The sequence below is a fragment of the Copadichromis virginalis genome, linkage group LG10 (assembly GCF_057382275.1).
Source record: "Copadichromis virginalis isolate Kocher_CV1m ecotype Utaka linkage group LG10, C_Virginalis_male_GT1.1, whole genome shotgun sequence".
Classification (NCBI taxonomy): Eukaryota; Metazoa; Chordata; class Actinopteri; order Cichliformes; family Cichlidae; genus Copadichromis; species Copadichromis virginalis.
Genome location: NC_140627.1, coordinates 3,829,235 through 4,092,162, shown reverse-complemented (window position 1 = coordinate 4,092,162; position 262,928 = coordinate 3,829,235). Strand labels below are relative to the sequence as shown.

At 41.2% G+C, this 262,928-nt stretch overlaps 10 protein-coding genes and 1 long non-coding RNA gene across 19 annotated transcripts; 8 read left to right on the top strand and 3 right to left on the bottom strand.

The window, feature by feature from the left end:
- Window positions 1–27,749: 27,749 nt before the first annotated feature.
- On the top strand, window positions 27,750–66,638 carry mark4a (MAP/microtubule affinity-regulating kinase 4a). Of its 3 annotated transcripts, XM_085469525.1 has the most exons (18): window positions 27,750–28,398; window positions 30,717–30,914; window positions 32,286–32,339; window positions 36,120–36,168; window positions 36,418–36,483; window positions 46,296–46,366; window positions 46,460–46,516; window positions 46,947–47,183; window positions 52,437–52,556; window positions 52,639–52,738; window positions 52,842–52,951; window positions 53,642–53,828; window positions 54,089–54,300; window positions 54,990–55,093; window positions 57,714–57,998; window positions 59,994–60,076; window positions 60,649–60,693; window positions 60,793–60,929. In XM_085469525.1, the coding sequence occupies exons 1-18, from the start codon at window positions 28,345–28,347 to the stop codon at window positions 60,855–60,857; spliced, it is 2,097 nt and encodes a 698-aa protein (XP_085325651.1). In that variant the 5' UTR covers window positions 27,750–28,344; the 3' UTR covers window positions 60,858–60,929. The 3 variants fall into 3 exon arrangements, with proteins under 3 accessions (XP_085325651.1, XP_085325650.1, XP_085325652.1); XM_085469524.1 differs by lacking the exon at window positions 59,994–60,076 and having other exon boundaries at window positions 60,793–66,638; XM_085469526.1 differs by lacking the exons at window positions 27,750–28,398; window positions 59,994–60,076 and adding an exon at window positions 28,667–29,265 and having other exon boundaries at window positions 60,793–66,638.
- Window positions 66,352–69,787, bottom strand: ckma (creatine kinase, muscle a). The gene is made up of 8 exons (XM_085469527.1): window positions 69,687–69,787; window positions 68,291–68,498; window positions 68,013–68,167; window positions 67,715–67,847; window positions 67,451–67,622; window positions 67,217–67,340; window positions 66,934–67,123; window positions 66,352–66,849 (listed from the first exon to the last, which is right to left on the bottom strand). The coding sequence occupies exons 2-8, from the start codon at window positions 68,481–68,483 to the stop codon at window positions 66,671–66,673; spliced, it is 1,146 nt and encodes a 381-aa protein (XP_085325653.1). The 5' UTR covers window positions 68,484–68,498; window positions 69,687–69,787; the 3' UTR covers window positions 66,352–66,670.
- A 270-nt stretch (window positions 69,788–70,057) lies between these two features.
- Window positions 70,058–85,088, top strand: LOC146699689 (uncharacterized). 2 transcript variants are annotated; one of them, XR_014922445.1, is made up of 4 exons: window positions 70,058–70,372; window positions 84,451–84,558; window positions 84,678–84,720; window positions 84,832–85,088. It is a non-coding gene; the product is annotated as an uncharacterized LOC146699689 (long non-coding RNA). The 2 variants fall into 2 exon arrangements; XR_014922444.1 differs by lacking the exon at window positions 70,058–70,372 and adding an exon at window positions 70,430–74,030.
- Window positions 85,089–92,225: 7,137 nt separating this feature from the next.
- nccrp1 (P1, F-box associated domain containing) lies at window positions 92,226–97,341 on the top strand. The gene is made up of 6 exons (XM_085469523.1): window positions 92,226–93,005; window positions 94,077–94,157; window positions 94,234–94,330; window positions 94,496–94,591; window positions 96,737–96,875; window positions 96,958–97,341. Exons 1-6 carry the CDS (start codon window positions 92,864–92,866, stop codon window positions 97,102–97,104), a joined length of 702 nt encoding a protein of 233 aa, XP_085325649.1. The 5' UTR covers window positions 92,226–92,863; the 3' UTR covers window positions 97,105–97,341.
- A 1,200-nt stretch (window positions 97,342–98,541) lies between these two features.
- Window positions 98,542–126,759, top strand: slc8a2a (solute carrier family 8 member 2a). 3 transcript variants are annotated; one of them, XM_085469519.1, is made up of 13 exons: window positions 98,542–98,746; window positions 112,012–112,422; window positions 113,720–113,857; window positions 114,030–114,257; window positions 116,239–116,517; window positions 118,523–118,954; window positions 119,209–119,570; window positions 120,000–120,103; window positions 122,497–122,609; window positions 122,864–122,887; window positions 124,109–124,208; window positions 125,032–125,298; window positions 125,435–126,759. In XM_085469519.1, exons 2-13 carry the CDS (start codon window positions 112,081–112,083, stop codon window positions 125,809–125,811), a joined length of 2,766 nt encoding a protein of 921 aa, XP_085325645.1. In that variant the 5' UTR covers window positions 98,542–98,746; window positions 112,012–112,080; the 3' UTR covers window positions 125,812–126,759. The 3 variants fall into 3 exon arrangements, with proteins under 3 accessions (XP_085325645.1, XP_085325647.1, XP_085325646.1); XM_085469520.1 differs by lacking the exon at window positions 98,542–98,746 and adding an exon at window positions 105,834–105,853; XM_085469521.1 differs by lacking the exon at window positions 122,864–122,887.
- Window positions 126,760–132,234: 5,475 nt separating this feature from the next.
- LOC146699686 (uncharacterized) lies at window positions 132,235–139,246 on the top strand. Of its 2 annotated transcripts, XM_085469517.1 has the most exons (8): window positions 132,242–132,566; window positions 133,382–133,470; window positions 136,180–136,383; window positions 136,652–137,694; window positions 137,811–137,880; window positions 138,289–138,463; window positions 138,593–138,758; window positions 138,909–139,246. In XM_085469517.1, exons 3-7 carry the CDS (start codon window positions 136,182–136,184, stop codon window positions 138,756–138,758), a joined length of 1,656 nt encoding a protein of 551 aa, XP_085325643.1. In that variant the 5' UTR covers window positions 132,242–132,566; window positions 133,382–133,470; window positions 136,180–136,181; the 3' UTR covers window positions 138,909–139,246. The 2 variants fall into 2 exon arrangements, with proteins under 2 accessions (XP_085325644.1, XP_085325643.1); XM_085469518.1 differs by lacking the exons at window positions 138,593–138,758; window positions 138,909–139,246 and having other exon boundaries at window positions 132,235–132,566; window positions 137,811–137,867; window positions 138,289–138,392.
- A 2,712-nt stretch (window positions 139,247–141,958) lies between these two features.
- Window positions 141,959–154,031, top strand: hnrnpl (heterogeneous nuclear ribonucleoprotein L). Its single transcript, XM_085469516.1, has 14 exons — window positions 141,959–142,275; window positions 142,733–142,851; window positions 143,206–143,443; window positions 145,115–145,202; window positions 145,319–145,413; window positions 145,504–145,576; window positions 150,268–150,303; window positions 150,572–150,640; window positions 150,765–151,015; window positions 151,776–151,897; window positions 152,003–152,204; window positions 152,901–152,958; window positions 153,394–153,489; window positions 153,611–154,031. Exons 1-14 carry the CDS (start codon window positions 142,114–142,116, stop codon window positions 153,667–153,669), a joined length of 1,668 nt encoding a protein of 555 aa, XP_085325642.1. The 5' UTR covers window positions 141,959–142,113; the 3' UTR covers window positions 153,670–154,031.
- Window positions 154,032–155,308: 1,277 nt separating this feature from the next.
- LOC146699684 (interferon regulatory factor 2-binding protein 1-like) lies at window positions 155,309–159,949 on the top strand. Its single transcript, XM_085469513.1, has 2 exons — window positions 155,309–157,365; window positions 158,405–159,949. The coding sequence occupies exon 1, from the start codon at window positions 155,556–155,558 to the stop codon at window positions 157,338–157,340; it is 1,785 nt and encodes a 594-aa protein (XP_085325639.1). The 5' UTR covers window positions 155,309–155,555; the 3' UTR covers window positions 157,341–157,365; window positions 158,405–159,949.
- A 147-nt stretch (window positions 159,950–160,096) lies between these two features.
- Window positions 160,097–171,234, bottom strand: micu2 (mitochondrial calcium uptake 2). The gene is made up of 12 exons (XM_085469515.1): window positions 170,970–171,234; window positions 170,459–170,588; window positions 169,850–169,881; window positions 169,696–169,771; window positions 168,833–168,880; window positions 168,616–168,698; window positions 167,790–167,843; window positions 167,228–167,325; window positions 163,261–163,432; window positions 163,068–163,176; window positions 162,822–162,979; window positions 160,097–161,311 (listed from the first exon to the last, which is right to left on the bottom strand). The coding sequence occupies exons 1-12, from the start codon at window positions 171,165–171,167 to the stop codon at window positions 161,210–161,212; spliced, it is 1,260 nt and encodes a 419-aa protein (XP_085325641.1). The 5' UTR covers window positions 171,168–171,234; the 3' UTR covers window positions 160,097–161,209.
- Window positions 171,235–172,145: 911 nt separating this feature from the next.
- On the bottom strand, window positions 172,146–203,907 carry sptbn4a (spectrin, beta, non-erythrocytic 4a). Of its 3 annotated transcripts, none has more exons than XM_085469510.1 (20): window positions 203,450–203,907; window positions 203,208–203,362; window positions 188,275–188,538; window positions 187,647–187,880; window positions 187,328–187,417; window positions 186,962–187,240; window positions 186,751–186,881; window positions 186,424–186,628; window positions 185,271–185,516; window positions 184,999–185,133; window positions 184,627–184,868; window positions 183,417–183,555; window positions 183,236–183,320; window positions 182,686–182,897; window positions 180,997–182,342; window positions 180,810–180,870; window positions 180,444–180,712; window positions 178,937–179,107; window positions 178,683–178,725; window positions 172,146–175,818 (listed from the first exon to the last, which is right to left on the bottom strand). In XM_085469510.1, the coding sequence occupies exons 2-20, from the start codon at window positions 203,328–203,330 to the stop codon at window positions 175,519–175,521; spliced, it is 4,575 nt and encodes a 1,524-aa protein (XP_085325636.1). In that variant the 5' UTR covers window positions 203,331–203,362; window positions 203,450–203,907; the 3' UTR covers window positions 172,146–175,518. The 3 variants fall into 3 exon arrangements, with proteins under 3 accessions (XP_085325636.1, XP_085325637.1, XP_085325638.1); XM_085469511.1 differs by having other exon boundaries at window positions 203,569–203,907; XM_085469512.1 differs by having other exon boundaries at window positions 203,208–203,541; window positions 203,641–203,907.
- A 25,036-nt stretch (window positions 203,908–228,943) lies between these two features.
- On the top strand, window positions 228,944–229,801 carry bhlha9 (basic helix-loop-helix family, member a9). Its single transcript, XM_085471344.1, has one exon. It carries the CDS (start codon window positions 228,944–228,946, stop codon window positions 229,799–229,801), a length of 858 nt encoding a protein of 285 aa, XP_085327470.1.
- The last annotated feature ends 33,127 nt before the right edge of the window (window positions 229,802–262,928 follow it).

The window sequence follows — 262,928 nt, the reverse complement described above, 5'->3', positions numbered from 1 at the left end:
TCTGGATTAACTGAAGACTTTTCAGGGACCTGTTAGAGTGATCTGGTATTAAGGAAGCAGAGGAGTCGTGCCTAGAAGGTTATTTACTGGCACCTCAAAAACCCGTGGTACATGGCCTGATAATAAAGATGAGTTAATCATGTTTACAATTGAAGGATTAATTAATGGTGGAACTTTATTAAGCAGCAGGGATGGGGTCTAAAAGACACAATGATGGTTTTTAGGAAGAAATGATTGAAGTTAGCTTGTTCTTGGATTGGTCTAATAAAATATCATCATTTATCATAACAGAGCACTAAGTTAGACTTTAAAAAGTCTGAGAAATCCAATAGAAATTGAGTAACTGTTAGAATGGATATGCTTTTAGTCAGTTACTCTGCCAGCTTCTAACTTTAGGTGCTGTGACCCCTGATCACCGGAGGGTCAGACATGCTGTCTAGCACTGTGTTAAACAATACATACCAAGTGGTACTCTGACAAACAGGCACTGGACCGACACACAATCTATGTAGCCAACGCATATACGCCCACCTACACATAAAGTCTTTGTTGTTTATCTTAAGAGTAAGGCTGCTTTGTTCAGTAAACAGAGCTTTAAATATGGAGCTCAAGAACAACGACTGCACTGTCTTGCAACAAGAAGGGTCATCCAACCCGGGGCCAACAACGGGATGTTTTTTACTAAACAAAGATTTCCTGTTGTCCGCTGAGGTGCCAACGGATGCTTTTATTGGAGCCAAGTTTACGTTATGCACTAGGAGGGAACTTCCCTTCTGCTGCTGCCGCTGAGCTTTTTCATGTCTGAGCTGCTCGTGGGCTTACCATAACAAAGTTGGCCAGCCCCAGCAGGGGTCATTCTACATGCCGACCTCTCAGAGGATCTGTATTTGAATTCTGAATGAGTGGCCGTGTGCTTTGAAATAACTTGGGAGGTTTGCCGTGAGCGTGTGGGATTTCACAGCAGGTGGTGGGATATATTTATTTGAAAAGCATGGAACTGCAGATGTTTGGCCATCTCCATGTCCCCTTACCGCAGTAAGGTCAGTGTAGTAAAGGGTGGTCACACGACACGATCCAGCAAGTTTATTTTAAGTGCTTTTGGTAAATTTACATTCACATATAAGCTTGCTGCTTCACATTGATTCATTTCAATTTCTGATCATTAGAAATTATTAGTAATTATTCAATAATAACCATGTATTCCATTTGGAAATATTGACAGAAAACAACACATTTAGTCCTGCAGACATGTTTTCAGATAAAAAGTAAGAATCCTCTCCACTCTGCCACTAACCTCACAGTAGAACAGTCTTTGTCACTACTATTAATGCAGCTCTCAAATCAGCTTTTTATACTCCCTGCTATGGTTTCCATGTATTGATCAGTGGTAAAGATATTTCTTACTGTGTTGATTTGTTGCGCATTTTCAAAAAGGTATTTTCAACCAGACAACTGTGGCTCATAAGATATTTGGTCATTTTTGTACCATTGCCTCATTGTGTGGGAAAATCCATTAGAGTCAAGTAGATCAGCACTCAGACCAACAACCATGCCACTTTCACTCACCTTTCTTCCTGATGTTCAGTTTGAACATCAGCAGCTTGTTTTGACAGGTGTAAGTAATAAAGTGGCTGCTGAATGTGTGCAGTGTGACTTTATTGGACTGTACAGTAGTTAGTGGTATGCTCTCCGATTGCATACATTTGCCTTTTCTGTTTTCTGATCTGTAAGTATAGTAAAAAAATAAAAAGTCTTAAAACAGTGGTTTTATTATAAAACCAAATAACTCTAAAATGATAATATAGAAAATAGTAACAGCACTATTACTACTGCCCGTCTGACAGTCATGTTGGAGTGTGATGAAGCAAGGACACAAATGTAGAGGTGGAGAGAGAAGGAGCATTAGTAAATAAATACTGGGCCATTTATTAAGGCTAGTATAAGTAGATGGTGGCAAAACAATGTTCAACTAAACACTAGAGCTCCATGAAAAATACTAGGAATGAGGAATTACAAATAGACAGAGTAAAGACAACAGTATGACATAAGAAGGACAAAGGGAGGGCAAAAGCTATATATACACACAAAAGGCTAATTAGGGGACTGAGGAACAGGTGGGTAAACACACAGCAAGGGATAAGGGGATAAAGGAAAAAAAAAAAACTCTAAAGGCAAGATATAAGGGACAGAAGACTGCCAAAATAAAACAGGAAGTAATACACTGTGAACACTGCAATAGTTACACCCTTTTTATACACGCTCTTTTCTACTCTGGAATATTCTTGTCAATTTTCTTGTCAATATATATATATATATATATATATATATATATATATATATATATATATATATATATATATATATATTAGGGGTGCAACGATATTCGTATCGATATTGAACCGTTCGATACAGTGCTTTCGGTTCGGTACGCATATGTATCGAACAATACAACATTTGTAATTTATTTTATCAATTTTCCTTCTGACGATGCTGTCTGTGTTGAGCGCTCAGTGAATCTGTGTTCGACTACTCTGCCTAGGCTGCACTGTCGAGCGCAGATCCCCTGAGCGCTCCACACAGACAGCATAGTCAGAAGGAAGAGCGCAGGGCAAGCTAGCGAGACAGAAGTAAGCTCTCCCTGCAACAGGCAAATTGAACCTCATTCAGATCTGGCGTTTGGAATTATTTTGGTTTTCATGTGACGTATGACCCTGAAGGTAAGCGAGTCATGGACTAAAGTAAAACAGTATGTTGGATGTGCCATGCAATGCTCAATTACATGGGTGGGAACTAGTGTGTTAGCGCAGTTAGCTCGTTAACGTGTTGGCCGTCTAGCCCCATGCACGGAGCGATCGGCGGTAGCTCGTTAACGGAGATTTGCCGTGTTGTGGCGTTAAGGTCATTTCAACGAGATTAACCTGAAAGCACTAGTGGGAACACATCGAATATGACTGCACATTTACGCCGACATCATCCTAGTGCAAAGACAAGTGGAAGCAGACAAAAAAAAGCAAGCATGCTACTAACTTTAGCCAAGTCATTTAGACAGCTGTTAGCACATGATTCTCCTTATGCTGCTGAGAATATAGCCCAGAAGAAGCAGATAGTATAGCTTTTATTTTGGAAAGAGCCATTTCTCTGTAATAAACTCTCTTTTCCAAAGATGAGTGATTCCTCAATCAGATACAGGGCTTGCAATATCGCTAGCCCGACGTCCCGGGGCTAGCGATCTTTTCAGTCGGGCTACCAAAATCTATCTCTTCCCTGCCCGTCGGGCTATTGTAGGAAAAATATATGTCAATGCTTTTGCATTCTTTCAGAAATGTAGCTGGGTAATTATGTCATTGGCATCGGTGAGCCACTGTCAATATGTGACATATTGAAGTTGCGTTTGAATTTGCGCTTGTTTTTTTGCTTTCACTTTGCAATCGTGCGAACTGTGTATAGAGAGCGACAGCACTGATCTGTGAGTGATGATAATTTGTGCACCAATTCCTCTGACATCGTCTTATTAATCGTTAGCTTACTATGCAAACATGACAAGTGAAATCTCCCGCAGCAAGCTTAAACATGCGAGAGGTTGATCACGCAGAGAATCGCTGAGCTTATGTGAGTGAGTGTGTAAAAGCATTTCAGTTCTGCTGAGCCAAATAAGACAGGTCAGGGTGAAGAAGTGACAGCCAAAGAAAAGCTTACCACAAAACGGAAAAGTTATGACAAATCAGACTATAAGGCAAAAAGAAAGTGCAGCTTTATGGTTTCATGGACAAAATAATTTCTGTGGCTGCAATATGACGAGCTAAATAACCAGGGCTGCACATAAGTGGTCCGCAGGTGCGCATTCGCTGTCAAAATAAAAAACACGCACAAGGGTTAGGGTTAAATTTAAAAACTGTACTTTTGAGTTAAAATATATATTTATAATTTTAATAAATGACAAATTAAAAATGCATGAACATTTTTTTTGTATCGAAAAAATATCGAACCGTGACACCAAAGTATCGAACCGAACCGTGAATTTTGTGTATCGTTGCACCCCTAATATGTATATATATATATATATAGCATATATATCTTAATGCTATTTCTTAAATGTGTAAAATCTGTAACATAATGTTACATAATGTTTGGAGTTTAGTCTGTTACTGTTAAGTATTCTGATTCTGATTGTTTCAGGATGAGCTGCCATTATCCAATGACACATCTGCTTATCTGCATCTTTTGCTCTTTTCTTCTCCTCTTCCTTTCTCTTTTTTCTAAACTGAGCACCTGATGGCTTTGAACTTTTCTTGTCCAAACCTCCATTGGTTTTAATTTTGCACTCCAGTATGAACAATCACCCCCCAACCTGAGGATCACCACAACATAACCTCATAGACCTACACCTTAGTTCACAGAATCACTTTGTCTAGTGTTTATTTCTGAGATTTCGCACAACCCAGGATTCAAATCATGAATACATAATGGGCTTGGATTTACAATATTATAAATGAAATGTGCTCTGTTTGGAAGCAGCCGGCCCCCTTCCCCTTTCGATGGGTTGTGTGTGAGACTTTAAATCATCAAATATAAATTTTAAATTGTTATTGATCCCTTCACCCCTCGTCCTAAAGTGTATATTTATTTTCTTACTCTAATTATATTTATTGTTTGTTTACTTGCACTGTTGTAACTGGAGCCTCGTCGTCTCGTCTCTCTATATACTGGACTGTATGTAGCGGAGATGACAATAAAGTTTACTTTGACTTCAGCCGCAAGCAGGCCAGGGGCGATTCTAGAATCACAGGTTTGGGGGTGCTGAGCACCCAGAGAGCTGCCCATCCAGGCAAGATAAACTTTATTCGTCACAATGAGACTTCTTCCCTGTCTCTGTCAGTCCCTGCATCCTTAAATGTCTCCAGTTGTCCTGAGTTCCCTCTGACTGTCTCCTTGGTGCATTTAAACCTCTGTTCCTCCCTCTTCGTCTCCGTCATCAGTCATCATAATTTTACCATCTCTGTGCAAGTCTGCAAATTTCTTTATTAAATCATAACATTCTTAAATTCATCAAGTCTCTCTGTGCCTAGGTCCTCGTCACAAAACATGACATCACTGTTTTGTACATTTTAACACAATTTAATCCCCACATTTGTGAAAGAAAAGCAAAACACTTTTTTGAAAAGTTTGTAACAAAACCATCAAATTTGATAAAGGTTATTTAAATGCTGCTAATGAAGAATGGACTGGAATTTTTAAAAAAAATATATCCTAACCTTAATTACTGCAGGAAAATAATGAATGATGCTCACAGTGAGTAAGAAGTAAACTGAGTGCATATTTTGGACAGAGACTCACTTTTAAAGTGTATGTATAATACAATACAGATACATAAAAATACACTCCAAAAATAGAGTCCTTGAAATGTACAAAATATTATTAAAAAATTAGAAAAATTGAGACACCTTGGCCTACGGTACAATGTATACAATGTATGAAAAGATCTTTACTGCAGATGCTACTATTGCTCTGCAGATCTTTTCTTTTAACCTATGTCGCCTCAGCTTGAGGTTGGCAAATCTGTCTATCACATTTTGGTGGTCAAGTCTCTCAAGCATCTTTCTCAACTGACATCACAGCCAGTTGCTGGAGTCAGCTTTGACCCATGGTCCTTCTCAGCCAGGTACTGTATGGAGCTGACTCAAGACACTAAAAGACCTCTCACAGCTACAGCTGCTAACTGGGTTTGTTAGGGCAACCTGAATAGCAGTTTTCAGTGTGGGGAAGATCTGATTATCCAGAAGATTGCACAATGTTAAACATATCTGGGATGGCACCAGCCTCACTCTTGAGCTTCAAAAAGTTTTTGGCAACCGTGACTTCCTCTGACTGAAGCTCAATATGGTAATGCAGTGCCAGGGCTGACAACCCAGTTTGTTTAGCAGATTCTGTATAGCAGCTTTAATATAGGGAGAACACAACTTCCAGATTGTACGAGTAAAATTAGTTTTTTTTTCTTTGCCAGTTTAACAGTTTGTGTTGTGCCTGTTAGTATTTCCTGCCTGTTTTCTTACCTGGTTCTTCCTGACCTTGTACTTTCTCCTCATGTTCTCCTCTCTCCCTCTTTGGACTGACAATCATACACAAATAGATTGTATTCAATTAGATAAAAAAAACAAAAACTATTAAGATCACTAATAAAAAAGTCCTCTCTCAGTGTACTTTAAACCAAAAGGCAAATAACCAAACCACATGAACATCTAATAAAAGATATAAATATTGAAACACTGATCCAACATTATCCTTTATCGATGGATCATTTGATTTTACACTTTTACCTGAATGTGGCTCCTTTTTTTGAAAAAAAACTCCTCATATCCATTATTAACCTGGCTGTCTCTCTGTACACACACACACACACACACACACACACACACACACACACACACACACACACACACACACACACACACACACACACACACAAAACAGGAGTTATAAGGTTAATGGGCATCCAGTCAGTTAGCTAGTTAGTACCTTGGGTTCAATATCAGCACATGCACATATGAGAAAATAACCAGTTTCTCTCATTAGATTTCAAACAGGACAGTGGTAACAACAGTAGGCTACGGACAATTATAAGTTTTAGATTTTAAATAGGCTGTATACATTTCAATGGGAGCAACAGGACGGTCGCTGATTTTACTACAGAGCAGGACGGATTGTAGGGTGGCAACCGTAGTTGGGAAAACACGTTTTCAACACTGCAGGTTACCTGGTGTAATGTTTTTCAGCTAAAAAGAAACATGGTCTGACTCCTACCTAACTATATAAAGAGTAACTGAAGGTTAAATGCAGCCAACATGTCCTGTTTTAAGCCAGGCACTTACAACTCCGCTCTGCTGTGTCTCAGCCACCATCGCTCTGGCAGAAAGGGCGCTAGAGCCAGAGCAGGGGAGAGGCGAGCTGGAACAAACCACTTTGGGAGGGGGGGAGGTTATCTATACTTTTGTTGTTAAAGTGTTACGTCTCAACCAAGTACTGTATGCTTTTATATTTTTAGTAGTGTGTCACACAAACAACAAATATTGTCAACAAAATCGCCCCTGAAGCGGGCGCACCGAGGGCTCTCACGCTCACTTTTCGCGGCATTTTGAAAAAACAGCGGTGCAAATTATAAGTCTGTCTTATAATGTCTGTTGTTTTCGTGTTTGGTTTGTTTTTATTTTGTTTTATTTTGCGAGTTGGTTATTAGATGCTGCTCCAGCCAGCCAGAGAATCCCCCGCCGCCCTGCCCTCTCCTACCTGCGCCGCAAGCAGCAGGTGCACGTCGCAAGGGCGCCTTTACTCCCAGCAAATGGGCGATAGAAAACCGATTGGTGCCTATGACTTTCCCAATATGCGCTGGCATGACGTCGGGCAGCATGAGTACGAGTAAATGGGCGTGATGCCGCCCCGGGCAACCGCCCGTGTCGCCCGTATCAAAAAACGCTACTGGGTGGTAGTCTGATGAAATTGGGGGTTTTTTTGTAGCTTTCCTACAGTACCGCAGCCACTGTGGTACTGTGATTAGACTTTCAGCTTTAATACAAGTGGTTTAACTAAAGTATTGTTTAAGTTTTACTAGAAATTTTTCAGGTCAATCAAATTCCATTCAATTTCTATAGCACAGTTTTTGTGCTTTTCCAAACACAAAAACTGTCTCCCCAGGACGCTTTATATGGTAAAGACTCTACTATAATACAGAGAAAAGCCCAACAATCCCATGACCTCCTCCGAGCACTCACTTAGCGACAATGGGAAGGAAAAACTCCTTTTTAACAGGAAGAAACCTCCAGCATAACCAGACCCTGGTTACGACCTGCTGAGGATGAGAGGAGGGAAATGGGAAGAAAGACAAACTGTGGAAGAGAGCCAGAGATACTTTTTTTCATATGCAGAATGTCTTTTACACATAGAATTTACGAAAGAAACATCATCACTGGATTTCAAAGCAGCTATGTCAAAAAAACAAAGAAATCCCGATTAAAGGTGAGTCTAGAGAAATGTTCCCCATCAGTTAACAAATGCAAAAATGAAACTCTGAACACACGTCTTTGTCCTTTTTATTTCTTTAGACAACCTGTTAGAGTTAGGATTTCACTGGGTTTTCACCTTTCTATCAAAACAGAGTCAAAGTGCGAACAAGTTTTGGATGCGGTCCTTTTTTCTTCCTGTTATTGGTCTTTAGGAGAGAGCCCTGCGGACATTCTAGCTTCCTCCCGCATTTCAAAGACATGAATGTGAGTTTAAATGATGATTCTAAATTTGCTGTCAGTGTAACTGTGAGCACAAACGGTTGTGTGTCTGTATGCATTATCCCTCTGACACACTAGCAAACTTCTCCAGGGTGTACCCCACCTCTGCGTTCATAAGAGTTGGGATAGACAACAGACTCTATTGCAGATGGAAGATAAACAGTGGGCTGTTTATCTCCTTTGCCCCACTTTTATTGGTTTCCATCATGACCAGCCGGAGAGAGGTGTACCACCTTCAAGCTAACGACATGTGTTTGATTTAAGACTTTGTATGATCAGTTCCAAGACTGCGAATGCAACAAAGACTCATACATGTGTTAAAAAAAGATTTCAGACATATCTAAATATTTCTTCAAGATGTTTACCCACAATAGCTCTCGGATATTTCTGACCTTGGACTGCACTGTGCATTTTTTTTTTAAATATGTTCCACGAATTTGTAGGCCAGAACAGGAAGAACATTAAGTGGAGTTGGCATCAACTAACTGTTAAGTTTGGCAGTTCAGCTTTTGAGTCATACATATACCTAAGAGCATTATCAGACATCCTATTATATAGCAGGCTGAAAGCGGATGCTGGACGGCTGTTTTCAAGTGATCCCATGTGGGGATTACCATCTCTGACTGAGAAGGGCAGGTAAAAATGAGGGCCAAACTCTAGGAGGTTTCCCTCGATCAAGCAGTTAAGGTGGAGTGGTGCACGGGTTCACAATGCAATCCCTGGGAAGCACTCCTCTGCTTCCTCTCATTAACACAGCTCTGCAATGGAAAATCCATCTGGCTGTATTTGCTGTTTGTTTTTGGAAGCAAGCTGTACCCTGTCTTTGTTCACACTGTCATGCACTTTTGACAGTTAGAAGTTTTTCTTTTTGTTTCTCAAGCAGCACTCTGTTTGGTTTCTATTAAAAAAGAAGCAAAAGAAGAAAAAACACCCCTTAAGATTGTGTTGATGTCAAGAATGGCATTTGTTTTGGCTCAGCTCTGGGCACTGGGTTTGGTTTAGTCTAGACAATTCATTCCAGTGTTTGTTTTTTCCTCTCTAAATGAGTGCTCATAACTCAGTCTGGACTGATATGACTGCTTACTGAAGTGCTGGTCTGATCCGCGGAAATAAATCTTGATTTGTTTCTGCTCAGAGGGCAAAAGTTTTAACAGCATGTTTAACACGAAACCAAATAGCTTCCATAGATATTATTTAGCTTTCAGAAAGCTTTAAATGAACTTTCAGGAACAGAATTTGGGGCAGCCTTAACCGTGAAGTACTGGTTTTTTTTTTCCTGCTGTTGTAGATGCAGACTTTCTCCTTGACACGTGCTAATGCACTTGTGCAAACAGCATCCTTTAAACGCAGGAAACAACTGAATTAACACAGACCGTTTTACAATAGCCATGTCAATTTATAGTGTCTACTCTGGATTTGACTGTTCAACAGAACATCTCAAGAATCTCATGAATTTCCGCAGAAAATGGTCAACTCTCGAGTGTCAGATCATCCTTGAATCCGTCATCAGGTGACTTTTTATTACATTTCCTGCTCTCGGCCCTCAGGAACTAGAGTCTAAAAAGGATTAAAGAGAAGAAAGCTCCACTTTGTTTTCCTTTATTGGTGTCATTCTTTCTGAACGCTGTAAAAAAGCAGGCGATGGCAGTAAAGTTCTACTTGCACCAACTCCAAGGCACCACTGTAGTTTCTCTCGGTCGCTTCGACCCATTTCTCAGAACTCTCTGAGTTCTTCGGGGCATAGATTCAACACGCTGGAAACACTGCTCAGAGATTTGGTCCATGTTGACATGATGATTGAGATGGTGCAGTTAGGCGAGCCTGTGCAAATCGTAGCCTCAGTTTCCTGTTTGTAGCAGCACCTGATGTGGTTGTCTGCTTCAAGGGTCAATCACAGTTGCTCTTCTGCATGACTTTGTTGTAACAAGTAGTTATTTACTGTCTGTAGTGGCCCCTGGAGACAAAGCACATACAAACACAACAGAGGTGCTCCAGGCAAAATGAGAAATCATGCAGGGGTAGAAAAGCGCTATTTAAGAAATTGTCAAGTTATCATGTTTAACACTGGCCAAATGAGCCAGACATGGAATGAACCAACAGCAGATGCATGTAGGTGATATTGTATAGCAGCACACAAAAATCATACTTTTCTTCAACATTTAGTCAACAATTAACAGGAATAGTTCAACATTTAGGAAATTCTCTTGTTTGTGGTGAGAAGACAAACTTTCAAAAACTCCCGGGTGTCATTTTACAAAAACAAAAATAAAGAAATCCTTTTTTAATGTTTCTGCAGTATTTAATCCATCAGTGTGGACAAATAATCATATTTATTATCAATAATCATATTTATTAATCATATTTAATTATTTAAAAATAATTATATGTTTACTGGTTTGCTCATTTTTCGTTAAGCTGCCAAAAATACATATATTTACTTGCATCCCTGAACAGAAAAATCTGTTTTATTGTGCAAATGTTATGCTGGACTAATTTCTCAAATTTGGGTGTAAAAATGTGAATTCAGTCACTTTTACTTCTAAACAAGCTTTCTATATTTCAATCTAAATATCATGATCACATCCAAAAATGTAAAGACTGCTCTGCATTCAGACCGTTTGCGCAAACAAAGTCTGCTCGAGTGTCAGTGAGATGCGGCCTGCAAACGCAAACATTTACCTTACCCAGCGCCTACACATTCTGCATATTCATATACCTGTTTATGAAGATTATAAAACATCTGTTCCTTCAAACGGAACACAAAAGACAGTTCTGTCGTCAGAAGATTTCATAACTACGTGTGAAAAACTGCCTCTGACCTGACCCATCAAGGAAAACTCAATAGAGAGAACCTCCTGTCCTCTCCCGTGTCCAGTGTACACCGTCTGTCAGGATGGCTGCCCACTTGAACCAAAACAATGGTGCACTTCGTCACTCCTCTTGGGATATCCTGATTTATGTTATCAGAGTTTATCCATCAAGTGGATCTTTATTTAGCGATGGGGGGGAATGCAGGACCCTGCCTGTGTGTGCCCGTTCAATCCACGCTGCGCTGAAGCGGCACACCAGCCTGTTTGTTTCGCAGCGGTCATATTAAATCATCGTTCTCAGGACTCAGAGGAAGTTCACCTTTGTTCAAAGCGGGGACGTTATCTAAAATAAACTCTGACTACATCTTAAAGTATTTTTCTTAAAATTAGTCAACAGTCCTTACACAAGCATGAGAATTCATTCCGTTTACTCTTGAGCCATGTGATCAGTGTTAAAAGTGACACTGGGTGGATCCATGGATATAAATATTTAGCTTTGGCCTGAAGCCACTTACACTGTAAACATCCCAACCTGTAGAGTTATTTGTTTTCCTTTGTTTAAACCATTTTGACGTCCATATAATAGTGAGAAAAAAAAACAAGGGGATGCTTTTTTCGCCCCGATTGTCTGTATTTATGCAAGCACATCCCCTAACCTCACAGACCTGGCAGGATGCTCAGCATCACCGCCAGTCGAGCAGTGATACTTGAGTAAATAAGCAGAAGGAAGACCTCTGCCCTCCAGGTAATGATCATAATAACAGAAGTAATGAAAGTGAATTATAAGCCTCAAAAACTACGAGACTGTGTTTTGGCAGTGCTATAAGTGCAGCTCTAGATGTGTATTGTTTTGTCTGACTAGTTACAGATGCACAGGCAAAACGTGTCGACAAATGGTGGTTGGAAGTGTCAACTTTTATTTATCCCAAAGTTGGGATATTCCTCCGCTCTAATATGTGTCGGTATGTCTTCCAAAAACAATTGGCATAAAAAGGTAAGGTGTAAAAAACAAAGAGCGCACAGCTGCTTGCTGTGTAATAAGTCCAAAAATCCCAAATTGTGATCTATGGGAGAATTGTGCAAACAGCAAAAAAGAGCATTTTCAAAAGCTTTTTTTTTTTCAACTTAAACATTATCTTCCCAAACTTTTTCTTTTTTCATATTTCACAAGTGCATCTAAAAAAATACAGATCTTATGCCTCAGAGGGAGACCATAGAAATGATAGTGTATTTAAAAATGATTATTCAAAGTGGGCAGCACGGTGGCACGGTGGTTAGCACTGTTGCCGCACAGCAAGAAGGTCCTGAGTTCAATTCCACCATCAGGCCGGGGTCTTTCTGTGTGGAGTTTGCATGTTCTCCCCGTGTTTGCGTGGGTTCTCTCCGGGTACTCCGGCTTCCTCCCACCGTCCAAAGACATGCAGCTTGTGGGGATAGGTTAATTGGATAATCCAAATTGCCACTAGGTGTGAATGTGCGAGTGAGTGTGAATGGTTGTCTGTCCCTATGTGTTAGCCCTGCGACAGACTGGCGACCTGTCCAGGGTGTACCCCGCCTCTCGCCCTATGACAGCTGGGATAGGCTCCAGCGCCCCCCGCGACCCTGAAAAGGATAAGCGGAAGCGAATGGATGGATGGATGGATATTCAAAGTGGCCACAGAATGGCAAGACTAACTTGCAGAAGGACTTTGCAGGTGGATGAAGAGATCTGGAAAACAGCCTCCAGCTACCTCTGCTAGTCTGTTCTGTGACTAGCATCAATAAGAAAATGTTGCACTGAGATGCAAAGAGGGCATATGAAAATAAACTGTTAAATTTGTATATGTATATATATATACATATCGCAGCAGATGGCCCCGCCCCTCCCTGAGCCTGGTTCTGCTGGAGGTTTCTTCCTGTTAAAAGGGAGTTTTTCCTTCCCACTGTCGCCAAAGTGCTTGCTCATAGGGGGTCATATGATTGTTGGGTTTTTCTCTGTATGTATTATTTTAGGGTCTGCCTTACAATATAAAGCACCTTGAGGCGACTGCTGTTGTGATTTGGCGCTGTATAAATAAAATTGAATTAAATTGAATATATATAACATAACATATTGACAGGCTGATGAAACACATTTACACTCATTCCATGTTTTATAGTCCACTGACAGTCACAGCTGTTTCACTGTGAGTCCTCATAGTGTACCTTTACATTGCAATCAACCCTGTACAAGATTAGCTGACTGTTCAGCATGCAGTGATTTGCCATGCAGAAAATAAAACGAATATAATAATGATTTTGCTTCTGTGCCATGCAAATGTAATTAATGGTCTCAGGCTCACCACGCCTGTGATAAAAGTTAGGCTCAACCACTGCTTATAGACCCAATCTGTATCTGGAAGTTCACAGGAGACTGAAATACCAATAAACGCACAAGTACATGCACCCTCCATGTTAGCAGCCAATCTCCAGCTGTATTTCTTTTATTAATCAGATATTTTTCCATAAATTCTGCTCTGCTTGTACACAACATTACCTGTCAGGAGGCTGAGAGCTGTACACTTCACAGCTGCACCAGCTTATTTCACATTTATAGAACAGCCTCAGTCGTGAACACTGGCCGGAAGTTATTAAACATTACAAGAGTCTCAGTCAGTGTGGTGGAAACCCACATCACACAGCCATGGCAAAATCAACGTCTGTAGTCCTGCAATATGAACTAATGATTTCAGCTTAGACAATAACAGTACCCGGAGTCTCTACACGCAAGGATATATTAAAAAGTGCAGAAAAGTCAGTGTAAGGAAGTAAAATTAAAGGGCAAGCTTAAAATAATTCAAATGCACTGTTTAATTTAGAGAAACATTTAGACTGATGATCCGGAACATTCCCCCGAGGTACCATGCACATTTAGTTTTTCTCAGACACAAAACTCTCATAAAAATAACGATTGTTTTCATGTGTTAATTATTCCTTGGCAGAATTACTCATTAGCCTTCTCCCTTGTTATCTGCTAGTTGACATTTGCAGCGATTTTGGAACTTGACACTCACAAGAGGGTAAAAATAGGTGGAAGGCAAAAGATAGAAGAGAGAGTGGATATGACAGTGAGTGACTGTGAGGCTCTTTTCATGGAAAACAGGGTGGACAAACGGACATCCTTAAAGGCTGTATTTATGAGGAAAGCCTCACCTTTAGTCTCTGGAAACATAACACACAACTGTAAGAAATTCAAATGTTTGGACTGTTTGTGTTTCTGTTATGTTCTGCTCCAAATTCACCATTTGGGAAACATCAAAAAACTGAAACGGTCACTTAAACTTTAACACATTCTGGAGCAGTTTCCCGATGAAGGCTTGTTTGTGTCTGCTGGTGTTTCTGCCCACAAACAGAGGTGATAGACTCCCAGTTTGTTTTGTCCTGTACCTGCCAGTAAGTTGCCTGTTCCTGCTGTTAACAACAAATTTATTGGCTCGGGCCATTTGCAACAACGGAAACTGCTTTACATGGCGAGGAGTAACTCTGGAACTAAACAATGGTTACTCTTGTGAAATATGGCAACAGGGTCTCACCTTTGGCTCCTTGTGCCTTCTCCCCCGGCTTATTTACGTAAGCACGTTGTGTCCTGTACCCCATCAGGAAGAGGTGTTGCAGGAAACCCAAAACTGAGGTAGGAATTAGCGCAAACTCACAACATTAGACCCCAAAAGACAGCTTATCTGATCCCAGATGGAGGTGGAAAAAAAGGGTAAACATGAGCGTGACCTGTGCACCAGAACTCACTGGGTGTAATGTTTTCACATTCATGGGGAGTTATTTATGTTGACTTATAGTCCAACCTGTTCATTGTATTTGATTCCAGCAATACTGATTATCATTAAGATGTTTTTTTGGTGCACAATAAACTTTGAAAAGCAGAAGCTAAAAATGTGATAACCCAAAGAAGAATGAAACAAGAACATTTCAGAAACATTTAAAGAAGAAATTAATGTTACCAAGATTTCTGCATGCACAATGTTTATTTTCACTAAATTAAATGACGGCCTTTTTAAAAAAAAAACAATGTTTCCAAAAGACAGTTTAAAAAGTCTGAACTTTTTTTCAAGCACATTTTAAATGTTAATTTGATTGGTGAGGCTACACATGTCAGATTTAATTAAATCATTAAAATGATTGAAATATGAAAAGCTTTTCAGCTCCAGTGACAAAACAATAAAAATGCTATAAAATAGACGTGGACTTTAACTAAAAACAAACAAAATTAAATTGGAGAAAAAAAAGAAAAGAATACCCCTGAAGATCCTGCAAAAGCCTTTGATTGAAGTCCATGCACTTCCATGTCAGTATTGAAACCTTGGATACAATCACAGTAATGGAGGACACACACCCGTGGGAGAGATTCATAGATTTGGCCTGAACTATGAAATTAAACCTGTGCTTGGCTGCAGACACAGTTTTTATGCAAGTGAGAGACATCTGAAGAGAGTTCTTAGTGCAATGTTAGTTGAATCCACTAACAACCAACTGCAGTACTCTGGACAGCTTCACAGGTACCAATGAAAGTTTGGTAAATGCAGGGAAAAGTCTTTCTCTGCAGGATCTCACAAAACATCTTCATTTTTTTCCCTCCAATGTCCCTTGCAGAGCATTGAAAAGACAATGAAGTATGCTGAAAATAAAGCAGGTTACATTTGAACAGCTCATTTCATAAATGCAGTCATGGTCAAAAGAAGCAGCACGGTGGTGCGGTGATTAGCACTGTTGACTCACAGCAAGAAGGTCCTGAGTTCCACCCTTTCTGGGTGGAGTTTGCATGTCCTCCCTGAGTCTGCGTGGGTTCTCTCCGGATACTCCGGCCTTCTCCCACATTCCAAAGACATGCGGTTAGGTCAGTTAGTAAGTCTAAATTGTGGATGTAAATGCAAATGGTTGACTGTCTCCACTGGCGACGTGTCCAGGGCGTACCCTGTCTCCTGGCTCCACCCCAGAAGCTCTGCCCATTCTCAGGGCTTAAAATTAGGAGACTGCAACAAAGCAAAAACTGAGTGAAAATGCAAAAGCAATGTGTGAGAAACTTAAGAGAATAGGATCTACTGCTTATTGATTAACAGATTATGAGCATGTGTGAGCACCTCTATAAAAACAGATGTTTTGGCAGTTTGTTGGTCTGGAATATTAAGGTGTGTGTTAACACAGTGTCAAGGATGAAAGACATCAGCACTGATCTTACAATTGTAACTTAAATCTGAACAACCCAGAAGATTTCAGGAACAGTGTCCTTTGGGCAGACTACACCAAAGTAGAGATGTGTGGCCATAGTGCACAGAGCCACGCTTACTAAAAACCAAACACAGCATATCAGCACAAACACCTTGATGGCTATAAAGCATGGTGGTGAAGGGATGATGATTTGGGCTTGTTTTGCAGCTATAGGAGCTTTCACTCACTGATTCAACCATCAATTTCTCTGAATACCAAAGTATTCTAGAGTCGAATGTGGGAACGTCTTTCCAAAGACTAAAGATTCCAAGCACAGCAATAACAGAATAGCTGAAAAAGAGTCAACATGCTGCAATGGTCCAGCCAAAGTCCTTAAGAGAGTTGTACATAAACAAATGCCTGTAAAACCTCAACAAATTGAAATAATATTAAAAAAAGAGTGAGTCTAAATTCTTCAACAATAATGTGAGACGCTGATAAAGTTATACAGTAAACAAATACTTCAAGGTATTGCATCTAATTGTGCTCATCTCAGCTTATTTAGCTTTTTTGCCTAATTTTAAGACCCGGTAAGGACTAGATCACTTTTATGTCCCTATACATAGGACCTTATATCCTGACTTCATGATGATCTGATTCTAGTAGGATGATGGGCTTGAAAGAGCAGGCAGAGATGCTTAACAATACAACCAAGCTGAGAAGGCTTGTGGTATATGACATGAGAAGAGCGAGGCAAGTCCGTGTGCATGATGTTACCTAAACTATCTTAAGGGCTTTTTGGTGGGGCTGCAGTTTTGTTTTGTTTGTTTGTTTGTTTGTTTGTTTGTTTGTTTGTTTGTTTGTTTGTTTGTTTGTTTGTTTGTTTGTTTGTTTGTTTGTTTGTTTGTTTGTTTGTTTTTTATCCAAGTATCATCATTGTTTGCCTGACTCATAATAAGGCTGCGTCCTACTCTCGATCAGTAGCAGTTTTTGGCCTGTAGAAGTTCTTCTCTGAGCATACGGGTCAACAGTAATGTGGTTACTCTGAATATGAGTAAGTATCCTTTATACTTGTCAGCTCCAGTAATACACATCCCAAACACATGTTTAAAAATTAAGCACCTTAAATTAAAAAAATAAAATAAAATAAAAAATCCGGGTGTCTTGTGAGTGCACATGAGGCTATATCAGCCAGCGTCACCTCTTCCTGACCTCACTCAGCACCATCATTCATCAACAGAGACGTAAAACTTGAGTCTAATGATTCCACATCCTCTCCTGTCTCCTGCTGACGCTGCTTCTCCCTTCCCACTCGCACTTGTGACCTCTGACATAAGAACCATATCTTTTTCATGCTCATCAGTAAATCTGTTGTGTAACAACGTCATTGTTGCACAACAGGTCGCTGTCTGTGGATCTTGGAAAAGAAAAGAAAAAAACAGTTGAGGGGGAGCGAGACAGATGCCAGGTTAGCATAGATACCATGTGTGAACCCTGTGGACACAGTTTGATTATAACTTTGTATGTTTCTTGTGTCCAGTCAGCAGAATGATGTTAAGTTAAATATGTTCAACAGTTCTTGACTCCATACCTATAAATCTTATGTCATAACCTCAGCAATTCTAACTAATGATTATTCTAAAGCATATATTAAATATCAGTGAATCATGAAACATCATTGTCATTAAGTTTAAACTGATTTGTCCACATATTGTTATATATCTTTTAACAGCCATACACTGTTAGAAAAAACATCTTAAAAAAACAGTAATATTCCGGCAGCTGGGGCACCAAAATAATACCGTAAAATAACAGAAAATAACTTACTCATAAAAATATGGTTATTTCCAGTAATGAAAATACAATTTGTTGCCCTAATTTTACATGGGATTTTGCCTTTTTCAAGTGCTTTTAAACATTAAATTAGGAACAATTTAATGTGATTAAACAATGAAATTACCTATAAACAAGGTCAATGAATGCGGCAATATGTATAATAATGCTTAAATGCACAGAAATATACAGTTAACTTAAATAATAACAGATTGCATTCATATAGCGCTCTTTGAGACCCTCAAAGCGCTTTACAATTCCTCTTTATAATTCCCCTCTGGCCATCACCAGTAGGTGAAGTGTCTTGCCCAAGGACACAACGACCGAGAGTGTCCGAGCTGGGGCTCGAACCGGCAACCTTCGGATTACAAGGCGAACTGCCAACTCTTGAGCCACGATCACCCTAAATAATGAAAATGATAATAATTATTTGATGTAAAAAAAGTTTATGAAAATTATTTTATATATTTTTCCATAGCATTACATTTGAATTTAACAGTTCAATCTTTCAAATAACGAACAAATATTTGTGAAATCATGATGCATTTGTGAAAGTATTTTAACAATCTAAGACAGATACATTTAAAAAACAAGAAAATTATGTTTTATTACATTACAGTGATTTTACGTTAATTTACATTTGAAATGTGAAATCACAGTCTATTGATGTGAATTTAATGATATTCTAGAAGAACAGTACAAAACTGTAAAATACACAGTAAAATACTTTTATATTAGGATTTTTTTTACAGTGTATCATATCATGCTATTGGCAACAACATTAGCTACACATTGTCTCCCTCTGGTGGCTATTGCAAAGCATCGCCTGACCAAACTAGAAGACTTCACAAAGCTGATGTGACTTTTTTTTTTTAATCTATGGCACATTTTGAACATGGAGACATTTCAAGTTTAAGACAGCTGGACAAACTCTGGAAACATTTCTAAAGTACCTCACACATCTTTTTATTCATGATGCTCTGTAAGAAAAACAGTTTTCATGTTGGATTATATTGGGGATCGTATGCATCACTATTGATATAGCTGTGATGGACTAATATCAAACAGTAATATCTGTCATCAGTCCAAATGAGCCTGTGAACTTAATGGTCTTTACAGAGGTCATAGCTGTGCTATTCTGTGCCATCTGCATTCCCAGGACTGGGCGATCTGGATATCATTCCATGATGAGTCAAGCACTCTAGTGTTTATCTAAATGTATTCTTTCCTTCAATGTGAGTGAGTATATTGGGTATACCTAATGGATTTACATCTTGAATTTTAGCCAAGCTAGTGGCAAAGCTCTGAGGATGCCAAGCTTGTTCCACCAGTCATCTGTCCACACTTGGCTTGACTCTCTTGTAATTTTGTATAAACAGTCAAAGTTCCCCCAGATTATTCATTCTAGAGACGTCTATAATCCCCTCACTTTTCCTGCAGTGTCATAAGATTTTGTGATTTTGAGTCAAACACATTTAGGCTCAGAATTTCCTGGATAATTGTAGTACTTTTGCTTCTCTGCACCACCAAACGTATTTTTAATCAATCAGTCAATATGTGATTGAAGTGCAGACTTTCAGCCTTAATTCAAAGGATGGTACAAAAACAAGTGTTAACTGTTAATTACTGACATTTTCATACATAATCCCCTATTTTGAGAGATTCAAAAGTGATGGGAGAACTGATTTACAAGCACTTTGATGGACAGGTAAGACCAGTTCCCTTGTTATTTCTTGACAATTAAAATAACTAGTCCCTAAAGCATTCATTCTAGTGACATTTATCTAAGCCTCCTAATAACATAATATCTGACACATTGAATTTGAATTTTATAGCTTTGAACTGTAATTTTAATTATGAAGCCCAAGGAGATGCCAGTGCAAGCCCAGGAGACCACCATTAAGAAAAATACAATCTGAGAGACAGCAAAAACTTTCAGAGTGGTCAAATCAAAAATTGTGAACATTCTTAAAAAGAAAGAATGCTTTGGCCAGACCAGCAATACCAAACGGATGGAAGCCTACAAAAGGCAAATAAAGGACATGAAAACAGAATTATTTCCATGGTGAACTCCACAATATTTAACCAAGCCAAGCTGAAAACCACTGGTTACACTCAAGAACAGGAAGAGCAGATTAGAGTTCAACAGAAAACTTTGCAGAAAGCATCTGCACAGTTCTGAAAACAAATTCTTTGTACCGATGAAATCCAGATGAACTGGTAATGATAAAAAGTCATGATTGAAGCAGAGAAACAGCTCATGTTTGACCATGTTCAACCGCTCATCTGTCAGATACGGTAGAGGCAGTGTTATAGCATGTGTGGCTGCCAGTGGAGTTGGGTCACTGGTGTTTATTGATGATGTTACTGTGAATAGAAGGAGTATGAACGCTGAAGTAATCTAAGAGTTTTTTAAGGAAACAAATGGGATATTTTTAAATGGTCAAGTCAGTCACCTGATCTCAACTCAGTAGAACAAAATAACGAAATAGGCTGCTATGTATAAATGGATATATTAGTTAATGTAAAGTTTTGTTAAACTCCTTGTATTAAAGCTGAAAGCCTGCACTTTTCATTTTTTCTGATTGTTTGATTCACTGTTGCAGTGTACAGATGCAAAATTACAACTCATGGTGAGTACCATGAAACTTGATGAAGACATGATGACTTGTGATACTGTCTGTTAGTCCTTACTTCATGTGGTACCTATACCAGGATAGCTTCAGCCTATCCCAGCTACCATAGAGTGAGAGGCAAGACAGCGATCTAAACACAACAACTTGTAGTTTGTTTTCCCCAGAAACAAAGAAATTATAATTTAAAAACTGAATTTTAGAGTGAAATAAGTCCCATTTAACCACAAATTCTTGCAGGGCTTTATTCTATGCACTTTATCAACTCTGTCTACATCACCATGGAGTTTAGAATCACCAGTTTAACCTAACATGCATGTCTTTGGATTATATAAAAGTTTGTTCTATTGTTCAGGTGACAAAACTGACTAAATTCAGCAGGTTTCTTAGAGGGGAAGTTGTTTATAACATTTTATGATTATGAACATGTGTAATTTAGTTTGTTCAACTTAATATAATAATAACTTCTTTTACTCTGACCTAATATTAAGTGACTGTCCTGACATTAAATCAAGCTAAAGTTAGTTATCATGGGTAAAGTATAAAAAAAAATGAATATTTTAATTATATACTGTTGTTTGTTTGTTTGTTTGTTTGTTTGTTTGTTTGTTAATTAGTTAGTTAGTTTATTTGCTTGTTTTAATCAATTTTAAATCATGCTTTTTATTTGTTCTTGTTTCTAATGTCTCTGTAAAGCACTTTGAATCACCTTGTTGTTGAATTGTGCTATACAAATAAACTTGCCTTGCCTTGCCTTGCCTAAAGTGCTACATTAATAATAAGTTGTGAAAATGGTGTTTGTTAGGACACTATCCTGCTATCTGTTTTTATGTTTTATTATCTTTTTATGGCACTAACACAGCGTGCAGTGACAGTTAACATTTAAAAAAAAAAATATATATATATATATATATATATATATATATATATAGAGCTCGAGAGGATGTGGAGGGTGAAGGTAACGGTGGTCCCCGTGGTAATCGGAGCACTAGGTGCGGTGACTCCCAAGATAGGCGAGTGGCTCCAGCAGATCCCGGGAACAACATCGGAGATCTCTGTCCAGAAGAGCGCAGTCCTGGGAACAGCTAAGATACTGCGCAGGACCCTCAAGCTCCCAGGCCTCTGGTAGAGGACCCGAGCTTGAAGGATAAACCGCCCGCAGGGGCGTGCTGGGTGTTTATATATATATATATATATATACCTACAGGGTGGGCCATTTATATGGATACAGCGTAATAACATGGGAATGGTTGGTGATATTAAAGTCCTGTTTGTGGCACATTAGTATATGTGAGGGGGCAAACTCCTTAAGATGGGTGGTGACCATGGAATTTGCAGAATGGGCAAAACGAAAAAATTGGAACAGGACCCTCAGTTCACGCAGAAGATTTTGTTCAGTGATGAGGCAAACTTTTATGTGAATGGTGAAGTTAACAAACAAAACCACCGCTCTTGGTCTGACACTAACCCACATTGGACGGATCCCTCCAAGACAGTTGGAACAGCAAAAGTGATGGTTTGGTGTGGCATATGGGGTAGAACGATAGTGGGTCCATTCTTCATCAATGGAAACCTCAAGGCCACTGGATATTTGAAACTGCTACATGATGATGTGTTTCCCTCTTTGTGCACTGAAGCTGGCACGTTCCCTGAGTTTTTCCAGCAAGATGGTGCACCACCACATTATGGGTGCCAGGTCCGAGCATTCCTAGATGAACAGTTTCCTGGAAAGTGGATTGGTCGTCGTGGGCCAGTTGAATGGCCCCCAAGGTCTCCCGATCTGACCCCCATAGACTTTTATCTTTGGGGTCATCTGAAGGCAGTTGTCTATGGTGTGAAGATGCGAGATGTGCAGCACCTGAAACTACGGATACTGGATGCCTGTGCTGGCATTTCTCCTGCGGTGTTGCTATGAGTGTGTGAAGAGTGGGAGAAGAGGGTTGCATTGACAATCCAACACAATGGGCAGCACATTGAACACATTTTATAAGTGGTCAGAAATTTGTAAATAACTCATGAAAGAATAAAGTTACGTTGAAATCAAGCACACCATTGTTTTTCTTGTGACATTACCAATAAGTTTGATGCGTCACATGGCCCTCTTCCTATTGAAAAAACAAAAGTTGTATCCAAGATGGCCGACTTCTAAATGGTCACCATGGTCACCACCCATCTTGAGGAGTTTGCCCCTCACATATACTAATGTGCCACAGACAGGACTTTAATATCACCAACCATTCCCATGTTATTACGGTGTATCCATATAAATGGCCCACCCTGTAGATTGTTTCAAGCAAAACATGCAGCGCAGCACAGACTGGATTTATTTTGTGTGCAGGTTCCCAAAAAGACACAGATTGAAAGAGCCACTGAGGAAAGGAGACTGAATGATTTGTCTGGAGCTCTCGTTTAAGCTAAACTTTGACAGGACTGGACCATAAAGCCATTTAAATGATGGATTAATACTGCCTGTTGCTCAGTTATAAATTGGGAAGAACTGTAATGTTAATTTTAAACATTACACTAAAGAACCATTATGATTACTATCAACATAATATAAGCATTTTTTAATATTTAAAAAGAAAAGCAATGCTTGAAATTTGTTTGAAAATTCAGTGAGTGAGTTATAATAATTTTAATTACACATTTCTGCCTCTCTAGATTAGCATGCATTACAAGGCTCTGTAACAACATGGTGGCTGCGTTGACATAATTCCAGTGACCAGTGTAGCATCTACATGTGTACATGGGCCAGTGTTAGTATGCTAACATACTAATCTTAGATGGCACAACACACAAACATTAGACATTAGACTGATCAGCATTTCAGCATTTTCACTGTTAGCATGCTGACATTAGCACTGAGTTCCAAGCAGTCTTGTGACCAATTACAGTCTCATACAGGTCCTAGCACAGCGGTTAGGTGTTCACATTCTTAAATCAGTGTAGTCCACAGTAACATTTACCTTTTAATTTAACAATGAGCTCCTATCGCTGTGAATCAAGTTCAAAGAAAGTAGAGGGAAACTGATGCCAGAAGTGGCAGATTCACAGACAAAATTTTCAAAGCTCATTTAAGTGCTTCAGTCTGATATTTTATAACGATATGACTGCACAGATAGAAAAAACTGATTATCTAGTACATTTTTCTCCTTTGCATCGCTCCATCTTAAATGAATTTACACCTGGAGAAACCAATTCAATTCAATTCAATTCAATTTTATTTATATAGCGCCAAATCACAACAAAAGTCGCCTCAAGGCGCTTCATAGATACAGAGAAAAACCCAACAATCATATGACCCCCTATGAGCAAGCACTTTGGCGACAGTGGGAAGGAAAAACTCCCTTTTAACAGGAAGAAACCTCCGGCAGAACCAGGCTCAGGGAGGGGCGGCCATCTGCTGCGACCGGTTGGGGTGAGAGAAGGAAGACAGGATAAAGACATGCTGTGGAAGAGAGACAGAGGTTAATAACAGATATGATTCAATGCAGAGAGGTCTATTAATACATAGTGAGTGAGAAAGGTGACTGGAAAGGAAAAACTCAATGCATCATGGGAATCCCCCGGCAGCCTACATCTATTGCAGCATAACAAAGGGAGGATTCAGGGTCACCTGGTCCAGCCCTAACTATATGCTTTAGAAAAAAGGAAAGTTTGAAGCCTAATCTTAAAAGTAGAGATAGTGTCTGTCTCCTGAATCCAAACTGGAAGCTGGTTCCACAGAAGAGGGGCCTGAAAACTGAAGGCTCTCCCTCCCATTCTACTTTTAAATACTCTAGGAACAACAAGTAGGCCTGCAGAGCGAGAGCGGAGCGCTCTAATAGGGTGATATGGTACTACAAGGTCATTAAGATAAGATGGGGCCTGATTATTTAAGACCTTGTATGTGAGGAGCAGGATTTTGAATTCAATTCTGGATTTAACAGGAAGCCAATGAAGGGAAGCCAAAACAGGAGAAATATGCTCTCTCTTTCTAGTCCCTGTCAGGACTCTTGCTGCAGCATTTTGGATTAGCTGAAGGCTTTTCAGTGAGTTTTTTGGACATCCTGATAATAATGAATTACAGTAGTCCAGCCTGGAAGTAATAAATGCATGAACTAGTTTTTCAGCGTCACTCTGAGACAGGATATTTCTAATTTTAGAGATGTTGCGCAAATGGAAGAAAGCAGTCTTACATATTTGTTTAATATGTGCCAGCAGCACTTGTTCAACACTGACATTTTTCCCTAAAGTTTAAACCTAATGCAATGCTGCATGAAGACCCAAAGACTGATTCATTACTGGCTTTCAGTCTACTTTTCAGAATGTTAATGATATCGTGTACAGCAGAGGATGAAATCCCTAAATTCTTAGCAATTGTCAGACTATTGAGCTATTTACTTATGAACCAGCAAGGACTGCTGGTGATGCTGGAATCTGGTTTTGTTGTAGCAACTTCACATATTATCACTGAGAAAATATATACTTTGTACTCATTTACATTTTACAAACCTGAGCGCTGTGATGGAAGTATGAACTGGAGGACAGTTCTCCTAGAAGACAGCAGACAGGAGGGCTATGAAAACATGATGGATGACAGATTACTGTCTCTGTTGGAAGTCTGGGGAGAGTGTGTAAGAAGTCATCTTGTGAAAGTAGCCTACTATTAGGAAGATCGCAGTGTAGTTGTAGGAGGGTCAGTGGAAACGACATAAATTGGTTTCTCAGGAATGGCTATATGCTTAACAAAAATAGGGCAAGCACAATTTAATTAAAGTCTGGATGGCACCTTTAACAGGGGCCTTCATTCTTAGAAACATAAGATAAGCCATCAGGCATGAGCCACACAAAAAACAACTTGACAGATGTGTAATAAAGCATCTGAGGTGGAGGAAATAGAGGGAAAAGCCTTGTGTTTCAGAAAACCTGATTTTGCCTCACACTTAAATAAAGCTGGAATTTGAGTAACGACAAGGAGATCGTTTGAATGACAACGGATGCAAAAGTTATTTATTATAGAGTTCTTTGGTGAGTACAGAAAAGGCATCTCTACCTAAGCAAATAACAGAATGCCATTAAAGCACAGCAAAAGAGACAATCAGGCTAACTAGCCATAGCTTCTTAATTCCTAGTTTTAGGGAGCTGTAGACATGCACATGTGCATCTTTTACTAAGTGCAAGACAAGACAGACAGATAGATAAGGCATCAGTCACAGTACCTCTGCACAGGTCGTAGTGTCATGACTGTGTGTTGGTGTGTTCCACCACAAACCCAGTGTGGACCATAGAATAGACATTAAACATTGCTGCTTTGTGAACTTCTTTTTTTAAAGCCTTGAGTGGAGCATCGTCGTTATATTCCATATGTTTTGAAACAGTGTGTCGTGAGCAAGTGTTAAACTGAGGCACTCTGTTCACACAGCAGGCAAAATGTATTCTTCTTTATCATCCTTCTGGAAATTAATGGAGGCAATAATTTACAAAATAAACATCATACTGTATTCAGTAAGAACTGAAACCAGCAACTGAGACCAAAAAACTAGTCAGAAAAGCTTTGACTGAGGTGATAGATGAAGGGAGCTGAGGGCCATTTAATCACAGACTTCTATATAGTCAGACATGTTCTGCAACCATAAATGTCACCTCCTGCTGGCCATCAGACAGAATGCAAAGCATGTATATGTGTGTGTGTGTGCAGACACTCACATATACACACGTGCTCATATGAAGCCAGTAGCCTAGAGGGAACCAGGAAGCACCTCACTGACAATGTGAAGAATAAAGTATCATTATTCCAGAGTTGATGAGTGGATATGAAGTAGCTTGGCACTTTTATTTCTGGATCCCTAAAATGTTTAGAATGTGTAATTTTAGGAGTGTTGTGTAGAGGTTTATTGGGGGGGGGGACAACATTTGCCTGGTTACAATTTCAAAACAGTTTTCCACACATTATGTTAAGTTTCAGGGGATTTCATTACATTATACACAAAGGGATTCACGTTTTAACTCTGTGATGCCTCTGCCTTTTAAGGCATTCGCTCTAACAGAGAGAAGAGCCTCAGCTCCCACAGCAAACACTATCTCTCTCCCTGTGCAGGCCCCAGCCAGACACCAGGTCTTATAAAGGCAGAGAACCGCTTTATGAATCACTGTTTTGGATGGAGAAGCCTTGCACTTCGGCCATCTTTGGATAGTTTATGCTCATTTACGCACAAAACTACGCTGGTATAACCGGTAGTGGGTTGTGTTGTGCTGGACCTGTCAGCATCTTTGATGTGGCGCATCTAAGTCGCATCAAACGCAATACGGTTAGACAGCTCAGGCAGGAAGTTAGGAAATTGAGTTTCCAAAATAAAATGGTGAAGTTGGTCGATGTGTGGAGCGCTTCGGTCTGACCCCCAGTTAGCACAACGAGAGGGTGATACTTCTACGGCCTGCTTTATTATTGGTTAATTTGTAGCTACATTAATGCTCTTTATGGAGACCGATTAAGATACACACGTGAAAATAAAAAAGGTTTAAAATGAATTAACCACTCATTGAAACTCTGAGTAAAAACAACATCCAGGTGCCAGAAGAAAGCAAAAAGAAAAATGTAAATATGTAACAACATGTTTTAGGGAATCATCGGCCTCCGCCTGACCCAAGCAACCTCTTTTATCGTCATCATTGTTATTTTAATCTCACCATCATTAACATTAGGAGGAGATAATTGTCTGGAAACGATACACAATATGAGAGCATTACTGCATTATAGCATATGTTCCTTATGTTGATGCTGTTTTGTGTGTTCCTTTACATAAAGACACAACACAAAGGTATTTAATGGAGCGTAACAACTGACCACAATATAGGTTTAGTGTGCATTCAGATTAAAGCCCCCGGAGGGAGGGGCCCTGGTTCTTACCCTCATACACAAAGGCTGAAAGTGATCACCTGATAGATCAGATAATAGATATTTGAGTCGTTTTGTCTCGAACATCAAACATAACTTTCATATTGTCAGTCCCCCAAACCGACCGGAAGTCTCGTCCCTGTGTCTTCTTCCTGACTTTACGGTGGTGCGCATCTCACCGACCTGGAATACCGATTTCCGAACATTTCGGCCTTTTCCCTCCGCTGCACCGTAAAGCCGCGTTTTCGTGCTGCGGCTTGCATTGGCGTTGTGGGGTTAAGGACGGGCTCTGTCGGTCGGTATTATGACAGAGGGAGATGACACACATCCAGAGGGAGCTGTGTTTGTTTTGTATGGCGAAATGAGGATGAGGCAGGGGGTGGAGAGTCGCCACAGAGACGCTGGGTTCCGTCCAAACATCACCGCATTTTAGCACTTCTTCAGTGCTCGGGATTTGCGTTACACGGCATCTGCTGCACCGCTCATTTTTTCCCTTTCTTGACAGTGCATGGTGGAACATGCAGCTTGTTTGAGGACACCCCCCTTCCACATACCCATTGCTGCCATGATAGGCAGAGGTCTCCTCTCGACCGTGGCTCGGCCGGTTGGAGAAGAGGCAGATTGATTTGGGACGGTGGGTCATATCTGCGGATGTTATTCCGTCTGTGGAGCCTGTAAATCTCATCCGCGCGCACACACCGTGATTCTTACTCAGGGAAAAAAAGGAGAAAGAAAACAACATGTCTTCTCGATCTGCATTACCGTCTGGAAACGACAGGAGTAGTGGAGACCATGTAAGTGCAATTCCAGTCTGCAGCCTGTGTTTGTGTGCCTGCAGACGATAGATCGTGCATCCCTTAAAAAAAGAAGAAAAAAAGATATCTGCATATGTGTGGCTTTGGGCAGTTTGTGGTTTTATTCATTGTGCGGGTGGTTGAGGGGAGGGGGGTCGTAGATGGTGATGTTTTTCCCGTTTGAGGCTCTGCTGTCCTGATATTGGACGGATATTTAAACAGAGCAGGCTCTTTGAAAAAAAAAGGCTAACCTTGGGTGTCTGTGCAGGGAAAGAGCTGATGGCAGGCAAACAGCCCGGAATGAGTCCATCCGCATACGATAACGCTCAGCGGATATGCGCAGAAAGCCTGAAGACCAGCCGTCACCTCTTATTATAAGGCTTGGAGAGATAGTGATGTCACATTATACTCCTTGCTGCTGCTGCTGCTGTTGTGTGTGTGTGTGTGTGTGTGTGTGTGTGTGTGTGTTCCCTAGAAATTGGATGGGTGGGACGAGAGCAGCACAAGAGGCCAAAATAAACGTAGAGAGAATATCTGGACTGTTCGGCTGAAGCCAGGGGATTACTGCGTAAAATGATGTGCAGTCCATTGCTGCGCAGCCTACAAAGCGATCAACCCCAGAGCCAGTGGGTGTCAGACAGCGCCATACATTGTATGCTGTGGAAAACAGAAACGGCCTGCAGAAAAGAAGCAAGCTGACACCGAACAGGTTCTGCATATGTGGAATCCATCCATCTAATATCTAAATGGGCGCATGACTGATTTATGTTGCATTATGTCATTTCATTGCCCTCAACACTTTTGCACCCCCTCCCCCCACCCCAACCCCATCTGTTTGTTAGCAGAGCTTTCAGCACAGAAGGATGGGTAAGCCAATAGATGTGTGGATGTGTGTGTGTGGAAGTGAATGTGCAGGAGTGTGTGACTTTACGAGGTGTATGATTGATTGTGAATGGAGATTCATCTATTAGAAGTGATCTGGAGCTGTTACTGTTGCATCTCGATTATACGATGATGACAGATGAGTGGATGGAGCGGATGAAGCGGTGTCTTGCCATATTGGCAGTCACAGGTGAGGCTTGGCTTGATGTGCAACGAACAGCGCAGGGGGATTAATGCACTCGCTTGCTCGCCACGCATGCATGTTTGTGCTGCCCGTGGTATTGGTTGGAGATGTTTGATTGTGGAGTTTGGATCCCGACTGGCACCAAGGTGGGGCATAGGAACATGACTGGAAGCAAGAGAAGGAATAACGGAAGGTGGGGGTTAAGGCTATGAGTGGTTGTGTTTGCGTGTGAAACTAAGAGCAAGATGACATGCTGGGGGGGAATGGAAGTGTGATGCCTCAGGGCCCAGGGCTGGCCAGGGACCACTGTGTCGGCATCTGCTCCCTATTTTTTTGTTTTTGTGTTGTTGTTTTTTTACTTCTTCCTCTTACAAACAGTGAAAGGTGATACCTCTTTATTGCCCCACTCACTACCACCTGTTCTTATGTTTCCCTCTTTAATATCTTCCCTTTGTTTGTCACATGACAAGTAGCTGTTTCATACTGTGCTGCATCAGGCTTTGCTTGTGTGATTGCATGTTGTCGTTTTCCGCTTGAAAATTATCTGTGACTCAAGCTTGAGACTATCAGAACTGCACAGCAATGCTCTAAAGTGTTGGGGTCCAGGATCAACTGTTTACAGGGTTGTGAAAGCTTCAGGGCCACCACATATTCTAGCAACAGCGTTACCTGTATCCCCTGTCAAAATGGATGAAGACATCTCTCAGCAGTGAAGTAGCAGACCTCTGAAGAAGATGATGCTGAGCCCAAAATGGAAACAGTATGTTGTGTTGGAATACAGCTGTTAGCCCAGGAACGAGGGACATGTAGTCACATGCAGATCAGCTCCAGGTTGTTGCTCTTTGTCATTACGGGTCAAACATCTGTTGGAATGATTATGGGATATGGCACCAACTTGTCATTATGAGCTTAGCAGTATTTGATATACAAAGCTGGGTTGGTTATTGTAAGTGTTGTCACCAATGTGTTTTTTGTCACTTACACAGTATGTGTTACACTGTGCAGCGATCAATGTGACAAACACTTTAGCTACTAAAAGAGAGAGGTGTCTTATTGTTTGGAGACAGAGTTTATGAGTAGCTTGAAGAAGCTGCAGGCACTAACTAATGCATGCTATTTTACTTCTGGAGGCCCATCAGTCGTTTGAGGTTGTAGATCATCCTTTAAGTCCTTTTCCAGCCTGCTGCTGCTGCTCTGTGTGATATTGCTGTTGGCACAGTGACCTAACCTCTTCCCCTTCATTTTCCTCCAGCATGTGTCACTGGGGGCCAGCCGCTCAGATAAGGCCACCAGCCAGTCCAGCCGCTCTCTGGGTGCCCGGTGCAGGAACTCGATTGCCTCTTGCTCTGACGAACAGCCGCACATAGGCAACTACCGCCTGCTCAAGACCATCGGCAAAGGAAACTTTGCCAAGGTCAAGCTGGCCCGCCACATTTTGACGGGCAGGGAGGTGAGTTACAAGAGAAACAGACATCAAAGGTGGGAGTGAGTGATGGATATAACTGTAAAAAATGAAAGCTAACACTTGGCCGATGTGCTGGTGTCCTTAATATTATCTTAAGAATCCAGTAGTATGTCTTCATGAGAGCCCTCCTTTTAATTATATTTTCTAAAAAGTAAATTTTCCTTGCCTCCTAATTAGTCCTTCTCTAAAATGTATTTGTGTACTTTTCTTTGAGCCAGCTATTTTAACACAAATAGATTGACTTATCTTCTGTATCTTTAATGCTGAGCTTCAAGCTCCATATTTTATTCTTGGACTCAAGTAGAATTTCTTTGGATGACTCAAAGTTCAAAATAGTCCATATATACTGCATGTGCCTCAGCGAAGTCCTTCAGTTTAAGCCACCTTTCTTCTCATCGGCTGCCACTCACAAACAGAGAGGAGGGGCTAATGTGCTCACAAGGCGTTAGTTGTGGATACAGTGGACTCATTATATTAAACTATAGCCATGTTTAACATGAGCATGCACCACTGCAATACTACATGTATGACAGGAAATAAGGAAACACATACGAGGTCCTTTTAAGGGAAACTGGGAAACTATGAAGTGAAATTATTTCAAACTGTGGGTAAAAACAACCTAATCTAAACACACGACTAAATAATTGCATTACGTCTAATAAGATAAGAGTTAACAAGTTTTTCAATTCAGTTCCATTTTATTTATACAGCAACAACAGTCACCTCAAGGCGCTTTATATTGTAAGGTAGACCCTAAAATAATACATACAGAGAAAAACCCAACAATCATATGACCTCCTATGAGCAAGCACTTTGGCGACAGTGGGAAGGAAAAACTCCCTTTTAACAGGAAGAAACCTCCGGCAGAACCATGCTCAGGGAGGGGCGGGGCCATCTGCTGCGACCGGTTGGGGTGAGAGAAGGAAGACAGGATAAAGACATGCTGTGGAAGAGAGACAGAGAATAATAACTTTTAATACATGTTTTTATAATTTGTAGTACATGTTTTCTTTATGACACTTTATGATTAATTATGTATTTAACAAAGCTCGGAAAGAACTTTCATCATCTACTTAGCAGCACCAGTTCTAGTCAGTAGGGATTAAATCCGCTCAAATTCGCGTGACAACAGCTTGTGGAAGTAAATGTTCCGAGTGGCCTCAGTCCATGTTTACTTGCTGTAGAAGACGATTTAAATATGCCTCTCAAAATGAGATTTTTCTGCATTTCTTGAGTGCTGAGAAAAGAATTCTTAGATATGAGTCAGTTATATCAGTAGGAAAGGCTTCACAGCATCATATAAGAGTGGTGCTATCTTTTTTTCACTCATCAAAAATTCCTTGATGTCTCTTCCAGGTTGCAATAAAAATCATTGACAAAACTCAGTTGAACCCAACCAGCCTACAAAAGGTGAGTTTTTCCTTTTGATACTAATGAGACGAGGGAATATATGTGTTATGTGCTCAGGTACAAAATAGAAACGCACACTGGTTTGATGTTATTTGTCTTCATAAGCAGAAACAAAGCATTCAAGTGAGGTGGATTCTGTTGGGGGTTTAGAGGCTGGTCAGGTTTGTCCTCAGCTGCTTCCACCCTCTCACAAGGGACAGGAATGAGACAGCATCTGATAGAGAGAGGGCTCATGGGATGTGATGCTGTTTGACAGGTGCTAGGGACTGGATGGGAGTGAGAGGAGACCTCTGTTCCAGAGATCAACTCTTGTCTCTCTCCGGGCTAATCACCGGCCTGAGAGGGACTGAGTTATTTCAGAAACCACAGTCACGCAACCTATACCTTCTTAGATTGACATGAAAAGCTTGTTTCTATGCATAACAAAGAAAACAGAAGATTTTGTAGCAGTTCAGAGGTGGACTGGAACAAAATCAGCTGTCCTTGGTGTCTGTCGGGTGCATGGCACAGTCTGGTTTCTTGTTCCTGCTGGGCAGAATGTTGAGATGTGAGTCTGAACTGTAGATACTTGTATGGCTTGTTATACATGGATGTCTGGTATAGATGGAGCAGGAGCTGGGTTTATAGACACTTGGAGCTGGAGACATGGATTGAAGATTTCATTATTTTATTAATTAAAAGCTGTTGTGTCTCAAAATGTGCGCCTCATGTAGCTGTGTGATGTAGAAAAATAAAATGTCTATAGAAGCTCAGAAAATGCATGTGACATGTGCTGCATCCTATAATATCCACATAATGCCAAAGTCTCAACATCACAACATGCACAAGCTCCTCTGCCTGTGCACAAGACGTGAACAGACCAGGGAAAATCAAATCAGGGGCGAAATAATCCAGTTTTATTTGTGTGTAGTATGTGTGTGATTTCATTTGACTGAAGACATCTGCATGTCTGGCTTGATGCAGTCAACAAGACACTACTTCTATAGGATAGGACCCCTTGTTTACATTAATGTGGAGGGTAACACCATTGCAAAAATGTCCTGGAAGATTTTGATCACTGACTTCCTGCAATCCTCATTCTTAAAATCATATTTCTGGTGCTTATTTCATGGCATCCGGTTCAGGAGCTGTAATCCTAACTTCCATGTCATGCCATCTTCCTGGGTGCACCTTTTTTTGGATTGGATTGTGGGAGACGAGAGAGGTGAAGGAATTTTCACCAATTAGGGAGAAAACTCAACACCTGGCCACTGGTTATAGTTTTTCACATACCTGTGGGCTAGTGAAAGTCCTTAGATTTAAACACACAAAAGAGGCCATATTAACACAATGTGGATGGTTTTGTAGAGATTAGTTGAAAGATAACAAAGTCCGAACTTAAGCATGTTAATTCAGGCAGAATACAAAAGCTAACAGTGACATCCCACATCATTGACACCTTTGTATGTATGTAACTGGTCAATCTCGTTTAGATATTCGAGCTGCTTCAACCTGTCCGCACTTGCTACAGGTGCGTGCCACTTTGCAGCTCACCACCATTCCAGTTCCTCTTGTTCTGGCTATTTCTGACTTCATCAGTGCCATCCATCGTCTACTTTACAATGCTATGGGGTCTTATTGCTCTCCCTGCCTTCCATACATGTGCATAGAATTGGTGGAGAGGCCACAGAACAGAGCCTTGCCGCCAAATATAAATTGCTGCAGATGGAAGTAATTGTCTTCTCTTTATACGACAGTCCTGTCTGAAATGAAGTGTGTGTTAAAGACACATCACATCCAAGCAGAAATTTCTATTTCAGCGCGTTTCTGCTCTGTCCTAGCTACGGCCAGGAAGCTTATAACCACTGTTCACATGCATCCTGACATAGACCTGCTGTTTCTTTGCAGTGTTGGGGGTTTGTTTATTGTTTTGATGGATCTGACTCTTCTCAGCCTCGTTGTGATGAGCAAGGAATTAATGGGATGGCCTGGATGATAAGACACTTAAGCGCTACGCATCCCAAGATTCCCTCTAGCACAGCTGGAGAAGCTGGGAAGGAGCTTGGTCTTAATACCTAGGTTGCTATGGCAACAGTGATATTGGGGCACTGCTGAAGGAATTGAATGGAGAAGGAGGAGGAGGAGGAGGGGATGGAGGGAGATGTGGGAAAGGGGAGTGAGAAAAAAAAGAATAGAATTGCTTATCGCACCATCGTTTTTTTCTTCTTCCTTTTTTTTGTAGTTGACATCATGGAAGAGAGTTGCCACCAACTGCCTTTTGTTATGACAGTGGTACTGTTACTGTATGTTCATGGAACTGGGAGAGCTGGCATCAATTTTAAAGCCCCTGACTGAAGTGTACAAATATGTGCCTCACAGTATCACAGACAGGAGGGGGGGTCAGAGTAGATGTTGGTCTGAATTTGGCTCCATTCATCACACTGCTGTGTGGGCTTTGCTTGCTCTTAAAATGAAAATCATTTTATTATCAGGATTGTTATACATTTGTCTGCTCCTCTTTGGTTTTTTGTGGTAAAATGAATTGCACATTACTGTACTATAAAGACGAATGACTATATGTGTACTCTGTTCACGTCAGAAGAGATGCATTACAAGATAAGTTATAAATTCTTTGTTATAAAAGCGTTGTGGGCATTATAGGGCACACCGTTATTTACATCACAGACTGTACATGTACTGTACAAAAGGGCTATAATTTCCAATTTTGAAAAGTGAGGCAATTTTTTTCATGCCACTGACCAGCTGGGCAGCACCTCTGTTTTATAAAGGGTTTCTGGTTGCATAGATGCTGAGTTCTCAGTAAACACATTTCTAACGCTCACACTCATTGCCTGTTGCTTTAAAGCTAACTCCTGCCTGTTTGTGATTACCTAGATAACCCATCAATGTATTCACTACCAGGTAATATGTCAGTCAACAGTTCTACAGTATCTTGCTATCCTCATTTGTAGTTGCTTCACTTGCTCCCCGTTTGTTGAGAAAGGTTTGTCTCGGGCTCTCCTGACAATGATGTTACTTTAAATTTTCTGGAACCTTTAAACTGGCGAATTGTCAAGGCAAGTGCTCGCAAGCACTGGATGCTGCCCTTCGACAGACTTACTAAATCTGCATGTGAAACGAAATCGTGGTTTTAGGTAGGGGTCATTAAGATGTATGCAGCTAATATTGCACACTTTAGGGAGAGCCTCACCTTCATAACATACAGTATTAGATTAAAAAAAAAAATTTGTTAATGTGAATCATGATGAGCTACTTTAGAGATGTCCAAGAATAAAGTGTATGGCTGGAAATGAGCATGATATGTATATGTATATACAAAGAGCAACATGCAATGGACAAATGTGAGCCCCTAACTGGAATTTATCTTTAAAAAGTTCTAAATTGTGCAATTAGAAAATGACAGATTTGTTATTTTAATTTAAAAGTGAATTAAATGAAATGGAGAAAATAGTTTACATGAAGTGTTTAACTGTGCTCAGTTTCTACTGACATTTCAACTATTTTAGTATTCAGTGTCACATGTGGGAATTAACAGCAACATGCTTCAAATGAGAAGCTCAGCCTACTTATAATTGCTTGACATTTTCATGGTTCTCTGGGATCATAAAACTTCTGGGAAACTCTAGTTTAACTGACATGGATCTCTACAAAGTGAATGCAGAAATGCCCTCTCCACCACTGTATAGAGACTGGTTCCATAGTTGAAACCAGTTCTCCTGAGCACCTAATTCCACTGAGGTTTTATTTATCATGAAATGTAAATTTTGTTTCTTCTTCCAGCTTTTTCGGGAGGTACGGATAATGAAAGGCTTAAATCACCCAAACATAGGTAAGTTAATGTACACATTACCATACTTTGTCACAAGGTGTGGGCGCAGCCAGTAGTAAAAAGGTTTGAGCTCTTAAGCAGTCACTGACTGAAGTGCAGAGTGACATCTCACATGTATCAATACCTCCCATTGCACTAATGACTTTCCTCCATATTAAGAGAGCCAGACAGATACCTGTGCATTTTTTATAACATTAACAGCTTTTGTTTTGTGTTTTGATGTTGATCTGGTTCTGTTTTGGGCTACAGTGCAGCTTTTCGAGGTGATTGAGACGGATAAGACCCTTTACCTAGTCATGGAATATGCCAGTGGAGGTAGGTACATCAACCATCATGTCCAGGAAAGCTATGATGGAGCCCAAATGATGTATAGGGTTGCAGATTTGGCATCTAAGCTCCAAAATGAAAACTGTTTGTGAGAGCACTATGTGGCTGATTTTACAGATGCGGTCTTTCTTTAGGATGTGCAATAAAACAAAATAAAAGTGGTACAATTTTTTAAAAACACTGATTCCTTTTTTCATCCATATCCACAGAACAGTTTAAAAAAGGGTTCAGTTTAATATTAGCTTAATAAGATTGATTTTCACTCTCATGTAAATAGAGGAAATATATATATATATATATATATATATATATATATATATATATATATAGTGGAAGCAGCCAGTTAGCCTTATTTAGCAGATGGAATTGAAAGAATACCCTGGTTTTCCTTCTTATTTGACTTCATGTATCTAATATATGCACAAAAAAGGGATTTTTCTCAAAGATATAATCAATGGCTGGTATGTTCTACAGAGCCAGAGTGGCTCTTTCCCCTTTCTAGTATTTACACAAAGCTAAGCTAGCTTTCTGTGTGTCTGTTTGGCTAGTCACACAGGGTGTGTGTTAGCTAACGGTACAGAGGCTGTATTTCCCAGGAAAGACAGAATGTGAAACAACTTTACGCAGAGACAGAAAAATGTGTAACAATGACAGGGCAGGAGAGGAAGAAGAGAGAATATTTTTAAAGATAAGGAGTGCTCAGTGACATTTTATAGACTGGAAACTTGAAGCTAGCTGCTAACTGTGGTGAGGTTTATAGTAATGTACCATATTGGACTGGAGCAGCTAGTGTTCATGGTCAATGTTAGGTTATATCGCAGGTATCAGACATCAAATTCAATTTAAGATGAGAATGTTGATTAGATTCATTGACCGTAATCATCCTTGATAGCTCATGTAATATCAATAACTTATGTCTTGTTGATTCAGGTGTGTCAGTAGTGTAGGGTGACCATATTTTGATTTCCAAAAAAGAGGACATTTGGCCCAGTCATGAAGAATTTTAATAATACTGTTTGTTTAAAGAAAATTTTAACATATTTAAAAGATGCCTTCTTTGTGCGATTAATGAATGGTGAAATAGAAAATGTCATATAGGCTTTTACAAGTCAACAAATGCAAAAAAAATAACTTAAAAACCTCTGGAATTAAATAATGTTACAGAAATAATGTCTCATCTGTATAAGAAAAATTATAGTGAGGTACCAGGGAGGTATTGTGCAATGGTTTCTGCTGTCTCATTTGGCGTTTCTAACCTCAGTTAATTTTGTTTGCACGCCACCATTCTTCCAGTCAAAGTATGATTGGGAATATTTTCCCTGTTCCATGGTTACTTAAGTCGGAGAAATGCCACCGTACTGGATTTCATTAAGAGCTTCAAGAGTGACTTCCACTGAATGTAGCAGTATCACACCATTGACAATAGCTTCAGTCTTGGTGCGGGCACTGCTGAACTTTTTAGGTTTTTGGGGTTTTTTTAGCAACACACTAGTGCAATCCATGGATCTGTAGCTATTATGATGCTTCATAGTATGAAATGTCAGTGCGCCTTCTTTTATACTTCAAGTACATTTCAGAGCTTTTACTTTTTCACTTTTTAAGTTCAATTGCTACTTTAACTTTACAAGTATTTGTACTTCTACTTAATTGAGGAATATTTATACTTTTTCCATCTGTGAGAACTGCTTTCATGCCTTATGAGTCTGAAAACAATAGCTTTCTGGTTTGCTTTAATATTATGTGGCGCGCTACATCCACACAGTTGTTGTTTTCTTGCTTGCGCACAACCAATTTTACAAACATGAAAGCCGATAATACATTTTCACAATAGAAAGAGTAAATCATAACCTTGTGTTTTGGCAATGTTATGTTGTATTTTTGATAAAAATGTTGTTGGGATGTAGTTGAAGTTGGTCATTGAGAAATATCAATAGCAAGACTGAGATCTGTCAGACTCAGTTAATTGATCCATTATAGAAACACAGTGTCAAGGGGTTTAAGTCCTTCCAAACACTCATTCACTTTGGCTGGATTTGTTCTTCACTATTTGAAAAATCGCTTTGACGTTGTCTCTCATCATTCAGAGAATTTATGTACACTACATATGTAAAAATATGTACAAAATAATCAATAGCTCCTGGGGTATTTACAGTGCCTGGTAGACACTCTCTGCATTGGTGTCATATTAAAAGAAAATAAATTCCTGACTAGAAAAATGTCGCTACATGCAGAAATTCAATGAAAGTGCATGTTTGCTTATGTTTAGTTATGATTAAAGACACCCTGCACTTCCGAGTTTTCAGCTAGAATTTGCTATTAATCGAATCGCTCTTAATGAGCAAGGCAGTTGCAGGAGGCTGGACTTTGGTGGGAGAACCAGAGAAGTCCAACCATAATGGGAAAAACACTAGATAAAAGAGGACAAAAACACCTTCACATTAAAAAATATTTTATATAAGTATAATAAAAAGAAAGAAAGAAAGCATTTTTTTCTGGTTATTTATTTACAGTGGATGGCATCATCACACTGTGGCAGGAAAACACCAGAAAAAAAAAAATTGTTTATAAACTTAAACTACTGGGCCTGGGTTTCTGCGTTTTCAGTATCCTCTCCCATTATAATGATAATAATTATTATTATCAAATTTGCAAAAATTTGTCGTTACATTCCCATCCTGATATAGAGACGCGCATAAAAAAAGTTAGGCTGAAGAAGGAGAATAATAAAAATAAGTCTGACTTATTAATATCTAATGTGCCTCAGTGTTTCAGTGTTCTGACATACTCAACAGTAAATCTGACTAATAATAGTGTGCCTTCATGCTGATGCACTGGCACACCCAATAAGAATAATACATCTGATGAGCAATAAATAATGTGCCTCAATGCTATTGCATTAACACCCTCAAAAAATTGAAAACAGATGTTATTCTTAGGGTGAGAAAGTCTGTTCCACTCTCATCTCCACAGTATCTTAAGAGACCCAGTTGTCAGTTAGCTTACCTTAGCAGAACAAAGCAGCCTATTCTATAAGGCTGTAACCTTATACGTATAGTACAAATGGCAGTGTTGTCGATCTTGAACTCAAAAGAAATGAAAGGAAACGTTCCTTCTGTAACAAAGCTAATTTAAAGAAGCCTAAATAACATCTAAATAACCAAAACTACAGTATCACATCTTTTAATCTAAAATTGTGAAATATAATAATTTTGGTGGGCGATTGAACTCAAGTGATAGCTGTCCAGAAATGCATATGTGCGATCGTTGGCAAGTAAAATCGACGAGCTCTCAGCACTGGTACGGAGTCAGAGGGAATACCGAGAGTGTAGCCTGATGTGTTTCACCGAATCATGGCTGCACCAGGTCATTCCCGATGAGAATGCTTCCGTGGAAGGCTTCCACACTGTTCGGGCGGACAGGGACAGCATCGCTAGCGGTAAGCGTAAAGGAGGTGGGCTTGCTGTTTTAGTTAACAACCGGTGGTGTAACCCTGCCAACATAACAATCAAAGAAAGGATTTGTTGCCCGGACACTGAACTGTGTGCTGTTGGACTCAGGCCGTATTATTTACCCAGGGAATTCTCTCACGTCATCTTGGTGGCTGTTTATGTTCCCCCCTCTGCTAACCCCACAGCTGCATGTGACACTATCCACTCTGCCATAGCTCGGCTACAGACTCAGCACCCGAGTGCCTTTATTGTGATCTCGGGTGACTTCAACCATGTATCACTGGACAATACACTACCAACATTCAAACAATATGTAGACTGTCCCACCAGGGGAGAGAAAACTTTAGACTTACTGTATGCTAACGTCAAGGATGCATACAGCTCCTCCTCCCTCCCCCCACTTGGTAGGTCAGATCATAACCTGATTCACCTCACCCCCCGCTATGTGCCAATTGTGAGGAGGGAACCTGTGACCACCAGGACTGTTAGGAGGTGGTCAGAGGAGGCAATAGCGGAACTACAGGGCTGTTTCGAGGTGACCGACTGGGAAACACTCTGTGAGCCTCACGCCGAGGACATCAATGGGCTTACTGAGTGTATCACAGACTACATAACTTTCTGCACCGACTCCATTGTTCCAGCTCAGACTGTTCATTGTTACCCAAATAACAAGCCGTGGGTGACTAAGGACATCAAAGCCCTCCTCAACAACAAGAAGAGGGCTTTCAGAGGGGGCAACAAAGAGGAGGTGAGGAAGGTCCAGGTGTTACTAAAGGACAAGATCAGAGAGGCTAAGGACAATTACAGGAGGAAGCTGGAGTGGAAACTCCAGCAGAACAGCATGAGAGAGGTGTGGAGGGGCATGAAGACCATCACTGGATTCAGGCCAACCAACAGCAGGGGAGCTGAGGGAGGTGAGAATAGAGCCGACGAGTTGAATCTGTTTTTCAATAGATTCGACACCACAGTGTCTGCTCCCACCCCCACAACCTCACCTGCAGTCAGCCTGGAATCCAGAGCCACACCACTGTGCCAGCCTCTCTCTTCACATGTTGCCTCCTGTGAGATTCCTGACACCCCTCCCCCACCCATCACCTTCACTCAATACCAGGTTGAGATGCAAATGAGGAGACTTCACTCAGGCAAGTCTGCTGGACCAGACGGAGTGAGTCCCCTTGTCCTCAAGGCCTGTGCCCCCCAGCTGTGTGGAGTCTTTCATAAACTGTTTATGCTGAGTCTGAGTCTGCAGAGGGTCCCGGTGATGTGGAAGACATCATGCCTCGTCCCTGTACCAAAGACGCCTCGTCCCAGTGGCCCCCAGGATTACAGGCCCGTGGCACTGACCTCCCACATCATGAAGACCCTGGAAAGGCTCATCCTGGACCAGCTGCGACCCATAGTAAGACCACACCTGGATCCCCTTCAGTTCGCTTATCAGCCTCGTCTCGGAACAGAGGACGCCATCATCTACCTGCTCAATCGTGTCTACACCCATCTGGACCAGCCGGCGAGCACTGTGAGGGTCATGTTTTTTGACTTTTCCAGTGCTTTCAACACCATCAGGCCGACCCTCCTGGGTGATAAGTTAGCAGCGATGCAGGTGGATGCTTCTCTGGTGTCCTGGATTGTTGATTACCTGACAGGAAGACCACAATATGTACGTCTCCCACAGTGTGTGTCTGACAAGGTGATCAGCAACACAGGGGCACCACAGGGGACTGTCCTCTCCCCCTTCCTCTTCACCCTCTACACCACAGACTTCAGCCACTGCACAGAGACCTGCCATCTTCAGAAGTTTTCTGATGACTCTGCGGTGGTTGGATGCATCAGCAGGGATGATGAGACAGAGTACCGGGCTGTGGTCGACTCCTTTGTCACGTGGTGTGAGCAGAATCATCTGCAGCTCAACGTGGCAAAGACCAAGGAACTGATCGTGGACTTCAGGAAGACCAGGAAACACTTGACCCCTGTTTCAATCCAGGGGGTCAGTGTTGACATTGTGGAGGACTATAAATACCTTGGAGTACACATTGACAATAAACTGGACTGGGCTAAAAACACCACAGCACTTTACAGGAAGGGCCAGAGTCGTCTCTATTTTTTGAGGCGACTGAGGTCCTTCAACATCTGCCAGAAAATGCTGAGGATTTTCTATGAGTCTGTGGTGGCCAGTGCGATCCTCTATGCTGTTGCATGCTGGGGGAGCAGGCTGAGGGTCGCAGATGCCAACAGACTTAATAAACTGATCCGTAAGGCCAGCAATGTTGTGGGGATGGAGCTGGACTCCCTCAAGGTGGTGTCGGAGAGGCGGATGCTGTCCAAGATAAAGACAATGTTGGATAACACCTCCCACCCACTCCATGACATGTTGGTCAGTCACAGGAGCTCGTTCAGTGAGAGACTGAGATTACCGAAAAGCACCACTGAACGACACAGGAAATCTTTCCTGCCTGTGGCCATCTCCCTGTACAACGCATCCACTTAACACACTGTTTGCTGCTACAACTACACATGTTTCTTTTCCAACTATTTATTTATAAGTGACTTATGTATGTATGTATGTATATATATGTATATATTGTACTATTCTTAGTTAGTGTATTGTCTGTCTTGTCTTAATGTTGGTTTAAAATGGAGCACTGTAACAAAAAATAATTTCCCCCAGGGATCAATAAAGTATTCTGATTCTGATTCTGATTCTGATGTCATGTTCAGGCACTATGACATATTGGAATATAGTGTGCCTAAACCTTTTTATGGCTATATGTGATACACAGACTCTTTAAAAAGATGGCTGTGGGCTATGCGCTAATAGCTGCTCTGTATTTAAAGTTAATAGCATATGGGACCTCAACATAAATAAGTGAGCAGCCTCAGTGCAGTAATAATGTTGCTTTTAAACAGACTTTAGACACATTAATACCCGCCAGCACACGTATCTGTACACTATCCCTTTCCTGTTTGCGTCCATTGGTTTCTATTTGTGTCAATTTCTCGTCACCAATCCCATTTTTCTGTGTTGTGTCTGAGACCATATCATTTTTTTACTGTGACCTTGGTGAATGTCAGAGGCATTGTGGGGTTTTTTTGTTTTTTTTTTACAAGCCTTTAAGTCAGGGGGTAAAAAACAAGTATTACGGAGTCGTAGTGGTGTAAAATGCCTGTGAAGGCCATAATATGCTTTTTCCTGCAGCATGTTTAAGAGTACATAATAGTGCACAAACACGATAGTATTAAAACAACAGCTAAGCTACTGTAGAGAAATATTAGTGGTCAGACTTGGGTTATGTTTTTCAGTATTTTTATGATGCATATTTACAGATTTACAGCTAGTTTTTCGAGCAGATATAGGAAAGCAGATGTGGAGTCCTGTGAAAAACCCATGATAAACCCCATGATTCAGTAGCTTGTAGAATCAATTTATCTTGCAATAATTCTCATGAATCATTGTCTGCAGGACTTTTTTATAAATCTCTTACATGTTTGTGGAGGATTTTTGGTGCACGCTTCTTAAAAATGTTGGATTTTTTCGGGCATTTCAGTCTGAACTTTGAGCCATTGCAACATTTTGAATCTTTTGTAGATTTTCTGCTTGAGATCATTATTCTGTTGCATGACTCACTTTTAACGTTAACTGTCAGACAAACTGACCTTTGACTCTAAAATTCTGGCATTCAGAGGATTTCGTGGTTGACTTGGTGACTGCAAGTTGTTCAGGTCCTGTGGCTGCAGAACAAGCACAGATCATCAACCCTCCACCATCAGGCTTAACAGCTGATGCAGTGTGTTTTTGCTGATATGCTGTTTGGTTTTCTCCAAATGTAGCGACAGGCCAAACATCTTCACTTTGGTCTCATCTGTACAAAGGACATTGTTCCAGAAGTCCTATGGTCTTTTTATAATAAAGAGGCTTTCTCTTGCCAACCCTTCCAAACAAGCCATGCGTTCATTCTTTTTGGGACTGAACTTTAACATTTAAAATGCTAACTGAGTCCTGTAGAATCTGTTGGTCTTGTTTTTCACATTTCTCTCAGCCTTGTACTGTCTAACACTGGTGGGGAATTTGCTGGGGCATGCACTCCTGGGAAAAGGGGTAGATGATATAAATTCAAAATGATATCACAGTATGTCAATAAAATATATGATCAGATTTTTTTTTTTTTTTTTACAATATTGAAAGAAAACGGTGAACATTTTTGTTGCTTGCATCTAGCAATCCATTTTCCATCCTTTCCCTGCTGACATTGATTACATAATTACTCATTTTAAGTGTAAATCTACTGAAATACTGCAGCAGGAGCAATGTAATAGTAGTAACATAGTATTATTGCCTGTGACACAGCATAAGTCAAATGGAAGTGTAAAAGTGGTGTTTCCAATAGAAATGAAGCTTATGCGTTCAGTAAGGAAGCTCTGTAGTCACACATCTGTCTGCTTCCCAGGTGTTTGGTGGCTAATCTAAGCATTGCATCACTTCCACTTTCCCACGCTTTCAAGTTCATTGCAGCAGCTGTGGTCCAGTCCAATCATCTTTCTGCCTGCCTTCTTCAGCCGAATCAGCCTCTGCTCTGCTTACTTTAAATCTCACCGATCGTTCTCCCTCGCAGAGGCCTTCATGCAATTCACCTTTCTTGCCATCTCTGCATCTCCCATGTTACTCAGACTCTATCAAAGCATCCATCTTCATTTCCACCACCAGCGTGTAGACTCCAGGGAACGGGGCCCTAATCCCTGTCACCGCTGGGATTTCATCAGTCTAATCGGCAAATAGCTTCATTGAATTCTGTGCATCAATAAAGCACGTTCAGTTCCGTCAAATGATTTTTCCTTAGTAAAATGTGTAAAAAATGATAAAATAACTGCTTAACACTTAACAAGTAAACCCTGTAACTCCTCAGGAGTTGCTTAATTTTGTCACCTAATAGAACTGACAAGTATTGTCTGCCAGCTGATGTTGTATCCTCGGTCAAGCTTTTTAACAATTTGCATAAAGCCCTGTTTTTCCTCCATCTCACCGCATCAGTAATTTCCATCCACTGTTTGCTCTTCCTGTCGTATGGGGTGCACCTAGAGAGTGCTCCAGGGACGCTCAGTGGAGTCATATGTTTACTTTGGGTGACACATCACCAGCTGCTAGTATTTCCTCCTTCATAGCCTGGTTGTACTTTATGGTGTGTTTTTGCCTCAAGTGGTAAAATATGTTTGTTTTTTTCCACTGCAGGGACAGTTTTCTTGGATATTTTGCCAAGTACTGTGCTTTCTTTCAGATTTGTTGAAGTAGCTCCTTTTTTTAGGTATTAAAAAGATATTCCCAGATTTACCTTGTTACCATGCACACTACTGAAGATATACACATGGTGTTAACTATAGCAATGATATCACGATGTGGCATTTTTATATCACGTAGTGGCCAAACCTTCTGCTTTCATAGATGTGGTCACACACAAAAGAGCTTAGAAAGTATTAAAACTGAATGTTTTGATTGTTTTGAGGATTAAGCAGTTTGTTATGTTATTTCATTATATGTTAGAAGGCGTCAGGAGGTATTCTGTCTCTAAAAAAGGGAAGTGAGATAATTGTGATATTGAAGTAGGGTGCAGAAAAGACTTTTATCAAGTTTTTATGGCCCACATAACCAGACCTGTATGGCTTCAGTAGTTATGGATGTTCCTTCGTGTTGTTAGTAGTTGGAGGCTGCCATAGATGGCAGCCATGTGAATACAGGTCACGCAAGCAAATGGGAACGCCTAACAGAAATATTAAATACATTTCAGTGAATTTGTGTCAGTTTGACCATGAAACAAGACACGTATATGCATTTTATATTTTAAAATATCTTTGAGAAATATCCAGTCATTGTTACAGACAGCCATCTTTTTAGGAGGATGTGCTAATTTTAGCCACTTTAAGCTAATGTGCATACCAGGCCTATTAGTACTGTAGCATCGCAACGCCTCAGCATACAGAAGGAAGTATTATTTAGTCTTTCCAAAGTTGTAGTCTGGTCTTATCAAACAAGATAAACCTTAAAACTATTCTCACATGGATTTTCATCACCTTCGGATGGAGCCAAGGTCGCTGCTACCCTCTTCTGTTATGCCTCAGTCGTTCATTTCCTAAAATATCAAACTGTTCCTTTGGTCTGCATGTATTATTTGTTTATTATATGTTTTCATGCAATTACATGATTTGTGGATATTAAAATTAACTTACAGTGCTTGCATCTTATTAAATATTAAAAGCTGCTGATGTGATTAAAATTGACTGTGTACGTCAGCAGTGTTTACTTAGCTAACAGCATAAAGCTTCTGGCTTTGTTACCTGACTGATGTGCTGATATGCTCCTCACAGGTGAAGTTTTTGACTACCTCGTGTCTCATGGGAGAATGAAGGAAGTTGAAGCAAGAGCCAAATTTCGACAAGTATGAATACGTTACCTCTCGGTGTCAACGTTACACCAGTTGTTGCATTTTCTTGTCGGTACTTTAAGGGTGTCTGTCTTTCTATGTCCACAGATTGTTTCTGCTGTCCACTACTGCCACACGAAGAACATTGTCCATAGAGATTTGAAGGTGAGGAACCTCAGAGGAATGTCTGGGGCAACTTTCAGAGGGGGATTAAGGCTAGTCTAGGACTAGAAAATTTATTTCACTGACAGATTACCCTGAACTCAAAGTTGTAATCTCTGACAAGTCTTAATCTATGTCTCTGTAAAGGGTTTTTAATCACACTGATGAGTGTATGGGAGGGTAGAATGTGCAAATGCACAGTGGGCACAGTGACATATATACACTATAAGTCATGCCCAGTTGAACTTGTGCATTAGTGGATAACACACAAGTGCAACTTCCCTCTCCTTGTTTGCACTCTTTGTATTCAGTACAACTTTATTCTCATTGTACTCTCTTTTCTCTCCCATCCATCTTTCCTGTTCTTCCTTGTCCTTTCCATCCTGCTGTCCGTCTCTGCTTCCTCCTCTGCGTGAATGGATGTGTGAGTCAGGCAGAGAACCTCCTGCTGGATGCCGATGCCAACATCAAGATTGCCGACTTCGGCTTCAGCAATGAGTTCACCCTGGGCAACAAGCTGGACACGTTCTGTGGCTCACCGCCCTATGCTGCGCCTGAGCTTTTCCAAGGAAAGAAGTATGACGGGCCTGAGGTAGACGTCTGGAGTCTGGGAGTCATCCTCTACACGCTGGTCAGCGGCTCGCTGCCCTTTGATGGGCAGAATCTGAAGGCAAGTGGAAGGCTGGAGGAAACTATCCGTCTGTTTGTCTGTCTGGGGATACTTGAGTTTTCCTTGGTGGTTTATTGTAGCAGCAATAGGTTTTCATGCATTAGTACGCAACAACATTAAAATCACTGATTTATTCAATAGCTTTGATCTTCTAGTTACCAGTGTTGGGACTAACGCGTTATTAAGTAACGCGTTACAGTAACTACGTTATTATTGTGGTAACGCGCACGGTAACTAGTTATTATGCCAAAATCAGGAACGCGTTAATCGTTACTGGGATTTAGATAGGCTCGTTATTCGTTACTTCGTGTGGTGGCTATCGCGGAGCTTCCACAGATTCAGTAACATTAGCAAGTGGTGGAGGCCAGCAGGTGGATGAGGGAAAGGGGACGCAGGAGGAGGAGAGACCCGAGGCGGCCGCCGGTCCGAGTGTCAGGTGAACTGAACTTCAGGTAAGAAGTTATGACCTGCAGTCTATCTGGGTCAGATATAAACCAAGTTTAGGTGGAGTTTATTTTCGTTGTGCTGACTTTTTACAGTCAGTTACAATAACTCGTACTGCGTACTAGCTAGCTTGACAGAGTTTATATACAGCTGGGCGGGTGCTATGATGTTACTGATGTTGAACTTTATTTTATTCATAAGGTTAGTTAGTAGAGTTGCCAACCATCCCGTAAAAAAACAGAATCGTCTCGTATCCAGGGAAAATATCATGCGTTTCGTATTGAGGTGAAAAGGAACAGTTTGTCCCAGACTTCAGCTAGAATGGAAAAAGACACAAAGCTGGAGTTATTCTGTGTCTGTGCTGCACAGCTGCCTCTTCTTCTCTCATTCTCCCCCCTCCCTCTCCTGTTTCTACTTCAGTCATGAAACTGATCAATGATCAGCTGATCGGCTCTCTTGTTTGTTTATCGCTCACTTTGCGCCAGAAAGAGGAAACCAGCGGAGGTCGCGTTAAACAACAGCAGCATGTTTAAGCTTGATCAGCTGTTAGAATTTATTTAATATTAATTTCTAGTATCAGCTGATGTTTGCTGGAGCCACAGCTGTAAAGCTGCTGGTCATGATGTCGGTTTGGTTATCTGGTGAGAGGGAAACATGAAGATAAAACCAGGAGATGTCCTTACTGAATCATCAGAGCTGAACAGGTGATGGAGAAACAGGTTTACCTTTTAGGTGTCGTGAATGAGTTGAAGGGAAGTTATGAACTGTTTCTGAGAGACAAATAACACCAGGATCCTTTTCTAAGCAGCTGACAGCTGGTAACTGTGCAGGGGCGGGTCTAGCAAAGTGTTGCCAGGGGGGCCGGTAGGGCATTAACAGGGAAAGGGGGGCACAAAGAAATACTTTTCTTTCTTATTCTCATTTAAAATGTCTAGCTTTTAAAAAAATAATTATCTGAATCTTCCTACAAACGATTGATAGATTGATGCATATACAGTGGGGCAAAAAAGTATTTAGTCAGCCACCGATTGTGCAAGTTCCCCCACTTAAAATGATGACAGAGGTCAGTAATTTGCACCAGAGGTACACTTCAACTGTGAGAGACAGAATGTGAAAAAAAAATCCATGAATTCACATGGTAGGATTTGTAAAGAATTTATTCGTAAATCAGGGTGGAAAATAAGTATTTGGTCACCTCAAACAAGGAAAATCTCTGGCTCCCACAGACCTGTAACGTCTTCTGTAAGAAGCTTTTCTGTCCCCCACTCGTTACCTGTATGAATGGCACCTGTTTGAACTCATCATCTGTATAAAAGACACCTGTCCACAGCCTCAAACAGTCAGACTCCAAACTCCGCCATGGCCAAGACCAAGGAGCTTTCGAAGGACACCAGGAAAAGTATTGTAGACCTGCACCAGACTGGGAAGAGTGAATCTACAATAGGCAAGCAGCTTGGTGTGAAAAAATCAACTGTGGGAGCAATCATCAGAAAATGGAAGACATACAAGACCACTGATAATCTCCCTCGATCTGGGGCTCCACGCAAGATCTCATCCCGTGGGGTCAAAATGATCATGAGAACGGTGAGCAAAGATCCCAGAACCACACGGGGGGACCTGGTGAATGACCTGCAGAGAGCTGGGACCAAAGTAACAAAGGTCACCATCAGTAACACACTACAACGGCAGGGAATCAAATCCCGCAGTGCCAGACGTGTTCCGCTGCTGAAGCCAGTGCATGTCCAGGCCCGTCTGAAGTTTGCCAGAGAGCACATGGATGATACAGCAGAGGATTGGGAGAATGTCATGTGGTCAGATGAAACCAAAGTAGAACTTTTTGGTATAAACTCAACTCGTCGTGTTTGGAGGAAGAAGAATACTGAGTTGCATCCCAAGAACACCATACCTACTGTGAAGCATGGGGGTGGAAACATCATGCTATGGGGCTGTTTTTCTGCCAAGGGGACAGGACGACTGATCCGTGTTAAGGACAGAATGAATGGGGCCATGTATCGTGAGATTTTGAGCCAAAACCTCCTTCCATCAGTGAGAACTTTGAAGATGAAACGAGGCTGGGTCTTCCAACATGACAATGATCCAAAACACACCGCCCGGGCAACAAAGGAGTGGCTCCGTAAGAAGCATTTGAAAGTCCTGGAGTGGCCTAGCCAGTCTCCAGACCTCAACCCCATAGAAAATCTGTGGCGGGAGTTGAAAGTCCGTGTTGCTCGGCGACAGCCCCAAAACATCACTGCTCTCGAGAAGATCTGCATGGAGGAATGGGCCAAAATACCAGCTACTGTGTGTGCAAACCTGGTAAAGACCTATAGTAAACGTTTGACCTCTGTTATTGCCAACAAAGGTTATGTTACAAAGTATTGAGTTGTATTTTTGTTATTGACCAAATACTTATTTTCCACCCTGATTTACGAATAAATTCTTTACAAATCCTACCATGTGGATTCATGGATTTTTTTTTCACATTCTGTCTCTCACAGTTGAAGTGTACCTCTGGTGCAAATTACTGACCTCTGTCATCATTTTAGGTGGGGGAACTTGCACAATCGGTGGCTGACTAAATACTTTTTTGCCCCACTGTATACCATCAACACAGAGAACATCACTGTCACAATAGCGTTTGTTTTCATTCAAAGGCTTTATGATTTTCCTATAATGGTGTATGCAGCTCATCTGCAGTCTGGTGTTACCTACATCTTCCTATTCAGAAGGCAGAATTTCCGAGTTCTGAGTACAATCGAAAGCACCACGACTGCAGTTTTCGTGTTGGATGTAAAAAGCGCACGTGACGCTGTGATGTAGGCTAGAGTCATGGCGGCGGTCAACGACGGTCCAGGCGTGGGATTTCTCTCGTGGAAATATGCACATTATCTTTTCCTTTCTGTTGGTAGGTGGCACAGTGCACTGTGGCAAGTAAACAAGCTAGAAGACTGGCAATCTTGCTGGGTATCCAGTTATGGAAGCAACATTAACAAGAGAATTCTGAGTAAAAACAAAGTTACTTTCCCTAGTAACTAGTTACTTTGAAAGTAACAAGTAACTTGAAGTAACTGAGTTACTTTTGATAGAAGTAACTAGTAATGTAACTAAGTTACTAATTTAAAGTAACTTACCCAACACTGCTAGTTACAATGCAATGTTGGGCTGGGAAACCTTGCATCACAGCATTTATGTGAAAGTAACTTTGACTAGTACCACCCACCTAAATGGGTAGGAAGTGGGTTATTTGCAGACCAAACAGCCCTCCTGGCACTTCCAAATCCCACACCACCTCCCATACCTCAAACATAACTCAAAAACAGGACAATTAGCTGCTGACTGAACATGCAATATCCTCTGATTCAAATTTGGCCAAGCATCCTCTGAATGCACCAAATAATCCTGAACCACAGATGCTTGTTTGGAGGATCCACAAAGGATGCCCAAGTAGCATTCCAGTGCCAGAAACCAAAGGACTCCCGCAGAGGTCCTGTATCCATCCCCTGACATGTCAGAGGTTTTGGCAGCACAAGGCACACCAGTCAGCCGTGTTGTGGCTGATTGGTGCATGTTTATTAAAATGTAGACAGTGTGGGTGGCACATACATATCAGACATAAATGCCAAAACAGTCAAAATGCATTTAATTACAAGAGTTAGGATTGATTAGGAAGCCATCACACTACTGAACTGATAGGATTTAAAATGGTGGTGTATTCAGGCCATATTTAATCAGCTAATAGACAAATATAAATGTTGCCATTCAGCTACTGAGGCCTCTAAAAACTGTTGCATGCTGTAAAATGCTGACAACTGTTGTAGATATCTGGTCTGTCCATCATGCAGCAAGTGGAGCGCTGTACTCTGTGCAGTTTCCACATTGCAGCAACAACAAGCACACGATTATCTTTCTTGCGTTTTGCATTTCAGACGTTTTCTAATTTCTCTAAGTGATAAAAATAAAAGAATCATAAATGTTAAAACAAATGTGCATATTTGCTTATGCTGACATTATGTTCTGGAGATGTCACACATGATTTCAACAGGCCTTCACCTTGTAGTTTGCATCCAAATATGATGTCACATTTGACCTCTGACCTCACCAATTCCATTTCTATTTCCATTTCATTAAAATACTGCCCAGACAGAGAGCTGCCTTGGCGGAGGTTTGGGCTCTCAGAGTGCTTCTTGTTGGTGATGCATTTCTCAGAAAGCAGGCTAGTTATTTAATATGTCCAAAAATATGTACATACTGCTAAAATTAAAAAGAGTTTGAACAATAGTACAAAGTTGCTGAGTTCAAGACTGCTGTTCAAAATTCTTCTCATTTATGTGATTTTATCTACTGTTTCATTTAGTGTATGTTTGCAGATTTTAGCCGTTCACAGCCATTACCGTTTCAGCAACATCTTTTTTGACATACCATAATGCCTGGAGAATCAAAGTAAACAGCTGTCAGAGGAAAGGATGTGGCAAATGTAGCTAGACTTTCGGCAGCATGGAAGGACTCCATTCAGATGGTTTGTACACTAAGGCATCATCATCAGTCTTCTGTTTGTAATATCATTACTCCGTGCAGTCGGCCATGCTGAATAAAAAATGAAGAATAGAACTTTTATCTCAAATTTAATAGTTGGCAATGAATGAATGCCTCCCTCCTCCCAGAGCTCCACTAAAGGAATGGTAGAGACCGATGTATATTTCATTTGTCACATATGTCACTATTGGTAATGAACATGAATGACCTGGTCTTGTTCTTCTCGTGTTATGCTGAAGGAAATATGGAAAAACATGTATTTGATGTGGCCAACAGGAACTGAGGGAGCGCGTGCTGAGGGGAAAGTACCGCGTGCCCTTCTATATGTCCACAGACTGTGAAGGCATCCTTCGCCGATTCCTGGTGCTCAATCCCGCCAAACGCTGCACACTTGAGGTGAGCGTCGCACAATTAACAGAGCAGACGTGTTGTGAAATTCCCGCTAATGTGAAGCTCTTCTGTCTTTCCGCTTCTACAGCAAGTCATGAAGGACAAGTGGATAAATGCAGGGTACGAGGGGGATGAACTGAAGCCTCATATAGAACCTGTTGAGGACTACAGTGATCCAGCTCGCATCGGTGAGTCAGTGGGCTGTCAGCCTGTCCACTGAGCTCTATGTAATTAGGATACAAGGTCATCTGTGTTTTCTTACCTTCATCTTTGTTTATTTTTTTGGTTCAGAGGTTATGGTCGGGATGGGCTTCACTCCAGAGGAAATCAAGGACTCTCTGCTTAATCAAAAATATAACGAGGTCACCGCTACCTACCTACTGCTTGGCCGCAAAGGCGATGTGAGTTCTGTAGATGTATCTTACCTGTATTATTTATTTATGCATATTTGACTATAAGGTACATTAACCTTTTCCACACAGCGCTTCAGTGCTTTATCTACCTTCCATCTTCACACATAACCAGTTTAGAATCAACAGTTTACCTTTGAACTTGAGGATGAAGTTTCTGGTTTAAACGCACACAGAGAACATGCACACTGGATGCAAGACACTGGACCAAGAACCTTTGGACTGTGAGGAAACAGTGCTAACCACTGCACCGCCTTTCCAGCCAGTACGGTGGTGCAGATGTTAGTGCTGGATCACCAGGAATTGGAATCGTTTGCATCAGTGTTTAAGTTTGCCTAGTTTAGAATAGTATGATGCCTTTACCAGGCTTGTAGATAAACAACATAAAGCCAGATAGCCACACATTCTCCTTAGCTCAGTCAATGTTGCAGTGCATATCGATGCAGACCGTATCTGGCAAGGATCAATGGGTCCAATGGGACAAAATTAATATTATTTAATTGTTTGTTGTGTGTTTTCAAAAATCTCTTTTTTCATATCTCTTCTCAGAGCCCTTATTCCAAATTCTGACTCCAATCTTTGTGTCTGAAATCACTACATACCATCTCCTTATCTCTTCAAACCCTCTGCACTGTCACACTTTCTAATATCATTCTGTCCAATATCACTGGGACATTATAGGACGGCAGTGACGCCCGCACTGCTAGTAGCCTGTCCCTGGCGAGGGTACGACCCAGCCCTATCACCAACGGGACCAACAAGCACTCCTCAGCCACTGGCTCCTCCTCCTCCTCCACCTCTTCGTCACATAGCAAGACTCAGCGTAGTGCCTCCACCTACCACAGGCAGCGACGACACAGTGACTTCTGTGAGTCTCTTTTCTAAACTCTTTCTGAGCTGTGATGAAATCTGGAACCACGAACTTCCTCCTTGTCCAGTGACCACAAACTGTCATTGGGTCTCGGCTGATATGACAAGGAAGGTTTTCTAATTGGCAGTTATTCAAATGAGGGTCTTATTTAGGTCTGTGAGCACTGTTGTGACAGCTCTGCTTTCACCCAGTCATCCACAGAATATTCCTTATATGAATTCCTATGTGTCTGTGCTCTGCTGTCCTCCACAACAAAGGCGGGCCCTCCATGCCCGTCATGCACCCCAAGCGGAGCCCAACCAGCACGGGCGACCGAGAACTGCGGGAGGGAAGGATGCCTCCGCGCAAGGCTAGCTGCAGTGTGATGGGGAGCCGCAGCCTGCCTCCCTCTAGTCCAATGGTTAGCAGTGCCAACAACCCCAACAAGTCTGAAATCCCAGACCGTCGCAAAGACATGACTGCCACCACGGTAAGTGACACATTTACTCTTCAAGAAGCAGAAAGCTGGGCATCGAACCAAGAGCATAGGTTTTACTGCAAGAATCGGAAAGTTGGTCTTCACTACTCCTCAGCAAGTATAGTTTTACTACTGTTAGCACTCACATAAGTAGTCATTAAGGTTGTATAGCTTCTTAGACAAGTTAAAAAAACACAAACCTTGTGCTGTGTATAGTCAGAAGGACATATATATGTCTATATGTATATATATGTATAGATGTGTATATATAATGGAAAATAAGGAAAGGCCTAAAATAATTATTTACATAATCGCGAAGCTATGGCTTTTTTATCCTTAAAACTATATATATATTTTTTGTCTACCTTTTTTAAGGTAGATTTTTAGATACAAATCTTGTTTTCATGTTGTTAAAAGGTTAAAATGGTTTGTTGGAGGTCTGTAAATTGTAATAAATATTGTAACATTGTAATAAATATTGTAACATTTAAAAAATGCATTCTAGGTGTTTTATATTCACTCAGCCGTGGTCCTGTCTGCTTCCAATGTAGCTCCAACAGATATCTTTGTAAAATGTCAAAGTTCAGTACAGGTCATGGATTTGCATTACAGTACAGCTTCACTGTATGAATCACAGTTTAATTTCCTCAACAACTCTCTAAGCTAATATGTGTTCTGAAATTACTCTTCTCCTCGGATAGAATAACATCCCCGGAAGCGCCATGACACGCCGGAATACATATGTGTGCACCGACCGTTCAGGAACTGATAGACACTCTCTTCTGCAGAACGGCAAAGACAACAGGTACCACTTTGTGTCGTCAGTAGTCGTACAGATTCACAGAGACTTTAAGCGGGTAGCAGATATTTGGTATCATTAACCTTCAAAGGAAGGTGGATTGGATTGGGGTTTTTAGTCCTTTGTTCTGATAATATTTACGAACTGAGTCACAGGGCACCACAAGTCAGTGTCCTGGTGAGGGTGAGGGTTATGCCAGGGAGGGCATCCAGCATAAAATCTCGGCTGAATCAAATATGCAGATCCTAAAGCAAGAGATTACCATACCAAATCAGTAGGCTATCAGTCAATGTGGTGCTGTTGACCAAAGACAAAGGAAGAGGAGAGGTGGAAGGCATGTTGGTAGGCAGCAATAGGAAAAAAGAAGGCAGGAATGTGGAGGTGAGAGGGCTGTAAATGTAAAGGGAGAGAGCTGGCTGATACTGTATCTGTGTCAGGATGGAGGTCTATAGGATCGCTTTGGCCAAGAAGAGGAAGTGCGTAAAGGCAGAGGCAAGGATTAAGTGGTGGAAGTTGATGAAGGAAGAGCGTTTCGCAGAGTTCAAGAAGGATTGAGATGGTTCAGGATGAAGTACAGGACAATATTTAAAAGAAGAGGTTAGCAAAGAAAAAGTAGGTAGTCAGGAAGAAGAAGAAAGTAGACAGGTGCACTGAGAGGCAAAGAGAGAGGTGGCAAAGGATGAGGCTTATAGTTAGCTGCATGCGAGGCTGGACACTAAGGACGGAGAAAAAGACTTGTATCAATCGGCTATGCAGTGAGACAGAGCTGGAATTAAGGATAGAGATGGAAATGGGCTAACAAGTGACAAGAGTGTGTTGAGAAGATGGAAAGAGTATATTGAGGAGCTGATGTATGTAGAAAATGGGAGAGAGAGGATGGAGGAAAATTAGTGAAATAAGAAATGAAGGGGGTTAGCAAGGAGGGCAGCTTGAAGGGGATGAAAAATGAAAAGGGGATCAGTCTAAGCAACATATCTGCGGAGATATGAAAACGTCTAGCAGAGACCAGATTGTTTAACACAGTCTGAGTGAAAGGATCCTCGAGGAATGAAGTGTGTGCTGGTATGCTTTTTTTAGAACAAGGGTCATGTACAGAGCTGTAATAACTGTAGAGGGAAAAGGTCGACCATGAAACTATGGTTGTTGAAGCTAGGTTAAGAAGACAGGTGACGAACAGTGAGCACTACAGATGGGATGTTTGGTTTGGGATATAGTATAGAGAAGGTCAGAATGAGCTTCACTGTGTCTTTGTGGATCTAGAGAAAGCATGTGATAGGGTGACAAGAGAGGAACTGTGGTACAGCATGAGGAACTCAGGAGTGGCAGAAAAGTATGTGGGTGGTGCAGGACATGTATGAGGACAGTGAGGTGTGTGGTGGGACAGCAGCAAGAGTAAAAAGGTTTAGAAGATGGTAATGACCTGCTGTGATGTATGGTTTGGAGATGGTGGAGACGGAGTTGAAGATGCCAACATATTGGTACGTTCTGAAAAGAATACGACATCCTTTTAACCATGACGTGGTTGTCTTGTTGATAATGTGGCCAATTTGCAAAATTAACTGTGATTTTTTTTTTACCACTATTCATCAACAGCATGTTTTAAAGCTCAGTTTTTAAAACCTTACAATTAGTGCTGTCAGCGTTAATCTCTTTAAAATGACCTTAACGCCATAACTGCATTAACATGGCAAATATCCGTAAGCGATAGGTGCACTCTATTTAGTTATTAGCACTCATCAGGCAATGTCTATGGGCAACTGACTGCACTCAGACCAAAGGGGGCTGAATAATTACGCACACCCCACTTTGCAGTTATTTATTTGTAAAAAAAATGTTTGGAATCATGTATGATTTTCGTTTCACTTCTCAGGTGTACACCCCTTTGTGTTGGTCTTTCACATGGAATTGCAATAAAATTGATTCATGTTTGTGGCTGTAATTTGACAAAATGTGGAAAAGTTCAAGGGGGCCGAATACTTTTGCAAACCACTGTATTAATGACTAACCTTGTGTTGTGGATGGATTATCTCAGTTGTTCTCCTGACTGGAGTTTGGTCCGTTTACAGCATCCTGAAATGCGATTGCGTTTGTCCTTAACCATCAGGAACCCTCACGTTAACTTTTATCAAGTGGAAAAAAGTTAGCATTCATCCTCCAGCTTCACTGTGCTAATGTGTTTATGTTATGCTAACCATAGCCGTGTAGCTAGCCACTACGTAGCACATCATTATATACCAGCTAGTCCCCCCTCAGTAACCCTACAAACATCACTGCTGTACTTTCTAATTGTGTAATTTTTTCAGAAATCCCTGAGTCAGAACATGTTATGTCGTCTTTAGATGGAAACTAGCGAGCTAACTCCCAACGCCGTTAAACTCCATAAATCCTGCTTTCATGGATGCCTGGATGTTAAACTTAATTGTTACACCTTGTGAAGAAGCTACACTGATCATTTTATTAAAGATGAATTTAGACAGTTTGTCAGTGTTTGTTTGATTTTGGGACTAGAGGCGGAGTTTGGACCCGGAAACGGCTAATGATGTCAGACTCAAAGGCCAGATTATCAAAAATTATAAGTCAATAAGACTAAAGACTAAATCCTGTTTATTTTTCTTCCTCGCTCCAGTTCCCTGGGCCACCGCATGCCGGCAGCGTCTCCCTCCACGCTCAGCATTTCTGCAGCTGGAGCTACAGGCTCATCTTCCTCCTCAGACCGATGCCGCCTGACTCGAGGCTCCACAATCCGCAGCACCTTTCACGGGGGACAGCTGAGGGATCGTGGTCCCCCGGTCTACTCGGCCCCGCCCACTTCACCCACTCTGTCGCACCACGACACCAGCCCATTGACCCATGCCCGCACCAGGGCCACCTCCAACCTCTTCACCAAGCTGACCTCGAAACTCACTCGCAGGTAGACTTGCACTACGTGTGATCTGTATAGTAGTACTGCTGAATACAAGAAACATGACAGTTTCTGTAGCTTTGTAGGTCTTCATTAGGCGATGAAATCAAAACTTCTTTGATTTAACCAGGAAAGTATTTACAGCCTGGGAAAACTGCTCTTTGTACAAGCCGCCTCTTCTGCAAGTGATAGGATAATAAATAATCAATAGAATGATATTGTTTAAAGTAATGGCTCGAGATGAGAACATTTAATAGTATGGCTTATGTATTCCTTCAATATAAATGAGCTATGAGACATTAGCTTACCTTAGCATAAAGACTAGAAGCACGTTATAAAAGCTGTGCTCCAGTTCACCTCCAAACGCCTTCAAGTTTTTTAAATATTACAAATTCAAGTAAAATCAACCAGCTGGTCGTTTCCTGAATGACTTGAAATTTTCATTGGTTAGGCTTTGAACACAGTAGCTTGTAGTATGTGAGTGTAGTTCTGTTACCTGTATCCTTAAGCACTGACATAAGCTATACTCTACAAAAGCTGTAGTCTTTTTAAGAAAGCTGGAGCTGTTTTGTTTTTGTTTTTTTTACTTTTAACAGAAGCAGACTCACAGCTTCTCCCTGCATCATACATTTGTGGAAACCACTTGCTATAACATTAGCAGTTACTACTTATTAAGAAGATAATAGGGGTGTCCATATTCATAGGCTGCATCCTCCTGAGGCCACATTTGTAGGCCGATTACGTCACAGCAACGCGACGAAGGCTGTCCAAATTCATAGACTCCTCCAAATGCGTGCTCCTTTTCCCCAGAGTTGAAGGATGTTATTGTTTGGCTTTCAGTGTTTTATTTGTTCATGAGTAAATCGGTTTGGCTGAGATTACAGCTGAATAAATGTCAAAGGGAAAACTGATTAAACAGAAGTGTGAGATGATCGAGAATTTACACCAGGGTCCTGTTATATTTTAGATAGCAAGGAGCAGACGGCCAAGTTTATTAAACTCCACCGAGGCAGCGATGACGCAAAACTGAAGGCTAGACCGTCCAGTTTCACAGCTGCTCACTTCCGCCTACCTGGCCTTCGGAGGACCCGGCCCACTTAGACTGTGAAGGCCGGGCCCTCGGGAGGATGCAGCCTATGAATTTGAACACCCCCAATATACACGTGTTTGTATGCTAAGCTAACGCTATGTTGGTATTATGTTGTGTTAATGTGACGTTGGGTGAGAGTACTTCTTGGGAAATTTCACTTCTCAAGACAGCTGCTGCCGTTTGTCTTGGACTGCTGCTTCTCACTCGTGACTGAAGTTGTGTTAATCCATAAACATGCAGAAGAACAAAAAAGGATAAAACCTCTGTGCTGGCTCACTACAGAGCTTGACATGAGACATCCATTTTACTTGATCTTATTAATTTTAAGCACAGTAGGAAACAGTCTTAATAATGAATCTGTTACACTACCTCATAGTGTAGCCCTTGCTACATGTACATAGCTTTTATTCAATTTCCATATTCTTATATGGTTATTGAAAAAAGGACACAAGTGTCTCTCACATGTTTTTGTTTTTTGATTTTTGTTTATGGCTTTCTTTGCTGTTCCAGTTGGTGTAAGATTCTTATGAACTCAAACCAAGGACGTCAAATGCATGAAACAAAGTCATGTAGAGTTGATGTAAAGTTCTGTGTTTCATCTTGAGCACAGCCTGGGATGGATCCATGCTTATCAAAACATTTTATCCACCCAGGCCTTTCAGCAAGCCCTGCTGCGGCCCCGGATTATCCCCTCTCCCTCCCAGTCATCATAATCACACATGTCTAATCTTATCAAACCTCAGCTTCATCCTTGCCAATCAGCTGCAGCGCTGCACTCTTTTTCCACCACTTGCTTTCCTGTGATTCACTTATACTCTCTCTTACTCCTCCCCCAAATCCCCTGCTCTTACCCTTTACTCCCTCTTTTTTCTCCATCTTTATCTTGTTCTCTTTTCTCCGTGTCATGGCATCAGGGTCAATCTTGACCCGTCCAAGCGCCAGGGCTCAAACAAATCAGTCTCGGGTTGTACTCTTCCACAAGGATCAAAAACAGTTAGTAAGTTTCCATGTCTCGCTCTTCTTTCTTGTCTGCCTGTGCTGCCCATTTCCTGTCTGCCTGCTCACACTGGAATTTGCTCAAGTTCAGAAATGCCTGATGTTTTTTCATACTGCTTGTCTGCATGCCTCGTGAATGGTCTTCATTCTGTCCAGGTCCCACACACTTGTTTTCAAGCATGGTTGCAATCAAGGAAGAATCAGTGTCATCGTCTATAAAGACTATCCACTAGCATCCTGTGTATACCTGTAGGAATAGTGTTTCCAGTTTGTGGTTGGTGGGGTAAAAATCATTTAATGTTTTCTCCATGTGAAGTTGAGTAAATGAAAGTAAGTAAAATGAAAACGTCGTAACACAGAAGCTGAAGGAAACTGTTTATATCTGCATGCTTTAGAAGTCGTGAGTGAGTGAGGAGTGCCTTTGTCAGGACAAGTTGTTTTGCAACATCACATGCTTGTTGTTGCTGATGCTTGCTCAGTTCCACATTTAATATCCACTTGTTAATGCCGTCTCATCATGAGGCTCGTTGTGCTCTGGTGGATTACCTCTTACGATGCCTGTTTGTCCAACAGGGTCACAAATGAATCTGAGGGAATCAGGAGATTTGCGGTCACAAGGTAAGTACATAAGTTCTGCCTGTGTCGATAGCGTTTAGAAACAGAGAGGATGTCAGATGTCTGACCTTTTTCTTCCTGTTCTTCCCTCCCTCTCCTCAGTTGCCATCTACCTGGGTATCAAAAAGCGTCCGAGCCCCGGGCCGTCGGACGTGGCTGGGATCTGAGAGGCGGCGGGCGGCGGGACCCTGCGGAGGTGGTATTGGCTCTGCGGGAGGCAGCTCTCGGATGTGGCTGCCAGGTCCACCACGCCGGCCCCTTTCTGCTCTCCTGCACCCACGGCGTGGCAGGGGGCCGCGTGGCTTTCGAGGCCGAGGTGTGCCATCTTTCCACAGGCACCTCTGAGACTTCTAACGGGGTGCGCTACACGCGACTCTGGGGGGCGCCGCTAGCTTTTCGGGACATTGCCACCCAAATCTCTAAGGACCTTGAACTTTGATCGAGAGGGTGCGTTTGCATACGAGTGCGTGGTTCCGTGTGAGTGTTGTTGATGTATGTGCGCAAAGGAAATCAAAAAAGGAAAACAAAAAAACAGAGAAGAGGTGAGGGGCTGGACCCGAAAGAAAAGATGTCTCCTTCTGTCTCTTTCAAGACTAACCTCCCCCCTGCACGCACACACGCACACACACACACACACACACTGATAGACACACACCTGATCCGTAAAGTCATACAGACTAAAACATCCACCCTCCTACCCCCTGCCCCCTTCTCTCTCCACCCTACCCAACACAGCTCAGCTTTCCCTTCCCTGAGCTACTGCTCCCACTGGACCTGGATCAGATGGAATAAGTTGAATATTTTTTATTGCTACTCCTAGCCATAATGACTCTTTATTTTGTTATTTATTGTTCTGGTCATTGTTTTTACTCACTGTCACTTTCACCACTGCAGAAAATCACCTCCTGTCTGTCTGACATCCTCATCCATCCTTTTTTTAACACTTTTTTTTTATATGTCACCTTTACATTGTGTTACTGTTTTGTTTTTAAAATTTTTAATATTCCCCCCTCACCGATAGTTATCCTGCTGAAATAGTAACATGCACAAACAAGGAAATGGTCCAACTCAGCAATCAGACGAGCAGCCGCAGTGTTACGTTGCTTTGAGTCGGGTAAATACAGCAGTGACAAACACGCCGGATTAAGGTCAGGGGATGGGGTTGACGGGCCGTTGAAACAGCCAGTCAGAAGCTTGAGTGCAGCACGGAGTTATGGCCTCTCAGTCACATTAGTTTCTCTGAGTGACGAGAGCAGACGCTTCAAATTTAGCTAATGTCGGTCAGTAGTAACTGTAAGGTCAAGCTCCATTTTTCAGCCTTCTTTAACGCTAAATCAGTCCAGCTGATTTCCTCCTTTTATTATCCCAGCAAACATTTCAGTGGTGAGTTAGATCAGTGCTCATTCTAAACATCCAACATGGGTTGAAAAATAGTTCCAAAGGGAAAAATGTGCTGATTACAAAGAGAGGACAAAACATTCTCACCACGAGGGAAACATTTCTTATCCTGATCAGCTGATCATTTATCACAGAGAGTCATCAACAAAATGCTTTTTCAGACATAAACAAGGCGATAACTAAATAAAAGCTAATGCAGGAGGACAAAAAGTGTGATGAAATGCACTTTCATCCACAGATAAAACTGATATGAAAACATCCTGGAGAGATGAGATCCAATCAGAACTAATGAAGTTGTGTAGAAGTGTAGAAAGGTTAGATGCGCATATATGATCTGCCACTGTGAAATGGTACAACTACGTCACAGCTAGCTGTCATGCTCCCTGTTTCTTATGTGAGAATCAAAATATCCAGCACTTGGGAGGAAGAGAAGATCAGACATGTGGACACATTTTGCATTTGATGTCAAAGAAAAAAATCCTTTGGAAATGGTGTGGAGCAACTGTTACCAGTCAAAACTAAATCTAAACCAATTTATGACACCTAAATTATGACTCAAACTACGTTATGCTTAAGTCAAAAGGCCAACAGTTACTGTCAAAATTAAGCTGTCAATCACGTGGGTTGAAAAAAGGGAAGACAGATGGTGCTCTTTTCCCATTACCGGTAGTAACCGAGTTATAACCTCCAGTAATGAAAAGAAGTTCAAGTGCCAAACACTGCAGTTCTTCTAGTGGCCACTTGAGGCAGGCTCCAAATGTGAATCAATCTCCATAGACTCTCATCTTCTTCACAGCACTTAATAGCATGCTTGCACTGTGGTACAGAAACAGTGTTGGCCTTTACAGTCCCTTTACAGATGTGTTAACAGATGTGCAACTGTAGCTCATTGGTGTCTGCCAATCTTTGTTAATATGAGCTACTGAACTGGATCTTTGAACTATGTTTGTGGTATTGGTACCTTTTGGATAATTTATAAAGAAATAATCTGGCAAATAATATAGAATTGCCCGAATAATCCAAAAACCAATAGGTCAGCCACAGAGGCTGTATCCATGTGTTAGTCTGTATGACCTGTATGCAGTCCACTGCAATAATGTGTGGGCAAAAAGATTCTATTAAGGCAGCTGCCACAAAGCTACCATTGAGGCTTCAGAATGCAAAGCTAAAAACCATTTGCTGATTTCACTCTGGCTATGTCCATCATTTATATTTCACTATGTTTGCTGGGATAACGCTCTTAAATTATTACATATGATAATTCGGTGCAGTAAGTTGTCCTTAATGACCCTCTATAATAAATACAGGAGCTAAAATTGGCTAAAATCAACGTCCTTCAGTATTTGTGACCGACCCCCAACCGAGTCATTTAGATTTCACCAACCTTCACTTTTCTTTAGCAGCCTTGTAATAAGTCAGTTGTCATTAGCAGAGGTGGGCCGTCACTCACCCCACCACAGACTTAGAGAGATTCAGTATTTCTGGTGTATTTTCAGTGCAGGGCAGCTCTTCTGCCGCTTCTATTCTGTGCCGTGCGATCTCACCTCAGTCGTGATCTCACTTTAGTCGTCGCCTCAGTTCTGTCGGTGGGAAACGCCAAAAAGTGGATCGGCCAAGCAGCAGCGCAAGCGCTTGGATTACACACTCGCCGTCACACACACAGAGGCGGCGTGCACTCCTCTAACGCCCGCCCTTTTTCTTTCTTCTTTTCTTTTTCTTGTGGTACGTGTATTAACTGCTCTGTCCATTACTGATGACCGTGGGGATCAGGGGAGGGGGGAGCGCTCTGTATTCGGAAAGGCACGACGAAGGCAGTGTGGACAGTGTTTTCTTCTTGTTAGTCCAGTTGCCTTTAAAGTGAACTACTCCCAGCGCCTTCATAAAATACACATTTAATGTAAAAAAGTAAAAAACAAAAAAAAGAGAGAGAGAAAAGTGCGAGAGCTTTCTATTCTCCCTCCCTGTTTTTAGTGAATAATGTACTGTGATATTTGCGTAGGCTACAGAGATCATATTGTTTGGCTGCTGATTTACTGTTAATACTGTCTCTCAGTTGTGGCTTTGCTCATGGTGACCTACCCCCACCACCCAGCCCCACCCCATTCCATTCCCACCCCTACATTTTACAGGGATCGCTGACCTTCTGTTCGCCGCCTCCATACGTACCGCCAACTTTATCCGGTCGAGCATTCGTCTTTCTTTATTGCAGGGAAATGGTCAGCCATCATCCACTCTCTCACATTGTTCTACATTTTCAGTCCAGTATGGTGTTTGCTGTTTCACGTAGCCCAGCAGGGGAAGTCGATGTTGACCTGCCCTCCCCCTCAGGGTGAGAAGCAGACACCAGAGTGGACATCAGGAGTCTGTCCTTGTCCTCTCCCTGGACGTTTTTCATTGTGGTGTATATTAGCATTAGGTAATATAGACCTCAATGCACTTTGCTTTGACTTGAATCAGCTCCTTCCAGTGTACCTGTATAGGTAATACCCAGAACTAGCCACTGGAAGGCGCCAATGTCTTAAATGTGAAACACTTCGATTTGTGGATATTTGCACAGGTACTTTATTTATTTTTTAGAATAATATCATTAAAAAAAAACAGGATTTATATCAGTCAGTTGATGGCTGTATATAAAATATATGAATATAGTATATATCTTAGAGCTCAAGGTTTATTTATAGCTAGAGCAAGGGAAGTAATTCTAGATTAAAGCAGTTTCTGTCAGTGATAATGGGGAACAAAACCAAGCTGCAATCTTGCATGAGTTCAGAGTTTGGGTTATACTGGAAAAAATGAAATGTGATGCACACCTTGGACTGGAAGCTTTGTGAAATGCAGACACACACAGTCACTTTTCAGATATGAGTTGCTAAATGAAATGCCAGAATATCCCCCACCCCCCTTCACAAAAAGTAACAGAAGGGCTCATGTGAGACACAGTAACTTCACTCCACCTTGTTGCAACAGGATAGCTTCAGCACTCATTCAAGAGGGCATCTTGAGTTTATAGAAGCCTTTGGATATGCCGTAAAACATACCACAGCGTAGAGTATGAGGTGCAGTCAAAGAATTACAAGACTTGTTGCGGCGAAGAAGACAAGGTCGCAGAGACGAGGCTCTGTGTAGCAGAGCAGGCGGTGAGCTGGTATGGTCCAAACACTTGCACGTGCATTTGAGCTGATTGTTCTGTAGTAGGCTGCTACTATAGAACTCTACATTGGAAATACTCAGTGCAGTTTGATTTTATTTATATAGCACCAGATCACAACAAATTCGCCTCTTTATGTTGTGAGGTAAAAACCCAACAATAATATGACACCGAGGGACAAATTCATGCCAGATCCTGGGTCTGAATGTTGGGTCAAAGATGCCCACATGCTGCCTCAGCTCCATGGTACAAAGTGCAAAAGCCTATCTACAGAACTTTGTCTGTCACAGGTTTTCATGTTGATAGAGTGACAAAATGTGGAATCACGTCTCTTAAAGTCCTACTTGACATCTTTTACGTACACATGACCGTACCATGCTGCACAACAGGAGTCTGTGAACTCTTTGAGTGCACCTCGTACATAAGAAAAATGATTTAGATCCTGCACGAGGACAGCTGCAGTTGGAATAAATTGTGCAGTTTTAACTTGAATTTCCAAGTCCCTGTCTGCATTCAAGCCATAGAAACGTTTCAGGTTGTTTGCTGAGCATTTCAGCTGGAACTTTTGAACTAAATGGGTTGAAAAAAAGAGAAAAGCAAATAACTTATGGTTAAACAACTCACTCATAGTATAAGATGGATGAATCAGGGGGATTCTACTGTGAAGAATTCTCAAAAAGAGGTTTTGGTGACGTGAGCGTTTGGGTAAATGCTTGTATACCTGCTCGGAAAAGGTGTATCACTGGTCTAAATGGTTTAAATGGTGGATGATGACAGTATTAGAAACCCGAGGGGCTCAGTATTTAACATTCACTGTCATTTCAAAACTGATTTTGGATACAGTTAATGTTACATGCAAAAGAGACTTAAGAACACACACAGTTTGACCTGTATGAGTAATTTTACTCTCTTCTACTGTTTAATTCCTCCCATCAGAAGCAAACTGTAACCTGAAATGAGTGGGTGTGATGCGTAAGGAGAACATGGAGCTGAAGATGAATAAAATTCACTGATGTTGGCAATTTTTTCCGTCATTTTGCCATCTTGTTTTCAAAGCTACTACTTTCCAAAACCTCTATCTGTCGATTATACTGCAACAAGACAAAAACGACTCGTTTAGTTGTTTTACAGGGCACTTTATTATTGAGCAGTATGAGCAGCTTCAATAATCTTTACTTTTTATAACAAAAAGTAGGTGATGCCACATTCGCCAGGCAAGCCCAGCTCAGTGGAGGCTGATCCCAGGATGTTACCAACCAACACGGGAGAACTTAAAAAAAAAAAAAGAGGACAGAGAAAAGAAAAAGCAGGAAAGAAGAGAAAGAAGTTTTCAGAGTCAAGAGTCTCTAGTTGAGCGGCTGTTTCCTCTGCGTGTCCATCAGTTGGCTCGATTACACATGAACGGTCACGAGAAAAACGGAAGATTGTCCCTCTCTACTTCTGGGCTGGGATCATGCTGTCAATGCTCTCTCCCTTCTCCAGCTTCTTCTCCATCTCAACCATCAGCTTGACACCGTCAACCACCAGTTGGACCTGCTCCACTTCAGAGGAGCCCAGACGGTCGGCGTTGGAGATGTCAAACACACCACCCACAGAGGCAGTGTCCACACCACCTAAAGAGAAAGGGCAAAAGTCAGAGTCGCAGTGGAGATTTCACTGGGCTGTTCAAGCTGGTCCACAAGCATATGAGTGTTTACCTGTGCCACGCTTCTGCAGACGCAGCCTGGTGAGGATCTCCTCAAACTTGGGATGTGTGCTCAGCTTGGACAGTTTGACATGGACGCCACCACGCAGGCCAGTGCCCAGGTTGGAGGGGCAGGTCAGGATGTACCCGAGATGCTCATTCCACATGAAGCCACGGTTGTGCTTCTTGAAGATCTCCTCAATCTGGCAGGTTTGAAAGAAGAAGAGTCGTGGAAACATCCTGAACAATTGTTTTCATTTCATCCCGGCTTTCCGAGGCCTGTTATATCTGCATACCTTCTGCAGGCCAACGCAGAAACGCCTGAACACCTCCCTCATGTTGCCACCCTTCTGCATGGAGATGACACGAAGGTGATCCTCCTCATTCACCCAGACCAAGAAGGTCTTGTTTTCGTTGTGCCTGAGCAGATATAGTTTCACATTTAGGGGAACACACAGATAATGCAGACAAAAGATTTCTAAGGAAAATGTTTCACATTCAGCCTGTTAACACTTAATGACAGTGCTCACCAGATGCCTCTGCCATCAGGCCAGTCACGGGCCATACCAGCGCAGGTCAGCAGGGGAGACACGGGCTTGTCAAACAGGAAGTGATCAGCGATCAGCTGCTCCTGCTCAGCATCAGTCATGGTGTTCAGGGGGTAGTACTTTCCCTTGAACTCACCATCCAGGCTGTTCAGAGCTGCAGTTAGGAGCAAAGCAGGGATAATATTGTCCATACTGACACTGGATGCTTAAATTCAAAGACGCAGTCCTTTTCCTTTGAATACTTACCCTCAATGGACAGCCTCTCAATAATTCTGCGCTCTCCACGGCTGTTGTGGGGGGGCAGGGTGAATCCCTTGATGCTGCGACCAGTACGAACACGGCTAGACAGAACGTAGTTGGGGTCCAAGTCGTCACCACCCTAAAGACAAATAAACTTTGAGTCCCAGGTGAAAAAAGATAAATAAATAACAGAGTTCCTGGAGCAATGCACAGATGTGCTAAACCATTAAATCAGTTCAACATCTGAAGACTTGTGCAGTAAGTCTTTTGTTAAGGTACTTCTCCTCCATGAAATCTGCGGTACCTTCAGGTTCTCATGGTTGAGGTCAGTCTTGTGCTTGTCAGTGGGCTTGTATCCACCATGACGGTCAGAGATGACAGGGTCAAGCAGATCCTTGAAGACCTCATAGGACTCCTCATCACCAGCAACACAGCCAACAGTCATGATGAAGGGGTGACCTGAAGAATGTAAGTAAGAAGTGTGTGTTCGGAGGGGGAACAGAAATGAAAGAATTAGTTTTTATGGCTAATGTTAATCAGGAATGAAACAGATTTCTTTATCTGATATGAAACATATCTCACCAGGGTTGTCTACACCAGTCTGGATGACATCATCCAGAGTGTAGCCACTGGGTGTCTGTTTGTCCCTCAGCTTGCCATATATCTCCTTGGTCAGAACCTTGGCCATATGGTTGTTGTGCTTGGACAGATCTGGGAACTCCTCCTCAACTTTGTAGTTGAGCTTGAAGTTGTTGTGGGTGTTTCCGAAAGGCATGATTGCTTTCTAACACTGCAAAATGAGGGAAAAGCCTTTGACTAAATCTTGGAACGATAATAAACTGTTTCATCTGGAGATTGTGGAGGTGATCGAAATAGTCACAAAATTTCTGCAGCATTTGGAGATACGGGATATTCTGTGTGACAGCTGCAAGTTTTAAGCGGTGTCGGCAGAGGAATCTTGGTAACAAGTGTCACTCAATTTCCAGCAGCTCAGATGTCACTTTGAAACAGAGTACAGGGAGGAGTGCCTGTTGGCTGGGTATTTTTAGCACAAGTACATCTGAATGTGTACCCTTTATGTCCTCAGTATCTACAAGCAAAGCTTTATACGTACAATCACAACTGTCCTGATTGCACATTGACACATAAATGCACATAAATGAAAACTTGACTGGTCAGTTCCAGCACAGGCGTGTTTTCACTGAAAGCACTACAAGGTCTTTGTGTCACTGTACAGGATTTCTGCAACAGTATAATTGTCACAATGCTGAAAGAAGCCTGATTAGCAGCACACTTGTCCAGCTACTGCGATCCAACAATATATACTCTTCTTACTCTCATTACCTGATAAGCTGTTCAACATGAGTACGTACATGATGCATGCAATGACGCACTTGTTACATCACATGAAATATGATCTGCACCTCAGTCCCAAACTGATTTACAAAATTAGCCGTTCTTTAAATCAGTAATCCCTTTCAATGTGACAATTTTCTGATTAGTTTACAGCCAAAAAGCTCCAAAAGTGTAACTTTGAAACAGCAAAAGTCGCAGATGACACATGGGGGACTTCAGTCTGTCTCTCCTACATGTATCAAACTGCGAAGCACCTGTCCACATAAATCACTGTCCAAAAGAAAATCATATGCAGAGAGCGAGAATAAAGAGTGGAGTGACACAAGTTATCACTGGAACCACAGCCTGTCTGTTAAAGCATGATCTTTAAGCTTAATCTTAACGGAGAACAATTCAATGAAATTAGCTCTTTTTTTAATGCATCATATGGATGCAAATGTACCAGATTTGTTGCACAATTATCCTTTGATTTCATCATGGACTTCATGTCCACAGCTTTTCATTAAAAGAAAAAGTAGCCAGAACTAATTGTTTGTGCTATTTTAAATGCTTTGCTTGTTCTCCCAATCCATATCTCCACGTCTGCTCTTCTTTAACCCCACAAAACTAATCATTTCTTTACCTGCACACCAGACAAGTACAGAGGTAACAGTCCTTGGGATCAGATCCTGTTCACCACAGCCAAAATAGGGGTCACCCAACTCTGGAGGTCTCTGGCCCCTCTTTATATACCACACAGACACTAGCCATTGGCTTGGCCATTTTAGTGCCTACTGCAGCCTCATTGGCCAGAGCCTCTGCACTGATACTGCACAGTTTATGAAAGAGACACATTTACAGCTCAGTCATTCAAGACGGGTGCTGCAGCTGTAACCTCACCCCCGTCAGCCTCCGCACACCCCCCCCACCAACCCTTGGCCCATACATAGCTGTAGTTGGAGTGTGGGAGCATGTGAAAGGGGAGGAGGAGGTCACATGAGTGAGGCTGGGGTGGTAATGGGGAAAGGCCACTGAAATAAGCTGAGTTTCACTTTTGTCAAACACACTTTGGAGGTCAGGGTTCCTTACTGTAGGTGTGAAGGTTAGAAAGAGTTGGTATTTTCTTCACTTATCAAATGGCTGTTATCTAGAAATGCTCCTCGCATCTTAATGGTGAGCAATGTCCCACCACCCACCGAAGCTGGTTTATGCTATGGAAGGCATAAACACACTGAATCAAACAGAGTGATTGGTCAGGTTTCGATCATTGCACTTCTTCTGGGGTGGCTGTAGCTCAGGTGGCAGAGCAGGACAGCTACTAATCAGAAGGTAGGTGGTTTGATCCCAGGCTGCCTCCTGGCTGCATGCCAAATATCCTTGGGCAAGACACTTCACCCGTTGCCTACTGGTGGTGGTCAGAGGGCCCGGTGGCGCCAGTGTCCGGCAGCCTCGCCTCTGTCAGTGCGCCCCGGGGTGGCTGTGGCTACAATGTAGCTTGCCATCACCAGTGTGTGAATGTGTGTGTGAATGGGTGAATGACTGAATGTAGTGTAAAGCGCTTTGGGGTCCTTAGGGACTAGAAAAGCGCTATACAAATGCAGGCCATTTACCATTTCTTTGATCTACACCAGGGGTGTCAAACATAATGCCTGGGGGCCAGAACAGGCCCCCCAAAGACTGTAACTGGCCCGCAGTGTGGCTTTGGAAAATGTGAAGGAGAAGACAATTGATAAACTTTTCACTGTATTTTAACAACTCCTGTATCTTTTCCTGCCGATGAAGATCCTCCTCCATGGCCATTCATACTAACCAAAGTAATTAAGTAATAGATTTTAAAAAATTAAATTACAGAATGTTCCCATTTTTTCCCTTTTCAATAACTACTGTAGAAATGTATGATTTCTACGGTGGGTTCGCAGTATAGGACTGTGTGCACAATGAGCCAACAGAACATTTTCTGTAATTCTACACTTTTATTTCGTGCAGTTTATGTGCAACACAGTATTTCTTCATCATGTAGAAAAAAATACAAAACTTTTCCCTGATTTGTGGATGGCATGATGAACTGTGTTCCAATGTATGGAACTGTTCCTGAGCCCATGCATTGATGTCCATGACAGAGTAACACCTGCTTTTATTGCAGTGTCGTGTTGGGCTGCAAAGATCACAACCATCTAATATTGATTTCCAGCTTTTACCCTTATGTACAGATATTTCGGTAGACAAATAATTTCAAATATTCATGTCAATACATTTTCCAGGTCTTTGTATCCTATTATAGATGTTTTCCACAAGTCTAATTTTCTCTTCTTGTCTTGGAGCCAGTGGTTTGCAGTCTGACAGTGATGCGCCTATCTCTTCCTAATGACTATTTTCTTAAGTCATCAGATTGTTGATTTGGTCACTTCTAAACTTTTTTGCTATCTTTATGATCTTGTTTTTGTTTTGCTCTTCAGCAAAACAATGCAAATGCAAACTTAACACTTGGAATTAACTCTATATTCTTTATCGGCTTATTATTTCATGAAATAACAAGGGTACAGGTCTCACCTGGCCATGAAATGATGATGAAAATTTGCACTTCAGTCATATTTCAGGTAAAATGGTGTACAGAGGAAAACCTACAACAACTGTGTCACTGTCTAGAAACTTAAAGACCCAAGAGTCCAAAAAATGAGGGTAGTTCAAATATGCTGTGCATGTATTTAAGGGAGTGTGTTAATATTTTCTGTGACAGCCCAATCTTCATGATTTCTCTGAAGACCGAAGGGAGAAAGATTCTCACGTATGTTTTGAGATGTTGTTGGTACCAGTGCTGCCCCACACCACAGACATCTGAAACCCTTGACTCAAAACTGATATGATAATTATCAGATGCTGAATCTTTGATGGGAATACTGAGCGATGGAATGTTGAGGAAGAAAATCGATGCCACCTGTGACTTAGAGAATCCATCATAGCTATAACACCGGCATCTTTCCAAGAGAGAGGAGCATCCCAGAATGCAGCTCTTTCTGTGGGATGGCCCACCCATCTTTGACTGGCAACTGACAGTTCACAGCTGCTCTTTCAATGTCACCATGTCTGTGAACCACAGCACAGAAAGGACATATCCAGCTATCCAATTCAACCATCCCAGACTCCTTAGGCTTGCATGCGTGCTTTCCTAGGTCCCCTCTCATTTTTGCACTCTAATTCGCCTGCTGTTGTATTGTAGAGGAGGGTCACCGTGCCCTTGCCCTGAATTGAAACCACTTCTCATGTTTCTCAGCTGTCCCCTGCCTGTCCTTCAACAAGTCAGATGTTACCAAATTAGTGCAGGTTTCTTCTATCTCTCCACATACCAATCTGTCCCTGTTAACTAGAGCAGCTACTTTTGTCTGTGCAGAATATTTAGGTACTTTGTAAGTGGCTGGGGTTGTTTTGTTGTTTGTTTTTTCCCTCAGGTAAAAAAAATATATTTTTGGCATATATAATATATATATATGTGTGTGGGGGTGTGTTAGTAAAACTTAGAACAGGTTTTAGCATTTAATTTTCAGGAGGAAGCAGTATGAGCAGACCCTAGCTGCTTCTACACACAGCTACTGGATAATACTGGTCTACAGCAGTTATGCAACAGGGCGGTTACATCACATAAGCTGCCTTCTACAAACGGTGCTCATGGAGTTCCTCCAGCGTCACAACAAGTTGGAATCACCATCATATTACAGAAATAGTCACCTATTGTGTTTGGGCACATGCTAACCAAAGGGAAGTATGTTTCTAGTCCAAAATTATAGTTATGAGAATTTCAAGATGTTTTATGATTTGGGCTCACCGGTTATGGCTGCTTACATTTCTCTGGAATTTTGGTGTTTTGTTCTTTCAATACGTCCAAACAAGTGAGCATTAATCTGCAGGCTCGCACACACTTTTGAAACAGCGTGAGCCTTTGAAAGGAATCTGTGCTGGCTGCACTGACCCATGTCAGAACAGCACAGTGTCAAGCTGCAGCTGCGTGTAATGCTACACTCTCAGTATTGGTGAGGCAAATTGTGTCACTTGGTCTAGGAATGGGAAATGGGTCATTTTAATTCCAGTGTCGACGCTTATCTGCAGTTCATTCATAATAAAACAGTTTCAAGAAATCATGATTGGAAAAGTAACTTCTGATGCTTTGCAACCAAATACAATGATGGAGCAAGCAGCTAAAAATAGCACCTTTATGGCAGGCTATATATAAAGCTTCTTTCACACATTAACCTCAGCACCTGTCTGGACAGAACCAGCAGGCTCATGCCCACAGTATGAGCTGCATGTAATATGTAATGTGTTTGTTCTTAATTACTTAATTTCCAGATATCTACATTGTTACGAATGTGTTTTATACTATACTTTCCTGACTTCACAAAAGAAAACCCAAATTGCACCATTTTTAAAAAATAATTATTTTGATTGACGATTATGCAAATTATCAACTGGAAAAATTAGATTTTATGGAAGCCAGGTTTGAGGTATCGCAGTTGTTGCAGCGCTTGGTTTCTGGTTGGCCTTTCTTCATTTAAATTCTAACCACTTGCGTCACGTGCATGGGTGAGGCTATAATTATACCAGGTTTGCTGGGTCTATCCTGGTAGAGCAGCATGTGTACACCCAGAACCCTGATTCAATTTCATTGAGTCAGTTGTCTGTCCATCACAGACAGGACTCGAGGTCCCTTTGCTTTGGCTAAACACCCCAAACACTGACTGCAATAAGCAGTATGAATAAGTGTACCAAACGTCCATGGAAGTGGGCGAAGCGAGAGAGTTATTCCATTTGCTCACCAAAGCATTTACAACTGAGTCTTCCAGGTTCTGTTCTAAACAAATGAGCCTGTCAGTAGGATCCCAGAACCTTCCAGTACAATTCGTGACCATGGACCTTTGCATGTTTAATGATCCCAAATGAAAGAGTGTGCTGTCCAACATGAATCCACACCTAGTCCAGGACCATCGTGGAGGAGGTATGTCCTTTCTACCTTTTGTTTTCACAAAAGAGAGGTAAGTAGGGAAGCCATGTGCTTTATTTCAAAGATGGGTCATAGGTTGGGTCTAGAGAATAAAACCTTAAATCTGCATTTGCTCTACTGACCACCAAGGTACTCGTGCCAAAAGAAGTCCACCTGTACTAAAATTCTTAAATGCAGTCATTAGTTTCAAGCCTTACTAAATACAGTGGCACAAAGGTGGTTCACTTCCTACCAGGGTATACACTCATGACGTGATGTATGTCATATGTATGGCATCTTATCTTGATGACCTTGTAGTACCATATCACCCTATTAGAGCACTTCGCTCTCGCACTGCAGGCCTACTTGTTGTTCCTAGAGTATTTAAAAGTAGAATGGGAGGCAGAGCCTTCAGTTTTCAGGCCCCTCTTCTGTGGAACCAGCTTCCAGTTTGGATTCAGGAGACAGACACTATCTCTACTTTTAAGATTAGGCTTCAAACTTTCCTTTTTGCTAAAGCATATAGTTAGGGCTGGACCAGGTGACCCTGAATCCTCCCTTAGTTATGCTGCAATAGACGTAGGCTGCCGGGGATTCCCATGATGCATTGAGTTTTTCCTTTCCAGTCAACTTTCTCACTCACTATGTGTTAATAGACCTCTCTGCATTGAATCATATCTGTTATTAACCTCTGTCTCTCTTCCACAGCATGTCTTTATCCTGTCTTCCTTCTCTCAGCCCAACCAGTCGCAGCAGATGGCCCCGCCCCTCCCTGAGCCTGGTTCTGCCGGAGGTTTCTTCCTGTTAAAAGGGAGTTTTTCCTTCCCACTGTCACTAAAGTGCTTGCTCATAGGGGGTCATATGATTGTTGGGTTTTTCTCTGTATCTATGAAGCGCCTTGAGGCGACTTTTGTTGTGATTTGGCGCTATATAAATAAAATTGAATTGAATGTCCAGCTTAATGTCTCCTATTGTCATGTGTGGCTGCGTGCAGGCAGGCGTGGAGGACCCAAAGTGCAGACACACAGAGCAAAAAGGTGAACTCAAATGCAACTTTAATGGTGGATGGCAAAGAAAAAACAGAAAACTGGCTGAACTGGGAATACAGAAACTTAAACTGGCAGGCAGATGGACAGAACCCACAGCGTGGGATGAGGGAGATCACAACACCGACAAAGGAAAACACAGGGCTTAAATACACAAAGGGAGCAATCAGGGAATGGGAAAGAGGAGGGAAACACGACTGGGACAAATCAGACCTAACGAGACAAGGGAAGCAAAACCAGATACTTTGACATGAGACGCGGACTTTCAAAGTAAAACAGAAAAAAATAACACAGATGCGGACATGCCAAGGGGATACAGCAGACAGGGGAGAAAGAGCAACTAAGGAACACAGAACAGAAACCAGAAGGCAGAACTCTCACAAACAAACGAAAAGGCTATAAATGATAAATAAAGGCAAAATTAAAGTACAATAGTAAAGAAAACTCAAAACTCTGGGTCAACGACCAAGGTCTCCTAACACCTATGCTGAACACATAACTTGGTCAGTAGCAGATTACTTGGGTATGATGAACTTTGTAGTATAGGGCCCTGTTGTCTGGTATTAAAATGCTAAGCTGGCAAATGCTGAGCTCCAGGTTTCACAAATGATACCTTCCAAATGTGGCAAAGTGGCATCCATCCTTATGCATCTTCCTCGCGTCTCATTGTATGGAATGTCGTCGCCTATCTTTTGTTTGCCAGGTGTTTCCACTCCCTCTGATTGCCCCTCTTGTTTCTGGGTGTGATATATAAAACTTCAAATTTCTCTTTGACCTTTGTCACTGTGTCTGTGTTCCTTGCCTGTCTGATCTCCCTGTGTGCGTCGAGCCTTAGAGAGAGATTTGGCTTTTATTTTTGTTGGAATTTTTATTTTCTGTTTGTTTTTCCTTTGGGAGCCCCACCAAAGGCCCTTTTCCCTTACAATGCTAGTAACAGATGCCACGTTGCACAGCCAGAGATCCTATTGCCATGGTAACTTATGCTGCAAACCAGATTAGAGGTGAAAAGGTGAAATCACTTCTACTGACCAGCCAAGTCCCTGGAAAACAGTGTCACCATTCCTGGAAGATCTCTGAGACCTGGGCAGATAGGTGGGTCTAAAGTTGTTGTTGTTTTTTTAATAGTGTCTGTGTCAGGGTCTATGCTAGCAGACCATGTGGAGAGAGGAGGAGGACCCAAATGCAGACACTTGGAACAAAACTATAATTTAACAAAGAGCAAGGTTAATCAGGCCCAGTTGTGTCTCCCACCTGTGTGTGATTTCCCAGTGTCCCTCTGTGTATTTATAGTGTGTGTCTGCCTGTGTTCCTCGTTGCGTCGTCTGTGTTACTCCGTGTACTCTGCATTACTCTGTGTTCGTCTCCTAGAAACTGTCTGTGAACCTCTCCGTGAATCCACTGTGTGCTCTCCCTGCTGTCCTCCTTTCGTGTTCAGGTTTGCCATTTTATAGGTTAGTTTCTCCCAGTTTAGTTTCTGTTTTGCCATCCCCTCTTTGTCATTTATAATAAACCACCATCGCATCTCAGTAAGTGCTGCATTCGAGTCCTCTTTCCCACACATCACACGACACAGAGGACAGAGACACAAAGGGAACTTAAATGGACGAGATTACACATGACAAACAGGGGAGACGACAGGATACAAAGACACTGAAACTGTCACGGTTTGCCGGGGCAAGCCGTGTGGAATATGAAATAGGACCCAAAATGCGGCAGCTCTGGTGCAGATGAGTGTTTATTTACAGGGGTGTGAGTACAAACAGCGGTGGCGACAAAACATGAAACCGGAAACCTAAACTGGGTAAACTAATAAGACAAACCAGAATGAGGATGCAGGGAGGTCCGGAGAAATACATACGGGGAGACGCAGGGAGACCGAGGGGAAACAACACAGACGAACCAGCGATTACCAAGACAGAAAATACAACTTAAATACACTCAGAGAACACAGGGAGATTACACACAGGTGGGAGACACAGCTGGGAGTGATTAACATGACGAGACCAGGGAGGCAAACTGAAAACACTCACATAAGACGCAGACCTTCACAATAAAACAGGAACACACGGGGGGGGAACAGGGTAAACACCAATTAGAGAACAGAACCAAAATCGCGAAGAGAAAACACAAAACGCTGGGTCAAAAGGACCCAGGATCATGACAGTACCCCCCCTCAAAGGCTGGCCCCAGACAGCCCAACAAGAAACAAAACAGCCAGAAAAAACAGAAAACAACCCGACCAGGGCGGGCGGCGGGGGCCCAGGAAGGAGGGCTCGAAGCAAAACAAAACCGGAGCACCGGAAGGCCAAAAGACAAAAACAAAAAACGAGTCCAAAACCAAAAGAAACGAAGCACACCAGAACACAGGAAAAAACAGAGTCCAAAACAGAAGAGTTCAGGGGGCCGACGGCACAGGAGTCCAAAACAGTTCAGGGGGCCGGCCAGGGGGCCAACAGCACAGGAGTCCAAAACAGTTCAGGGGGCCGGCCAGGGGGCCAACAGCACAGGAGTCCAAAACAGTTCAGGGGGCCGGCCAGGGGGCAGACAGCACAGGAGTCCAAACAGTTCAGGGGGCCGACCATACGGACGGCAACGGCGGCGACGTGGACACAATTCGGGGGACCGACCGTGCGGACGGCAACGGCGGCGACGTGGACACAGTTCGGGGGGCCAACCGTGCGGACGGCAATGGCGGCCACTCAGGCGATGGCGGTCCGGGGGCCGGCCGTGCGGAAGGCAACGGCGGCCACTCAGGCGATGGCGGTCCGGGGGCCGGCCGTGCGGAAGGCAACGGCGGCCACTCAGGCGAGGCTGCAGAGGCTGGACTAGGCGAAGCACAGGCTGAAGCCGGACCAGGCGAAGCACAGGCAGAGGCCGGACCAGGCGAAGCACAGGCAGAGGCCGGGCCAGGCGAGGCTGAAGACACGGAGGCCGGGCCAGGCGAGGCTGAAGACACGGAGGCTGGGCCAGGCGAGGCTGAAGACACGGAGGCTGGGCCAGGCGAGGCTGAAGACACGGAGGCTGGACCAGGTGAGGCTGAAGGCCCTGGAGCTGCAGCAGGCGAGGATGATGATGGAGCTACAGCAGGCGGCTGGACGGGCTGAACGGGCCCCTCGGACCCTCCAGCGGAGGCAGGAGGCTGAACGGGCCCCTCGGACCCTCCAGCGGAGGCAGGAGGCTGAACGGGCCCCTCGGACCCCCCAGCGGAGGCAGGAGACGAAGGCCGGAACGGTCCCTCGGACCCTCCAGCGGAGACAGGAGACAAAGGCCGGAGCGGTCCCTCGGACCCCCCAGCGGAGACTAGAGACGAAGGCCGGAGCGGTCCTACGGACCCTCCAGCAGAAGTCACCACTAAGCCAGCAGTCATGGAGTCCTCTGGCAAACACGAAGGCAACTGGCGATGCACTGAGCACTGGCTCTGCCCAGGCAACGCTGACATGGTGCAGTTCTCAGGTGGCTGCATAAACTTCAGGGGTCCAGAATCAGCCGGGGACTGAGACCTAGCCTCTGGGGAAGCCCTGGAGCGGCAAACTGTGCCAATGGCGGCTGAACCATGAAAAGCACCTTGAGGTGAAATTAGACTTTCTCCCTGCATGGAGTGAATGAGTGAAACCGGTGATACTGGAGCCAGAGCTACGGGTAGCGGGGGCACTGGAGCTACTGGGGCCTTCGCTACAGGCGGCACTGGAGCTACTGGGGCCTGCGCTACAGGCGGCACTGGAGCTACTGGGGCCTTCGCTACAGGCGGCACTGGAGCTACTGGGGCCTGCGCTACAGGCGGCACTGGAGCTACTGGGGCCTGCGCTACAGGCGGCACTGGAGACTGAACTGAGGGTGGCACTGGAGACTGAACTGAGGGCGGCACTGGAGACTGAACTGAGGGGGGCACTGGAGACTGAACTGAGGGGGACACTGGAGACTGGACTGAGGGTGGCACTGGAGACTGAACTGAGGGCGGCACTGGAGACTGAACTGAGGGGGGCACTGGAGACTGAACTGAGGGTGGCACTGGAGACTGGACTGAGGGTGGCACTGGAGACTGAACTGAGGGCGGCACTGGAGACTGAACTGAGGGCGGCACTGGAGACTGAACTGAGGGGGACACTGGAGACTGAACTGAAGGGGACACTGGAGACTGAACTGAAGGGGACACTGGAGACTGAACTGAAGGAGGCACAGGAGACTGAACTGAAGGAGGCACAGGAGACTGAACTGAAGGAGGCACAGGAGACTGAGCTGAGAGGAGCACTGGCTGCGGAGGAGCTAACCGAGCTGAGAGTGGCTGCGGGGGAGCTAACCGAGCTGAGAGTGGCTGCGGGGGAGCTAACCGAGCTGAGAGTGGCTGCGGGGGAGCTAACTTAGCTGCCGGTAGCTGCACAGGCGATAAGCAGCTCGCGTTGACATCCGCCACACAAAACGCAGCCCCTGAATGAACAGTCATGCAGTCCGAAAATGAAAAAGAGTCCTCACTCACCACAGCCGGCGATTTAGAAGCCCGAACGTCCGGCTGTGGGGTGGCGCGCTTGCGGCGCGATCGGCGTTTCCTCCCCGCAGACGGCTCCGACGGGCCGGGCAAGATCACATCCGGCAAGTCGGGCAGCGAGGCAGGAGTGGCTGAGAGAAGGTGCGGTGTGAGCCGGAGAAAAGCCTGCATGGTCGGAGGAAGCGACTGCAGAAGCCATGGCAGGCCAGAAAAGAGCCGTTGTAGCCGACCTTCCACGGCACGACGAAGCTCCTCTGGAGGGTTCTCCAGCCATAGCCCGAGGAGAATCTCCACATTGTACGCAATGTCGTCCTGGAGCTCCTCGGACGAATTCACTGCCGCTGGGTCCATGGTGGCTGGTTCGTACTGTCACGGTTTGCCGGGGCAAGCCGTGTGGAATATGAAATAGGACCCAAAATGCGGCAGCTCTGGTGCAGATGAGTGTTTATTTACAGGGGTGTGAGTACAAACAGCGGTGGCGACAAAACATGAAACCGGAAACCTAAACTGGGTAAACTAATAAGACAAACCAGAATGAGGATGCAGGGAGGTCCGGAGAAATACATACGGGGAGACGCAGGGAGACCGAGGGGAAACAACACAGACGAACCAGCGATTACCAAGACAGAAAATACAACTTAAATACACTCAGAGAACACAGGGAGATTACACACAGGTGGGAGACACAGCTGGGAGTGATTAACATGACGAGACCAGGGAGGCAAACTGAAAACACTCACATAAGACGCAGACCTTCACAATAAAACAGGAACACACGGGGGGGAACAGGGTAAACACCAATTAGAGAACAGAACCAAAATCGCGAAGAGAAAACACAAAACGCTGGGTCAAAAGGACCCAGGATCATGACAGAAACATACAAAGCGCGAGGGAGACTGATACACAGGGGACTTGACAGACTCACACACTGAAGACACACCATAACCAACATAGTGGGGAAGACACAGACGCGGGACGAACCTAGACAGACGAGAACTAAATAGGGAAGCAGATATAATATAATAATTATATAATAACTAAAACACAAAATAGATTAGACAGATTACTGTTCCAAACTTAAAGATAAAAGTGCATTTACCGGACTTGTTTTGTCAGCTCTTGCTTTTCAAAGACAGTGAGGAGCAAAGTACAATAGAAGTGCTTTTTCTGATGAAGAGTTAAACTGTAAACAGCAGCGTGGTGAATAAGGATCTGTGTCCACGAATCCTCAACAGCAGAGATGGGCAGTAACGCGTAATCTGATTACTTTTTCAGGTAGCGAGTAAAGTAAGGGATTACTATTGCGAAAACGGTAATTAGATTACCGTTACTTTCCCGTAGTAACGCTGCGTTACTGCGTTACTAAAACCGTGATTTTTTTGCAAGAATGTCTCACGACAGTGACGTAAGCGAGTGCGACGTTCGTGACAACAGCTGTGTGCAGATCAACAATGGATCATATATCGAGTGCGGGAGAGAGTGTGAGCGTGCAGCGTTTAAAGCGTGGAAGTACTGACATTACTTTGAGTTTGATTCCATAAAAAGTGACAAAAACATTAGTGTCCGCTGTGCGTGGGAAGAAAACTTCTTTTTACAGCGAAAAAAACCCCTAAACTTCCAAGCAAGCACCGAGTGCGCAACGACGTAATGGGAAACTCACAGAGAAACCCGCGGATTCTTCAACTGACCGCGGCACACCTGCACCAGGGTAAACCTCCGCCTACCCCACTCCTGCTTTACAGGTGAAAATAGAGCAACAGGACCGCTGAGTCTTTGATGTTATTTATTTTCTGCTGTGTTTTACTTGCATCTATTTGAAAGACTGAGTGTAAACACACAAAAAAAAAATTATTTTATGTGCTGAAATGTGCAGAAAATAAGTTTAAATGTTAAACAAATTTCTTCCAGTCAGAGAATGTTGCATATAATAAAATTTTTGCTTGATGCATAAAGTTAAAAGATTAAAACTAATAAAACAAGTTTTAAAAAGATAATTTTCCATCTGATTACATTTTGTATGATGGATTATGCAGAAAAAGTAGAATTGGGCTGAAAGATCTATCGCTTTATCACCTCTTCAGGTTGTAAATCGTGTTTTTAAAAAGTAACTAAGTAATTAATTACTTTTGAAAATAAGTAATCAGTAAAGTAACGGGATTACTTTTTGGGGGGAGTAATCGGTAATTAGTTACTGATTACTTTTTTCAAGTAACTTAACCAACACTGCTCAACAGTGACAACACTTAAACATCATAGTTTCAAAATCCTTAATGCACACCTTTTTCTCCACTGTGTTCAAATGCTCTTAACTGTTTAAGTAGAGGAAAAAGTCATATTTCAGATATATTTCACGGCCATTAAACGTTAAACATGGCTCTCAAAACGAGGTCATGGTTACTTCTGGAGCAAAAACCTCTGCTTGTGCGCACATAACCTAAATTGCATCAAATAAGACAATAATAAGACAAATGACTACAAAGTGACACCAGAGGCTGGAGAGGAGCAAGCATAAAGTGACACGTTGTGTGCACACACTTTCTCTTGGTACCACTCTTCACATACCAGTGTGTCAAAGTCCTGAATGCAGCCTGCATGCTAGTCCATCAAGTTCCATCTGAGCTTTAAATAAAATACACTCAGCTTTTCCTTGGATTTTCAGAGTTGCTCAGTTCATACAGGAACTGCAGCAGTCGGGGTTAATGTGTCGCTGTGTTGCTCCTCCATCTCAGCCATTGAGACTAGTCGCAATTTATTCTGAGGAAAACAAGAGACACAAAAAGATATTTTAAAAAGTTTATATTTTTATTCTTTTTTTTACCTTGAACATAAACAACAGCAACAAAAAACAAAGGATTATGGCTGTGCGATATGACGATATATATCGAATGACGATATAAAAATGTGTATTGTTTCATATTATACACTATCGTTTGTTTCGTGATGTTGCAAAATAAACTGTTTACGGCAATATTTTTTCATGGTTTTGATGGTCACTGTAGTGGCTATATTAATTTCTTAAACTTCTATCTATCTCTTATACTTAAAATAACCACGCTATGAATGAACAAGCGACTGTTTCATACTTTTGTTACCAACAATGACGGTAAAACCATCGTGTGGCTCCGCCGTCCGCTTGTTCATTTTTCACATAAACCTTTCACAAGAAAGCTCAAGATCCTGCTGAGACTTTTCAAAGTAAACTGAAATGATATACATTATTCTCAAACTTCAAATTTCAGAATATGCATCAAACAAATGACCTCAAATTAAAACATGAAGTAACTATAAATTGGCGCTTATAGTCACCATGCGCATGAAGGCACAGAGAATACCAGCATGGCCAGCGAGGATGAGGCAGAACCAGGTAGCTCCAAACAGAAGAACCAGTCAAAACAAGTCGAGTTATTGCTAAACGAGGGGCTACTACCTCTGTAGCATGGACATGGTTTGGTTATGAAAAGCCTGCCATCCATGGATTCTGTCAGTGTTTTGATCTGTTCACCATCAACATTGCGTGCAGCAGCAACCACAGCCTCCCAGACACTGTTCAGAGAGGTGTACTGTTTTCCCTCCTTGTAAATCTCACATTTGATGATGGACCACAGGTTCTCAATGGGTTCAGATCAGGTGAACAAGGAGGCCATGTCATTAGTTTTTCTTCTTTTATACCCTTTCTTGCCAGCCACGCTGTGGAGTACTTGGACGCGTGTGATGGAGCATTGTCCTGCATGAAAATCATGTTTTTCTTGAAGGATGCAGACTTCTTCCTGTACCACTGCTTGAAGAAGGTGTCTTCCAGAAACTGGCAGTAGGACTGGGAGTTGAGCTTGACTCCATCCTCAACCCGAAAAGGCCCCACAAGCTCATCTTTGATGATACCAACCCAAACCAGTACTCCACCTCCACCTTGCTGGCGTCTGAGTCGGACTGGAGCTCTCTGCCCTTTACCAATCCAGCCACGGGCCCATCCATCTGGCCCATCAAGACTCACTCTCATTTCATCAGTCCATAAAACCTTAGAAAAACCAGTCTTGAGATATTTCTTGGCCCAGTCTTGACGTTTCAGCTTGTGTGTCTTGTTCAGTGGTGGTCGTCTTTCAGCCTTTCTTACCTTGGCCATGTCTCTGAGTATTGCACACCTTGTGCTTTTGGGCACTCCAGTGATGTTGCAGCTCTGAAATATGGCCAAACTGGTGGCAAGTGGGATGTTGGCAGCTGCACGCTTGACTTTTCTCAGTTCATGGGCAGTTATTTTGCGCCTTGGTTTTTCCACACGCTTCTTGCGACCCTGTTGACTATTTTGAATGAAATGCTTGATTGTTCGATGATCACGCTTCAGAAGCTTTGCAATTTTGAGACTGCTGCATCCCTCTGCAAGATATCTCACTATTTTTGACTTTTCTGAGCCTGTCAAGTCCTTCTTTTGACCCATTTTGCCAAAGGAAAGGACGTTGCCTAATAATTATGCACACCTGATATAGGGTGTTGATGTCATTAGACCACACCCCTTCTCATTACAGAGATACATCACCTAATATGCTTAATTGGTAGTAGGCTTTCGAGCCTATACAGCTTGGAGTAAGACAACATGCATGAAGAAGATGATGTGGACAAAATACTCATTTGCCTAATAATTCTGCACTCCCTGTACATTAAGAAGCCCCCAAATGCCTTCATGCTGTTCCTTAAAGAGCAGAGGCCAAAGGTGAAAGCAGAACTAAGTATTAGTGACAGTGCAGCTGTGGGAGAGAGAGTAAGTGTAACTCTGAATATATTTATGCATCTGTTAATGCTCTATCATCTTGTTTGTGCATGTGCACCAGCTGTCCTGTAGTTATGTGTAGTAGCAGTGTGGCTGTGTATTTATACGAGCTGACAGTGTGTTCTTGTGATCTTCTATCCACAGTGGAGGTCGCTCTCAAAGAAGGAGCAGAAAAAATATTTTGACGAGGCGGAAACACAAAGATGTCATCACGCCACAGAACATCCGAATTGGTCAACCAAAGAGAACTATGTATGTCCAAAGTGCCAACATACAGTTCATCCATGTGCCTTTCACTGCACTGAATGATGAAACAGTCACTGCAGAGAGTTTGTATCAGCTCAGGAAAATTCTGATGTGTTTGTTTTTAGGGCAAAAAGAGGAAGAGGGTCAGAGATCGTAACTGCACCAAAGGTGAGAGAATATTCCGGGGAATCGTTTTCATGTCAAATGTGATGAAAAAAGTCAAAAATCTATTAGAAAAAAAACCCGTAGTGTTTTTGTTTGTGTCTTCTGAACCTGAAGAGGACGCTCAGCAGGCCAAAACACGTTGTGTGAGGCCAGGTCAAGCAGAGCCGTCTTCTTCAGCTATAAAGGAACCACATCAGCTGGATAGAGTCTGGGTGTGCCAGCCACAGACACGTGTTAACACCCTAACCATTCAGGACACAGTACTGGTGCAAATGCCAAACACACTGAACCCAGTCAGTGTGCCTGTGTGCAATGTGCCACAACTTTATTAGTCCCTCCTGTAATAAAGTGAATTATTATTTGCAAGATGATTTGTTCCACAATGGATTGTGTTGCTGCACAGACATTTTAGAGTGGAACACAAGTAAGTCAGGGTTGGGCCAGATCGTTAGGCTGTATGTTATTGTTGTACGTGGCAGAAAATGTTGTTAGGGAAGACACTGATTTAACTCCACAGTAATTGGAAAGGCTTAAGTTTGCAGTGCTGTTGAACTGTTGAAGTAAGATGTTTTCCTCAAGGCACTTACACCAGTCACCCAATAACAATGAAACCATGGACGGGTGACATTTCTAAAATTGATAAACTTGTTCAAATACAATGTTAAAATGCTGGAACATAACAACTGAGCTCATAGCATTGAGACAGGGTCCAAACATAAAAGTTATAAACTGATCCCCACGTCACTGAGTGAAATAAGGGTTTGATCCCCTACAACCCAACAAGAATACTGGCTGCCACAGATGTGTTTTGTGCCCATGTGGCACATAGACTGCAATCGATCAATCATGAAGCACTGATTTTATCCACAGAATCAGTTTCTTCCATTCTAACCTTTCCACCATCATGGGCAAGACCAAAGAGCTGCTGGTAGAGCTGCTGCAAAAACCCACGGAGCTCAGCAGCCAGCAACAAATTCTGGATCCTTTGCTTTTAGTTAGCAATTAGCATTAGCAGCACATCCTGCGTCCGATGTGAAAGGACTTTTATGCTGCGCACTGTGACTCACAGCAATGGTCCCGGGTCAGCCCTGACCATTGTTAAACTAATCCTAAAGTAATAATGGTATTTCTAACCACTGATATACCACAACTTTATCCTTTCAACAGCTGCTGAAAATAAGGGGACCTAACTGCTATCGGATAAAAAGTGCCCCAATCCAATCAGAGAACAGATGGGTTTGGCTGTCGGAGGGGCACTTTTTTGAACTGCAGGTCCTTGAAGGGTAATCTCTATATAAATATCTGGGCCATCTCTATACAAATCTTTTTTACACATACAAATCTTTTTTACGCACGCACAAATCTTTTTTACACATACAAATCTTTATTACAAGTACAAAACCGATTTACAAGTACAAAATATTTATGACCACATTTTGAGCCCATAGTTAAAATGATCATGAGAAAGGTGGAGGAATTTTACAAAATTACACAGGAGCCTAATGATCTGAAGGCACCTGAGACCACAGTCACCAGAAACACCACTGGTAACACACTACGCTGTATTGAAATCTTACAACACTTGTTTAAGTGCTTTCACAGTCAAGCTGAAAAGGGTAAACACTAACTAGCCCACTGGCTGGGCTGAATGTGCTTTACAGGTCTGCTGCTCTGCCCAGGTCTAGTGTATATGACAGTTAAATCTCCCACGAGGCCTTTTTTGTACCTGTGAGGTGAATCTATTAAGTCACTGTGACTTTCACCTGCTTGCCATCACCAGTGTGTGAATGTGTGTGTGAATGGGTGGATGACTGGATGTGTAAAGCGCTTTGGGGTCCTTAGGGACTAGTAAAGCGCTATACAAATACAGGCCAGTTACCGATTACCATTCACCTACACTAGTGATGGGATTTCCGGCTCTTTTTAGAGAACTGGCTCTTTCGGTTCGGCTCACTAAAAAGAGCCGGCTCTTTCGGCTCTGAACCGGCTCTTCAGGTTGTTTTGTTGCTTTAATTAATTAATTAATTATTAACAATAATATAAAATTATGCACTAAAGGAATTACTAATGTAAAAAAAAAAAAAAAGTGGTTTTATTTATCCATCCATCCGCTTATCCTTTTCAGGGTCGCGAGGGGCGCTGGAGCCTATCCCAGCTGTCATAGGGCGAAAGGTGGGGTACAACCTGGACAGGTCGCCAGTCTGTCGCAGGGCTAACACATAGGGACAGACAACCATTCGCACTCACATTCATTCACACATTCACACCTAGTGACAATTTGAATTATCCAATTAACCTATCCCCACAAGCTGCAAGTCTTTGGACGGTGGGAGGAAGCCGGAGTACCCGGAGAGAACCCACGCAAACTCCACACAGAAAGACCCCGGCCTGATGGTGGAATTGAACTCAGGACCTTCTTGCTGTGTGGCAACAGTGCTAACCACCATGCCACCGTGCTGCCTGGTTTTATTTATATATGTTTATATATAAATATATGTGGTGGCACCTAGAGACAAAGCACGTACAAACTCCAAAACACTTTTCTAGCATGAACTGAACTTCCAAAACAGAGCTACCTAGATCACTTAAATTACACAATTGAAAGCATGAAAGCATATGTGTATTGTTTGTGTATTTATACACAAGCATTCATATATAGTCAAATAATAAAAATGTAAAAATAACAATAAAAAATGTTCATTTACCTGTTACTACCACACACCAAATCCGGTCGTTGGTACTTGGTGGCTTGTGTAGCCACTAGGTAACAAAAGTTCAACACTGCGCCCAGCATCCTGGAGCACTTCTGTTGTCTTTTGTACGTGTTTTGAGTTTTTATGTGCTTCTGAGTTTTTACGTGTTTTGGAGTTTGTACGTGCTTCGGAGTTTGTACGTGTTTTTACGTGTTTTGGAGTTTTTACATGTTTTGGAGTTTGTACGTGCTTCGCAGTTTGTACGTGTTTTTACGTGTTTTGGAGTTTTTACGTGTTTTGGAGTTTGTACGTGCTTCGGAGTTTGTACGTGTTTTTACGTGTTTTGGAGTTTTTACATGTTTCGGAGTTTGTACGTGCTTCAGAGTTCGTATGTGATTTGAAGTTTGTACGTGCTTTGTCTGTAGGGGCCACCGTAAATATACTTTTATTTATTCACTCCACATAAAATGTAATAAATAAATCATATAATACAAAAACCAACTAGTCACATTTCAACTTTTAACTATTTAAATTTTCAGCTTTTTCCTTTTACAAATTTAAACTGAAACAACACAAAACACTGCAAACCACAACACAATTAAATATAAATTATAATATGAAAACAAAAAGAACATGCACATTCTCTGTCATATGGACCTGCATGAATTAACTTTCTGAATCCTTTATCATCCGCAACTGAAGATAGTTGTGGATGATTACTATACGTTGTTGTCCCTGGCTCTCTTTCTCTCCCTCCCGCTCTGTTCCTGTGATACTGAGTGTAACTACCGCCCCTCCCCCCTCTGCCCAGCGTAAAGCACAAGGCTCACGTGCAGAGTGAAGCGGAAGAAAAGTGCGAGAGAGAGGGTGAGAGAAAGAAAAAGGCTGTATCCCAATTCAGGGTCTGCAGCCTTCGTCGTGTCGCTGTGATGTAATCGGCCTTAAAATGCGGCCTTTAAGGCTGCAGATCCTGAATTGGGATACAGCCAAAGAAAAACCCACGGCTGGCGATAAGGAGCCGGCTCTAAGAGCCATTTCGTTCGCGACCGACCCATCACTAACCTACACCATACCTACAGTTTGTTAGTATGGTCACAACAAGTGAGAACAAAGACTACAAAGAAAACAAACTGGAAGTGTGGGTTGGGTCTTGTATCAACAATTATGGCATTAAAAGTAATCAAGAATAGTATTCCAAAGTAAGGGCAACTTTGGAGTTCATCATTCTTTTATATCCTATTAATGTGTAGATTTGTGCATAATTACAGCTCATACTACCCTCTTCTCCCTTTGAGAGGTTGCTATTCTCATCACCTGACCAAAAAAACCTCTGAGTCATTCCTCCGTCTTCTGACAAGCTGGATTACCAGCCCTGATTACTTTCATACTTACTCAGTTACTACTTTAAAAACACCTTTGTGCTGATTCAAAAATTCTTTCCTGTCCACATTTCCTCCTGAAATTATTATTCGGAGAATTAACGCTGGTGTTATTCACTCTCAGTCTGGCTCAATCTGCTGCTTCTTATGGATGAATGAGCCTCAAATGAGACAGGTTATTCTTTCCACGCTTTCTGTGTGTGTGTGTGTGTGTGTGTGTGTGTGTGTGTGTGTGTGTGTGTGTGTGTGTGTGTGAGAGAGAGAGAGAGAGAGAGAGAGAGAGAGGCAGAATGCAATTATTTCAGCCCATGTAGCCACAGCTTAATGGAATAACTTGCCAAATCAAAGCAGATTACGCTTGCGAATCCATGTGATATCAGATGGTGAATTCAATTTGAGGTGTGTTACAGTGTGTGATAATTGCATTTTCTCATTTCTTTTAAATTGCATTTGATTGTGATTTCATAAACAGCAAGAGGGACAACTAGGACTGTTTGCTGCAGGAAGAAACATATATCATTTATGTAGATCTGGGATGTCCAAACAGGAAATGAAAACTTAAGACACAAGAGCTTCTGACAAATTTTACACCTGTTAGAAAGAGGAAAACATAAAACGAATCACCAAACTTACATTTACAGGAAATGCTCGATCAAAGTGTAGAACAAGTGATTGTAGCTTTACAGAGGAATATGGTTTCTTGGCCTGGAGCTCTCACTAAATCAACAGCAAGAATTACTTATAGATGGCATAGAAAAGATGGACATCCCCGCCACGATGTCATCCATTGGTTTGCAGTGAATATACTTAACCTTGCACCCCAGATTCTCATTTATCAGTTAACTCTAGCATGTTGGGTTATAATGCCATTATGTTAACACACACCTGAATGGTTCAGACCAACAAACTGCCAAAATGTCTATCTTTATAGAGGTCTCACACATTTGCTGACAATCAAATAATCGTGTGCATTTGATTAGCTGTTACTTATGATTTGAGAAATGGTGGCAGATGAAGAAGTAGCTTGAAATGGGTAACAATTGGCCAGTCACAGTTGGAGGCTGTGTCGATGCTTTGTTGGATTTCTAGAATGGCACAGGGAAGTAGAAACACAATTACTGCAGTATTAACACATCTCCAGGACGAATTAGGAGACAAGATCAACCACCACACACTTCTTATTAAGAGGAAAACTATGAAAAACCTTTTTCATATGGCTATCTGAGGGCTCTGCTCATATACTGAAGGTTGAATTAATTCTTTATTTGCTCTTACATAATTAAAAACCATCAGGGTGGCAGCTGAAAGAAAAAACAAACAAACACTGTCTTGTGAAATTTGGAAATTTGTGCAATCTGACTGATGGACAAGTGGAAAAAACTAATCTTCAGGAAGTTGATGTCTTCATTCTGTAACTGGTGTTTGGGTTTTTATCACTTGACATATCTTAAATGCTTAATGTGCAGCCATAGAAACAACAAAACTGTCCTGAACATTAGAACGTAAGTGAATCCAGATAATGAAAAGATACCCTGGATATGGTGAAACTGCCTAATAGTACAAGACGCAGGCCTCTGCCACATCTAAGCTGTTTTAACAACACAAGGCATCCCTACAATACAAAGCAAGCCACAGTGCTGTTGCGGCTGATCTGTGCACACTGCTTCTCCTCACAGTTCTGTATGCTATGAGTAACTATGTGTGTCAGAGCCATATTACAGCACAGCATGTTGCCCTGCAGCTCAAGCTGCCAACCCAGCATCTGCTGCAACCTGTGTGTCTGTGGCTTTCCGCCAGCCACACACACCCTGTCGACTCAGGGTCTTCCTTATGTCATTAGCATGTAGCCTGTAAATTAACCTAAATGACATTACATTTTATAAGTTTTAGGCTATAAATATACTGATTTCAACTGGTTCCCAACATCTATTTGTGTTATACTATGAAGCACTTAGAGAATACTATAAATGAACAAACAATGATCAGGCTGGGTAATTTTTTAGGCACATATTTGCAATTTCTACATGAATTTAAGGTGGAAATGTCTTTATTTACATAAAGACATGCAAAACTGAGGTAGAAGGATAAAAAACATGGAATATAAATCCCTTTAGACTCTCACACATTAATGATAAATGTCAGACTTTCTTATTTAATTTTAGGCATGATCTAAAAATGTGCGAGGCCCTGTTGTTTGATAATTCCCTGAGGAGTGTTTCTGGTTGCTGACTTTACTTTCAGTGAGTTGCGCATGCTTTGAAAAAGCTTTAGTGCAGCACAGTTGTGGATGAAATTAGGTGTCCTCACTAAATACATACAAATGTCTCCACCTTGTGGATGTTTAACACTGCAGTCAACATTAAACTCTTACTGCACTTAACTGCATTTAACACCTCCAATAGAAAAATGATGCAAAATGCATTTAGCGCTTAAGATGCAGACTGAGCCTTTTGATTTCTGTAACTAAACAAGCTTAACTTTAACTTGGCCAAGATACAGACTTCTAAGCATTGCAAAAATCAATGTGCAAGAGTGCAGTTATCATGCAATATCCTAAAAGTGCAAAGTGCTCCTTGCATCAGAATCATCAGACACTGCTTACTGACGAAACCTTCTGGGAAAGGTGTTTTTTTTATTGCAGAAATGTTTAAACCGTACTGCAAATAAAACAATTCCATATTTTTTCAAATGAGCTAAATAGACAACTTTACAAATAGAATGTTTTTTAATTAATAAGTGATTTATTTTGTGGTATTTTCAAAGTGCTTACTTTGACTTAAAATACATTTTTGAAAAAAATACATTCGAATAAGTAATAATATTAGAATAATATTAGAAGATTAATACAAGACTGGCAGACTGCTGTTAAGATTAAGCATTTTTATATTTCCCTGAGATTTAAATACATGAATAAATAAGTACAAGCTACTGAACCTAACAAAAGATTTAATATATTTATCAAAGAATTATGCACACAGAAAAAACTAGAGGCTACTGGAGGATACAGCGAAATGATATTATTATATTCACCTTATAGTTCATTTTAAACACACTTTCAGTAGTGAGGTTTCTGTAGCTTGTTTAGATAAAGGATTATACGTTAAACGAGATTCATCAAAACTTCATATGAATAAATAATATATAATATGAGGGCTTATATTATATATTAATGTATATTTAATATAAATGAGGTGATAGTAAGCTGATTTTGTTATTGTCTTAATGTGTTTTTCTAAGTTTAGGTCTGCATCCATCACTACACCCAAATTTCTCGCCTGGTTTGTGGTTTTTAGATGTATAGATTGAAGTTCTCTGGTGACCTGTAATCGTTTTTCTTTGGCACCAAAGACTATTACTTCAGTTTTGTTTTTGTTTAGCTGGAGAAAATTGGGCACAACCAGTCATTAATTTCCTCAATGCATTTACCAAGAGCCTGTACAGGGCCTTGGTCTCCTGGTGACATTGTGATATATATTTGTGTGTCATCTGCATAGCTATGATAGTTTATTTTGTTGTTCTTTATAATCTGTGCCAGTGGGAGCATGTAAATGTTAAACAGAAGGGGCCCCAAGATGGAACCTTGGGGAACTCCACATGTGATACTTGTCTGCTCAGATGTGAAGTTATCTATTGATACAAAGTATTTCCTGTTTTCTAAGTATGTTTTGAACCAGTTTAGTAGAGTTCCTGAAAGACCTGCCCAATTCTCCAGTCGTTTGAGTAATATGTTGTGGTCAACTGTATCAAATGCTGCACTGAGATCCAGCAAAACTAAAACTGACATTTTTCCACTATCTGTATTCAGACATATGTCATCAATAAATCATGTGATGATGGAAATTCTTTTAAACTGCTGTGACTTTAAGAGGCCAGGGAGGAGCAGCATGTTGGCTTGCAACACCGGGGTGTGTCACAGGCAGACCTCCTTTAGTTAGTCACAGAAAATTTGCTACTGTTTACGTACACTGCCTCTATTGGTGGTTTGTGCTCGAGTGGGAGGAGGGGGCGTTCCAGATAAAACTACCGACTGGGAACTCGGAAACAGCTGTAGTGCCCTGTCACGCTATTTGCACCATGTCTGCTGCCGAGTGGAAGAAGAAGTGCGAGGAAGAGTGGAGCCTGCAGAGTGCACCGATGCCCGATGGCCTGGACTGGAAGTCCGTGTATGAAGCCAAGCCCTTCGGAAGAAATTTACTGATGAACCCTGCGCCATACGGTACCATATCACTGTTACACACGCTACGCTTGTTGTTTTGCTGTCTCTCCCTTATCCACAGAAAGTTTGGATTACAGACAGATGGCATGTGTTGCACACATTTATGCTGGTGTGAATTCATCCCTCCAGTATTAGCGGGATTAAGTTAATAATTAATTCATTGTCTTTGGTCATTTACGGAAAAATGGATCCTGAATGCACAGACCCCTCCCCTAACTTGTTTTTGAGTACCTGTGTGCAATCTGACTAATGCAGAAGTGGAGAAGGGGAAAAAAAAAAAACCTGATCTTCAGGAAGTTGATGTCTTCATACTTTAACTGGTGCTGTTTGGGTGTTTAGCATTCAGCATATATACTGTTGGTTATGTAGCGATATGTTTACAAACAAATAGATGCTTTGGGTATAGACATCGGAGACACTGTGACTTTAAGCCCGCTAAGCCAGTATTCTGCTGCACACAACAACTAAACTAGTTTGTGAAATGCATTGCTAACAAGTAAATGAAAACACAAACCCATCAAAGCATACAAAGTTTATGAAACGATGCCAATAGACACAAATCCAACGGTCAGAAATGGAATCTTGTGTTATCTCCTCGAAACTGCGGCCACATTCAGCTTCATATACAGACGGAACAAAAGTGCCTGACGCTTCAGCAGCTGTACTTTTGATAGTTATGTGAGACATAACTTTGCTGAAAACATTAAGCATTGAGTTAAACCTCCTCGTCATTTAAACCGTGCAGTATGCTGTTTTTAAGAAAGAAAGAAAACAGATCAACTAAAACGGCTGCTGTTTTTGTTTTTTTGTCTTGTTGTATAGAGCGCTTTGAGTACTCCGGGAGCGTAGAAAAGCGCTATATAAGAATCTGTCCATTTACCATAAAGATTAGATGTGAAAAAGCTTTTATGACCCTAAGACAACTGGAAACTGAGGTGTGACTCAGAATGCTGACTTAGTGTGTTTTTACAAAGAGGCACGCCCAGTGCTTGTCAGAAAGATAACTCTTTGTCTGTGAGCTGTGTATACTGGGATTACAGTGGCCAACATTGTCTCTTATTCCCTACACAGGGTTGAGTAAAGACATCCCACCACCTGAACCCGAACTGCCTGCTGTGCCTGACCGCGGACCTCCACGATTTCAGCCTGATGGTGAGGGACAGGAGTGACGTTAGCCAAAAAATGAATCAAATCAATGTGGTTTCATGACTAATCTCTGAATCCCCAGGCAACTTCACTGGTTGGACCACGAATTCGGAGGTCCTGCCCTATGATACAAGCGGCATACCTGAAGGTGTTGTGGTGTGTGCATTGCCTCGTTACAGGTAGGTGTTACTTGGGTCAGACATTACCACGATGCTGGGTATAACCGGGATTATCTGCAAACATACTTGTAGAAATGACATTTAAAGAGTGGGTTGCTATATAACCTCTAGTTGTATAATTACAGTGGTAGTAAGTATAACTCTTGTTTGTGGTGGTGTTCCCAGCTGGTTCACCATGGAGCAGGTTGTGGACCTGAAAGCAGAAGGACTGTGGGACGAGCTGCTGGATGAGTTTCAGCCTGAAATTGCCATCCAAGACTGGTGGGTAAATAAACATAAATACAAACAAAAAATGTAAATAAATTAGTTATAGTTGTGACTGCATCATTTTGGTTTAGTTCAAAGTGAAACGATAGAACCTTTGCACCGAGTGAGTAAAGTGTAAAAGGGCCTAATAATGCTAACAGAGTTTACATTGTCAAACAAGTTAAACAGGAGCAGTGTACCAATACCAGAGCCAATCCATATGAGCCTTTACCTCTTCTACAAAAAATGTCAGCAGTTCCTTCAGGAACACAGCAGAGGGCGCTTGCAGGCTAGTCCTCAGTGAATAAAAATGAATGAAACTGAACAGCTAAACTAAGGATGCACAACTGCTTCTAGACAAAAAGATCACACATTATGTTACTTTTAGCAAAAACTGTAATAAAAGGACACTTAATGTACACACACTGGCTACTTATTGATCTGATCTCCTCAATTAATAGCATTCATTTCCAAATGGTTATTGGTCAACAGAGACCTGTGTGTTTGTGTGTGTGTTTCAACAATCTGCTGCTAGAAATTCCCTACTGCTGCTTGTTTCATGCATGAAGTCAACACTGTAGATGCTTTTTTACTACAGTCAAAACCCATAAAAGTAAAAAAGCTAAACGAAACTGAACTATATGCATTCTTACGACCCCTTCTGTTAGCAATGTGATTAAAAATTGACAGGAAGAAAAGCTCATCCCATGACATGTATATTTTGGTCTCTCTTGAACACCCCCTATTAAACTGGAAGTCTCAGTCACAAAGGTTATTGGACAATACCAAGTGCTAGTCCTAGCTAAAACCATCAACATGGTCATTGTGCACCTTTCAGATCAACCTACCCTCACCAGCCACTTTAAGTGCACTGGCCAAACTTCATATTAACGCAAATACGTAATCAAGCCAGTCACACGGCAGTAAATCAGTGCAGGGGGAGGGGGGGATTCAAGTAATTTTGAGCACGGAATGGTTTATGGTCCTCGGCATGCTGTTTTAAGAATTTCACAAACCGCTGATCCCCTGGGTTTCCCACACAACCAGCGGTAGGTTTTACACAGAATAACGAAATATCCAGCAAGCAGCAAGTCTCTGGGTTGATGTCAAAGGTGAGGAGATGGACATAATGCTTTGAGCTGTTAGGAACTACAGTAAGTCGATTAACCAGTTTTTAAAACCAAGGTATGCAGAAGAGCATCTCTGAACGTACAATGTGCTACAGTTCTCTTAAGACTCTTCAGGGTCATAGTCTTTAGGATCAGAATTTGGCATTAACAAAATAAAAGCATTGATTCATCCTGTCTTATATCAACAGTCGAGATGGACAGTGGTGTAATGGTGTAGGGAATATTTTCTTGCCACACTTTGGAGCCCTTTTCCCCCCACACTAAACATAATTAAAATTCTACAACCTACCCAAGTATTGTCACTGACCATGTCTAACATTTTTATGTGTGTTGTACCCATCTTCTGACAGCTGCTTTCATCCCTCAATCTGGTTTCTTGAACATGACAATGAGTTATCTGTAATCAAATGGCCTCCACAGTTACCAGAGTTCAAATCCAGTTAAGTAATGTTGTAAAACAGATGTTTTGCATCGTATATGTAGAGCCAACAAATCTGCAGCCACTGCGTAATGCTGTCATGTCAGTGTGGACTAAAACCTCTAGGAATGTTTTCCCAGAATCTTGTTGAATTACCACACAGACTTAAGTTGGTTCTGGAAGCAAAAGGGGTTCTTATGCAGTACTAGCAATGTGTATGCAGTGATTGTTGTACAAGTTGAGACAATAAAGAGATGAACTCCAAGTTTAAAATGCTTGAATTGACACATGCGTGGCTTCTGTTTGCATGCCAAAAAGGAAGAACAAACAGACTCTCCTAACTTCACATATATAGATGTGTTTCCACTTAAGTGACTGAGCTAGATTAAGGCCCCCTTTGTCCCCTTACACTACAGACATCCTGGTGCCAGCATAATAGCACTCATTCCCCCAAAGGTCCCAGATATTTATACTATTTGTGAATATAAAGACATTCCACAAGCCTGGAGTGTATATGAGTGTATAGTAATCTGCTCTGAACAATTTAATCACATCACATACAGAAAATGTCTTTGAAGTTTTTAGGAAAATCTAAGTGTGTCATGTTATCAGGTATGAGGAGAGTCAGCTGCATGACTCAATCTACCAGCTGCATGTGAAGTTACTGGGTGCGGATAAAAACACAGTGATCTCAGAGCACACAGTCAACCCCACCGAGCAGCGACTGGTTTACTCTCACGAATGGAAAGAGGTGAGACTCTCATTTCTTTGCCACTACAGTGCACAGTGCTGTATTCCTGCATTTCAATGTACACATCTGTCTTGGCCTGCAGGTGTCACATGTGTTCTCCGGTTATGGACCCGGCGTGAGATATGTCCACTTCTTGCACCGACTGAAGAACAGCTTCCTAAATGGTTTCCACAATACACAGTTCACTGGCAGTGCAGTGATTGTACGACCAAGCAAAAGCAGCCCGTAGGCTAAATCTTACAGTGCAGCCATATCTGATAATGCACTCAGTGTAATCAGTTTCAGCAATATGTAACTGCATTTACAAAGGTTGTCATGACAATAATATAATGATGGACACAATCATCAATATTTGATTACTGGTTTTATGGGAGGCATGGAGGTGGGCCAGGAGGTGTAATTCACAGTTTTTTCTGAAGATTCTGATATGATGCAATAATAAAACATACAGTTTTCTGGTTTGAGAGTTGATCGTTTCTTTTAAGTATTTACATATTTGGGTATTTAAAATATTAGATATGTTTGTGCTGTGTGTGTAAAACACTAACCATGCACTCACTATTTTTACTATGTCAGGAGGTTTTATGAAATTCTTCTTGATGAAGAGCTTATATGTATGATTTATAAATATGATTTATGATCATATTTGAATGTAAAACGTGTTCATTGCAGGTTCTGGTAAGAATTATTTTTCCCAAATGTTTCTTGAAATTACAATGTTTTAATAATGTCATCCATCAGGTTTTTTTTAACCACTTATCTCCTTACAGCTCGGGGCAGGTCTTCAAGGATAAGGACAAACATAGTCCAACATTTTCTAAAAATCTGTTATTCATTCATTCATTCATTCATGATAAAGGCAGTATATTTAAGATTCATTAGTTATTTTTATGCCACATCATAAATATCTGTTCCACATAACACCTATCACTGAAGATATAACATTACCTTTGTGATCAGACTGTCATATTAGAAGTAATGCAAAGGTTAAGTACAAATAAACTAATTTATATTTAAATGTTTACGTTTGCTTTGTTTAATGGTTACATAACAACAAAGCATCCAGAATGGTGACCATACTGTACTCTTAGTAGCCTTTTGTTTTCTTTCCAGTGGTGCTTTCTGATTAGAAGTGATGACGGATATACTTGGATTTTTACTACGAAGAGCTCTGTGCATGTCATAATATGAAAAATATTAAGAGTGGCCTTTTTAGAACAAACAAATATACATTAATAGCAATTAACTAGAACGCTTTTCAGACCAGAGTAAGACTTTATTCTGCCTGAAACTCCTAACAAGAGCTTACAATGTCATTAGTTCTTGCCACACAATTCTAATAAACTGTATTTCAGCACATGAGCAGATTCTACCCACAAATATAAATATTAGAAGGACAAAAAGTGGGGTTTTAAAAAATTCTGGGGAGGAAGCAAGCCTTCAGGAGAGCACGGTAACATCAACGTCTCATTTGTGCATTTTAATCTGCTTAAGATGCGTTCAGGCGCTCTCAAAAATTATTACATAAACAACGACGTTAACCAGATTTATGTGGCGGGAACAAAGTCTCTTTGACGTTTGAGGTCGTGATTAATATATATTATTTCCAGTCTCAGAAACCTTTGCTCTTGATCCACTTTAAAAGCGTACAGTCCAAAACACGATCTCGGGAGGAGACCCTGAAGGCAGCACGTCACGAGCCGCGTGGGCTCGCAGCATCACCACCTCTGTTAGCCACAATGTGAGTTAACGACAAAGTTCACTTTGAGAGTTCAGCCTGCTGTCGACGCCGGGAAAGTTTAACCAGGACGCGTTTCTAGACTTTCTGAAGCAATGGCAGCCTGTGGTGGAGAAGTCCCATAAAGCATAAGGTAAGACACGAAGGGAAGGAATGGCCAGCGAACAGGTGCGGCGGACAAACCGCGGTTGTGGCGGGCTGCTAGAGGCTACGCCCTCGCGATCCATGTACAGTTTTGATAGCTAACATTAAATAGTGCCGGGGTCACTACGCTGTTACAAACCTAATGACTTTAGTGGTTAAGCTGTCAGTCACACCAGTGAATTATTTATCTATGTAATTATTTTCTATTATAGAAAAAAAGTGAGGTTAAAAGTTTACCGGGATTTTTAAAATTTAAAAGCAATCTTGCGTCAAAAAGGAATGGGTTCGGGAAGGAAATAGTAAGCGGTGTGTGGCCGGTAAAAACAGGAATATAAACATTATACCTCTAAACAAGTACCTCTAGTCCGTATTTTTAAGCCCATAATCTTTACCGTATATTTGCGTTATATAGTACAACTGGAAAAACATCTAGATGGATCATCACTGGTAGCTGCAAGTAAATGTTTGATGAGTGCTTGAAAACGAAATCTAATCTGCTACAGCTCCACCACATGTGTGCATTATAATTCATACCAGAACCTACTTACTCTCCTTTACTGTCCCATGAGTCCAGGATGCTCAGAGAATGTGTGTTTGTGTGTTCCCGCTGGACATTCAGAGGTTTTATATGTTTTATTCAGAAAGATCGCCCAGCTTCGTCCCTGACATTTAATTCTGATAAGGGCTGGACTTCAGAGCTGACATTTAACTGACAGATAAACACTGTTCATTTAGCAGATTGGCTTCACACAGTATCCCCACTCACTCATCTCTTGTGTCCGCCACAGCCCTGGCTGGCCATCGGTGTGTTAAGAGTTGCTGATGTGTGAGACAGGAGGCGCTGACTGCAGATACATCCCCAGTGCTGGTTCATTATATTTGCTTAGAGAGATTATATCAGTTATATCACTTTTCAGACGAGGATCCAAAAAAGCACTATGATTATTCATTTTCTCTTTGTAGTTTTTTGGCATACACTTATCTCTTCTGTTGTAATATCTATAGAGCTTAAATCCACTCCAATCAACTAGGAATGCAAAAAAGGTTGATGTTACATTTTGGGTGTATTTGAAACAATTAAATATTATGATGCAATGTCACATTTAAAGAGTCTTTGTAATGAGGAATTCAATATTAGGGATGATTATTTATTTGAGGCATGATGACATATAGATATTGAATATCAGTACCACGACATATATCAGTGCTAGTGGCTAATGTCTATCTGTTGTTGCTTTGTCTTTCTGTCTGAACATTCAAAAATAGTGTGACGATGAGCCGAATGACCCTGTTATGAGAACAGACAACCAAAAATATCCTCATCAGCATCAACTATTGTCGAAATTTTTATTTTATATTAGCCTCACAGTTAGAGCGTTGACGACTACCCACCTCAGCACTCGGGGTCCCTGCTCTGTAACTTGTTGCTATGGTAAGAGTTGATTATGAATGCATATGAAGTAAGACATTTATTTAACAGACCTGTTGCAACTGTGGCACCCTGTTACAGTGCCATGTTCAAATTCAGTGAACTCTATAGACCTGTTCATTCACAAGTGTTTATTCAAGCAGATTGCACAATTAGGTGCTTGAGTCCATACACATGTGCGATGAGAAACACCTGGATTAAAAGTGGTATGGTCTCATGCTTTTTCATTCTTTGTCAGTTCTATATTTTTTAAACAATTGTTTTAGTTAAAGCCCAGTTTTCATGTTGTTTGCAGACAGACCGTTGCTGTCTTGCTTATGTGTGATATCTAAGCACAGGGAAGACAATATGTGTTGGGGGTTCAGGAGGTAAATCTAAGTAGTCTACCACTAAAGCTCACTGACACTTATCCTGAAATGCAAGCTCCTTCCCACAGACTCACACGTATGTGAGCGCTCAAGTAAACCAATGCGGCAGCATTAGGTGCAGTCACCCATATGTGCACCATTCGTGAGTGCCAAGGGACAATGGGCTATACTACACCTTACATTTCTCTCATATTTCACATGCGATTCCCCTGCATGTTAATCTCCAGGATTAAGGAAAACCAGGGTCAGGGTCTTATGGATGATACTTCTTTTTGAATTAGATTGGCTTACCTTGTTTGGATATCAGTTGTTGAATAGTGCAACAGTATTAATGAGCCCAGAAAACCTCTGTCACATAAATCACAAGTGAACAATTTCTGTTTATTTTGAACTTGTTAAGCTTGCTGTGATGTATAGTATTTATCAGTTTCTCTGTGAGTTCGTGTGATTAATGGGAAAAGGAGAGTCGGTGCGTATCAGGGTCTGTTTTGTTTTCATTGACTCGCTGGTCTATTGTGTTTGCCAGCCTGCTGGCTGCCTCTGCACATTTTGTTGATCTGAACTAGGTTGTTTTCCTGAATTAACATGTTGTGACTTTTATCCTTCACACAGTGAAGGATAAAAGTCACCTTTCAAACAAAAAAAATAAGTTTGTAGCTTGCTGTGTTTCCATTCTCATAATCTATGTTAGACTTCAGGCGACTGTGTGATGTCACCCAGTTAATGAACAGTACAAGTAACGTATTCACTTATACTGGGTAATAAGTAGAGATTCTCTCTTGAATGAGTTACAGCAAAGGGGGGGAAAGGAGTAGAGATGGCTTACAGGGGTAAGGTGCTGATCGTATGTATCTGAGCTATTATTTTGCACAGCCATCAGTATGTATTTGTATATTCAGTCCACTGTTTATGTTTATGACAGTTTCCTGAATATTGCATAACAGGTGTCCCTGTCTGGGTTCATACTGAAGCTGAGAGTGCTGTTCCTTCTAAGGTGACAGAGCCAGTGGCTGAGCAGGCTGTCTCAGGTAATGGAAACCTCAGGAGCCGCTGTCTGCTGGCTGTCAGCCGCTTGTCTCCCGACCTCCTTTCTGTCCGCCCTCACCTCCGGCCCCATGCTGACTTTCTCTGTCCACCTGCCTTATCTTTTTACAGTGAGGTACACGTGGAAGTCCCAGGAAAAGCAGCTGTGTACGTTTCTTTTTTTTTTTTTTAAACACAGGCACAATGAGTCTAGAGCGAGAAACAAGAGACGGAAATGGTTTAGAGATGTCGAATGAATTGTTTATCTCAGAGTCAAACTGATTAGAGAGGAAGAGAGACGTTAAACTCTGTAACTAGAGCTGGGCGATATGAGATTTTTTCATATCACGATATGTTTTTTTCATTTCAGGCGATAACGATATCTATCACGATATAAGCCAAATAACTATATTTGTAAGATTTAAATGTGCCGTTGCTCACAAGTAAAATGTGAAATAATCAGCAGCTTGTTTTTATTTAAATATTTATTTCCCATAATAAGTTCAACAGGGTAGATGTACTTAAGGAACATGAGACTTTTTCAGATAAATAAAGGCAAATATTGCAAACTACACAAAAGGCAGCCGCTAAAGCGTTTAAGTTTCAAAATAGAACAAACAAAACAGACTAAATTGTCAATTCCACTTAGAAACAAAATATTAATTCTAAAAATAAATCTTAGTTTGTTTTACAGAAGAACAGACAAAACTGACCAACTTTTGTCAATATCAAATAAACTGAGAACTAAACGGAAATTCTCAATCTCTCCTTGTTGTATAGCTGAGCTTTTCAAACAGTTTTAACAGTTACTTTAGTCTGACAAAAGCCGAATGACGAATTAGCGCTTCCAGTCAGAGACTGAGGCTACGTCCACACGTACACGGGTATTTTTGAAAACGGAGATTTTCCGTTTTCGTTTTAAAAAATAATCCCGTCCACACATAAAGGCAGAAATGAAGGAAAACGCTGCTATGAACATGCCAAAGCAGCAGGTGGCACTAGATTCCTAACCGTGCAGAAATGTTGGCCAATCAGAAGTCTAGAAGCCTCGGTGGGAAAAAGTAAACAAAGCTGGGGCATAGAAGCAGAACCGAGTCGTATGTGTGGAGGGACAGTAACTGTGTATATGTAAGCATTTAAACACTGCAGAGAGTACAATTAACAGAAACAGTATTGTAGAAATTCATTTCACCGAAACAATAACGTGGCGCAGTGTGACGCATGCACCAGTTTACTGTATTTCCAGACTTGCTTTCGGCACAATTTACAGTGCACGCTACTCTGTTTTTTGTCAGACTTGAAATAGCCGAAATACCGTCACACTACGGAACTTCTATGGCTCTTCCGTTCGACAATCTCTCCGGCGTTGGAACCATCATCTGTTTTCTCTTCGGTCACGCTCGGTTGATTTTTCTAGTCAGCACACTCATTTCCTCCATTACCCGCTGGCTGCTTCCCAAACAAACACACGTGCGGTTTGGCACTTGTGCTGTACGTAACAAGTCACGCGACGTGACGCTGCGGCTGTGATTGGTTCGGCTCTGCACTACTTAATTTGGATTGGCTGACCTTTTTTTTTTTTTTTTTTTTTTTTCTTTGAGGACAAGAGCGGCGAGGTCTATCGCGATAGCTTAATTTCTCTATCGAGTAAAAGTTATATCGCGATACATATCGTTATCGTTCTATCGCCCAGCTCTATCTGTAACCCTTCTTTAGTCTGACAGTATGCAACTAAAGCTGCTCTGCATGTGTACACACACATATATGTATGTATATATGTATATACATACATATATGTGTGTGTATGTGTCTGTGTATATATATATATATATATATATATATATATATATATATATATATATATATATATATATATATATAATTTTTTTTTTTTCTTGGGTTTTTTTTGTCAGTTGAAATTGTGGCATGGTGTTTACACGGGGATTAGAATTAATAAAGACAGTGTAGCAGATCAGTTAATTTTAATTTGTCGTTATAATACTGTCTGGGTACTAAAATTCCAAACTTTATTTGCAATCATCATGTTGAAGTAATATAGGACATTCAGTAATGTCTGTGAACTGTTTTTTTTCTGCAGCTGAATAATAATAAATATAATATGTAAGTGTAAAAGAACAAAAAAAAAACCCTTGGATTTGGTGCTTTTTTTAATGAAGGATGAAATTTATACACACTGATTTAAAATACACATATTCTCATTTAAGTTATTCATTCAGCTGCAGGATTAAAGCTCGAAATGTCTTTCAGTTTGTCAAGACCACTTAATTTCGTCTGACTGCAGAAGATTGCTTCTTCTTGCCGACGCAAGGCTTTTGTGACAGCATTTGTTGGACCGAGCAACACACAGTAAAAGTGGGCATCCCAAAGAGCTCAGTGCAGATCTGAGAAGATGACAGATTGACACAAACAGTACAAGTTATTAGAAAGTGTAGCCACATTGCCACGGTCTGAAAAAGATCCAAACTGTCGTCCTCAGCAGAGATTAAATTGGCCCAAACTGCGAGGAACCACCAAAGCCCGAGTCAGTGTCACTGTGTTGTGTAAGAACCAAGCTCCAACTCCAAAGCTAACACGTTCAAGCTTAACTAAAGTTGGAGATTGTGCAGGGGAAGCAACACAACTTCATATAAAATTATCCATTAACAGATTTAATTGATCTCTGCTATTTCTAAGTCAGATATCAGATATAGTTAAAGCACTTGTTCAGAATGCACCTTGTCCCAAATAGGCAGTTTACAAGATATGCTACATGTATAATTTTCATGATCTTGATTTCAGACAACTCAAAACTAAACTTGTGCATCATCAAAGGCAGAGCTGGTTTTGATATCGGTTCATGTTGTGCTTGAAAGTTGTCTCAAAAATTCACAAAACACAGTTTTAACCCAGTCTGTGTATCTGGCTTTCACTGCTTTCTTTCTATCATAAACACACACACACACACACACACACACACACACACACACACACACACACACCATGGCAACTTCAAGTCTGTGTTAGAAGAAGCTAAATTATTTGACTAATAATAAATTAGAGTTACAGAGTTGAGTACATTTTAATTTGTGTTAAAGCCGCCAGTAGAAGTACATCTTTACTGACTTATCTTTCAGAAAATGCCCACAGCCCAAAATATTCTAGTGGTTCCATAAAATTTCTGTGAATGAATGCAAACCGTGTCACAGGCACTGATATATATACAAAAAGATCATTAGCTCATCAAGTTACCAGTTGTAAGTTTCTTGTGTCTACAAGAAACTTTACCCTACAAAATATCTGAGTCTGGCTGACAGTTAGTGAAGCTACGTATATAACTGAATAACAACCATGTAGTAATGATGGCAGAGTGTTACCTGCTCCAGAGTGTCAAATGTCCATTATATAACTGAACTGAAGTATTAGGGGTTTTTATGTTTAAGTATGTAGACATTTTTAAAAAGATGTTAAAAATATGTTTGCCCAATCAAGCACAGAGACCCTGTAAAACTGTAGAGCTAATTTCTTAAATCAGTCAGCGATCTCGTTCTGAAGTACAATAAAAAGTTACCTGATGTCAGTCTGGAATGCTATGTGGCCGTCTTCTTCGGGCTGCTCTCGTTAGGTGTCGGCACAGCGGATCATCTGCCTCCACCTCACCCTACCCCACCCCATGGTGAAATTTCAGTGACTAAATTTACAGGATTTAGTGAATGGGATGAAATAGAATCAGTTCCAAAATGACATTGAATGAGAAATTATTTGGACGTTATGCAGTCAGTTGTAATACAGTATGGGACTGTACATTATGGGTTAGACATGCAGTTGAGTCGTGGTTGAAAGTAGATCCCCACACTTGAGGAACTGAACAGCATGGCAGTGTGCCCGCCGTGTTGTAAACTAAACCTTGTGCTCAGCCGAGCTTGCACTGCTGCCGTCCAGATTGATGATCATTTTGACCTGGTGGACTTCTGGGGAACAAAGACAGTAAAGCAGTTGGGTTATCTTTCTCCTGCTGCGTGCACATGGACTTCTCAGAAAACATTTAATTCCTCAGCGGTACTGATTGAGCTGGTGTACTGAATTTATACATGCATAATTAGAGCAAACGTGGCAGATTTTTGTAAGACACACCTGATGGTATAAGTTTGTCTACATTACTCTCGTAGGCTTTCTGAAAGTTTTTATTTGGTTGTGTTCTCACTCATTTTCAGTCCTTTCGTGCAACGTTCCAAGTGGACAATAAAAGAAGAAACTGCCTTAAAAACATCTGCAGCAGGTGATTAATATTTGAAAGGCATGAGACACAAGAATACATCTCATCTTAAGTTTAGAAATGTTCTCAGTTAATAGGTGGCTGTCAAAAAGGCGAATACATTTTTTAATAACAGTAAGTAGAACTTTTTGTCTAGTTTATTCTGATATGCTCACCTTTCTGCTACATTCTGCTTGCTCAGTCTGTTAAACTTGATGTGTTAAACTTATTTTCTTCAGTCCTTTACTTAGTGACTATAATAACTAAATGTGTTTGTGACATGTTTTAAACTGGCTTAAACATTTGCTGAGGGCGCTTTGGAAAATCTGATGCAGTGGAAACAAGTAGATGATTCTTTAACATCTGTAATCTGAAGGTTGCTGGTCTGAGCCCCGGTTTGGACTGTCTCGGTCGTTGTGTCCTTGGGCAAGACACTTCACCCATTGCCTACTACTGGTGGTGGTCAGAGGGCAGAGGTAAAGCGCTTTGGGGTCCTTAGGGACTAGTAAAGAACTATACAAATACAGGCCATTTACCATTTTACAGATAAAGTATATTTTGATGTATGTTTGTGGTATTAACTGGTTATTTGTTAGTGGTAAATTTTGCCTATTAACATTGAGAGTTATTATGATATTTTCTTGAACGGCAGGTGAGTGCGTCTGTGATTCACTGTAGATGTTGTTAGAATGCAGAGGAAACGCTTTACAGACGAGTGTAAGCTTGTGCTCTGTGTGCAATCGCAGGCCATGATTGGCTGGCTGTGAAACTGATACACGGTGTGTTATTGGTTTACCTGTGCATAGAGCTTACATCCTGGAAAATTGATCTGTGTCAATCTGCATATAGGTTAATGTTTGAGCTGTTGGGGCAACACAGTTTCTTCCTGCAGTGATGGATCGCTGATTAGAAGGTCTGTGTGTGCATTTCAGGTCTCTGTTTTGGAGAATATGTCAAACGGGACCAAGACAGGAAGTGTCTTTGGTTTTCTTTTTAGTTTAGACAAGAGTGCTTAGTATTTGATATATATATGTGTTAATTCTGTGATCACTGTAATCAAAGTACTTAACTTGACTGTAATAGATAATCCATTGGTGAATAAGTAACACGCCCATCTGCCTCACTGTCTCTGAGTCTGACTGGTTTAGAGTCACAGCAGAAAGCCATGTCATCCACTTGGTTGTTGGCGCTAACACAGAATAGCCAGTGGTCAGGAAGACTTTGGACACCTGTGAAATTACTCCTGTAAGTCCGATTGCATTTTCTTCGTATTATTGATGCTTTAATTATTCATCTTTAACTCACCTGTATGCCCGACTGCTCCACATGTCAGAAAGAGCATCCCTTTATCTGACAATACCCCACGGCCAGGATACAGGCGGGAAATATTAAACTGTTAAAGGTGCTAACTCTTTTTTCTGCTGGCTCTCCTATCAGTGTAAGATAACCCCAGGCAATCACTTATCGGTGGTGCTGACAGATAGTGGCCGTGTCGGAGGCCGTAAGGGGAGAGGAGCTGTCATCCAGCTCACTGTTCCTGTGCGTGAAGAGGACAGAGAGACCACAGAGTTGTCAACACCCTGGGACCCCTGTACTCCAGGCATTAGAGAGGCTTGTAAGAAGAGAGTGCCACATTTTTTTTGCACTTTATGTTGTTCACTATCCTTGTTTTTTTTATAATCCTTAAAAGACAATAAAGTTCCCAGTGAACATCAGTCCTCCAGAAAAATCAGAGAGTTGACCTGAATCAGTGCCACTGCAGAGCTGCACAGCTCGAAGGGAGGAGCAGTAGTCTGCCAATTTATCTGCCTATTTACCCAGTCCCTGAAGTGGAAAGACTATGAAGCACGCACTTAATGTCTGACTCATAAATCCACTTGGCTCTTCATATGAATGATCCTTAAAGAGTAGGTGATTGAAAGGAAGAGATATCCTTCTATATTTAGGTGAATGCATTAATCAATAATGCATCCAGCTTATCCTGTACCAGCTTCTTGATTAGCTAGCACTCATTATCCACTGAGGCTTTGTTGCATGCTACCAATCATCAAAATTCACCGTGTACTATTCTGAACAAATCTGAGTTTATGTTTTAAGCATGTCTCGTCACAATGTTAAAAAGGTCATATAAAATATTGAAGTCTTTGGTTCTCACTTTTACATTTAGTGGACTTCTTAAAGGGGCTGGCATTCAGATTATTATTTTTTTAAATAATTTTTATGTGACAGTAAAACAAATAGATAAAGAGTGTTTGTAGTGTTATTGTCGTCATGCTCAAACTTGCGCCAAACAGTTTTGTTCTTTGTTCTATTGTCCAAATATGATTATTGGGGAGGTTATTTTTGGTGAGCCTGTTTCCCCCACAACAACCACTGGCGTAAGGTAGCCCTCTGTCTGAGGTCGAGGTAACCGTAGCAGGCCTTGGAAAGTGAAATGCGATGCTGCAGGCCCTCAGGGCTGTGTTTTTGAATCACAACTGCATAATGAGCTGGCAGAGCTCCGGCTGCATCAAAGATGCAGCACCCTAGTATCTGTTTCAAGTCACAGTGCACAATAGTGCAGTGTCACCTGTGCAAGAGCAGTGGAGGCGTTGGGATCAAGAGGAGCACTGAAAAAAGGCTGAAATCTTTCTCCCACCCTGCTATGACACCCTCAGACTCACTGCTTACACTAAATCTCCCTGTTACACTTTGTCTGTGTGGTGCTTGATATTGTTAATCTTCCTTTCAATCAAAAACACGTGTTGGAAATGGCCAAAATACTTGTTTTCAACTTGAGAATTCTAGAACAGCGGTCTCCAATCCCTGTGCCATGGACTGGTACCGGGCCGCGAGAGTTGAGGCTCGGATGTGAAATTCATGGTTTTCAGGGGTTTTATCGTTAACTCTGTTTCCCTGGGTCTTTTCCCGTGTTGTAGTTGTGTGTCTTATTTTGAAATAAATATTTGCGCGTTACCATAGCGACCAGAGAGCATTAAGGAGCAGAGAGGAGGATGTTACTCTCAATGTTGTTGGCACATTTCAGGAGGACGCTGCTAATAAAGTTACACAATTACACAGTGAATTTGTGTTTATTATTATACTTACAAAATACCACAGTTTTTGTCTCAGTTGTATCATTTTGTTTTGTTGTATTTATCCACAACACCTTAATGGCCGGTCCGTGAAAATATTGTCTGACATTAAACTGGTCCGTGGTGCAAAAAAGGTTGGGGACCGCTGCTCTAGAATACTTGACTGCAACATCATGACTCAGTGATCAATCAATAAGTGAAGGTAGCACATCTTTACAGTTAGTGACATTTTTGCCTGTGTTCCTATTTCTGGTTTAAATCAGTGAAGTTACTGAAAACCAGCAGTCTGACATTACTGGCTGCATAGAAATACACGGAAGGTAAGTGAAGAGCACAATAGTAATTGGTGGGGTTATTGGGAAACAAACAAGCCCGGTATATGTTGTTGTCAAAAATTCTGCTTATCGTTAATGTGAATGCAGTTTAAGCATTACCTAGTTGATTAAGTGGAGAGCTAGAAATAGTTGGACTTGACCTCAACACAGAACTCAGGTTCTTGACATTGTTTCCTGAAAAGGAGCTGGACTCTGGTCCACTCTGAAGTTGTATGTTGGGGTTTTCCTTGGTGGAGTAAAGGGTTTCTTTCCTTCACTTTCAGCTTGGGGATGACATGTTAACTCTTCTTTGCATGACGCTGCAGAGGACACAGCTTTACGGGACTCCTTTCTTTGGTGGATTCTTGCCAGAGATTTTCTTCCTGTTAAAAGCAAGTCTTTTGAGTCATTAGAACTGTGGTAGTATCTCTCGGGCACTAAGGTGAAGAGAGGACTGTAGTCTTATTGAGTTTGTGGAACTCCCGAAGCAGCTGATGGGAACCATTAGGCCAAGTGGAGTGTGGCTCAGGCAGTGGCTGAAGTAAAAACTCAAGTCTTTTTTTTTTTTTTTTTTTTTTTTTTTAAATGACATCAGAAACAGCAGTATGCGACATTACGTGATGGCAGAGCTTCAGTTCATCCTTTGTCATTTTTTTTTTTTTTTTTTTTTAATAAATAGGACAGGGGGAATGAATGAGAGAGAGAGGGGGAGAGAAAGAAAGAAAACCAAAGGGGAGAAGAGACGGTGAGAAGGGGGGGAAGAGAGAGAAAAAAAAACAAAACTCCTGGGTCACCTGTATGGAGAAAAAAAAAAAAAACAAACAAACAAAAACAAACAGAGGAGACAGCAAACAACAAAGAGCAACATAATAATAGAGAAAACAAAGCACCATCACAATAAACTAGCTAGTCATAGATATCAGTATTTACTAAGTAATAAACGATATTGTGCAGCACGCAAGATAGACAGCGCACAGTGTGCTTTGAGGCAGCAGCCAAGAAAGCTTTAGTCCGCGTCTGTGAATACCCATGTGTGCATACCTGTGTGGATCAGCATGCTTGCATTCCAAAGGTTTCTCCATGTAATGATCTGCTAGGGAGTGTGGGGGGGCCACAGCCCCGTCCTCCAGGGTGTGAAGCAGGTATGGAGGAGATCAAAACTCCAGACATCCAGAGGCCCCCAGAACACAAGAGACCATGGAAGACCAACAGAGGGGCAGCCGCGCCACTGTTCCAGTAAGAGCTGAGGAGAGTCCCAGATGAGGGCTCGCCCAGCAGCCGCGGAGCAGAAGTCAGGGGGAGTTGCAGTGACGCGCCCGTGAGCTCCGCCGGCCCCCAGCTGCGCCTGAGTGACCGAGCCCTAGGCCGAGAGGCCGGGGGCACCCCACCTCCAAAAACTCAAGTCTGAGAGGAATTTGGTGAGGTTGTGGATCAAGACTTTAGGTGAACATGATTACGGCAATGAGGCAACTCAGGAAGGGTTAACAGCACTCCCTCCTTAAGCGCTTATCAGCAATGTCAATAGCATTGTTTAGCCAAATCCAATATTCCATCAGTGCTTAGTATTGTTGTGGTTTGATGTTTTGGAAGTCAGCATGGGGGAGTTGGTGAATTCACTGAAGTGCTGTTTCAGGATGTCAGGAATCATCAGGAGTCTGGATGTGTTCAATTAAAATGTCCTTATCTAGTCTGATGGTGAAGACTAACATCTCTTGTGACTGCTGTTCTGTTGGTTTTATGTTTCACAATATGCTGTTCTGTCATTTCTACTAATAAATGAATGGATCATTGCTGTGAACCCAGACAACTGGTGGCTCCTTAATCTCATGACCAGGGTTACCTGAATACAAATCCTCCCCACTTTTGGTGTCTGAACCACATTACACGTCCCTAATTCTAACTAAATGTTAACTAAAATATGGATATGCTTTAAACTAATGTTATGAAAGTCCAATTCTCAATCGCAATGTTGGACAAAACATCAGTGCTGAAAACTAGCCAGTTTCATTACTGATCAATTACAAATTATTTAGAGGATAGCAAGGAAACTGTTGCTAGTAGGTCAACATCGACCATATGACCTGCTATAAAGTGCTGGATTCAGATGGATAATCTTAGAAAAAGTCCAGAGTTGGATACACGCACATACCTTCAATTTTTATCCATGTAGTAAACATGCGGGAAGGGGAGGAGCTTTGACAGTTGATACTAAAACACGTCTAATATTTAAAATGCTCACAAAGATCATAATAATACCAGAAATGAAGCAGCGTGTCTAGAATTTTGTGTGAAGACTGCAGAACTGTTCTTACAGCCGCATCCATGTTTTTATGTTGTTTTTATGGTAATCTGATGTAGAGCATATTTAAAATGTACTTATTTGCATGCCATTGCTGTTATAGTTTACATTAGAATTGCTTTAAATGCTGATGTTCACATTCTTGGATAGTGCATCCAGACCACGACACTCGAGGACGAAAAGACAAACTACTTGCTCCTGATGAATGTAGTGTGTGTGTGTGTGTGTGTGTGTGTGTGTGTGTGTGTGTGTGTGTGTGTGTGTGTGTGAATGTTGGCTAGAAAGCACTTAGGCATGTCTGTATGAAGGTGTATTAGTGGGTGTACGAAGCTTGTTGTCATATAAAGCGCTTCGAGTGCTCGAGCAGAATAGAAAAGCAGGGCATAAGAACCAGCCTATCATGTACCATCTAAGACATGGTGAGATATGTAAACTATCGTATACGATAAAGATTTTCTCTTTCTCAAAAAAATGTGTGCTCCTCTGCTTCACTAGGAGTTTCTTTTGACCCAGCGGTTCCCCCAGTGAACCCCACCCCCAGGCCCTTCCTGACTCAGGGATACCATGGGACCCCCTCCGGTTTACCTTTCCAGCCTCCTCTTCCTCTCGTTCCTCCTCCTGTGCCACGCCGGGACCTCCTTCAAGCCCCAGGTTGTGGAGCGAGCATCTGACCCTGAGCTGCCGCAATCCTCTGGTAACACCTCAGGCTCTGGAAAACGGACGTGTTCTGACACTGTGGTTTGTAAACCCGGCATCCTGCTGCCGGTGTGGCTACCACTCAACCCTCCACTGGGGGAGCAGGCAGGGAGGGCAATCATCTATTTCCTCTGTCTCATGTACATGTTCCTGGGTGTGTCCATCATTGCAGACCGCTTCATGGCATCTATAGAAGTCATTACCTCGCAGGTATTATTGAACTTAAAATTGGGAATTAAAAAATGCAACCATTAAATTTTTTACTATCAGGGTTTTGTGTTTGCTCATAGTTGAAGAGTGTTTTGGCTCCTTTTTATCAGGAAAAGGCAAATTTTGTTTGCACTTTGAGCTTGCATTTTTTTAAATATCAAAGTAAAGTGCCAGTATATGTCGCCTTAGATGAATTAACAGATATGAGAATTAGGTAATAAAGAGAAACAGTTTTAAAATATTTACTATAAATTTTTAAATTTTCAATCTTCAATTTAAAAAAATAATTTTATCACATTAACTCGTTGCCAAAACAAAAGTAGTTCTAGTATCAGGCCCACTGTGTTTGAAGCATCGACTGTAAGTATAAGATGGACAAAGCCATTGTCACCTCACCCATTGCTGCTGGATTCCACTTTTGAATCACAGTCTTAGTTTGTTTGTTTTTCTGGGAGCTAAAAATGGACGCTAAAGGTAGTAATCCTGGTTAGCAAGCTGTAGACATGCTCATCAGTGCTAAATAACAGGCTAGTTTAAATTTCAGTACCAAAACCAAAGCACAAATCTCTTGGCTGTTCTACAACTAGATAATTATTTTACAGATAATTCTATTAAATAAGTGGTGGCATACCTGTCAATCAAAGCAGCCAGACCCCTAAATTTATGCCTTACACAAATTAAATTACCACCCTCTTCCAAAAATGTTGGATCACCATGTAAATGTAAAAGCAGAATGCCTGATTTTGCAAATCCTATAAATTCATATTTTGTTCACAGCAGAATACAGTTTCATGCAAAACCAGTAGAAACGTTTTAAACTTATTAGATGACCTAGCAACAGGTCAGTAACATGACTGGGTGTAGAAAAACTATTTTAGAGAAGTAGAGTTTAAATAAAGGTTTGCCAATCTGTTAAAAAATAGAATATTGTTCAACATAAAATTGTGAAGGCTTTGAATATCCATCATCTTTAGTACCTAATATCATAAAAAGATTGATACATGTACACAAGGGATGGGGCCAAAAATCAGTACTGGATTCTTGTCTGTGGCAAAGCTTGTTTAAAATGGACCGTAGTAGACTCAAAAACTGTGATTAGAGTTTACATTTTACACAATGTAACAGCATTTTGAAATTAGAGAAGCAGTCCTCAGTGCAGTTATTATGAAGAGTAAAACTGTCAACAGTCAAATGAGCTGTTTTTTGTACCAGACCGTAAACAAGATTTGGGCATTTCAAATATGTCTTAACTGAAATTAAGCATTTTGGGCATTTTCCCAAACTTCTGTGACTGCAGGAGAAAGTGGTGACCGTCACCAAACCCAACGGTGAAACCACAGTCGCAACGGTACGGATCTGGAATGAGACTGTATCCAACCTCACGCTCATGGCACTGGGCTCCTCCGCACCTGAGATCCTGCTTTCTGTTATTGAGGTGCACAACTCATTACATTTGCAGCAACATATGCGTAACATATACAACAAATGCTGGAGCTGTATGTGCACTCGGAGTCTGTTTTGAATTCTAGTTGTTACGTGGCTCTTATTCGGTTCTAGTTAGCTTAACAAATGAGCTTTGATTGACTCTTTTTTTCTCACTTTAACAGGTGTGTGGGCACAACTTCCATGCTGGGGAGATCGGCCCGGGCACCATAGTGGGCAGCGCTGCCTTCAATATGTTTGTGATAATTGGTCTGTGTGTGTGGGTGGTCCCTGACGGAGAGTCTCGTAAGATCAAACACCTCCGGGTGTTTTTCATAACGGCTTTCTGGAGTATCTATGCCTACATTTGGCTCTACCTCATACTGGCTGTCATCTCACCTGGGATTGTAGAGGTATGTTCTGATGGTTGCATACATTTTAACTGAAAAACATATGTACTTCTGGCCACAGTGCTATTGTTGATTTTTGGAAATGCAGCCTCTGCACTAAACACACTTTAAAAATGAGTATTTCTTTAAAGTTTGTGGTTTTATGAGATTATTTTCTTGAAAAAATGTGTTGTACTCATAAATATACAGTGACTAGTGTATTATTATTTCTTTCAACAAATTGAAAACTCATTGAAAATGCCATGTTGGCCCTTCACGTGGAATACACAGGACCGGATGAATATGGCTAGAGACTGCCCGTACACCATAGGCCAGGCTTGGCCAACTCCAGGCCTCGAGGGCCGGTGTACTGCAGGTTATAGAGCCTTCCCTGGGTCAACACACCTGAATCAAATGATTAGTTCATTACCAGGCCTCTGGAGAACTTCAAAACATGTTGAGGAGGTAATTCAGCCATTTAAATCAGCTGTGTTGGATCAAGGACACATCTAAAACCTGCAGAACACCGGCCTTCGAGGCCTGGGTTTGGACACCACTGCCATAGGCGGAGGAGAAGAGGACTCGTAGGGGTTTGCATTCTGTGGAGGCAAACTTGTAGTTTGTGCCGGCACTTGCGGACAGGATCATACCCATATTTTTTCATCTAAGAAGGGGTCCCCTTTATGAAAAAACATAAATGCGAGTGGAATCTCCTGAAATGAATTCAAGTCTCCAACACATTTATTCCGGATATTATCACAGTTACCTTTTGTCAGCAGATTAGACGTGCGACGCTTCTGACTCCGTACAGCTGACAACGGTCCAGCTAAACAACAATAACAGCTGGTTATAAGCCAGTATTACCCCAGCTAATGATAGACTAGATTATTACAAAAAGCACACGGGTTGGTTACATTCTCATATAATACAAGAGAATTCCCTAAATGTCCAAGTCAGCAACAGTAGATCCACTTCAAAGAAACTTCCACTAACACTGGCTAAAAGCAGCTAGCAGTGGCAAAAACAGCAGTACTTATGGACGGAAGAGTTGAGGATATCTTCAACAACTCACTGCAGTATCCCTGTCGTCAGTCAGAAGTAAGCGTCATTGACTCATACGCTCACACTGGACTCTTTTTACACAGTTTTACAGCCTCCTCCAGAGGCAAGGTAAGGAGAGGTAAGAAAACAGGATTCAGTTGACTTCAATCTGCAGTCTGCTGAGATCTAGTGGTGAGAATTCACACCCCGCAGCTTTAAATATTAATGCATTGTTACTTTTATTTGTATGACATTAGTGCCATTTGTTTTCAAATGTTTGTTCAAATTTACTCTCTGCTAAATTTACTTTCTTTCATCAGAAAGTAATAATCATACCAATTCTACCAAATGTGGCAATCCTAACAATCTTATGCCTAAGCAGCAGATCTGAAAATATCTTTTTATAGCTTCCCTATGCCCATGTGCTTCGTTGGCATCAATTAGTTTGAAAGAACCTGAAATGTCAGTAAGAGGAAACTGTGGAAGACCTGAAAGATCAATAATACTCATAAAAACTACATCTCTGCATGGCAGAAGGGCAAAGCAAAGCATCACATGACTGAGCTGCAGACACAGAAGTGGTGGCTCACTGTTGCACTTTGCAGTGTTCATGTACGGACGACAGATTAGCAAGAAAACAAATATTTAAATCAACACCTGAATTCTGCTGTAAAGAACAAAAGGAAACGGTGGAAAATGTAAGTGGCAAGAATCTTCAAACAGATGCGGGGATCTTAAATACTGAATCTTACATGACATTCAAAATATTACGAGCTGTATTACAAGGTTTGGTAAATCCTCACTTGGTAACCCTTTGCACACCCACAGTCTGTATTTTTAGATGTTGTGTTTCTAAAACTCACCCAAACATCTAATTAGCTAAAAGGTATACACATACCTTTTATTCTATTTTTAATATATCAAATGAGTAACTGATTATTTTTCATGTTGCCTGCATAATCAGGTGTGGGAGGCCATAGTGACGCTGCTGTATTTTCCGGTGTGTGTGATCTTGGCTTGGATCGCTGACCGCCGCCTACTCTTCTACAAATACATGCACAAGCGTTACCGTGCTGACAAGAGGCACGGCATCGTGGTGGAAATGGAAGGGGACCTTGCTCCCAAAGGCATTGACATGATCGTGGACGGAAAGCTGTCAGACAGCAGTGCATGCCCTGGAAACTCCTCCACTGTTACGGTCTCTGTGCAGACAGGCAATGAACTAGACCCGAACAAAGATGAGGTAAGACTCAGGCAAACGTCTTATTGAGCCACTCAGCCTGAAGGCTTTAAAAGAGCGTTTTTTTTCTCCATTAATTTCAGGTTTAACATCTGTTTTGTTTTAGCTAATTAGAACTCTGCTCCCTGTAGGGGTCAGCGCAGCTGATCATCGTCCTCTATCTCACCCTGTTTCTAGCACCAACCCTCAGCATGCCCCCCTTCACTACATCCATGAATCTCCTCTGTGGTCTTCTTTTTTTCCTCCTGCCTGGCAGCTACATCTTCAAAATCCTTTGTCCAATATATCCTTCTTTGCCTCTTTGGCACCTGTCCGAACCATCTCGACCTTGCCTCTAACTTTGTCTGCTAACCGCTTAGCCTGATCTGCCCCTCTGATATACATTTAGTTATGGCCAAATATCTCGTCAATGACATGAATGTCATGATAAGTTTATTTTCTAGTGATTTCTTTGATCGGTTCTTTATCCAGACTGGAATAATTATACAGCATATATCTTGAATGACTGAAAAACAAGCATTGGGTTGCACAAGTTTGATTTTGTTTTACTTTAATCCACTCAGGGTCAAAACTTTGCTTGTATCCACACTAATGGTTAAATGTTCCTCAACAAGTTCCACCTCAACCAGGTACTTTTGGTAGCCATCAGCAAGCAACTGCTGTAATTCTGACTGGATATTTGACCAGTTTCAAGCAAAGTCAACAAATTTTGATTAGGATTGAGGCCGGAATTTTGGGGAGGCCGTTCCAGTAACCTGATGTTACCTTTGCTTACTTTACCCATTACAAAACCAGTTTTGATGTGTGCTTGGAATCATTATTCTATTCAAACACCCAACTGAGACCAGGTTTCAACTGTGTAGCTGTTGAATTAAGGTGAAGCTGAAGAATTTGGAGGCAGTCCTCAGTCTTCATTATTCCATCCACTTCATGCTTTGCTGCATGAACTGAATGTGATGCTGCCACAACAATTCTTGACCGCTAATACGATCTTCAGAAAGCCTTACCTTTACTCTTCCCAATATATGTCTTGTCATTGTGACCAAATATCTCAATCTTTGTTTCATCTGACCATAAATTTTTGCCCAGAAAGCATTTGGCTTGTCCACGTGGGCAGCTGCACATTTTAGAGAAGGAGCATGGACTTCTTTCTTGGTCTGCAGCCTCTCAGTCTGTGGTGATGTCACGATGTCTTCTTCTAAATCGTGGCAAAGTGGTCCCACATCTAAATAATCTGCAGCTATGTACATTGTTTAAACTGGTTATCTTTGAGTACCAAAGCTCCTCCCCTTAACCATGTTGAAAATTGCTCCAAAGCCAGATCTGTGCCGAGAAACCAACTAATTTAAGTGAACACTACAAATTCTTCCAAGAAGTGTGGCCAAAACTATGCTAACAGCTCGTTGATGGCAAACCCACTAAAATGTAGCCAAATATTAGTGGGGGTGTATGTATGTATTTTCATGTTCATGCTCATGATGAATGCATGTAAAGTTCTTACTGCTACTGCACACATTTCCAATCAGTTCATTTTTGTTTAGAGCTCAGTGAGTTTATAAACAGTCATATTTAATGGTCACACTAGACATTAGTTTTTAGTTTAGTTTCACTTTATTAAAGATACGCATGGGTCCATAGCAAATAAAATAAATACAAAGTAGATGTAATATTAAATAGTGGCAGTTCATTATCACGTTTCCTGAAGCAAATAAGATTTTATCTCAGTTGGAGTCTCAATAAGGGAATTGCAGAAGAGCAGACAGGTCGTCAAAGAAACAACGACATGTTGTGTCATCGCAAACTAAGATATTTATTTTCGTTCTGGTGTGAGCATCCCTCTTCACATCCCCACTGCAAACCCTGTCTGGATAGTTACAATAAAATCTCTTCTTGTAAGACACTGTTGAGCAAATCGTTTTTAAAGGGCGTTTTTACATAACATTAAGCAACACACATATCTGTGTAAACACAAGACCTAGTCTGACTACTAGTTCTCCTGCTCTGATAGGTTGTCCGCATCTTGAAAGATCTTAAGGAGAAACACCCAGACAAAGATTTGGACCAGCTGATCGAGATGGCCAACTACTCTGCCCTGGTTCACCAGAAGAAGAGCCGTGCCTTCTACCGTGTCCAGGCGACTCGCATGATGATCGGTGCTGGTAACATATTAAAGAAACATGCTGTTGAGCACGCGCGACGTTCAGGCCACGAGACTGATAAGGCCACGTGCTCGCACATTTGTTTTGAAAGCTCCCAGTATCAGTGCACGGAGAACTGTGGCTCTCTGACCCTGGGGGTGATCCTCGATGGGGGAACTGGTCAGAATACATTCTATGTGGACTACTGTACAGAAAATGGTTCTGCCAATGCTGGAGCAGACTATGAATTTACTGAGGGAACCCTGGTGTTCAAACCAGGGGAGACCCACAAAGAAATCAAGGTAAGAAAGGAAAAAAAGCTAATGTTTTGTCAGTGTTTAACGTTTATCGTCACTGTCAAGTGTCAAACACAAAAATTGTCCTGGAGAGGTGACCAGGAATCTAGATTTCTCCCCTATAGTTGTGGTGTCTGTCATCAGTGGGATCAAAGAATCTGTCATTCTGAGAATTTAATTGTAGTGAATGTTCAATAAAATGGTTAACAACCACGTGCATCTGGAAGGAATGTAACTTTAAAATACTTTGCTCTCTCCAGGTGAGGATCCTGGATGATGACATCTTTGAAGAGGATGAGCATTTCTTTGTGCGCCTTCAGAACCTGAGGTTAGAGGAGGGTGGAAATGAAGGGATGGGGACTCCACCCAAAGGGAGACTAGTGGAGCCGCTGGTTGCTACGGTCACCATCTTGGACGACGATCATGCTGGCATCTTCACCTTTGAGCAGCATGTGCTGCGGGTGAGTGAGAGCACAGGCATCCTGACGGTGACTGTGTTGAGGAACTCGGGGTCCAGGGGCACAGTTGCTGTGCCTTACCATACGGAAGATGGCAGCGCCAAGGCAGGAGTGGACTACGAGGAGACCAGAGGGGAGCTGGAATTCACCAATGAGCAGACCAGGTAAGGTATAGTAACATAGAGGCAATGACTGGGAGATAGGGGCACACTGTTAATCTAGCTATAAGCTGTCATTCCTGACATCTCTACTTTGGCTTCGGTGCTAAAACTTAAGCCTATATTTATTTTTCACTTTAAGTCACACAAAGTGACGAATAAAAAAAGGTCTGCTTGAAATTTTTGCAATTTTATGAAAGTATTCACAGTCTTTGCTATGAGCCTATTCATTCACTATTGAGCTCAGGTGTGTCAACTGGTAAATTCAGTTCATTGGACATTACCTATGCATGTTACATATATATAGGTGCAAATGCTTAAGAAGCAGAGACTATGTTGTATTTCTGAGTTTTTCTTCCTGTGTAAAATCACAGAACTGTTCTGTATAGAAATAAGTGCGTGTGTGTTTGTCTGTGTGTGTGCTTGTGTCTTCAGTCAGACATTGCGAGTGTGCATTATAAACGTGGAGGAGTATGAAAAGCAGGAAAACTTCTTCATTGTGCTTGACGACCCCAAATGGCTAAAGCGAGGACTCTCTTGTGAGTGTGTAATTATTTCAGATTTCATTTTTAATGTTAAAGTGACTTCTCATGACTCTGTCACTTAAAAAAATTAGTATAAGATAACAGTTGTAGTCTGTTTTTCCTTTCTCATCTACACTAATAGAAAGCATTAGATCGCATCAATGTGCAAGATCAAGTATCAAAACAGTAACAACAACACACGCAGCTGAATGCTGCAAGTAACCTCACACGCAGGCGTTCACTACTGTCTCTGTTTCACTGCAGCACAGACGCTACAGCTAATTATGAGTTACTGGTGTAATTATTTGTTCGTGTAACCTCATTGTGTCAAAAAGATGCAGAAATTGGATATTTGCATGCCAGTGGAGGGGAAAGAAGTAGTCGTGTATAAAATAATTTTTGTGGAAGTTCAGAAGGGAAATGAGTGTAAGGCTGTTTTATCACAGCATGAAAATATTGCTTGTACTCAGTCATTATCTGTCTTTGTTCACAGCACTGCTGCTAAACCAGGGTAAGATTGTTTGGGTGTGGTTTTGCATGTGATCTGTGCAGCATTTTAAAATAGCTGGCTATTATTTTGAAATTCCAAATCCTTGGCCCTAAATGTGACAGTGTGAAGTGGTCGTTTTGCACTATCAGCAGAAATTTGCATTTCTTGTTTTGAGCTCAGTGAACGCCCAAGCTCTTGCTTCTTTTTACACTCACTTTAATACCTTACTGTCAATTTGTGAGTTTGTCTCAATGGGCATGAAGACGTCTGTAAAACGTTTATGAATACATTAATATTTATTCCACGGGTTTGTGTTTTTATTAAAAAAAATAGTGGCAGGGCCAGAGGATGAAACACTAAATGTGCTTGTGAAGAGGGCCAAACACTCGGGAAGTACAAGTAGAAAGACTGGAAAACCTGGCTAGCTTATGTGCAACCCAGGTGAGCACATTTCACTCAAGCAAGCAGAAACCATCTTTGGGCCAGGAAAAGCTTCAACTCTGTTGGGAATGCTTTCCACAAGGTTTAGGAGTGTGTTGATGGGTTTATGGGAATTTTTGACGATTCTTCCAGAAGCATATTTGTGAGGTCAGACACTGATATTAGACAAGTAGGCAGTTGACCTCAGGTAGAGGTCAGGACATGCCGAAGCATGTTGTGGAAATTTTAAATAACCTGCAAACACCCCCAGGGAGCATTTTGAAGTGGTTTAATAACATATTGCAATATGGATATGTCAGCTTCCACAACTCTTACATGTTGGCCCATCTCACGGGTGGGGGGGGGGCTTTACCTTCAGCCCCATCCTTAAAACCTCCCTTGAGCAGGATGTCCGTCTACAATGGATCCACTGTGAAGGCGTAATAAAACTTGGGGTCCACTTGTGATAACATTCTACATGCATGCATACAACTGGTGACAGGACTGATCTTGCTATACTAAAGTGAGAAAGCGATATTACTATTACTAATGTGATATGATTAAAACATATGATTAATACAAAAGAAATCTGCCACCACAAGCATTAAGAGCTCCTTTCATTGGAACTATGGGGGCCAAGCCTATTTCCTGAAAAACAACCCCACACCATAATCACCCCTCCACCAAACTTTACAGTTAGCACAAAGCATCAGACAAGTAACGTTCTCCTGGCAACCACCAAACCCAGACTTGCTAGATAGAGAAGCATGATTTGTCTCTCCAGAGAACATGTCTCCACTGCTCCAGAGTCCAGTGGCGGTGTGCTTTACACCACTGCGTCTGACGCTTTGCATTGCTCTGGGTGATGTACGGCTCTAATGCGGCTGCTCGGTCATGGAAACCCATTCCATGAAGCTCTCTACACACTGTTGTTGAGCTAATCTGAAGGCCACATGAAGTTTGGAGGTCTGTAGCGATTGAATCTGCAGAGAGTTGATGACCTCTGTGCACTATGCACCTCAGCGATCTAAGTGTCCAAGTTTCTGTTGTTCCCAATTGCTTTCACTTTGTTATAATACCACTAACAGTTGCCTGTGGATATATTTATCAGTGAGGACATGTCATAACTTGTTAGACAGGTGACATCTCATTGCAATACCACAGTAGAATACACTGAGCTCCTGAGTGTGTTTGTGGAAGAAGCAGTCTGCCTGCCGAGGCGATTGAAACACCTCAATATAATAATTTGGATGGGTGAGTGAATACCTTTGGCAATATAATGTAATTGATGCACTGTACTGTGCACTTGTCTTCCCACTCTGATGGCAAAATTTACAACCAGTTGTAAATGGTTAAAAATGCAGAAGCTACTATATAACATGTTACATTGTGCTAGTGTGCTATTTTTCTTCACCTTAGCTTCAACTGAGGTTAAGAGCACGTGTGTAAGATATCATTAAGGCTTGAATAGTGATCTCCTGTCTGCTCTCTCTCACAGTGAATCCCACCCCTGAGGAGGAACAGGCCAGGAGGATCTCTGAGATGGGAAAACCCATTCTTGGAGAGCACAGCAGGCTAGAGGTCATCATAGAGGAGTCCTGTGAGTTTAAGGTGTGTGTGGAGTGAGTGGGGGGTGTTTGTTTCTTATATTATGATGCTCATACAAGTGTTACACTGCAAGTAAAGTGGCAGTTACTGACATGAAGTTATGTTAAACACATGCAGCCTGAAGATTGACAAATTAAACCAGAACTTTACTTGCAAATTTGGACAAATTCCTTTAAAAACTTTGAAAAATAAATGTGTAAGATTGTACAAGTATGTGGTTTTCTTCACTAACCTCCTGCTGCCTTGTTGTGCGTCAGAGTCCCAATGGAGTACTAGACCAGGTACAGTTTCTACTCACGTGCTGTTTGATACTCATCTGCTTCCAATCTATCTATTTTATTTCATTCCATGTACCTTTATTTCCCATACATAGAAGGAATGTATGTGTACATTGTGTATTGTGTAAGCACTGCTTGACTAAGTCCATCTCATTTGGTACTGTGTTTATACCCATCAGCCACTATATTAGGTATACCTGTATAATACCAGGTTCAAACCCCTTTTGCCTTCAAAAATACATTTATTCTTCATGGCAGAGATTTAGCACGATGCTGGACGCATTACTCAGTTTGGTCCATGTTAACATGACAGCATGACTCAGTTGCTGCAGATTTCTCAGTTTCAAATCTCTTGAAAGGTACTCTGCTGACTGTGGAGACCGTTTGAGTACATTGAACTCATCGTTATGTTTAACAATCAAGTTTGAGATGATTAGAGCTGTGTGACAAGGCACACTATCCTAACACTTGGGATTATAAAGGGATGAAAGTGTGCCAAGAAAAAATGCCTCATAATATTATATCATTACTGCAGAACTAAACTGTTAATACAGGGTAGGATGGATCCACCCTGCCAGATTCTGACCATCCAAATGTGGCAACAGAACTAATTAGACTGATTAGACCGGGCAACAATGTGAGTTGCTGCTGCTTTCCTATCCGCTTGAAACAGTCTAGCTTTTCTGCTCTGACTTCACCAGGGCAGTTTCACCCAGAGAACTGGCACTCATTGACCAGTCTTTCTCTGACCGTTCTCCTTAAATTCTAGTGTGAAGGAAAATCCCAGTGGATCAGCAGTTTCTCAAACAACCACACCACATTCAGAGTCACTTAAATCACTTTTCTTCCACATTCTGATGCTCTGTTTGAACTTGAGCAGGTTGTGTTGACTCTGCGTACATGCCTAAACGCTTTAAGCTGCTGTGTGATTGGCTGATTAGATATTTATGTTAAAGAGCAGTTGAACAGGTATACCTAATTAAGTGGCCAATATGTGTTCTTATTCTCAATTAGATAGATGAATGATCATTTAAATAGTATTTATTCTTTTTGGTGTCGGGGTGTGTGTTAAATAACAAAACAAGTTCAAATGAAAAGACATTTGAGACGTGGTTTGAAAAAAGTCTTGAAACTGTGTAATGTGAACCCATCTGTTGTGTATGCATCCATGTAAGCAATGATTGTTTCTGCTTGATTACCAACATATTTAATTTGTTGCAACAGAACACTGTGGACAAACTGCTCAAGGATACAAATCTGGCCGTGGTGATTGGTACGCGCTCATGGAAAGAGCAGTTCATCGGGGCGGTCACAGTCAGTGCAGGTCAGTGGCATCTTTGTATTTATTTATTGTTTTGTGTTTTTCTCATTTTTTTGGAGCTTCACTTGTAAATTTCTGAAATTCAGGTTTGCCTGTGAATCTTTATGCATGAAATTTATTGCACTGCATGTAATTTTATTACAAGACTTTGTGAACGTTATAATTAAGACTTGTACTTTTGAAACCAGGTATGGACACAATGTGGACTGGGAAGTGTGGTAATGTCTCTGTGTTGTAAATGGTAAATGGCCTGTATTTGTATAGCGCTTTACTGGTCCCTAAGGACCCCAAAGCACTTTACACAACCAGTCACCCACCCAGTCACCCACTGGTGATGGGAGCTACATTGTAGCCACAGCCATCCTGGGGCGCACTGACAGAGGCGAGGCTGCCGGACACTGGCGCCACCGGGCCCTCTGACCACCACCAGTAGGCAACGGGTGAAGTGTCTTGCCCAAGGACACAACGACCGAGACTGTCCAAGCCGGGGCTCGAACCGGCAACCTTCCGATTACAAGGCGAACTCCCAACTCTTGAGCCACGATCGCCCCCAAACAGAACTCTAACTTCAACAATAAACTTTTGGTGGTTAAAACTGACTAGTGTACAGTAAACGTCGCCTTGGCTCATGGATGTGAAAGATTTAAGATGCTTTAAATACTGATAATATTTTTTGATGCGTTGGGTCTTACAGGGTTAAAGCTTCATCTGATACTATGAAGCGGTCTGTGATTGGCCCAAAGTGTGATTGCACCATTTGTAGGTATTGACGTCTTCTCTTTTTTTTGCCGTGTTTGATTTACTTTCTCTGTGTCTTGGTAAACAGGTGATGAGGATGAGGGAGAGGAGCAGCGAGTGCCCAACTGCTTCGACTATTTCATGCACATATTTTGTATCTTCTGGAAGATCCTGTTTGCTTGCGTCCCACCCACAGGGTACTGGAATGGCTGGGCGTGCTTCATAGTGTCAATCACTGTCATTGGCATTTTAACAGCCATTATCGGAGACCTAGCCTCCCATTTCGGGTGCACCGTCGGCCTGAGAGACACTGTCACTGCAGTGGTCTTTGTAGCACTGGGGACTTCTCTTCCTGGTTAGTGAGGTGTTCTTGTTGTCATAGTTGTTGTTGTAAACACTCTTGTATTGCAGAAGTTTGAATTAGGAAAGTGAATGTAAGAATGTACAGCTGATTAGCCTCATTCTCTAACTTGACTGTTTTTTTTTTCCAGACACCTTTGCTAGTAAAGTTGCTGCTACGCAGGATCAGTATGCAGATGCGTCTGTGGGAAACGTGACAGGAAGTAACGCAGTTAATGTGTTTCTGGGCATAGGTGTGGCCTGGTCTGTGTCTGCCATATACTGGGAAGTCAAAGGGAAGGTTTTCCGTGTGGACCCAGGATCACTGGCCTTCTCTGTCACGCTTTTCACCATTTTTGCCTTCTTGTGTATGGGAGTGTTAATGCTTCGCCGAAGGCCGTCCATAGGTGGTGAACTAGGAGGCCCACGCGTCCCCAAAGTCCTTACCTCACTGCTGTTCTTTGGACTCTGGTTCCTCTACGTCCTCTTCTCTAGCCTGGAGGCCTATTGCCATATACAAGGCTTCTAAATGAGCACAGCTGTGGAGAGTCATGCCTGCACAATAACACACACACACAAAACTCCCACTGATAAACAGTTGCCGTCATCATTTGACATCTGCTGCCACGGTTTAGAAACATACGTATACACACCACAGATTCAACCACGGAACATCCGCTGCCGGACTGTGAAATTATTGTGACAGCACTCCTTCATTTTCACCTCATGAAGTGCAGCGACTGCTTTTTAAGAAAGCAGAATAGATGTGAAGTCGCTGGATTTTGCTTGATACCTGGAGACTCGCATCCTGGATGCCCAGGATTTGGTCGTATGTCTCCCCACACCTGTAGAGTCTGGGTCAGAGCTTATTTTACAAGATGACTATTTCAGGCGTTTATATACAGTAAGCTGCTCAGATACATAACAGTTGGAAGAACACTACTTTGCTTCATATGTTTCTCTCGCAAAAAGAGAAACTTTGTTTGTTAGTTCATTGTTGTCAGTATTCATGAATCCAGGTGATTTGAAGGAAGACTGCAGGCCACTCAGTAGCAAGTGAGCTTTTTTGACAGTCCACAGGAGAAGCAATAAGCTGCTGTTATGAAATATCTCCCACTGCTCAGTTGTGTGTCTGTGTTGCGTTAGGTGACATGAGGCACTGTTTGATGTTTAGCGCTCTGCACCTGCTTAGTTTGATCCCATTGTAGGCATTGATAATAGCAACACTACATGGAGCCAGTATTGAAATGTGAAACTGATAAAAAGTTACACGATGAATTTCTCATAAGCACCTTGTGTCTGCCATTTAGTTTGACTCCTTGAAAACAACGATTCATTCACCCCTGAAGTCTTATCTGTTTATTTATCAATGGTGTAATGTTATTGTATTTCTAATTTTATGAATTTGACTGTTATTGACAAAAGCACGTTGTAATTTATTGTAAGTTGTCATAATTACATTTAAATTTTAACTGCATGTGTCTCGATGAGGTTTGTCTTCAAGTCCACGTAAGTAAGCATGATGGTATGACTTATTGGGGTTCTACACTTACCTGTTCTGTGTTTAACAGATGCATTTTAAGTTTGTGCACCCAAAAAACATGGAAAGTGAGGTTAAAAAATATTTTTCTCTTAAAAGAAAGAAAAATCAGTACATAATATATAATTTAATATAATATAATAACATGTCATGCAGGTCGGACCTCAATTAAAGCCTAAAAAATTCACTATCTGAGATTTTAAGCAGAGCAAGATGAGTTGCTGTTGCTGGGGAGCAACTGATAACACCTCTTATTGTAGAGAAAAGTCACTGATAGCATTAAATGGTATGTGAAGAGGAATGTCAGCGTATTTTGTTTCCTTTTTTCTTTGTTGATTGATTAGAGGGAAGGTTTGTTTTACGCTATTGTTCTTTTTTTATTAAACATAGAAAAGAATGGATGATCCACTCACTGAAGAACGACAATGTCCTTATTTATTGAACCTGTGAAACATGGGGGGGGTTAAATCACCTGCGATAGGTCACATGACCAAGACCAGTGACACTAATATCCAGTGTAAACCACGTCTTATACAAGACAAAGAGTTGACAAATAATCGTCAAGTAATACATATTACCTTGGCATGGGTCAGTTAAAGATGGTGTTGACTTTGAAGACGAAAATGTTTAAATAAAAACACTTTATAAAAGACTTTCTACAACCCAGGATTCAGTAGCTTGTAGAACCATATATAGCAGCCTGAAGCAGCTGACTTTATCAGTCTTTGTTGTGGTTGTGGTTTTAGCCCACTCTTCTTTAAAGTGTTGCCTAAGTTCACTGATGCTTGCAGGCATTTGTGCCGCAGTATTTCAACAGGGTTGAGGTCTAGACTTTGACTGAGCTTTGGTTCTTTTCCTTGCTGCTGTGTTTGGGATCATTGTGCTGTTGCATGATCCAATTTGGGCCAAGCTTCAGCTGTATTACAGAGAGCCTCACATTAGACTGCAGAGTTCATCATTACTGACTGTTACCCAAGGTACCCAGGTCCTGGGACTGTAAAACAAACCCAAATGAGCAGATGTTCGTGATGTGCTGCGATTAACTTTAGCCAAACATGAAGATTTTTTTTCTCAAGCAGTCCACACCACAAACAACAGTAAAAATCGCATCTAAACTTCACAGCATCAGGAGACTCACAAAAAAATCATAGAAGTATTCATTCTGTGCATCAGATGTTTTCCTGATTGTTTACAACTTGTTAACTGCACTTATGCACAGGGGCTGCTGCTTGCTGTATCCTGCAGTTATGGCAGGTGTATCAGATGAAACTAGGTGCACGCTTCATTGGCTTTGCAAGTGATGGTGCAGAAAAAGGTGTAAAAAGGCCAACCTTTATCTGACTCATTTTCCTCACTGCATCATTCACAAGTTACAACCTGCGATTCAAGACGGTGCAGAACACGTGAGTCAATGCGAGTCACTTCTGACTGATGACTGCGATACTGGCATGAGTTGTTAAGGATATCCTGAACTTTCCTGTTGGTAAGTTCTGCTTTTTTTGCTGCTGTTAGCCAGCAACGGTGAAACTTCCTTTGAAGTGGATCAAACGTGGGAAAGAATAACTCCCCAGGAAGAAGCATCTGGCAGGACTAGGCTCAGGGAGGGGACTCCATCTGCAGCGAGGGGTTTGGGGCGAGAAAAGACAGGAGAGATAAACACGTAAAAATGATCAAGCTGTTCAGAGGGAAAGTTTGATTTTTAGGACACTTGAGTACAACATTAGCCCACTGGCTTAATGTTAGCTTATAACCAGCTGTTGTTGTTTAGCTGACTTGTTGTCAGCTGTCTTCAACTGCTGATAATAAGTGATAATTGTGATGTCGAGAATAAAACCATAGCCATATTTATTGACGTTTTCATGTTAGAGCCCTGACTCCAGGAAGAGGATGATGTTTTATCCAGATCACGCTCTGTCTTTCCTTCACGTTTTCACTTCTTTGGTGAAGGGACTCTTTTTTTCAGATAATAAAGGTATGGTTCGTCATATCTTAAATGTTAAAATTTGCTTCCACAGCATGCAAACGTGTGCAATTTCTTACTGGCCATATATTCAGTATTTAGCCATATACAAAAAATATGATCAAAGTATTCAAAATGGGAGAGCAACATGGCCACAAATCAGCACCTGCTCCTATGTATTTATAATGAATGAACATATGTCTATATGAAAATGTTTCGAAACATATAGCCATGACTGAACGGCACCATCTACTAAGTTGGACAGCACATGCAACTCCACTTGTATGCACAGCAACCTTGTGCAGCGCAACATTCAGTCTGGTTGGTGTCTTGTATTGTCAAGCTCTTGAATTGTTCAGATCCGCTATAACACGCATGCACTCAAGGAAAACTGCCCAAGGATACTTCAAAATGCAAACTGGAATACCGAAAGATTGATGCACCGACCTTCCAATTAGTAGACAGCCTGCTGAACTGACCGTATACATGCATGAGGCTGTTTTGAGATGACTTCCAAGCTGCTATTAGCAATACTTAAATACTTAAATACTATCAAATCCCAACAACAGTTGGGATTTGATAGTGGATTGTTTACTTTATTTATTTGAATATTTTACACTAAAGGAAATGTGTTTATCTTGTTACTGTATATCTTTATTTTTCTGTCTTGTAACTGTCCTAAACACTGGACTCCTGTTGAGAGTTACATTATTGCTGCAACAAAATCTTACTTGCGATGATCCAAGGCAAGGGTTCTCATTGTGTAGCCTGCAGGCAAGGAACCACAGTAATGTTTCGTGCAGTCTGTGAGTGCCACGAGAACAGTGTGCAAAATTGTACATTTTATCCATAGCTCAACAACAGCCTCAAATATTTAATGCACATCCATTTGATGTGAGAAGTTTTAATTAATAGGTGAAACGTGCACATTTAAGCTGATTTGTTTCTCACATCTGTAACCAGATAAACATAAAAAAGACAGAAGAATAAATCATATCTTCTTGTGTGTCTATGTGAGTGATATTATGAAATGACAAAAGTGGAAATAATATTTTCAAAGCAAATACAGAATGCCTGCGATTTTCATAGAATTATTTTCCAGGTCAGTAATAAGGACAAATCTACCATAAGCTGGTAGGTATTGGTACATAGAAAATTGCCAGAAATGAGCAAATAAGTGTTTAATCCTCAAAATTCCCCAGTGGAAACTGTACTTGGTGTTTCACACCCTGTTTGAATTCTACTAAAATCATGTGGTATTCAGCAGGCCCTAAAATTCTAATAAAACCTCAGACATAACAAGACATAATATATATCACTCATTATTCATTTGTCAAGAACTAAAGCAGAACAAAGAAGCATTTGGAAGTGCATCCTTGCTACTTTTATAAGAAGAAGAGAGTAAATAACACCTAAGTGCTGTTAATCAGATACACTTGATTAATCTTCATCAATAATCTTAGTTGCTGCCCATCAGTTTGGCAAGGGTTACATGGACAATTCGAAGTCCATCATTATTATTAAGATTATTCACAAGTGAAAATTATTTAAGAGAGTTGCCAATCTTCCCAGGACTGGACGTCTCATCAAATTCACCGCAGGGTCGTCCCATGGAGTCCTCAGTTACTATAATAACCCCCCAGTTAGCATTCTTTTATGTTAGCTTAAAACCTGTCTGTCTTGCCTGGAATTATTTCAGAGCTTAGAGGCAAAATCCACATCTGTGTGTGTGTGTGTGTGTGTGTGTGTGTGTGTGTGTGTGTGTGTGTGTGTGTGTGTGTGTGTGTGTGTGTGAGAGCATCTCCCTAAACCAACCTGCACAGAAGGAGCATATGGTGACAACTTTGTATGTGCAGTGAAGGTCAGGAGGCTCCTCCTGGTGGCTGAAGAGTATGTTGGAGGGCAGTTATAACTGTGTTCTCTGGGTGTGACGCGCTGAGAGCAGTTGGGTTGTCTGAACAGATTTGTCTGATGTCCACTCGCAGCTGTTCCAGGAGTGCCGGAGACACTGCCCTGTGAAATGGTGAAACACAGATTCTATCATTTTGGAAATAGAAAAAAACCCTGTTGTTTTATTTTCTAATGTTTCTAATTAAACCCACGGTTTTGTAGGCAGAGGACAGTTACAGGCACCATCATTTACAGTAATGTTTGGAATGATGTCATCAGGGGGCGTTGCTCTTGAAACACTGGCAGCTTAGCCCAGCCCTGTAATTGTTTGGATTTTCACTTGATAAAAATACCTTTTTAAAGATGTTTAGTATATTTGATAGTAAAATCAGGTCAAACTGTCTCACAGCTCCTGCTTTTACTGTGTTATAATTAAACTTTGTCATCTCTGTCTTATCTGTTCTCCTCTTCTTCCCCTTTCCTGCTCTCCTGGTGTCTCATCAGTCTGCTGCACTCTTAATCAGAGCTGCACTCTCCTCCTGTTCTCTCTCCTGTCCTGGTTGTAAAAAGAAAGCATCACCCTGAGCCAACCTATGCAAATCTCACATACTTTAAATCTGAAAGGAAAACAGTAAGTACTTTAATACTCACTCTCAATACTTAGAGAGAACAAAATGCACAGTGGAATATTATCAGTCATGGATTAGCCTCCCCAGCTTCCAATACTCACAGCTCCTTCATTGCTGACCATTTTGAGTCAGAATAAATGAATATTAAGACAATTAGGCTGCATAACACTGTATCCACACAAGTGTTTTATAATTACAAATACGTGCCATAAGTATGATACATGCGATTAGCAAAGAACCATTTTCATGGTCTTAGAGGACGCACGTTATGTATAATACATAACAGTAATATTACAGCTGAATCTGATGTTTTCACAGTGATTGGCTGAATATGCTCCATGGATGCATATTTCCATGAATGATATAGTTCGGTTTTCTCCCATAACATTAACGTGGTGTGGCTTGCTGCAGTACAATTCTAATTCTAATTGCACTGTTAACCTTTGCTGTATTTTTCACAGTAAAATACCACAAAATGCCCAGTAACTTACCTGAAAACATTTCTACAGTTAATTACTGTAATTTGCTTTGCATTATGGGTATATTAAGGTTTTTTACATTTACTTACTGTATTTTTTAAAATTGCGGTAGTAGTTATACCTACCGTTAACACATTAGCAGTAGTGCTACTGTATTATGTGATTTGAATGGTTCATCATACTGTTTGTGTATTTTTACTCTTTCAGTGGTTGGTTGCAATAGTGCATTACATTTTAACTCTTTCACTGCCAACCATTTCCAGATTTTCCTCCAACCTATGCCATTTGTCAGTATGATACCAGTGAAAGTATTATGGTTTTGACTTTTTAGGGGACTTGCCTGTGTGTAAGGTTCAAGAATTCTGATCATCTAATCTGCTGCATGCAGTTGTATGCACATGCACAGCTGCTGCAAATGTGTGCTTGTCACTGCGTTGCCAAAGGCGAACTTCAGTCAGTGGAGAATATTGTAATAATTTGGTGGAGGCTTCTCAGTCGAGCAGTAACTGAATTGCTCATTTACATGTACAGAACTCTTCTGGGAACTAGTCAACCCAACTTAGTGAAACACACACTGAATGCATGCTGGCCCCGCCCACCAACCTATCTCTACCAACCACCACTCCATATCCTGACTGACATGACCTGTGATCCAGTGATTGACAGGAGAGGAAAGACAGTCCAACTTTGTTAACTCTTCATTACGATATGCTCGAGAGGACAAAAGATTTTGCACCTCGTTATTGTTGGACCTCTGTGTGGAAACTGCAAACGGGACGTCATAAGGTAATGCAAAGGACTCTCCTACCTAACATACTCGTTTATTAATTTTTAAGAGCATATATATTTTTTGTGTGTGTGGGGGAGAGGGGGGGCTTAAATTCGGTGTTAGCTTGGTCGAAATAGCACATTAGCTGAATTATTCTGGAAAAAATAGGTTGTGTGTGTTTTTTTCTTTTCTTATTCAAATAAATATTTAGATATATATTTTCCACGGGGAGGGGCGAGGAACACAGGCGCAATGACAGTCTTTGTCTTTTTCCCGCCGAGTGTGGTGCATTGTCCTCCTGCGCTTCTGTTCTATGACTTTTGAGAAGCTGGCCATGCTAACAGTGGGACATTTAGCTTCAGCTAAAGCAGCAGGTAAAAATACACATTTAATGAGAATAATGTAAGACAACTTTTTTTTTTTGGAAATTTAGAGACTGCTAAAACAATCTTATCCAGTTTTGAGCTTGCTCATGTAGGTTAGCCTGCTTTATTTAATTTTGTGTGAGCTGCAGTACACAACATTAAAAAGTTAATATAACGTTAGGTTGGTGGCGCGAGGAACTCCAACCTAAGTTTAATATTTATTATTTTTTTAAGTGGGAAGGGGAGCATGTTTTTTTTCCTTTAATACAACGTCTTCCAGGGTCTTTTTCATATGAAAACCATGTAACGTCTGTGTTAGGTTGGTCAAAAGGGAATTAGTTGAATTATTCTGGAAAAGATGGGTTGTGTGTTTTTTTTCTTTTTTTTACTTATGTAAATATATTTTTCAAGGGTTAAATAAATGCAACATTAAATTAACAGTTGTCTCTCTGTCTTTTCCCGCCCAGTGTGGTGCATTGCTGTCCTCCTGCCCTTGCTGGCCGCGCTGACAGTGTGATGTAGCCTCAGTTCTTTGACAGACAAGACAAAACAGCAGGTAAAAAGACATATTTAGTGAGAATAAAGGTAGACAACATTTTTTTGGAAATTCAAATTCAGACACATGCAGCCATGTACAGGTGTAAATTTTGTGGTGTTTTTTGTTCAGAATTAAGACAATTTTGTTATCATACGAAGAAACATCAGCACACAGCTAATTATCGATTCACATGTGGAATAGAGCAATGTCCTTCTTCCTATCGAACATTTTCTGCATTCAGATCCCATATGCACAGGAACCACCGCTATCGCAGGGCTCAGACTAAACACACCCATTTTAAAGGAAATCTTGCTTGTGGAGTTGAGGCATGTTTCTATGTGGCAGAGAATTTTTCAGCATTATGCACTCATTTGAGATTTCATATTAAAGATGGCAAGAAAGTTGTCTGTCCTTATGATGACTGCCACAAACATTTCAGAGTGCGCTCATCTTTTGCCACACATTTATCCAGGAAACATAAGCCGGTGATAACAACTCAGGTGTCAACTCTCCCCGAAAATATAGACTGTACTCAGCCTTCTGAGGAGACTCTGACTCCAACTCCATGTGATCATCTAGAGGAGTGTGATAATCAACAAGAGACATTTTTACATAATTTGGCTCTTTTCTACCTGAAAATGCAAGCCAAGATGCTGTTGCCAGCGAGCACAATACAATGTATTCTTGATGGATTTCTGCATGTCCATAGCACTTCTATGGCAGATGTTTTTGACAAGTTGAAGGGCAAGCTTTCTGAGCTAGACATACCACAAACTGAGATAGAAATGATTATTCAAAATCTCTCTAAAGAGGATGTCTTCACAATATACAACAAAGGAATACTCAGATCTGACAAAACAAGGAGAACATTTTACAAGCAGTATTTTGACTATGTTGAACCCACCCAGATTTATCTGGGAAGTGATGCTGCTGGAAAGGAATGCTTTTGCCAGTACATTTCCATCAAAGAGACATTAAAATCACTCCTTAGACAGTCAAGTGTTAAAGAGCAATATCACCAATCCAAAAATCATACCTCTTCCAACATGGTTGTAGAGGATGTGGCAGATGGAAGAAATGTGAAAGAAAATGCTCTGTTAAAAGACAATCCTTCTTCATTGTCCATCATCCTTTACCAGGATGGATTTGAGGTTGTGAATCCTCTTGGGTCAGGGAAGAAAAAACATAAAGTTTTGGGGGTTTACATGAGTCTTGGTGAGGTCCAGCCACACAATCGCTCTTCAGTTGATCCCATGCAGTTGGTGATGCTGTGCAGAGAAAGGGACTTCAAGACATTTGGTCAGGAGAAAGTTTTCTCAAGTATTATCACAGACCTTAAAGATCTAGAAGATACAGGGATTGAGACAGATGATGGAAATACCCTCAAAGCGGCCTTGATTTCCATTTGTGGAGATAATCTTGGTTCACACTGCTTAGGTGGTTTCACTGAAAACTTCAGTTGTAGTACGCATTTTTGTAGATACTGCTTGATTGAAAGGACAGACTTTGAAAAGACACCACTAAAGCTTGGTCCAAAAAGAACCATCACTGGTCACAAGGAGAGTGTACAACAGCTATCCACCACTGACCAAGACATGGTACAGGGGGTAAAGTTTGACTCACCTTTCAATTCTCTGAAATATTTTCATGTCTGTACTGGGCTTCCCCCATGTTTGGGTCATGATTTATTTGAAGGTGTAGTCTCTAATGACTTGGCATTGTACATCAGTCATTTAGTGAAACAGGAAAAGCATTTCACTTATGCACAACTAAACAGGTCGATCACACAGTTTAAATACTCAGGGAATGATAGTCTCAGTAAACCATGTGAGGTTAAGGAGTGTGGCAAAAAACCTTCTGGTTCTGCAGCACAGAACTGGTGTCTGTTGCGACTGTTGCCATTGTTGGTTGGTGACAGGATAAAAAATCCTGAGGACAGTCAGGTCTGGCAACTGTATCTACAGCTCAAGGAAATGGTTGAGCTCATATGTGCTCCCAAGATCCATCATGACCAGATTGCATACCTTAAGATAATAACAGAGGAGTATGTTCATTCAAGACACACAATTTTCCCTAATCACCCACTCAAGCCCAAGCATCACTATTTACTGCACTATAGTGACCTCTTTTTGCACTTTGGGCCTCTTATTCGCTTGTGGACTCTCCGGTTCGAGAGTAAGCATTCGTATTTCAAGGAATGCGCCCGGAAACTGCACAACTTTGTTCACCTTTGTAAAACACTGGCAGAAAGGCACCAGCTGCTTCAGGCGTACCTCAGCAGTGGACCATTGTTTGCTCCAGCAGTTCAAGCAGTTGGTGAAACTAGTGAATATGATGAGCAGTTGTACAATGGTCTAATTCAGGAGTCTGTCAGGACAGCTGGCTTGATGAAAGAAACAACGTCAGAGGTATCAGCAGTAGTTTACAAAGGAACAAAATATTGCAAAGGGCTTGTTGTTGCTATGGGTCATGATGAATGTGGCCACATCTTTGGAAAAATCTCAGTGATCCTCATCAGTCACAAACAAGTACACTTTGTTTTGGACATCCTTCAATCTGTGATACTGATCAACCTTGGACTTCACTGTCTACACAATTCTGAAAAAAGATTCATATGTGTTCAAGCAGACAGTTTGTTTGATTACTACCCTCTGCCAGTGTATATCGCTTCAGGTTTAACCGTTGTATCTTTGCATCATTCAATATCATCCTCTTAATTCATTGCAGATATGGACAGTGGCAGCCTACATCATGAAATTAACCTGGCATTACCTGACCTGCATGAAGAGACAAAGAGGGCAGTTATTGAGCACCTGACAGACATTATTGGTGTTAGAAACAGAGAAGATCTCCTGTTTGTTGAGCCTGATGATATCAAGCCTTTCTTGACACCAATTCAAAGTCGAAGACTTGTTCAAGTATTCAGAAAAGGTGAGAATGCATTAATGTCATAAATGGTTGCAGTCCTATCTTGAAAATAGTTGTAAATTAGTTATTTTGAGAGTTATTTTGAAATTGTTATAGCTTTCAAAACTAAAACTAGCTTTCATTGCCATTGGTATTATTTCTCCAACACTCTTGCTTTTGTGTCTTATATAAGAGTATTACTCAATAAATACTCCAAAAAACCCATCTGTACATAGTTAATGTGGAATTGTTCTGCTGTGTTTATGTGTGTGTGTGAATATCGACGACCAAGTGGAGTCTGGCTCTTCAAACAACCCAAAGGAACCTGAAACCACCTGCTCAACAACTGTGCAAATGCCACTACAGGGTAATTCACTCTGTTCTGCACAAGCATCAGGTCAACTCCCTTCCACACAACCAAATGTAAGCAACACCTCCTGGATCAGCAATTTTTCAGTTCCCTGGGAGAAGATGCCAACAAGACTTTCACAGGCCTTGGCAACTGGTGGAATGGCTCACCCAGAAGACAGGAGAATAATGATTAGGACTATTGTAGAAGGAATGCGAGTACACTGCCCCAACCCTAACAGAGCTGCTTGTGGGGAGGTAGCTAGAGCTATTGTATCTAAGTATCCCGCTACCTTTGCAGATAAGACTGCAGAAGGTGAGCAATTAGGCTGTGGTTATTATTCCCTACTCAAACAGCTTAAAACAAGAGTTGAACATGTAAATAGAGACAATGTCAGCAGCAGAATCCGGCAGCCAAGGAAAAGGTCTACCAGGGAAAACAATGAGGGTGATGTTGCCATCAAAAGGGGGAGATCTGAACTTGATAGCTATGGTTGCATCAACTGGCAACCCACAACCCTACCAGAAGGAGAAACGAGTGAAACTTTGGAGACAAAAAGACAGACTATGTCAACTGTCTTCAGATCAGCAGGTCCTCAAGCAATTGAAACAACAGATGTAAATACTTATATGTCTTTGACTTATATTTACCAGAGGCACATGCTTAATTCTTGGCCTGCTCCCACCTTATGTGAGGTTCAAGAGCATTGGCCATTTCTTTTTACTAAAAGAGGCCTCTGCACTCACTTCCACACACTCACAGATATTGAGGTAGAGACACGTCTCAGTGAAGCCCTTCTTACGAAAGGAAGGAGAATTTTGAACTTCTTTCAAAGCCAGAGACTTCAGTGGAACAAGGAGATTGAACATCTGCTACGTGAGTGCGACAGTGCAAAGCTGAACCACAACCAGATCGCCACAGCAGCCATCCTCCTTCTGATGAAGTACTTCCAAGAAAAAGAGGACTCAATCTTCATCTTGGCTGACGTAATTATATTTAAAATTTTACACATGCACTCTCAATACTGTCAACATAAACAAAGGAAAATATTTCAATGATTTTGGGTATCATCATTCAAATCAGTTCATTTTGTGTTTTAAAGGCTTTTTCCACCAAGATGTCTGTTGAGAGAGAGATGACCTTACCCATCACACCAAGGGTAATAGCGCTTGGTAAGTAAATAGTTTCAATCCTGTTGTAATATTTTTGTAAAAAATCTATGTAATTATTGTGGTATTTGTACCCACAACAACTTACTTAACAGGGGTTTGTCTGTTTTATATTGTATAAAAATAGAATACACACAGTTTGCTGCTGTTTCTCTTATTATTTATTATACACAATGACCAACAGGAAAAAACAGCCTAACACTTCAGCACAGGCCAAAATGCAAAGACAAAAGGCAGTTTTTTCCTGTAATTGATCATAATTTTCATTAGATAATAAATAATAAGAGAAATAGCAGCAAACCGTGTGCATTCTATTTTTGTACAGTGTGAGGCCTGCTATCCAGCATTCTTGTGGAAACCTTATTTGTAAGGGTGAGCACATTGTCTTATTGAACTCTTGTCTGTTTTTAGGGAATAATTTCATGTCTGCAAGCCGCTGGATGATCAGTTTGGAGGGCAAGGTATTTTATGAGCCTGAGCAGATGCATGACTTTGCCAGCACCCTTGCTGTCTTCTTTGCGTCATACTACGTTTTCAACCTTGAGTATCAGGAGTCAGCGTCCATCACACTGGAGATGATACAGAGGTAAATACTTTACACCATTTAAGAATGAAATATATGTGATAGCTTGACTACAGTTGCAGAAACATATAGGTGATTGCTGTAACGTATGTTTTAATTTTGAAATTAAAGCAGCCTTTTTTCTGTTAAAAGGTTCTTTGTGAGGATCAATCCAGACATGGGAACAAAATGCCCTGCAAAACTTGGTACAAGCCGCAAGACAGGTCGTGTCGTAAAGAGGAAAGTTACAAGCATCTGCCCTCGGATCACCACCTTCCTCCAGCGGCTCTCTGAGTTTGAATGGAGGACTTCCAACTAGGTAAGAACAGAGATGATAATATCTTTTACATAGCTGATAATTATATACATACTGTACACACATCCATACAACAGTATGAATGATCTCAGACAGATGTGAACAAGTGAATAACCTGAGCAAACATGAATATTGATTATGTGTCTTTGACAGGTGGTGATGAAGACTACGCTGAACCCGACCATCCTGGTAACGGAAATCTAAATCCCATGTCACATTCTATTTCCTGGGACCCACTGATTACATTTTGTAAATGAGTTTTGTTTTACAATTGTAATAGTTTATTTAATGTTCATGCTGGTGGGTTTGTCCTGTTTTTAGTGGAATGAAAAACTGTTTTCCTTAAAAAAATCAGACAGAAAGGTGAAGGACTGTGTAGTTTTCATGTACGCTTCTATTTATTTTGGTTATTGGCATTGTTTTTATTCAGTTGAAAAATGTTTTTCTTGTTAAAAAAAAATATCAACAATAAATGTTGGTTTAATTCACTATTCTGAGACTACTTTATTGAATTATATTGTTTTTTGTAAATGTTCTTATATTGAATATGAATGTTAATATTATTTTATATGCTGTAAAACACAATTACAGTCTAAACAAATTATACTGTACACAATTACAGTGTTATACCATAAACCACATTTGCAGTACAGTGATACTATAAAACGTAATCACGGTAAGTCTTTCTAACTGTAAACCACGTTTACAGTAAAGCTGTTATACTGTAATATATGTTTACAGTAAAGTGGTTGAACTGTAAAACATCACAACAGTAAAGATACTGTAGATCAGTAATTACAGTAACTTACTGGCAATAGTGTTGCCAGTAAGTTACTGTAAAAATACAATAAAATGTCTAACAGTGTGCATTTTTGTTGTAACCCACACCTAATTTGTTTTTATTTTGTTATCCTCCTTCATTCACTTTATTTTGCTGTCTCTGTTTTTCTGATGGGGACGTTACTTTGCAACCAAACATCCAGAGATATTAATGAAGGAAACGCTCTTTTCAATTCACACATCTTTTCATTCCAAATCCAAGACCTTAACTGGTGAAAAGGGCAAATTTAACCCTTCCACTAATATATTTTATAATTGCTTGATTATTTCTATTCATTTTTTTCATTAATGTGCTGAATTTAAATGTTGCTGCTGGACTTAGAGTATTGTCTTTTTTCCCTTAGGGCATCTTTGTATGTAAAAGCAGAGAATGTGAGTCCTGTAGCTCAGATAAATGTCTCCATTTCACAACACAGTTTACTGTTGCTGAACTTTCAACAGTGGCTACAACATTCACACATCTGGAACTTCTAGTACTGAACATGTGAATTATTTTGATCGATTATTTAGATAGATACTTACACTAATATTGGCCCAAGAAACATCCCAAATAGACCAAATCTGATGATGCCATAGCCCCGACACTACATACTGCCCTCTCGCACCTGGAGAAGAGAGACACATATGTGAGAAGGCTGTTTGTAGATTAGAGCTCAGCATTCAATACCATCGTTCCCTTGAAGGAAACTGCAGGATCTAGGACTGAGCAGCTCTCTCTGCAGCTGGATCCTCAACTTCCTGTCTGACAGACACCAAGTGGTCAGACTGGGCAGCATCACCTCATCCCCCTTCATAATGAACACTGGTGCTCCACAGTGGTGTGCACTGAGCCCTCTCCTGTACTCACTCTACACCTATGACTGCACGGCAACTAGCAACTCCAACATCATTGTGAAGTTTGCAGACGACACAACAGTGGTGGGTCTTATCACCAAAGGTGATGAGACGGCTCACAGAGAGGAGGTCAGCACCCTGACGCACTGGTGCCAAGAGAACCATCTCACTCTCAACGTCATAAAGACAAAGGAGTTGATAGTGGACTTCCGGAGGTGTAGAGAAGCACGTACCTCCATCACCATCAACGGTGCTGCTGTGGAGAGAGTGAGCAGCTTCCGTTTCCTAGGTGTATGTACATCTGGTGGAGGATCTCACATGGTCAGTTCAAACATCAAAACAGTGAAGTGACTCTTTCTCAGGAGACTGAAGAGATTCGCCATGAGCCCCCGCATCCTCAGGACCTTCTACCGCGGTGCCATTGACAGCATCCTCACTGGATGCATCACCGCGTGGTGTGGCAACAGCACCGCTTACAACCGCAAAGCTCTCCAGCAAGTGCTGCGGTGTGCTGAAAGGATAATTGGAGGTGAGCTGTCCTCCCTCCAGGACATCTTCAGGAAGCTGTGCAAGGATGATCAAAGACTCCACCCACCCCAGTCATAAACTGTTCAAACTACCTCCATCTGCCTGATGGAGGTACTGCAATATCTGGGCCCAAACTAGGAGACTGAGGGACAGCTTCTTCCATCAGGCCACCAGACTGCTGAACAGTGACACTTCATAGGCACCTCACTCTCACTTACCGGAACTTCAACACTATGCCTATTTTACATATATGTATATATGCGCAGACCAATGACTGTTTTCTACAGTAATTGGTGCAGATACACACACACACACACACACACACACACACACACACACACACACACACATATAAATATTTGTCATATATATTAGTAATGTGCATACATCCTTAAAGTTGTACATGTATTTATTCTTATAATTCTCACATTCCTGCCCTTATATTCGCTTGAAGCTTGTACACAAGAATCTCACTCTCATGTGCTGTACCAGTGTACCATTAATGTGACGTGACAATAAAAGTGATTTGATTTGCCAGGAGGGGCCACTGGTGGGTAGGCAGCAAATTTGGGGGGTTGACCAGTGCCCCCTTGTATAATAGAATATCTATTTGATGGAGACAATCAGACAGATAAAATTCTTCTTCTCTTTCTGGTCTTGCTCTTGTTCAATCACCATTATTTCATCATATTAAATATGTGCTGGAAGCAAGAAGTGATGTGAAATTACAACTTTTTAGGCTCAAGTTTCTAAATGTTCTGTTTTTCACTGTTTTTTGATTGTAGATTAAAACTAAATTAAAGCGTTTTTCATACAATCATTGGTTCTAAAACATGAACAAAGGGATCAACTCCACCTCCTGTCATGACATTAATAATTGACAGGCAAAAGTGACCAATAGGAACATGCTAAGCGCGAGCCACTTTCTTGTTGCATTCAAGGTCATCATGGGAAAAAGAAGCTTCATAGCACATTAGTCGAAACGACATTTTTTTTTTAATGTCGAACGGACATTCACAGAGAGAAAAATGTTTAGTCATTCGAATCATCGTCTCACATGCAGAATAAAATATGACTTTTTTTTATGGGAAAAGGAAGTCTCCGGTCTTACACCGTGGAAGTCTAGAGTGGTTTATTGAAAATAGAGCCGTTGCTGATGGTTATGGAAATACCATCCCGTTTTTTCCCACGTATCTGGAATGCAGCAATAGGCCGGCAGAGGGGACAGGACAACATGGCTGCTTCTGCGGGCCGATACTACGGAGAAGGTGGCAGAGCAACGAAAAGACAGAAAACTGAAGACGGAGGAATGACAACGGTAAGTGTTTCCTTCTGACTCCGGTAGTTGGTGTTTTAGTATGCTTAAATGGGCCAGTTTTGTTTATCTAAGAAACAAATATACTTTATAGCAAAAGTAGTGCTTGTCTCACCGCTAGCTAAAATTAAGTAGCTAACTAGCGAGCCAAACCAAACAAGCCAATGGTGTGGTCAGATTTCGTTTAAACAACAGTAATTGCATGTTTATTGTGTAATATGAAATAGCTGTTTAATGACACGCAATTTCACTGTGTGTACAGATAGAAGACACGTTTTAGTTTCAGTGTTGCAAAAAAACTCTGTTGCAGTTTAATGTCAGTTTCTAACACAAATCCCCAGTGCAGTTATTGTTAAAGGGCTGATTGACACAGATTGGCTGTTTTTGTGTTGTTTATGTCTCGGCAAACATTATCTTGCGTTTCCTTTTTTTTTTTTTTTTTTTAAATGAAAAAAAATAGGAGAGCTACGATGACCCTCACAAACCGCTCCCCTCCCCGGTGGTGCATATCAGGGGTTTGGTGGACGGTGTCATGGAGGCTGACCTGGTGGAAGCCCTGCAAGAGTTTGGCACCATCAGGTAAAAGCTGAACACACTTAAAATGAAGCTTCTCTATCGTGTTTGTCGCATTCAGTGGACTGAGATTGGTGCACATGTCTGATGTCAACCATACACTCCCGTATGTTCCACAGAATATTAACAACTAACAAAAAAAAGGTATTGAGCTGATTTAAATGTTGGTTCTTGTTAATTTCATATTCCCTAACTCAATTTATAACACTAGTTTAGGTTTGATAAGTTATAGGCAAAGTAAGTTTGCTTGTAACTAAATTCAAGTTGTGTAGTTTTAAAATTAATAGGCTGATTGTGCCTTTATTCATTAAACATGGTTCAGTGTGGGAACTATAAATCTTTCTCTTGCTTAATGTCTAGTTTTGTGGTTATGATGCCCAAGAAGCGGCAGGCCCTGGTGGAGTATGAGGACATGAACGGCTCCTGCAATGCTGTTACTTATGCAGCAGAGAACCAGGTTTACATTGCAGGTCACCCTGCCTTCATCAACTACTCAACTAGTCAGAAGATTTCCAGACCAGGAGACTCGGATGACACTCGGAGCGTCAACAATGTTCTGCTGCTCACAATTATAAACCCCATCTATCCCATTACCACGGTAATGTAAAAACATCTTCTTATAATTTATTATTGTATATTCCCACAGATCATTCAGTGAATTCATTGTTAGATATCAGGTATCTGATAATGCTAGTCAGATAATCCATTGAAAATCCCCAAAAGTTGATTCTGTTCATCTGGACGCAGCGTTTTCAGTGGGAGAAACGTTTGGTCACTCATCCAAGTGACTTCTTCAGTCTCAGCTGACTGCAGGTTTCCCCAATCTTATAAACACTACATTTGCATAATGACTGAAACTATCACCAATGAAGAAACAATGGGCTGGGAGGTCAGTTCCTTGATTATTAATATACAAATTCTCATGACCATTGATCAGCAACCACTGATCAAGCTCATTGAATAACAACCACTGATCAATGGCCATGAGTCCCATTCACAGAGAGTTGGGGAATCGCTGCAATCACAGCATTGTAAGATGGCGAAAGATGTACCGTTAGGCCCCCTCCTCGATTCAGAGATCGTCTTTCCCATTTCATGTAAATGGCCTCTTTGACTCAAACCAGCGTTCCTCCCTGTCCAGGATGTTACATCCTCATCATTGAAAGAGTGTCCACTGGCCTGTAGGTGTAAGTAGACTGCAGAGTCCTGGCCTGACGAGGTGGCTCTTCTCCGCTTCAAAGGAGATTGTTTGGTTTCCCTGATGTATAAATCATGGCAATCGTCTTGGTATTTAACAGCGTACACTATGTTACTATATTTGTGTTCGGGGACCTGATCCTTGGGGTGGACTAATTTTTTTGGCGCAGCGTGTTTTGGGGTTTGAAAGCCACGGAGATGCGGTGTTTAGAAAAAATGCATTTCAGCTGTTCTGATACTCCTGACACATATGGGATCACTACAGGTTTTTGCTTAGGTAACTGTTGTCCTTCTCTCCTGGATCAGCTGGAGCCAAAATCATTGAAAATGTTACAAGAAGCACACAGTGGAAAAGTCCAAATTCATGACCTGAAGTAATGGAAATCAGGGCTGTAAAATTATAAAAATATTTCTTTATTTATTAACTTCCGAGTCTGTAATCAGTGGCACCTAGAGTAAATGCAGTTAACCTTGCATTAATGTAATGTTTCTGCTCTAGATGTTGCCTCATAGTCGCTGCTGACCAGTCTACAGCTGTATATGGTAGCTGTGCTGGTTAGTTTCCTTGCCTGTATCCTACAGACCCAATCAGAACTTCACATGATTCCATCTTAAAGAATGTTAACTATCCCCAGCTTAGTGAAAACAAACATCAGAAAGAGATATGTGAAATAGTTATATTAACGTTCCTGAAATGTATTTCCAATTCTATTATTTTATATGATTCCAGCTGCTCTAATGAAAGTACTTGTTGTGCTGTGATCTATTCCTATTCCTCATTAAATACTGAGATATATGTCGTATGTTCTTATCCACCCTAAAAATACCTGTATGAGTTTTGTCTCATACATCTGGTCCTGCTTCACTGTTTATCTTTGCTGGTCTCTACAATACTCGTCACTACTATCATCAGTATCTTTTCCCCTTTGATGTCGTTTAAAAAATCTAGTTTTTGACTTTGGGTAAGAGCTTTCAAAGCACTGTGTGTTTGTGTTTTAAAGGTGAAATGTATGTTGTCACATAAAGTATTCTCACGATAGTGATGTATCAATCTGTGTGTGTAACCCTACAGGATGTACTCTACACTATTTGTAACAACTGTGGCCCTGTACAGAGGATTGTCATCTTCAGAAAAAACGGTGTTCAGGCCATGGTCGAATATCCTTTTAGATCATGTTCTTTTTTACTACTCCCACTCAGAAACATCAGTATGTTTCTACATGAGCATTTAAACCTTTATGCAGTCAGACCTCCCCTTAACTCACTGCTTCCACATTTGATTCGGTCCAAAGTGCCCAGAGGGCTAAAGCCTCTCTTAACGGGGCAGACATCTACTCTGGCTGTTGCACCCTAAAGATTGAATATGCCAAGGTAAGTGTCTAACCACCCTTTGTAGCTCGACTATTAATATCAGGTGCTTGTGAGAAGAAAATCATTTTCATCTTGCCATCCTTTCTATAGCCAGCGCGACTCAATGTCTTCAAGAATGACCAGGACACATGGGACTACACAAATCCCAACCTGAGTGGCCAAGGTAACGTGTAGCCCCTGCCTGTCCCTCCCTCTTTTTTTTTTCTTTCTCTTTTCCTCTCATGGCATTGTATGGGATGGTTAGGGTTCTCTGCCTCCAGGGGTATTGCCTTTGATCACAGACGAATGGTTTCTTTGACCATGCAGCTCAGCCCTGTCAGAGGCAGTATTCCTGCGATGCCTTCACAGTCTTCGTGCATTTTCTCGCCACACAGCAGGCACAATGTAAGGGCATGAGGAGCAACCTCCAGGGCAGCTGACATAAATTATAGGTTCGTGCATGTGAAAAGCCCATCGCACTAATCACAGCAGCATAAGCAGGCACACCATTCTTCACATAGGTTCACATTCCCTGTAGAGCATGTCACAGCTGCACAATCTCACATCTCTGCCAACTGTAATCCAGTGAACACAGCAGAGGCTGTTACACCAGTTAACCTTAAAAACATAGTGGAGATTTTGTCAGAATTAAATCAGGCTTCCTGCTTTCCAACTGAGTGTCCTTGTTGGACCTGTAGAAGGCATGTGATGATGGGTTTCAAATGTTGGCCAGACTTTGCAGGCTGGAAGGTTGTTGGGTGTTAGCATTGACAGCAGAGACAGTATGTGTCATATAGGGCTGTGCGATATGACCAAAATCTCATATCCTGATATAAAACATTTATCATGGCGACAACAGTATTTATCACAAAAATATTACATTTTCTGTCAATTCTGTGAATCTCGCTCAACTCGACTTGCGTGAAGTGTTTTCAGCTCGGCGTCGTGTACCTGGAGTCGAGTGTTACATAAGTTGAAACAGACGCAATTTTTCTTTGTGAGTATTTATTACACGGCGTGCTGCAGGGAAAAGCCTGTTCTAAGGTTTGTTTTTTTAGCACCTGACGGCTCTTTTTAGCTTCTCATCCGTAAACACTCTGCATCTTTCACGTGATTCACTGTATTTTGAAAAATCTCAACAGGATCTTGAGCTTTATTGTGAAAGGTTTATGTAGAAAATAAGCAAGCAGACGGCAGAGCCATGCGATGGTTTTACCGTTGTTGTTGCTAACGACAACGCATAAAAACAGTCGCATGTCCGTCCGTAGTGTAGAGAAAGAGAGAACTTTAAGAAGTTCTACTGTGACCATCAAAACGATGAAAAGATATTGCCATAAACAGTTTATTTTGTGACACCACGAAACAAACGATAGCGTAAAATGAAACGATAGACGTTTTCATATCGTGATATCGAACAGTCCTAGTGTCATAGTGTGAGACTTAATTTTTTAATTAATTTTCGATGAATGGTTTTCACACGTGTCAAGTATATGATCACTTTTAACAAAAAAAACAAAGTGAAAGTTAACAATATGGAAAGTGATGTGAGCTTAAAGATGGGTTAAATGCAGATTTCATGTGTTATAATCTTGGTGGAACCCAAGTAATTAGCATTTCATGAAATAAATTAAATAAATAGTAAAGCTCCAAAGTTCAGTGTTCCTAATGTGTTTTGCGTACCTTGAGTATTGACGATATGTTAGGACCAGCTCTAGCAAAATTGGTGTAGAATGAAAATGGCTACCTTTTTGGGTAATTATATAAGATTTTTATGCTTAAACATGAGTGTTGCTGCACTGCCAAGTCTGTGACCAGTTTAATACTCTTGGCTGTTCAGATGTCACGGTAGCTGGAAAAAGACAATTCACCTTGATCACAAAGACCCTACTGCTGCTGTTTGTTCATTTGTTGTTGTTTTTTGTTTGTTTTTTTAAAACCTGATCACAGGCACATGCTTTACTTTGGTGCAGTTGTCTGATGGAGAATTTATATTTTTCACTAGACACTGTAAAAGGTGTAGTTACTTGTCTGACACACAGCCGGAACCACAACATGTACATTGCAAGTTTCATACAGGTTTTTGACATCATGTCCTCATAAGAAAGTTTTTGATATTGCATAGCTTGCACTGCCTTACGACCTAGAGGTACTCCTTGTGTCCTCACGGTGCAGAATCATACAGGCTTACCTCAACCTCTAAGCAGACACAACGGCTTCTACAGCATAACAGCAACCACAACTAATGTAAATCTGCTTTATGGCATACTGTACGTCGGACACAGTGGGGCATCAAATACCGGAACACAACCTCAACTCGGTACTTCCTTATTCCAAGCTCATCACCACCACCTGACATGGGAATCCATTTCATTTTTGATGGTGGGCAGTAGCCACCATTTTCAGATTGAGGGACAGAAATACTCGAAGGCCATGCGAACAGACACCCCGCATATCCACTACAGACTGATGTTGTAGATTGATAAGCATCTACTACCATCACTTTACCACTACAGTACATGCCATCTGCAGAGCTCCGAGGAGTCCCCACTTTGACACAACACATTGATGATGAGGGTGGGGGTCAGCTGTGTGGCCATAGCGACCACACCTCCCAACTGTTGGGATGTGCTTACCCTAACACAACCACAGGAAGCAACAAAGGAGTTTTCAGACACACTCAGCCTGACCAGGGAACAGATGACACCACATATGGGGGCGGTATACAAAAAAGAGGCCATGCTAATACTCCTCATCTCTACCTTCCTGTGCCGAACACCACATGACAACACAGCGATCCGAATATCCAAGGCAACATACAGCTGAACTGCTATGACAGCACATCATATTTCTAGTGACTTATTGTCAAGCTTTGCAAGTGGCTGACAGCTATTAAACCAAATAAACGACATCAAGTGAGTGCCATTTTTACACAAGAAGAAATATCCATGGGGGGTCCATGAAGACACAAGCATCAGACACCTATCAAGCATACAAGCACAGAGGCAAACAGATTACAGATCTTTCCCAAAGCTTTCTGCATTTATGGACTCTGGTGTTCTGTTTTTTTTTTGTTTTTTTTGTTTGTTTTTTTCCCCCTGTACCTTCCTTCCCATTTCCCTTCTCCTCTTTGTGCTATTCTTGTGTTGTTTCTGCATTGTTTTCATTTTTCCTTTTTTTTTTTTTTTTTTTTTTTGCACTGGACCATAGTGATGCCTTTAACGCCTCCCGTGTGATGCAGGTTTGGCTCAGTGTGTCTGTGGACTGACAGCCCACTCAATCGGTGCATATGTCCTGCTTTATGGTCAGAGCACGGTAAGCTGGAAATGAGCCTCTAATAGCACAATTTCCAAAAACAGAGCGGCAGCAAGTCAAAACCCAACATGGACGCATGGAAGTACTTTTCTCTCTGGTGGTGGAGATGCAAGGAAGGAAGGAAGGAAAGAAGAAAGAAAAGACAAGAAGAGGGAGAATGAGTTGAGGCTGGAGTCAGAGATTGGCGAGTAGCATCCTTGCTGAAGACTGCCCCCTTTCTTCTCACTGTGTCCCATGCTCCATGTATGGTGCTGTAAGTACTGAAATAAATGAATAATCTAACTTCATGGTTAACAGTTCAAAAGTATTGTGGGGAGAAATCGCGTACTGTTGATTTAAATTGGGAGATGGAGATGTCTTTTATGTAATAGTCACGTAATTCATTTTAAAGAGTACAATTATAGGTTGCTGCAGTACAACACATGAACCGAGCAGTTGTAAAGAATATTTGATCTTGACCTGTGTGTGTAGAGTTGTTTTTTGGATGAGAGATTAAAAGTTTTCACAAAACTTCACAAAGTCCAGTCAATTTCAAAGCATTTTAGACTGTAGTATGAGATAAAAATTTCAAATGTGAGTCACAAGGCAGATCTTTAACTTCTTTTTTTTATATATGTGAAATTTGGTTATCATGCATAATGACACAACAACATGGGAGATGGTTTGTAAGGATGTAATGGAACCAAGTTTTTCTTTTCTTTCTTTTTTTAAATCAAATAGAGAGAGAGAGATATTGATGCTTATATTTTTGGAAAATAAGACTTGACATCTGGTGACTCCTTCCAGATTTCTCAACTCGCATTGCTAGTTTTAATATTTCTGTCAGGCCAATGTAGCTGTCCAACATGGCCAACACTGTGATTGTGAAACTGTCCATGACACTAGGATTATGGGTGTGCTTGAGTGCCGTGCCAGATGTTCTGATGTTTAGGTTTAAATGCACCATTGAAAGCATTTTACATAGAGGTTCCACATGAAGACCTTCGTTTGCAGCCTGTAAATAAACAAACAGGTGGCGGAAATGATTGTTTACCACGGATGATGTGCACATAGTGACAAAATTATTACTGAGAACTTGATGGTTTAGATAAGTGATTGCATAGGGAGTAAAGAAGTTCTACCCTAACCTTACAGAGAAGGTGCCTGCTAAACAGATACTGGTTTAAGAGTTTAATTTACTGAGTTTTGGTGAACTGAGCTGAAGGAAAGCCTTCTTTGAACAAAAATAAATCTGTTCGTACTTTTTGTTGAAGTTAAATCAGCCGACGTCGCTGGTTTAATTTTTCACCATGTTATTAGTTTCAGTGCTTGATGTTTTTTCACTCATGTTATATCTGTGTCCTGGCTTGTAATAAATGTATACTGATATTCAAATAGTTTTCAATAAAACAGCAGGTGCTGCTCTTAGCACATTGCGTATTTTACTCTTTGATTTTCTGTTTTAATGTCTCTATTCGAAACAACTGAGCATGTGATGAAATGTGTTTATACAGTGTTGCCAGATTGCTACTTTTTTTCATGATGTTTTATTGGATTTGACGTGTGTCATGTGTACCTGCACAGATGCTGATGGTGAAGGCAATTGGAACAATTCACAAGGTGTGTGCGCTTGTAGTAGAATGGCAGATGTAAGACTTTAAAATTTGAACGCTATCTTTCAAAGTCACTGTGGAAAAAGAAAATCTCCATTATGTCACCTGTAAAACCTGCTGACTGTTTGAACACTTTTTAAAGATTTCAGGCCCTTCAGTTGCATGCCATTCACAAACATGTCCCTTAGCATGTTGTAGCCCATGCAAGGTACCTTTGAGACACGTGGTAAAGAAGCTGTTTGATGGGCAACTTTTTTTTTTTTAATCTATTATAGATCCCAATGCCAATCCTAACAAACGGCAGAGGCAGCCTGCTCTTCTGGGCGATCACCCACCTGATTATGGTAAACATCGCATAATCAAATTAGTGTGACATGTAGAAAAATGGACACTGCTCAAAATCTGTTACAATTATGTTTGTTTTTTTTGTTTTGCTTGTTTGTTTTGGGGTTTTTTCCCCATCTTAAGGTGGACCACAGGGAGGTTATCATGGCTACAACGATGACAGCTATGGCCCCCCTCCTCCCCATCGCATGGGGCCAGGCATGGGTGGGCGTGGTCGGGGTAACCAGCGCTACGGTCCTGGATATGGACCGCCACCGCCCGAGTACGGTCCTCACGCTGACTCTCCAGTTCTTATGGTATATGGCCTGGAGCCCTCTAAGATCAATGCTGACAAGGTCTTCAACATCTTTTGCCTGTATGGCAATGTAGAGAGGGTAAGTGAAAGCTGACTGAAGCATCAAGTCATTGTTTTGCTGTTAGACCCCATAAGTGAAGGACATTTATAATATTTTGCCATCTTTCCAACAACTGAAAGGGGCGCAAAGAAGATTTGCAGACACGTGAAAGCTTAGCACGCGATACTAACTTGTCAGCCATTTTGGTCGTGTACTAATGTTGAAACATTTTTTGAATATGATCACTTGAGAACAAGGCGATGCAGAATTTTGAAACTGATATATAAACTGATATATCCTTCTAGCTGTATCTGCTAGGAGGCCGAGGGGTAGCACTGAATGCCGCCAGTGTTTTGTTTTGTTTTTTCCACTGAGGGCCAAATTCCAGTTTCCTCAGATGATCTTTTTTGGATAAAGCTTTCATTTCTCTGATGGTAGGTAACACCTTACCTGCTAAGAGGGACAGATCGCTTGTTATCCAAAGCCAGCCAGCTGGCTAGTCTTTTTGTGCTTGATTGCTAACATTGCTAACAATAACAAAAAAAAAAAAGCCTGTTGGTTGTTGATGTTAGTGGGCTCCATTTCTGAGCTACTATGTGATGGTGTAGCTTACTGTTGATGCTGGAAGTGGGAGAAAGACAAGTCCATCCTTCAGACAATCTGAAGGTCTTTTTTGTTTGTTTTGAAAGGTAAAGTCCCATTGCAAGGAGGTGTCGGCACAAAAGTCATCATAAAAAGTTCATGTTTAAATACTGTGTGTACTGCTGGGTAATATTGTTTTAGTCTATTTTTCTTTCAGGTCAAGTTCATGAAGAGTAAACCTGGAGCAGCAATGGTGGAGATGGGAGACTGTTACTCTGTGGACAGGGCCATTACTCATCTGAACAATAACTTCCTTTTTGGACAGAAACTCAATGTTTGGTAAGAACAGAAACAATTTAGAAACATCAGCACAGACTTTTAGAGATAAATTTCTCCCTTAAAAATAAACAACAGATGCAAGACCTCTGGCCTTATTTCTTTCAGTGTGTCCAAGCAACAGGCTATAGTGCCGGGACAGTGCTACCAGTTAGAGGACAACACAAGCAGCTTTAAAGATTTCCATGGATCACGCAACAACCGCTTCACCTCACCAGAGCAGGCGGCTAAAAACCGAATCCAGCATCCGAGCAACGTCTTACACTTCTTTAATGCACAACCCGACATCTCTGCTGAGATCTTTAATCAGGTAAAAAAAAAAAAAAAAGCAACAAAGGTTGCTATCTGTGATGGCCAAAAGCATCCATCCAGTGTTGCCAACTTAGCGAGTTTTCAGACCCCTTAGCGACTTTTTTCTAAAAAGCGACTAGCGACAAATCTAGTGACTTTTTCTGGTGTTATTGGAGACTTATGACGACTTTTTCACATGAAAGCACGTATCACTCTTACTCTCAACAAGCAGCGGGTGCTGCCGTGGGCAACTCGCCCATGTGAAAATGCTCACAAGCGGCAGGTAGTCCTCACGCAGCAGTCGCCCCGAGCTGATGTCAGAGCAGGAGATATTCCCCTATAAAAATGTTCTTTTACTGTTACTTTTTGTGGATCAAAAGGTTTAAAACTAGTTAAAAAGACACACACACCAAAACAGTAACTCCACCAGAGTGCCTATTTCGGGTCACTTTTGCAGGTCCAAAATCCGGATAAAGGAGGAGGGTTGGAATTATTTTTTTAGGGTTTTTTTTTTAACTCACTTTGTCTCTTCCACAATGTTATTTCTCTCTCCTACAGCGTCTGTTATAATTACATCGGTAGGACCAATTATGCAAAGATGTCATTTAGCGACTTATAGTGACTCTTAGGACAGCCAATAGCGATTTTCCTTGCTGAGGAGTTGGCAACACTGCATCCATCTCACATTTTCACTGAAACGCGTTTCTGTGCTCAGGTCTGTGATGAACTTGGAATCAAGAGGCCCACAAGTGTGAAACTTTTCACTGGAAAGAGTGAGTAATATGTTGTAAATGGTCTGTATTTGTATAGCGCTTTACTTGGTCCTAAGTACCCCAAAGCGCTTTACACTATACACAATCATCCACCCATTCACACACACATTCACACACTGGTGATAGCAAGCTACAGTGTAGCCACAGCCGCCCTGGGGCGCACTGACTAAGGCGCCACTGGCGCCACCGGGCCCTCTGACCACCACCAGTAGGTGAAGTGTCTTGCCCAAGGACACAACGACCGAGACTGTCGGAACCGGGGCTCGAACCAGCAACCTTCCGATTACAAGACGAACGCCCAACTCTTGAGCCACGATCGCCCCACACTTGTTGTCACTAAAGTTATTATCTCATTATTTGGTTGTGCTGTTGTGTACTAACGGCTTTTTAATACAGAAGTGTTATTCAGCATGGTAATGTCATGTGATTTGACAGGTGAGCGCAGTTCATCTGGCCTGCTTGAGTGGGAATCCATCAATGATGCCATGGAAGCACTAGCTATGATGAACCATTATCAGATGAAAAACCCTAGTAAGTATTTAACATGTAGATCAACAAGCCAACGTGGTTCTTGGTATGTTGTACATTTGAACCCTTAATGACATTTTCTACATTTTATGATGAAAGTTTTCTTCTGGCTTCTATATTCTAGGTGGGCCTTACCCTTATACACTGAAGCTGTGTTTCTCGACTACACACCATGCCAACTAAATCTTCCTTGAAACCATTTGTAATGTTTTCTGTCTTTGGATAGAGTATACTGCAGCTCTGTTTCACGTACCATTAAAGCTGTGTTGACAATAATTAGGATTAACGTGCTTTAGAAAATGTTACTTAAATTATAATTTTTTAAAATAATTTATTTTACTTTTACCATGTTCTTCAACTTGTTGTTTATTTTGTATGTTCACAACACTACGTTTGATCGCCCGCCACCTTCTGTCTTTTGGTTATTAAATAAAGCCAACAGTAACCATAATGTTGCTAATAATTTAACCAGTGTCACATAATCAGAGATTGTGTTGTATTATTTCTTCAAATCCATTCTTGAAAATAAAATGCATTCTCTCAAATCAGTTTTATTCATATTGCTCCAGTTCAAACTTACAGTGTAAAGCACCTTGAGATGACTCTAAGTCAAATACCCTACAATATTATAGAGAAAACTACAACAATCAGACTATTTCTTGTAGCAAAGCACTTGATGATATTGGGAAGGAAGAAATCCCTTTTAACAGGAAGAAACACCTGGCAGGAAGAGATCTGCTTCAGCTGGCTGGGGATTGTAGGGAGGGGATAGTTGTCATAACATCAAATATACAAGCACTTGTATAAAATGAAGAGATATGGGTATAAATTGGATTAATCCTGTTCTGTGTGTGTGGACCTGACCCAAGTGGATGATTAAAGAGTCTGATAGCGGTGGGAAGGAATGACTTCCTGTAATGTTCCCTCAGACAGCTAGGTTGAAGGAACCTAGTGCATCTTTCTTACTGCCTGTCCTAACTGCCCTGCAGGTGGGCAAAGTTGCTACTCAGAGCTGTGTACCTGAGACCATATGAATATCCACTCTCACTGACAACAGAAAAAACAATCAGCTTTCAGCTCACAAGGATTATTTACTGACATAATTTTTGAACTTTGAGCATAGATAATATGAACATTAATTATTGTAACTTTTTATACATCTCAAGAAATAGGTATAGAAAAATATACCCTGCGATTTGTTCAATGCAAACCTATTTCTATTGTCCTTATAAGATTATTCTCCAGAGTTATTCTTCTATTAAAAAAAAAAAATATATATATATATATGTTGTAGAAGAATCAGTTTCCCTGTTACCACTGTGAGAGAGACGAATCTTAATGCAAAGTACATCGTTCCCACTGGAGATTTTCACTATGTGACCTCTCATCATCCCAGTGAAGCTGAGTTTGAAACTGTCACGTCTGTGCAGGAAGTGGAGTATATATATATAATATTTCTCATATGTCTCCAGCATTACAGCACCAAGACTGCCTGTCCTCTGTTAATCAAAGTAACCGCAACACAAGCCGTGTTTTCTGTCTCCCATCCCAAAACAAACCAGCTCCAGTTAAACTGAGGTTTCACAGAAAAACGCGTCCGACTAGCGTCAGTATCTCCGCTACTTATGTATCTTGTCGCCAGTAAAGTAGTCCCTCTGAATTTTTCCCTTTACTAATTGTTTACAACTGTTCCGTTTCTATGTGGTCTGATTACTTTGTTGCTCAAAAGAAATTTAATATTAAAAATCTAGAAAATAAGAAACAATGGCTTTAAAGAGAAACTACGTCTCCCATAGTGCTCTGAGCCCTGGCCGCGTAGGTGTTTCCGGTGTCTTATAACATTTTACTTCCTTCCACACAGGCTGACACGAACAAACGAGAAAGAAGACGTCGTTAAGTTTTGAATGTTACCGCCAGTAGTCGGATTTTGAACTTAGTTTTTTGTTATTTTCTGTTGTAAAATCCGCAGTATGTGGCGAATGGTGTCGGAGGACTGAAGAATCGCTGCAAAACGTAGTCCGTAACGTGTAGGCCTCCGAAGAAAGTTTGGTCGAGGGCCTGTAAACAACATGTCCTCCGCCTCGCAGTCTTCCTCGAGACGGCAATGGTGCTACCTCTGCGACCTGCCCAAGATGCCTTGGGCTATGCTGTGGGAGTTCAGCGAAGCTGTATGCCGGGGTTGTGTCAACTACGACGGCGCAGACCGGATAGAACTCCTCATTGAAACTGCCAGGCAGCTGAAGAGCACTCACGGAGTTTTAGACGGCAGGTCCCCTGGTCCACAGCAGGGCAAACCCAGCTCTGCTGGGCCCCTTGAAGCGGGGCGGCATCACGGAGAGCGTGTAGACCGGGGGAGGGGTGAGTATGGGGCTTCTTCTCGCCTCCCCAATGGTCTGCATAGAGCTGAAGATGTAGCTTTGTCAGAGGGCAGCCGACAGAGCCCGAACACTCGTCGGGCTATGCCTGGGGTAGTTTCTAGTCTTCATAACACCATACCCCATGCCTTGATAGCTCAGGGGCTAGTAGCAACAGCTTCTCATGGGATTTTAACCCCATTAACAAGCACGAGAGCTGGGGCCGCTCCTATTGCCGTCTCAGCTGGCCCCATAATAAGCGACAGTGGCAGAAGACAGGCTGTGTCCCTGGGTATGGGACCTAGCACTTCTACTCTAGTGGGCATAGATCCGGCAGTGTGGAGGAACAGTGAAGTAATGGCTGAACTGAATGAGGTGGCTCGTAGTAGAGTGGAAGGCTGGCCTAACCGTCCCAAAGCAGTTCGGGATGTGCTGGTAGCTCTCAGCAGCTGTGTCCCCTTCAATGTGCGCTTCAGGAAAGACCATAATCTGATGGGGCGTGTTCTGGCCTTTGATGCTAGCGCTACTCCAGAGTTTGAGCTGAGGGTGTTCGCGGAGTATCCCTCTGGCTCTGGAATGATCTACTCAGGAGTTCCAGATCTGGTCAGGCAGATGTTCCGTGACTCCGCCAAAGATGCTGGTAAGGCAGTAAACTCTGGGCTGCGCTACGTGGAATATGAGAAACGGCAAGGCACCGGAGACTGGCGTGGGCTGTCTGAGCTGTTGAATGATGGTGTGCGTATGTTTAAAGAGCCTCCAATCCCAGAGGTTCTGCCACAGCCAGACCCAGTGCTGTCTTTGGCAGCTCCTGGACGCCCCGGACCAGCCAAGGGCACCACCAGGCGCCGAAAGGCTTCTCCAGGCTCTGAGAACGGAGAGAGTGAGGGAAGGGCCGAACACCCTGTGAGGGAGCCCTGGCCCCGGGGCACGTACTCAGGCATGGAACCTCTTCCTGGCATGGCTGTACCTCAAGAGGGCCCACCTCGTCTACACAACCAGCCTTCACCCATCTCAGCACTTATGGGAGTGGCAGATGGTCTGAGTTCCAGTCACATGGCCAGAGAGAGCCCCAGTATGTCCACAGCCCACTCCTCCTCAGCTGGGCGCCCCAGCAGCAGCAGCCCCTCGACTCCCTCCACCTCAGTCTCTCAGGCAGCTGTAGGGCAGGGTCTGAGCACTGGAGGACAAAGTAACAACACAAACACTGGGGAGTCTACAAGTAGCACCCCAGGCACCCTGCTTTGCTGCACCCTCTGCAGAGAGCGCCTGGAGGACACTCACTTTGTCCAGTGTCCCTCAGTCCCGCACCACAAGTTCTGCTTCCCCTGCACCCGAGGGTTCATCCGCAGCCAAGGTCAAGGAGGAGAGGTTTACTGCCCCAGCGGAGAACGCTGCCCCCTGGCCGGATCCACTGTGCCTTGGGCCTTCATGCAGGGTGAGATCTCAACCATCCTAGCTGGAGAAGGAGATGTGACAGTAAAGAAGGAGAACGACCCTTGACCCTCCATCCTTTTGGCAGTGAATGGTGAGAAAAACCTGAGAGGAGCAGGCCTCTTTGTTTTATAGCAGAACTTTATCAGCGAGTGTTAAAGCAACTATCAAAAGCAGTTAAAAATAAATAAAAATGGCAGACAAGTGCAGGCATATGGTTTCACATGTGCTTTTATTAAATAGGGTAACTGCAGCCCAAATTGTTTAACAAATGTTATATATAAACATTTGTTAAACAACTTGTGTGTTAATATTTCTTCAACACTATTCTAGAAATTAGAATATCTTTGGTGGTAGATGTCAGACAAGGTTTTTGTTTTGTTTTTTTGACCAATTTGGGAAAAAAAATAATTTGTAGGTGCTAGCTTTGCCCAGCCAATTTCTCTGATGATTTCAGTGACACTGTTGAGTTACTTTCAACTCTTCCTTGTCACGAGGGGTCACTACGCCACATGCAACCCGAAAATGTATTAGTCTCTGGCTGGAATTGAACTAAGCAAATGTGTAAACTGCTACACTAGTGATTTCAGTGTTAGAAATGGATGAAATCTCCTTATGACGACTTGATAGTTTTGCTGAAGTTGTGGCACACTCCCATCATCAGGTCTGAGGTGCTCATATGACTTGGCCAGAGCTCAGACAGAATCAAAAGTGATGGAATAATACATGACTAAAACTTTTGACTTCTGATAAGTTGTCTTTAGATGTTAGAAGGCACCAGATTTCAGTGTTAGTGTATGTTAGGCATTAGACAACCTGATGTCTCATTGGAGATTTCATGTAATCTCATGATGCTGTGAGCAGGGCTCTGTGGGGGCACACCATCTGTGGCACAACTTTGTTTCTTAAAAATTCATCTACATGAGCCTTGTAATGTTTTTAGCCTCTTTGTTCTCTTTTAGAATGATATCAGATATCTTCTTGATGTTACTGTGTGAGGAGAATATTTTTGAATGTGGAGTTACCTGTATGTATTAGATGCATCTCAATATCAGGTCTGAGCTGTGGGACAAAGAATCCCTGTGTCACTCTGCTGTTTGATATTCTTACATGGCTTTCTTCTTTTTCCACAGTGGCTTAAAACACAGTGAAAGCACTTACCTATAATCTCAAGCAGAGGTCCACTTTGGCTGTAGTTCATCATGTGTGCCTCCAAGAGCCAAATAACTCTGAAGCCCAGGAGGACCACTACACAAAGACCGGTAACTCGAGACAAGACTCACTCACGAGAGGAGGGAAACGTCTGAGCATCGGGGCTGCATCGTGATCGAATCAAGTCTCGACCCAATCTCTCTCCATCCTTTTAAAAAAACAAAAAAAACCCCCAAAAAAATCTATTTATTTTTTTTCCTAGTGTGGTAGAGGCCTCATTTCAAAAAGCCCAGGATTAAAAGCACACACTTTTTTTTTTTCCCCCCCTAACAATGACAATCTGATCTTTTTTTTGTTGTTGGTTTTTGCATCCTGTCTGACACAGATGCAGGATACTTTTTACATGGTTTGACAGAATGATGCAATTCTTTAAAAACGAATGTTCAAAAAATGTTAAAACCATTGGGTCCTTAAAGCCAAGGGGAGAAAAATGTAAACCTTACAATACGTCACTTGTTATTCTCTTTATATTGTGTGTCAAAAATGTGAATTTTCTTTCAATATGGCTATGTAATTTCTATTTTTGATACAATACAAATTTCTATGTATTTGTTTATAGTGATGAGAAGACCAAAGATGGCTTCATGCTCAATGTAATTTTATTGTATTGTAGCTGTGTATGCTGTATTCACTGATAACCCTGGCATCAGTCACTAATTAGTTCTTCTATCATGCAAGTAAGCTTGTTTTGTCTATTTACTTTTTAAATTCTATGTATGGTAAAATTATTAGCATCACAATCTTCAATGGTTAACCCACATACTCATGTGATCTTAACAGGTCAATTCTACAATAAATGACAATGTAGTTAAAACTTAGTCACTTTGCCGCTTTTCTACTAATGACCGTTGGAAGCCTCAGTTGTGCATTTATATAAAACTTTATTAGATAAATATTTTTGACAGGAAAAATAGGGAAATCCCACACCAGCTCACTGGCATGATTAGAATCTTTTCCACAAACCACTATTAGCAGGGTTGTAAACAAACTGAACAATGTGTATTTACATGCACTTAGGTGACTTGGCTGCAGTAGTATGAACAGCCTGAGGGGTGTACTACGAATGAAATTCAACACGTCCAGGCTTTTGGGTACCACAATGGTGGTATTATCTGTTGGGCTGTGCTTTCTGCTTCAGGGTCTGTGGGCACACACATAGAAAAGGGGGTGTTTTATGTACCATGTGATTGTTCTTCCCCACAAAATGATCGCTGAGTGACAGAGACATTATCAGCCAATAATACAGTGGTTGTTTAAAATCTATAAAGAATATAAAAACTAAAACACTGCTGGTAATTCAGTGCATAGATGCGGTAAAAAATTTCCATTTAAGCTAATAATTGTAATTGCCAAGTGTGCTCTTTTGTGCTGTTCGTTTCTAAGGTGACAGCTGGAGTTCTGGAGCTTTAAAGTGTATACATTTTAATATCAAAGTAGTGAATTGTATGTATATATATATATATATATATATATATATATATATATATATATATATACACCATAAACAAAACGTGTTTTCTGAATCTCCAAATTAATACATGCGCATTCCCATGACAATGGAATACATAGTTTATGCTTCATTGAGTGGTTTTAGTTAGGTACAACAAATCAAATCAAATCAAATCACTTTTTATTGTCACATCACATGTGCAGGCACACTGGCACAGCACATGCGAGTGAAATTCTTGTGTGCGAGCCCCACAAGCAACAGAGATGTGCAAACACAACAACACAAACGAGCAAAATACAATTTGCGTATATAAAACATTTTCCAGCAGACGTTCTATATTGTGCTTAATAATACATACTGTAATATTGGCTTCCAACCCATTTCATATGGAAACTCCAAACATAACACCTTGCTGATTTAGCCAGGTAAAAAAGCCATTTATGTGACACAAAACGGAGTTTCAACATAGCTAAACCATTAACTTCACAGTACACCCCGCTGGTTACTCCAGAATTTAAGTAAATAGCAGCTGCTCTGTTACTGTTGAAAGTGGGAGGCCCGACATTCATTTCGAGATGTGCGCACTCAGCTGTAAAATGCTTTGGTGAGTCACCGGTAAACAACAGCATGAGCAGTCACAACAAATAGTTGCTGCTATTTAGCATGTTGAGAATGTGACATTAGACAGATTACACGTCTGTCATCTTGGAAGTGATTTATGCCAGACTGCTGTTTACCCACTATTGACTCACATGACTGATCTCTGGTAACCACATTAATGCTCAGGAGTAAAAAAAGAAGTACATGTAAAAACCAAGCCAGCTTCTTGGCACTGGTAAAAATTTGCATTTGTGTCCATGAGAATAAATCACTCTGACTAGTGTGCACAGAAAATGAGAAATGTGTGTATTCATGGCAGGATCCTCTAATCTGTTACACTGTTCAGTGCAACCAGGATTCTCACTTTCATGAATAAGTCACTTTTACAGGAAATGTTGACTGCAGTCCTGCTCCTTAAGTGCATGTGAATGTTTAATAGTGATCAGCCATACAGGATAAAATGCTTGACCAAACAATTATATGTAATATTGTAAACACCACAAGCAAACCCAAAGAGCTTTAACTAATATCAAACCAAAATGTGTTTAGCTGTAAACATACTTTTACAAAGACAGTGGTATAAACCTATATTCATTTACATGCAGTTATTCATTTCATTCATACAACTGAAGAAAAGACAGAAGTGGTGAGCATGATCACGGTGCATATCAGTGCTTCAGATGGGACACCCGCCGTCTACCAGGGCCTCCTGGGCTGCCTTCAGGGTCTCCCGCTTCACACACTTCCAGTAGCCAGAGATGCCATTTTGAGGCTGCACCTGAGGGCAAGACACTGTGCATCACACCAACGGTTCTGGGAGACGAGCATTAGCATGCAGCCTAGGAGTGATATGTAAAATATCTATTGCTAATAAACAATTTGTATTTTTGCCATGATTAAAGTCAAATGATGGCAGTTGTTTCTACAGTACATGTAATCCCAGGGACACCAATTAGGATGTAAATATATGACATGTTGAGCAGTGTGCCCACTACTTTAACTCGCTTTGGTTAGCTAATTAAGGGGTGGATGTAGCTCAGGAGATAGAGCAGGTCCTCTACTGATCGGGAGGTTGGAGGTTCGATCCCTGGCTCCCCCAGTCTGTGTGCCGAATATCCTTGGGCATCCATCGGTGTGTGAATGATAGTTAGTAAGCACTTAAAAGCATAGAAGACAGTGCTTGTGTAAATGTGACATGTTGTATAGAGTGCAATAAGAATCATTTTATGTAAGGAAAATAAATACAACTCTTAGTTAAATGAGACACACTCATGTCTGCTAAAAATAAAAGTTGACCTAGGCTGGCCAGAAGAGCTGGAATGCTCCACCGTCTCCTCGGCTGTCTGTACAACAGTGAAGCCAGAATATTTTGAAAGCAGATCCTGCAGTTAATCGACTTAAGCACCATTTCACACGATGCTTTATTCAGTAGATTTATGGCCGGCTCAATAAAAGTAAAAAAAATGATTAATGATGATCCTTAAAACAGCAATAGAAAATGAAGCTTACTAACTGAATTTTACAGAAGCCTGAACGGAATTAGATCAGTAACATAGCTCATCATCTGGATTCAGAAAGCTTGTAAATCTACGTTCATGCGAGGCAGCAACTGGACGAGAATCAGATTTTCTTACAGCAGCGCGACGTTCAGAGTTCGACAGTGGAGTTAACAGACTGCTGCTGAAAATTCAAAACATTTTAGCAGGTTATGCTTCTAATGAACATTTGCAGATGTATGCCACTATTGTTTTAGTTGATCGTTTCCAGGAATGGTCGGATGATTTGTCGCTATAAATTCTGGGACGGCAAGTAAGCACTGAAGCGCCTTGGTTAGTATTCAGAGAATTCAAACACTTCTTCTTATGGCTGCACAGATACGTCAGCGTCACTTCACTCCTTAAACAAAATGAACAACTGGAACAGACCCTGAGATGGATGGACCTTGGCAACCAAAAGCTAACAGTCCAGTCTAATATGTTCATGTGCCCTTTTTAAATAAACTTGTGTAAGTAAGTAGTTCTTAGTGATAGACAATGTTGCACATGGATGACATGAGTTAACGATGTGCCTTAGTGTTTGTGTACTTCAGTGTGATCTACACTACAGTTAGAGGAGCACTGACGATCTTTGATAAGTGTCTTATATCTGTACCCACACATCAGGCTTTTACAGTTTTATATTTAACACATGGAGGTGAGAGAGGCATTCACTTCACTTAAACATGGTGACAAAGTAGAAAAGTCAGTGTTTTATGGACACAAAACAGTCTAAGAAGATGGGGAGAGTACCTTTAGACCCCGCAGTACTCGGTCATTCATCACACCAATGAACTCCTTGTGGCTCAGGCAGTTGTCTCCATCTACGTCGAAAAGCTTAAACACTGTGTCCAGCACGTTCTCGGAGAGTTCGTGGCCTGTGGCAATCGTCACAGCTCGCTTGAACTGGGCTGTAGGGAGAAGAAAAAAAAAAATAAATCTATGTCTGGAAGATTGGAAGAAAACTACAGACTGATCTAACCGACAGAGAAACCGTACCCATGCCCACAGGACGGTTGGCTTCTGTGACCATTTTCATTGAGAAGGCAAAATCTTCCAGGTTGTTGATGAACAGGCAGAAGGCTTTGAACTCATCGAATGTGATACTCTACAAAAGAAAACATGACAGCTGACTTTCAGGCCACAACAAATCCTATTCTGACGGCACCGAGTGGAGGAAGCGTGCTTGTACCTGACCCGCAGGTATCTTCTTCCTCATGTTTTCCCAGTAGACTTCATTGTCTTCTTCGTTGGTGTAGTGTAGCAGCCATTCTGCAAAGTCTTCCCTCCGCATGGTGTCCATACCTTTGGAAAACTGCAGAAACTCCATCTCCTGGACTTCAGCCTGTAGGTCCTCCATGAACCTGAACAACAAAGACTAATTACAAAGAAGGCTGACCCACCAGTGTTCTCCTGCTGAGGTTTGCCAGCGACACAGGTGAAGACCACACAGTGAAGTCCAACATTTTTATATTCAAATGAAAGGAAAAAAGAAAAGAAAAAGAAAACAACTATATAAAAAGGTGAAATTCCACAAAAAGTAACAGTGGAGTGATAAAGTAAAGAGAAATTCAGCACAGTGAGGTCTTCTGGTATCCTCAGCCTCAAGTACAGCTACATAAAGTTAGGTAATCATAATTGCTACATCCTTATTCCATTAGGGATTGGCTGGCCTGTCACAGCACCTTTCTAGTTATGGACCACTCAAAGCACAGACTACAGTGGAGTCACAGTGGACCGGTCAAGTAAAGAGAAACTGAAAAGGTCAACAGGGAAAACCCCACAAAATACACAGATTTATATCAGAACATCAGTGGCTTAGTAGCACATCTGGCTCATAATTAATCAAAATTCACAGGTGATTGTAATGTGTGAAGTATAGATTCTTTTGGTCATTTGGTTGGCTGTATTTCACAACCATATAAAAGTATCTGAGTTAGTCAGAAGTAACATGACAACATGCCAGAAAGGTCCAGACAGACTTGGTACCGGGCCGTGAGACTTGAGGCTCGGGCGTGAAATTTATGGTTTTCAGTGTTTTTTATCGTTAACTCTGTTTCCCTGGGTCTTTTCCCGTGTTGGAGCTGTGTGTCTTATTTTGAAAGAAATATTTACGCGTCACCATAGCGACCAGAGAGCATTAAGGGGCAGAGATGAGGATGTTACTCTCGATGTTATTGGCACATTTCAGGAGGACGCTGCTCATGAAGTTACACAATTACACAGTGAATTCACGTTTATTATTATATTTACAAAATACCACAGTTTTTGTCTCAGTCATATTATTTTATTTTGTTGTATTTATCCGTGACACCTTAAAGGCCGGTCCGTGAAAATATTGTCTGACATTAAACCGGTTTGTGGTGCAAAAAAGGTTGGGGACTGCTGGTTTAGACAACTCAAAATGTGATGTCCACATATGTGGACACCAGGTCCTAGGAGGTTAACACATAAGATTTATCACCATGAAGAATCTTAATAAGTGGAAGAAGATGGGTAGCTGGATAAGGAATCTTCTGTTAACCACTGAATATTGTTCAGAAGTTAGAATTTGGTCAGTTTAAGTAAGGCAAGGCAAGGCAAGTTTATTTGTATAGCACAATTCAACAACAAGGTGATTCAAAGTGCTTTACAGAGACATTAGAAACAAGAACAAATAAAAAGCATGATTTAAAATTGAATAAAACAAGCAAATAAACTAACTAATTAACAAACAAACAAACAAACAAACAAACAAACAACAGTATATAAAATCAAAACAGATAAAATCAGAAATAGATAAAATCAGTAGTTAAATGTAAGTTTTGAAATTTAAGCTTAAAGTGTGGATTTGGTGCTTTATTCAAATGCAGCTGAGAACAGGTGAGTCTTCAACCTGGATTTAAATAAACTGAGTGTTTCAGCTGATCTGAGGCTTTCTGGGAGTTTGTTCCAGATATAAGGAGCATAAAAGCTGAATGCAGCTTCTCCGTGTCTGGTTCTGACTCTGGGAACTGATAAAAGACCGGATCCAGATGACCTGAGGGATCTGGATGGTTCATACTGGGTCAGGAGGTCATTGATGTATTTTGGTCCTAAACCATTCAGAGCTTTATAGGCCAGCATCAGAACTTTAAAGTCTATCCTCTGACGGACAGGCAGCCAGTGTAAGGACCTCAGAGCTGGACTGATGTGGTCCACTTTTTTGGTCTTAGTGAGGACTCGAGCAGCAGAGTTCTGAATGAGCTGTAGTTGTCTGACTGATTTTTTAGGTAGACCTGTAAAGATGCTGTTACAGTAATCAAGCCTACTAAAGATGAATGCATGGACTAGTTTTTCCAGGTCCTGTTGAGACATCAGATCTTTTATCCTTGATATATTCTTGAGGTGATAGTAAGCTGACTTTGTTATTGTCTTAATGTGTTTTTCTAAGTTTAGGTCTGCATCCATCACTACACCCAAATTTCTCGCCTGGTTTGTGGTTTTTAGATGTATAGATTGAAGTTCTCTGGTGACCTGTAATCGTTTTTCTTTGGCGCCAAAGACTATTACCTCAGTTTTGTTTTTGTTTAGCTGGAGAAAATTGTGGCACAACCAGTCATTGATTTCCTCAATGCATTTACCAAGAGCCTGTACAGGGCCTCGGTCTCCTGGTGACATTGTGATATATATTTGTGTGTCATCTGCATAGCTGTGATAGTTTATTTTGTTGTTGTTTATAATCTGTGCCAGTGGGAGCATGTAGATGTTAAACAGAAGGGGTCCCAAGATGGAACCTTGGGGAACTCCACATGTGATACTTGTCTGCTCAGATGTGAAGTTACCTATTGATACAAAGTATTTCCTGTTTTCTACGTATGTTTTGAACCAGTTTAGTACAGTTCCTGAAAGACCTGTCCAGTTCTCCAGTCGTTTGAGTAATATGTTGTGGTCAACTGTATCAAATGCTGCACTGAGATCCAGTAAAACTAGGACTGACATTTTTCCACTGTCTGTATTCAGACATATGTCATTAAACACTTTGGTCAGAGCGGTTTCAGTGCTGTGGTTCTGTCTAAAACCTGACTGGAAGGCATCGTAGCAGTTATTCTGTTTTAAGAAGTAACTGAGCTGTTGAGAAACTGCTTTTTCAATGATCTTACTTAAAAACGGGAGATTTGAGATCGGCCTGTAGTTGTTCATTTGTGTCTTGTCAAGATTGTCCTTTTTCAGTATAGGTTTGATTACAGCAGTTTTTAGTGATTCTGGAAACACACCTGATAATAAAGAAAAGTTGACGATCTGTAACAGGTCTGACTCTAAAGTCTTTGAGACCTTTTTGAAAAAACTTGTTGGCAGGACATCTAAACAGCAGGAGGAGGAGTTCAGTTGACCTAAGATGTCCTCCAGGTCTTTGCTGTTAATAGGTTGAAACTGTTTCATGGTGTTTAAACAGTTTTTTGGTGGACACAGTACATATCCTGGATCTGCTGTTGATGTACCAATTGCTTGTCTAATTTTTTGGATTTTTTCAGTGAAGAATTTGGCAAAGTCATTGCAGGCCATGGTCGAATGAAGTTCAGCTGCCACTGACACAGGAGGGTTTGTTAGCCTGTCAACTGTAGAAAATAAGACCCGAGCATTATGTAGTATGCATTAGAGTTGTACTATGAAAATGACAAATATGATCTTGACCCCAGTTTGAATGAAGACCCATGAGGTAATCACTGTTAGCACGTGTCACTAAAATCTGATCAAAAGCTATCGGAGAAGCAAAAATTCTTATGAACTGCGAATAGATGGAAAGATGACGACTATCTCGCTATGGTATGAGCTCAACACTCCTTTGGCTGGATGAGTTAAATTGGGCAGAAAGAATGTGTGCTCCTGAAACACGTGGAGAACTTAAGTTTCTTTCTCTCTCCTTTTTTTTTAAGAAAGCAGTTCAAGCCTAATATGAGCTTTACTGTTCTTTTCCTTGCCTTTGCCTAACGACATGTTCAAACAGTATTTCTACATGCAAAGGATTTAGGGAGCGTCTACATCCCTTACAGGTGAGATTCAAATATTGACAATGTCTGAGATTTCAAAAAGACAGAAATGTTACATTGTAAAATTTGTATACAGAGCTGCTACTTATGAAAAAGAAAATGTCATGTGCTCTGTAGTACATGACTGTGATTATTAGGGGGTATCCCTACCGGCAGAAGTCCTTATACTGCAACTTGTTGTCCCCTTTCCTTCCAAAGAAGTAGGCCTGTAGTGTTGTGTTCACACCTTCTCCTTCTTCTGTGGTTTTCTGGGTAACATGCAGACAGTGTTCAACAACATCATGTGTGTTAACATTCAAAGTGAAGTGGCAGAAATGACACCATAATACTGATGAAAACCCCCAAAACAAAACATGCTAATGTTTGAGGTAGAACTAGAGTAATATACAAAGTGTGTCAAGAAGAGTCATCTGATTTCATAGTGTTTTGGTGAGAATGGAAGCACATACTGTTGGAAAGACAGGATTTGTGAGTATCACATAGCTGTACACATTTGACGTGTTTGAATATTGAATGGACATATGCCGTGCATCCAGAGGGAAACACATTGAGCACTTGTGAAAATTATAAGTTTTGCATGTAAAAGTGTAAAATCAACCATGTATTTTAAAATTTTCTGCAAACTTTTGAAAACAGATGATTCTTTCTGGTCCTCGGCCAGTGTTATCAGCCTGTATGTTTTCAACTAGCCCATCAACCAATGAACACTCACCTCTGTAGTATCTATCGGGGCTCGCAGTTTAGTTTTTCCCATGATTTTCTTGAGCTTCAGCAACAAAAAGAAGAAATAAATTAAATTTAAGTTAACCAGTTAATCAAAATAACTAGTTGTACTGAAAATGTTTGGCTGTCCAAGTGTGAGCAACATCCTACATTATCAAACAGACAATACAAAAAACAAACAAATAAAAAACAGCATGTTTGAAAAGGGGTTTCTCTTTACAACAGTCACAAGACAAGTCCAAACAAATATAAAGCTGTGGTACAGTTCACTTATCAAGTTAGAGATGTGGCTTTCATGTAATCACATGATAGAAACCAGAGCAGATGAGAATCCATGCACTTCTACTTTTCACTAAATGCCTTTGGCTTGTTCACCAAGTCATAACATGAAACTATAACAAGGTGAAGGACGTGCCAACATGCAGTCTAAAACAAAAGCCCATCGTTCTAAGCCTGAGTGCTACACAAATCTTCTCTGTCTGGTTGAAAAGTCAAAGAAAAAAAAAAAAAAAAAGTCAGGTGACTTTAAATAAATCCACTAAACTCAAGCAGCGACAGATAAAATACAAGACTCGAGCAGCTACAGCTCTCCCTCACCTTCACGTGGTGCCTTGGTTCATACTTACAACTGCAGGAGTTGTAGCACATGAGGAAGCGTTAAAAGTGGCGACAGTTTGAAATTAAGTGCACACAGATATTTAGAACAAATATTCCTGTATAATAAGTCCGCCCATGAATTTACTGCTTCATTATGATCTGTTATAATCTACTTCTGCTTTTATTGTCAACACATCCTAACACATCACAGCTCTTACTTTCAAAAACTCCTTTTTGTCCACATGCTCGTTGCCATCAATGTCGAGCATTTTGAAGGCTATATCAAATCCAGTGCGCGGCTCTGCAATAACAATGTAGGGCAGTTATGTAGTTATGTCATGTAGACAAAGAGTATCAGAAATAAACAGTCCAGAATGGAGTGAACCAGTCAGCACAATATCTCCTGCAGGAGCTTGGACTATTGGAGAGACTTACTGGTCAGGATGGACAGCAGGAACAGATACTCTGTGTAGGATATCAAACCTGTGAGAGATAAAATACACTGTGCTGCATTTCAGATAACAAACAGGGGGACACACTGACAAAGAGGATTATCATTAAACATGAAAAGGTGGATTGTTGATGGTCTGCTGACAGGTTAAAGCGGACCTCTCATTTTCTTTATATTTTGCAAGGAAAATGGGAAATAGGCCATTTACTGAAACGTGCAAACATGCAAGCAAATGCAGAACATAAGATGAAACCAGAGTTTGTAGACATTGTAACCTTAATGCCCGGGATTACTTCTGATTGGATCTCGTCTCTCCAGAACATTTACATCTCGTTTTTAATCATAGACAACACATTTTATCACTGTGCATTCATTTTTATCTAGTTATCGTCCTGTTGTCATCAGGAAAAACAGTCAGTGAAATGAACACCACGGCTGACATGCAGCCCCAAAACGTGACAAATCCTCCAAAACGCCTGAGGTTTTTAATAGATGCATCAATTTTGAAATCCTACGCCTTGTTCTTGAGTTATTGCATTCACACACTCATGACAATGCCCCATCACTCTTTTACAGCTGAGGGTAAAAACGTTTCTCTAAAAATTATCAGCTACGAGCCCTGGACTGAAAATGACTGACAAAAGCAGCCAATGTCCAAAGAAAACCTTTTGAAAGACTTCTGAAAAACCTGGAGAACTACTGCTCAACAACACCTTTAAAAAATGATAAAAGGAGCTGGTGATCATTCTGGTGTTATAGTGAATAGAGAAATTGGGGGGAGGATTTAAACAGATGATCCACCTGACAATTAAAAGGTATGGCATTGCAGTCCCCTTTGAGAACTTACCTTTGTCTCCCAAGTTTCTGAAGAGATCATTACCAGCACGAGCTTTAGAGGCAGCCACCAGCATACCGTTCACATCCTGCCGGGATAAAACGAACCATTAGCCTAAAGAAAAGTCTGCATGTGCAGGTTACACACTGCTAGGAAGTTAATGTACCTGTTTGGTTAAAATTTTCTTTTGCAGCTTTCCTGCAAAAACCAGAGAAGATGTGTTGATAACAGAACAGCACAAAATTATTCAATAACAGGCACGAGGCAAGCCGCGCACGTGAAGTTGTTCCATGCACACAACAAACTACTCTGTTTTGCTTTGTGGGAACATGGAGGTTCCTCTTCCCAGTCAGAACTGCACTCAGTCTTCTCGTACTGCTGCACGGCCACTGATCTGAAATGTTTGGGAGGTCTGTCTGGGTTTGGATACATACAGATGGTCTAGTCCAGTCTTACTGACACATGAAAGCACTGTACACCATAGGCCACACTCACCCATCCCCACACACACAGCATTTTTTTTATTAGTTAAACACAGTAAACATGAGCAGTTTAAGTTTCACTATATTCGCATTAGAAAGATTCACAAAATAAGGGCACTGTTCTTTGACATACATGACACATAGTGGGGATGAAAAAGTATTTAGCAAAGTTAAATCTACCATTTGACCTGGCAAATTACATCCTATATATATTTAGTTAAGAAAGAACAGGGATGTAGATTATGGAAGGCTTTGAGCTGTTTGACATGTTGTACGCTGTATGAGCTGCTTACGATCAACTTTCTCCAGCATCACAGAGAATAGGAAGTCTCTGGGGGTCATGTAGGGCTCCTCTTCATGGACGACTGAGGCAAACTGGATGAAGCGGATTTTCCTTGCAGACATCTGGGGAGCTGCATCTTCCTGCAACAGCACAAGGAGCACAAACACCAATGTAAGCTACAGAACACATGTTCGACAGCACCTCCCTTTATATGTTTAATGATTAAATGGACAAATGAGTGGTTAGTTAAAAATTAATTTTATTAAATTATATCTAATAAGTCAGACGAACAGATTCACTGTGTATAAGTACAAACAGTTTCAGTGAGCACCGCTAGGGGGCACTAATTGACACTATGAATTTGGACGGTCTTTTTGTAGCTATCCAACTAACATTATTGTGTCGCTTGTACTTGTAATTACGAAACATCGTACTTTAAAGGAACACAGACAGGTATATGAGCGGTACTGTTCGTTTGCGGTGAATTTTGACGACAGAAACTTTCTGAAGTGTCTACTTACTTTTTCTTCCTTAGCATAAACGGCGAAGGGCAGAGTCCTGTTGTTTACATGATACCGGTAATAACAGACAACCCCGGTGCCAATTACAGAGGCCACAATGCCGCGACCGACAGTACGGTACTGTGCGAAGGTTTTCAGAGATCGAGGGCTCCTCAAGACACCCCTCAGGAGAGCGGTAACTTTCCCCCAGCTGGCCATTTCCAGGAAGCTAACTCGCTAGCTGGCTAAACTGCGTTCGTCTTAGCAAAGCGAGGCCACGCCCCCTCTCCAGCCGTGATAGGTAAGGACTAGATGACGTGAAGCCGTCAGCGCCGGATTGTAGAGTTCACCTTTTTAGAAGAACACTTTTGAGAAAATATTATATATAATTGTAAAAGACACTTCATCTGGATTGTTTACAGAGCTGTGGCAACACATAGAAAAAGTAGCTTATGCCTAATATTATTTTAAAAAGTCAGATAAACAAGCTTAAAAATCTCGAAATAGCCTTTATTGAGTTTTTAAAATAACCGAATATGCATTTTTATTTCAAAAGTAAACAAAAAATAATCAAACATATAACATGTCTCAGTTTTTGGGGCCTCAGGTCCAACATTCAGATTATATAAACTCTATACTGGCCCATGATTGGCCAAAGCCCTGCTGGTACATCAGATATATATATATATATATATATATATATATATATATATATATATATATAGAGAGAGAGAGAGAGAGAGAGAGAGAGAGATTCCAAGGCCTGAAGGCTGCCTGTCACAGGCTGTATATCACCCAGGTACAGACCGAAGAGGAAGGAGTGGAGCAAAGGTCAAGATCCATTTAATTTAACCACTCCTCATTCCTAGACTATAATGTCACAGAGGGCATGTTCTCTGGTGAAACTAGACTACCTGAAACAGTGTCTGCTGAATCGTTACTGTAGTCTTGTTTTGGTTTAAAATACAATTGCATTGTAATAATATATAAGAGAAAAGATGCATTGTTTTAGTGCAATTTATCAAACAGAGTCAAAGTATCTTAGAACAAGAAGAGGTCCAGGATTTATTTTTGAAAGCAATCATCAAATCTGTGTCAGAATTCCAGAAAAGATTATCGGGAACATATTAATGCGCCATGAAGATCTATAAAAAATGTGTTCACACCTACAGAGGGGGAAAAAAGACAATAGCAAAATGAAGGGATGAACAGATTTTATGAGACAAAACCACATTTCATATTTTCACAGATACATACTGGCAGATGTAGCTTTACATTCTTCAAATATACATCGAATTGTGCAGATTTTGTGCCGCACTGTGTACATGGATGTCTTTAGAACAGATCCTGCATCACTGCTGCTCTTTCTCACTGTGCACAGGGCTGCACTTGAGTGCCCCAAAAAATTGCACAAACCTTTATTTTTACTCACATTAATTATTCACATCTGTCCAATTTTTTTGATGCACCGTATGCTGCTTGGATAGGAGAACTTTAGTTGGTTGCTCTAAGAAAAAGCCAAGAATACAGTATACATCTTTTGTTGTTGTTGGTACTCTGGTTACTGTGTGTACAGAAGGAGATGTAAAGCATTTGGATGACTTCTCAGTATGGATACAGTCTGGAGCCCTTCAGCAACGATTCCTTCTTGCAGCAAAGTGTCAGTATGAAGGCTCCTGCAGCTCATTCCCATGAGGAGCGCAGTACACTCAAAGACTAACCCTATGTTTAATGAAGGTTTCGGCCATGTTTACATAATCCATAAATACTTTATTGTATGTTACTGTTATATGCAAATTACAACCACCACATTTGTTACACAACCTTAGAAGGCTTCAGCATGGAGAATATGAAGTTGTTACTGCTGCTGCTACCTTGTGACGATAATGCTCTGGCTTTTCAGCTCAACTCTGAGAAGAAAGACGGTAATAAACCACTCGTTTATCTTGTAGTTGAAATCAGTGTGTGGTGTCAGTGGGTGTGTGCAGGTATGCGTGTGTCCACATCAATTCCACGTCAAGTTTTGCATCAGCAAGTTTGGAGGTTTATTTAATGTCATAGCAGCAAGTTTTAATGTAAGGTAACAAAGACATACACACATGTAAGACCATCAATCAATGAAGGAAACAGATTTTTGCACATTTTTTTTCTCTTCAGTCACGTTTATGCTGCCTATTTAGTTCGTTGACTGCTGTAACATAGTGGAAAATACCCCCCCACCCCCCTCCCCCTATGTGTTTCATAAAAGTAATGGGAAGCAAACATTTCAAATGCACATGGTAAGGCAGGCTAAGTATCTGCCACGAATCAGAACAATCACAGCCACATGAAAATACCAAAGCATCTAATTAGATGACTGAGAATATGTATTGCAATGGCAGACGAGTGTCAGGTCAAACAAAACATTATTCATGATTAAAGGACCAACTGTTTCCCGCTGTTCCAGCAGATTTCATGACATGGCACTTATGTAAAAGCAAACAGTGTGTGACAAATAAAAAACAAAAGAACATTCACATTGTAGCAAAACTTCTCTGTTCGCAATCTTGTAATGTGAAAGTGGACTTTTGGTGTTTTCAGAAAGGAAGACTGTTAAGAAGTCATTTTACACAACTGAAGAAGTGCAATTCGACAGTATGGAAAAACTTTGTGTTGCGAGTCATTCTCACAGCACAAATTTCAGGAGATTCGCAGTTTCTCATTAGCTCCAAAATAAGCACTGTAAAGACTATTTGGACCTATGTGTGGAAAAATAACTCACATATACGACAAACGAGCACTATTTTATAAAACAAAATAATCACTGTGATGACAAAATACTTTTATTCCCTGAGCAGCAGGTAGTGAACTGCCCAGGCTAGTTGATCCTGTTGTGTGTGTAATCCATAAACTGAGCACACCTCCCACAGTAACACTGGCTACTCAATCAGCTAATATTACATGGGGCAACTCTTCAGTCTGATATAATAAATATATGCATATAAAAATACAACAAGCATACCTACAGTACACCTGCTGCTCTTCCCCAGTACAACGTATTTAATACATCTAGATACTGGTGTACTTGTATATACACTGTGATAATTAATAGTGACTCCTAATTTGCATAATTTGTATTTAAATGTAATAAACATTAATATATTTGAGTGATGACTGATTTTATTTGTGGATTAATACAAATGTTTTAATTTTTACCGATTCAGAGTATGGTTTTATTAGAGCACAGGTTTTATTGGTATACATACAAAGATAGGTCTATACACTTCATGACTTACATGTAACTCGTCTTTGACAAATAGATTCCAATTGCTTTGAAGGTCAAACGAAGGACAAAGGGCACAGAGAGGTCTCGTCTCTCACACACCTGCTCAGGTTTTGACATTATGGGGAGGGGGGTACCTGAAATCAGTACATTCTGTGGAAAAGAAATAGCAGTGATACAGTACAAACAGCAGCAGGGCCATTTGGCTTCTTCCTCTCATGCTTACTGCAGAGAGAACACAACTCTGCTTTTTCAAACAACCCTCGGGATTTTGAGAAGTCGTCTATGACAGCAAATACAACCCACCCACCCGCTCACATTAGATTATTGCAATTTCAGTGCTGCCTGATTTATGCCAAGAACACAGAAATAAAGGCAAGTTTAACAGGTGCACTAAGACTATTTCATGCAATGTTCTGATTTTTTGTCATGTACACAAAGGGATCGTCTCAGGCTTAGTGTTACTTTGAGCGTTGCCACTTTGAACATGCCTTGGGGTGATGGATCAGAATTTGAAGGGATGCTCTTCTCTGGACACGGATCGTTACGGATAAATCATAATGAGAATCAGAAGAAGTGAAAAGAAAAGAACTGTGGAAATGACACCAGTGAAGTCAGTTGGTAACACAAGCATTCCGTTATATTAAGATGAGTCAAAGCTAGCCATGTGTCGGGATTAAATGTCACTATGATTAGTATACAGATGTGTCAAGTGTTTAAGGTGCACAACTGCCTGGAGTAAGCTTACGTGGAGGTGACAAAAAAATGAGAGAATTTACAGCTGCTTCTACATTACTTCTTATTTCCTTTCCCCCATTTCTCTCACCGACAAAGAGGAAACATAAAAAAGTATATTGCTTCAAAAACATTTTTCTTTTTTTACTATTGAGAAACATTTCATTCGCCACTTCTCAGGTTTGTCTAGATAGACAGAGCATTACATTATCAGTCAAAGATACATAAACAAAGATGCTGTGAATCCGAGAGATTAAACGATCAACAATAGGAAGTGACAGTGACTAATTCTTGGGACCATTTGTTGGAGTCTGTCTGCCTGTTTGTCCACCCGGCCGGCCTCCTATCTACCAGCAGGTGGCCCACCGCAAGCACTGATGTATTTCCTGGGTGAAGGGGGAGAGGCTGAGAGATTAGTCTGTCACAGTTACAATAGTCAATCAAAGGACCGTGGCCTCGGTGTGTTCCAGCTGTGTGACCGAGGACCTGCAAACCTAACTGCACATGCTCTCCATCCATCCCTGCCTCCTATGCTGTTTGTCAGTGAGTAGCAGTAAAACAAAAAAGGGCTTCTCATTTGCTCTTTCCAGACGTGCTGGAGCCCCCCGCCCCACCCTCCAGCTTGTCAGCAATTTCAGATGTGTCTAACTTCTCAGAGCCGTCGCCTTTCTCTGATCTCTCCTTCTCAGACCTCTCCTCCCCCTCTACAAGCTCGGACCTCTCTGACCTGGCGTCTGCATCTCCCTCCGACTTCTCCTTCCTCTCAGAGCGGTCAGGATCCATAGATGAGGTGCCTGGCTTATCCCACGTGCCCATGGCCTCGTGCTCAGCTATACAGGTGGTGATAGTGGAAGTCCATGCCTTTAGGTCCTCCTACAGAGACCAGGATCAGACAGAGAGCTTATATAAGGAGTCTGCTCATCATATAATGCTTTTTTCTCTTTGCATTTGATTCATTGTGTGGTTTGGGATTTACACATCGCATTGTTACGCATCCAAATCTGAGCCTGCAGCAGATATATGCAAACCATCCAGCTGAAACGCTACATTTTCTTTATTTGAATAAAGTGTCTTCAGGTGGGAAACAATGTAATCAAATTTGCCTTTGACTGAAGGTTGCACCTCTTCTTATTACATCAGTGGTTTGTGGCTTTGTGCTGCACCTCATTCACACAAACCGAACCCATCAATTACTAAGTGGAAAGAGTTCAAACTATAAAGACAGAACCAAGAGTAGAAGAAGTATTTAGGTTCTGTACATGCCAAATACTGCAAGAATGTAAAATGAAGTATTTTCATTTCATTTACTTAAAATTGCACTTGATCTAAGGGACTGAGAGATGGTTAATGTGTTGTGGAGGATTGTTTCCTGCTGCTGCTGGGATCATTGTCCTGTTGCATGACCCTATTTGAGTCAGGCTTTAGTGGTTGGACACATGAGCTCATATTTGACCCTAGAATATTTCTGGATACGACGCAACTCAAAGTGTTCACATCACTGCAAAACAACTTCAAAACATTTGGAAATGGCTTCATAATCATTCCAAGAATGATGGGCACCAGTAATTATTTCACTAAGATCATTGCTGATGTCTTTCCCTTTTTGTGTTAACATGCACTTGAATGGTCCAAACAGTCAAAACGTCAGTATTTATAGAGCTGTTCACACTTGCTCAAGATCTATTAATCTATTAACACATTTGATTAGCAGGACCTGCCTGCAACCTACCCTTTAATTCATATGGAAGCAGTAACGGTGTACTTTTAACATAATGCTGACATAAATACTACACTGAATACTACACTCCCTAAGGAAATTATGTGGCTGCAGTGGCTTCAAGACAGTAACAGTAACAGACTGAACTAATTAAATAACACAATATATTACATAGTTTACAAAATATAAGGAATAGCTCATATATATACAAATAGCTCAATTATAAATTTCCAGAATATTACAGAGGTTAGATATATATGACTGACATTTTACTCTAACCTGTAAAACTTTGTTATTTGTTATTTTCACTACAGAGCGTGTGCAAAAGGGTGTAACTATTGCACTGTGTACTGTGTATTAGATGGAGGAGTTGTACAAGGAGATAACCACAGGCAGGAATGATTTCCTGTGTCGCTCACTGGTGCATTTGTGTAACATCATTCTCTTGCTCAACATGCTCCTCTATGCTGTCCTTGTGTGATTTTAGTAATCCAGTGGCATTAAAAAGAGACAAACTGGTAATATTATAATCAAAATGTGTGAAAATGTGTTGGATACAAGTTAAAGAAACGTCATTCTGTTATCTGTGAAGTTCCATTAACAAACCAAAACCAACATTTCTGTTGTTCTAGATCTTCAGTACCCTCTTGTCAATAGTAACATATCACATACACATGTGGCCAGACGTTTACATAGACTCATCATGGGTATGAATGTTACGGTAATGGAATGATTATACAGCAAACATCTTCACTGACTTTAAAAACAACAACTAGGTTCACAGATGACAAATATCTTTGATGAGAAGATCCAGAATGCTAAATACAGGCTCAAATACACCCCTGCTACTATTTGGTGAAATATCTCTTAGCAAGCTGCAGGGACACCAGATGGGTTTTGATCGCTATCAACAAGCAACAAGCTTCCAGCAGAACTGTGGTTGGGCATTTGACAACTCTTGTCAGATTTGGTAGAATTCATTCAAACTGGTTGGTTTTCTGGCCCTGCTTTTGAGCCCAGTCCATACATTTTCATGATGGTTGAGGTCAGGGGTGTTGAGTTTAAAGATGCTGATTTTGGAGCAGGGGCTTCTTTTTTGGTCAGAACCCTATTAGTCCAGTGGTGACACATCTGAATTACTTGTATTTATGTACAATTGTTTAAACTGATGATCTTGGAATGTGCTGTTGTTTAGAAATGCTTGTGTAAATCTTTAATCCTCATTTTTAGATATTTATCATGTTCCTTGGACGTTCCCTTTGTTGCAAGTATCGGTCAATCCAATGAGTGATGCCTTTTTATGCTGGTAAAGAGAAACTACCAACCAGTCATGATCACTAACAAGAAGTTAACAGGGCCTTGACCTATCAAGTTAAGACATTGAAGAGCCTTTAGCACCACTTATTAAAAGGTTTAAAGTGAGCTTATATGTATTATTTTGACAATTTTGAAAATAAAAATCCAAAAGAATTCAAACTTGTGCTCCTAGTTTTTGCCTTTTAATGTCATTAAAGACATATGCTGTATAATCGTTCCACCCTGAAACAAGAAAAAGCCAGAGAAACAATTAAAAGCCCAAAATGACCATGCCATTCATGCCCAAGGTGAGGGTATGTAAATTTCTGGCCAATACTTTATATAGTATTTACCTGAAAAGCGATTTCCTAAAACAGCTTGACAGTGTATTTTTAAACAAATGTTATTGAAACTGGAGTAAATAGTTGATTTGTTCGGCATATTTTGAGTCTGGTAGCAGGGCAACCTGTGCAGATCAGTGCCCACGTTTAAGGTAATGTTCAAGATAATGAAGGAAGGAGCCAGCCGGTGTAATGCTGTAGATTATTACTTTAATCAAAATTGTTTTTGCAGAACAATGAGCAGCAAATACATTTATTGATGATCTTTGTCTTTTCATGAGTTTGATAATGTACTGACTGATCAGAATGCTCCATGTCTTTAAGTTCTAACATACTAACACCAGTAAGTTAATTGACCTTACCAAGTTACAAATGTATCTTACCTCATCTTTTGCATGAAACACGAAGTTGTTTCCATCGTTCACTCTGTTGCACAGAAAATCAATAGGGACTTGTCAGTTTTTATGCATTTGCATGTATTTTATAGCCATGTGGTTAATCAATAATTTAAAATCTTTTAATAGGCAATAACCTTTAAAGACATATTACACTTTTCAATATAAACTCAGTAAAACCACAATTTGAAATCACAGTTACTGGCAATAAAATTTGCCATAATAATATGAATAATTCTTACTGAAGGATGAAGACATTTTTCTTCTTCTTGTATCCCATCGACGGATCAAACGAGCAGTTACTAAGGTCAACAGGAGGCTCTCCGTTGTATGTTGTGTTGTGGTTCCTGGCATCCTTATAGAAGGTCAGCTTTCCATCTTTCAGCACACAATATACGTTCACCCAGGACTTGCTGGAAAATCACAATGAGACATCAAACAGATTTGTAATGCATTTCTGCAGATAAGTTGGGTCACATCAGTTATTTTTGTTTCAAACAATACACATTTAAATTTTAGAATAACTAATAAAAATCAATGAAAATTTGCAATCAACCTGTCAAGCTCTCTGTTTTCCCAAATCAAATATGCCGTTTGTTAGGTTTGTAGCATAAACCTATTCGCTGGAACGTTAAGACAATATAATTACACTGCAAGCAAGACACAAGTAGGCAAACTTCTTCATGGTACTCGTGCACGGGAGAGAACCGGACAGGCACCGTTCCTTCGCTTGACCCCAGTAGCTCTCGTCCGTCCTCCCATACACTATCCTTTTATTGAGGTTACATGAATATGCATAGGTTCATTAACATACGACGTCTACATACAAACAAAGAGTACCTTGCCTGTGTGTGTGTGTGTGTGTGTGTGTGTGTGTGTGTGTGTGTGTGTGTGTGGGGACTGCTGATCAAAGGGTCAAACATCCTTGGTCAGGAAGAGGGTAGCCTCCCCCTCACCCTAGATGGTTCATCCTAGATAACACGGTGAGGAAGTCCTGCAGTTCATCTAAACAAAGAGCACTTAGACTAGAACAGATGCAACTACGTTAATCCTACCATAAAATAATAAGACACGGTATGACCTCTCATGCTCCCAAAGTGCTGTCTAATACACACAAAGTTTGCAGACTATCAAGGATCAAAACCTCTACCAATCTACAACTAATTACAAAACTCTAAGCATATATAAGTAAATATTTCTAAGCATAAATGACAATCAACAATACAAATCTAACACCGTTAACCAAGATAAACCACTTGAATCAAACATGCAAATGAATCTTTGGAAAATCCTTTCTGCTGGTTTTGGAGGCAAAAATATTTAACTGTCCAAAAACATATAGATCTAACTATACTGTCGCTCTGTGTCATAACACATATATAGTGTGACTGACCAGGACTGAAAGCTAATCGTCGATGGTTTCTTCAAAGTTCATGACACATGCTAACATTGATAGCATTGATAACATGATAGCTGGATCCGACTGAGGTCAGTTTAATAAATTAGTCTTCAATGAAGACAGTCAGCTCACTCTGGTCAAAGATAGTAACGACAGTGAGCGTGAAGGTTGCTTCTAGACAACCTGCTTTCTTTTCGCAAACACAAAAGTAATACCCTGCTGGCTGAAACCATAAGCTATTTGACCTGGTTTGCACAGTTTTCCATAGTTTGCAAATTTTTGATCAGACCTTTAATGAGGCAGTTGTTATTGCTGGGGTGGTGTTTGTCTTTTGTTCATGACTTCTTTACCTGTTTGGGCTTCGCTGCTGAGCTTCAAGGTCAGAGCTGGTGGCCTTTTTTCGGTAGAGGGAACCTTCGTTGTGGGCAGTGTGTGAAGGCGGCTGGGGTGTTGTTGGGGCTCCAGTTGCCGGGGCTGAGCGGGATCGTCGAGTCTCCTCAGGCTCTTTTGGACGGGGCCTTCTCCTTGGTTTGGGACGGTCTCGGGCACGAGGACGTCCATCAAAACGGGTCACGGGTGCTGAGAGGCTGCTAGGAGGTCGATAAGGCTCTCCTCGTGCCTGAAAAACCCGATAACAAAAGAGAGAATATTGCATCTATACATAATTTAAACTAAAGTGACACCACAATACTGTGGTGTGCAGTATGTAAACTCACATGTGCTGCCTCTCTCTCCTGGACCTGCTCTACAATCTCTGCCATGGTATTTCTCTTCTCCCTGGATGGACAGCAAACATGAGTCACCCACACAGCAAACACAATCGTTACGTAACCTCCAAATGATAACGATCATGCTGGACTGTGCTGACTGGGCAAACTGTAAAGAAACCACTCATTCACATACCCTGAGCGCTTGTCAGAGCCCTCCTTAGCAGAGCCCTCCAGGTCACTCGAGTCCTGCCTCTGCAGCCTCTGCTTGCCGCTCCCCTCCTGTTCACTAGACGACTGCCTCTCCAGGCGCCTCCGGTAACGCTCTTGCCGCACAATCAGCGGCAGCTCATTCAGCCTCGCTTGAATTTCCTGTTCGCTGGAGGTCTGTCTGCCCAGCTTGTACTCCCTTTCTCTCCTCAGATGGTCCATCTGAGGGTCAGAGCGGCTGCCACGGGGATCTCTCTGGAGGCGGCCGTGGAGGAGCTCCAGCCCTGACTCTGGCCCCATCATGTCTGCCATCGGGATGTCGCCAAACTGTTCACGCTGCACTCTGCTGGCTTCGAGAAGAGGGTTTACAGCCTTGTGGATGTGGTTGATTCTAGGCTGCATGAAGTCAGCTTTCAGGTGCTGCCATGCATATGCCATTTTAGGGTCCATGATGCCACCACTCTGTGCCAGATATCCAGAGCTGCCCAGGCTTCCACTGCTGTAATGATTTTGTGCCAGATAGCCTGAGCTACCCAATCCGCCAGCGCTCTGATAATTCTGTGCCAGGTATCCAGAACTCCCCATATTAGACTGCTGTGCCAAAAACCCAGAACTTCCCATATTGGGCTGTTGTGCCAAATACCCAGAGCTCCCCATGTTGGACGGTTGTGCCAAATATCCTGAACTCCCTAAATTTGGCTGCTGTCCCAAATATCCGGAAGTCCCGATGTTTTGCGGTTGCGCCAGATATCCAGAACTGCCCATATTCTGCTGAGACAGAAAGCCTGGGCTTCCCATACCTCCACTGCCTGGCTGCTGAGCTAGGTTGCCTGAACTTCCTAACCTGCCACTCCCCAGATGATTCTGCATCCCACCCATGCTCCCAGTAGTTAGTCCAAAGTACCCAGAGCTTTCTGCGCTACAAGCAGTTTGATGGTTCAAACCGAGATAGGTGGAGGTGTCTACTCCACCACTCTGAGAGGTCAGTGCTGAGAAACCAGAGTCACTCCCACCTCCGGCTGCCGGGTGGTTCATCCCAAGGTAAGAAGTACCCATCAACTTCCCGCTGCCCTGATCCAGTCCGTGGTAGCCTGATCCATTTATAACTGGACTATAGCCGGCCAGTGCTGAAGACAGTCTCTGGCTTGCAGAGGTGGCACCCAGATCCAAACTGGGCTGCAAGGGCTTCGGTTCAATTTGGGCCTGTACCGTCTGCCTTAGGAAAGAAGAGGTAGCACTGGTTGAGGGAACACTGGGAGTCAGGCAAGATAATGGGAACATCCTTCGGCTGGAGAGTGGGGTCCTTTTCTCCTCCTCTTTTTTCTTCTCAGCCTAGAGAGAGAGTTAGCTACATAACTAATAGCACCATATAAACTTGATTAACGCCACATTTTATGCGATGGTTCCAAAAGATGCAGGTAAAGCTAGTGATTTGTTCATTTCAAACATATGCCAGACAAAACACTAAGCAATGTAGCGCGGAAGGCAGATTGGGTGCAGTGGGATTAGGGTACACCACATGCACTTAATGTCACGAGCCAGATTAAAGCCTGTGATGATGCAAACTCATGGTATGCGCCCATGCCTGCTAAGCAAACACAACACGTAGTCACTTTAAAAAAAAAAACTGTGACTCCGGCAAACTGATTCATTATTTATCTACAGTCAAGCTTACAGCAGAAAGCTGGCGCAGGGAGCTGAAGCGTTCTTTCCAGGTTACAGCAGCCTTGCGGAAGGCCTCGTGGCGAAGGATGAGCTGCTCAACCTCATCAGTTTGGGCTTGGGCTACTCCTCCCTCTTGATGCCTGGTAGTGATCAGCGGCTCCTTGGCCTTTAGCCAGGCTTCTGCTTTTACTGTCTCCTGAGCAAACTGGAATTTTTCTTGCTCTGGAAGTGACAGAAGACCAGCCACACTATTACCAACTCACTACATGCTTAATGCATACTCAGTAGAATCTGTTATTTACATGTTTGTGTATGTATTATGAGGGAATTTTATCATTTATGTTACAGCTTGGATTTCAGTCTTTTTGGTTAAATTGTGTTGAGAGTGAATCTGCAATGTCAGCTCAACCAGAAAAGAACAGTAAGATTCATACATGATTCATGATATATTAAATGCACATAGTGGCATGAAAGGGAAAAACATTTATAGTTTAGGCCCATTTAACATTTAACAGAGTGTTTTGTTAAGTATTCATCTATTAAGTATTCTATTTACTCACTGCGCTGCAGCCGTTCCTGGTGTTTGTCCCATTTTTCAACAAGATCCTTCTGCTTAGTCAGAAGACTGTCCAACTTCTCTTTTATCTGCGGCGACAGGCAGGTTGGTTTCATTACTACATAAAGTAATTGTATGATTTTTATGTATTCTTATATTAACAGTGTGAATATTTTTTGTCAGACCTCCTCTGAAGCAGGGTTGCCAGCAGCAATCAGGATCTTGCCGAGATCTGCACACTGCTGTATGGTCTTGCTGCGTCCATCTATTTTGGCTTTCAGCTCCTGGTGTTGTCTCATCATTCCCTCCAGAGCTGTCAGATCTCTGAGGAACACAGATCATTTTTTTCTGGTTACATTAACCCCCTCACAAAATATTTTAAAAAAGGAATCCTGACAGTTCTACTTCTTAAACAGTTGTTTAACAGCCATATTAGTCTCCTTATTTAGCAGTATTAGCGATGTGATTGTATTGGCAGCAATAGTTTGCAAATCTGTCAAAGAGCAAAAGATTGCCAAAGGGCCTCATGTACCAGCCATGTATATGAATGATTCACACACAAATCAGTGATTGACCAATATTATGTCAGCATATTATAACAATATATATAATACAAACAAATTCAGAAAAACCTCTGATCCGGACGGAGGGACACAATACTGTCAGGCTTTATCACACCAGCCTTCATTTATTACCTGGACGAGTGTGAAAACATTCTTACCCTGCCCCAGACATTCTCTATGGATTGAGTGAAAACATTTGGGTGTCAAAGTTAATATTAAAAAAACTAGCAGACTGCATGAAGAAGAAGAAGAAGAAGAAAAGGAATAAGAATAAGAAGAACACAATCTTATAGCCAGACATGAAAAAAAGAAAATTTTCAAGGGCTTGTGCCAAAAGATGGCACTGCAAGTGATGAGAAAAAAGGATGGTGGGGATCAAAAGTTGAGGAAGGCTCAATTTTTGTAGAGGCATAAAAATGTTAGCTGCATCAAAACACACTACATGTGCATATGTTTCGCCATCTTTGTGGCTCCCATAGTGCTGTATGTTCATGCATATGCTGATATGTGGACATCTGCTGAAAGATTTCAGGCCAAATATGAAAATACTGCAAGTTGGACGGTGGTACTGGTTGGGAACATGACAAATAAAGGCAGTGATTAGAGTGTCAACCTGAGAAGCCCCCAACAAAAAACAAAAACAAACGGTGTAGCAGGTGTCATATGAAATTAGGTCAAAGCGGCACAGAAGACAATATTAACATTTTGTCTTCATTGACCATATAAGACCACAGAAACCTGCAGGTAAAAATGCACTCTCTAAAGCTCTAATTCATCTTTTCCAAACTGTAATAAAGGAGAGCCATACCTTAACAAGCATATGCTACCTTACCTTGGCTCATCCCATCCTATCTGGCCCATGATTCCTTCCATCCACATTAGGTTTTCACGCACCACTGAGAAGAACTGGACCTTATCAGTTACTGAAGTCACTTGGACACGACTGGCCTCACAAGAGCTCAGCAGCTCCTTCCATGCATCCATCACTTCTTGTTCCTTGACCATAATAGCCTCAGCCTTCTCACCAGCATAGATGGTCCTCAGCTGGGCAGCATTCTCCTGCAGCTGCCTCACCTGCATAAAGACATGCGTCACTCTGTTTCATTAATAAAAGATTAGCCTTAGTTTTTAGTCAAAGTTTGCTTTGTCTATGACGTATAATCTATTTTGTGACAAACACAAGTTTGGTGAGTATATCACTTGCCTGTGCAACTAGAAGTTGAAGGGCATGCTCAAAAGAGTGCATGAGTCTCTGCAGGGTGGCTGGATTGGTAATGTTGGCTTGGCACGCCCTCACTTCTGGCAGCTGCTTCATCTTCCCTGCGATCTGAGCCAAGACCTACAACACAGGACAACGCTGTCATCATGAGTGCTTTAAAAATAGAAGCTGCAACTCACGCCCAGACAGTCTACCTGTAATGTTGAGGAAGAACAGGGCACACCTGAGTCACTGTCTGATATCGGATGTGACCATACCTCCTTGCAGTCGGTGAAAAACTTGTGCAGCTGGTGCGATGCTGCCAGCATTTGTCTGCGGGTCTCCATCAGCTCCAGCAGGTCAGCCCACGACTCGTTCAGTCCGTCTTTCCACTCAGCAATAGTGGCCGCGTCTGAGTGGCCACAGTCTATCATCTCGTTCACCATTTTGTTCACTTGCTCCATGCGCTGCTGGCCAATGCTGTTGGTTTCTGATGCAAACTTGGTGAACCTCTCCTGAAGGACCTGAAACGCAAATAAACAACGCAACGCTACAGAGACTCACACAAACATGAATCATTCTTTATTCTCATAAATGTAATGTAATTTAACACAGTGGATGATTTCCACCCTGCAAATACAGAATGCTTTCTCCTGTCCTGACAAATAAGTTCCTCGTCAAAAATGTCTCCAATGAACGTAAAAGGAAAGTCAGATGTATCCTATCAATGCAAAAGATGTTTGTTAAATAAATCTGTTGAGTGACTGAGCAGCTGATTAAAACTGGACCAAATTGCACCACTTCCAGTGAATCCTTGCAGGCCATGGTGCCCCCCTGCAGTTCACCCCATTTAAAACAACTTTTCTCTGATCAGCTGTCCCAGACAGAAAGAACACATGAAAAACAGGTGGGTGGTGCTGTTGTGCTCATTAATTTTCCAATCTCAAAAAAAAAAGTTACACGGTGTAAAGTTTTCACCACAAGATGTCAGTATATTGCAGATTGAAGTCCACTGAGTTTGCTTTCTTACCCCTCCCAATTCAAGCACATGATCCTAGCTATGGCCATGGCTGTTGGTGGAACAAACATGTTGCAGTCAGCCAAGAGAGATCAAAGTTGAAACACAATATACGTCTGTCTCCTTTATGGTATACACTATATAAGTATTCACCCACCCATCCAAATCATTGAATTCTGGTGTTCCAATAACTGTCATGGCCACAGGTGTATAAGATTAAGCAACCAGGCATGCAGCATGCTTCTACAAACATTTGAGAAAGAATGGTGTGGCACTGTATTAGGATGCCACCTGTGCAGTCGTGAAATTTCCTTGCCACGGTTCACAGTTTGGGCTCAGAATTGACTGAGACTAGAACACCTCATGTGTTCCTGTTGTTTGACTAGATGCTAAAACCTTGTAGATATACTGACCGTGACATCCTCGAGGTCCTGGCCTAGCTCAGTGGAACTGGCTACTGCTTCACGCTCAGTGATCCACTTCTCTAACTCCTCTACTTCCTTGTTGAGCTGGTACAGCCAGTACTGCTGTTCCAGCTTCATCTTTCTGTGTTCCACCATGTCCTTCAGAGACACATAGAGGCGGTCTATGTGGGACTGCTGCTTGGTGATCTGCTCACTGTTGAAAGTTAAGACAAAACAAAAGAATACAATTACAATTTCAAAACAATTTTCCGTTAAACTTTAGTACTTAGAATGTGCAAAACAAATTTAGGATAATCTGCAGGGATTATGGCACACCTGTCTGGGTGTCCTAGTTCTAGTAGATGTTGGCATTGCTGAGATAACATGCCTACGGTCTCTGCATATGTCTCCACGGTTTGCTCCAGAGCCAGGTGGGTCTTCAGAAGTTGTAGCGTGCTCGCCTCATCCTGAAAAATAAAACACCATGATCACTTTGATGATAACCTATGGCTGTAAAGAGCAGTGTGAATATTACAGGGGTACATACTGTGCCTTTTTCTTCGCTGGCCAGGTTGAGCTTCTGTCCTGACAGCCAGGATTCCACTTTAGCTGCTTCGCTGTAGTACTGCTGAGCCTGTAGCGCAGCTTCCAGCAACACAGACCTCCTCTCCGTCTCCAGCTGCAGCACCTCCCACAGCTGGCGTACATGTCCCGCCCCCTCACGTACAAATTCCACCTCAGGAGTTCTCAGTGAAGCAATGATTGCTGCCCGATCAAGAACCTCCTCAATACGAGCCCGCCGCCCTGTCAGCTCCCTCTGGATTGCCTACAGAACCGATGAGAAAGTTCTCAGTCTTATCAGAATGTGGATTACATTTCAGCTGACCATGGCCAAAAGTCATCCCTGACTTACCTGGTTCTTTTTGATATACTGCTGTACGCTCTGGAGGTTGTTTCCATAATCCTTACAAGTAGCTAAAGGAAGCCTCTCCTGAATCCACAGCTGCCAAACAACCACAGTGGGGTTATTAAATATTTCAGAAGGCATGTTTACGATCAAACGTAGACCAAACACGGAAGCGATGGCAAAGACATGATATATTTACTTTGCAAATTTTGAATATGAAAAAGCAATTATGTGTGATGATATTGTAACAACCATACTGGCACATTTTATAAGCAGTGTTTAAATTTAAGACAAAATATATGAAACAAGAAGAGGAGGGACTCACTATCTCATCTTCCAGGTCCTGGGCGACTTGATGCATCTCTTTGGAAGCCAGCAGGATGCGGCGTCGCTCCTTCAGGGGCTCGATGAGGCGGACTATACGGGTCTCCACTTCGCCTGACTGCTCGCCGACCTCCTTGTCACCTGCCATCAGCCCTCGCTGGGGTAGGCAGAGCCCCTGCAAGCTTCCAAGCTCTCCCACATCCTTGTAAAAGTCCCCTATCTGAGACTCCATAGCCTTCACCGGATAGAAAGGAAAGGTCATGTTACAACCATATGAAGGATGGACAAACACAGCACGTCAGCTGTTTCCCTAACAGAACATTTCAGGGTTATATAACAGGTGCATTTTTGAATGCCTCTGAACCCCATGTTTGAGAGCAGGCCACTACAAGGGCCGCTGTGGGCTATTTATTGAAAATTTTCAACTATACAGAAAAATGTTGCAATTTAAGCCAAACTATACAAGAAGGCTCCACACTTCAGTGGAAATATGCACCTACATCCAAGGTGGTGTTAACCAATAATAATTAATTACAGCTTTCTTGATATGTTAAACACATTTGGTTGAATTTTATGTTGCGCTGGTTTAAGAGACAAGTTCAGACCAAGAGGAGGGCCTTGGGACTTGCCTGAAATTTCTGGAGCTGTTCATTGAAGGTTGGCAGGTGGTGTGCCTGTTCCAGCTGGGGGGGCTGCTGCTCCAGGTGGGAGAGCTGATTGTCGAGGTCTGAGTAGCTCTTCACTGCTGGCTCGGGTTTGTTATTTTCAAAGAGCTGGCGGGCCTTGGCCTTGGTCGTGGTCTCCAGGTCAGACCAGCACTCCCTAATCTCCTCCAGCTTCTGCTGCACCACTGAACGGAGCTCAGGTTTCTCCTGGATCAGCTCCTGACCTTCCTGCAGAAAGAAAGTGCAAGTGTTAGGGTAGGTTTTTAGAGAATGGTGCATAGTCGTGAAGTTTTATTAAAATTACATTATGTGTGGCACTGTCACTTCCTGGCCAAGTGATTTTGTTGCTTCTCGCTCTTGCACTCCTTTAATGTCAGGTTTTGCTTCAATGGAAGGCTCCTACAGATCGCCTTGCTTGCTACTAGAAATCTATAAGTTGCACGATGCTGCAAACAACTGTCAATTCAATTCAGTTCAATTTTATTTATACGTCACCAAATCACCAAATTCATCAGACTTGACATGTATCGTAAATCAACTTTCCTTTTGAAAGCATTTTTTTCATGAACCTTTTATTGATTCATTTCACCAAATGAATATTTAGAATTGAATAAACACACTAAGCCACAAACCTATAGATCCTTTTCCCAAGTCTGTATGCATTCTTGTATTTCAGGAAGGAGCTGGGAGAACAACAGATAGAAAGTGAGTGGCTAAATTTGGTTTTGTCCCCAAAATAGCTCAGCACGACAGAGCTCCACGCCAAGGCTGCAGCCCCCCGCTTGCAGAGAGGCAGGTGTACGGAGCAAAGTTTGGCCTTGGGCTGACCTAAAAATGGTATATGGCAAGTCTGATAAACCCCCGTTCTGCCCTTCGCTCATACTCCTCTTCTCTCCCCTAAATATTTGAGCTCTGTTCATGACATGATGTGGATGAGGAGATTTGATGAGATCAAAGCTTGTGGTGCTTCCCTTTGTGTCAGTTCTTCCCTAGAATAGATAATTACCAGTCTCCAACTACAGTGAGACTTAGGGGAGTAGGAGGCGTTTTCCTTCTATGACAAGGTACTCCTTCGTGATTTGAAGCACCAGAAAATGCTGCACTTTTTAAGGAAACGTCCTGTTCTGGCTTGCTCTGGATGATGCATTGCTTATTTACTTCCGTCCTATTATCACATCAGCCATGTGTATGGTGGGGTGCATCTTCTAAATCCTGCTTCTCTCATTTATCTTTCACAGAGTTGAACCTATATCCTATGGCTTTCATAATGCAGTGCTGCATTCCTTCTTTTGGCACAGTCTGCTAAACTGCTGCTAGCGCTCACTCGCTCACATCCCTCGCTCTCCCTCTCATAATGCAGAGCCAGCAGAAAGCAGGTCTTTCTCACTCTCTTTTCTCTTGGCTTTACTGACACACAGAGTGAGGCAGAAGGAGAAGAAATCAGAGAGGGGGTGGACAAAGGAGATGAGAAAAGGCAGACTAAAGGAAGAAGGGAATCGAGAAGAGAAAGAATCAAAGGTTTATGGTGCATACAGCCCAGGCACAGTCAGATCCAAAGGGTATCTGTGAAGGGAATTTTTGGAGGCCATCGTAGCTGACATAGTACCATATTTTAATGGCTACCACAAATAAATCACGCCATTATGGCAGCATTGTGTTGCCAAATTCTGCAGGCTTCCATTTAAAGCTGATGCAGCATAATTCAAAAGTGGGTGGGATTAAAGAGCTTGTTTCATTCCACTTGCAAAAACAACAGTGTATTCACACCACACAGATCGATGCACTGTAGGTGTGAATACACTCTTCTGCTCTGCAACTTGGACTATTATCTGCTGAACACCTGCCGCTAATGAATCTTTAAAAAATTACTTATTGTACAATTGTGGTTAAAAAGTGCATGAATTTTGGCCAGTTTACCCACTGTAGAGTCCACATGTCATGTTCAGACCAGTAAAACAGATTATGTAAGACTAGAAGAAACATATGCGAGAACAAAAACAAAGATTTGTTATTCTGTTCAACAGTCACCTCAAGGTAGACCCTACAAGCGCTTAAATTCAGTGAATTCCAGCGCTTAATTTGAGATTACATTATTAACTGTTAATAGTGTGGCAAATCATCACTATTCAATTCAATTCAGTTTTATTTCTATAGCACCAAATCACAACAACAGTTGCCTCAAATCACTTTATATTGTAAGGCAGACCCTACAATAACACATACAGAGAGAAAAGCAACAATCATATGACCCCCTATGAGCAAGCACTTTGGCAACAGTGGGAAGGAAAAACTCCATTTTAACAGGAAGGAACCTCCGACAGAACCAGGCTCAGGGAGGGGCAGGGTAAATGCCCCTTAAGTAGTTTTATTCAGTCTTATATAAGCATATGGGACATGTATTAAGAAATTATATATGCTGAGCCTTTAATGTGGTACAAGATGGCAGTGTGACTTCCTCTAATGTATGGTTTGGAGATGGTGGCACTGACTAAAAGACTGGAGGTGGCAGAGTGGAAGATGTTAAGATTTTCACTGCGAGTGACCAGGATGGACAAGGTTAGAAATGAATACATCACACTGATGGCTCACTGGCTTTTGAGATAAACTTTGAGAGGCAAGGCTGAGATGGGCTTTAATGTGATTTTCACTTTCCACTGTTGCCATTTGTAAAATTGAATTTGACGCCCTTGACCTCTAAAATAGGTAAACAATTAGAAAAAAGGTCAAGACTTGGATGATTACTTAGTTAAAGGGGCTAGTGGAGTTTCCATATGGAGAAACCTGGCTAGAGAATACAATATGAAGAATGATTGAGTTAATCTGAATATTTGTGTTAGCACAAATACACAGAAAAATGTGCAATAATTTGTCCAAATATTGGGCAAAGAAGATCATGTCTTCCTTTGGAAAGCAATCTGCTGTGCATGTATAGAACATGTGTATCCATACAAACTAAAAAGGTGTATAATAAGAATAAGTGAGCTCTGTATCCGTAAAAGAGTTAGAGTTGCTAACACAAAGCAGTTTGATGGATGTACTAAAAGAACACGTTACTGGCTCAGGTTGACCCTAAAGCCAGAATTGTCTTTGCCATATATGTGATTTCTTTTAATCTAGCAAGATCACCATAGTAACTTGTGCTGAACACACAACCTCGTCTGGAGCTGGTTATGTTCAGGATTTTTGCTGTTTTCTGTCGGTTCATATGCTTCATACCTGAGGAGGAGGAAAGCCATGCGGCAATTTTACAACATGCAAACTGTATGTTTTCTTAATGTACAACTCTAATCTGCTTCCTGTAGTGTAGCTAACTAGTCTATTAGTAGGTTACTTGTGACAAAGAACATAAATAATATTAGTTTCACCTTAATCTGGCAACAGACAGGAAAATGCCACAGAGGAATGGACTGAATGTCCTAAATGTCTAAATATGTTTCAAGTTTCAGATCTGTAAAGGACTGGTGAACAGCAGTCACAAGTCATAAAATAAATATATTAACTCAATAATTCAGAAGATTAATGGTTCTTTTGCAACATCACTAACTGATGTAATTGCAGGCACAAAACTCTTATCGCCTTTTGCCATTTTATTTTTTACGTTCTTTATTCAACTTTCTCATCGATTTCTCTAACGATTTCACTCAGTGCAGCAGACAACATTCAATCTGTCCATTCTGTGCAAAGGATGAGTGAAATGACATGTCAAATGCCCACTTACTGTATATGTGACAGTGCGCAAATCCTGAGGCAGCCAGCCTGGTTTAAAAGCATGGCTTTGAGCCACTTTTACGTTTTGTGAATCAGGTAAAGCAAAGAAAGCTTGGCCATGTTGACCAGGTGGAAAACAGGGAGATAAACAAGGGGAAGACATGCAGAAAAGGGCCACGCGTTAAACCCGAACCCAGGTCGCTGCACTCCATTTGTGTGGCAGATGGTCCCCAGCTCACCCACAGGGCCAAACCGGCTCCCTGCATGTGCAAGCCTTTGACTTGGATCAAATGAACCAGTGTAGTACAGATATAAAAGTGTAAAGAGCCTGTAGGGTTGACACAAGATTATACATGCCTCTCAAATCTATTTTACAAATAGCGAGCAAACAGAACAGAAGCCAGAAAATGAATTAGTGCCTATTGGTAGGCTTTTTATCACATAAAATAACCAATCAATACAGTGAGTTTGATGAGCTTTCATTAGCTTATGCTTAAAACACAACCTCATCTGGAAAATCCCTGATGTTCCATTCAGAGTTTCAATTTAAAATAATCTATAAGTACCACATTTGCACCTACTTTTATCCTGGAAATATGTTCTAAGAAAAATAAATATTCTTTCCTGAGAGAGTATATTTAATACATTCATCGAGGTGTATGTTGGTAATACCACTGAATAATACCATGCGGTGCAAACTCTGTAAGCCAAGAGTGTTTTACTTTGGTTGAAATGCAACTGATAAAAGAAAGTTTTAAACCAGCTTCCTGGTTTAAACCGCCTGTTTGACTCGGTGTGTCTTCTGCATGGAGTTTGTAAGTTCTCCCTTTTGCCTGCACAGGTTCTCTCCAAGTAGTCTGGCTCCTCATGCAGTTCAGACAAGCTTTTGAAGGTAACTGATGATTCTTAATTGGTTTACACTGGGTCTTTAGATTTAGCAGATTGTGAGTGTGTGTCTGTCTGAAATATACACTGGTGACCTGTCAAGGCTCATTTAGGCTCAGTCAGAATCAGAATACTTTAAGAATAATATTAATACTTTAATAATCCCTAAGGAAGCCCCCATGTAGCCCAAAAAAACAATATGTAAATGGATGGATTTTAGGAGGCTGTTTATTAGTAAGAATATTCAGTCAGTAACCAAAAATGTATGCTATTCCAAATCTTCTCCATTATGCCATGTAACAGTGTTATTCTCAATGGACTTAGTAGTTTTTGATAATTATCTGTAGCACGTTTATAGTTTGTAGAGCCCTAAAACAGCAGAACTGAGTGCACAATGAGTAGTAAAATAAATAGATTAAGTTAGCAGAGTCTGAAGCCTAGCTTAACAAGGAATATTGATAACCACCAATGTGATCCCAGTCATCTCTGACTGGGTTTTGAGGTTTTTGTTGAGTCAGCTACAGAAACAAGAAGCATGGCTATGTTGAACCTGTCAAACTGAAATGTGATTAAAAAAATGAATGAATTCATTAAAAAGTGACATAATGCTAAGATAGCAGTAAATCTGAAGTTGTGTTAAGGCTAATGAAGACTATACTAAAGTAAATACTAGCATGTAACAGTGCTGGGAAGCATATCATTTTTTCAAATATCATTGAGCAAACAGAAGACAGAATGTGACAGTTCACGACATCAACACACAAACATCTGTGAAAAATGAAAATCTAATATTTGCATATTTACAAAAGTATAAGGCCAAACAGGATGTTGGGTGATCCTAGCTTGCCAAAAAAACATTACAAGCTGGAAGGGACTCTGTTGCTACATTCAAGAACAGTAAAAACAGATGGAGGATGACAAAAATAACTTGTGACCAATAGAGGACATGTGTTTGTTGTTTTGTTTTGTCTTTTTCTTTTTTAAATTGCACCTTAACTTAATTTCTAGACTTGTTGCTTCTGTGCTAGGCTGTCACTGTGGGAGGGCCTCATATAACTATCTCACAGAGCTAGATAACCAAAACTGTCAAAGATACCATGTTACTCAGTGGTAACAGGTGTCTTTAGCAGTGACAGAAACATTTTGGCCACACAGTTTCTACTGAAAAGCACAATAGGCACCCAGTTAAAAATTTAAATTGTAGTAAATGGTAAATGGCCTGTATTTATATAGCGCTTTTACTAGTCCCTAAGGACCCCAAAGCGTTTTACATATCCAGTCATCCACCCATTCACGCACACATTCACACACTGGTGATGGCAAGCTACATTGTAGCCACAGCCACCCTGGGGCGCACTGACAGAGGCGAAATTGTAGTACAGCATGAGACCTACTTGACCGCCCAGCTGTCAGTAAACAGTCTTGACATTTGGTTATTGAACACTGTGCTATTAAATAAATCCGTATGAAATATTGTTTAACTCTTGATTTGGATAAAATGTTTCTTGGTCTGCAGCCGTCCTTCAGGGCAATCAAGGCAAGCAGTATTTACTTGTCAAATCTAAAATTAGAGATTATTTAAAAAGAAAGTATTGCAGTCTCTCCTTTCTCCTCAGGCAGTGCTTTCATAAAACTTCTGTCCTGTTTAGATCCATTCTTTACATTACTGCCATCTCATGGCTGCAGTTGGAAAGCTCGGCACTTGGCTTGTGTTGTGCTCATAGGAAACTGCGGCTGTCTCTGTTTCACCGGCATGTCAGTCTCCTTAACAGTGACATGAGCTGGGTAAGATGAGCTCTTTTCTGGTGGTTTGCGGATGCACTTTGGATAAACCTCTAGTCTTTCATGGTAAACTGATGGGAGATCATCATGAGTTGGAAGCTGCCACTGGCTCTGTTTCCACTGCTCTGAAATCAGCTATGACCAGCACTTTTTTGCTGAAACAGAACTAGCATTAGCAAGTAAACAAGCTTCTGTTACTTAGCATAGTAACAGATGAGTTTCTTCTTGCTAACCACTTTGACCAACACGCGTAAAGACTGAGATTAGCAATTCCTTTAAAAAGTGTGCGTGTTAGTCCCCATGGGGAAATAGTTCCTCTGCATTTAACCCATTCAGTACATTAGCTAAGACACTTCTGACGATAATGAAGAGGGGAAGGCATCTGGTCTAAAAACGGGCAAGGTAATCAGTGCAGGCACAGCAGCACTTTCAGATTAACATCTATGAGAAATCACTTGACTGAATGTAAAGCGGTTAACCAGCTGTTTTGCCAACACTCCACCTTCATTTTTAATCCACCTGTAGATATTGACAGTAAACCATGTCACAAACTGCTCGAGCTTGTTAATTAGCAGATTTTCTTTTGTTATTAATATATCTTAATGCACTTTTATTTTTAAATCATCTGCTTCTGAGCTAATTAACAACTTTTTTAGAGATATATGGTCCAACCACAAAAACGATTTACAGGATATGGTGAATGGTAAATGGCCTGCATTTGTATAGCGCTTTACTCAGTCCCTAAGGACCCCAAAGCGCTTCACACTACATTCAGTCATCCACCCATTCACACACACATTCACACACTGGCAATGGCAAGCTACATTGTAGCCACAGCTGCCCTGGGGCGCACCTACAGAGGCAAGGCTGCCGGACACTGGCGCCACCGGGCCCTCTGACCACCACCAGTACGCATATGTTGATATGCTGATGATGATTACGAATATAACATAGTTAAAAAATATCAAATTAATTAATAGTTAAAATGTGCAGCAGTATTCCATTTAACACTGATGGGGAGCATTTTTCTGCAGAATAATTATTTTACTTTTGATATTTTATGCACAGTTTTCCAATAACACAGTTTTATGTGTACGGAGGTGCAGTGTTGGGAAGGCTACTTTTAAAATGTATTCCACCACAGATTACAGATTACATGCCCCAAAATGTATTTTGTAACATATTCGGTTACGTTACTCAATGAGAGTAACGTATTCTGAATACTTTGGATTACTTAATATATCATCATGCTTTTTACAACTACATGAATGTCCTATTGCTGTGTGATTTATTACTATTACTGAAGGTTACTCTCCATACCAACACCAACTAGATGTTTAAATCTTAATATAAATGAGTAACAGTAGGGTGGACATTAGGTAAGGCTGCACTTTTTGCAGTGATCTCATATAGAAAACTACTCCGTGCAAATATAAAACAGGTCCGCGGCTCCGAACCGTAGTAAAGGGACCTCTGGCTAATACGTCGGGTTTTGTGTCGTAACCGAAAACGAGCTTTACTTTGTTGTCTGTGTCAACTTTGCTAGCAAGAGACAGAGAGAGGTGTTGAAAGGCTGCTGCAACGGAACTTATTGTTTCGGAGGAAAACACGAACACAGCCAACAGTCGAGTCTTAACGACTTACTTACAGCTGGGCTCGTCAGGCTCTCTTTTTGGCTGCAGTGGTTATTATTATATTTACATGCTTCCAGCTCCCAACTCGTATTTTTCAACTCTCCTTTTTTTTTTTGCACATAACGGGTATAGGGCTATGCCTGTAACACTCTGCTCATATTGCCTTCATATTAAATTGTTTTTTGAATAATAATTTTAAACATTATTTATTCACGTCATTATGCAGGACGCAAGTCGAGGTGACATGGGCCACAAGATTGAAACACAGACATTCGAGCCTCTTATTATTATTAGTGTTTTGTTTGGGTTTCCACCAGTGTGTAATTACCAATAATAGAGAGGGCACAGCCTAACATGTGAAACAGGAAAAGAATGTAATCTATTATTTCAACAAAGTAACTGTAATGGAATACAGTTACTCATATTTTGTCTTTTAAATACGTAATGCCAGTACATGTATTCCGTTACTCCCCGACACTGCTGAGGTGTTGTCATGATCTTTTATTGCTTCTTTTCCTAAATAGATTGTTTGAAAAATTCAAGTTCAAGTTCAAATTTTATTCGCCACATGCAGTGGCAGGTTACCCTGCAGTGGAATGAACCCGCCCCCGACCTAACACACACAACATAGAGCACGTGACCAGCAACAGGGTTGGGTAGGGGATAAGGAGTAATCCCAGGCAACACAGCAGCCATCCTGCCACTGCGCCGACTCTCCAGCGCGGGCCCAGACCTGCCTCGTGCTCCCAGGAGGCAACAAGCATCGAAGGCAATTCTTCCACCCATTGTCGCTGTCAGCCAATAGGATACAATTTTTAATAAAATACTAGATATTTATTTGTCTAGATAAGTAATAACACTTTACAATTCTTCAGCGAGGAAGGACTGCAGAAAGGCAGGCAGCACAAATGGTATGCTTGAATCTGATCCAACTTAAATTGTTGTGGAAGATGTTTTTGTCTGTTTGGGAGCTGGTGCAAGTTGTCTCTGCTTGCCATTCTGTAAAGTCACATGCCACTGCCACAATGATATATCAGCACCACTACTTTATATGTTAAGTAAGTAACAAAATAAGATAACAATATCTATGCTAAGGTTAAAAAGCCAACTCTTCATGAAATTATTCCAAATTTATTTATATAACCCCGGAATTAATTAATGGATGGTCCAAACAAAAAACAGTATTTCCCATGATCTCCACAAAACTCCTGTTGAACCTGCTCTTTAAATTATGATTTTTGTTGTTGAGTATTGACAATGTCAAGCAAAGTACTTAAATGTTCTTATTATCAACAACTTTGACTCAAAATGAGCATTAAACTGATCCTACACTGAAAAAAAGGGATTGGCCATCTCTTGGATTTATGTAAGCATCTTGAGTGTATTTAACACAATTGCCTCATGCGTTCAAGTTAAGTGTAACTATATAGTGTAGAAACTACATGATATGCAGAGAGGGTAGATTAAATTGTCCATATCATGTTCAAGTGAAGTAAGTCAATAATATAGCAATGTTAAATCTCACGACACCGCACAGGATTTCAGTCTCACGCGCTTTGGATCGTGGTTTGAGGAAGGCGCCTCTTGGGTGGCTGTTACATTAAAAAAGTCTACCTTGTAAATTGAACACAAAAATTTCATGTTTCTGTCTTGAATGTAATTAAATCATGTAGGATCTGTATGAAATTCAACAACTTAATTTGTTCTTGTTGAGATAACATGATATAATCTAGTAAGAAATTCACAAGATCGCAAGAGATTTCAAACTGCAGGAAAATCACTGGAGTTATAAGAGGCAGACAACTACACACACACCACGTGTATGCTATTGCTATTTATTGTGGTTTAACCTGTCAAGGACAAAAAGGCACAGAAAATTCTGCATCAAGCCTTGAAATCATAGCTTTCCTGCTTTTTTTTTTTAAAGCAGCAGGTGGCATGGTGGTTAGCGCTGTTGCCTCACAGGAAGAAGGGCCTGGGTTCAAATCCACAATCTGGCTAGTTTGCATTGGTTTCTCTCTGGGTGTTCTGGTTTCCTCCCACAGTTAAAAGTCATGCAGTCGTTAGAATTAGGGTTAGGTTAATTGGATTCTAAATTACCTGTGAATATAAGTGCAAATGGTTGTTTGTCTCTATGTGATAGACTGGTAAGCTGTCCAGGGTGTACTCTGCCTCTTACCCTATCACTTCTGGGTTATGCCCCAGCCCCTCCTGCAACCTAGATAAAGTTAGAAGGATGATAGTTGTTCAATAGATCCATTCATGTTAACCAGACTCTAAACTTTGTTGAACATTATGTAATATGAAGACAACATGTAGTATTTGAGTGACCAAGTAGTACTGGGTTAAAAGTTATTGAATAGTGTTGAGATAAAATGTCAAAATTACGAAGGATTAAAATATTCCAAGAGCTCACCTTACTTCATCTAAACATGTTTCAGTCGCGTTTTATCAACACAAAATGCACAGGTTTATTGAATATGAATAAGTTGTGTTGATTTAACTCAGTTGTTTAAGTTTCTGCCAAAGCAAAACAGTTGTGTGCAACCAATGTCCACTATTGAATTAAATAAATCCAACATGGATTTTTTTCAGTGTACCAATGAATGATGAATAGTAGCTTATACCCCTGTTACAGTCAGAAACCTTACTGTCCACACAGTGGGAAACAGTCTTTCATCATGTATCATTAAAAATCTGTAATCTGTCACTGAATCCAGTTCCCAACAGGTGCACAATACCTGAAAATAGTAGCCACAGGCAGGATAAGGACACTATTGGTTCTTCTGACTTGCCGTACTAATAAAAACAGCATTGTGTCTGAGCACGCCATGTTGGATTAAACAATCCAAGGAGCTTGAATGTAAAGCAGGCACATGAAATTGATCCATCACGTATGTTAAGATGTCTGAAGCAGTTTTGTCCAAGTGTTTTTTCCCCTGTTAGATCTCAATTGTTAAAAAAGGGGAGCTGCTGGAAATACTTGTATATTATCAATGTCCACTGTCTGTGAATATGACATATAAACAAATCTATGTTCATCTCAACTCACTGCAAAAATATACTGGGTACCAACCTTGAGCAAAACACAGATAACCAATTTGTTAGGTATCCATTTTTAGTTACCTAATTTGTGTCCGTTCAGTGATCTATGTTCTCCAGCTTGTTACTTCCACAGTGTTTGTTTACAATCCACTGACCCCTGAGCCCACAGCAAGACAAAGCACAAGGTCAGCTAGTATTCCACCCACTGTAAGAGAGAAACACCCACAGTTCCTCCACATATATGAGCCGACATGGATCTTTGTGGCTCTGCTGATTAAGTAATGTGAGAGAACAGAGGTAAGGCCTGATACAGGAACCCTTCCAAAAGGACGCAGAGTTCTCCGGTCCCAGCACAGCAACATCTTTTTTCTGTGTCTCTCAGGTAATGACAGAGATAGCATTGGGGTAGATTAAGAGGTAGATTAAACTGTCACTGTCGGGAACACAGGAAATCAAGGCAGTTAGCACATGTTAGACAGTTTTTATGGAGTAGCCATCTTCTGCGCTCTGTGTCAGTCCTTTCAGTTTTTCTGCTGTTTGGCACGAAAGGTTAAAAACAAATGCACTGATTTGGAAGAAAAGCAGTATCCTATTTCATTCTGTTTTCATTTTAGAGGTAAAAGTGGATTCACATTACAGGCACAACCAAGCAACAATCTACAAGGCTAATAAACTGCAGTTCTTCAAATAACCACTTGAAGCCAACTCCAAAGATGAGTCAACCCCCTTTGAGTCTTATGTTAAAAACACTCAACTTAACAGCAAAAATAAGCTCAACGGTACAAAAAACCAGTCTTATTAAAGATACAAGTAAGAAGACCAAATGTTCGTGAATGCCTCTCGTCCAAATATGGCCCCTTGTTGGCTCCAACAGAAACAAGATGGCAACAGCCAAAATGCTAAAATTAAGACTTCAAAAAGGGACATTGTATACCAGTGCTTGTGCCTTAATAATTATATCCATCCTTATATAAACTCAGTTGGCAGAACATCAAGTGTATTCCTTCATTCTAATGTAACAGTTTTCTATCCCAGTGGTGGACGAAATATATAATTTAACTGCAATGTAAGCTGATCACAAATGGTTCAAGATTTTACTGTATGTTTTAACTGTCTCACTTTATGTTCTACCTCCAGCTTGTGTAAAGCAGCTCATGAAAGCATAAATAAAATGAACAAAAACATTGCAGTGGCAGGTCCTGAGACATGTCCAGCCTAATCCTGTAACTGCCTCAGTGCTGTTTTTAAAACAATATTTGTATTCTAGTTACTGCAGTACCAGAACACATATATTGTGTTATAATTGTATCATTTATCAGTGTAGCTGCCAAATGACATTACACTAATAAATAACACATTTGAATACATAAAGATTGATTAAAAGACTTATCTTAGTTATCAAAACTATGTGTACTAGATATCACCAAATATGACAAATATTGTTATTAAAGGAGACATTAAATTTTAACAGGTTTACAAAGTTTTCTGCACAAATACAACAAATACAAATAATTGTTGTGTGTGTACCTATGGATTACACCTACAGGTGCTGCTCTGCCATAGAAACTCTCGGCACACAGTTTTTGTGTTGATGTTAACGCCAGCACCAATTTGGGGCTCTGAGTCAGCAAAGAGTTGGCAACTTCATGGTCTGCTGCTCTGTGGCTGAGTTATTAAATGTGGTTCCTAATTTCCTTCTCTCACCGCAACCGCTCGCGGCAGATGGCCCCGCCCCTCCCCGAGCCTGGTTCAGCCGGAGGTTTCTTCCTGTTAAAAGAGAGTTTTTCCTTCCCACTGTCGCCAAAGTGCTTCCAGCTGTGGAAATGGGACTGAAAACACCTGAATTCAAAGATTGAGATGTGTGGCAGAAAGGTGTTTGCAGTTCAGAAGCTGGAACCATTCACTACTAGCTAGAGACACTGAGTTAAACCCACTAAGTCAAGATTGAATGTACAGTTTTGGCAGAACAATATACAAACCAAAAAGGTAAATATGAAGGTCAAAACAGATTTGACAGAGCAAAAGGTCCAACACAGGGTTTCTATGGGGAGATCTCAGTTAAGCTGTAGCTGCCAACGTCTGTCTTGTAATCTGTTAACCAAATTTCTTTCTAATAAAGAGATACCACAACGACTCCTAAGTTGTATCTATTTGACAACATTAGGTCGTTTGAGTTGTGTTGTGACATTAATTGAGTCTTTTTGTAGAAATACATTTTTACAGTAGTTCACTGCTCAACTGGTAAGATCAGAAAAAATAGTGTCCTGCACTTCTACACCACAGTACATAACCCTAATGAGAACACAAGTGAGTGTGGCTGCTTGGATTCTCCAACTATCCCTGGTCCACAGCATCAACAACATCTCCAAAAAGCCTGATTACTAGAAATGTAAGTCCTACTATGTTTTTGTTAGTTTGCATCGTTATTGAACTACGCTAAGGTGTCTGTCTCAGTCTGAGGGTCTAGACTATAGCACAATGAACCTTAAAATGCATTTCACACATGGACAACCAAGATGGCTAATGAGGATTTCCTCATTATACCATTGTAAGATTTGTCTGCAAGGGTTGTGCTTACAATTGGTTACACTGTCACCCTATGAATATCTAATAATTCAATATATCCTACAAAAAAGCTCTAATAATTTAAAAGCAATTAATTTCTTTATGCATTCAATAAAAATGAATGACTTAAACATACTGAAAGGTAAATGTCTGAATTTCTCTTATTTATTTATTTCTACTGCAGATGAATATATTCACATAATCTGATAGAAGCAACTCATCTGCTGTGGACATCAAATAGTCAAAAACATTGCTGCCAGAACACCCGTTACACAATAAGAGACAAAGTAATGATGGTTTTTGTATGATAGGAAATGAGAAATCCGCTCATTAACCTTCCTTTTTTTCAGAATATGGAAAAAATAGTGATTAAAGTACTTAAAATGGAGCCCTTAGAAGACTGCAGTAGTTTCTGGATGACATTTTGCTAATGTTCATATGATGCTTGAGGGACAAACTACTGCCTGATTCAACCAGTTCACAGTGTTTGTGGATGGTCATCAATCTGAATGCATTAAATGACATCACTACACATGCACAGTGCATATGGAGTCAGAGTCAATAAAATAATTTAAGTATCAAACAGTGTTATACTGTACTCAAGACAAAAACTGTATCCAAAATATGTGCAAAACTGCAATTTATTCAAACTTTTTTCGTATTTACTACTAACATTTAAAATGTCACATATAATGTACCGGTGATTTAAACCAGCAGATTTCAATGCAGGCCTAGAGCACATCTAAGCTGAAAAACATTGTGTATGGATGGGATGTTGCTCTGTCAGGATTTCAGGAAAGCAAAGCATTATGGGAAAGCAGAACAAAAAAAATGATGTGAACTGACCCTATATCACTTGTGTCACATAAAATTAGTACATACAAGCAAGTTACAGTGTCTGCACTTTCTGCATGTGTGTCCATAACTGCTGCACATGTTTAAATGTCCTCTGTATGAATCACTGTAACCTCCATAACTGAGCAGGCTGGTCAAATGTCTGCATCAAGAGGCAAAAGAACCACAGGGATCACACCACCTGTGAATCTGAAAACAGCACAGCTACTGTAGCAATGTAACCTTGACACTGTAATTCAGGATGTCCCCAAGCTGAGTGATGACATGTCACCCACTTTCACCTATTCGATTTTACTGCCACCACACCCACCATCAACACCGTTTCTTTGTCACGTGCTCTCTTTGGCTCACGTGCTCTGCCTCTTTGACCTCCCCATCCCTCCCCCACTTTTCCACAAACAGCCCTCGATCACCTCCACTCACCTGTTCTATCTTGGCCAGCCATTCTTTATTGCGGGCCAGTTCTGCCATAAAGGCCTGGTGCTTCAGCCACTTCCTGTGTAGCTTTTGAGCTTCATCCCGCGCTGTGTCTCGGGCCATAAGCATCTTCTCTTCCACCCGCTGTCCCAATCACTGAACTAGAGGAGACAAAAATAGCCACTATCAGGAGCCCAATGCTCGAGCCAGCCCTTCTTCCCCCCTTTTCCACAGGACGTCCTGCCTACCTCCTCTACGCAAGAGCCACCCGCTCTGCTCTGCAGGGGCCTAGGTACCTGTGCTGTCACCACCCACCCCAGCCCCCACCAGGCACACTTTTCTGGGAAAAAAAAATCAAGATAAGCACCTCAGCAGCAATGGTAGCAATGGAAACACTCAAGCCCTTCCTTCGGGTTGCCCCTGGGTCCTCATGCCCTACCAATTCATGGTGTTGCGGTCCTGATGCTGCAGTGCCTGCTAGCCAGTCTCAGAGATGGCAAAAACAACCGGCTAAAAAGAAGAAATGCGCCAATTACAACACTGGTAAAGAATGACACGCACATCCAAGATTCCTCGCAGGTCGTGTGTTATCGTCTAGCTCCAAATGTCAGTTACAATCCAACCATCAGTGATGTGTGTGTAGCATAGCAGAATCCTTCAGCCGGGGCAAAACCTGACCATCCACCACTCGCCAGTCCCGGTCAATCTGTAGTCCTGTCTAATGATGCTGTAGACACAAGGAGGAGGAAGAGTTGGAGTGGGAGGAGCAGGGTGAATGGGATGCAGAGGCAGTGCAGAGGAGGCCGGATAACATAAGGTGTCCGCTCTTGAAATGCATCGTTCCTACCGCTGCAAGATGCACATGCAGGCTGGTGTGAGATAGTCCACTATTTTCTCTCCTCACTTCTCCTTCCTCAAGTCCCTGAACAGCTCAGCCGTGGTTGGTGCATGCTGCTGCAGTCCTTGCCTCTCAGCTACGCTTCTGTGTGTGTGTGTGCGTGAATGAGTGTGTGTGTGTGTGTGAGTGTCTGTGCAATCACAATCAGCACTGCAGTGCCGGAGCAGAGAGAGAGAGAGAGAGAGAGAGCCAGAATGAGAGAGAGGGAGGAGGAGAGGGAGGAGGAAAGGGAGACAGTGAGAGGAAATGGAGAAAGAGGGAGCGCCAGAGCAAAAAAAAAAAGCATGGGAGAGCGAGTCAAAAGAGGAAAAAGATGATGTTAGTGGGGGGGAGAGGTGAAACAGAAAGAAGAGAGAGCCTGCGTCATCCCTCTGTGTCACCAGGGACATTTCTCTGCACTAGAAATGACTGCACTCGGAGTGGGAGCAGGGTTTGGGAAGGAGGGGGGAGGTGTCGTTTTAAAACAGCTGAATGAGAGGAAAGGAAGACGCATGCACACATGGTCCACGGTGCAGCTGACTGATTCCCATCACTGTTCATTTACTATTTGCAAGAGCACCTACATGCAAAACTTCCCCTGCAAATATGTCATTTAAATGCAAAGGGTTCACTCTTAAGTTAATATCACAGCCCCAGCTCTGAATTATAGATAGCTACATGCTATCACAATTACAGTTCATCTTTGCTGCAGCATTAGATTTCTTTTTAATGTTATTTAAAGATAACATTTTTGTCCGACCGAATCACCATGGCATTCAGTGGCATTTAAAGTTTCATGAGTGGAGGCTGAACTGGAGCACTGCCCCGATCTACCAAGTTCTGTGGTTCTGCTGGCATTTTGTTTTTGTGTTTAGTTCAATGGATTGTCTTCATTTTCTTGAACCAACTGACCGGGAATATTTCATAACTAATGAATACTACAACACAGTACATGAGGACAAGAACCAACGAACCAATGAAGCCAACTTCATCATATTTCAGCAGACCACACAAAAAGTACTTTACTTGTGAAACTTGCATTTACAAACCTTACTGTTGTTAAGATTTGCAGCATTATAAAACATGAATAATTTAGACTATTGTTCTAAGTGTACTAACAGCTGGTGATGTAGTGAATTTGAATTCAAGAATTTAAAACTAACCCATTTTGGATTAGGTCGCATGTCTTTGATATCAAATATCAAAGAGACAACGCTGACATAATGATTATGAAAAAGTCTGCATGAAAAAAATTGATACAGCATAGTATCGCAGTATTTTGCATGGCAATATGACTGCAATCGAATTGTTGAAGGTTTGCAAATAACTACAGTCTAATTTATAAATCCAGACAGATTGGCAACAATCAACAGTCTGAATGAGGTTTTGTCAATGAGCACTAGTCGCAGAACTTAACCTAACTGACTGCTAGCTGGTAATAATTAAATGTGAACTTCTGTCTATGCAGACAGCAACATTTAAGCAACATTTGGTGATTTATCACAGCTAATTGCTGTATTATCTGAAACACATTGCATGTAATTGCCAACTTGACCCCATTTAATTGCAGACAGATATCAGACTGATAGCAGACTGACTCCTGGCAACATATATGGCAGGTTTTAGTAGCAGTGTTGATATGCTTGACAATCTCATTTTGCTGCAAAATAAATTTGCCATTAAAAAAGCTGATAAATCACAATATACAGTATGTTATTACAATACTCTGAATATCACAAAATTGTTTAAAAATCCCATCCTCTAACAGGAACAATAGGCAGTTTTGTATCTTTAAAAAAACAGTTTAAGGAAGGAGCACGATCTGATATCCCTGTGTTGGTGTTCCGACACCATTGTAACATTGTTGGTGCAACTGACCAGTTACATTGACTGAGCATTCAGTTAGCATTAGCCAAGAAGTAAGAACTAATGTTATTGCAAACGATCACAAGCAAACCAATATGAGTAACCTAAGTTTGTCATGGTCCTTCAGTCCTTCTTGGCTTGTTTGTTTGTCTCTGTGTTCGAGAGCGGGACTCATCATGGGTTCTTGCCTCTGGCCGAACACATCTGCGCTAACCAACCACCTGGTCCTCATGATTAGGGACCGGGTCCCTACTCTTTCAATTAAATTGAATTGTTTGCCATTTTTGCACACAATTCCCCTATCGATTCCAGTAGCCTCGAATGACGTCACCACATTGCATAGCGTCATTTACCTGGCAGGAAACATGGTGCCTAAGCGGCACAAACGCTCAAAAGTTTGGTTATAATTTACGAGAACAGATGACAACAGTGCAACTTGCAATACTTGCAAAGTAGATATTTCATTAAAGGGAGGAAACAACAAGATAACCTTAAATGAATGTCGTGTTTTTAATTCCGCTCCGGACTCGTGAATCTCAACCCAGCAGCAGCGGTAACGTTTGCACGTCCTCTCCCGTTAATGCGGCAGGTAAATAATCAACTAACAGTGCATATTATGTTAGCGCGATCTGCCTTATTGCAAAACCTGCCATTACTGTGCATTTAGATGACCATGATGAGAGAGACAGACAGAGTCTGGCTCAGATGCTGGCAGTTCTCACTGCAGTCTACCGGTAGCGTCTCCTTTCAGGCCAGGATAGACGAATGTCACCAAGCAGTGACTAAGTTTGTGGTTAAAGGCTTGCATCCATTTTCCACAGTAGATGCCCCCGATTTTCGGTAAGTGAATGTGTTTAATTGGACACTTTTGTGTAATTGCTACAGAATAATTTATGTTATACTTTGTTATTGCTACAGAAGAATATTTATTTTATTAATATTTTACACCGTGACACCCTATCAAAGAGCCGTAGGTTGTGGATCTCTTAAGATCTCACTGTTGGGTTTGTAAGGCCATGTTACTCCTAAATTCTTATCTTGTTCAAAGAGAAGATATAAAACAAAGTTCTAAGCTAATCGACCTGTGTGTTCTCCTTTTTAAAAAATATGAATATGATAGGAGAATCGATAAAGAATCGAATTGTTAAACAGAATCAAAAATGGAATCGGAATCGTGAAAATCTTATCAATTCCCATCCCTACCTAACGGTGAACTGAGAAAGTGTAATCTGTAAATACTGGATGTGTGGATTCCCTTCCTCCCTGGAACCCCCTGCAACCATTCCCCCTTTTCCACTCTGATTATTGCAAATATATTTTCTTATTGTAAATAAACGCACTGAACTGTGATCTCTGAGAGTCCTGTGCTTGAGTCCACCTGCCAATTAGCCTTGACAAATTTTGACAAACTGCTCTTGATAATATATTTATTATATTGCATAACAATTTAAAATGCTTACCATTTGTTCCAGAAAGAGGTTTTATGTAAACAAAGTATATTTACGGTGGCCGCAAGAAACAAAGCACAAAACACGTAAAAACTCCATAGCACGTACAAAACACAACAGAAGTGCTCCAGGATGCTAGGGCGCAGTGCTGAGCTTTTGTTACCTAGTGGCTACACAAGCCAGGAAGTACCAACGATGTGTATAAATACACAAACAATACACTTATGCTTTCAATTGTGTAATTTAAGTGATCGAGGTAGCTCTGTTTTGGAAGTTCAGTTAACGCTAGAAATGTGTTTTGGAGTTTGTACGTGCTTTGCCTCTAAGGGCCACTGTATATATTTATATATAAACATATATAAATAAAACCACTTTTTTTTTACATTAGTAATTCCTTTTGTGCATAATTTTAGATTGTTGTTAATAATAAATTAATTAAAGCAACAAAACAACCTGAAGAGCCGGTTGGGAGCCGAAAGAGCCGGTTCTCTAAAAAGAGCTGGAAATCCCATCACTAGTGAGCAAAAACAAAACCAAAAAACCCCACCCTTTCCTATTGGTCGAAAAAAAGTACCATGTCCACCAATCAAAAAATGATATGGCAAGTTGTTTAGGAAAGGGGGAAGTTTTAAGAGTGACGGCGGTGTTTTGAGATTATCTAGGGATTGAGAGTAACGTAGTTTCTATTCTCTGTATGTCCTGTACATGTGGCAGAATTGACAATAAAGTTGACTTTGACTTTGACTTTGAGAGATTTGCGAAGTTTAGCGCAAATCTTGTGTAGTTAGTGTGTAGTGTAGTCAATAGTTTTGTTGTGTGTGTCAGAACAATGAGGCGACTGCTGAATGTTACAGCAGTGATACAGCAATGTTACAGCAGTGATACATCTCCTGTTGTCAGGCCTGCAGGTATCAGGCTGTTGTTCTCCTTCATCTCATAGTGGACAGAAATTATTTTGGAGTGGCACAAATAATTTGTGTGGCATCAAATGTGATGCAGAACAGCTGATTGTTCTGTAAATAGTTTGAAATGTTTATTTAAAAAAAACGCCTTGGCTGCATTTTTAGGTAAACAGCTGCTTGCAAAACTTTGTTTGCAAAACTCAGTTACTTTTTTGAAGAAGTAACTATATAATTAATTGCCCAACATTGGTCATCATATACTGTATTTTGCAGACAGAGAGTTACATACTCTCTCCCAGACCACAGACTCATACTCATAATACAAGTCAGAGCTTTATTAAAAAAAAAAAAAGAAAGTTGTGTTTTCAAAATTGGAGTTCAAGTTATTTTTACTTTCAATAGTGTTAACATGCTACACAGGTCATGAACAAGATTTTTTTACATTTTCATTGTAATTGGGCTAAAGCAGTTAATTAAAAGTAGTCTAACATAAATGTAAATGCTGTAATTTGATTATTTTAATAAACCATGTAACCTGGATGGATTCGATGCTGGCGTGACCACAGTGCACACGTCTAATGTTGCTCACAGTGGTCCAAGGGACCGCTCAGGGAGTTTGTGTGTTCGCTCAGACACATGAAAAATTAGAGGTGGTGACAACTACTTTCCACTCTCCTTTTTCTCCCTTCCTCGCGCTCACACACACACAGCGGGTATGGCAGTCCATTCTCCCTGCAGCACGGACTACACTGCCCATGAGGCTACATTCTTTAGGGCTATGCCTGTAACACTCTGCCGATTGCCTTCATATTAAATCATTTTTGTGAATAATTAAAAAAAAATTTTTCTTCACGTCATTATGCAGGCTGCAAGTAGGGGTGACATGGGCCGCGAGATTGAGACACAGGCATTAGAGCCTCTTAATGCGTGTTTTGTTTGGGTTTCCACCGGCGTGGAATGACCAAAAATAGAGATGTCATAGCCTAACATATGAAACAGGAAAATACTGCCGTGTAATCCATTTATTTCAACAAAATAACTGTATTGTGAATACCACCCTTTTAAACGGTAACTGTAACGGAATTCAGTTACTCATATTTCGTATTTTAAATACGTAACGCTGGTACATATATTCCGTTACTCCCCAACACTGTCAGGTTAAGGCTGTGTGCAGGTAGGAGTGGAAGTAGAAGGACCCAAAGTGCAGACACTCGGAGGCGGAAAGTAACTCAAACTCAGCTTTTTATTGCTGGATGGCAAAAAGTGGCAAAACGTAACAAAAATCCAAAAATCCAAATAAACTTACATGACCAGACAGACAGAAAACACAGCATAAATGAGAGTAGATCACGACACAGACACAAAAAAACACAGGGCTTAAATACATAGAGGGAGCAATCAGGGAATGGGTAACAGGAGGGAAACACAGCTGGCCTAACGAGACAAGGGGAAGCAAAACCAGACACATTAACATCAGACATGGACTTTCAAAGTAAAACAGGAAACATAACACAGACTCACAGGCAGGCACTATAACAAAGGGAACAGAGACGTGGGACCAGGGCAGACACTGACACTGACTTGACGTGGGAATACAGCAGACAGGGGAGACAGCAACTATGGAACAGACAGAAAACCAAAACACTAAAACTCTAACCAAACCCCACCCAGAGAACCTTAACTAAGAATAATCCTAAAACCTGTAAAGCAAAGCTAGAATATAATGAAATAACAAAATCAAAGAACCAAAAACACAAAACACTGGGTCAACGACCCAGGGACCCTAACAAACACTGCTTACGACACCAACTGTCTGCCATCTATAATCCAGTTTTGAGAGCCTTCCCAGACGACTTAACGTCTACTCATAATCCTTGGCCATTTGACCTCAGTAAATCACATAATAGGGTGGGGCTAGGTTTCACAATGGGTTCACCCGAAACCTTGGCTGATTGTGGCCCACACCCATTTTCACACCTTGACTCGTGTGATTAGGTAGAGGATCAATAGGGGTCCATGACCCTCTTGGGGACACCCCCATAGGGTTTAAATCTGGGACTCTTCACCAAGTCCAGATGCTTTTCTTTCCAAGCTCCTTAGACTACAATGACTTGGATGACTGAGAACCTTCATAGACATCTTTCTTGTCGGAGGTCATTTTTGACAAAACAAACAAACAAAAATAACGGCCGACAGCACTGTACACAACGGTAGACTGGTGCGTAATAAGCAAGTGAATAATGCAGAAAACAGAGATTTGAGATGGTCAACTGGTCTTGAAGTACACTGAGGGAGAGAGAGCTGTGCCGGAAGTGTGATTTTTATCATGGTGGAAACAAAACAACAAAAGTAAGAGGGAATTAATGATGATGTTTTTCAATCGTGAAGTGTAGTTTGGATCTTCTTTTGCTGCTGATTCAGGTAATTTTGGTCGGATAGTGACGAAACCTGCAGCTGGACATGATCACTTCTTCTATAGGGAGTATCAAACTAGCTTCCTACCAGTGATTTTTGGAAAAGGCTTCAAGATTATGTCCCTCGGGCAACCAACGGTTCTACCAATCTTCATTATACTTTGGCACGAGAAAAGTGTCAACCATGGTAATCTCTGTATAAGATAAGATATACTGTATTTTTTCTAGATTTAGGAAATTCATTTGCTGCAGCAGTTAAAAATGCAACAAAATTAAAAACAAAAATATTATCCATCCATGCACTTATACTTGCACTTATCTGGGGCCAGGTCGCGAGGGCAGTAGCCTTAGCAGCGTGTCCTGGGTCTGCCCTGGGGCCGTCTCTCAGTGGGAGGTATCCGGAACATCTCACCCGGAAGGCACCCAGGGGGCATCCTTATGAGATGCCTGAATCACCTCAACTGGTTCCTTTCGATGTGGAGGAACAGCAGCTCTGCTCTGAGCCCCTCTTGGCCTGACAGTACCTATCAGCGGCCTCCGAACTCCTACAGGCTAACTAAGCCTGATAGGCCTCCTTCTTCAGCCTGGTGGCTCCCTTCACCTCTGGTGTCCACCATTTGGTTTGCGGGTAACCACCACGACAGGCAGCAACCACCTTCCGGACTCATGACCCCATGTGAGGGTAGGGACGTAGATCGACCGATAAATCGAGAGATTCACTTTTATACTCAGCTCTCTCTTTACCACGACAGGCCGGTACAGCGACCGCATCACTGCAGCAGCAGCAGCACCAATTCTTCTGTCGATCTCCCTTCTCCCGTCACTCGTGAACAAGACCCTGAGGTACTTGAACTCCTCCACTTGGGGCAGGAACTCGTCAGGCATAGACTTTCCCAGGGAGGATGAGGAGTGTGATCCCCCTATAGTTGGAACACACCCTCTGCTCCACTTTCTTAAAGATAGGAACTACCATCCCGGTTTGCCAATCCAGAGGTACCGCCCCTGATCTCCACGCAACACTACAGAGGCATGTCAACCAAGACAGCCCTACAACATCCTGGCCTAACGGTAGCTATCAGCAGCCTCCGAACTCCTACAGGCTAACTAAGCTTGATCGGCCTCCTTCTTCAGCCTGGTGGGCACCATTTGGTTTGTGGGTTACCACCACGACAGGCACCAACCACCTTGTGGCTGCAGCTCAGTGCAGTGGCTTCGGCAATGGAGGTGTAGAACATGGTCCATTCGGACTCAATGTCCCCACTCTCCCTCTGAATGCTGTTGAAGATCTTGCGGACTGGGGCCTCTGCCACGCGTTCCCAGAGCACCCTCACTATACGTTTAGGTGCGCCAGGTCTGTCCAGTATCCTCCTCCACCACCTGATCCAACTCACCACCAGGTGGTGGTCAGTTGACAGCTCAGCCCCTCTCTTTACACGAGTCTCCAGAACATATGGCTGCAGGTCTGGTGAAACTATTACAAAATCTATCATCGACTTGCGGCCTAGGGTGTCCTGGTGCCACATGCACTTATGGACACTCTTATGTTCTAACATGGTGTTCGTTATGGACAAACTGTGGTTTGCACAGAAGTCCAACAACAAAACACAGCTCAGGTTCAGATCAGGCAGGCCGTTCCTCCCAATCACGCCACTCCAGGTCTCACTGTCGTTGCCCACAAGAGCATTGAAGTCTCAGAGTAGGACAATAGAGTCCCCAGGTGGAGCACCCTCAAGCACCCCACCCAGGGACTCCAAAAAGGCTGGGTACTCTGAACCACCACTAAGCGCAGATGACAGTCAGGACCCGTTCCCCGACCCGAAGGCGCAGGGAACAAACCCTCTCGTTCACCAGGAGAAACGTCCAACGTACAGGCAGCAAGCCGAGGGGATCCTCTCACCAAGGGGAACTCCAGACTGAGACCAGCCCCTCTCCAGGAGAATGGTTCCAGAGCCCAGGCCATGTTTGAGGTGAGCCTGACTATATCAGAGAGGTGATGTTTCATGTCAGAATTGCTAGTCTTGGTAGCCGGGGGATCATTCCGCCAGGGCCTCCGCTCCTGGCTGCCGCCTGGCACACATTGCACCCAACCCCTACGGCACCTCCTCCAGGTGGTGGGCCCATATCCCTCTTTCGGGCTGTGCCCTGCCGGGCCCCATGGACCACCAGATGCTTGGGCACCCTGCCCCAGCCTGGCGCCAGTGCGGGGCCCCGGTAACCCTATCCCAGGCAAAGTGAACTGTTCCCTTGGTCTTTCACTCATAGGGTCGTCTGAATCGCTCTTTGTCTGGTCCCTCACCCAGGACCAATTTGCCATGGGAGACCCTACTGGGGGGCAAAAGACCCTGGACAACATAGCCCCTGGGATCCCAGGGACACCACATAAGGTAGTGATTCGTGGAGGGGATTAATATTATATATTAATATATCAGGTCTGGATGTACTGATGTGTGATCCAAAAAGTAAACACAAGAACAACAAAGCACATAAGTAAACATAAGAATTCATCCTTAGTGAAAAGAGTCTGGACATTCGAAACTGTCGTCTGCAGACCTCAATGACTAACTGAGAATACAAAAACGATTCTGGTTAGTAGTTGAGGTTGTATGAGAGACAAAAAGTCTCACCACTTCAAAAAGCACAACACTATTTGAGGTCCACAAAAGGAACCCTAACAGTCAAAAATTTTGATCAGGTATCAAGAACCAAAAAACAACATACAACAAAACAAAAAAAGTTTACAAGGCAGAGAGAGCTCTTTAACTGAATATATTTAACTTCCTTCATGCGACAAGTAGTTATAGAGTTCCAAACTTTATTTCTGTAGTCATTGTGTGTTTTGTGATTATTTTACCTTCTTGTTATCACTGATTACTTTCACCAGTTTCTTGTTACCTGGCCTTTCCACACCCCTAATTAGCCCTCGGTGTATTTTAGTTACCTTTTATTTTGGACTTTATCAGCGAATAAATGGCTGGACTTTTGCTTCAAACTCCATCTTTCAGTGTATCTGCATTTGGGTCCTCACTTCAACACACACTCTGCACCATGACAATTAAACCAGCATTATAGAAAAGCCTTGAAGCTTCCACATGTAGTGTTTTGGCAAACATCATGCTTTTGTTTTTTAATTATTTATTTGTTTTTGGTAAGTTACTTTTTATGGAAGAAAACATGCTAGTTTATCAGCTAGCTTAGTTAGAAAGCTGCATTCCTAACGTACAGCTAATTAGTGCTAAGTAACGGACTACTAAAACGCTAAAACTTTACTCACAAAAACTGATTCAAGGTCTGTATCACATAGCAGACCATAATATTCATCAGATAATGCGACAAAAACAATTTTATATTAATATTATTTTTTTAATGGTGCCAAGTTGGAGCTGAGTCACATGCAAGTGTGCAGGCTTACTTTAAATAAAATTAAAAAAAAGTTTTTGTGAATTTTTTTGAAACTTTACATAAATTATAAAATTACAGCTTAAAAAAATGTTTAGTACTCACCTGTCTGACCATCTTCATCAGTTTACTTTCACACAGGGTGTGTCTTCTCTCATTCTTTCACGACACCCCGCCCCCAACTTTGATGTCGTCTCTCCCTCACTTATTCTGAGGCGATTGTTTTACAATTCTGCTGCTTTTTAATTAATTAATCAGTTAGATTAATGGTAATGTTATAGCTTTATCTGACGGTTTAAGTGCAGACAGGATTCATCCACATTTTGGACCAGAGGAGCAGCTGCTTTATTATAAACCATTCTGTTGTCTAAACCTGAAATCGGTGTAACAGCTGGCCTGTACGCTGTGTAGAGAAGAACATGAAAACAACGTATACCGTCATTTCCTGACCCGCCCAGGCATGTAAGTTACACATTAACTATTTTTCCTTTCTGTATACTATGCAGTCCTAGTTATTAGATTGAGATATCAATTCTGATTTTTGAGTCCTGTTAACTGATTCATTTAGACTTGCTCCAGTGTTGTGCAGCAGTGTTGTATACCTCCGAGTGAAGAAGAATAACACACTACATGAAAGTAATGTGTGAGCTGTATGATTGGTCTTGTGTTCATTGTGGACTGATTTCTATAATTTGACTAATAAAGTTAAACACTGCAAGCTCACTTAGCTCACTTTAAAATATATCTCAGTTGTCTCCATGCATCTTGTATTGTTTAAGGGTCTGAAAAGGAAACTCCTACAAATACATATTTAATGAGGTCAGCTGCAAAAATAACTGTCCATGGGCCAACATGCTGCACCAGAGGAAACCCCTATTTTGGCATTAATAAGCTGCTATTGGGTTGGGACTTAATGAAGATGCTCATTGTCAGTTTGTGCATGACAGGCGTTGACAATGCAGGTATTCTGGTACCTGACCTTATTACATATGGTTACTTAACACAGAATATATTAAAAAAAAAAAAACAATGTAAATTTACCATGAAAACTGCAAAATAAAACTTTACTAAGAAGTAAAATACAGGTTTATACAGACACACACAACACTCAGCTACTGGGTGTAGGCCTGTGAGATAAAAAGTTACATTTATTTTTGAGTGTAGACACAGTTTTAGCTGACCTCAGGTCAGCAGGCGGCTTGTTCCAAAGACCTGGACTCTCATTTCATCTAATTCTTGGGACAATTAAAAGATCTGCACTTGATGACCTGAGAGGTCTGACTGGGTCTTAGACACTGAGCAAGTCAGAGATGTACTGGGAGACCAAATCACTGAGAGCTGTATGATCTAATAAAAGGATTTTAAAGGCAATTTTGAATTGAAGTGGGAGCCAATTAAATGACTACTGCACATTTTCTAACTAAGATTTAATGCTAAATTTTACCTGAAAAAACACATTATTTTATTTGTGAGAGTGTGTAACTATGATGGCTCAAAGCTCAGCGCTTAACCTGTTACTTTGTCCCGTGAAGCTGGCTTTATGGTCCTGCAAACGTGTCCCACCTGTGTAAACAATTCCGGTTGGACAGAGGGGGAGAGGGCTCCCTTGCAGTTTTCCAACAACCCGACTATGCATCTGTGGAACGTATCTGATGAATGGTGACATGTTCACAATCACTGGGAATACTGCAAAACAAAAAAGTTCAACATGAAAAGCACAGATGTTCCATTTATGCTGCAGCAGACACTTTTCATTGTTTTTAATGTTTCACTTCAGCTCTCTGTATGTGATCATTTTTGCTCTTCTCTATGGTTGGCTCTCACCAACAACAGCAAAGGTAAGAGTGGCCCGCAGACCAGCTGTACAGCATACTTTGTGCATCCAGCTGACAGAAGAGCTTTTTGCAGGCTGATGGGCCAGTGAATGCACTGCCTCTGCTACACCATAAAACTCACTTGACTCTTCACTCATCCTTCAGATCTGAGCCACTTTCCCCTCATCAGTAATAAACTACTTTCAGCTGCTGACCACAGTGTAGCTCTACATGTTTGATTTGGCAGAGATTTACATAGGATGTCCTTCCTGACGCAACTCCAAAGGGGATTTGTGTCTCATTTATTGAAATCGAGTGAAACTGAACTGGGACATATATTGAAATATATCAAAATACAGCTGTTAATGTGACTGTGTTTGTATGTCTGAACCTGAAAATATCTAATATAAAAATATAAATAAATAGTCTTTTGTTTGTCTTTTAAGCAAGAGGCCCAAGAGGCCCAGTATCTTTGCTGTTTCTAGGACGGCACTCTTCTGGACAGAGATCTTGGGTGTCGTTGCTGGGATCTGTTGGAACCACCTGCCCAGTTTGGGAGACCCAGAGTGCTTCGATTACCTCAGGGACTTCCTTCACTCTCCACATCTTCTCTAACTACTCTCTTAGCCCTTGGTATTTGTAAAGCTTCTTGTCTTCCTTCTTCCTGATTTTGCTGTCACTTGACATCGCTCCCCATCACTGGGGCCTTCTTCCTCAGCTTAACCTTTGCCAGTTTGTCCGTTTGTATCTGGAAGTTACAATGAATCTTAGGTTGGTCATTCTTATCCTAGGGGGTGTGTCCCATTTTTACCTTAGGCCATAGTCATCAAGGGTGTTCCTGCATACTATGCCACTTGGTTATGGCGTTCCATGTATGCTCTGCCCGCTAGCATCTTACTGTAAGATTACAGTTTTCAGTTATAGAGTTTGAAAAACATTTGCAATATGTTACTATACTAATTTGTCTAATTACATTACAGGTACAAATATGTTGTTACTTGCGTTATAAAGATTCTTATCTTTAACTTAACTTATCTTAACGGCTGCTGGACAGAAAGAAAAAATAACATTAAGTGAACATGTTTTTTCTTCATTTAATTCATGTGTAGGAGAAAGAAAATGCAGCAACACAACTTTTCAAGAAAGGAGATACAGACTTTGTACACTGATTTACATTTAAGGAAGGTAATGTGTTTGTATATCTATATAGAAACAGAGGTGATAGAGTTTAATCTAAAAATGGGAAGAAATTTTAAGGCAGTTTAAAACCCAAGTGGTAGAATGTAACTGAGTATGTTTATTCAAGTACTTTCCTTATGTGTTTGACTACTTGTGTCTTTCTTTTCATGCCACTTTCTGCTTCTGTACTCTGCTCGATCTTAGAGTAAAATATTGTCACTTTGACTTCACTAGATTTACCTAAAAAGCTTAAGTTAATTTAGCTTTGCACACAAACCACATAAAGAAACAAGATGATTACAGGATTAGTTGACATAAAATTAGCAACTATTTTATTTAAAGTACATGTGGGAGAATTTCTCTTTTCAGAATTTAGATTAGTACATGTTGCTGTTTTTAGTGAGTAAGTCCAAGTAAAGTAAAGTAGGTCAAAGCAGTGATTTTAGTTTGTTAAACAGTTGTTGATACGAAACTATAATTCTAAGACTTCATGCTCAGTGCAGTCTTTTTGCCACTAGAGGGCAAACTTTGTTTAAAAGTTAATGGGTAAATGAAGTGTTCAAAACAACATAAAAGAGAGGAGCGTCTGCAATGACAAGGATCTTGGCTCCTGACCGCATGTAGATATTTATATATTAAAGTAAATTTATCAAACATGTATGGGACATTGTCTGGTCTGTAGTCTGTTACAAGTCAAGGTTCTGTGTTTTGACATTTACTTTATACCAGAAAACAGAAAAATGTATCAATGTAAAGATAAGTTCATACTCCTCCCCATTCAAACCTCTTGTTCCTGTAAGGATGTGGTGTATGTAGACAAGTACAAGTGCTCTCCACATCTAATATACACATTCATGGTACTTAATATTTAACTCATGAAACAACTGGAGAGACTTTATGTTTTGCAAACAAAGAAAATATGTGTGTGACACAGAATTTCCCATTCTTTCTAACAATATGGTCAAAGTGTATTTATTCTTCATTTTCACTAATGATCGCTTCGTGGTTACCCTTTAGAAAACAATTCTCACTTCTTCTCACTTCTTCATTTTAGCATCACTGTGGATTTTTGTGACAATTACAGCAAGTCCTATTTGAATGTTCAAATGAGCATCTTATTATTTTTATAAGCTTCAAAATGTTTCATTTGCTTACATTAAAAACACTTTTGAACTACTGGTACAAATTAGGTTTCAAGATTAAAAAAAAAGAGAGACTTGTAGTGCATGTAGCAGCTTTTTCCACTGAGTGATTAACAGCCAGAGGTGAGACAAGGTTATGACCTCTGCTGGGCTGAAGTGAAGGGCAGGGCTGCAAGGCAGCAATTAGCAGTGACCACATAATGACAAAACTCCGAGGTCTAGCTAACTTTCCTTTGCTCTTAAACAAGCACAATCTCTGCCAACAAGACAGCTGTTGTGCATTTGTTTTTAGATTTGTATGTAAATTATTTTCACTTTGCCATAACAGATCATCTGCCGCTCTATCTCTAGCATCCTCTTCTGTCACACCAACCCTACTGCCTTCTTAAACTACATCCATGAACCTCCTCTGACATCTTTCTCTTTTCCTCCTGCCCAGCTACGCCATATTCAGCATCTTTTGCTCACTACATCCACCGTCCCTCCGCTGTACATGTCCGAACCATCTCTAACTTTGCTCCACCTGAGCTGTCCCTCTGATGTACTCCTTTCTAATCCTGTCCATCCTGCTCACTCCCAGTGACAATCTAATCATCTTCATCTCTGCCAATCCCAGCTTGGCCTCCTGTCTTTTTGTCAGTGCCACTGGTTTCCTAACCGTACATCACAGCAGGTGTCACTATCATCTTGTAAAGCTGAACTTTCAGTCTTGCTGTTGACCCTCTTTCACAAATCACCTGGACACTTCTCTCCACCCACTCCAACCTACCTACCCTCTCTTCTTCTTCTCTCTTGTATACCTCAAGTGTATCATGTCTTGTTTCGACCAGCTTTTATTCCTTATCTCTTCAGAGCATACCTCCAGACTCTCTACTCTCACTGTAGACCACAGTGTCATCTGCAAACATCATAGCCCGCGGAAACTCCTGACAAACTCCTACTTGACCTCATCTGTCAACCTGTCCATCACCATCACCAAGAAGATCCCTGATGTAATCTAACCCCCACTTTGAATCCATCTGTCACTCCTACCTCACCGCTGCCTCACTGTCCTCATATATGTCCTGCACCACCCTCACATACTGCTCTGCCACTCCTGACTTCCTCACGCAGCACCACAGTTCCTCTCTTGGTACCCATATACTCTCTCTAGAGTCACAAAGACACGGTGCACCTCTGTCTGACCTCTATAATCAAAGCAAACATCACATCTGTAATGCTCACTGATTGTCACCTCTCTTCTTAACTCTCACATGTGAGTACTCTCACATCTTCTCATTCCATTTACTTCGCTCGTTATTACATTTCCTTGTTTCCATTTCTGTCTTTAATCACTTTAACCTGCTGCACATCCTTTCAATGCACACATTTCTTCACCACTTCACATTTAAAGAAGAAAGGGATGGGACAAATCTGACCGTGCGACCAAGCTACTCAGCGTCAAAAGACTATTGCTATTGCTGTGTGATTTATTAAAATTACTGAAGGTTGCATTACACCTGCTAGCTGCAAATAATCATGTGCAGTTCCTTAAAGTAGACAGAAAGAAAACATATTACTAACAGAGAAATAGTTTTCTATACGATGATCACTGCGAAAAGTGCAGCCTTACCTAATGTCCACCCTACTGTTACTCATTTATATTAAGATTTTAAAATCTAGTTGGTACTGCTTTCAGAACTACACATGACTGTTTGCAGCTAGCAGGTTGTTAATGCTATCCATCAAGTCTAACAGCACCTCAGCTAACACCAGCTAACAATATTAGCTTGGTAATAGTAATAAATCACACAGCAATAGTACATTACATAGTTATAAAAAGCATGACAATATATCAAGTAATCCAACGTATTCAGAATACGTTACAAATTACATTTTGAGCCATATATTCTGTAATCTGTAGTGGAATAAATTTAAAAATGTCATCTTCCAACACTGCAAAACTGTGTAATTTTAAAACTGTATATATACTGTATATTCTGTGTGTTTATTATCTCACTCTTATTGCCTGTTTATGCACTGTCCTTATCTTCAACGTCATGCTGCTCTGTTGTATCTTAATTGCCCCTTGGTGATAAAAAAAGTCTTTCTGATTCTGGTACAACTCATTATAAACCTTTTCTTCTGCCCTCTCATCTCTTTGGTATACACCTTGCATCCTAACACTCCTGCCTACTTTCTTCATTTCCCTAACTCTTCAGTTCTTTGTTGACTTCTTCCTTCGCATACTTTCATACTTTTGTACTTCCAATGCCACCATCAAGTCTCTTCTTTTCTGTCTTCTTTTCCCTGTCCAAAGGATACACCAAACACTTTGGCTGTTTCTGTCACCACCACAGTTCTATCTCATCTGGTAACTCTTCCTTACCATCCGCAATCTGTCTCAACTCTTACCTGAACTCTAAGCAACAGTCTTCTACGGGTTTTCTTCCGGCACCCTGTATAGTCAACAGCATTAGAGACAGTCATTGTTAACCCAATCCAGGATGGAAAACTTATCGTTTGTGATTCACATGTTTGATTTAGCTTTTAGTTTTTTCACCCATCTGATGCAACCCTCCCATTTCATCTGGGCTTGGGACAGGCAGTAGAAGTACACTGGCTTGCGCCCCCTCATCACTGGGTTGATTATGATTCATACTATCAGTCTGGTGAATTCAACTATGCTCTCTGCGAACTCTTATCCAAGTCTTGTAAAGTTCAACTCGCTAGCTATAGCAATGCTCTGTGGTCAGAGAGCCCCACTTTAACTGCTGTGGGTTGTGTGGGAACTATCCTTCAGACTCTTAACTTTGACCACATGTTCCAACACTCCAAGTGGACCCTATAATGATAACCCAGCATAATGACTGACTTCTTGTTAGAAGGAATGCTCTATGAACATACGCCGCTGCTTTTTCTTTCTTTTCTTTTTTTTTTAAAAACCTGGAATCTTTGTTGTGTGCAAAAAAAACTACTAATACTAAGGAACATGAATCACGGTTAAGTGTAGAGTTTAGTGTCTTCTGCCCTGGAAAGTAACATTTTTTGTAGCAATTTATGTAATTTGTATTACAGCTCCATTTCAAATGCAGTTGGCATGCTGCATAAAACATAAACTGAGCAAACTGAAGGGTAAAATCAATCAGGTCAAATCTTTATTTCATTGAAAACAGTATAAAGAAATGGATGGATTTGCTGTGATTTCCAGACCTGTAGACCAGGGGCCTGCACTAATAACAGACAAAATTCAATAGTAGAAATCACTGCATGAGCTCGGGAACACTGCTGAAAACTATAATGGACTGTGGTGAAGTGGTTAGTATCACTTGTTTTGACATATCCAAATTTGAAAATGACTCTGGAAATCATAGACGATGTGTTTAATAGGCTAAAGAGGAGAGTAAGCATTAGCACACAGTTCAGTCATTCATTCATGATGGAAATGCACACTTGTGTGTACTACACGAATAACTTCTACATCCGCCAAGGTCCCATTATTGCTGAGCAACGTATGCAGGCTTTGAAGTAAGGCTTTCAGCAAGACAATGCCTGCCAAACAAAACACTGCAGATATTTCACCATCATGGCAGAAGAGTGAAAGATTCTTGGTCCAGACATGACAACAGTTTGCACATATGAAATATGTGACAAAGAACGTATCGTACTGTTGAGCAGCTGAAATCTTAAAGCAAGCAAAAACAGCAAATTAGTCTCCTCGGCTCAAAAACACTTAAGAGTGCGTTTCAAAGAAGCAGCAACTCAACATGCAGCAGACTTTCAAATGAAAATAAGTTAGCAGAACAAAAAATCCAATGATTTCATTGCATTGTGTTTTTTAATCAGTGTTTTACACCGAGGCCGGTGATTCATATCATGATTCAAGGAAAAGGGGAGGAAGTGTTCCTACATTCCTGTGCGAAGGAAACTGTTAGACATGTCATGACATCAGTACTGACAGATCTGCAAGGTTTTGTTACATGACATAAATCACTGAGGGAAGGTTATAGAAATGTTCTGCTTATGGCTAAATTAGAGAGTGCATGTTTTTTAGTGGCCCAAACATTACACGTGCTGGCATGGCAACCAGCCTGCCTTTCTGACCCGACTCTAACAAAAACAACTCAATTGGCTGCTGCTCGTATCTCAGAGGCAGGCCAAACACTTGATCACGTATATATCTGGACGATGATAACTAAGTAAGTAACTGCTCAGATCTTTCACTCATTTTTCAGCTGTTATGAATAACTGCACTGAAAAGTGATGACAACATATTTATTAACCCCGGTTACTACGCACTCTTCTCGATAAGCAACCTTCTACTTTACGAGTGTTATTTTTGCGCCTCATAAATCAAAACACTTTCAAGTTTTGAGAGAGAGATAAACCACTGGAAACGTCTCTAATGTTGCAGAGTAAACTTCAACATGCCTCTATGATTAATAGCCAACACTGTGACAGATATCCAGTGAATAACACTTTCAATGGTGAGCTGTGCGTGCTGAAATACGCAGAACCCGAACCCGTTTCAACCCGACGACTAAGATTTTATAGCAGACGTGTATGCTGAAAGGGATTACCGCACCCCATTACACGTAACTGCCAGTAATTTCAGACAGAGTGATTCACAATTGTTGTGTCATTTGGTTTACTGTTTTTAACATATTTGAAAAATATCACATCACATCAGCAAAGGATGTGTGTTTCACGCAGGTATGTTTCTTCAGCGTGTGCCGACAGATTATACCACAGGTCAGGCTGAAGCTCGGACTACAGACGTCAGGTCTCACTTTGTGACTCTAAGCAGGCTGATCATCTCCTTTTGCAAGGGGCAAAAATGACAAAGATATACTGATCGGCACATAAATATTTACATATTAAAATTAGTTAACCAATTAATGTAGTTTAAAAAAAAACAATTTCTCACTTTCTTTTTAGCTCCAGTTGCAAGTTGCTTTGAAATGAAGATTTTACATATAAAATATATACAGAGAAATCAAAAAAGTGAGCTGCTGGTTTTCATGTTGTGCAGCTGCACAACGTTAAAACTATTGAGAAGCGAAGTGAATAATATTGGTCTCTTTGCTACAATGTGCTGTTCTTCTGGAAAACCTGACTTCTTATCCTTCACGTGCGTGTTACTTTGCTATGTTCCTCCCATCTAAAATGTATTGTTGAAACCAATAAAACCCACAATATGCTTGGATTATGACTTATGTTACTTGGTTATTTTGTGTTTAAAGTGTAATAAGATGTTACTGCAAAGGATAAGTTGATAGGCTTGTATTTCTGGTACAGTTACTTAAAATTAATGTTTCCAATTGCTAATATTTCCAAAGGATTGCAGCGTTTTTGCAATAAAGGGGATTAGTGTGTGGCAAATGAAATTACTGCCACGAATGACCACAGATTGGCAGTATTGGCACTGATCACACTGATTTTTAGACAAATGAAGAAAAGAAAGAAGTTGTGGTGTGAGAAATTGCAGAGGGGCCGAGATAACCACAAAGTTATTATCTGAGAGGAGGCTTTTTATTGAGGTGAGAAAATTCTGTGGCAGACACCAAAAACATACATTAACATACCACTGCAAAGCCAAGGTTAGCGAGCCTGGACTTTACTCACTTATTACCCCTAACTATCCCTTAGGAAATATACATCTATAATGTTTGGCACACAGACCTCTAATAACAAACGGCTAACAACCAGTCATTATGGGGGTTTGAGCAAGAGATTTACAAATCTTAGGTTCAGCAGCGTTGGACTGGTTCCTCCTGCTTGAAAATTGTTATTCTGTCAAGGGCACGGCGAGCGGCGTGATAAAATCTTGTGATTTATTCTCGGTGGCTGATAATTACTGGTGTCTTGTCACCTGTCAAAAATGAATGGACGGGGAGAGTCCGAGGCTGTAGTCTTCATGCTCTTTACTCCACAGCAGTAAATCTGACATGTTTGTGAAGCCATAAATCAATGCCTGCGATAAAGCCTGTGCGCTTCATGGAGCTGAGCAGCAATGGGCTGCACTTTTCAAACCATTTAAGCTATGGAGGTATGCAGGGTTATTTGAAAGGTGTGGTAAGTACAGTGGTTTAAGTGGTTGCTTTATAACTTCACAGGAATGGTCAATTGCAAACCAAGGCAGAAAAAAGTTTGCAAAGTTACAAGTTTGCTGTGCAAAAATCTTAGGAGTGAAAAATCTTAAGATCTATGCTTTTAAAACATGTAAGTGAGAAGGATTTTTTTTAATGAAGCATGGACATATGAATTGCAAACTATACATAAAAACGTCTATGTATGCAAACTATACAAAGAAAAGCACCTGAACTTCTTTAAGTTGCTGTCCAGACGTGTTTCTTTCCAAGCTCCTTAGACTACGATGACCTGGATGACTGAGAACTTTCACAGACACAGTCACAGTGTGGGCACATTATAAAGTAACACAGTCTGTAATACAGTAATGTACTGCACAGCTCCTAGTACGTCTGTATCCATATTACTGTTCACATTGATAGGTGGCACATACTTTATGCTTCTTCCCTGTTATTAAAATGATTTGTGGTGATACGTGAGATTTAACATTATATTGTTAACTGGCAATCATGTATGTATATTCCAAAGTAACCAGTGATTTAGCCCTTTAACAGATGGTAGTGGATGTATTTGTGTAAGTTGGCTTTAAAGTCCTCAAAGAAAATGCATTCTTATTTTCCACATACTTAACTTAAAATGGGTTTGGTGTAAAGACTCAACAGTTTTTTTGAGACTTTTAAAAATGTCTGTGTTTCACTTGTTTTTAGCAAATAGTGCAGAAAAAATGTAATCAAGGTATGAAAAAACTTTTTTCATGTAGGTTTATGTATTCAGTTATATTCAGTTAAAAAACATAGGAACCAAACATAACCCAGGTGAATAGAAAATACTGTTTTAAATGATATTTTAATTAATATTTTTATATTAGATGACCTCTAAGTTGCTACTTCTGAATAAAGACAAAACTGAGGTTATTGTGTTTTGCCCTAAAAATTTTTAAAACATGGTGTCTGATCAGATAGTTATTTTAGATTATATTACCGTGGCCTCTGTGAGGAATCAGGACCAGGATATTTTCTTCAGTGTGCACATTCAACAAATATGCAGCACTGCCGTCTTGCATATCTGCAAAAGCTCTAAAACTAGGAACATCCTTAGAGTAATGCTGAAACATTAGTTCATGCATTTATTACTTCTAGGCTCGACTATTGTAATTCATTTTCATCAGGTTGGCTCCTTAAAAAGCCCTCCATTGATCCATATTGCTCCAGTGAGAGTACTGGTTGGGCTAGAAAGACAGAGCACATTTCTCCCTCATTTGCTTCTGTTCACTGATTCTGTGTTAAATCCAGAATTGAATTTGGAATCCTTCTGCTCACATAAAATGTCTTGAATAATCAGGCTCCATCATATATTAAATACCTCATAGTACCATAGTGTCCCAGTGGAGCTCTTAGCTCTCAGACTGCCGGCTTACTTGTGGAACGGGCTCCCAGTTTGGATTTGGGAGACATACACTCTCTCCATGTCTGGAATTAGATTTTAAACCTTCCTTTTTGATAAAGCTCATAGTTAGTGCTGGATCAGGTGACCCTGCACCATCCCTTAGCTATGCTGCAATAGGGGTAAGCTGCTGGGGGCAGTGTTTCTTCTTCACCCACCTCTCACTATGTGTCACTGTCACTATTATACCACTAATAATTTTAAAATCTAGCTCTCTGCCCTAAATGTTTTCGTCCTATTTCCCTCTGCGCTCTTCTCTTTTACTTCATCTTCAACCGGCCACGGCAGACAACCACCCCTCCCCGAGCATGGTTACGCTGGTTTCTTCCTGTTAAAAGGACGTTTTTCCTTCTTACCATCACCAAGTCCTTTCTCATAGGCGGGTCGTCTGATTGTTGGAGTTCCCTGTCTATGTAAAGCAGGGGTGTCAAACTCCAGGCCTCGAGGGCTGGTGTCTTGCAGGTTTTAGATCTCACCCTGGGTCAACACACCTGAAACAAATGATTAGGTCATTACTAGACCTTTGGAGAACTTCAAAACATGTTGAGGAGGTAATTTAGCGATTTAAATCAGCTGTGTTGGATCAAGGACACATCTAAAACCTGCAGGACACCGGCCCTCGAGGCCTGGAGTTCGACACCTGTGATGTAAAGGAAATTTATGTGGGGAAAAAATGTATCAAAACCTACCTGACTGTATGTGACAAAGTCATTTCCAAGTCTGGAAAGTCTGGATCTGATTGATATCCTCTGGCATGACCTTAAATATGTTTTTTCTGCTCAAAAACCTTCCAGTGTATCTGAATTAAGACAATTCTGCAAAGAAGAGTGGGCCAAAACTGAAAGACTCACTAATGAAAAGTCACTGCCAATGATCACATAAACGCTTGACTCTATTCCTCCTGCCAAGGATATCACAACCAAGTACTGGGTTTAGGAGCAAAGTGTTTGGGTCACTTTCTTTCCCTTAATAAATCACATTTTCATTCTAAAACTGCCTTTTGGGTTATCTTTGTCAAATATTAAAATTTATTTGGCAATCTGAAGTAAAATAAATCAAGAAGGGGCAAATGCTTTTTTACAGCACTATAATTAGATGTCCTTCTTCTGTGTGTGTAATGTTTTTAAAGGTTGCTACCTCAGAGCTTCGCAGTGACCTTCAGTTCAGTGTTTTGCTACTAGAGTCTATTCTTTACTTGGCTCAAAGCTTAACTATGACCTTACTATCCACTCTAAAATCTGACATAAAGAAACAAGTGAAAGGAAAACAGGAAATCTGCAGTACTCCTCAGCACTGATTGCCAAGGTCTCTGTTACTATGTTGGAGGAATGGAGTACTATTCTTTCAAAGGATTTTTTTTTATTTGGTATCTAGTACACTGGCTTAAAATCAGACAGCGTAAAAATGAGAAATGCCAAGTATTCACTGAGCCTTCATGTCCGGTGGATGGAACAACACCACTGATGATAGAAATGTTTCATCACAGCATAACTGTGAATAACTGTATTGTATTAATTTGCAGTGAGGGAACATCCACCCCTTTGAACATACAAGCATATATGTTCTTTATTTAAATACTCAGGAAAGAAAAACAAGAGAAACGAGACACAAAGCGCTGTCTTTGTCCATTACCGCGAACAATAAATCATACATTATAATCATTTTGCAAACTGCAGTAAGATTTCCGTATTTAATATTAAACTGCATTACAACATTGCATCTGACTTTAAATGGATCCCCATCTCCACTTGCAAAAGACTGAAAGATCGATAGCCTAAGCCGGCACCAATTGCAGGTTCTGATTGTAAAATATTTGCCCCCTTTTTTCCCTCTGTCTTTGAAGTCTAAGGCTCGCTCTGCTCTTGTCCTCCAGTGCTGCCCAGGCCTGATTTATGAGGACAAGTTCCAGGGAAGCTACTCTAAATTACATGGCCCTTAAGCCTGAGCAGAGAGATACAGAGAGAAGGAGAATCGCCACTCCAGAGACGGCTAATTGCAAGCTTGAATCTAACCCAAGGTAGATAAGAAGGTTGCTTACTTCCCAGGCTTGACACATGGGGAAGCGCATATAACAGGTAAATGTGCAATTTGTCATGAAGATCTGTGGGACTAATTTGATAGAAGATGTATTTAAATGAATAATGAATATGCCTTCATTAGTAAATAATGTAAAATTACATATTGTACAGGGCAGAGAAAGAAGTCATTGTGGGGAACAATCAGACTGAGCATGCTGTTGTTTGTAAAGGTGAAAGACAGAGTGACCGAAGGCCTGTGATTAAAGAAAAGTGAATTACAGCTGAATGAAATGAGCCAAGATGTTGACATTGAACTAATTAAATAAAGTAAAAATAAAAACTAGACTCTTGAAAACATTTTTAACCAACTGAAATGATTTTGCGACCATTTATTGTCAGTAAGTTCGTTATTTGTTAGTTCGGTAAAATTTTATGACAGTTTGTCTGATGAGGCATCGATAGATGTGCTTATTGAGACGCTGCATGTCTACAAGACTGTGAGTCAACTGTTCTCACAAAGTTTTATTGGACTAATTTTCCTAAATCTGACATATGCTCCATAAAAGTGTAAGTAATACTGAAACTGGTAGAAACTAAGACAAAGTTAAAACGTTTCAAACTGTAAAACTTAAACTAAACTGCCTTGAAAACAAAAGGAAATAAAAAACAATCAGAAAATGGAAAACTATAATAACTGTGGTATGAAGCAAACTGGCATTTCCAAAGTGCAGCATTTTGCTTTTATTTTACAATGAAGTGTTGAAACTCTCCTGTGAGGGAGAGTCAGAGTAGAAGGAGGAGGACGTGTCAGTGCCATTTGCCTTGAGGGTGCCCATAAACCTGAAGAGGGAGAGAGAGTGCATCATTCTTTACAGGTGAGTATACCATGTGACCTCAAGATCTTTAAAAAGCAGGTAAACCTGTCTTGTTGAGGCACAAGTTATCACACAGCACCAGGGGACTCAGAGCAGGAGAATACACGGGCTGTCGGCACAGCAGCAAACACCGACAGCCCCACAAAAGAAGCCGAGGCACATCAGCGAGCGTGCGACGGAGTGCTGGAACCCTGCACTCACAGCTCCTCGTGCAAACCACATCTAGGATTTTCACTGAAATTGCACTACAAGAAGGAAGATTTTACGTTGTCTCATCTGGTGTGCGCACTACTGACACAATGAGCTGCAGCAGCGTTGCGAGCTCCGAGTTCTCTGAGGAAGAGCTTGAACTTGGCGGTCTGGTCCAATGCGAAGATGAAGGAAGTCCCAAGCCATCATTCCAAGACGAGAGTTCAACCAGCAGCCCAAGCGAAGCAGAGGAAGGCCAAACCAAGAAGCGCAACCGACCGGTTCGCTCAAAAGCTCGAAGAATGGCCGCTAATGTCCGCGAGCGAAAACGCATTATGGACTACAACCAGGCGTTCAATGCCCTCCGTGTTGCCCTGAACCATGACCTCAGTGGCAAACGGCTGTCCAAGATTGCCACACTGCAGCGAGCCATCAACCGCATCTCTGCTCTCTCAGTTTTCCTGAGCTCTCATCCACCCAGTAAGCCCTGCACCCACCGTGAGTGCAACAGGTCATCAGTGGGACCGGCAGCGATGGGGGCGTCACGGCTTGAGCAGACTAGGTTAACAGTTCCTTGTCCGGAGCATCAGAGCTACGTCCCCTGGCACGCATCCATCTCTCAACAGATGCAGCCACAGCCAGCGCCTCACATGCACAGACCTCATGCCTACGTAGACAACACAGTGCCATCATGTCCCCCATCACCACACTACCCTTGTTATCCCACCGAGGGACAGTTTTATGCCTCACACAGACACTGTGGCACCCCCTGTGATCTTCCACCCAGCCCTCTGAGATACCCTCAGGTGGATGAGGGGTTGGGATACCAGCCGGGGATGTGGGCCTCCTGCACTCAGGGATACATGGACACCTTTGCAGAGCCATCTGCTACTCTGGGACTTCCATGGCAGGTGAGCTACCTGCAGGAGCCGGAGAGCAGCTTCCCCCTGTGCTCTGATATACTGTAACAAGCTTCACGAGTACTGTGAAGTCCTGAAAACTGAAGAACCCTGATGGACTTTTTAAGGGTTTGAGGGAGTAACCTTGTGCTCTTACTGTTGCTGTTATTGAAACTTACAGGAAGGCTGTGATTGTAGAGCAAACTACAGTCCTGCAAGCTGAACACAGATAAAGGAGCAATGGCAATCTAGACTGCAGAATGTTACATATGTTAGGTATTTTGTTTTGATGTTGAATTTGAAAATGTTAATTCTAAAGAATGTTTTGCAATCTACAGATGACAATTCACATAATTATATTTTTGCTGTGCTAAATTGTCCCCTTTTTCAGCCTTCTGCAAAGGATGAATTATTGGAGTTGCATTAGTAAATGTAAGGTAATAAAAATGGGTGTGTCGGAAATAAAAACAGACAGACTAGCATAAAAAACAGTGCTATGTAACTATGCATACAGCATGCTAGCTTTCAAGTAGTACAAAGCGCTCTGAAAGAAAATGTGACTAAGATCTGGTTTCAACATTCAACATGCTTATGTATTTATTCTCTGACTTTAAAAAGTACAGTCTGTTTGTGTTGTAAAGACGCTGCTTTTCCTTTGCTTTTTCCAAGCTTGAAAATTAAATGTTTAAAATGATAGATGACTCTTTTTATGGCTCCTTTCATAAGAAAACAGAAAATGCATATGATTCCCAGGACTACAACACTGCACTAACACAAAGCTTGCATTAAGCGTGTGCATCAGTGTGTGCATGCATGCCTGTGGGAGTGTGTTTGATTATAGCCTAAGGCTGGTAGCCTCTGCCATTCAGAGTGTGAGATGACAGAGGTCCTTCACTCAGATGAGAAACGTCCGTACAAGCCCATTCTTGCCATTCTTCTTGGAGGAGAGAACTCACTGTGTTATTTACTTACAGCACAATAAAAACACGAGTAGAAGGCAAGAATGGCGAAGCAACAAAAGCACATAAAAATCAGGCAATACTGGTTGAAAATTGTATGTATTGGCTCTTGAAAAGAATTCACTTCTTATATTGTACCTTTCAGTTCAAACACTGAGAGGTCAGCTGATCTTCTTTGAAATCAGAAACAGCGAATAGTAAACACAAGTCATCCTAGATTATATTAGTCAATAACAGCTTTCCCTCCCCTGCTGAGCAGCATGTCATGGAAAACAGCTTTAATGTTAGACCATAGGACGAAGCCCACCGACAGATTTATATGGGTTCAGGAAGGAAGAGTGTGCCCCGTCATCAGCAAGGTGAAATCCCCTTTTGGGCTGCACCGGCCTGGAGGTACAGCTGGGTGTGTTCAGGGTTGTTTTTTTTTGAACGTCCTGGAGGTCTCCCAACAGGAGCCTCGAGACGCTGCTGAAAATTGGTGGCCTGGGGAGAACTACTGTGGGCTTGGTGGAGAAATAAATGGTGTGGTGCAGCAACAATTAGCAGACAGGAAGGAAAGGGAATGTGGACAAAGAGATGAATGGAGAGTGAAATAATAGGAAGAGGAGGATATAGGTGGTGAGAAAAAGGGGGAGAGTCACTACACTTTGAGCCTGTCGTTCAGCTTCTGTGCAGACGTGAATCACTGGAAAACCTTGAGTCACCAGTGAGAGACGAGTGTGGCTGATAGCACTCGATGACGGCATGTCTCTTCCTCCTCCCTTTCTGGCACAAATGTGGATCTTCGCTTAACTCATTGCAAGGGTACCTACTGGTTTGGGTCCTCAAGAGACTACCAAGAGCTGTACCACAGCTTGTCACTGATCCGTTACAGAATCAAAATCAGAGAAACTCCTTATCCACACAGGCAAAAAAAAGTGCTGTTCAAAAGAGCGATAATCGAAATAGATTTACAACTTTCCAAAGCCTGGGACAGCACATCTTCTGCTAAGGTCAATGCTTTATCTTGTTATGGGTTCTGTTTTTGTCTGTGTTCATAAAATTTTAGTTTAGTAGCTTTTGTGTTGTCGACAGACAATGGTAACAAAAGCACACAACAAAAAAAACACAACAAAACTCACAAAAAATCCCCCATAAAATACTAGCAGCCTTCTAATAGCAGGTGCTAATACCATTGATATTATATCAATGGTATTAGCACCTGTACTAGTCCAAGATTTTTAGTAGATGCATCTATGGTAAGAATATCTAATTACATTGCCTCGTCATCGATTTATCGCATTCACAAACTTGGGTGTCCACACTGCAGGGTGACGACAATATCCTATCAGTCTTTTACAGCTGAGGGGCAAAAATCTCACAAAACACAAGTGTTTCTGGGGAGACAACTTGATGAAACAGCTGCAGAAGTGACAAGCTAACCATGAACGACTAATACCAAACATGTATCTACAGTATTATATGACGCATGCGATAAAAACACACAACATTTGCATCTTTGTCGCTGTGAAATTCTTTGCATGTTTTGGTTTCTGGCACTTCTGTTGCTGTTCTTCAAATGAATGTCTCCTCAAAAACACTTTGTGTGATTTTTGTCTGGGCGATCGTGGCTCAAGAGTTGGAAGTTCGCCTTGTAAGGTTGCCGGTTCGAGCCCTGGCTCGGACAGTCTCGGTCGTTGTGTCCTTGGGCAGGACACTTCACCTACCGCCTACTGGTGATGGGCTGATGGCGTGATATGGCAGCCTCGCTTCTGTCAGTCTGCCCCAGGACAGCTGTGGCTACAACTGTAGCTGCCTCCACCTGCGTGTGGATGAGCTGTATACAAATACAGGCCATTTACCATTTGTGTGGATTTTTTTCTATTCCTACTGTAGGTTTTTATTTTCAACTTCTATTCTGTTTTGTGTGTTTAGCGTCAGTTTTCTGTTTGTTTGAATACTCTGAGGAAGTGTTTGTGGATGAAACAGATAAACATAGAATAAACAGTATAAGTGACCACAGGTTGTGGACTAGTGCTACACATCTTGTGGGAAACAACAGAATCCAACAGACTTTAAAAAAACGTCATAACAAGTTAGCATTTCATGTTTACCTGTGACTCACCTGTGCATTTACCTCACTTCTTCACCATGTGAGCCTGTCAGTGATGCATCTTTTTTTAAGACCGCTCCACCTCCGTGATACCTTCTGCTGCCAGACTGATGGAAAGGAAAACAAGCAAACACAGAAGAAATGATGCCAAGACCTGAGGGTGTGTTTGCGTGATATATAGGGATGAGTCAGCCTTCGGAGAGAAGATACATGTTGATGCTCTACATACTGCGTACACCTCTGCTCCCTGAGCACAAACAGGTGCGCGCACCCAAACACAACACACACACGCAGCGCTATGACATCTGCGGTGCAAGGTGAAGGAAGTGAAGGTGCCAGAGGACAAGAGAATGTGTATGCCGCCGGCAAGATTTAGGAAAGTCAGTGTAGGTATTGGGCAACATGTTGGCACGGTGGTTAGCACCATCTCTGTGTGAAGTTAGCGTATTCTCCGCGTGTCTGTGTGGGTTCTCTTTGGGTATTCAAGAGTCCTCCCACAGTTTTTTCTAAACCAACAAATACTTAAACTTGAAATTTGCCCCTATATATTGTTTTAAAAATTATTTCCGTCAGTCTTCCAAGTTTGGAAAAATATTTTCAGTGAGGTTTTTTCCCCCTCAAAAGTCAGTTACAGTTCAGTTACGTTGTATTCAAATAATGCCAAATCACAGCAACCATCATGTCAAGGGAACTAATATTGTAAGGTAAAGACCCTACACCTACAATAATACAGAGAAAAGCCCAACCATCAGATGATCCCCAGTGAGCAAGCACCTGGTGACAGTGGGAATGAAAAACTCCTTTTTAACAGGAAGAATCCTCCAGCAGAGCCAGGCTCAGGGAGGGGCGGGGCCATCTGCTGTGACTGGATGGGGATGAGGGGAGGGACACGGGACAAAAGCCACTGTGGAAGAGAGGCAGAGATTAATAATAACTAATGAGTCATTGCAGAGAGTGAAAAGAGGTGAGTGAAGAAGAAGTGCATCATGGGAAGCAATTGGAAGTACACCAGTATATTACCAGCTCATGGATAACAGCTGATCAGGGCTGAAACTCTTTGGGCTTAACTACTCTGAGGCCTTCAGGGGTTGAAACTAATCTCATATCCAAACAACACATCAGAACATTTACCTCACCAGTCCAGAGTAAACATACTCACCACTAACACTCGGCGGAGATGGAAACTCCATTTCTCATCAGTGTAGAGGAATAGCTTGTGTCCTCTGTGTGATCTAATTGTTATACCGTCGACCCCGAGCGTCTGCTGAGTCAGAGAGGCTGCACATCTCTCCTGTGCCTTCCCTCAGACTCAGTCTGCCTCACCATGCTCATCAACACTAGTGCTCCAGACTGCTAGACAGCAGTCTTAAGCACAAACAATGTTCCCTCTGATAACACTGGAGACAGATGTCTTGGTCATAGTCCTCTACTCTGGAGCCATCTCCTCCTCTGGCAGGAACTTGATACAGTCACACTAGCTTGGAAACATTGGACATGGTCAGAGCAACTATGTAGAGCTTTCCTCCCCATTTTCTCCTCCTCCTTCTTTCTCGCCCTGAGGTTATTTTCAACATGAATGACTTGGTGTCTGACCTTACACAGGGCTGTTATGGCCTCTCGCTGTGTCCACTCATGATCTTATCTGCAGACTTCTCATGTAGGATGTTTACCAGAAGTTTTGTGTGTGGTAAAAAACTTGTAAAAGTCACGACCTCTTTAATCTGAGGTTCTGAGCAAGGTCAAAAGTAGTCGAGACTCAGATTATCTGGGGCCCACCACTTCAGCTAAGGGCATCTGAGGGGCAGTTGGAGGGTCTGCACTTTGCTGTGTGTTGTGGTGGGCTATAAAAGAAAGTGCTGATGTGGAGGGGGTCGCGCTTTCTGATGAGTTGGCTTGTTGAACCTCTGGTGTTGGGCTCAGTAATGCACGAGGAGAGTCTGCTAACCCCTTGTGCTGAGGAGAAATACAAAAGATTCATCTGTTTCATTCTTATCCTTCAATCCAGATTGTGTTTCAGCACAACCAGGCAAAAACAGTCACAACAGCAATAAACCAGTAACTGAGGAAGACTGTAACCTCAATTTATTTTCTCCTCAGTTTATTAAGGTGAACTCAGACCTGTAATGAAAACTGAGACAATCAAGTCTCTGTTTTTTTGTGGTGCCTTTCTTTTACAAAAGAAAAGAAAAGAAAAGAAAAAAAAATCAGCATTTCAGAAAAAGAACAGCAAATCTCAAACATGGTGGTTGTACTTTGATGGTTTGGGGCAACTTTGGACATAATTGATGAAACCATGAATTCTTCTGTCTAACATCCCTAATATCCCATTGAGCCCAGAAACTCAAGCACACTTGCGCTATGCAGCAGGACAACGAAGCGAATCATACCAACAAGTCCACCTCTGAATAGCTCAAAGAAACAAAAACAAAATAGATGTTTTTGAGTGGCCTAATATAAATAGACTTAAAGCTGATGAAGGTCATTCTGAAACATCTCACAGCATGAACAGACCGTTAGGGGGAGGGAGCGGGACTATGGCCAGACACAGGCCAACGAATCCACAAATGACAGTCAAATGAGGGAAGCGCTTTCTCTGTCATGCCAGTGAGACAAGTGCATTGCACTCCTCTCACAAAATACCTTATAAAATGAGAACCGAATGTGATATTGATGTGCTTTAAAAACTGTGAGCATCCAGACAAGTTGCTCTTCACATGTGTGGATTTTGGTGTGTGTGGTATTTAAACCGAGGTCAGGAGCTTGAGAAATTAAACAGGGAGTGAATAGAAGAACATGATGCAAATGGCTTCAAGTTAAAAATGTATACATCTGTAGGCAAGCGTAGCTACATTTTGAGGGTAAAATGAAGGCTGTAGGGTGAAAATTGTGGTCACAGCAGCAGGTTAAAGAGAATTTTTTTCTGCAAGGTTTTCAGCCTGTTTCACTCTAACCTCACTCGAGCTCTCCACTACACATAAATAGGGAGGGATTTGAGAGATTTTTGTCGTGACATTTTTGAAAATAACTGAAAAACCATAGAAGGTACAGTGAAAAACATCTGTTTGTTTTGTAGGCACTGTTGTCCCGGTCAGTTTGGTGTATAACGGTGTCTGTAGGGCAAAAGGTTCGGGAGAAAATTGGCCCAAAGGAAGGAGAGTCACAGCAGACAAGTGAGAGAGGCTGGTTTCTCCATTCAAAGCTTTATACTACTAATAATAAACAAAATGGCCACTGATGATAACATATACTGACTAATGAGTCATTGTTATTCCAAACACTTGATTGCAGTTATGGTAAATGGGCTGATTCTGCTCAAGGTGCTTAACTGTTACCCTGAGCCCAGCACATCCACTATGGAAATTATTAATGATCCACATGTTTGATTTGGCAAAGAGTACATGCCCTTTCTGATGCAAATCTCCCCATTTATCCAGGTTTGGGACCAGCACTACAGACACAATGACTTGTTGTCCTGTCACAGCACATTTTAAAAGAAGAAACATATAATTTATTTATAAAGTTCCAAAGAAGAAAAAAGCTGTTGGATTACAAAGACTTCTTTACTATTATTATAAAACCAAATAAAAAGTTAAGCAGTGTCTTCTCACTGGTTTGGAGGAGTTAGCAGTTTCACTTCTGAACACTAGATGGAGGCAAGACTACGATGCTGTGATTTATCCTGTGGCAGGGAAAGAAACCAAGTGCTAGAGTATTTAATAAGTTAAATTAATAACAGCACTGAATATGTTTTGAGTTAAACAAAATAAAGAAAAGTGTCCGAAGAAATAAACCATTTATAGACAATGATCTGTTATGAATGTATTTATTATTGCTGGAAGAAAGCACACAGCTTCAGGTTTATTTTTAAAAAGGTCTCATGATCCAACAGCTTATGAGATATGAACAGCATATTTAATGTTACAGCTCAATATGTGGGCAGAAAACTCTGCAGTTCAGGTTCTGTCTGCCACTACCTAATAGAGTACAGGAGCAAAGGAGTGTTTGAATGGTTTCCCTTCACATCCGTATTCTAAAGCATTCATGGCTCTGCTGACGCCACACTGATTCTTATCTAAGCAGTCTTTACTCCTGTTGGCTAAGAAAGGTGAGCTTATTGATGCCATGTAACCACTGTGTGTGGAAACAGTTTGCTTTTAGGTGCCCTGCTCTCCCCAAAGCTGAATCTCATGTATACTGCAGAGGCCTACAGAGTTCGTGTATATGCAACTACCTCCTTCCTTCCATCTCCTGCTCCACAGCTTGCTTACAGCTGCAAATGCTGTGAGACCGAACTGTACCCACCAGCTTCCAGCAGATTTATCGTGCATCACCACAGACAAACTGACCTTACAACATTTCACATTTAGCCAGCACACGCATGTCATGCAAACATGAAAAAATAAATGGTAATTTTGTAAAGAGCTGCAGTGTAAACCCAAAAAGAGAGAGCAGGCCTGGTTTCATCAGTGCAGCTTGCATTTGTGTGGGTTTGCAAATAATTACTCTGAAGAGCCAAGTTGGACATGTAGTTTGCTTATAATGGTGCCTGTAAATATGAGTATACATAAAGTGTAAGTGACTGTATAATGTGACACCAGAACATGTTGATTGTATTCCATTGAAGTCCACCTTTAGTTAGGTTTAAGGTCAGCAAAGAAGTCTGTTTGTTAGTTTTTGCCAGATTAAACAAGTCTGTTCTAAAGTATCTGTTTTCATGTTGTGCCAAAATATATAATTACTGCATACTTCATAACACTTTTCAATCAGAGTATAGCATCAAGTCTGGAATATTGATCTGGTTTTGCATTTGGTGAGGGTCAGTGTCACTACTCGTAGCATGATGCGATAGCTGGAGCTTACAGAGATTGCACAGGGAGTCCAACTCCTCCAGGATGGCACATTGATACGTGTCATTGCCAGGACAGTCTTAAGAGCATGGAGGAGATTTTAGGAAACTGACAGTTACTGAGAGCTCCACAGGTCCACAGGATGAGCTCTGCCTGGTGTGAATGTCTCTGACCAAACAATCGCAAACCTGTTGTTCAGCATGACTGGTTTGGTCTTAGGTCTGTGATGGCCTGGGGAGGCATATCCACGGACCTCTACAGGCTAAGCAAGCTAGCCTACATGTCAGTTTTTGCAGGTATCAGGATGAAGTCCTTGGAACCTTTGTCAGACCCAACGCTGGTTCAGTGAGTCCTGGGTTCTTCTGGGTGAATGACAATGCCTGGCCTTATGTGCCAGGAGCATTAGGGAACTTCCTGGAGGATGAAAGAACTGATACCACTGACTCACCCTCACCACAAATGACCTAAATCGAACAGAACATATCTGGGAAATTATGTTTTGGTCCATCTGATGCCAGCAGGTTGCACCTCCGACTCTTCAGGAGCTCAATGATGCTCAGTAATGGGAGAAGATCCCCCAGGATGCCATTTGTATCATTTTGTGGTGCTCTAATGAAATTCTGGCAAACTTCCATTGCTGGAATTCAGTATAGATATTCAACTTTTTTTAAAAAATTGAGATCTGATGTGTTTTTTTCAAATTGTTCCTCCTTTTATTTTATTTTTTTGAGCAGTGTATTTCATGCTGAATATCAGAATACTATTACATGACCAACAGAAAAACGGTTTGAGTTGGAATAATAAAAAAAAGAGGCCATTTGTGCATTCCTGGAGGAAAAAGTGTGTCCCAGGTGCAAAAATACAAATCAAAGGGAAAGAAAAGCTTGAATTTGAGGATTTCTCTCACTGTAATAATCATCACAGAACTGACACTATAAGCTAATGAGCTGCAATACTTCAGAGGCTAGAAACTGTATGTTGAGTGATTAAAGTCACTCTGTCAAATGAATATTTACGCACTGAAGCAAAGACTCAGACTGTATATAAGAGGTGCACTTCAGGTGTCACACACCTGGATTCTTTCTAATAGTTTTTAGAGGACTATTCCATTGGAATACATTCCATTACAATAAGAAGTCTGGTTGTCCCCTGCTTTCCTCTATGGCCTCAGTAAACCTTTTCCTGGTGTATTCATGGTTTCAGTAGTTAGAATAGAATAGAATAGAATAACCCTTTAATTGTCCCACAAGGGGAAATTTGGTTGTAACAGAAGCAAGAAAAACACAGGACACAGAACAGAAACATACACGATTTATTTTTACATATTTACATCAAGGACAATAGTTACCAATACATCAATTTTCCTGTAGACTCCTGGTGGAGCAACACCACCACGCCAACGGACTCTGTTCTGCGCTGTTCTCTTCAGCTGGGTCCACACCATTCCAGCAGCCTTCACTTTGCTCTCGACAGATCTTCTCCACATCTGTTTGGGTCTCCCCACTTTCCTTTTCTCTTGTGGGTTCCAGTCCAGTGCTTGCCTTGTGATGTTGTCGAGTGGTTTTTGAAGTGTGTGGCCTATCCAGCCCCATTTTCTCTTCTTGATGTCTTGACCGACCGGGTTCTGGCTGGTTCTCTTCCACAGGTCTGTGTTTGAGATCTTCTCAGGCCATCTGATGTTGAGGATGTGTCGCAAACACTTGTTGATGAAAATCTGTATCTTGCTGGTAGTGGTGTTGGTCACCTGCCACGTCTCAGACCCATACAGGAGGACTGCTTTCACATTGCTGTTGAAGATGCAGATCTTGCTACGCTGAGATAAGGCTTTGGAGTTCCAGATGGGCCGCATGGTGTTAAATGCAAGCTTTGCTTTGTTGATCCGGCTCCTAACGTCTTCATCTGCGCCGCTATCGGTGTTGACTATGCTTCCTAGGTAGACGAAGCGGTTGGTTTCCACCAGGTCTTCTCCCTGTAGCTGCAGTGGATGTTCTTGTCAGTTGTTCAATCGCATCACCTCCGTTTTTCTGACATTGATCTTCAGGCCGGTCTTTTCTACCTCTTCAGCGAGCTGGGTAAGCTTGGACTGTGCATGTTGCTGCTTATGGGACAGAAGGCTGATGTCGTCTGCAAAATCCAGGTCCTCCTGCTGTTTGGTGAGGGTCCACTGGATATTGGTGTTGCTGCCCTCTGTGGTTCTTCTCATGATCCAGTCCATGACGATCAGGAAGGTTGTTGGTGACCAACACATACCGACACATACAGTATTAAAATTAAATTAAATTAAATACAGATAAGAAGCAAACCCAGGTTGTAGTGTGAATCGGTTGATAAAATAGTGCAAGTTACAGTGCCGATGTAAACACCTATAGTTGTTTTGCTGTATTCAACATAACTTTCATCTTTTACAAAATAGTCCCCATTAGAATCAAGGAAGGTAAAGCTGGGAATTCCTTAGCTTTAATTAACTGGGTTATTTCAACAGAAATGTTGCATTAGCTGTTTTGTTTTAAAATATATATATATATATAAATATAAGTTGATTTCCTGAGGGTCAGAAGTAATTGGACAGTTGTCTCACAAATGTTATTCCATGAGAAATTAAGCAGACGAAAAATTTGGAGCTGTGTCCAAATGTTCAGCTTGCATTTGGTAGCTTTTCTTTGGAACTCTCACTATAAGGGAAGCTGATGCTATGATTATGCTAAAAACAAAACAAACCTGTCAGATAGCACAAACTTTAGAAGTGGCTGTAGATGAAAGGAAGGAATACACTGGCCAGCTCAACAACACAAAAAGGCCTTGAAAACTACAGGAGTCAATCAAAATACAACAGAATTATTCCCATGGTTATGAAAACCAACATTACAATGGTGTACAGGGTTGTACTCTCTGCTCAGATTCAGCAACATGGAATTTAGGGCACTATGCACAAAACTAGCCATCAGTTTGTGCAATAAATGTAGCAAACTCTTTAAATAAAGCTGCAAGTCTGCACTTTAATCACATACTGGCTGTTTGATTTAAAACCCAGCATGATGATATACGGAAAAAAAAGAAAAATGTGTCTATCCAAAAACCTGTGGAGCTAACTGTACAGTATATGCACACTCCAGTAATCAAACACAAATGAAAGGTCTGTTATCATTGGTTTAAAAAGAAAAGGTGTAAAGAGAACACAGGTGACATCTAATGCCTCAAACACAACTGTAGCAGCTGAGCGAGGAGAGCACAAAGGTGTCGCTCTGATGAGATGACACATCTCCTAATCCACTGTGCATACAGACATCGAGGCTATGGAGACACGGGAATAAGATGAGAGTGGGGGGTGGCAGTGTGTAGCCCTGCAATCAGAGGGGCTGTATCTGTCAAAGAGACGAGGCCTTTGGTTTATGAATTTGAAGGAGTAAATAAATAAATAAAGCCTATCTATAATGTAGTTTCTGACTTTAATTTTGCAGCTTTGCCTTTTCAATAAATCCAGCCTCCCTTCATTTGCTGGTACACTACAAGTTGCTTATCTGCTTTGAGATGGAGGAGAGCGTCCAGTCTTCTGTTGATGTACAGCAGGAAATAACCGGGGAATGGGAAATTTAATGACATTTACTATTCCTGCTACTATTGATCTAAAATATCACATAAACACAAACAGAAGAGCACGCTGTGTTAATGTGTTCTCTCTTTATTCAGTGGTGGCAATGTATTTTTATACAGTATGTAAACAACTTTCTATCTCTTCATTCACTCTTTACTTCTTTCTGCCTTCTCCCTTCATCTTGGCCATTGATTCGTCTTTACATTCGGCTCTGAGGACAGTCTGTTCCAATTAAGACTGCATCATAAATGTAAGGAGGGACTCAGACTGTATGAAAAACATCTGGGGCATCTTTCAAAACATTCTGTGTCCAGACTGGAACTCCTTAGATCTCTGTGCCGAGCTCTCTCAGCAAACACCGGAACTGTTTGCAGTATATAAGAAATCTGTTACTCATACCTGTCAGCGATAACGGCTACAGTGGGAAAATTCAATAATCAAACACAAAACTGCATCGGCCCTGAGAGCTCGACGTGCTGCACCAGAAAAAATGCGAATGACAAAAAAACGCATTTCAGAAATGGAACATCACATTCACGGAGTTACAAAAACAAACAAACAGGCAGGTTGACAGACATCCATGAATCTGAAAACGCACATGCTGCAACATCAGCACAAATAAGACTGTGGCTCTGACATTGTTTATTTACCAACGTCTCTAAATGTTGGCTTCTGCTTCCTGTATTTGTGCTTCTTGTCTGTATTCAAAGAGATGATTTGTTTATTTGACCAATGACAATCTCATACAACAAAATGAATGATGCCACAGTATGTTCATCATTCTAAATGATTAACACTTTAGCAACTTTGTTAAATAAACAGAGTTAAATAACATGTTTTGAAGCAACGTTCCATTGTTGGACACACAAGTTGTAGATCTGTTTTTGAAAAACAAAAAAACTAACAAAAAATGATAAAATAGACAAAAGTTGGCTGAAAACTGGAGTTTGTTTTCACCAAAATGTATTTTTAAAAGACAGCTTGATTGTACTTTTTAAGTAGGGAAAGATCTATGACTGTGTTTTGTATTTTATTTCGATTACAATCAATAAGTGTACAATATCTTTGTACTATCAAGTTATGGTAGTGCAGACTTACCGTATAAGAGCATGCCCATGTTCTACTAACATCTGTACATCAGTCCTGGGATTAACTCTCCATGTTTGAAGGCAAATGTGCTGTGCTCAAAGTTATAAACCGGACATCTCTTAATGATCAAAAAAAGAAAACATAAACAAACAAACAAATAAATAAAAGCACAGCAGTGCAGCATGGATACATATGTACTGTATGCCATTACAGTTTGGTTTCATTCATATCCATACAATCCCCAAAATGCTGAAGTCACCTTTTCAGCCTTTTACATGCAGCCTCTGCTGTCCACAGAATATTCAGTCCTCTCTGCTCTGACCAAGTTACCCTGGGACCCTAACCCAAGAGGCCTTGGTTCCACTGCGACCCGAGCCCTTTTGCTTGCTGTCTTCCCCCATCTCCTTCTCCCTGCCTTCCTCACTCCTCTTTACTTAAAGCTTTCTAACAGAGACAACAGAAATAAAATAAAAAAAATACTAAAATTGTTGTTGTTATCCACACACAGGATATAAACAGTGGAAGCAGCTTCTTTGTCTGAACAATGAAGCCAGAGCAAAAGTGCTAATTCCCCGATTTCCAAGTTTTCCTTCTAAATTTTTCACGATATTCTCCCAAACTGGAGTCTAAGAGCAATAAAGCAGGGTGTGTTTTGAGTCAGCCTACTTGATAAATTGTTACTGTATCAGGCTGCAGTCAAATTGTTGGTCACCACAATCAACAACCATCCACTTTAAGATAGCACTTCACAACCAGTTGGTGAAGTGGTTATGTCCAGCGTCTATATACAGTCTTTGATATTAACCTTTCAGTTATGCTTGGAGCTCCAAGTCTTTACTGCGCTGACCTGAAGCTGCTGAAGTGAAAAGCGCACGTCCTAAAAACAACCTTTCAGCCCTGAGACTCACAGTGTCATCGACAGCAATATGAGCCCTTCAGAAAACATGAATCATTGGGTCATTAAATTAGAGTATGGTGATTAAACTCAGGATCATGATGTTTTATAACAAATAAGTCAAAGCATGCAGCAACAGATTAATTCCTGCCTTTGTGAGTGGGCGGGGTCATCCCAAACCCTCCATCTTCTGCTTTTTGGTGTCTTCTTCTTGTTATTTGACGACACTCGTCTCTGTTGATTAGATGATTAGTAGAGTAGCTCCGTGAAGGTGTGTTTTTATTGAAAACCATTCAAGTCTCACCATAAAACTTTATGGCGAGACACTGCTGTGTTTTTATTAGCCTAATGATACCACTATAGTCCGTCACAGGCTGGTGGATGATTATTACAGACATTCACAGCTGCTGTGTTTGAGAGAATTCCACAAAAGCTAAGATGATGTTAGAAGTGTATCCAAAACCTCCTGGTGTTCAGTTTCTCATCTTTGTTCACATCCAAACTTACAGCAGTCCAGCACAATCCTATACCAGCACATGACATTATTTGTAGAAGTTGGTGTTCTTGCCAGTTTGCTGCTAACATGTAACTCAGTTAATCCTCATGAATCCTTTTTTCATGCTTGTACAGAGCTTTGACTTTCTCATCAAAAAGATTGGAAAAGTTAAACATATTCTGAGACTTTTTTAATAACTCGGTCATGCTTCTGTGTTCACTTTTTTTAGGGATCTGAAGGGGCTTGGATGGGGAAATAACTAATTATGGCAGACTTACCAAACACGCTGCTGGAACTGAGTTGGTTTCACTGAGTGCACAGTAAGTAGAGAAAACCTCAGCTATCTGGCCTGAAACTTCAAGCTACAGTGTTGGTGTCATGCTGTGGTTTGTCTGTGTTGGCCTGCGCTCTGTTCATTAGGCCTTGATTTGTCCATGTCCCTGTTGGCTTGAGCTGTGTTCACTTGGCTTCAATTACATTTGGTACAAAGAGGCTGTTAAGCCTCTGATTGGACTTCAAAGCCTGTGGTGTTTATATTTTGACATAAAGCAAATATCTTAACAAGATATATGTGTTGTTCTAATATTGGTGCTCTATGCTCATTCTTGTTATGTTGGAATTGGTTTTTTTTTTTGTTCTTCTAACAGAACTTTTATCACTTTAATTGTCTAATGAAGCAAGTACTAATGATGTAGTCTGATGTAGGCTGCTTGGCTTACAGACAGATGTGTGGACAACATAACAAAATGATTTTTCCATCTCACCTCAAAGATTTCAAGATGCATGTCAATCCTCCAGGTCCCCACTAACATCATTAGTCAGGTTGCCAGGCAGAATAGATGGGTAATGCCTCTGATACAAATATTTCTCTCGATCCCCTTTCAGGAGACATGCATTGCAGAGCCCTTGGGGACTATGTAATCTGTCTTTCGACACCTGTTTAAAGAACAGTACCTGTGATGAATGAATGCATCAAGCCGGGGATGCTCGATTCATTTCAACACACCGTAATTCCCCCCTCTGTGGTTTAAACATATTGTAATGTGTGCAGCAGCTTGTAGATTTTGTAAAGGACCCAATGCTACAACAAAGTGAGAAGAATTCAGAAGACAGCTTGTCCAAGTCCACTGTCTGTTTACTCAAAGGTCAATAAATGCACGCCTTCACTGAATGGGTTTTGAGATGCTGTCAGCTGCTGGCATTTACTTTCATTTTATTCAATTAACTTCAGTGATATAATTTGCTCTCACAGATGTCAGACCACCTGCCATATCTTAATTGTCTTATAATTAAACTAATCTTTATCTGTGGGGCAGTATTCAAAGCCATATACACACACATAACACATTTTTTTGAGAAAAAAGCACTTTTGGTTTATCAAACTGAGAAAGTTACTTTTACTTACCTAATTTAAAGTTGGGGCTAATTTATGTCAAAGGTAAGACATTTTTCCAATATGTCTACTTGTAGGTAAACTCATTGGCATGCTGTGTGGCCCTTAGCCTTAACAGTTTAAGGAGGACATAGAGGCTGGATCACTTAAAGTTGGTAATTTGGTTAATAGAGTGGGTCTAAATAATTGTGAAAATAAATTGGTCTTTTAAAAGGTTATCTGTACCCTGACACATGGCCACCTTTCAGGAATATAAAACGACACCTTGTTAAGTGATTAGACAGGCTCATTTCAGCAGCTATTTTCACTGCTTCTCCCTTAATTATTTCATTTTCTCCTCTTCTCTGAATCCACCTCTAAACGATTGATTTTTTTTCAGGGAAATTGGTTTATAAAACCTCTATAAGAAGAGAAGGTGGCAGGTAAGCGTGAGACGATCAGGGAGCGAGCTGAGGAGGAGGTGAGCGTTTGATGGATAGTGCTGGTGAAGACGTGAGGGGGAGATGCTCCGTGTGGTAAATAAAATCTGTGTTTGTGCCTTAACAGGCTTTCCTTGCAATTACAGTCTCTTGCAATTACAGCAATTACAGTCTCTTGTATTCCATAAGCTGCCTCCAGCCATTTGTTTGAAGCCAATTCATCACGGTACAAGAAAGAAAATTAACATTACTGATTGAACTTCAGCATGCTGAAGTCAAATGAGGATGGGACGTGAGCTTCTGTCTTCCGGGGCAATGCAGATTTTCATCCACAGTTTCAACAGTGGCTCTGAAAATAGCATCTTCTATGAGAAGATTCAGCTGTAATGAGAATACTGCAGGAGTTGTGCCATTAGTCGCATACGAAGATACATCATATAACCGACTTATTTGGCCTCTGGGGTTTCACTGTAGTTTTCTTTGACTGAGGTTTTCTTTTTTCTCTGCTGTGCCGCTGAGACTCACAATTTAATCAATTCCCCTCTCTGAGCATGAGAAAGGGAAAGAAAAGGCAATTACTGAAGGAGAAAATATGATAAGGGTAAAGAATTGAACCCTGACTGTCAAAAGAAGATGGATTAGTTGTGTTTGGTTAGGTAAGTCACACAGGCTTAATATTTACTGTGTGGTGAGAGAAAATGAAGCCTAAGCATCAAATCATCAAGGTTTGACTTACTTGCATAGAGCTGTACTCTAACGACAATTCATTTATGACTGTGTGGGCCAATCAGCCAACTCAATAACCTTATGTAAATGTACACAGACGGACAAGTGGCTGTAATAATAAGAACAGCTCAATAACAGGAGACAAGTTTAATTAAGACCACCCATCGTAGACTTTCATTAAGGTCCCTAAATACTTTTAATTAGTTACAGAAAGGGGAAGTTTTCTTAATGTTGAACATTTTAATTATTACAACGCATGTTTTGTTTGCTCTTTGACCTTTGTATCTTTTTTCTTTTCTGTCTCATTTTTAAGAATTTTTTAAATTAAATTTATTTAAAGCCAACAAAAGTAGAAAAAGTGATAAAAGAAGAAAAATATAAACACAAAGAGCCAAAGTTAAATGCCCTTTAAAATATTTATTTTTTCTAGATTTTATTCTTGAGTCATCATCTTAGCAGAGATTATTACATTTTTAGTGATTGTTATTATTGTCATTACTGTTACTGATAGCTATCTTACTGTAGATATCTCTTAAATGTATTTGCTTACCACAGCTGTGACACAGTCACAATTTAATACAACTTAGCTCTTCTTTTCACGCTGTTCCATGTCTGGCAATGTTCACATTCTGTATAACTTGTTGCTTTTTTGAGGAGGTGGTACAGACTAATGAATCAGTCTAGTGACAAAAGTTACAAATAGTTGAAATGAAAGGTGTTTGTTTAAAACAAAAATTAATGAAGGATTCATGGTGAATGAGTTTATTCAATTCAATTCAATTTTATTTATAAAGTGCCAAATCACAACGACAGTCGCCTCAAGGTGCTTTATACTGTAAGGTAGACCCTACAATAATACATACAGAGAAAAACCCAACAATCATGTGACCCCCTATGAGCAAGCACTTTGGCGACAGTGGGAAGGAAAAACTCCCTTTTAACAGGAAGAAACCTCCTATTTATTATCCAAATAACACTGAAGCTAGTCTTTTCTGTCATTGTTTTGTGAAAATATTCGTGAAAATATTTCCTCCTGCCATGTGGGAAATGATGTAAAAAGTTTGAGACCCACTGCTCTAGTGGTTGTGCTCCTAATAGGAGTAGCAGCAGGTATAATGGGGAAATTCTAGTTAAGCAGTGGTAGCATGTTGGTACCCATACTCTGTCTGGAGAGACCATCTGGTGCTTAATGGGGGCAGTTTAAAAATGATGTGGTACATCTGTCTGTGGGCCACCCTTGCTTGTACTGTTGTTGGTCCATCACCCAACTACTGAAAAGAGCAAAGCTACAACACTAAGTGAAAGTAAAGAGTGTTAGAAAGAAAGCACCCACTGCCTGTATTTGCCGATATAATTTGGGGTAATAGCCAGAGTACCCTCAGACAAGTGTATTGCAGGGCTAACACAGAGAAACAGACGTCATTAGTTCCTATGACCAATTCAGCATCACCAATGAACCTAAGCTTCTGCATGCCTTTGGATGTTGGGAGATAAACCATACAAGCACAGGTCCCAGCTTCCTAGTGTACTTGAACCCACAGGACCTTCTTGCTGTGAGGGACGCGTGCTAACCACTGAACCACCATGTGAAAAGGAAGCCAGTGCAGCTAAACTGTTCACTGCCTTGTGCAATGGCTGTGTAGACACTTATCAACACAGTACCTGCTGGGACCAGACTGCAGACCAGAGAGAACTCCAAAAGTTATAGCAGGCAACTAAGTGTACACTCCTGCTCAGAGCAGCCCTTTATAAAGGAGACTGAAGAACAGCTCTACCAAAGTGCCTTATAATACCAAGCCACACATCCATAACTAATTCAATTCTTAATTCAGTTCAGTTCAGTTTTATTTATATAGTGCCAAATCCCAACAACAGTCGCTGCTTATATATCCCATGCTGGGTCTTGGCACACCCCAACAGCTTATCCTGTGTCTGAAACAAGCTGTGAGGCTCATTTCTTTGGAAATATTAGTAGTAATATGGTTAACGTAACCCCTGTTTGGGCAGAGGAGCTGTTTAGCACTGAAGATTGATCATTATGCTGTACATAAAACTTGTCATGGTGTTAATTATATGAGCTACAGTACTTCTAGGAACCATATTTTTCCAATTATTTGGCAAATATGTTCTTACAGTTCGGAAATAGCCATTCCAAGGGTATTGCCTGGCCAGTCTGCTGATCTATTGCGAGGTTAACAGAGAAAAACAGATAACCATTCACTCTCACAGCCAATTTAGAATCACCAGTTAAGACAACTTTCATGCCTTTGAACTATGGGAGGAGAGAATCCACAAAGACACTGGGAGCACACTGTAACGCCACACAGCGAGTTTGTTGCTGTGAGGCAGTGGTGCTCTCCACCATATCACCATTCCACATACATATCCTTTCACTAGATGTTTTGTTGATGGAGGTGGAAAGCACCATCTAACCGTAAAGACCCTAACACAGGATTCACACTAACTTTGTACTCATTCGAGCACTTAGTGTCATTACTTTGGTTCCTGGAAGTGTCCGCTTCCATCAGGCTTCCAAAACCTAGGCTTTGCAGACAAACTTTGTAATCATTAACAGCAACAGAACAAGTGGGTAAAACCATACCAGCAAAATGCACCCCAAACCTACAGCAACACCACTACCGAAACACCTTCTTGAGTTGGCTGTAACTCAGCAGGTCGTCTAATATTTGGAAGGGTGATGGTGCGATCCCTGGTTCCTCTGCTCTGCATGCCAAAGTATTCTTAGCAGCATACCAACCTCAAGTAGTTCTACAAAAGCATTTAGGTAGAAAACAGTGATTGTGTGTATGAGGCATGTAGTATACAGTGCTTTGACTGTTTGAGTAGAAAAGCGCTATATAAGAACCAGTTCATTTACCTCATTATGGGGGTCTGGTGTTCAGGTGTACCTCTCTGTACATGTTAACAACTGCATTTCAGAACTTCATAGCGATTATTTATCTGTTTGTATCAGTGAACCAGGAAAAGTGTGCAATGATGAAACAGAAAATGTTGTGGAACCTGCATGCAGAAATACTGAACTGCTGGTCTGTGGGACTATCACTCAGTTTCAGATAAAGAAACTAAAAGCTGAACCTGTGTCAAACGAAATAAAATGTAATCTGTCTTCAGTTTACTCGTTATTCACAGCCTCTTGGATCTGCCCGGAGCTGTAGCCTTTCTCTGTGTTTCTCACACTCAGAATTATTCTCATTGCAACAACAATGCACTGTACATTTCCATATGTTGTTCTGTATTTGCTGCATTTGGACCCAGGGGCTTATGCATAACCGAAGAAGTAGAAAAGCAAGAAATCCCTTCAAAAGGGGGATAAATAGCACCTTTACAAAGAACAACACTCCAGTAAACATTTGTAACCTGAATACTGATTCAAAAACAAAAAGCCCGGAGAGATTCATAAGTGAAATGATTGATATGATATCCTGTTATTCTCAGCAGGGTAATATAAGTCAGATAGGACTTAATTTCACTCAAAATAAAGGATTCACTTGAGATCTAAAAAAAAACAACACCAACAGTATGTGTCTGGAGCGGTACACAGTGTCCTGTTAAAATGTGTCTTGTTATATTACAAACATATATGTGAGTAAGGGTGATCTGTTCACAGAAGTGGAATCAACCCTTTCTTAATCGAGACTTGTCATCAGGTGGACTTGTCACTGGTTTATCATCTGTGATACCTCCAACCCTAAATTGGTGAAATTGGTGCCAGGGCACTACTTTTTAAAGAAATTTTTCATTATTCTCAGTTTTTCAAAAAAGCCATCAGCACCTGAATAATGATTTGCAATCAGCATAGCTGGACATGAAACTGGGTCAAAATGGAATTACTGTCATGGCACAGTGGCTCGTGAAGTGGAATGGACTCAAGTGCAGATTCAAAATCCGGAGGCTTGAAGTGAAATTTAACAAAAGAATCTTTATTTACAACGTATATAATAATAAGCAAACTTGGGCAATGGCTAGATTTAGCATGAAACATAAATGGCTAAGGCTAAGGCAATAACTAAACCAATAACAGGTCACTGTGATGGCTGGGTGCGGGGAATGGACAGGAGGAAACTATGGCAGACCAGGGGCACTGAAACAAAGGAGAGCACTGTCAGAGAAGTCCAAAGGATTTGTGAGTAAATCTGAGAATCAAAATCAATGAGACGTCTTACGTGCTTGAAGGTGGAGATTGCTGGAGGTGGGGGCGTGAGGCAAAGGCCAAGGTGAGTTTCTGAGTATGATGCAGGAGTGCAGGGAGGCAGGCAGGAGAGAATGGCAGTATGGGTGAAAGAGTGTTATTGGCAGCAGCAGACCAGAATCCTGGAGAGGAATTATGTTGAGGTTTGGAAGATAAGCTCCGGGTGCCAACTATGATGCACTACGAAAACCATGAGGCCATGAACTATCAAAGTTTAGAAGATAATCTGGCAAAGACTAGTGTGCAATGGTCATAAATACTGCTGGTGTGATTGAAATCAGGTGAGGAACAGGGAGGAGGCAACGAGGACTCCACCCAGAGGAGGGAAGCCGATGCTGTGGAAAGTTACTCAGGCTCACCCAGACCATGACAAGCGAACCGTTATTAAATCCATTGCCTATATCTTAGGCTCTGGTAATGTATAGAGGTATTTCTGTGTGAATTGTTTAAGCATTCAAGCTTTTGGTGAACTTACTATGAGCTTTATGAGCAATGTAGCAGTATCCATTAAATGAGTGAGGACTTAATTGCAATATAGAAAAACCAGTAGGAAATGTTTTATTAGGATATCACATCAGAATGAAGCCAACGTGTCTAAGCAATCCAAGCTTAGACACAATTTTTAGAGGGTGAGAATCAGGCAAAAATCATAACGAACACACTATCTAAGCTGCTCCGCTTGCCCACAGTTGCTCGGTACAGCCACTTTGCAACCCAGCTTAATGCCAACTCTTCTCTATAGTCATTTTGCTCTGCAGTTGCACATGTGCACATGGAACTATGGGGAGATACAGTATTCTGCAAATAGAAGTAACTGAGTGAATAGTCCTTCAGACAGTACACTTTGTTTGCACATCCAATCTGTTTCCCCCAAAAGATTTACTTGCTCCTCTGGTGTTGGCTATTACAAGACATACAGAGGTTCTGTCAGTTCAAATTAGTTTTAATCAGCCTTTTATATGCACAGTGTCTTTTATGTGTCACACATGTCTTAATATAACACAACTTCAGGAATGTTCTCAGATATGTACAGTCCATGTTTTTTTTATACTTTGATATGTCAATATAGAGGAAGAAGTGCACTGTTGCACAGGTGTTTCTCTGAAGACTTAAATTAGAACCTGGTGATGACTGGTTGTGTCTGAGCCGGATTATGTTGTTTGTTTCTCTAAGCTGCTTGTTTAATCCATCAGGAAGGTCTGTTTATGGAGCTTTCTGACAGCGGACATATTTCCTTGTCAAACACAGCTGCATCTTAATATGATAAATGGGTATTTTCCTTTCAGGTGTGCCAGATCCAGGGACCAGGGACGGTTCGTGTTGCTTACTGGGACATTTAAATGGAACAGCACCATTTTTAACCTTATTAATTACACCTGTTCTTACTCTCTATGACAATTTCAAATGTGTACTGTGAGAAACAATTGCTTCAGTGCTCTGACATACAATGCTGTGAAAAAGTATTTACCCCCTTTCCTGGTTTCTTATCTTTTTGTGTATTTGTGAAACTTTGATTAAAACTGATTATTAGATTAAAAAAATAACCCAAAAGAGTAAAAGTTATTGAAACAAAAATGTTATTTAAGTGAGAGAACTCTGGCTCTGTCTGAAGAAGTTAATCATTGTTAAATCATGAATGACTTGCGGCTGATTATACAATATGTAACCACCAAAGAACCCATACGATCATTACTTAAACAGAGATTTTACATAGGCAGAAACTCTGTTTGACAGAAAACAAAGATGCACCTCGACTGCAATTATTGCTGCCAAGAGTGGCACAACCATTTGTTAGGTTTAGGGGGCAGTTACTTTTGCACATAGGGCCAGGTGGGTTCGGAAAGCTGTTTCCCTTAATAATCGAAATCCTGGTTTAAAAATAGGGAAAAAAAAACCCTGCAAGTGTTCCCCTTTGTTTCAAATATTGATGTGTTATTGTTTCATTCAGACTTCAACAATATGATACATTTACAGCTGTGATCAGAAGTTGTCGTGGTAATTCTGGGCTGTTAATGATTTCACTGAACGGTTCTTTATCCAGGGTGGAATGATTGTACAGCAAACATCTTTCATGTTGGCGGTTGTGGATAAACAGTTCTTATACTTGCTGAAGCCTGTTTATTTTATTAACATTTCTTTGAGCCTGTCTGTATTAGAGAAAATCCAAAAGACATTCAAACTTGTGCGTCCAGTTATTGTTGTTTTTCAAGTCTGAACACTGTACAATCATTACACTCTGCAAAAAGAACATCATTAAAAGCCCTGAATTAGCATGACATTCATGCCCATTGTGAGAGAATATAAACGCCTGACCATAACTACAACATTTCAAATGGAAAAAACGATGGTGCGCCATCATTTACTTTTCGCCTCTGTTCTGTAATTGCCAGTGAAAGTATGCGTGCTGCAGAGCTAATATGCTTTGCTTGCATGATTCTATTGAAATGTCAAACTGTTTTCTTGTAGAAAGAGTGAGCTTGCTGGTCAATGGCCCTGAAAGACAATTCATATGAATTGCTGAGTAAAAGGATTGCTTCAGGCTTTCTCTTTGAAAAGAGGATTCTGCTTTTGAAAACAGTGTGTCCAAAAAATTAAATACCATAAAGTCTGCTTCCAGAGATGCCTTTTTTAAAACAAGAAAAATACTAAGAAGAATATTTGATTAATTTTTGAAATTGTTTTTGCTTATATACCACAAGCACTTGCCACATTTCTCATTTTCTGCAGTCAGACAGATCAACATCTTGCTTCTGCTTAGCCTTGGTTTACAATTAAACATGGTGTGTAATTATAATGCTGGAACATTGGCATTGAATTGGAGAGTGCACATCCAGAGTGCAATTAGCCTCATATAACCCCTATATCCTGACTGAAGTGAAGAGAATAAAAAAAAATATTACAAAAGGGTAAAGACCATTTTTTGATTCTGAAAAAAGCCAGGGGCAGAATGCATCACTGGTTTAGTCTAGAGAGAAGTAAGGAACAAGTAAGGAAGTAAGGATTCCTGCACTATTGTTTCAAGTTGATCTGTTGTAAAAGTGAAGGACGAAATGTGGGCAGTTCACTAAAGCACTGTGAGGCATGCAGTTGTTTACATTCACTCATCATGGGAATGAATGTCATGGTAATTTTGGGGGTTTTAATAATTTTATTGAACTGTTCTTTTTACGGGAGGATCATACAACATGCATCTTTAATAACTTTATTACACTCAAATATATACATACACTCACTTCAATCTTTTAGTAAGTGGTGCAGAAAGTTCTATTTTCAAGATGATAGGTTCAAAAAATTTGCACATAAGTACACGCTATTCACGTGAGAGGCAGTTAGTTAGACTGTTCAAGAAGTACCCAGGAACCACCAAGACTCAAGCCTGCCTTGAGCTGGGAACTACTGGAACACCAGCATCACTGTCAACTGTGAAGCAAGCTTTACATCACCATGGACCAAGGAGGGGTTGGCGACTAGGAAAGAAGCGCCTGCTCTAATATTGAAACCCTTCAATTTGATTTAAAGCTGCAGCTGCTCACATGGACAGGCCACATGCTCTCTAGTGAAAGGTTTTACAGTTACATCAGACAAAGATGGAGCTATTTGGCCACAATGACAAGACACATGCTTGGAGGAGTAAAGGTGAGGTTTTCAAACCTAAGGACAGTTAACCAATGTCAAGCATGGTGGTGGTACCATCAGCTGATATGCAAAAAAACAAGAAGAACAAAAAGTAAAGATGGAACAATGAGGGAGGATAATTCTTCAACTTCACCTCAAATTAACAGCTAGATGCTTGAAACTATACAGTGGGTGCTCCAACCGGACAATGACTACACATCAAAAGGAGTTTTGCAATGCGTATAGTTGGCTAACATTAAGGTTGTGGAAACCTTTCAAAAGCCCCAACATCACCACTAATGAAAGTTTGTGGCTGAGTCAGTGCCAGGAACACAGTTTAAATGAACTCTGCTAATTCTGCCAAGAAGAATGGTCAAATATCCCGCCAAATTATGCCAGAAGCTTGTTGATGCCACCAAAATAGTGTAGTGGATTTTTAACTAAATATTATTGGGGGTGTATGTGAATTTAAATATTTGCGCTTGTATGAATAATTATTACCCTGTGTGGATCAGAAAATATAAAATTATTTGTTTTAAAGTCATCAAAGATGCTGTACAAACATTACACGCTGTGAAAAGTTCAACAGTTCAAAGAATTAAAAGCCCCAAATTACCATGATATTACAACAGCTATTTTATTTCCACTTGTATTTGGACATGTCAGTAAATCACTGCACCTATTTATCATTTTCCTAGCAAAATATATGGAAATAAAAGGTCACACAGTAGTGCACATTACTGAGTTACATTGTAAAACATCAGTCACTTTTCAAGAGCTATGTTGGGGGTAAACTTAGCTTTCCAACATCTTCAAATAGCTGTTTCGACGCTTTTATTGGTCAGGTATTAATTCAGCCTCTAAATAAGTATAACACAAAATGCCTACATCACCTCTGTGAAACGGTCCTTTTCCTATGTTCAGTCTGAATTCTGCTATACAAAGCACAAGCCTCTAATGAGGATGCTGACAGCTCTGCAGATAATAGATTGTTCATGACAATATAGCACATAACTGGCTCATTAAGACAAGAGCAATTTACTGTGTTATCAGCCACTGCAAGCTTCATCTGGCTTAAAATAGCACATTAACTCATGTCAGTGAAGTAACACCCTTTGATAAATGTCTGAAAGGAGAGCAGACTGAAAACACTGCAAGACAGGACAGCGTGGAAAAGGTCAGCCGGCAGTACGTATCGATAAACCTGCCAGATTTCAGGAGTGCAACACAGATGTTAGATGGATTTGTGAATGCACTCATCCATAATGAAACAGGCTCCTAAATGATGTCCATAGAGTCCTGGAATATGCTAGAAATTATAGAGAGACTTTTTTGTATAGTGCCAAAATGTGTTGAATGACCATTAAGGTGGGCAGAAATGACAATGATCCCATTTAAAAGTGTCACAAGCAAGAAGCCACGCATTCACCTCATTCGCTCAAAGTCTACTAATTACCTATCCACCAGTACACTGAGCTGGGAACAACAGTGAAAGTAAAGGCTGCAAACAAGCATGCAGCTTATTGGAATGGTACCGTATGATTCATGGAAGTAGGAATCAAATTGGTAAAGCGCTTTCTGCTCTCGGTGCTGTTTTCAGGCCGTGGATGAACGAGGTTCGGCGCAGCTTTGAAGAGATTAATCTTACACTTAATCTAATAAATGGAATGCTATCAAGTATCAAGTACACATGCTGCACCACAATAATGACTGATTTGTCTGATGAGAAAGGAGAAAAAAGCATAACAGAGGCAGAGACGTCAATAAATTCATTATGATTCACGTGTGCGAAAATACGTTTATTGTGGGAAAGATCAGATAGACAATGAAACAACAGTTAGTGCAGGCATGATTTCATAAGGTGGACATTGCAATGACATCAAGACATCTCATCTGTAGTGTAAACACTGAAGGGGTATTTATTCTTTCTATCCATGTTTTTTATTCTATCATAAGTATATGATGACTCAGAAATCAGACAGCCTGAGCCTAACGTACTGATCTCAGTATCAAACGCAATTTAATGATCCTTAAATGTGCTCTTTCACGCCTTAAAGCTGCAACTATAAACTTTTTCCTATTAACAACAGATCACAGCTAATAGAGTGCCAAGGTCTCAGCTGACCGTCAGGTCTGCACAGCTTTAGTGTGACGACCTGGTCTCAGTTCTACAGTTTTAAAATCAGCTCAGCACCGAAAAACCCACAACGCAGGCAAAACGCAGGCATTTCACTACATATCGTACTGTGTATGACTGTGTACGTGACAAATAAAATTTGAATTTGAATTTGAATTTGAATTTGAAACGCACACTGAGAACAATTAAAGAGCTAAAGTGAGAGTAAAGATATTGGACTGCAAATTATTTATGACATGTCAGTTTTTAACAGAGTGACTCACCAGGTGAAACTTTGTGAACATTTTGTTGTTCTATAGTTTTCCTGCTTCTCTTAAGTGCTGTAAAAATTCAGGACAAGTCAAAACAACATCAGAAATTCAGTAAATTTAGATAAAATCATAACTGCCGAAACTATGTGTCCAATACATGACATATGCAACAACTTTGTTAAATTATATTAGTATATTAATATGTATCCAAGTCCTCATTTCATTGCACATATTTTAGCTTATTTCCATAGAAATGCAGTTTGTTTTGTAAAGTTTGATGTGTACAGCCTATGCATGCTGTAAAGATGACATTTAAAACCAGTGTTGTGGAGTAACGGAATACATGTACCGCTGTTACGTATTTAAAATGCAAAATATGAGTAACTGTATTCCGTTACAGTTACCGTTTAAAAAGGTGGTATTCAGAATACAGTTACTTTGTTGAAATAAATGGATTACACTGCGGTACTTTCCTGTTTCATATTGTCGCAGGTCAGGACTGTTTGGGTTTGTTTGACAGCTACGTTCTGTAGTTCCAGGCGGCAGCGTTGCGGTCGCCATGGTTACAGGGGGACGCTCTGCGTGTTTCCTGGGTGAGAGAGCGCCTTTTCGTTGTTGTTGTTGTTGTGCTAAGCTAACAGGCAGAATGCTACAGGCATAGCCCTAAAGAATGTAGCATCATGGGCAGTGTAGTCCGTGTTGCAGGGAGAATGGACCGCCATACTCGTTATGTGTCTGTGAGCGCGAGGTGGAAGAAAAAGGAGAGTCGAAAAGTACGAGTTGTCATCGAGCAGAAACAGGAGCTGGAAGCATGTAAATATAATAATAACCACTGCAGCCAAGAAGAGAGCCTGACGAGCCCAGTTGTAAGTAAGCTATTAAGACTCGACTGTACGCCGTGTTCGTGTTTTCCTCCGAAACAATAAGTTCTGTTGGAGCCTTTCAACGCTTCTCAATGTCTCTCGCAAGCAGAGTTGACCCAGACAACAAAGTAAAGCCATTTTTTGGCTACAAGCCCGACAAGGAACCCGTATTAGTCAGAGGTCCCTTTACTACAGTTCGGAGCCGCGGACCTTCAGTAATAGTAATAAATCACACAGCAATAGTACATTCACGTAGTTGTAAAATGCATGATAATATGTTAAGTAATCCAAAGTATTCAGAATACGTTACTCTCATTGAGTAACGTAACAGAATACGTTACAGAATACATTTTAGGGCATGTATTCTGTATTCTGTAATGGAATACATTTCAAAAGTAACCTTCCCAACACTGTTTAAAACAGACAAACAAATGAAGCTATAAATTAATACAGCATTTATTTATGGAATATCATAAAATCACCTGCTGTAATATGACTTTGACTTCACAGAGAACATCCTGCTGCAGTCTGGCAAGAAGCTAAAGTTTATATACGGGACGCTGGTTAAGTGTTAAAGAATACCCTAAGCCGTCACAGACCTGTGACACAGCAGCCTGATGTAAAACCTTCCCAGGACAGCACCCAAAACTGGAGTAACTCCACGGCAACAGTGACCGATGAATATTTATTGGGTGCAAGTAAAACATGAACAACTCAGTTTCACTAATGATGATGCAGCAATGCAGACACACCAGCAGAGAGGTGTGAGTATTTTGCTCGTTTGTGTTGTTGTGTTTGCACATCTCTGTTGCTTGTGGGGCTCGCACACAAGAATTTCACTCGCATGTGCTGTGCCAGTGTGCCTGCACATGTGATGTGACAATAAAAAGTGATTTGATTTGATTTGATTTGATTTGAGTACAAACAGCGACGTGACCCACTGTGGGCTCTACACTGGGCTTTTAGAGTATGAAGAACAACCAGCTATTTTGTGATCATTTGTTGGTTTATTCTCAGGCTTTGGGGTAACTTTCTGTTGTATTTTCAGATAATATTCTTGCTCCTATAAGCTGCAATGAAGCACTCTAAGAGGATTCATAGTTTCAGGCATCGCACAGCGTTTATTTGAATTATTTCATATAAGCAACAACACAAGTGCTTGATTTAAACACTGCCTACAAAAAACAATCTTTGTTTTCTTCATCCATAATGCAGAGCTTGAGGTGAATCAGAAGTAATGCATTTTGATTTAGCAATTAAGTTTGAGTTTCTTTTCTCCCCTTTAGACTACAATTAACAATAATAATTAATAAATAATTAGTCACAGCTTTCAAATGAGAGTGTATCCCCTAGCCAAGAAGCAGATTAAATTTTAAAAGGGACAACAGCTTCAGAAAGTTTGAGAGCCACAAAACCCCTTTAAATGTGCTGGCTGCAGACTGCCATCCTTAAAATCAGACCCCAAGGAGCTGTCCCGTTACAAGGATGTTATCCAAAGTGGTGCAGACAACACCCGCAGGGGTGAAAGAGAATTTGCTGTCATTTTTGGCCAGTTAAAAGTTAACCTTCACTCAAAAAACTCCCCCATAAGTCTAAACAACCGCCAGAGAGAGAGGCTGGCCTCTATCAGCCCCACATTTGGAGAACTGTCACAGTGGAATGGTTGATCTTCCAGGAGCAGGAAAGGGGACTGGTTCTTCTTTAAAGATGAATGGAACATCCAAAGGTTCATTATAACAAACTACATTATTGCTGTTTAATATGCAGACTGAAGAAGTGCAGTGTAATGTGACGCACTGTAGCAACCAGGGACAGGAAAGTCACTGCGGTCAATGGGAACCTCAAGGGGACAGCTAGAAGGGACCAAGGGCCCCTTTCTAAAAATCATCCATCTTGTGCACCCGTCCGCTGCCCTTTTCTTTTTTTCTTTTTTCCCTTTTTTTAAAAGTACCCTTTAAAGGTCTGATAAGAATTCAAACACGGGCTTTGAAGTGCTGGCAGTGAAAAAGAGACCTCGCTTCAGTTCAGGAAGCACAATCTGATCTGCCCTCAAAATGTCCACCAGCAAATTTAATCTGCAATAGTGCATTGTAATCAACTAAGGGCTGTCATGTTCCTTAAAAGGATGGCTCAGATACATTCAAGTTATAGCTTAAGGACTTAAGTAACAAAATTAAAAGTGAAAAATGCCAGTCATTAGAAGAAGGTCAAAACAAAAAAGCCCAGCTACAACAAACTAAGGGCCACATTGTTTTCTAGCACCTTAGAAAGTCATCAAGTGTACAGAATCCATTAGTGTTGGATGGCTCCAAAATCCAGGAAGTCTTTCTGCCAGTTCTCATTGTAAAAGCAGTTTGGTATACATCACTGTAATGAGCTGAATAATTAGTTGCGTTTTGACCCAACCAATTCTAATAACCTTTTTATCCACCATAACAGAGTGAATTAGATGATGTGCTTGTGCGTAAACTTCATATAATAATGTAATATATCCCTTTGTGAGACAAAAATTTGTAAAATTTGAAACAATAAAGAGAATTCAGGCTTCTTTGTGTGTGTTTCCGGGTGCTGGAGGATATTACTGCATGTGAAAAAAGCTTTTCTGTCTCCAGTGAGAGCAGCACATTATCTGATACTTGTCCTCCAGTGATGTTACTTGATTCAGTGTCAGCCGAGTTTGAGAAAAAACATGTTTGAAAATGAAAAATATCTGCGAGTGTGGCGTTAATGCTGCAGCGCACTTGTCACTTCTACACTGGGGGTGGCTATAGGGTTGCCAGCTGTTCCACAGCGACCGTTACCTGCAATGTCACATACTGTGTGTATTTACACTATGTGCATTGTGCTACAGGCAAACCAGAGTGTCCCTAATGTGATAGCTATCATTGGGTGGCTGTCAGTCAAGAGGTAGAGCAGGTCATCTACTATACTGTATCTACAATTCAATTCAATTCAATTTTATTTATACAGAAAATCACAACAACAGTTGCCTCAAGATGCTTTATACTGCAAGGTAGACCCTACTGTAAAGGAGCCCACGCCTCAGTCGTGTTATTGTCATGTTGCTAGTTACCTAATGAGTTGAGAAACAATCTCAATATCATGTAACTCACTATTTCAATACTCTGAAGGTGCCCTAACCTGAAGTTCAGAAATGCTGTAACCCTTTCACTGACCACATTAGGATTTTTTCACTAATCTCATCTAGCTTCGGCTAAACATTTTCTGAAAGCACCGCTGATTGCACTCTTAGTCAGCGAGCAACATGACAGAGTGTTATAACAAGAGGTCTAGGTACACAATTAGTACGAGTGTGGAGGCTTGAGTGAGGCTTAACAAGCTAATGTTATATAAAGGGAGGAGGAGGAGAGGAATCACACAAGATTTTATAACTGCATGTGAAGTGAAAACCAGTCAGTTCAGTTAAATAGACATAAATTTACCAAGCATCCTTGTAATTTGGTGGATTTTAATGTTAATTTGGTGGACGACTGCTCATCAGTACTGCCAGCATCTCGTTACTCCTCGCAGAGGAGCTGGATTAGGAAACATGGGGTTTTACTACGAAGTGGAATGGACGTGATTCAGATTTACTTTGGTAGGGAGAAACAAACACCGCTGTAATGAATGTAAATAAAGCCGAGTTCACTTCTGCTGCATGTCATTCAGAGCTGTGTTTATTTGATCACATAAACATAGAAACAGGTGGATCTTTGCTGCAGTTTGTGAGTTAAAGGTGAAAAGAAGTCTGCTATAAATGTAGCTCCAGTTTATATATATATAATATATATATACATATATCATGGCATGTTGCATTGCTATTGAACAGTCTCTATAGGAATGATCATGTAGATCAGACTTAAAGCAACACAGCTGCACTTAATTCCTTTTTTGGACACAATATCTGCAGAAATTGAGTTCAAACTCAAGGAAAAATATTAACAAGATTAAATTGTGTTTATTATCCTGCAACCAAATCAGAGAAGCAGAAACGAAGAGCAAGCAGCTTTCTCCCTTATAATTAAGGGCATTGATCATGTTTGCTGTGGAAAAATCCCCGTGACTGATTTCTTGGAGGGAGAAATGGAAAATGAGACAGGGCAGTTAATTAATGGGCAACATGAGCTCACACAAAGAAAGAGCCTTTCTGTGTGCTACATAATGTAGGAGGGGCGTGTGCTGTTTTATATATGGTTCCTGCTTCTGTATGCACACTAATGAAGAAAGGCAACAAACACAGGAGTAGATTCAGGTCCCACTTTGCATGCAAGATTTGTGAGATTTGTTAGTGGCTGAAGGATCTCAGAGTGCAGACAGTGCATTGCACACGAAAAGCACAGGTTATATACTATTTGGATTTGGTTTCCTCTCACAAATTCAAATTTTATTTGTCACGTACACAGTCATACACAGTACGATATGTAGTGAAATGCTTGGACAACTGCTCGTGACCTAAAGAGAACAAAAAAGGAAAAGGCTATGAATAAGATAGGAAATAAATATGAAAAATTAAAAAGGGTAAATTTAACTAGGAAGGAATAAAATATAAATTAAGGTTAAAAATGAAATAACTGTACAACACAAATTAGAATGAAGGGTAAATTTAACTGGGAAGAATAAGATAAAGATAAATATATAAATTAAAGTTGAAAATAAAATAACTGTACAACAAAATACACAATACACAATATAGAACTATATAAGAATGTATGAAGAAATCTAAATATAAATAAATATATACACAATAACAGCAGCTGTACAAGTATTAACCGGAAATGAAGAATATAGTGACCAGTGTTGTGCAAAACCAAAGTCCAGAAAGTCCAGTGTGTGTAAGAACCATATGTGTGGGTCAGTACTGTGTGGTGGTGTGATTGAGAGACCGTATCGCCTGCGGGAAGAAGCTCCTCCTCAGTCTCTCTGTGTTGGTCTTCAGGGAGCGGAATCGCTTTCCTGACCTCAACAGAGAGAACAGTCTGTTGTTGGGATGGCTGAGGTCCTTCACGATCTTCCTGGCCTTGGTCCAGCACCGCCTGCTGTCGATTGAGTGCAGGTCAGGGAGCTCGGAGCGGATGGTGCGCTCAGCTGACCGCACAACCCTCTGTAGAGCTCGTCTGTCCTGCATGGTGCTGTTCCCGAACCAGGTTAAGATGTTTCCCGCCAGGATGCTCTCTATGGTGCACGAGTAAAAGTTCCTGAGCACCTTGGAGGGCAGTTGGAAGTCTCTCAAGCGTCTGAGGTGGTAGAGACGCTGTCGGGCCTTTTTCACCACGGTGTTGATGTGACAGGACCATGACAGGTCCTGCGTGATGTGAACTCCGAGGTATTTGAAGCTGTCCACTCTCTCCACTGGGCACTCGTTGATGACGGGGGTCTGGTAGTTCCTCTCCTGCTTAGTGCTGAAGTCCACTATCAGCTCCTTTGTCTTACTGACGTTTAGAAGGAGGTTGTTCCTCTGGCACCAGTTCTCCAGATTCCTAATCTCCTTCAGGTAGGCCGTCTCGTTGTTATCAGAGATCAGGCCCACCACGACGGTGTCGTCAGCAAACTTGATGATGGTGGTGGAGCTGGTAGTGGCCACACAGTCATATGTGTACAAAGAGTACAGCAGG

Excerpts from the sequence above, each read along its gene's own strand:
- mark4a (XM_085469526.1), top strand. The coding sequence starts at position 29,164 with ATGTTGCATTATGTCATTTCATTGCCCTCAACACTTTTGCACCCCCTC. Across the intron at positions 54,301-54,989 it reads AAGACATGACTGCCACCACG|AATAACATCCCCGGAAGCGC; the intron begins GTAAGTGACACA and ends CTCCTCGGATAG. Across the intron at positions 60,694-60,792 it reads AGGAGATTTGCGGTCACAAG|TTGCCATCTACCTGGGTATC; the intron begins GTAAGTACATAA and ends CCCTCTCCTCAG.
- ckma (XM_085469527.1), bottom strand. The coding sequence starts at position 68,483 with ATGCCTTTCGGAAACACCCACAACAACTTCAAGCTCAACTACAAAGTT. Across the intron at positions 67,848-68,012 it reads TCAACCATGAGAACCTGAAG|GGTGGTGACGACTTGGACCC; the intron begins GTACCGCAGATT and ends ATTTGTCTTTAG. Across the intron at positions 67,623-67,714 it reads TGAGAGGCTGTCCATTGAGG|CTCTGAACAGCCTGGATGGT; the intron begins GTAAGTATTCAA and ends TCCTAACTGCAG.
- nccrp1 (XM_085469523.1), top strand. The coding sequence starts at position 92,864 with ATGTCTGCTGCCGAGTGGAAGAAGAAGTGCGAGGAAGAGTGGAGCCTG. Across the intron at positions 94,331-94,495 it reads TGTGCATTGCCTCGTTACAG|CTGGTTCACCATGGAGCAGG; the intron begins GTAGGTGTTACT and ends TGGTGTTCCCAG. Across the intron at positions 96,876-96,957 it reads ACTCTCACGAATGGAAAGAG|GTGTCACATGTGTTCTCCGG; the intron begins GTGAGACTCTCA and ends CTTGGCCTGCAG.
- slc8a2a (XM_085469519.1), top strand. The coding sequence starts at position 112,081 with ATGGGACCCCCTCCGGTTTACCTTTCCAGCCTCCTCTTCCTCTCGTTC. Across the intron at positions 116,518-118,522 it reads TAGACCCGAACAAAGATGAG|GTTGTCCGCATCTTGAAAGA; the intron begins GTAAGACTCAGG and ends CTGCTCTGATAG. Across the intron at positions 119,571-119,999 it reads TTCACCAATGAGCAGACCAG|TCAGACATTGCGAGTGTGCA; the intron begins GTAAGGTATAGT and ends TTGTGTCTTCAG.
- LOC146699686 (XM_085469517.1), top strand. The coding sequence starts at position 136,182 with ATGGACAGTGGCAGCCTACATCATGAAATTAACCTGGCATTACCTGAC. Across the intron at positions 136,384-136,651 it reads TGTTCAAGTATTCAGAAAAG|TGGAGTCTGGCTCTTCAAAC; the intron begins GTGAGAATGCAT and ends TCGACGACCAAG. Across the intron at positions 137,881-138,288 it reads ACCAAGGGTAATAGCGCTTG|GGAATAATTTCATGTCTGCA; the intron begins GTAAGTAAATAG and ends GTCTGTTTTTAG.
- hnrnpl (XM_085469516.1), top strand. The coding sequence starts at position 142,114 with ATGGTTATGGAAATACCATCCCGTTTTTTCCCACGTATCTGGAATGCA. Across the intron at positions 151,898-152,002 it reads GGACAGAAACTCAATGTTTG|TGTGTCCAAGCAACAGGCTA; the intron begins GTAAGAACAGAA and ends TATTTCTTTCAG. Across the intron at positions 152,959-153,393 it reads GAAACTTTTCACTGGAAAGA|GTGAGCGCAGTTCATCTGGC; the intron begins GTGAGTAATATG and ends GTGATTTGACAG.
- LOC146699684 (XM_085469513.1), top strand. The coding sequence starts at position 155,556 with ATGTCCTCCGCCTCGCAGTCTTCCTCGAGACGGCAATGGTGCTACCTC.
- micu2 (XM_085469515.1), bottom strand. The coding sequence starts at position 171,167 with ATGGCCAGCTGGGGGAAAGTTACCGCTCTCCTGAGGGGTGTCTTGAGG. Across the intron at positions 169,772-169,849 it reads AGAAAATTTTAACCAAACAG|GATGTGAACGGTATGCTGGT; the intron begins GTACATTAACTT and ends TTATCCCGGCAG. Across the intron at positions 162,980-163,067 it reads CAACCGTCCTGTGGGCATGG|CCCAGTTCAAGCGAGCTGTG; the intron begins GTACGGTTTCTC and ends TTCTCCCTACAG.
- sptbn4a (XM_085469510.1), bottom strand. The coding sequence starts at position 203,330 with ATGCTTATGGCCCGAGACACAGCGCGGGATGAAGCTCAAAAGCTACAC. Across the intron at positions 186,882-186,961 it reads CCAGCGAAGAAAAAGGCACA|GATGAGGCGAGCACGCTACA; the intron begins GTATGTACCCCT and ends TTTATTTTTCAG. Across the intron at positions 182,343-182,685 it reads CCCTGCGCCAGCTTTCTGCT|GCTGAGAAGAAAAAAGAGGA; the intron begins GTAAGCTTGACT and ends CTCTCTCTCTAG.
- bhlha9 (XM_085471344.1), top strand. The coding sequence starts at position 228,944 with ATGAGCTGCAGCAGCGTTGCGAGCTCCGAGTTCTCTGAGGAAGAGCTT.